The sequence below is a fragment of the Acinonyx jubatus genome, chromosome D3, assembly GCF_027475565.1.
Source record: "Acinonyx jubatus isolate Ajub_Pintada_27869175 chromosome D3, VMU_Ajub_asm_v1.0, whole genome shotgun sequence".
Classification (NCBI taxonomy): Eukaryota; Metazoa; Chordata; class Mammalia; order Carnivora; family Felidae; genus Acinonyx; species Acinonyx jubatus.
This window is the reverse complement of record NC_069392.1, coordinates 33,452,310-33,728,124: the sequence shown is the minus strand read 5'-3', so window position 1 is coordinate 33,728,124 and position 275,815 is coordinate 33,452,310. Positions and strand designations below refer to the sequence as shown.

General features: G+C 42.6%; 3 protein-coding genes, 1 long non-coding RNA gene and 1 pseudogene across 9 annotated transcripts; all 5 read left to right on the top strand.

Moving 5' to 3' along the window:
• Positions 1-5,110: 5,110 nt before the first annotated feature.
• Positions 5,111-6,014, top strand: LOC106965554 (ubiquitin-40S ribosomal protein S27a-like; annotated as a pseudogene).
• Positions 6,015-59,505: 53,491 nt separating this feature from the next.
• RAB31 (RAB31, member RAS oncogene family) lies at positions 59,506-188,805 on the top strand. Of its 2 annotated transcripts, XM_027068478.2 has the most exons (8): positions 59,506-59,695; positions 117,599-117,678; positions 126,274-126,355; positions 146,507-146,578; positions 147,629-147,735; positions 174,689-174,798; positions 177,618-177,725; positions 188,444-188,805. In XM_027068478.2, exons 1-7 carry the CDS (start codon positions 59,657-59,659, stop codon positions 177,719-177,721), a joined length of 594 nt encoding a protein of 197 aa, XP_026924279.1. In that variant the 5' UTR covers positions 59,506-59,656; the 3' UTR covers positions 177,722-177,725; positions 188,444-188,805. The 2 variants fall into 2 exon arrangements, with proteins under 2 accessions (XP_026924279.1, XP_026924280.1); XM_027068479.2 differs by lacking the exon at positions 177,618-177,725.
• Positions 188,806-206,485: 17,680 nt separating this feature from the next.
• On the top strand, positions 206,486-211,511 carry TXNDC2 (thioredoxin domain containing 2). 4 transcript variants are annotated; one of them, XM_027068477.2, is made up of 3 exons: positions 206,486-208,415; positions 208,739-210,037; positions 210,080-211,509. In XM_027068477.2, the coding sequence occupies exons 1-3, from the start codon at positions 208,316-208,318 to the stop codon at positions 210,487-210,489; spliced, it is 1,809 nt and encodes a 602-aa protein (XP_026924278.1). In that variant the 5' UTR covers positions 206,486-208,315; the 3' UTR covers positions 210,490-211,509. The 4 variants fall into 4 exon arrangements, with proteins under 4 accessions (XP_026924278.1, XP_053061988.1, XP_053061987.1 ...); XM_053206013.1 differs by having other exon boundaries at positions 206,486-208,403; positions 208,739-211,508; XM_053206012.1 differs by having other exon boundaries at positions 208,739-211,508.
• A 19,042-nt stretch (positions 211,512-230,553) lies between these two features.
• On the top strand, positions 230,554-274,845 carry VAPA (VAMP associated protein A). 2 transcript variants are annotated; one of them, XM_027068471.2, is made up of 7 exons: positions 230,554-230,860; positions 253,340-253,492; positions 256,949-257,052; positions 257,460-257,540; positions 266,079-266,213; positions 270,755-270,928; positions 274,058-274,845. In XM_027068471.2, exons 1-7 carry the CDS (start codon positions 230,782-230,784, stop codon positions 274,214-274,216), a joined length of 885 nt encoding a protein of 294 aa, XP_026924272.1. In that variant the 5' UTR covers positions 230,554-230,781; the 3' UTR covers positions 274,217-274,845. The 2 variants fall into 2 exon arrangements, with proteins under 2 accessions (XP_026924272.1, XP_026924273.1); XM_027068472.2 differs by lacking the exon at positions 266,079-266,213 and having other exon boundaries at positions 230,559-230,860.
• On the top strand, positions 230,867-246,666 carry LOC128312300 (uncharacterized). Its single transcript, XR_008291380.1, has 2 exons — positions 230,867-231,501; positions 233,924-246,666. It is a non-coding gene; the product is annotated as an uncharacterized LOC128312300 (long non-coding RNA).
• Positions 274,846-275,815: the final 970 nt, after the last annotated feature.

The following is a 275,815-nucleotide window of genomic DNA, read 5'->3' as shown; positions in this document are numbered from 1 at the left end:
CATGACCTGAGCCGAAATGAAGAGTCAGATGCTTAATTGACTGAGCCACCTAAGTGCCCCCAGTCTGGAATTTTTAATTGACTATTTCTTTTGCTTTAAGTTGATCGATTTTCAGCTATCTTAATAAAATCATTATAGTAAATTTCTGAATTATTGTAATACATGCCATCTACCAGTTTCCTCTTGTTGCTGGTTCAAATGTCCACATAATTAGTGACTTAAGACAATACTTATTCTCTTAAACTTCTGGAGGTCAGAAGTCTGAAATGGGTCTGAGTTAAAACCAAGGTGTTTGTCCGGAGGCTCTAGGGGAGAACCTGTTTCCTTGCATTTTCTAGCTTCTGGCCGGCTGCCTGCATTTATTGGTTCTCATCTTCCTTCTCCATCTTCGAAGCCAACAGTGTGGCATCCTCAAGTATCCCTCCTTGACTCTGACCCCTCCTGCCTTCCTCTTCTACTTTAAAACACTTGTGATTAGGGGCACCTGGGTGGCTCAGTCAAACATGAGACTCTTTATTTTGACTCAGGTCATGGTCTCACAGTTCGGTTTGTGGGATTGAGACCCACATTGGGCTCAGCACCGACAGCGCGAATCCTACTTGGGATTCTCTCCTCCCTCTCTCTCTGCTCCTCTCTCACTCTCTCTCTATCAAAATAAATAAATAAACTTAAAAAAATTTGTGATTATAGTGGGTCCACCTGGATGATCCAGAAGAGTCTCTTTAAAACCAGCTAACTAGCCATCTTAATTCCATCTGTAATCTTAATTCCCCCTTGCCACGGAACCTAAACACATACAAAGGTTCCAGGCTTTAAAATTTTTTTTTTTAACGTTTATTTATTTTTGAGACAGAGAGAGACAGAGCATGAATGGGGGAGGGGCAGAGAGAGAGAGGGAGACACAGAATCGGAAGCAGGCTCCAGGCTCTGAGCCATCAGCCCAGAGCCCGACGCGGGGCTCGAACTCATGGACCGCGAGATCGTGACCTGAGCTGAAGTCGGAGGCTTAACCGACTGAGCCACCCAGGCGCCCCTAAAAGTTCCAGGCTTTAGAGTGTGGACATCTTGGGGGGGGGGCCATTATTCTGCCTACCCCCATGCCATATTAGAGATTGAATGTCACTTTAAGGAAATCCAGGGCAAAAGTTATCCCAAGAATGAAGTGGTTAGTTTAACAAAAACCACGCAGATGACTAAGATACCGTTAAGTTTATCTAAACAAACTGCTAATTGCTCCCAAACTGCTAACTCATGCTCCCAACACCATTGGTTTCTAATTCAGCTTTCCCATAGGCTCCAGAGTTCCAAAAAGGGCACTTGGTGATTTTGAGTGCATTTCTGATCCTATGATGCTGACTTTAGGATAACAGAATGAATGGCATTCGTGTGTCATTTACTGTTGTTGGCCCGGGACAACCCTGGACTTGTTCTCTGCTCAGCCCCAGGGCGTCAGCCGTGCTGCATGAGATGAGGGTGTGTGTTCCAGGGACATGACCTCAGTGTCCAACATGCCTGGCCCTGTCACAGGTACAGGAGATCCACAGGCAGAGTAGAGAATCCTGACCTAGAAGGGAACCTAGAGATTGTCTGTTTTTTGTTTTTTTGTTTTTTTGGTTTTTTTTTCCCCTCCAGCTTATCTTATGGATGGAGAAAACGAGGCCCCAGGACTCTAAGTGACTTTAAAAAGACATTTGGTAGTGTCAGAGACCAGAGCTGGAAGCAGACCTTTGAGGGGCCAAACAGAACCTCCTATTTTCAGCCTGCAAATCACCACAGGTGACATCTATAATTCTTTTAGGAGAAAACTTGCTTTTGGGGCACCTGGGTGGCTCAGTCGGTTAAGCATCTGACTTCGGGCCAGGTCATGATCTCACGGTTCATGAGTTCAGACCCCATGTCAGGCTCTGTGCTGACAGCTCAGAGCCTGGAGCCTGCTTCGAATTTTGTGTCTCCCTATCTCTGTCTGCTCCTTCCCTGCTTGCATTCTGTCTCTCTCTCTCTCTCTCTCAAAAATAAACATTAAAAAAATTAAAACATGGAAGAAAGCTTGCTTTTAACAAGAAGCTCGATGTCACGTAATGTTCCAAGACTAGAGTCTCATGATAACAGAACGAAACGCCTTTGTTCCAAAAGTATAAAGGACATAAGACGCGGTGAAATGAAGTGAAGGAAAAGTAACACAGTGAAGATAACGGTGAAGCCTGTATTCAGAAGAAGCTGCGAAGTGGGGCCAGAGAGGGACACGTGTCACTGCCCCGATCCCACCGCGAGGCGGGGGATTCATGAGGCCAGCTGCACCCCCGCACCGAGTGAGCTCAGCCTGCTGGCCCAAGGCAAGAGTGCCACCCAGACTACGGACTTCTCCCCAGGCCTTGCTCAGGCCTTCTGTAGTCAATCATGCATCCACCCATTCATTCATTCTCAGGCCACAAGTCTGTAATAAGCACCGGCGCTGAGTGTCTGAGCAGGGGCGACTGGAGACAATGAGGTCATGAACACGCCTGCGGGCATTGACTTCATGGAGCCTCCTGTCCCGCTGAGTTGTGGCAGTATGAAACTTTCATCCAACTGAGGCGAGCACACTCTGAGAAGTACCGCAGCTAGAAATGTTCGAGTGTGCAGAAGGACCTCCCCAGGGTGAGTCCAGAAAAAAGGCACTCAGGCGGGTGCCCTGAGAGGGGCTGCATCATATAGAGCAGCTCAGAGGCGGCTCTCTTTTCTGAAGAGTAAAGTCTGTGTGTCTGCTGCTTAGCACTCTTTCCCCCTCCCCCGGAAAGCATTGTCATAACTCAATGGATGTCTCGTAATCTGTCCATTTCAGCCCTTCCAGTGAGTAGATTCTATCCTCAGGCCAGCAATCAGTAAATATATGTTAATTGCTCACTGGGGCCCTGAGGTCAGGAGGTGCAGAGTGCTTCCTTATTTGACACTTCCATTAAAAAAAAATTTTCTTTTAACGTTTATTTATTTTTGAGACAGAGAGAGACAGAGCATGAATGGGGGAGGGGCAGAGAGAGAGGGAGACACAGAATCTGAAGCAGGCTCCAGGCTCTGAGCTGTCAGCCCAGAGCCCGACGCGGGGCTCGAACTCACAGACCGCGAGATCATGACCTGAGCTGAAGTCGGACGCTTAACCGACTGAGCCACCCAGGGACCCTGACACTTCCACTTTTTAAATGAACCCAGACCTGAACAAAGACGGAAAACATGGTACTCTCGGTGACAGTTTTGAAGGGACAACTTGTGTTACATGGTAGATTTAATTGTGGGGTGTTCTCCCTATCAGGGACTGGCAGTTTGATTCAAGAGTAGTTTGTCAGGGGGCTCTCCCATGATCAGACATCTGTGTAAGCTGTGTTTTAGAAAGAGAAATATATTTCCTGCATGAAGGCTATTGAGATGATTTATATGTTTTTAATGCAGAAAAATGACATCTAGTTGAACAATGAATCCTTTTAGGTATTAAATAATACAAAACGATTTCTGACAGGCGTCAGATTAAAAAAAATACGTGGGCTACTTAATTCAGTTTCACATCATTTGACCTTGATATTCTGATTCATTGTCACATGAAATGAGCTTTCATGAGAGAGACCAATTTATTGCTATTACTTTTCTTTCTATTTCCTTCTTTATAGTACTCCTGAAATAGGGCTAGAGTTATTTTTAAAAGCACAGCTCTTTATGTGCATCTGATCAACAGCAAATAAATCTAGAATTTTAAATAAAGTAAATTGGAGGATCCTTATAAGCCTCACCATGGAGACCAGAGCACGAACTGTTACCATGGAAACAGTTTTAAGTCCACTCTGCCTGGAGTTATGAATACCACACATTCAGGTATTCGTGTGGATCGGATATGATGCGAAAGCATTTTAAGTTTCTCACCGGAAGCATGACCTTCGTATCAAATGAACTTCAATGCCCTAGAAGTGCCCTCATCTCTGGCACAGGAAGGGAAAACCCATGGCTCCTGGACTCCCCCCCCACCCCCCCTTCCTGATTGAGTTTGGAGTAGAGGCTAAGCAATTCATGTTTTACACAAGCTTCTCAGGCGCTGCTAAGAGCGAGGCCAATGTGAGAATCTCGCAAACAAGGGTCTGGGTAGGTAGTCATCAGAAATGGTGTCTCAGTTTGTTTTTGGTTCAATAAGAGTTTTTCCTGCTCTTTTATTTTTATTATTTTATTAATTTTTATTAATTTTCTATTTGAGAGAGAGAATTTCTAATTCTCTATGTGAGCCAGGGAGAGGGGCACAGAGAGAGAGAGAGAGAGAGAGAGAATCTCAAGCAGGCTTCATATAGCACGGAGTCCAACACGGGGCTCTACCCTACAACCTTGGAATCATGACCTGGGCTGAAATCGAGAATCTGATGCTCAACCGACTGAGCCACCCAGGCGACCTTAGAGATGTATCTTCATGTTGAAAATGAATCACAATAGATTACAATTTGTAAAAAGGTAGTTCTTTCCTAAGTGTTTATACTCAAGTCACTTATCTTACTCTATTTAGTAATTGGACACATTTTAGCCATCGCTTTAAAAAGAAATGTTCATTATTTATTTATTTTGAGAGAGAGAGTGAGTATGGGCAGGGGAGGGGCAGAGAGAGAGAGAGAGAGAGGCAGAGAGAATCCCAAGTAGGCTCTGCACTGTCAGCGCAGAGCCCAATGTCCAGCCTGATCTCCCAAACCGTGAGATCATGAACTGAGCCAAAATCAAGAATCAGATGGATGCTTGACCGACTGAGCCACCCAGGTGCCCCTAGCCATCACTTTCAGAGGGATTTTTACAATTTAAATTCCCTTAGATATTTCCAACTATTTGTTTAATTATAAGCTACTTGATTTTTTTAAGGACCTCAAACTTTCAAACTTTCTCAAATTGTTAAATTTAACTTGAAATTTGAACTTCGATTGTCTTCAGTATTCTAACAGTACAAAAGCACCGTGAGATTTCACCAAAATCGTCACAGATCAAATAGCTACACATTTTAAATTTGAATCACTGTGCTAACTTCTCTGACTCTGACTCTGACAACCCAATCATTAAACACTTGGCAAGTAGACTTCCTTTCTGATCCACTGTCTGCGGTGGATCTGCCACCAAGATGTAGATTTCCGTGGAAACTCTTAGGGTGAAGACCATCACTCTCGAGGTGGAACCCTTGGATACAATAGGAAATGTTAAAGGCCAAGATTCAGGATAAGGAAGAAATTCCTCCTGTTCAGCAGAGACTGATCCTTGCTGGCCGGCAATTGAAGATGGACATCCTTTGACTGACTACAACATTCAAAAGGAGTCCATTCTTCATCTCGTGTTGAGACTTCGTGGTGGTGCTAAGAAAAGGAAGAAGTCTTATGCCACTCCCGAGAAGAATAAGCATGAGAGAAAGAAGGCTAAGCTGGCTGTCCTGAAATACTATAAGGTTGGATAAGTATGGCCAAATTGGTCGTCGTTGTTGGGAGCGCCCTTCAGATGAACGTGGTGCTGGAGTTTTTATGGCTGGCCACTTTGACAGACGTTATTGTGGCAAACGTTGTCTGACCAATGCTTTAACAAACCGGAAGACACGTAATTGTATGTGGGGTAAGGAAAGACATGAACTAAATGCAAATAAACAAAGCAAACAAGAACACTTTGCAGGCATATAAAATTCGAATTCACAAATTCCACAACACAAAAATGCCTCTAATGGACTTGATTTTCTTAAACATTTCTAGACAATTCTAACTCCTCTCGGGGAGAAAATGTCCTCCTTGCTTGTCAGTCCGAGATTGGGGAAGCAACAGCAGCGGATGGGGTCTGCTGAAGATGCATTTTAGTCACTATATATATATTAGGGTTTAGAGTTTTGTTTTTTTTTTCTAGAGATCCTGGGCGACAGCCCTCGTGGGGCCAGTGGTCACCACTGCCACGGTGGTAACATGGAGACTTGGAGCCCATGGCCTGTGTACGCTCTCCACCAATGGGGCTGTGTGTCCCAGCCACCCGATCTAGGCACCACAGGGTAGTGAGTATGTGGGGTTATACTTTTTCAAAATTATATATATATTTATCTTTTCTTTTTTTTTTTTAAATAGTTTAAGACATATGGAAGTGATACTGTCATTTTAAGTCAGAGCTCTTCCATCTGAAGGCCTGGGGATTGAGATGGGAGGAGGGGCCAGATGCTAGGACTCTCACCTAGTAAATGTGCCTTCTAGGAGAGGGTAATCATAACGGATATCCCCTTAAGGACAATAGGCAGCGGATTCCCAAATAACCAGGGTCTGAGAAGTAGTTTTCCATCTGGATTTGGTGAAAGAGGGTCATAAGTTGGTGAATTCAACGAAGAGTGGTCTGTATCAGTGAGGGTAAAGGCTAAGCTGCTATGACAAAGAGCCCCCAGATAGGGTGGCTCATCAAAAATAGGGCTTTATATGACTTTCACTTAAGAGCCCTATGGAAAATGGGCCAGATTGACCCAAGAGCCTCTGTCCCACGTGACCACTGTGTGACCCAGGTACCCAAATGCTGTTGCTCTACCACCCCTCAAGACTACTTACACTGGGGTTCTTGGACCTCCAGAGAGTCCATGGATAGAGTTCAGAAGCTCCGTAAGTTGGAAGAAGAAAAAAATTACATCTCTGCTTTATATGTAGCATTTTCTTCAATTCCAAGTATAGGCAACGAACCATAGTATTATTAGCAGTACTATTCTGCTAATAGTACTATGATTATGAATTTATAATGAATTCATGATTATGAATTTATCACCAATACAAATAGTAGATATTTCATATCAGTTTCAATCATCTTGAAGTATCATTTGTATTCATCATCGTCTTGAAATTATGGTAATTATTAGACCTGTTGCTACTTAGTTGACACGTCACTAAAGAAACGTATGGTATTTAAAAAAATTTTTTTTATTGCGTATTTAATTGTCACAGAGAAAGAGAGACAGAGCACGAGTGCGGGACGGGCAGAGAGAGAGGGAGACACAGAATCCAAAGCAGTCTCCAGGTTCTGAACCATCAGTACAGAGTCTGACGTGGGACTTGAACCCACGAATTGCGAGATCATAACCTGAGCCGAAGTCAGCCACTTAACCAACTGAGCCACCCAGGCGCCCCAAGAAACAGTTTTTTAAAACGTTTATGATATTTTAATAGTGAATTCCAATATAGTTTCTTTATAATTTTCAAGAATTTTGGGGGGGTAAACTCTACCCCCAACATGGGACTTGAACTCACAACCCCAAGATTAACAGTTACATGCTTCACCAACTGAGCCAGCCAGGTGCCCCAAGAATGATATATTCTATTTATTTATTTTATATTCTACCTTTTCACTGCGTTTTATATATATATATATATATATATATATATATATATATATAGTAAGGTGAATAAAATAAACACAGATCTTAAGTGTATAAGTAAGTGAAATTATATGTTTTAATGGTACCAAAATATAGAACTTTTTCATTATTTCAGGTATGTCCTGTGTCCTTTTGTGGTGCCCCTCTTGCAAATTACTCGGACCCCTGTATCATTAGTGTTATCTGTTCTTTACATTCATATAAGTGAAACCATGCAGCATGTATACTTTTTTTAAAAGACTTAATCTTTATTTTTTTGGAACAGTTTTAGGTTTACGACAAAATTAAGACGGAGGTACAGAGATTTCCCATAGCTACCCTGTTCCCACACATGCACGGTCTCCCCCATTAACGCCTCTCCAGAATGGTACATTTTTTGTCAAGAAGGAACCTATGTTGACACATCACAATCACTCAAAGTCCGTAGTTTACTTCAGAGTTCACTTTTGGTGTTGTGCAGTCTATAGATTTGGACAAATGTTTAATGATGTAGATCTATCATTATAATATCATGCAAAATATTTTCACTGCTCTCAAAATCTATGCTATGCCTCTTCGTCTTCCCCTGTGACCCCAGAGCCCTTTCGTATCGTGATATAATTGGCATATAACATTACATTAATTTCAGGGTATACAACATCATGATTTCATACTTGTATATATTGCAAAATGATTACCACAAAGTCTAGCAAATGTATGTACACTTTTGTGTTGGCTTCTTTCATTCAAACTAATGTTTTCAGATTCATCCCAGTTTTTGTGCATATTGTTAATCCATTCTCTTTATTTTGTGTGGTATTTCATTTTATGAATAGAAACGATCGATTTACATATTCTTCTGTTGATGGACATGAGTCACTTTCTGTTTTTGACATAAATAAGGCCACCATGAACATCTATGTCTTTAGTATATATGTGTGCTCATTTCTCTTGGATATACATGTACGGGTGGGGTTGCTGGGTCATGGATAAACCTATGTTTAGCTTTAGTGGATACTGCCAAACTATTTTTCAAAGTGGTTGGATGAAATTATACTCCTCCTAGCAAGCAACGTATAAAAGTTCCAGTTGCCCCACATTCTCACAGATATAAGGGGTTTTCTGTCTCTTAAACTTCAGCCACTCCGGTGGGTGTTTTGTGGTGTATTTTATTTTATGCACTTAATCTTCTGAGGAGGCATCCCTAGGTGTCACCAGACTCTAAGGTGTGCATTTCACAAAAGGTCCTAATTAGGTCACAGTCATGGTCCAACTATGACCTGGTCAAATGCCTGGTCAAAACTGGGCACTTTGGTTTTCCAACTCTAGGGAAGGACAGAAAGCAGAAGTTCAGGATGAGCAATTTCCTTTCAAGCAACGAGGAAGTTGCTCGTTGCTTAGTCACTTACTAACTTAGTCACTTGGCCACACCTAGCCTCCCGGCGCATCTGGGAAATGTAGTCTCTAGCCGGGCAGCCCTGTGCTCAGGCTATACTCTATTAATACAGAGGACAGGGTGATGGATTACTAGCAGTCTCCACCGCAAGATGCTCTTGACTATCCCGGTGATTTTTTTGGTGGGGCAGATTTTCACAGTGGCATAAATGAACCTCCACCTAGGGCGAGGAACTGTTGAATCACCCACTTACCCTATCCTGACTTTCGGCAACGCATTCCCAGGGCCTGGGGCAGTGTCTCCCAGGGAAGTCGGGCACCGGTTTCAGGCTCTCATGCTGAATTTGCCCCTCAGGCAAATGTGTAGATTGACTAAGTCTACGGGGTTCTCTCTACATAAGACATGACATTTGAGATGTGTCAGTAAGTACCTGCATGACCCAAGGGTGAGTAGGACAGTTTTATTCAGGTCTTGAGGAAGAATTGCTGACAGGGTTGGTACACGATGGCCTAAGTCATGCCTTTGTGAAATACCGTGCGTGACCCTTCACTCTTCAACAGCATTTCAAAAATGTGTTGAAACCTTTCCAGGAAGTTGTCACAGTGTCCTGACCAAACCCTCTTGGGTCATCCATGAATGTGGTTACCTACTTCTCAGATTGGGTACAGTGGCTACCCAAAGACATCTGTGGGCCTCAGAGTCAGCTGTCCCGATTCCCTGTGCCATGCACTTAAATGGCAGTTACGGAGGAGGGCAAATGGTGAGGTGGGAAGAAGTAAGAACACGTCTGTGAGTGGAAATGCACAGATGGCAGCAAAACTACACGGTTGCCTTGCTCAGGACTTCGGGAAGTGTACGTTGGCCTGGATTCTACCAATGCCAAGTTGATGGAAGAGGCTTTGCCATGTAACTGAAGGCCAGCATTGAACCCAATACTCTTTTTTCATAGTAACCTCACACACGCCAGCAGGGGTTGGGATGGAGCTTTGAGTCCACCAGAAAACCCAAAGAGGGCAATGATAAAGAGATTAAATCTTGCAGTGTGAACCATATGTGATTTAAAACATATCTACTTGGAAACAACCAAAGAAAAGCAAAAAGCCAAACTACATCTGGAAAGTGGAGACTCACCCCAAGCCCCCTTCTCCCCACTGGGTGCAGTCTTGGGCTCCTGTGTTTGTACCTCCCCTCTATTTAGCAGACATAAGCAGAGATGAGACTAGTTTTGATTTACAACTCAAGGAAGGGGCTGGGAAAATCTCTACAATGCTACAGAAGGTTTGGGATCTACTGACATCTGGGGGCAAAGGAGGAGGAATATGGTGCCACCAAGAAGGGGGGGGGTAGAGATTTGGGGGGAAGAAAAGAAACTAAAAAGGCAAACAGCATTGGGAAGAAAGTGTGTTTACCCAAAGAATTTCTTCTATGAAGGGAAGTTTGGGCAGTGAGTCAGGGCTCTCTAGTATGACACAAAGGGATGTGTTAGTAAGAATAGAAAGTCTGAACTGCTGTCTTTATCATCCTCTCCCTAAAGCCCCCAAACTCTGTACCATGTAGGTATTAATGCTGGAGACCCTGAGTTTGCTTGAGTCCTGTGTGATGTATACGAATGCCCCGGACATCTACCTTCCTCCCCATCCCCCCCCCCCCCCACTCCCCACAGCCCAGGAGCACTCAGGACACGTCTGTGGGTTGCACAGGTGTGCACAGTTCATCAAGGGGGCTTTGTGGAAAATCCAGCTCTCCGAACATCATTTGGTTACAGGGGTTGTTTAGACTGTACCTAAGTTTTGAACGTGTGAATTCCATTCAGGTTTGTTCCAAAGTTCTAGTTTGGGAAATGTTATAAGTAGGTTTCTCATGAACACTTATGAGGAAAAAAACACACAAGTGAAAACACCCCATTGGCTGGGGCTCTGCCGACAGATCTGAATAAAAACTTCTTGGTTGGCACAAGAGACACTGGGATCTTTTGAAAGAAGCCTCATGCCTGCTTGGCAAAACGTGAATGTGCTGACTGCATGAAAAGAGCATATTATCCTCACTTGGCAATACACACAAAAAGTGTGTTTACGGGACAATAAAATTCTGACCGTAACTTTGTACTCTTTTTTCCCCTCATTTGCAGTATTTGGTTTAATTAAGAAGCGAAACTGTGAATGTTTTCGTGGCAATTTGGCAATAAACATTTGTATCGAACGTAAAATTCCATTTGGTGTTTGGGGGCAAAGTTACCAGTTCCCTCATGTATGGGTAAATTTCTTGGAAAGTAAAAGAGGGTCAGTGTTGGAATCCAACCTTTTACTTGTTTTGTTGTTGTTGTTGCTTTTCTCCTTTAAAAAAATTTTTTTAGAGAGAGCGCAGGGGCCGGAGAGGGGCAGAGAGAGAGAGAAAGAGAGAATCCAAGCATGCTCTACACTCAGCGTGGAGCCCAACTTGGGGCTCGACATGGGGCTCTACCCTATGACCCCTATGACCCTGGGATTATGATCTGAGGTGAAATCAAGAGTCAGATGCTCAGTTGAGGCACCCAGGTGCCCCGGGATCCAACCTACTGGATGTTTATTAAACATGGTAACGTGTGCTTGGCCGTGCTGAAGCGAGGCAGAGAGGGGGAATTGGCCAGGACGTTTCATCAACAGGACAAGAACCCTTGAAAAATCCATGTACAGGGAGGAAATTGTTGATAGCATCGCCAATCATTTCCAAACAGCATTTTATTAGCATTATTCTCACAGCCGAAAAATATGGCAAGAACACAGCCTCCATCTAAGATGTAACAGGGGCATCACAAATGAAGGGAGAGAGGCAATGGCATTCATTTGTTTGCTTCAAATCCTTTACTAACATTAATTTCATTAGAAGAAGCAGCTAATAATAAAATGGCAACCATAGGAAAACTGGAAGAAAATATAACTGAATACTAATCAAATCTCAGGTGTGTGGATATGAGGAAGTCCTTTAAGTTTAGAAGAAATCACACAGCAAAAAAGATAGATATGCGTGCATATTTTGAAATTCAATATCTGCAAATAATAGAAAAGGTGAAAAAAGAAAAGATTGGAAAATATCACAGGTCAATGAGAAACAAGTGATTAATTGTTGCCTTAGATCAGGTTTCCTGGCAACTGGCTCAGATAAAGCTTTGGTCTACAAGTATTCTCGGCTCTACATGTCTGTCAATGGATGAACAGATCAAGAAAATGTGATAGATTTATACAGCAGAATGTTTATTACTCAGCCTTAAAAATGAAGAAAGTCCTGTCATTTGTGACAACGTGGATGAACCCAGAGGGCATTATGCAAAGTAAAATAAACCAGACAGAGAAACACAGGTATTGCATTGTATCACTTACATGTGAATCTTTAAAAAATGTCAAACTCATAGAAACAGACAGCAGAATGGTGACTGCCAGGGGCTGGGGGTGGGAGAAATAGGGAGAGGCTGGTAAAAGGTTACAAACTTTCAGATATAAGCAGACTGAGATCTGAAAATCTACTATATGACTTGGTGACTATAGCTGATAACACTGTACCATATGATTGAAATTTGCTGACAGAATAGAACTTAAATGTTCTTACCAAAAAAAAAAAAGGGAGAATCTTTTCACAACGTATACATATATCAGATCATCACATTCATACTTTAAATATCTTACAATTTTATTTGTCAATTATACTTCAGTAAAGCTGAAAGAACAAAAGGTTTATTGGAGAAGGTTCCAGAAAGAATGCCCTCGAGGGAGGGAGGGCAGCAGGGCTGGGCGGAGGGAGGGAGAAGCTGAGCAGTGATGTAGCAGCAGCTAAGGCTTCAGATGACCCCGCAGAATTGTCTCAGATTGAGTCAAGGGGGCTGGTCTCCCCTGGGCTCCTCTATGAGTGCCCCCAGAGAAGGGGGCTTAACCTTCAGCAAAGGCGTTCCCTTCCCCGAAGACAATTACCAGGGAGGGAAGCAGTTTTGAAATGTCCACAGCTAGACTGCCTGGCAATGGGGCAATGGGAGCCCCCACCTTCTAAGGGTTTCTAAGCGGCAACTGTGAAAGTTAAATAAAAGGAAATCTCATTTTAAATGGAATCTGGAGGCCAGAAGGGGGAGCTCTCATGCCCTACCACTCCTTGTCAATTGCAGACCCAAACCGGAAGTGATGTACCTGGCAGGTCAATACTGCTTTACTACCCCAGCTGCCGGGAGAAGGGTTTTCCCCTCCTCCTCACAACAGCCCAGCCAATGAGAGACGATCACAGCTCAGCCTTGGAAAATCTACTACACTTTGAATTCCTAGTTTAGTCCAATGGACTTCTGCTTCTAACAACCGCTCCCATTGCCTCTCTTTCCTCTATAAAAGAGCGTTCCTTTCCTTTGTTCTCTGGACTTCGCCTGTGGTCTCACTGTGCCTTACGAGTTCTGAGCTGCAGTTCTCTGCTATTCTTGCATAAACCCATTTTTGGCTGCAAAATGACTGGCAGTTTTATTTTAAGGTTAACACACCCATCACATTCACTATAAAGAGCCAAACACTGTAAAAACTCACAGAGATAATAGGAGAAACAATGATTCCAATACATCAATTAACAAAGGACATGACTAGACAATCCCCAATTCATGAATGGGAAACTGTCCAACATCACTAGTAATCAAAGAAACACAAGTCAAAAATAATAAAGCGTAATTTTTGCCAATTAAAATATACAAAATACAATAGCCAGTTCCAGAGGAACTGCAGTGTTATCCGCGTACATTACTGACGTGGAGGATAAATTGTTACACCCCTTTTGGAAAGCAGTTTGACATTCTATACCAATCCCTAAAAATGCCCCTACTTCTTTGACCCAACAACGTCCACCTCAAAAAAAAATTACCCTAGAGAGAAAAGTTTTTTCATTATTTGAAAAGACTATACGCATGAAGATATTTGTTACAGCATTACCTATAAATGTGGAGAAAATTATATAACTTAAACGTTCAATGACAGAGAAAAAATTTTAAGTAAATATAATTATGAAGCTATGTAGCTATAGAGAAAAGGCTTTAAACACGTTATTTTAACAGATAGTGGAATTCTATATAGACATGGTTACAACTATAACGGACTTTTTTTTTTTTTTCCGAGAGATAGAAAGTGCGTGCGTGTGTGCATGAGCAGGGGAGGGGTAGAGGGAGAGGGAGAGAGAGAAACTTAGGCAGGCTTTTCAGGATTGTGAGATCATGACCTGATTCGAAATCAAGAGTCAGATGCTTAATCAACTGAGCCACCCAGGCGCCCCGCAACTATAACAGATTCTAAAAAAACAAACTAGGAGGAAGTAGGAGAGTAACCAAAGAATGTTAAAATTCAAGGGAAGAATAAATAGATGTAAATAGCAATGGCAATTTTGAAAAGTCGGCGGCACTACTCTAAAACATTTGTGAAGTGTTCTAGTGGTTTATTGCTATATAATAAACCACCCCAGACTCAGTAGCTTGAAGAACAATAATCATTTTATTAGTATCTCTCATGAATCTGGGCCTTGACCAGGCTCAGCTAGGTGGTTCTTACTTGGGAATCCACATGGCGTTATAGTCAGATGGTGGCGGGGGATGCAATGTCTAAAGAATTGCTCACAGCCAGACCTGGTAGGTACTTGGGCTGGGAAAACTCAAACTGCCGAGGCTGGAACGATGGGGCTCCTGGTCATCTCTCTCTTCCACGTGCCCTTTTCTACATGGTGGGTTTGCAGTGGCAACACTTCTTGGATATGGCTAAGGACTCCCAAAGCCCGTGTCACCCAGGGCCATTTTAATTGCATAATATTCCTTGAGGCAGTTACAAGGGTCCACCCAGTTTCAAGAAGAGGTCACAGAGCTTACACCTCCCAATGGAGGAACGCTAAGGTGCTAGAAGACCATGTGAGATGGGAAGTATTATTTCAGCCATTTTTTTGCAAAATGCAATCTGCCACACAAAACTGCAATAGTTCAGTAGGTTTATAGCAATGTAAAATAAAACATTCTCATCAATGGCACAAAACAGAAAGTCAAACAACCGGATTTGTTCTATCTAAATTTTAATATATGATTAAATAATCATCTAAACTCAGTGGGAATGAAAAATTATTCAATTACTTATGCTGCAATAATCGATGACTTTTTTTTTTAATGTTTATTTTTGAGAGAGAGAGAGTGCGAGCAGGGGAGGGGCAGAGACAGAGGGAGACAGAGAATCTGAAGCAGGCTTCAGCCTTTGAGCTGTCAGCACAGAGCCCATCGCGGGGCTCGAACCCAGGAACCATGAGATCATGACATGAGCCAAAGTCGGATGCTCAACCAACTGAGCCACCCAGGCGTCCCACAATAACTAATGAATTAAAGAATTAAATGTAAAAAAAGAAAAAGCTGAAAAAATATCAAAGCACTGAGAGGGGTGGGGCACTACAGAAGCTTAAAGTTGTAAGAGAAATCCCAAAGGAAGAGATTTTTAAATGACTAAATAGTTACAATAGACTTCTAAGTTAAGAAAAAATCCCATTTTGGGGTGCCTGGGTGGTTCAGTCGGTTAAGCGTCCAACTTCGTCTCAGATCCTGATCTCATGGCTTGAGGGTTCGAGCCTTGCGTTGGGCTCTGTGCTGACAGCTCAGAGCCTGGAGACAGCTTCAGATTCTGTCTCAGCTTCTCTGCCCCTCCCCTGCTCATGCTCTCTCTCTCCCTCTCTCTCTCTTTCTCTCAAATATAAAATAAAACATAAAAAATTTTTTAAATCCCATTTTCCAAATAGAAAAAGAAATAAATGACAAATTTTGAGATATACTTTAAGTAAATACAAAAGAAACAAGGTTAATATCTTCTAATGTATAAAGAGTTCATGCAAATAAATGAACTAATGGTAAAAGACAAGAGACAATTCATAATAGAACACAAGAAGAAACTAATTTTGTAAATTGTCATAGAACGTATAATACATAAGCTATATAATATAAAGTTTACCATTTTAACCATTTCTTTTTTTATGTTTAAACATTTTTAAACATTTATTCATTTTTGAGAGACAGAGTGTGAGTGAGGGAGGGGCAGAGAGAGAGGGAGACCCAGAATCTGAAACAGGCTCCAGGCTCCGAGCTGTCAGCCCCGAGCCTTATGCAGGGCTCAAATTCACAAACTGCAAGATCATGACCTGAGCTGAAGTCGGACACTTAACCGACTGAGCTACCCAGGTGCCCCCATTTTTTAAAAAATGTTTATTTATTTATTTTAAGAGAGAGAGAGAGAGAGAGAGAGAGAGAGAGAGAGAGAGAGAGAGAGACTGCAAGCAGGAAAGGGGCAGAGACAGAGGGAGACAGAGAATCCCAAGCAGGCTCCACCGGTTAGCACAAAGCCTGACATAGGGCTTGATCCCACGAATCTTGAGCTCATGACCTGAACCAAAATCCAGAGTTAGATGCTTAACCAACTGAGCCACCGACATGCCCCCATTTCAACCATATCTAAGTATACGGTTCAATGGCATCAAGTACATCCACATTGCTGTGCAACCATGACCACCGTCCATCTCCAGAACCCTTTTCATCTTGTAAAACTGAAACTCTGCGTCTATTAAGCGATAACTGACTCCCTCCAGCCCCTGGAAGCCACGATTCTCCTTTCTGTCTCTATGAATTTGACTGCTCTTGCTCCCTCATGTAAGTGGAGTCATATGATATTTCTTTCAACTGGCTTATTTCGCTCATCCTCAAGGTTCATCCATGTTGTGGCATGTGTCAGAATATCCCTTCTTTTTAAAGCTGAAAAATATTCCACTGTATGTGTAGACCACATCTGGTTCATCCATCCATCCATTCATTCATTCATTCATTCATCCACCAATGGAGAAACCATTTTGTAATATTGTAAAACTAATACATGTTTACATTTAGAAATGCAAACAGTTGAGAAAAGCATAAAATAAAAAAGCCAAAGTCTTCTGCTCCTCTTTATTGTTGGCATTCATCACAGTACCTCCTGTTTAGCACTCAATCATGCATCTCTCCAGAAAGTTTGTGTGTTTGTAGAAGCCTGCTCAGATGCTCACCTCATCTTTCTTTCTTTGGTCCCTAGACTGTTCTCTGAAGACAAGACTCCTGAAGGTGTTAGATGTAAAACTGGCTGGCATAGCCTAATTGTAGTATAATATTAGGCTTTGACCCTATGTTTAAAATATATTTAAAACAAATGTATGTGAGATTTTTGTCCTGATCAATCCAGGCTTCTGAACTCTTGCCCTCTCCTGAGAAGAGTCATAGCTAGACTCAACCAATCTGTAAAGAGGAGGCCCCCACAATGGCCCTCTCTTTAGGAAAGCCTGAGGTGACAGCAAATGACTCACCTGGGGCTGCTTTTATTACACCTGCTCCAAGCCAGTCACGGACATATGGCACGGACTTGGGGACCTTCAGCTATTGGAATGAACCTGCCTAAAGGGAGAGATACTGTGACTCTAAACTCTGCTCATGGGCTTTCTTTCCCTTTTTTCCCCCTCTGGGTCTCAAGAGACCAGGAACATCAAAGACAGGTTATTCTGAACATATGCTCTGAAATCTGAAGTCCAGGCTGTGAGGGAGGTTCCAACTTTCAAAGAAGACTGCTCTGGAATTCGGTTAGTTCTGAAGTTAGGCAGTAAGTCCTTAATTGTAATGCATCCAAAGAGTCAAAGTGGAATTTGCAGCAAGGCACGATGCTGGGTCCTTTGAATTAGAAGATGAAATGGCCACAGGGCTTTTTTAGGCTCTTTGTGCCCAAGGTTATCATGGTTTGGACTGAAGAGCTAGATCCTAAGTAAGATTTGGGCCTTCTCGCCCAGAAAGCAACCTAGTCGGGAAGGGTGGGTCACAACTGTGGGATAGACAGATAGTCAATCTACATGGGATAGACAGAGGGAAGTCATAAATACCAACTGGGTTAGTTCACTAGGGTTACTATAACTGGATGGCTTAGAACAGCAGAAATTTATTGTCTTGCAGTTCTGGAGGCCAGAGTCTGAAATCAAGATGTCCCCCAAGTCATGCTTTCTCTGTGGGTGCTGGGGAAGGATCTATCCCAGGTCTATTTCCTTGGCTTGTAAGATGACTGTCTTTTTTCTGTGTCCCTTCACATCATCTTCCCTCTGTAAGGGGCTATCTCTGTGCCCAAATTTCCCATTTTTAGTAGGACACCAGCCCTATTTGATTAGAGCCCACCCTAACGACCCCATTTTAACTTGATTACCTTTATAAAGACCCTATTTCCAAATCCAGTCACATTTTGAGGTACCAGGGCCTAGGACTTCAATATATCTTTTTGAGGGGACACAATTCAACTCATGATACCAGCCCAATCTCATAACCAGCTTCGGAAAAATAAATAAAGTGCTTTCATCTGTATTTTATTGCTTATTGCCAGTGAACTAATTACTACCCTTTTCCCTTTTTAAAAGAAGTTATTATAACTTGTTTTTTTCCCCTCTGTCTTCTACGTCATGGTGAATGTGATATTGTTGCTTGAACGAGCCAATGACTTTAAGGAACAGAACACTGAAACAGAATCTCAGCAGAACTAGAGAAGCATGGGCCTGGCCTGCGATCCTGGCCTTGGGGAATGCGGCTCCATGAAATGACTTTTGTAGGCAGCTGCTGAATTTAACTTGGGTTATGTCCTCTTGGGGAGAGAGGGGTGCATAGGAGATTAGCTCAGTTGTATTAGACAGGGCCATCTCTAACCGGACAAAGGAAGCAGTGTATACAGAAAATAGAGAAGGCTGCCTCTCAAGGTCTTTTTCCAGTGGCCATGTCTGAACTAGGTGATTTTGCATAAACTAGACTAATAGGTTTCTGTTTCTTGTGTAATTTTAAATTTGCAATGGAGAGACCCAATGTGCGGTGAAGAATTAACCTAACCCCAAAGGAAGTCTGGCCTTTGCCCTCAGCTACTGGGAGGTGATCTCCTGGCCCTGGAATGTTCTGCCTGATGGGAGTGTCTTTGTTTGCCTAAGAGATTGGGCCACTGTACAGTCTTACAATGTGATTTATGATGGGGACTTTGGGCTACGTGGTATCAGCCCTGCCTCTGGAAGGAACTGGCAATGAAGGGTATCAAACAGACCTGTAGGGGCTGGAGACTAGAGGCCAGGCATGTAGGCAGTGGGTGATGGAGCGCCAATAAAAACCTTGGACACCAAAGTCTCTGGTCAGTTTTCCTGGTTGGCAGTAGTCCAGGCATATTGTCATATCGTGGCTGGGAGGAGTTAACACGATCTGTAGCAAATCTGGAGAAGATGTCCATACAGAAACTCTGTGTCTGGACCCTCCTGGACTCTGCCCCATGTGTCCCGGCCCCTGGCTGATTTTAATGTTTTTCTTTTTCTTTTTAAATTTTTAAAAAATGTTTATTTATTTTTGAGAGAGAGAGAAAGAGAGAGAGAAAGAGAGACAGAGACAGAGACAGAGACAGCATGAATGGGGGAGGGGCAGAGAGAGAGAGAGAGAGAGAGGGAGACACAGAATCTGAAGCAGACTCCAGGCTCTAAGCTGTCAGCACAGAGCATGACACAGGTCTCGAACGCACAAACCGCGAGATCATGATCTGAGCCATCTGAGCTGAAGTCGGGCACTTAAGTGACTGAGCCACCCGGCACCCCAATCTGGTTTTTTTCCCTGTAATTTACTAGGACTATCAGTATTATAAAAACTGAAGATGGTTTTGGGAATGTCTCCAGCTTATAAATGATGTCAGAAGGAAAGACATTCTCTTGTGAGAACTGTTCTCTCTAACTGGGTTGTGGAGTAAATTCCTGCCCACAGGTTCTGGGAGTCCATGTTGCTGAATCACGTAAGTGGTGACTCTCTGAGGACAAGGTCCACAAATGCCTGCTGCTGAGATGCTCAGAGATGACTCTTTTTCCTTCTGGGCTCGTTCTTTCTATGGTTCTGCAATAGCTAGTATCTTTCCAATAAATTACATGTTTTTTCTTAAGCTTTTCCAAACTGGGCTCTGTTATTTGTAACCAAAAGAATTCTTAACGGCTCTAGAAGAGGTAGGGAGTGTTACAAAAGCATATGGTGGGGGATTTGACCACAGACGTCCCCAAGGAATGCCTCTAGATAAAAGCTGACTTAGGTGAAGACAGGACAGACAGAAGAACAAAAAGTGAGACAGACCTAAGTTTGATATGACACTGATCTGCTATTTCAAAAATTTGGGATATTGAGGGAAAAGGTCAAGCATTTATCCTGCCTCCCTGATGGGTTGTTTCACAGTAGACAATAGATGATGGGACAAGTTCTTCTTTGTAGAAGGATCAACATTAATGATTGCAAGGAGAGAGAGTGGGAAAATCACTGCATGTCTCCTCTAATGAAATATAGATGTAGGCACTGAAGAATGGTCTCTAAAGCCAGTTGGTGAACAGTTGATGGGGAATGTTCTACTGGATGGTCAGGCTGAGCACACCTGAATCACTGACCAGTCTTGGTGTGACTAACAGTCAGATAACCAGAACTGAGGGCGCTTCCTCATGAGATGTGGTAGGAAACATACAGCCCCACCTTTGACGTATTTTTGCCTTGACCAAATTGAATCTGATTGTCAACAAATTTTTGGATCTAACCATCAGCTTACAGGCAATGTGGGGCACATTAAATGTTAAATGGCCAACAAGGATTCGATCAACCAAAATCAGATTGTGAGAAATTCTACGGGAAAAGTGTCCCAACGTCTTTAACAAATACGTGGTAGGAATAAAATGGGGAGGAGAGGTTAAATTATTAAAGTCTCAAGGAGCTTTGAGACCTATCAAATGCATTGTCTGGACCTAGTTTGAACCCTGTTTTGAACACCCTGACTGTGGAAAGACATTTGTAAGACAGTTGGGAAACTTTTAACATGGACTCTGTGTTTGATGATATTAAAGCAATTTTTCGAGAAGATAATGTTGTGGTTATGTTGGAAAAAAAAAAGAATGTTCATCTCTTAGAGTACATCCCAAAGTATTTCAGAGGGACTGTTGTGGTTTTTACACAGCATTAAAATGTACTGAAAAGCGACAGTGGTGAAAATTACGTGATACTGGCACCCGAATAGAGAGATCAGTGGACTGAAATATCACAAAGTCCAGACTTCGTGGCTATAAAATAGCTGAGTCAGAGGAGATAGGTGAGAGGGGTGTAGCTAAAACAGAAATCGTGGAATAGTTATGATCGTTAAAGCTGGATGACAGGAAGTCGTTCTGTTCTGCACGTGGAGACAGCTTTTGCATGTTTTGTATTTTGACATTAAAAATTATTTTGGGGAAACTGGGTAACATACCTCACATCCTACCTGGGAATAAATAAATCTTAACTGTAAGAACTGAAACCGAAAAGCGCTGGAAGAAACCATGGGAGGATTCTTTTGTAACATCAAAAACGTGGCAGGATTTTCTAAGAATGATAGGTTTCTACTAGCCTTTTGATGTGACTGCATTGCATTTGTTAATGTTTTATTAATGCTTTGCTTCTATCATAAAGGATGTTTGATGATAGTTGACAGAAAAGTCAGGTTTTCATATTAGGTTTAGGATACGTTAAAATGAACTGTGACGTTTCCCCTCTTTTCCGACTTGGGATGAAAGTACCTATTTTGGAGATAGTTCTCCAGAAACTCGTTTATTTTTTCCCAGGGGTATCCAACGAGTTGTTGAGTGTGTGCGTGTGTGTTTTTCTTTTTTCTGTCAGGATCGTGATGAGCTAATGAATTTGTATGTGTCCAATGTGTTTCGATCTTCCCTTCAAGTTGAGGGAAGTCTTTGTGACTGTGTCTTTGACATTAACCTCGCAGTCTCTCGCAGTTTCCTTGTTTTCTGATATAAGACGTTTGAGGCTCATCTCATACTTCTCCTGCCCCGGGCCTGTTAACAGCTGTTTCTTCAAGAAACCCTGGTTCCTTTCAGTGAGAAATGGTCTTTGGAGACCAGAGAACGGATGCCGGGTAACTCATTGCTACTGTTGTCATTGCTTCAAGGCCTTTTCACTTTAGAGCTAGGAAATGCATATTAATTGTTTTCAAAAAGAGAAATGTGTCATGAGCTCATACTTATCTTTCAACTCAAATTAAATACCTCATGGGCTTCACTTCTTGATTTTTATGTTTGTATCCTTATATTAAATAGCTTGGTTCTGAACTAATATAATTACTTTATATATACTTAGGTATATATATAAATACATACTATGCAGGCATACATATGTGTGTGTGTGTGTGTGTGTGTGTGTGTGTGGTACGTGTGTATGTGTGTGTGTGTGTGTGTGTGCGTGTGTGTGTAGTGTTGGCTTAATAATATGCCAACTTGGCTAAACAGAACTTCATTTTCCAGAATTCCCTTTCCAGTAGATCTCTGCTCAGAGTTGGACACAGGAGAAATTTGCAAGACATTTTGAAGTTGCCATGCTTAGTCTCAGACAGTGTAGACTAGGCCCTGTTGGAGCTCAAGCACATTTATGTGAATCTGCCAGCTCACCTGTCATGGGCAGGGTCCTCCAGCACCTAGGGGATCCGTCTGGGTGCCAGGTGTGAGGGGAAGAGGGTTGGAGGTAAGTCCTTGTTCTCCCCCCATTTCGCGTGCGTCCTTCTTACCTGACCACAGCCCCATGACGTCAGGCTTAACACGAGGTTCAGAATAAAAAGCTGAATTGAGATTGGTTAACCAGATCCCACACTTGTGTAAGGCCCAATTCTTATACATGAATTCTTTATGCTACATCATTTCTAGTGGTTCTGCTTTTGTGATTGATTCCTGATGGTGCATACATACACACATCGTACATATATAGCTATACATATATGTATATGTACATGCATATGTGTATATACACGTATAAACATGCATGTGTGTATATCCTACTATGTGTGTGAAATAATTTAAAAACAATGCTAACATTATTGCTATTGATACCCATTTTAAGGTTTCTTTATGATTCTTTTTGTCTCCAACATTATGTATTCAATAAAACATCTTTCCTCCATGATTTAAAGTGCTACTAGTTTCCTATACAAAAGTTTCATATTTATTTGAGTCTAGTCTGGACCTCATGATGCTCCAGTCCGTTGATCTCTCTATTCAAGTGTCAGTATCACACAATTTTGATCACTGTAGCTTTTTAATATATTGTAATATCTAATAGGAACACCCTCCTCTCAATATTTTTTTTTAATTTTTCAGATTTTCCCGGGCATTATCATTTGTTTGCCTTTCCTGTGAAATTTAGAAAACAATAGTTTACTTTTAAGTAATCCTATTACTATTTTTATTGCTTATATAGATTTTGATGATTTATATATTTTTAGAAAATTATTCCATACACATAATTTCTTTTCACAGAAGTCTCACATATTGGGGCCTCTAGGTAGCTCAGTCAGTTAAGTGTCTGACTGTTGATTTTTGGCTCAGGTCACGATCTCATGGTTCATGGGATCGAGTCCCGTGTCTGTGCAAATAGTGTGGAGACTGCTTGGGATTCTCTGTCTTCTCTCTCTGCCTTTCCTCCTCATGAGTGCTGTCCCTCAGATAAATAAATAAACTTAAAAAAAAATAAATCTCACATATTAACTCTGGTTATATTCCCTTACTCTGTCTTGAAATGGTGTCACTTGTTTTCTTGTTTACATCTGTCCACAAATTGTTTTTCTCAGAGTTCTTATATTTGTCTATCAAATGTATAGCTTTAAGTTTTCCAATTTATTCATCTTTGCTTTTGACTGCATAATTCCCTTCCTTTGTTCTCCTTAGAGACAAAGGAATTAGAAGAAAAAGTGCTTGTGTATGAGGAATATATGTTTGCAATTTAAAAAAGTGTTTTTTTTCACTCATTCACTGAATCATATTTAACGTCTTGAATTAGATGCTAGACAAGAGGGAAATTAAAATATCCTTTTTTAATAATGAAATAGAAATAGTCCAGCATAGAAATACTATCAGATTCACAAGAATGCTTTTCTGGAAATTCTAAACCTGAATTGGCAGGCCCTGCCTTCTCTCTGGCTCTGTTCATAATCACCTGGATGGCTTCCTTAGTTATGACCTCCCTGTCTTTAATGGAATAACAGAGTTCTTAGAGCTGGAGTTAATAATTCACAGGGATTGTTCTGAGATGCCTTAGTCATGGCTCTCTCACACTGGTGTCTCCAGACTTGCATCACCTCTGAACCATACCCTTGTGAGGAGAGAGGGTAACCATAAGTCATATGGTTCTCTGGCTACCAATGAAAGGTAGTTAGATACCAACAAATACAAACATCTCATCCAAAAGGTACTCACTTGCCTCTGTGTAAGTGCCATGCTGTCTTCGTACATATTTCCTCAAGCAATTTAATAATTTCTCGTATGTGTAGTAAATGGATGTCAACCAGAAATAAACTTGCCTACTGGAGCCGTTCATAAGGCAGTAAAAGATACTCCTTTCATCTCGGAGTTTCTGTGACGCAGATGTTTCCTTCTTATTGCTTAATAGGAGAATAGTGAACCTGCATGGGTCCGTTAGCTTAGAGTCACTGCCATCTAATGTTAGAGGTTAGAAACCACACAGAGGTGGGTCTAACCCCTCTGAACTGCCCAGGGACTTGGGGAGTTTGAGGAAGAGGGTGGTTCCAGTTCTGAATCTCCCAGGCTCTGCTCTTCTAAGAGCCTCCTCAGAAGGTGTCATATCCTCCTCTGTAAAAGCAGGGCAATCATAGCATTGGGTGATGCTATTATTATAATAAACAGGATGACACATATAAAGTACTGAGTGCAGTGACAGGGGTATCACATTCAATAAGTGCAGGCTTAAATTTTTACAACTTTCGCAGACACCTGAATACCTGGGATCTGCGATGCTTCAATGGTCATGGTGTCCCCGGGTTCCTAGAATTAGATGGTAAAGAAAATAGAACAGTCTTGGATTGCAGAACTTTAGGTACTTTTTTTTTTAAATTTTTTTTTTAACATTTATTTATTTTTGAGACAGAGAGAGACAGAGCATGAGCAGGGGAGGGTCAGAGAGAGAGGGAGACACAGAATCGGAAACGGGCTCCAGGTTCTGAGCTGTCAGCACAGAGCCCGATGCGGGGCTCGAACTCACGCACCGTGAGATCATGACCTGAGCCGAAGTTGGCCGCTTAACCGACTGAGCCACCCAGGCGCCCCAGAACTTTAGGTACTTTTAACTTATCTCATGACACTAATGGGCTGGCATTGCCACCGGAGAAATGTTTAGCAGTTAGCAATCCGGGTGAAATTAGGGCAGTATTTCATAGTAAACCCCCACTTTTTACTTACATATCATATCTACTTGCACATCATTCACGATGGCAAAGATTTTACTCCCTTCAAATAACATGGAAACAAAGGTCAATTTTCCATACAAGAAATATCATTTTGTGGGTTGTCTGCAGGGAGATGCTAGGAAGATTCTAGGGGACTTAATGCCCTCCCTGTGCAACTGTTTGCTTCCACCACTGAACATCATCTTCGTGATTTCTCTGGAAACAGTTCAAAGCAGCAAACTTATTTTTAACCGAAGTCCTGGTCCATTATTTTTATTTCCTATGTTCCTCCGCATGCTCCAGCATTAGGTCACCAAGAGAATTTCAATACCTAGGTGACAGGGTTTTTACCTTGGGGCATCTACTGCTGACCGCTTGGTATTCACTGGACAGACAGCATTTGAAAGCCCTGACTGGATCAAGGGTCAGTGGAATTTTCTGGCCCCCAGGAGTACTCCTCTTCAAAAATAATAGATAAGGCCAAGGTCTATTGAAAATATGTGGGGACAAATAAATTCCAGCTGAAAAAGGGAATTTTAGATACCAGAAAGGGATACAAGTCCTATTGGGAAATGATAAGAAGTGGGAGACTGGCCCAGGGGGACTTGAAATTGCCTTCAACTACCCACTTCTCCTCAAAACTTGTTACCCAGCGAGCTTACCCGATACCGTTTGAGTATCTTCTTCCACAGGGATGAAACTCCAAAAGAGTCTGCAACTCATTTATGGCCCAACTGGACACTTGCCTGTGCCTCCTGTTTACATCGGATGGGGAATCCATCTTGACTGCTTGTATCCTTGGCAGGAGGAAGGGGCAGTGGCAGTGGATTTGGCTACTGTACCACCGACTGGGAAGAGCTCTACTGTGTCTCCTTGACATTCTCGTCTCAGAATGCTTCTTCATTTTGGACACTTCCGGTCATGAAATGTGCGGGGGGGGGGGGGGCAGTTCTCACACCAGGGAATTCTCTAACACCACCTGGGTGTCCTACAATTTAACTCAATCCTGATACCATCTTCCTGGAGGTAATATCAGATCCCACAGAGGAAGGGCTCAGTCCTACAAGACTTCAGATGCCACTTCAGATGCCAATTCTAAGTCTAGGCTGTTACCTGTGTTTCTGGCCTGCAGCTGTACGTCAGAGGTTCCTATGACCACCTCCTTGGGTTCGATCATGTGCTAGAAAGGCTCACAAAACTCCCGGAGAAACATTTTACTATCGCCGATTTATTACGAAGAATAACTCAAAGGATACACATGAACATCGAGATGGAAGAAATGTGGAGGGCACTGTATGGGGGAAGAGGCCCAGAGCTTTCATGCCCTTTTCAGGCACACGACCTCAGCCCAGAAACTCTGAGGAACCCTGGCCTTTGGGGGTTTTATGGAGGTTTCATTACATAGACAAGCTTGATTAAATCATTGACCGTTAGTGAGTAAGAAAACCTCTAGCTCCTGAAAGTTCCACCCTCACTAATCCCATGGTTGGTTACCTTGACAACTAGCCCCATCCTGTGGTTGGTGATCTAAGGGCTTTCCAAAATTTGCCTCACTAATGTAAGCCCAAATGTGGTTGAAAGGGTCAACCGGAAAGGTCCAACAGAAGACTTAACCTTCACAGCTTTTTTTTTTTTTAAGTTTAGTTATTTATTTTGAGAGAAACAGAGAGAGTGAGAGTCAGGGGAGAGGCAGAGAGAGAGGGGGAGAGAGAATCCCAAGAAGGCTCTTCATGGTCAGCGCAGAGCCTGATGCAGGGTTTGAACTCATGAAAGAAACTGTGAGGTCAGGACCTGAGCCAAAATCAAGAGTTGGAGGCTTAACTGACTGAGCCACCCAGTTGCCCCTATAGCTCTTATTATTTAGGAAATTTGAAAAGTTTTAAAAGCTCTGTGCCAGGAATGGGGACAAAGATCAAATATATATTTCTTGTTATATATCACACATCACAACAAAACTTTTGTTTATCCATTCACCTGTTGATGGACTTTGGGCTATTTCCAGTTTGGGGCAATTATAAATAAAGTGCTATAAACATATGTTTTCATTCCTTTTGGTGTTTAAGAGTAAAATTTCTGTTTCACATGATAAATATTTAAGTTTTTAAGAAATGGCAAAACTGTTTTCCAAAAGAGCTGTAACATTTTGCATTCTCACCAGTAGCGTATGAGGGTTCCAATTATTCCACCTCTACACCACCCCTTGAAATAATCTCTTTTTAATTTTGGTCATTTTAATAGGTGAGTTTTAATTTGTGTTTCCCTGACGCGTAATGATGTCGAATATCTTTTAACGTGCTCTTTAAATTTGCTGTTCAAATCTTCGGTGAATGTTTATTCAGATCGTTTGCCCATTCTAAAATTGTTTTTGGTTTCTTCTCTTTTTGTTGTTGTTAAAGCTTATTTATTTATTTTGAGAGAGAGAGAGAGAGAGGGAGAAGAGAGCACAAGCAAGGAAGGGACAAAGGAAAAGTGAAGGAGAGACTGAGCCGCAAGCAGGCTCCACAATCAGCACAGAGCCCCACGTGGGCTCGATCCCACAAACCGTGAGATCATGGCCTGAGCCGAAATCCAGAGTTGGACACTTAACCAACTGAGCCACCCAGGTGTCCCTAAAATTGTTTGCTTTCTTATTATTGGGTTTTCAGAGTTCTTTAGGTATGCTACATACAAGTTGTTTATCAGATACACAATTTGCATATTTTCTCCTATGCTGTAGCTTGTCTTTATTGATTAGCTTAATAGTGTCTTTTGAAGAGCAGAAGCTTTTAATTTTGAAAAAAATGTAATTTATCAGTTTTTCTTTAGTAGGTGATGCTTCTGGTGTGGGATCAAAAAACCTTTAAATAACCCAAAGTCACAAAAGTTTTCTTCTGTTTGTTCCTAGATGTTCAATGATTTTAGCTTTTACACTTAGGTCTATGACCTATTTTGGGTAAAGTTTTATATGTAGTGTGAAGTATGAAACAAAGTTCTTTCTTTTCTACACATGAATATCCAACTGTTTCAATACCATTTGTTGAAAAGATTTTTTTCTTCTATGAATTGCCCTGGTATCTTTGTCAAAAACTATGTGTTCATATATGTGTGGGTCTTTCCGGACTTTCTATTTTGTTCTACTGAGCTATTTGTCTATGTGCCAATACTATGCTGTTTTGATTGATGTAGTTATAAAAGAAGTCTTCAAGTCAAGTAGTATCAGGCATCCACCTTTCTTTTTCTTTTTCAAAGTTGTTTTGTCTATATGGGTTCTCTGTATTTCCATATGAATTTTAGAATCCTTTCCTCAATTTCTACCAAAAGGTCTACTGAGATTTTGATTGGGATTATGTTAAATCTATAAAGCAATTTGCGGAGGATTGACATCTTGACAATATCAAGCCTTTAAGTTAATGAACAAAGTATACCTCTCCATTTATTTAGGTCTTATTTAATTTCCCTCAGCAATGTTTTATGGTTTTGTGTATAGGTCTTGCACATTTTTTGGTCAGATTTATCCCTTTTTTAAATGTGTATTTATTTTGAGAGAGAGGGGGGGGGTGAGAAAAGAGAGGGAGAGAGAATCCCAAGCAGGCTCCACGCTGTCAGCACATAGCCCAACATGGGACTCAAACTCACAAAACGTGAGATCATGACTTGAGCCAAAATTATGGGTTGGACACTCAACCTACTGAGCCACCCAGGCACCCCCTTGTTAGACTTATCCTTAAGAATTTCATAATTTTTTATCTTATTGTAAATGGCATTTACAAATTTCACTTTCTTATTGTTGTTATTACAGAGAAATGCAATTGATTTCCTAATATTGATCTTGTATCTTGCAACCTGCTAAACTTATTTATTAGTTCTAGCAGGTTTCTTTTAATTTCTACACAGATGATCAATAAAGAAAGGGTTGTACTTGTTCCTTTCCAATCTGACTATTTTATTTATTTATTTATTTATTAGATTTTTTAAAAAGTTTATTTATTTTGAGAGAGAGCGTACAAGCAGGGGAGGGACAGAGAGAGAGGGAGAAAGAGAATCTCAAGCAGTCTCTGCATTAACACTGCAGAGCCCGATGTGGGGCTCAAACTCATGAACCATGAGATCATGTCCTGAGCCAAAAAACAAGATTCAGACACTTAACTGAGTCACCCAGGCACCGCTGCTTATTTTTATTTTATATTTTGCTTTTATCACATTGTCTTGAAGCTCAATACACTTGTTGAATAAAAGTTGTAAAAGCATAAATCCTTGTTTTGTCCCTAATCTTAGGGAAGAAAAACTTCAGTCTTCCACCATCAAGTATGATGTTAGCTGTAGGTTTTTGTAGCTGTAGATGTTTTGTAGGTTGAAAACATTTCCTTCTATTAGTAGTTAACCAATAATTTTTATTAGGAAGAAATATGATATATTATTACTTGAATGTGAACTGTGATGAGATAAATATGTCAAGTTAGTAGACTGTGTTTTTCAGGTTTTCCGTATCCTTACTGATTTTCTGTTTACTTGTTCTACCAATTATTGAAGGTTGTTGGAATCTCTGACCATAATTGTAGATTTGTCTATTTCTCCTTGCAATTCTTTCAGTTTTTATTTCATGTATCTTTCAGCTCAGTTGTTATGAGCCTAAACATTTATGATTATTCTGTCTTTTTTATGAATTGGTCCTTTATCATGAAATGACCTTCTTTATCCCCAGTAATACTCATTGCTCTAAAATCTACTTTGATATTGATACAGCCACTCCATTTTTCCTTTGACTAGCATGGCATATCTTTTTCCATTATTTTACTTTTAACCCCTTGTTTTTATATTTAAAGTGTATTTGTTATAGTCATGATACAGTTGAATCTTGTTTTTTTTTTTTTAAATCAAGCCTGAAAATCTCTGCCTTTGAATTAGAGTGTTTAAACCATTCACATTTAATGTGATTCTTGAAATGATTTGGCTAGATAGGTTGTCTTGCTATTTGTTTTCTATTTGACTCATTTTTCTTTGTTGCTTTTCCACTTTCTCTTCTGTTTTCTTTTGGATTAACTGAGTATATTTTATGATTCCATTTTATACCCTTGTTGACTTATTACCTATAACTCTTGTATTATTAAGGTAATTGTCTTAGGGTTTATAGGATACATCTTTACCTTACCACAATCTACCTTCAAGTGATATTATATCACCGCATGTATAGTATTACAGTCATGTACTTCTATTTCTCCCCTCTCAACCTTTTTGCTATTGTCATACATTTTGCTTTTATATATGTTATATTCTCTGTACTACATTGGTCTCATTTTTGTGTAGCCAATTATCTTTAAAATATATTTAAATAGTAAGAATATGCTACATATTTACTCATATAAGAAACCATACCTGGTGTTCTTCATTCCCTTGTGTAGATCCAAATTTCTAGCTGGCATCAGTTTTTTTTTTACCTTAAAATTTTTTATTATGGGGGCACCTGGGTGGCTCAGTCAATTGAGTGTCCAACTCTTGGTTTTGCCAGCTCTTGATTTTGGCTCAGGTCATGATCCCAGGGCCGTGGGGTCAAGCCCTGCATCAGGGCTTGAGAATCTCTCTCTTTCTCTCTCTCTCTCTCCCTCTGCTCCTCTCCCTCACTCATGCTTTCTTTCTCTAAAATTAAAAAAAATTGTTATGAAAAATTCGAGAGTATACAAAAATAGAGAGAACAGTATAGTGAACCTCCATGTATCTACTGCCCAGTTTCAATGACTACTAACATTTTGCTACCATTTATGTTTTCTAGCATGTGTATGTTATACATTAAAACAAGTAAACAAAATTATGAAAATAAAACACACATGTTCAAGTTACACTACGGAACTATAGAGACAAAATCTTTGGATTGGAGCCCAGGAAACTGCATTTTAGAAACTTCTTGCCTAGCTGGTATCATTTGTTGCCTAAATCCAGGGTCTTGAAACTTTTTTTGATCTAGTTTTTTTGAGGGGGTGGGGATGGGGAAGAGGTTATTACGGGCAGGAACATAAATCAGGTTCCTGTCACTCCATTTTGGCAAGAAACAGAGGTCTAGAACCCCTTTTAAAATTTCTATATTTCTTTCTGGATATAGTAAATGAAGCAATATTAGATCTACATTCCGATAAGAAAATAAGAAAGCATACACAGTGAGGTTCCTTTATGTATAAGTGGGAAAAGCATGTGCTCACACATGTTATTTAAAGACATTAAAAATCAAGTGCAAATAGCTGCTCCAGGTAAATTCTAACCTCTCCTAGTAGGTTGCACTCCATGGAAAGACCTGCACAGCCAAAGGAAGAAAGGGATACGGTGATCAGTTAGAACATTCAGGAAGAACTCACATAACTCACAAATTATCTTTTCACTTGTGTTCTCTGTCTGTCTCTCTCCTCCTCTCTATCCTTTCATCCCCCTTTCCCTCCCACCAAAATTGTAATATCTGGAACTGGCTTTAGAGCAAAAAGGGGAACTAGTTAAAGTGTTTATGTTACTAGCTGAAAGTCTGGCTTTACATAACGAGTACTTCTTTAAGTAAAACAATAATATGAAAGAATAACATATTCAGTATTTCAAAATGTTCCTGTTTCAAAACCCAAACAAAAGTCTCTGAACATTCAACTTTCATAGTTCTGTTTTCACCAGACACTGGAAAACATTGAAACCACACCAATCCCTCAGAAATGTGTTCCTAACCACAACTCCATGTAGGCAGACAAACAGAATTTAGGTCAGTTCCTGGAAAAGAAGGGCTTAGGAGTCACATTTAACTACTTCATGTCTTTGTTCATTTGTTCTCAGTCTGTTTCTCTTCTTCTTCAGAGGTCACGAAGGTCGCGATGTCAGTTCTCTTCCCACCTCTGCTCTGATTGTACGTCTAGGTTCTCGTTGGTCTGCCTGATTTTCTGGAGGCCTTCCTCTGGCTCCTAATCCCTTCCCAACTATGTCCGGAAAAAAATTGGGTCTCCTAGGTTCTTTCCATGATGACCCAGTTCAAGCTGAGACAGAGGCTATGATGTGGACAAACTGTTCCCTCTGTGTTGTATTTTGGGACTCTTCTCCCATTGTTCCCAGTTCTGGGTGCTCTCTGCTGTAAGTGCCCCATTCTAGAGGCTGATGCCTTGTTCCAGCACAGCCAGCCTGCGGTGCAAGGGAGGTTGAGGTCCAGCCTCTTGGTTTGTGTGTGGCTGTCACTTTAGTGGGTGGAGCTCAGGTCAAGACCTGCCACGTGGATGGGACAGGCAGAGACGCCCAGCAGGCTGTAGACTGAAAGAAGAAATCAGAATGCTGACAGAAGCAAAAAGGAAGGTCCAGATGACTTCGTTCTTCCAAGCTCAGTACCTTACTGCATCTTACGTGTGTTTTCCATGAGCTATCCTTGAAGCTGTTCAATCAGTATCTCCCTCTAATTACTAGACTTTTCAAGCCTAAGTGAGCTCCCAAACTGGTTCCTATTACATGACACAAAATTGCTCCCAGAAATGTTTCACTTCAATGGATTATTAAAAAATAAATTATGTTAATTCCTGGGGGGCTGTGAATGATGTAGTAATTTTTATTTTTAAATTTTTGTTTATTCTTGTTTTTTTATGTATTAATTTTTATATTTTGAAAGTTATATGCTAGAGAAGTGTTGTCCAATAGCTATATAATGTGAACCGTATATGTAATTTTAAGTTATCTAGTAGCTAAATTTCAAAAAGTAAAAAGAAACAGGGTTAAATTAATAGTATAATATATTTTATTTAACCCACGATATCCAAGATATTATCATTTCAATACGCAATCAATAAAAAAAGTTAATGAGATATTTCGAATTCCTTTTTTCATACAAATTCTTCAAAATTCTGGGTGTTTCTACTTGGCAATGAGAAAGAATGAAATACGGCCTTTTGTAGCAACGTGGATGGAACTGGAGAGTGTTATGCTAAGCGAAATAAATCATACAGAAAGACAGATACCATATGTTTTCACTCTTATGTGGATCCTGAGAAACTTAACAGAAGACCATGGGGGAGGGGAAGGAAAAAAAAGTTAGAGAGGGAGGGAGGCAAACCATAAGAGACTGTTAAAAACTGAGAACAAACTGAGGGCTGATGGGGGGGTGGGAGGGAGGGGAGGGTGGGTGATGGGCATTGAGGAGGACACCTGTTGGGATGAGCACTGGGTGTTGTATGGTAACCAATTTGATGATAAATTTGATATTTAAAAAGTTTTTTTTTTTTGGATATTTCACTCATACAGCAAATCTCAGTTTGGACCAGCTGTATTTCACATGCACAACAGCCACATGTCGTTAGTGGCGATTGGATGGTTCTGGTGGCTTTCCCTAACAGGAATGACTTTAACAATGAGAATCTAAAATGCCATAGTGAACTGATAAACACTGTTTCAAGGGAAGTGGGGCCCAAGGGTAATCTTCTTATGATACCATAGTGCAAAGGAAGACACCTCTACTCCTTCATAAGGTGGGCTCTCTAATGAGAGGAGCCTTCCAAAACTTCTGGATACACAGAAGAGTACTCATTATTGGCTGGAAAATTATCAATTGCATTTCTATTATCTACGACTATGCTAAGACCTGAAGTTATAAAACCGGCAACATTTTCCAGGTTGATGGACATTACTGTCTCTTGAGGGAGAGAAGCACTTGTCAGAATCATGCAGACATAAATGTTATGGAGGAAAGGAAGTCAGAGTGATGACAGCAGATCCTTTGACTTGATCTAGGCTGGAGTTGGGGAAACCTTCCTTGGGGCAAGGACGTTTGGGCTGAGATCTGAAAGGCGTATAGGTGCTTACAGACCACAAGGAGAGGGAACCATCCCAGGAGAAGAGAGTACAGGTGCAAAGGCTGCAGGAGCCTGGCACACTCTGGGGACTGAGAGAACACCTCCAGGCCTGAAGTGTGGGGTGGTGAGGGTGGTGCAGTGTGAGGCAGAGAGGTGGGCAAGGGCCAGATCATACATGTTGTGTTAGACCAGGTTACATTTTTTTGCCTTTATCCTAAGAGCAATGGGCAATCTTTGCTGGATTTTAAGCAAGGGACATGATGTAATCAGATTCCGGTTTTGAGAAAAGCCATTCCTATTACAGTGTGGAAAGTGCCCTGAGGATGGCAAAAAGGTGCCTTTGGGGAGACCACACAGGATGCTAGTGCAGGAATCCCAACAGGAGACCACGGGGTCACACATCCCAGGAGTGGCAATCGAAATGCAGAGATATGTCAGGTAGGTAAGAGACAGATCTTTGTAGAGGGGATTAGGGGAAGCTTCCAAACGTTGCACCAAGATGAGCATAAAGGAGACCAGCCTCTGAGAGAAGATCATGTAGAGTTTAGGGGTCCAAGAGACAGGCAAGGTGAAAATGTCAGGTAGCTGGTTAGATATAAGAGTCTAGAGCTCAGAAGAAAGGTTAACACTGAAGATGATTTTGAAATCATCTGTGCATACTCCATTCTTTGGTCTACATGGTTTCTGTCATTAGAATGTAAAAACAGGACTGAGTCTTTTCTTTCTTTCTTTTTTATTAGACATTATTTGTTACTTAGAGCAGCTTTAGGTTCATGAAAAAAATTGAACAGAAAGGACAGAGACTTCCTGTACATACCCTACCCCCTCAACACACACAGCCTTCCCACTATCAACTTCCTGAATTTGAGTGGTACCTTTGTTATAACCACTGAATCAACAGATATATCATTATCACCCAAGTATATACTTTGTATTAGGATTCACCCTTGGCATTGTATATTTTGGGGGCTTTGACAAATGTATAATGACATGTATCCACCATCACAGTATCACACAGAGTAGTTTCACTGCCCTAAAAACCCTGTGTGCTCTACCTGACCTATTCATCCTTCCCTCTACCCAACTCCTGGCAACCACTGGTATTTTTTCTGTCTTCATAGTTTTAGCGTTAGCAGAATGTCATATAGTTGGAAGCATATAGTGTGTGAGGCTCTTCAGATTGGCTTCTTTCACTTTTAGCAACATGCATTTAAGATTCCTCCATGTCTCTTTATGGCTTGAGAGATCATTTCTTTTTAGTGCTGAATAATATTCCATCGTCTGGATGTACCAAAGTTCATTTACCTATTCACCTACTGGAGGACATCTTGGTTGCTTCCAAATTTTGGCAATTATGAATAAGGCTGCTATAATACCCATGTGCAGATTTTTGTGTGGGCGTGTTTTCAACTCCTTTGGGCAAATGCTAAGGAGCACAATTGTTGGATCATATGGTAAGAGTATGCTTCGTTTTATAAGAAACCACCGACTGTCTTCCAAAGTGGCTGTACCATTTTGAATTTTCACCAGCAATGAATGAGAGTTCCTCTTGCTCCACATGATTGCCCACATTTGGTGTTGACAGTATTTCAAATTTTAGCTGGTATTTTTAGTGGTATCTAATTGTTGATTTAATTTGCAATTCCTGATAATGTACGATGTTGAGAATCCTTTCATATGCCTCTTTGCCCTCTGTATATCTTCTTTGGTAAGGATTCTGTTCAGGTCTTTTACCCATTTATAAATTAGGTTGTTCATTTTCTGTTGAGTGTTATGGGTTCTTTTTTGTTCTATTTTGCTCACCATTGTATACCCAGTGCCTAGGATTATACTTAGTAAGAGTTGAGTAACCGTACATTAACTGAATGAAGAAGTAGAAGCCAAATGGCAGGTAATTCAAGTTGTGAATAGAGATTAGTTATTGAAATAGACAGTATAAGAATGAAATGAGAAGAGACTATCTAGGACCAAGATTTTGAGGATTTCACTAATTTAATGTCTGGATAGAAGAGACTAATCAAATGACCATAGATCATAAGGAAAGGGGCTCAACATCATTAGTTATTGGAGAAATGCAGATTAAAACCACCATGAAATACTACCACATATTCATCATCATGGTTAAAAATCTTGAAAGGGCTAGAAATATCAAGTATTGGTAGGGACGTAGAGCAACCGGAATGCTTCTAGGGCAACTGTAAATTCAAACAACCGACTTGGACAACAAGAATGCTCTTACTCCACTTGGGGGAATGTGAATTCATGCCATCAACTTGGGAAACTGGTGACACCAACCAAAGTTGAATGTATTCATATTTTATGACCTAGCATTTCGAAACATTGTTTGGTGTGTATCCAACAGGCTGATACGTTGGACTTTATGATTCTATTTATATAAAATTCAAAAACAGGCAAAACAAACCTATTGCATTAAAAGCCAGTAGGTCATTACCTTTGGAGAGAGGTAGTTATTTGGAGGGGGATCAAAGTGGAGATGATTCTAAGGTTCTGGTATTTCCTGAACAGGGTGTTGGTTACATGAATGTGCTCAACGTGTGGTGATTCATAAAAGTGTTCACTTCATAGATTGTGAGCTTTTTCTGTATGCATGTTTTTGCCCTAATAAATTAAAAAATGTATTTAGAAAGAAAAAGATAAATCTGTTTGGAGTCTTCCAAAAGGAAGTAGTAAAGCTCTTTTTCCATCTCTTCAGTGCCCCAAAGAGTGTGAGTCTCTGAGGCATTATGAGAGCAAAGGAAACTACTAATAAAAAACTTGTCAGACATTTAAAATGTTGATGTTTCAACTTGGAACATAATACTGTTGTGAGGAGAAAACTTAATTGATGGTCATGGAACGATAAAAATATTTCAGAAATGGTCTAGGATATTTATCGGGTCATGAGTGAAAACACTTGGGCCTCCAAACTGTGTTCTACTGTTGGTTCTCATCAACGTAAATTTTGTCAGCCAGGACAGTAACGCATAAATGAAATAATTTATTTTCCTGGACACTTAACTCTGGTTTTTATAAATTTCTTGTTGTTGATGCATATTGAAGTCATGAGTTGCTCTCAGCTGAGCTTGTGGTAATTGCTCAGAAATGCTGTGATGGCTTCTACCACTGAAACAGAGTTGAGCATGGAAAGTTGTCCATAGAGTTTGTTGGTTTCTCATAAGCCCTCACTTACACCCTGGATAGAGGTCACTCAGTGATTGGCAGCACCTGGAATTGTGGAATTGGGGTAAAACAATCAAACCCTACACCAGGAAGAAGGAATTTGGTAGCGTTAAGACAACACCAGAATGCTGTTCAGAAGACATTGTACCTTAGTCTTGCTACTTACTGAGTGACTATGGATAATTACTAATTATACTTTCTACAGCTCAGTGTTCTCAACTATCCACGGGGACGATTCATTGGCTTGCTAGGAGGGATAATGACCTCATATTCGAAAGCATTTAGCATGTGATGGGTGCTCAACTCAATGGCACCCTCGTTTCTTTCATGATAACTGAGAAGTGAGGAAAAAATACATGTTATAGTCGTATTTTTTTCAGAAAACAAACTTTGTGTTAACAGAGCTGTTGAATATATAATGTATTCCATTATGTAATCTGATGAAAAGTGCTTCAGCCTCACAGGATCTTGGTTCAAATCTTGCCTGCCATTTGCTAAATATCACCTTAAATATCACCTTAAGTAAGTTACTTACAGTATCTGAAATTTATTTTTCTCATCACAAAACGGCAAATTGTTACTAGTTTTCTCACCAGCTACTGTGAGGGTTAATGTTGATGTATGTACTAATCAGGGGTCTTTGTTTGCAAGTGAAACTCAACCACACCTCACCCAAACCAGAGAGGATTTATTGGCTCTTGTTGCCGAGGTCCGTCAAAGCAGAGGTGATCTGGTCTTGGGGATGACTGCAACCTTGGACTTAGACACTTTAAGTCCCTCTGTCTCTTGGATCAATATTGGCACTTCTAATACTTCTAAAACAGATACCAAGAAAGGGACCCAATCCTGGCTTAAAATCTTAATTATAAATGCTGTCTCCTTTGAGAATTTTCGTGGCCCCCTGACCATGCTTTGCAAAAGTAAAATTTGTGACCTTGTGCCACCTCTCTTTTCTTCCACTGCAGGTGTTGGCATGGCCATCACAGCTCTTTCCCAGCTCTCTGAAATGAGAGAAAGTGAAACAACCTTGAACTTTCTTGGACTGACCTGGATTTAGCAATTCTTTGTCACCTAACAGTGAGTTCTTTTTCAAAAGATGCATTGCTGAGAGACTAAGATAAGGGGTACACTTGGTATTGGAGATTGGCCATCAATCCCAAGGCTTTTAGTCATGTTCTCACCCTTCTGCAGATAAATACAAGTCAACCTGTTCATTTTTCTTTATGCATATGGGAAAAAATATATATACATGTGTATATATTTACCTATTATTTATAAACGCATATTGAATACTTTTTCCATGGGCTCATCAAAATCCCTGAAACTCTTGTGTATCTTTATTAACCCCTATTTTTCCTTGTAGTATATCATGATATTCAAAAGCAAGCTTTTTTTTTAAATTTTTTTTCAATGTTTTATTTATTTTTGAGACAGAGACAGACAGAGCATGAACAGGGGAGGGTCAGAGAGAGAAGGAGGCACAGAATCTGAAACAGGCTCCAGGCTCTGAGCTGTCAGCACAGAGCCCGACGTGGGGTTCGAAGCCACGGAGTGTGAGATCATGACCTGAGCCAAAGTCGGCCGCTTAACCGACTGAGCCACCCAGGCGCCCCTAAAAGCAAGCTTTGAGTCTAGGGAAAATGTGACTTCAGTCCTGGTTTCATCACTGACCAGCTGATATTTCAGGTTAACCTCTCATTTAGGTTTGGTTTCCCTAAAGAATTATCTCATATACCGTCTGATTCGCTCCAACAGTGCTATGGGGTATTATTACACACAATTTACATACAGACATCTGATGAGTATATGCTTGCTAATTATTTTTGTTTTTTATTTATATGTTCATTCTGGCCACAACCTTACTCTTCCAAAGAAGCAGATGTCCCAAACTCCCATAAGAAACCAACAATATGTAAAAGAACAAAGCACAGGCTGCCACCACAAAATATCACAGAGTAGGTCCTGGTTCAAACAACAGAAATTTATTTTTTTCACAGTTCTGGAGGCTGGAAATGATACCAGCGTTTGGCCAATTCAATTTCTGGTGAGGGCTCTCATCCTGGCTTGCAGACAACCCCCTGCCTGCTGCATCCTCCCATATCCTTCCTTCAGAGCATTCTGGCAGAGAGATAGAGAGAGACAGACAGAGAGAGAGAGCGTGAACATGCTCTCTGATGTCTCTTCTTGGAAAGACAATCATCCTATCAGATTAGGGCCCTACCTTTATGACTTTATTTAACCATCATTATCCTTTCTACCAGCCCTATCTCTGAATACAGTCTCACTGGGGGTAGGGCTTCAACACACAAATTTGGAGGGGGCGGGGTTGGACAAAATTCAGTCCATAGCACAAAACAAAATTAACCCCAAACTGAATATAAACAGAAACAACCAAACCTAACTGTACATCAAATTACACAACCACACAGAGAAAGCAATGGATGCCATTAACTTCAACTATGTGCGCTGTGTAATCTTAGTGGATTTGAGGACAAAAAGATCTGCAGAGAAAACATGAATAGGCTTCGTAGGTCTGTTGTAGGAAGTGGTATTGGTTTAGCGATGCTGGAACTATTTTCTCTACATTGTAGGATAGACATGTTTTGTATTATTGGGAACCAGGGTTCTCACTGAAGGGAAGAGGAAACACTAAGTCATGGGGGAGGGGTGAGAAAGAAGGGCTGTAGTTGTATTAGTATGAACTCAGGTTTGTTTGTTCGTTTAACCTAATTCATTGAAAGGGCCTATATGCTCTTTTCAATATCACTTAAACATTTAGCACTAAAATCTTGGTGTTTAAAAGATCGGGGATCATTAAAAGATCGGGGATCATTAGAGAAATAGCCGACTGCAGGGCTGGGGCAGGAAAAGCGAAAGGTGAATCTGAAACCCTCACGGTGTCAGATTACTTATTAAATACAGAGGGAAAAGCTACATTTACAATGGAGAAAGCGGTGGATACCATCTTAACTGAATTAAGATCCTTAGTAATGGGACACATTTACTGCCTGCTCTGAGGCAATGGGAAGAATGCAGCACCTTCTGTGTAGTATTCTCGCCAAAATGTTTAACCCGCATCTAATTAAGGGAAAACAATCAGATTAAGTCCACAAAGTAGAAGACATTTTACAAGACAACTCGCTTTTCAAAAATGTCAAAAATCTCGAAAGGTAGAATAAGGCATGAAACTGTGGTTTGTATATTCTATATTAGTTAATTACAGTGACAAATTATTATAACAATTTATTAGTGTAACAGTATTATTTTCATTAAATTTTTTTATGTTTACTTATATTTGAGAGAGAGAGTGTGAGTGGGAGAGGGGCAGAGAGAGAGAGGAGACAGAATCTGAAGCAGGCTCCGCACTGTCAGCACAGAGCCCAATGCGGGGCTTGAACTCACCAACTGTGAGATCATGACCTGAGCTGAAGTCAGATGCTTAATCGACTGAGCGACCCAGGCGCCCAACAATATATTAATAAATCGCTTATCGAAGTTAAATATCTTGAGAGTGATAAAGTTATTGTAGTTTTATATGAGAATGTTTTTGTTCTTGGGAGATACCTACGAAAGTGCTTAGAGGTGAAATGTCATGATTACCCTAATTTACTTACGAATAGTCAGCCAGAAAAAAAAAAGTTTTTTTATATAATACAGTAAAAGAGAGAGAGAGAGAGAGCAAGTAAATGTGGTAAATGTTATCAGTTTGTGAAACTAAGTGAAGGGTATCTGAATAATTTGTTCAACTCTTTTAACGTTTTGATAGGTCTGAAAATTTTCAAAATGGAAAGTTTGAGGCAAAGCTCCAATGCCTCTTCCAGTGTAACACTATAAATTTCTCCATTTGGCAGCAGCTGCTTGGCTAGAACATTCAGGCAAGGCAAGAGAGGTTCTAGAGGGAGACCCTGATGCTATCCTCTGCTTGCCTACATTAGGTGTTAAGACAGATTACAAGGTTAATTGGAAAGTGTAACCCTAGAGTCTAGAATCTGTGGTTGGAAGGGGGCTTAAGGTCATACAGTTCATAGATGAATAAGTCATGGCGGAGGTGAGAAAGAAGACAGAGTAGTTCCAGGCTCTTGGATTCCATGAAGAAATATAAACAAATACACACACACACACACACACACACAGAAGAACAAAACAAAAAAATGGGGGAACTGATGTAATGTCGCTAGCTCCGTATTTTGTCTATGAAGAGTGACATAAAAAATTAAAAACTCATCCATTATTCCATCTGTTATCATACTTGTGTCATTACACATGCCATTTAAGTGAAATAATGACCTCAAGGAAAAAGGCGGTCTATTAGTTCAGGGTGAAAAATTTTTTAAAAACCGGCTGCGTTCGGCCGTGTGAACGCACACAGTGTTCTTGTTCACAGTGGACAAGCAAAGATGCTTGTTGTAAGTTGCTAGGTAGTCACTGGGGACCATTATGGAGTCCCACCACCCTCCCAGGAGGGAGTCGCACCTGCCAGCTGGCTTTGCTTGGAGCCTCTGAGAGAGACGAGAAGACTGTCAAATCCTTGCTCAGAACATACTCAGACACCTCTCTGAGAGTTGTCTCTCCTATGGACCAACTGAAATGGGTCACTCTGTGGTTTCTACTCTTTGATTGCTACTTTGCCATCTGGAGGATGTCAGGATTTAGCCAGCTCAGTTTTTGCCCTCAAATGAGGTAAGGTATAAATCCCCAAAGAAATAAACTGGGCACCCATCTGTCCCCCTCTTTTTGTTTTTTTTTTTTAATTTTTTTTTAATGTTTATTTATTTTTTGAGACAGAGCATGAACGGGGGAGGGGCAGAGAGAGAGGGAGACACCGAATCGGAAGCAGGCTCCAGGCTCTGAGCCATCAGCCCAGAGCCCGACGCGGGGCTCGAACTCACGCACCGTGAGATCGTGACCTGAGCTGAAGTCGGTCGCTCAACCGACTGAGCCACCCAGGCGCCCCTGTCCCCCTCTTTTTGAATACGCTTGTGATATTTGGAGGTGGCTGTCTTGTCTTAATTCATCTCTAGTTGTAACGCACCAGTCTTTCAGATATCCTTCTTAAGCAATAGGTTGGTTACTTGATATTTCACTATTTCTTGAGCTTCCACTGGTTGGTAGGACTGGTGTTGTGCCTGAGTGTCTGGGGTCCTGCGAGTTTCCTTCCTAGACTAGTAATGGGCGCCTGGGTTGCCCTCCTGGGACACCAGAGTCTTGACTGGGATTGTCATTCAGGGTTGGGTTTGCCTGGAAGGATCTGTCTTAACTGAATTTCTTTGGGGTATGAGAAATGGAACCTCATTTCCCACTCACTTGAGTGAGGAAGGGGAATATGTTAGGTTTCATGGGTATTTCAGAAATCCAAGGCAGTGAATGTGGATAACCTCATTCAAGCCCAACCTGGAGGGCTGAGTGGAACAGCTTTTTCGTAGACTCTCTCTCCCCCTTTGAAACATGGTCAAAGCCCATTTGTCTCTCTACAAATTGGCCTCACGCCCTCTTCAACTTCATGCATGTGGCTCGTGTTATCGCACCTGGGTTTATATCACCTTTATTCCAGCTGCACGCAGACACTGAATAGAACCTCAGAGCATCAGTTCCAAATTTCGGTGAGAAGAATTTCATTGGCCTGTTTTCAATCAGATATCCACCCGTGCCCACCTGGGGTCAGATCAGTGGCCAGAAGTTAGGTGGGTAGTAAAACCATAGCTGTCTGGCCCTCCCATCCTCCCAATTCCCCACTGATTTCTGGTGGAAGGAACATTCCTCAGAGGAAAGTGTCTTTCTAAACTGGGTGGAATTTCTAAAAAAGCATCTGCTGTGGGCTCCTTTAATTTAGTTAAGATTTTTTGTAAACATAGCAGTAGGAATGAGCGAGGAAAACTAAACTCCTTTCTGAACGAGCTGTGTTGAGTTTGCCATCAGTTAACTCAAACATGAATAGTGTAAATAATCTATTATTCTCTTGCCGGTCATGGTTGGGAGAATGAGATCTGTCCCGTCTCGTCCTGTTTATCTTGAACTTTTCTCCTGCTTGCCTAATGTCTGCTGTGGTATAATGTGCCAGTCTCTGCTGATATGGGCCATGGAGTAGGATTTTTTTAAAGACAAATCTTAGGGCTTTCATTCTTCTGCAGATTGGTGGAAGTCTGTCATATATAACTTGGGACCCACCCTTCCAGCTACAATGTACAATGGAAAGTATAGGAAATTGCCAGGCCTGTCCTTGGGAGCTCATGCCTGGAAACTCAGCCAGAGACAACCTTCAAAATCATCTTCTCCAACCTCCTTCTCAGTGTTTCCATAAAATAAATGGCACAGCCAGGTCTGGTAATGGAGGGATGACTACAGCATAGTATAAAAAGTGAGAAGTCCTCTCAAGGAGGTATGATAAGGTCCAATGGGAAGTAAGAGAGGAAAGAAAGCTAAAATTTCAAGGCCACAGCATATGAACTAGACTTGAGGACTGGTGTGATGTAGACCAATGGTTCTTAAATTTTAGGTGCATCTGAATCACCTGGAGGGCTTGTTGAAACACAGAATTGGGGCTCTGAGTTAGTATGAAAATTTCCCGGGTAATGCCCTGCTTCAGGGCAGGGCAGGGCTCCATGCTTTGAGAACTGTGGACTCAGAGATACAGAGACTGGGGCTTAGGCAGAGGCACAGAGGCCAATAAGTGGTGTGGGCTGGTACAGGTAAGAGGGGCAGACAGGATTTTGTAGAAAAGTGAATGCCATGTGAGGAAGCTCAGATTTTATTTGGTTAGGCAATGGGGAGCCATACCAGAATTTTGAGCCAAAGAGTCTTATTTATTTATTTATTTATTTATTTATAAAAATAAAGTGTATTTATTTACTTTGAGAGAGAGGCAGAGAGAGAGAGAGAGAGAGAGAGAGGGAGAGAGAGAGAGAATCCCAAGCAGGCTCTGCACTGCCAGTGTGGGGCCTGATACGAGGCTTGAATCATGATCCACGAGATCATGACCTGAGCTGAAACCAAGAGTTGGATGCTCAAGCGACTGAGCCACCCAGGCGCCCCCAAAGTGTCAAATTTAAAACAGTATCACATAAACAGGAATGAAGTGCTGACACACGGTCCAACACGGATGGACCTTGAAGACTTTATGCTAAGGGAAGGAAGCTGGTCACAAAGGACCATGTATTGTATGATACCATTTATGTGAAATATCCAGAGTCGGCACATCCATAGAGACAGAAAATAGATCAGTGAGTGCCAGGGGCTGTGGAGAGGGGGCTGTGGACCATGGCTGCTTGATGGGTATAAGGTTTCTTTCTGAGGTGATGAAAATGTTCTGGAACTGGATAGTGGTGATAGTTGCACAACATTGTGAAGGCACTAAATGTCACTGATGGTAAATTTTATGTTCTGTGTATTTCACTTTATAATAAAAAAAAAACCCAGCATCATATTTCTTACAAAACTATCACAGATGTAATGCTAATAGGTAGAACAGCACAAAACTGTGTATGTAGAATGGTTGCAACCATTTCAAGATGCAACATTACCTATAGAAAAAAGATCAGAAATAACTCACCATTAACTGGGTGTATGTGTGTGTGTGTTGGATGGTGAAAATAATGTGTGATTTCTCCCTTGCCAGAGCATTTCTTAATTTTCAATAAATAACCAGATATTAATTATCTAATTAGAAAAATGTTTTAGAAGGGGAGGAAAAGGAAGGTACCAGCTCTAGGATAACTTCGCTAAGAGTATCTGAGCGTTATCGGCAAAGGCACGATTGAGCGTGAGCTTTGGGACAGATGTGTGTCCCAGACGCTGGGAGGGCACCAGAATGAAGAAATAAGCCGTCCCAGGCAGAAGTGGTAACTGTCCACCACGCACCAGAGAGCATTGAGGTTTCTGTAGAGGCCTCCTCCTTGGCATTCAGTCTTTTCCCCTACTTCTCTTTGGTTTTCTTCCTTCGTTCAGCTGTCATCATGTCTCATCCATTCCTGTTCATTCATTCATTTTTCTCAACAAATGTTTGTTAAGCATCTACTGTGTGCCTCTAATACATTATCCAAGTAGTTAAGTTGTGAGCACTCAGTCCTTTTTTTTTGCAAGCACTGTCTTGTTATACTGGCCAGGGGGGTCTTCTTTAACACTGCAGAGTTTTATATTGCTTTTCTCTTTCATTTTCTAAACCAAACTGTTTTCTATTCCTGGTCCTGGGTGCAACCCTCTCTCTCAATTCCCCTGGATAGTGAGGAAGTAATGCCTTTTCTGTTCCACTTCTCAGATCGTGCCCTTGACTCAGGCTGGCTATTGCAATCCAGACGAGGTTCTGGACATCCTGATGGCATGGTCAGTAAAATCTTCCCCAAGTGGTGCCTTCTCCTCTTTGAGTCCAACACTCCCATGGAAGAGCCCTGCTACTTTATTCTGAGCTGGCATATTTAGCTCTGACTCATCTCTGCTTCTCCACAAGCTTCTCTCTACTTTTGCCACTTCTTGGTCACTAGTTTAAACCTTATAGCCTTAAAGGCCATACCTTTTCTGTGTTAGACCTGGATCTATTATCTCCACTTTTAATTTTAATTTATTTTTATTTTTTTTATTTTTTTATTTTTTTTAATTTGTTTTTTCAACGTTTATTTATTTTTGGGACAGAGAGAGACAGAGCATGAACGGGGGAGGGGCAGAGAGAGAGGGAGACACAGAATCGGAAACAGGCTCCAGGCTCTGAGCCATCAGCCCAGAGCCTGACGCAGGGCTCGAACTCACGGACTGCGAGATCGTGACCTGGCTGAAGTCGGATGCTTAACCGACTGCGCCACCCAGGCGCCCCAATTTTTTAAATGTTTATTTTATTTATTCTTGAGAGAGAGAGAGAGAGGGAGAGAGAGGAAAGGAGGGGCAGAGAGAGAGGGAGACAGAATCCCAAGCACCAACAGTGCAGAGCCTGACACGGGGCTTGAACTCACAAACTGTGAGATCATGACCTGAGCTGAAACCAACAGTCGGATGCTTAACTGACTGAGCCACCCATGCGTCCCTTTTATTTTTAGTTTTAAATTATCATGGCCCTCTCCTCACAGCATTGGTGTGGGCCAAACCTACATTTATGTTCACAAATTCCCACGCTGTGGCCACAGCCATACAGGTTTGAGAAGTAGTCTATTTCTTCAAAGGGTCATGGTCAGAGGCAAGTTCAGACTGTGGGGTTCTTGATGTCTCCTCATTGACCTTTTGCAACTCTAGCTCCTGGCCACACAGTGGGTGCTAGTTAATATTTGGGGGAACATAATCAGGACCAGTATGTAGAAAAAATCAGTTAAGTATAGTGTTAGGGTATTAGGGTTCACTAGAGAAACAAAACCAAACTGATAGGATGTGTATTATACACACACACACACACACACACACACACACACACACACACATATATGAAGAGATGTATTTTAAGGAATTGACTCATGTGATTCCGGGGGCTGGTGAGTCCAAAATCTGTAGGGTAGGCCAGCTGGCTGAAGACTCGGGGAACAGCCAAAACAGTTCAAGTCTGAAGGCTATCTGTTAGCAGAATTCCCTTGTCCTCTGGGGAGGTCGGTCTTTTTCTGTAACGGCCTTCAACTGATTGGATGAGTCCTACCCACATTATGGAGGGTAATCTGCCTTACTCAAAGTCCACTCATTTAAATGTTAATCTCATCTAAAAATACTTCCACAGAAACATCTAGAATAATGTATGACCAAATATCTGGGTAGTACGAGCTAGCCAAGTTAACACGTGAAGTTCACCATTATAAATATTGTTGGGTTTATTGTTTGCTCTTTAGGTAAGAACTCTAGGGCGTCAAGAATAATACTGTGAGTGGAAAATGCTGTGTTTTGTAGATAGGATCTCATGTGTTCAACAAATATTTATTATTTTTACTCACTGGGAGAGACTCCTTAGCCCTGAAGAGATTACCAAAATGTTCAGAATACTATCCTGGACCTCTAGGAGCTTCCAGACAACAGGGAGGAATGGGATCTGTTCAGACAGCAGTGTGTGTGCTTGTGTGTGTGTGTGTGTGTGTGTGTGAAAATGCCAGCCAGCACTGACTCTCTCATCTTTGCAACAAACTCTGGATTCTCTGTATCTAGCTTGGATATTTTGCTTTCTATTCCGCTCATCATTTTTACCTGCATATCTCTGTCAATGCCTCAAACTAGAAACCAAGTAAAGGGCTCCCTAAATAGTAATGATGTCTAGGCTTGAATCCTGGATGTGGCCATAAAGGCAGACCTTTACAGAGACCTCTTTGCCTCAGTTTCCAGAACAACTGCACCTTCCTCTAGGTAAGGGCACAGTGACATAATTGATAAAAGATACTTGGCAGGGTGGTACCTGGCACCTAGCTAGCAATGAACACTCGATTAGTGTTCGCTCTTGTTGTTAAGAGTCATCTTCCCTTCGAGGTTGTCATATTCAAAAGAGGAGAGAATTCCCAGTTATTCTGACCTAAACCTCCTAGGTCCTTTCCACCACTCCTTATCTTCTATCTGCCAGTGTCGTATATTTGGCAAAGAGCAGAGAACGTTCAGATTCTGGATCCCCCTTCTCACCAGAACCTAAAAGTAAGCTTCATACAAGTATAAATCTGCTCATGGAGAGTAGAGGAGAAAATACACAGATATTGCACCAGAGAAAAGATGTGCGAAGGCACCCACATGACAGAATGGCCGGGAGGATATAAATGTCGAATCACTACATTGCACACCTGAAACTAATGTAATATTGTTTATCAACTATACCTCAATTAAAAATAAAAAAGGAAGAAAAAATGCATGATTCCAAAAAGGTCAAGCCAGCTTACAGTCCGAAATGACCATTTGGCTTTCTACCCCACTCACAGCAGCATGGAGTTTTAGGTTTTATGACTATGCTAATTCGATAAGTAGAAAATAGTTTCTCAATGGTTAATCTTTACTTGTGAAATTGAACATTTGGTTTGTCTATTTGCTTCCTACTTGTGTCTGCTCATTTTTTTTTTAAGAAGAGTTTTCTAGACCAGTTTTAGGTTCACAGCCAAGTTGTGCGAAAGGTACAGTAGCATCTCCTTACCCATGGGGGATACATTCCAAGACCCCCAGTGGATGCCTGAAACCACAGATAGAACTGAATCCTGTCTTTATTATGTTTTCTCCTACATATACATACCTATTGTAGAGTTTGATTTATAAATTAGGCAGAATAAGAGATTAACAACAATGACTAATAATGAAATAGAACAATTATGTTAATATACTGTAATAAAAGTGTGAATATGGTCTGCCTCTCTCTCAACGTCTTATTGCACTGTACTCCCCCTTCATGATGTGAGATGATAAAATGCCTATGTGATGAGATGAAGTGAGGTGAATGACTTAGTCATTGTCACATAGCTTTAGGCCACTACTGATCTTTGGATGATACATCAGAAGGAGGATCATCTGCTTCTGGACCACAGTTGATCATAGGTAACTGGAACCTCAGAGAACAAAACCATGAGTAAGGGTGGGGGGGACTGCTGTTCAGAGATTTCCCATATACCTACACAGGCATAGCTTCTCTTATTATAAAAATCTCTCACCAGAGAGTACGATTGTTAAGATTAATAACCTAGATAACCATCATAATCACCCAGAGACCATAGTTTACACTAGGGTTCACTCTTACTGTTGTATATTCTATGGGTTTGGACAAATGTATAATGACACGTATCCCTCATTACATTATCATACAAAGTATTTTCACTCTTAAAAATCCCTGCACTCCATTCAGTCATCTCTTCTCCCAACCCCTAACCCTTAGGAACCACTGATCTTTTTATACCCTCCATAGTTTTGCATTTCCAGGATGTCATATAGTTGGAATCATGCAGTGTGTAGCCTTTTCAGACTGACTTCTTTCACCTAGTAATATGCATTTAATGTTCCACCGTGTCTTTTATGCCTTGATAGTCCATTTCTGTTTAGCAGTGAATATCATCCCGTTGTCTGGATGTACCGCAGTTTATCCACTCACCTACTGAAGGACATCTTGATTGCTTCCACCTTTTGGCAATTATGAATAAATCTGCATGATTTTGGGTTGTATGGTGAGAATATGTTTAGTTTTATAAGAAACTACCAAACTGTCTTCCAAAGTGGTTGTACCATTTTGAATTCCCACCAGCAATGACTGAGAGTTCCTGTCGCTCCACATCTTCAAGAGCTTTTGGTGTTGTCAGTGTTCTGGATTTTTGTAATTCTCATAGGTAGAGTAGTAGTACCATACAATCCATTAATTTGTTGTTCTAGCACCATCTATTGAAAAGACTATCTTCGCTTCATTTTATTACCTGTGCTCCTTTGTCAAACAAAGATCAGTTGACTATATTTATGGAGGTTTATTTCTGGGTTCTTTATTCTGTTCCATTGATCTATTTGTCTACTGTTTCATCAATACCATACTGTTTTGATTACTATAGCTTTACAGTAAGCCTTAAAGTTGAGTAGTGTCAGTCCTCCAAATTAATTCTTCTCCTTTATTTATTTATTTAAAAAAATTTTTTTTAGTATTTATTTATTTTTGAGAGAGACAGAGACAGAATGCGAGTGGGTTAGTGTCAGAGAGAGGGAGACACAGAATCCAAAGCAGGCTCCAGGCTCTGAGCTGTCAGCATAGAGCCTGACGCGGGGCTCAAACTCACGGGCTGTGAGATCACAACCTGAGCCGAAGTCAGACACTCAACCAACTGAGCCATCCAGGTGCCCCTTATTTATTTATTTATTTATTTATTAAAAAAAAAATTTTTTTTAAATTCTTTTCCTTTAATATCATGTTGGCTATTCTGGGTCTTTTCCCTCTCCATATAAACTTTAGAATGTTTGTCACATCCATTGTGTTGAATCTATAGATCAATTTGGGAAGAACTGACATCTTGACAAGATTGAGTGTTCCTATCCATGAACATGGAATATCTCTCCATTTATTTAATTTTTCTTTGATTTCATTCAACAGAGCTTTATAGTTTCATATAGATCTTATGCCTATTTTGCTAGGTTTATATCTAAGTATTTCATCTTTTGAGGTAATAATATAAATGGCATTGTGTTTGTTTGTTTGTTATGTTTGTTTGTTTGTTTGTTTGCTTGTTTTTTAGCAAGCTCCATGCCTGGAGTGGAGCCCAATGCAGGGCTCTAACTCACAATCTTGAAATCAAGACCTGAGCTGAGATCAAGAGTCAGATGCTTAACCAGCTGAGCCACCCAGGTGCCCCAATGATATTGTGTTATTAATTTCAAATTCCACTTGTTCACTGCTAGCATAAAAGAATGTGACTGACTTTTGTATATCAGCCTTGTATCCTGCAACCTTGGTATAATTGCTTATTAGTTTCAGGTTTGATTTTCTTTCTTTCTTTCTTTCTTTCTTTCTTTCTTTCTTTCTTTATTGGGTCAGTTCTTCCAGATTTTCTCCATAAACAATAATGTCATCTGACAGGAAAAATTGTTTTATGTCTTTGTTTCCAATCTGTATATTTTAATTTCCTTTTCTTCTTTTATTGCGTTAGCAAGACCTTCCAGTTTGGTATTGAAAAGGAGTGGTGAGAGGGAGTATCTTTGCTTCATACCTAATCTTTGTGTCTGTTCATTTTTTCTAATGGGGTCTTAGTTTCTTTCTTTCTTTTTAATATACTAATTCTTTTCATATTAAGATCATTAACTGAATCATATATGTGCCAAATATTCTTTTAAATTGCAGTTTAAAAAAATTTTTTTAATGTTTATTTTTGAGACAGAGACAGAGAGACAAAGCCTGTGGGGGGGAAGGACAGAGAGAGAGGAAGACATAGAATCCGAAGCAGGCTCCAGGCTCTGAGCTGTCAGCACCAAGCCCGATGCAGGGCTTGAACCTGCGCACCGTGAGATCATGACCTGAGCTGCAGTTGGACGCTTAACCAACTGAGCCACCCTGGTGCCCCTGAAGTTTATTTTTTAATTTCTTTTTTAAATGTTTATTTATTTTCAAGAGAGAGAGAGAGGCAAGCAGGGGGAGGGGATGAGAGAGAGGGAGACAGAGGGTCTAAAGCAGGCTCTGCACTGACAGCAGAGAGCGTGATGTGGGGCCTGAACCTACAAACTGTGGGATCATGATCTGAGCCAAGTCGGATGCTTAAGCCCCTGAGCCACCCAGACACCCTTTCAACTGCAGTTACAAATTATATTTACAATATTTCCTGCATAAAGAAGGCGTTAACCTTTTAACAAACATCAACGATTTTTATTTTGAGAGAGAGAAAGAGAGTGAGTGAGCGAAAGTAAGGGAGAAGTGAGAAGGGAGAGAGAGAGAGTGAGAGAGAATCCTAAGCAGGTTCCACACTGAGCGTGGAGCCTGACATGGGGATTGATCCCATGACCTGAGCCGAAATTAAGAGTCAGATGCTAAACCGACTGAGGGACCCAGGTGCCCCAGAAGGAGCTCACTTTTACGTGTTCAAATCTATCAGCTTTTCTTCTTGTGACTTCTGAAAGTAAATCTGCATTTTCCTCTCTCCATTTAGGAGAAATAGAGCCAGAGCCCTCCCACCTCAGCCTCTCCACAGCATGCCATCAGATAATTTTGACACACTGTTTTTGAACAACTGCTGACGGCAGAACCAAGAGAGGTGCCATAGCCTGAAATTCAGGTGGCCACATGTGGGCAAAGGGAATAATTGTTTGGTCCACTTCCCAGAACGTTTACCTGAGAAAGGCCTTTTTGGCCTCAAAAATCCCTTCCAGCAGAGCTACGATGGGTTGGTTCTGAAGGGAAGTTTTAGTTCAGTAGAAGAAAACAACATTTGAGACGTGTGTGCGGGAAGGTATGGAGTGGGCATCAGAAATGAGAGACAAGAGTAAATTATAAACCACCAAAAGGGGGAAAGGGGCCTTACTAGGGGGCTGGAAACAAAGCAGTCTTTTCCCATTTCCTGTTTTTAAAAACCTAGTATGTCGTTCATTTTGCTGTTATTTAGCTGAAGTTATAATTTGCATATTTAAGTCTTCCATGTAAACAGAGTGCAAATTGGTGAGAGCTTATAGGTAATTTAGATGTTTATGGCTCTGTGTAAAGTGTTGGTGCTGCTTTTTAACCTAGGGTCCTTTCTGTAGTCAGAGCTGAAAAACGGAGGAAGGAAGTGAGGCTGGTTGGAAGTTAACACTTCCTTTTTAAGGATAACAGCAACCCAGAAACAGTTTCACAGGTTTGGGGAAGGGACTAGGGTGGCCAACCTGCACATTTTACCTGGGACTGAGGGTTTCCCAGGATGCGAAACTTTCAGGATTAAAACTTGGACGCTCCCACGCAAGCTGGGACGGTTAGTTGCCCAGATCTGCTAAGAACCCCCCTCCCCTCCCACATCTAATGTAACCTTCCCCCCCAAATATGCAACAGCCTTTTTTACAACCACCTTTGACAGAGTATGAAACTGCAGGTCTAAGAGATTCAGGAACTTCCTTAAATTCACACAAGCAGGGGATGAGGAACCTCCATTTAAACCTTGTTCTGTCTGCTCCAGTGCCCTTCCTACCTTACCACTCACTCTCTCATCCACTCATTTAAACATCTTCAGATGTTGGTTTATGACGGGTTCTGTCACATGGGCAAATCAAGGAAATCAGTGAATAACAATGAGTTCAACAACAATAACCACAATAATAGAAACACAATTTGCAAGAGTTCCAATGTAATTGGACCCTTAAGGCAGCTCGGTTAACCGTTAGACCAGGTACTCAGATCTTCTGAGAGGCACTTGGAGTTAGGGGATTGTTGGCATTAGGCTCTTCCTAGTCCAAGGCAGCGTTGGGAATTCAGATAGAACAAAGATCTCTGTGTCTGTCTGTCGGTCTGTCTCTCTCTCACACACACCCCCCTCCTGGTTGACTAGGTTCAAACTCTAGCCATCTTGATCACCTCCCCCCTTACTTGGGGACTAGGTTTCATTGTGTTCCAGGTTTGCCGACTCTGGAAATTACACTCATTTTCTTAATCAGAAGAGCAAGAAAAATAAAACAGCTGTACTAAACTTCAGGCATTTAACAGCATACTATAAACAGCCTGCTTATTTGTTTGCCCATTTCCATGGTGGGCTCTATGCCCGTGGACGTTCTCTACCTTACTTGGTTCCACGCCCAATGTCTAGCACATAATCAGCATCTACCATTTGCTGAATGGGTATGTAAGCAATTAAAGATAGAAATTCCTGAAGATACAAGAGTTGTTTTCAACATCTAAAATCAGTTTTCTAGTTTGATAACAAATAATGTTAAAGACTCCCCCCACCCCCGCAAAAAAAAGGTCGAACACAGTCTCTTTTAAGAAAAAGTATATCCTAAACTGTACGGTATTACTCTCAGCAATGGCAGCAAAACTTACGTGAATGATGGGAAAAAACGATCCACTGATGGCCTAAGAAATGAAACTGGGTTGGGTGCCTGGGTGGCTCAGTCGGTTGAGTGTTCAGCTCGGGTCAGGAGCTCACAGGTTCGTGAGTTTGAGCCCCGCATCAGGCTCTCTCTGTGCTGACAGCTCAGAGCCTGGAGCTTGTTTCGGATTCTGTGTCTCCTTCTCTCTCTTCCTCTCCCTCACTCACGCCGTCTCTGTGTCTCTCAAAATAAAGAAATAAACTTAAAAAAAAGAAATGAAACTGGGTTGGGTTGACTGTGGTCTGCATCACTGTAATTATTTCCCAGTTTTACAAGTAAGCAATGAGAGTGAACAGGACTGATTGGGTTATATACTATTTATGGCTTTTGGGACGTGGTCTCCCCATCGAATCCACTCATTTATTTTTGTTGACGGCGTTAATATATATCTTGTATCTTCTTTTAACCCAACCCTTTCAGCTCATTCAGGGATTGGAAAGACTTTAGAGGCCAATAGGCAGGAGTGTCTGTGAAGTGGCTGGTTAGGGGAGGAGGTGCTCAGTGCTGATATAACCAGGAAGGTGTATCTGGAAAATCTAAAAACTACCACTCAACACCAATCCTTTGGGAGAGCCCAACAGAGGCCTCCCTTGTTTTAAGTTAGGGGGATCTGCTTGTTCTTGAGCACTCTGGAGTACTCCCATTCTGTTGGTAAAGGAGAAAACGTAGAAAGCGGGTCTTGACCCTCCTTCATCCATTTGTCTGAAGAGCTGACAACTCACTGACTTCTCCAGCTGCTGCTTCTGAACTTCTAAGAGATGCTGCCATCTTTCCCCACCAAGATGAAGACAACAAGAGTTGCGAAGAGAGAACAGTCACTCAGAGAGGAAGTGTATCCTCTTACCTACCAAGCTGGCCCATTCCCGGTGCCTGGGGACTGACCATTCTCCTCCTTACACATGGAGGCTCCTTCTGTTTTCAGGCATTCCCTGAAACTCAGAATCGCTTTTAGGCTGCTTTCTCCTTCTCCAAGTCTGTGGGTGAACGGTGAGCCCCTTTCACTTCTGCTTTCCTAAAATCCCTGACATCCATGGCTTAGCTGGAGGTTAGCTCCTCAAAATGTCTTTAAGGGGTCTGAATTACAAATAAGAGAGAGGAGCATGTGCTACTTGAAAATATCTAAAACTTACAGAAGAGAAGAAGGAAGGAAGGAAGGGTTAAGAAAATGAGATCTACTTAATGGACACTGCAGACACTAAAGTTCCGTTAAAAGAAAGATGCAGTTATTAAAAACAAGGTTCATAAACACTTAAATTTTTCCTTAATTGGCCCCTGAGCAGGCCAGATGACTCACCACTGGCCTTGTGAGATCAGCTTGTGGTCTGATGAGCTGCAACACATTTGAATGGCTTATCCTTTTTCACATGCAGCCCCAATTTTGTGTCATGTTATTCCCACAGAAACTTATTTGCTACAAACTTCCCTAGAAGTCTACACAGCATATGATGTAGAGAATATTAGGGCTCAGAGCCCACGGCCAAGAAAGAATTCTTGAGGCATCTTTGATGCAAAAGGGTGGTTTTATTAAAGCATGGGGACACCACCCGTGGGTAGAAAGAGCTGCACTGGGCTTGTGATGGGTGACTGATTACACACTTTCAAGTTGGGAAGGGGTTGGGGATAGTGTAAGTCTCCAAAAAATTTTGGAAGCAATGTTTCTAGGATCCTGAGGGGGCTAGCTATTGTTAGGAAAAGGTCATTTACTACTGTCTAGTACAACCTCAGGCTTGAGACCCTTCACATATGTTATCAGTGGGCCATATGCTTGGAGGATGATTGCTAACATATATTTGGGGGGGGACGGGGAGAGGTAAAGGAAGTTTCCGAAGGAATTTTTGTATGTTAAAGTAGATTTACAGGATTCTGGAGGGTGGGGAGGTGGTTGGGCTAAGATTGCCTTTTGTCCTTAGGCAGCTGAGCTCCTAGAGGAATGTCACTTTGCCTGTCTTGAGGGCTTGTCAATGGGCTGTAAGTTGTAAGGAAATTTAATTTTTTCTTTTGCCTTTGTTTCCCCGCATCGGTATACACATTTTATCTACTACCTAAGCGAGATGTGCACCATTAAACATACCCTAGTGAAGCGCCGTAATTTTCAATGCCGTGATCATTCCCCAAATGTGAAGGGATTTCAGTTGTTTCATCCATTCAATGCTGCAGTGAGTACAGCTGTCCTCCCTTTATCTCAGCCGAGATGATTTTTTGTTCCTTTCGCGTATGTCTTTGTTTCTTTGTGTGCCTGTTTGGGTACAAACAGGCAGGCTTTGTGTTGGTTCCCTTTTTGTACTTATTTCTATGTTATGGTCCAAAAAGGGATTTGTTAGTTCAAAAAACAACCAAGCTTCTGGCCCTTACTGGCTTTTGCTAATCTTTAAGGAAAGGATGCGGTGGTTTCCCCAGGCATTTTCTACTCATCTGGTAGACTTTTGCAAAATACTCGTTGGTGAATTACTCCTTTTTTTTTTTAAGTTTACTTATTTCCGGGGTGGGGGGAGGGGCAGAGATTGGGTGGGGGGAGAGAGAGAGGGGGAGAGAGAGAGAGAGAGGGAGAGAGAATCCCAAGCAGGTTCTGCACTGTCAGTACAGAGCCAGACGTGGGGCTCGAACTCACAAATCACGACCTGAGCTGAAATTAAGAGTTGGACGCTTAACCGACTGAGCCACCCAGGCGTCTCTGTGAATTACTCTTAAAAAAAAAAAATCCCCATGCAGAACCATCTGAGATGAAGTCTAAGGATGAGCATTTCAGGCTCAACCATCCATTATGCAAAGCCCCTGGGTCCTAGGGCCATATTGTGCATGACCCAGACATCCACAAAACAGTATTCAAAACAGTTTGCATAGTGTAAGAGGTCAAAGATCCTGCTGGAGAAAAGTCCTAGGTAGATGGACATTAAAAAAAAAAAAATCATTGCTAGTCACTTTTCTTTTTAGAGCATTACTAGTTATTTTTTTAACCCTGGTAAAACAGAGAGGATCCTTGGCATAATATAGGGGTACCTTTCATATAGATGGGTAATTCCACCTGTGTATCCGTTTAGATCCTGACTTCTTATAAAAGGGATTTAGCTGTTAATTCCTTTATTTATGTTGAGTAAACACTACGAGACGCGTGAACAAGTGTGTACAAGCTCAGGGCAGACTTTACTGAGGAGGTGAAATTTGAGCAGCTCTCTGAAGGATGACAGGGTTTCACCAGGTGGGCAGAGGAGAGAGGCTGGTTTGGGCAAGATGTTCTGAAAAGCTTGGATTTCATCTTGTTTGGTGCCATTGAAGACTTTAATGCAGCAGAAGGGCGGAACTCTGAATTAGTCCAATGACCTTTTATTTTACAAAGGTCTCAAGAAAACCTTCACGTCCTATTTTATTTTATTTAATAAATTCTCAGTTATGTATCACTGAATTTTTACCCCTGCTTAGGTTATATCAGAACCACTTCATATGCAGAAAATACCAGAGGAGTTAGGACAGGCCCTTAGCACAGTAATCAAAGAGTATAATAATAGCATTCATAGAGAACATTATATCTTTAAAAAGTTGAGAGCTATCCAGGACCTTGTCACTCCCAAAATATGCGTTGTAGTGGCCATCGTCCTCCCTTCTGGGTGAGAGCCTTATGCATCACCTTGGGGTGATTGTGGGGAGCAGGTTTTTCATGAGGCCAATTTTTAAAAAATATATTTATTTATTTTTGAGAGACAGAGAGAGACAGAGTGTGAGCTGGGGAAGGGCAGAGAGACAAGGAAACACAGAATCTGAAGCAGGCTCCAGGCTCTGAGCTGTCAGCACAGGGCCCGATGCAGGGCTCCAACTCATGAGCTGTGAGATCATGACCTTAGCTGAAGTCGGCCACCAACCGACTGAGCCACCCAGGTGTCCCATGAGGCCAATTTTAAGCTCCTCGGGGTGACCTGGCTGAGAAGGGGAATATACCCATGAAGGCAGTCCGGTTGACAGACGAGGACTGCCACTTTGTAAGGCAGAGCACAGAACGTGACACACACAAGGTGATTTTTAATGGAGCTGGGAGTGGGGAGAAAGATAAACAGACGGGAGTAATTCTGGGGGTGCAGGAGAGGAGGCCTGGATAAGGGATTGTTTTGGGAGAGCCTAGACACCACACGGGCATCCCAGATGCCTAGGCTAGTGGAGAGTGGCATAGAAGGAGAGGGATCATGAAAGAAGGTAAGGGAATCGAAGAGAAATGTTGTCAGCTCATTTTTGTCTGGGAATGGTCCTGCCCTCTGTGACCTATTGAAGTGTATGAATTCCCACTTATGGAAAGGCTTGCATTCTGGTCCAGTCGGCTTTCGGGAAGCGAGAAGAAAGGCCAAAGGCAAGTGACTGTAAGTAACATGGAGACTCAAGCCATACTGTCAGAGACAGCGCCGGCGTTAGGGAAGGGCTGCTGTGGACCTTGGCCATGGAACTGCTTTACCAGGACGTTTCTCTGCAACTGTGTTGCCTTTGTCTCTGCTCAGCAAATCTGAAGACAGTGAGGTATTATGACCAGGGCTGGGTAATACTGGGTGGACCTCTTTTCCTGCTGCCCACATGAAAGACTACCCTTACTTTGGATACTAAACCAAGGACAGAGGCTGATACAACAATCTTCATGTTAAATAAGACGCGTATCTTGTCCACGGCTACTTTTTGAACCACGTAGTCCAGATTTGTGTGAATAACCCCCCACAGCCTGCACTTGGCCAGGAAAGACCCTGCTGTGCTGGGGAATTTAATTGCCAGTTGTCAGCTTGGGGGCCTGTTTTGACTCTAGAGATGTAGGATTTTTTTTTCTCTGGAGGTATCCATTCAGAAGCCCCCACTGTAGGGGGCCATGTGGGTTCTAGGTCGCTTCAACATGGCTGCAGGAGGAACAAAACCAGATAATGAAAGTGGGTGGTCTGCTGGGGGAATGAAAGGGTCACTGATCAAAATTAGCAAGTCAGGGGTGCCTGGGTGGCTCAGTCAGTTGACTGCCCGACTTCGGCTTAGGTCATGATTTCATGATTCATGAGCTTGAGTTCCACATGGGCTCACTGCTGTCAGCACGGAGCCTGCTTCAGATCCTCTGTTCTCCTCTCTCTCTCTGCCCCTCCCTTGCTTGTGCTCTCTCTCTCTCTCTCAAAAAAAAAAAAAAAAAAAAAATTAGCAAGTCAGGAGAGAGGCTTGAGAGTTTGGGACAGGGGATGAAGTGTAAGAAATGTTATTTCCAATCTGAAATACCAATGGATTATTCAGATGGATATGTCCAAAAAGCTGACATGTATATAGTAGCAACAAGTGAAGCTGTCTGAGTGGATGTGGTTCTCTGGGTTATGGATGGAGAAAAGAGGACAGTTTCCACAAGATTTCCTTGACTGTCTCAAGCCAGAGCCTCTTTTTATTTGCTGGTTAAGGAAAGTTGCAGAAGATCGGCCAGGAGCTACATCTTTCTAGCTATACTTCTGAGGCTTGGGTGTCTGCCCAGGCATTTTCTATACTGAGCAAGGCAGCTTCCTCTCTGCAATGCATGTTTCCTTTTTCAGACAGGGACACATCTGTTTTGGAGGGAGGAAGAGATCATTGCTTCGGGAACCATTTTCAACTACATATAGAAAAATGAACTCAGGGCTGACAGTTAAGAAGTGCATGGGAGTACGTTGAAGCCCCGGCATGAAGAACTGCAGGAGCAGGTGGGTTGCAAAGTTAACTGTTCTGGGGCTTCATTTCTGCTGGAATCCTAGAGTGTCCGTTAACGACGGGACTGCAGGCCGATCTCGAAGTGTTCCCATACAGAGGACGTCGGCTGGCAGCATCCCCTTCGAGATGAGGAATGAAATCCTCAGGGACGCAGCCAGCCGTGGGGTCTCCCCACGGCGGACCCTGTCCTCCTTCCATCCCACGGGGCACTGCAGCCGGGCGAGGCTGGAGGGGCAGACGGCGGAGGGGCTGTGCAGAGCGGGGGTCCGGCTGCTGAGCAGGTCTGACCGGGGAGGCCCTCCGCCAAGGACTCCGCAGGTCCCGGGGGCGGCCCCCTGGTGGCTGACGCCGTCTGGGGGCGTTCCTGGGAGCTGGGGGCCGCCGAGGTTAGACCCGAAGTCCCGGGAGGAGCCGGCCGGCGGCCACGTGACCGACCGCGGCGGGGCCGGCGGCCCAGAAATAGCAGCGGCGGCGGTCCCGCCCGCGGGCTGCCGCGAGCGAAAGGCGGAGACTGGAGGACGCAGGCTGGGCGCGGGCGCGGCGCGGCCCCGGCCCCGGAGGATGCTGAGCCCCTGCCCGGTCCGGCCCCGAGCACATGATGGCGATACGGGAGCTCAAAGTGTGTCTTCTCGGGGTGAGTCCTGCGCCGCCCTCCGCCGGGGACACCCACGTCCGTGCGCCCCCCCCTCCCCCTGCGCCCCCAGTCCACTGCGCCCTCTTTTCCCAGACCGGCGGGGGTCGGGTCCGAGCCTGCCCCGGAGCTTCGCGCTCGTTCACCGCGGCCGGCCCGTCGCCCGGGAGCCGCTGGGGCCCCGCCGCGCTCGGGCCGGGCTGGGCCGCGCCGCGGGACCCTCCGCTGGGACACGCAGAGCGGCCGCCGCTCCTCGCCGCCGCCGCGGTCCCTCCGGCCTCCGAGGGCTTTCTCCTTCGCCTTTGATAATTTCCTTCCGGCGGAAACTTTAAGTTACTCAGCCAAGGCTCCAGATCCTTTTTGCGTCTCGGGGGCAATTGGTTTATTCACTTTTTGGGGGGAGCGGGAGGGGGAGGGGGAGGAGGAGGGCGGCGGGGGGGGGGGGGGGGGAGGTGGGAGAGAAAGCCCAGCCAGACGCGAGAAAATGCGAGGGGATGCCCCGGCTGGAAGGTGAAGAGAAAAGTGCTGGAGAGCACTGCGCCCGAAAACTTCTGTGCAGGATGAGAAAGTTCTCCCCTCTCACCGCTTCCCCTCCCCGAGTGGGTCTTTCTGAGGAGTCTGAGGAAATGTGGAAGAAGCCAGAAACAAAGACAGAAATACCCAAGCCCTTTGCTCTGGGCAGACCTGCCGGGTGACACAGGGCAGGCCCTGGAAGACCCGCGGCAGAGAGCTCAGATAATAGTCAGGGTCATTTCCTTTCGGGTGCCCACACCAAATTCCAGAATTTCTTCTTTTGAAAGAGATGGTTTTAAGCCGTGTTTTCAGCAGCCTTCGGCATCGATGCCTGGGGTACTGCCCCTGGCAGGTCTGGTCTCCCAAGAAAACCATTTCCTACAAAAAGAACAGCAGAGGGGTAGACCCGTCGTTATTTAGAAGAAAGGCTCACTGGTCTGTCGAGATGGGAGACGGGTGTCCTGGATGTACGGGAAGCCTATACTGAGGAAATGGTCCCAGGTTAGGACTGAATTGTACCAGACCAGCCAGGTGTCTAGGCTCCATCTAGGCTCCTTTGGCACTTCTGGCTGGACAGTGTTCTCGACTGTCTTCCATCACTGTCATTCACACCAGATTGTCCGGTTCGCCTAGAATTCCAGGGGACCTGGCAAAGGCCCTCCCTTCTCTGTCACCCTGGGCACAAACTACCCAGTGTTCCTGCCCTCCTGCCTTGCTCAGCCCCCGCTGGGATCTGGAAAAGGATCCTGCCCCGGTCTTCCTCCTCTGACCTTTATTTGTGTTGCAGTGTGGGTTTTACCCTCTGCGGGGCTCTCCAACATGGTTTCGACATAAATTCCGGGAATCTCGTGTTTTCCTTGCGAGGGGTCATTCCAGCCTCATGTGTCCCAAGGAATCAAGAGCAACTTTGATGTGTGTTGTGTGTGCCAGGATGGGCCTCGGGAGTAAATGAAGTAGGAGATGTTTTGGCTCCCCCCAAGTCCCCCCGCCCCACGCTTTCTCCTTTGTCATCTACTTAGGAGGCACAAGTGCTACTCATCACAGGAATTATTTTCACTGTTCAGGGATGAGTCTCCGTATCCTTCTACAAGGAAATGGATCACTGGCCGTGCAATTCTGGGCAAGTACTTCAGTTGCCTCATCTATAAAATGGATGTCATAACATCTTCCCTTTTAAAGCAGAGGACTATACCAGATGATCTGCTAAGATACAGGGTACCATGTCCTGCTAACCTGTGATTCCAGGGTGACAATTAGTAAGCCTGAGAGAGCTGGAGGAAGTCCCTTTACTTCTTTTCTTTTATCTCTGCGAATGAAACATATCCTTTTAGCTGGCTTCCTGGAGACCGTGCCTCACCCTGGTTCTTTGCAGTGGCTCTGTTGGTAGGAGTTTGGCTTGGGAGGACGCAGCCCTGCCAGAGCAGAGCAAGAAGGTTTTTCTGGGCGGATGGAAGCTTTGAAGCCTCATTCCCGTAACACCATGTCAGCGGCCTTCTTTTATTTATTTATTTATTTATTTATTTATTTATTTATTTATATTTTTACATTTATTTGTTTTTGAGAGAGAGACAGAGCACAAGTGGGGGAGGGGCAGAGAGAGAGGGAGACCAGAATCGTAAGCAGCCTCCAGGCTGTCAGCACAGAGCCCGATGCGGGGCTCGAACCCACGAGAACTGTGAGATCATGACCTGAGGCCAAGTCGGACGCTTAACCAACTAAGCCACCCAGGCACCCCAGCGGCCTTCTCTTTTGTGAGAGTGGCTCTAGGTTTTAGTCTTGTTTAGGTCAGAGGGCCAGTGACCTTATCCCCCACACTGAGTGAAATTTGTTAGGTCCTGTGGTTTGCCTGGGCCTGTCCTGGGTAAGATGTGTGTGATAGGCTGTATTCTTAGCTGCTCATTCCTATAGGGGGGTTCTCTGGGTGAGATAGCATTTGGGTGAGTTCAAAGCCATTTTAACCACCTTGGGTTCACTCTCTTAATTTGAGAGAGAACCTTGCAGGTCGGTGACTAAAAGAAGGAATCAAGAACAAGGCCAAAAGTCCTCAAAATTTTAGCAGGAGCCTTGGGCTCTTTTGGGTTCTCTTTGTCGGGAGGTCTCTTTTCTAGAGGCAGTCTTACACATGGCTAGCACTCAGCTTCCTGTTTTTCAGCCACGACATCTTCCTGAAGTCTCAGTCGGACTGAGACCTTAGAAGCCATGCTCTCTGTCATGTCACTTTCTTTTGTGCCCCCTTGAGAAGGTGATGGAGAATGCAGAGCTCCTAACTGAAGTCTGGCTGTCTCACTGGGGAGGCTGAGGGGCTAGTCTTTTTGTGCCTGGCCATTGGCCTTGAGTGTTCCGTGGCTATTCGAGGATGCACTTCCCATTTAAGGCACAAAGTGTGGGCAGTGCAGACTTTTATCCCTCTTAGCTGTGGTCTGCAGCCTCTGCGGGGTCGGAGGTTCCCAGCGGGAGGGTCATTCGCGACAGGTGGAATAAGCCAGATGACAGGTCTTCTCCGCCTGTACCTGTGCCTTTCACGACCATGAAGTTCAGCATGTCTGTCTTGCTTCTTTTGGTCAGTGCTCCCAGATGGAGTCAACAGCAGTCTGGGGAGCATTCCCTGAATGCTTTGTGCATTCAAACCAAGGACTCAAGAGCATTGGGTTTATTTAGGCTACCTGTTATAAATTCTTGGCTCTCGCTGCTGTCATGGGTGGCTTTTCTCGTGTTTATCCTAAGCCTTTGTGAATGCCCTTTCCTGGGATAAACCAGCTAGCCACGCAGGACGGTGTGCTTGCCAGGGGCACACGGTGAAAAGGGGTCCTTATTAGACACCCAGGACCCGTGGGTCCCGTTCTTGTCAATAAAGTGCCAATCATCCCACTTTGTAATCTGAATTAGTATTATGAAACATGTAGCTTGAAAACAATGCCCTTAAAAAGAGCGAAGTATGTTAAAAAAAAAAAAAAAACTAACAAAAACAATATCGAGGCAGCAGCTGTTCCAACCCCAAAGGTGGAAAGCTTCCCAGTGTGCATTTTTAACACACATCACCACGTGGCAGAAAGCAAGGGGAGGGGGAGAGAGAGGGAGAGAGGGAGAGAAGGGAGAAGAGGAGGAGGAGGAGGGGGCGGAGAGGATCTTCCCTTTTCTTCTATTATTTCCTCTGGGTGTGTATGCTTAAAAACTGCTTCCGGATGGAATCCCAAAGAGATTTATATTTGGGCTTTGGTTGTCTTGACGACAGTTTAGAGATTTCTGCCACTTCCTCAACAGCTTGAGTGGCATGGTTAAAACACAGCTGAGGGTGTCCCTGCTTCTGGTAAGGAGCTTGGTGCTCATCTTTCTGCTAGGATCCGGGTGATGGTTCATCACAGAGCAAACACCTGGGATTGGTGTGGCATCTGGGCAGCAGAGACCTCAGCTGTGTGCAGGGCCTTCCTGTGAGGGGACTGTGTGATCCCCAGAGGCTCTAGGACCCAAGGGTGGGACAGATAAGCAGATCAGTCAGAGCTATGGACCCTCAAATGGACTACTTTGAGTGATAGTGAGCACTCCGTCACCGAAAGCATTCATAAGACTAGGTGCATCTGGTTGGGTCATCGTGGAAGGATGGAATGCGTAGGATGGGGAGGATTGGGCCAGGCACTCATCCGAATTGCTTTCCAAGAGATTCTAACATAACTCGTTTTCATTTTTTCCCAGAAACCCCATTTCTTGGGGTGTGGGGGGTTGGTGGGGGAGGGTGTAGAGAGAGGCTAGAAATCTAATCTGTTTCTTACCAAACCTGATTCCTGTATTAAATTGAACCCTTTGTGGAAAGCGTGGTACTGGGTTGAAAATAAATATGAATGACATAGTGGGATGTATTCTGGGAGCGCCCAACGTATGATAACACCGAGCACCCGCCAGGGTCGATGGACTCCGCCAGGGTCTGATGGACTCCGCCAGGGTCTCTTTGTTCCTTTTTTCTTCAGGGTCAACAATGGCTACATCTCTCTCTCAGCCTTCTGAGCTCAGTGCTCCCTGGGATATGGGTCAGAGTCACTTGCAGGCACTTTCAAACTTCTTGTGGTCCCTCCCCATCCCTTGTGAGGCATGTGGCCCCCACCCTTTCCCCTGGCCCGGTGTCACTGTTCTCATGAATTTGTCTCGGGACTGCTCCAAGGCCATTGCCATTGGAAAATATAAAACTTTACTTTCTAAGATGCTAGGGCACAAAAAGATTTTGAGCTCGTGAGTTACAAAAGGTCTTCACATTTAATTGTGTCCAACAAGTTAGATTACTTTTAGGGCTTGCCTGTCTCTGCAGATACTACACTTTGATTTATCTTTATTTTTACAATTTCCAATACGTGCTTGAAAATGGAATAGGCATTCATCCATTCAACCGCTCACCATCTATCTAGTGATTCTTTCATGCCAGGAGCTGCTGTGGGGGGCTGCAGGTAGGTAGGACAGCCATGAGCCTTGTCTTTGAAGCCCTCTACCTTTCCTGGGATGTGGACACAAAAGCAGTGACCTAAATGACATCACTTGTATTCCTGTGACGGCACTTACCACAGAGCCAAGCACAGCAGAAGGAATAGAGTAAGATTATGATACATACTGACTGCCATCCGTCTTATTAGATGTGAGGACAGGTGAGGGGTAGAAAGCTTTTGCACCACGTCTGTTTTGACTGCCTGCTGGGCTAACTCTGCTGGAGACAGAAGACAGGGAAGACGGGGTTCTGGTCCCTGCTGGTGATGGAGAGGTTCCTGGTCGGGCAGGGAAGACAGGCACGTGCACAGGAACTAACATTCGTGGCCATGGCGATGAGTGGGATCCTGTCACATGGTACAGCGGGAGACAAGGAAGTTAAATTGAATACAGGGGGCTGGGAAAGGAGGAATCTGGGAAGGTATCTCCAAGAAGGAAGGATTTGAAGAGTGCCTCAAAGAACACACAGGGCTTCGACAAGAATGGAAACTGGGTGTGGACTTCAGGCCTTGGGGAGAGCAGGTGGGACTCTGGTTCTCATGGTATTTTCTGGAGGGCTGAGGTGACTGGAAAGTGAGGGAGGCAGGGAGCACAGCCCTTCCACTCCTGGGCTGACCACCGTCCTGTTGACCCCACTACCTCCCTAGAATGGGGTCTTTTATTTTTAACTCCCTCTTTCCCTTCTTTTATTTTGAAACGTCTCAAACTCACAAAACATTTGAAAGAGCAGAGCAACGAATGCCTGTAAGTCTCTCCCCTAGATTCAGTGGGAATAACATCTTGCCAATCTCTTGCTTTTTATCTCTTTCTCTCTCTAATGTATTTTTTCCCTGAACCCTCTGAAAGTAAATTGCAGACATTATGACACTTGACTCCTATATAATAATGTATCTTTTAGAAGAAAGGACGTTCTCCTTCACAACTGTAATGCCCAGAACTGAACACAGATATAATGGTATCGTGTATGTAGTTCATACTCAGAGTTTCCAGTTGTCCCCAGATGACCTTGATAGCTGTTTAAGAAATCCACAGAGACCATGTACTACATTTGCTTGTCATGTCCCTCATCTAAAACAGTTCCCCTCCTTTTTTCTGCCACGAATCCAGGCCACTTACCTTGTAGAAAGTCCCAAGGTCTCAATTTTTCTAGTTGCCACCTCGTTGCTTCTTCTGGGTTATGCATGTTGGTGAGCAGACAACATACTTGATGTTGAATGGTCTTATTTTTTATGTGCCCGTGTATATTACAGTTTTCTTTCCCACTTACCTTTATGGCACTCATTCAACAAATTATCTCTTAGCTTCTACAAGTGTCAGGCAGTGGTATGTCTGAGCAAAACAAAGGGCTTTGCCCTTATGGAGCTTACGTTTTAGCAGAAAGGTGGGAAAACAGATTCTCTGGCTGGTTAGAAGGCAGTAAGTGTTATATGGAAAAGCAGATATGGCCCGGAGTTGGGGGAGGGGCACAGGAGCTCCAGGAGGGGAGGAGCAGGTCGGTAGGGTGGTGGTGAGGACGCTCTGTCTCTGTCAGAGACCAGATGGGGCTCCTGCTTTACCTGGGGTTTGACTTCGGTTTTGTGATTTGAGTCGCATGGTGTGACCACTGAGCTGCTGAGAGTTGAGTAGGTCCTGAGGAACCAGAGTTGTCTCTCTTGATGTCTAACTCTTTGTCAGCTGAAATAAGGAAAAGAAAAGAGGGACTGAACATCGGGGTCACTGAATGGGTTTCTCACTGTGGAATCTTCTGTTTCGACGAATCTTTTTCTGATCTATTTCCTTGCTTCGAATACCTCAGACCTGCTCTGACTTCTCTGGAGGTCATGAACCTTCTGCTCGCTCAGGATTTAACCCAGAAGGTAGCCTAGGCTGCTTTCAGTTCCCTGGGAGGCTCCTGGAAGATCTGGATTACCAGAATTTGAATGAGCCCTGTTGGAGAGCCAACAGAATATAGGGGAAATCGGTTCCCTCCTATTTTCTCTGCTTTGAACAGGGTAGCAGAGAACTGGATCCCTTTTTATCAACAGTATTTGCTTTTCTTGAAGAAAAAGATACCTGCATTATCCAGTATCATTTCCTTTCTTCTCTCATGGAGTCAGTATTCTAACTGGGATCTGCAGATAGAATGCCTAGTCCTAAAAGGTGCCTCTATCAAAGATTTCCCTGAAACGAAGGGAGAGAGAGGGAGAGCTGGTTCAGGGACAGAGAAAGAAAGACAAGAGTAGGGAAGGTGGGGGGAGATGGGTGGGGGAGAGAGACACCCACGCACACACCTGTGCATGAAGAGTATCACTTAGAACTTGCCCACTTGCCCTCTGATGGCAAAGGGCAAGTTTTGTTTTTTGTTTTTTTCTGGTCAGACTATTAGCCAGGGTATTTAGATTTATGGCAAGCTTAATTAAGAAAGTCTTTTTGGGGGGTGCCTGGATACCTCAGTCCGTTGAGCATCTGGTTCTTGATTTCAGCTCAGGTCATGATCCCAGGGTCCTGGGATCAAGCCCTGCATTGGGCTCCATGCTGAGCATGGAGGCTGCCTGAGATTCTTTCCTCCTTTTCCCCCCTCTCTCTCCTGCTCGTGCTCTCTCTGTCTCTAATAATGATTTTTAAAAAGTCTTTTTTAAGAAAAAAAAAAGCATAGCATCAATCCTACATATTTCATGGCCTTACCTCTCATTTCAGAAGCGAAAAATTTTCTAACCTTTTCCATAATAATCTTCTGAAGAGCTGTTTTCTTCATTATAAAGTAACACATGCTCATCTTTTTTTTTTTAATTTTTTTTTAACGTTTATTTATTTTTGAGACAGAGACAGAGCGCGAACGGGGGAGGGGCAGAGAGAGAGGGAGACACAGAATCCGAAGCAGGCTCCAGGCTCTGAGCTGTCAGCACAGAGCCCGACGCGGGGCTTGAACTCACGGACCGCGAGATCATGACCTGAGCCGAAGTCGGACGCTTAACCGACTGAGCCACCCAGGCGCCCCAACACATGCTCATCTTAATTAAATTTCGAATCTAATTATGAGGTGGGACAATGATTGATTAGTGAAGTGATAAATTTTCATTTGTGATCACAAAGATGAGGGATCCAGGAGGACGCCTTGAGCCTCATTTCTTTATAATGACATATAATTGTACAAACTTGCCATAGTCTTGTTTCCTGTCGTTAGCTGGAAATCCTGTGGGTATGAGGAAATCGTCCTACCTGCCCTCCTTCACCTCCTGTTCCCCATCTTGCAACTCCTGTTCTTTCCTTGTCTCTGGTGTTATGTTCAGATGACCACTTGTAATTTTATGGTCGACATCAAGTTCACTGTCCTGCTCTGTGTTTTTTCCGTTGTCTCTGTTCTTTCCTGCCCTGCAGGATCATTTTCTCCCATCGTCTTAATTTGTTTTCTTATTCTCCCCACTTCTCATCGATGAATCATCAGACTGTCCTTCTTGAAAGAGGCATCTAGGGCTTAGCTCACAGAGGGAGCTCTTCACTTGCTCCCCCACTGCTGAGTGGGGAGTGTGTGCTGAGCCGATCCCGGTGACCTTCCCTTCTGCTGCCAGGATAGACCAGAAAACCCGGCCAGCTTTACCCTTTGGAGAGTAATGCTGGCAAACAGGGATCTGTATAAAGTAAATGCGAGAAGTGAGATGATTCATTTTCAGAAATACCAAATAAAAGCTGTGGTGTCTAGTTAACAGTAGGTTTAAAACCTATTGGAAATAGGTACGACTCCCCCCACCTCTGCCCAGTGGAGTCCCAAACCCTTAGAATCTTCACTTCCTGGTTCTTCTTCCCTTCTCCATTCCGTGGGCTTGTTTTTCATGTGCTCCGCATTGAGCATGCCCCAAAGAACTGAAGTCTGTGGCACCTCAAGGAATGTACAGTTGTTCCCATCAGACTACTTTTTGCCTTACATGGGCATAGGCGACTTCCGGGTAAGGCTGTAATGTCTGTAGTACTCAGCCAATGAGGAATCAGGGGAGGGACTTGCACACTAGGAGGTAAATTGCCTGCTGTAACTGCCCCGAGTGTGCCTGTCCATCAGACATCTGCTCTTTCAAGAATGTTGATTAAAGCCTCCCTTCACTGTGCTCTGAGTCTCCACGACCCTCCTTTGTTTGGGGCAGTGGGCTTATTTTTCATAGTAAATCAGGGTTTAACTGAGAGCCGTGTGCCTTGAGAGATGAATGGAGCTTGCTGCATGGCTGGGAGGCTGTAGGCGCATAGAACAGTTTCCCAGAGAGGAAGGGACGATGTCCTTGAGGTTTACGCTCCAGCAATGTACTTGGTGTGATAGGGCGCACATGGGAAACAACCCCAGGCGACCCTGCGGGATGTCACATGATGCTTCGTTGCCTGATGTTTCCAAGGAAGGGCCAAGGAGTTTGGGAGAGGCCAGGGAGGGCATGTGGGTGCCCGCTGCTGAGCCACGTTGGCCCAGCGCAGAGGAGGGAAGTGTTGGGGAGTGAGTGGGAGAGGCGATGCTTACCATACACATCCACTGACAGGAAAAGGTTCTAAAGAGACTCATTTGTCAAGTGGTTATCCCCGTGGGGCAGGGACTAATTTGCACTTATAAATCACTTCTTTCTCTTCATTGGTTTATTTAATGAGCACGCATTGCTTGTGTAATTAATTTAAAACCTATAAAAACTTCTTGCAGGGCCAAGGAGATGTTTGACGGGTAGAGATCCGTTTGGTTGTTACTGGAAATAACTGACAAATTGATAATAAAACCGGAAAGTAATGTGGGTCAGACTGTGAGAGGTCCTTGAAACGTGAAGGTTGTGCCTGTAAGCTGTGGCATGCCAGCTCTGTCATCAACAGGACAGACACTCGAGTGGCTTCTCAGGTCACACTGTGCTCTTATCTGTGCGCGTCATTATTTGGCCTCATGGTGACCACTTGAGTCACAACAACTCTGCCTTCCCCACCGTTCCCGAATCTAGGGTTTCTCAAGATGGGGTTTCGGAAAGTAGCGGGTCTGTCATTCTGTCCCGTGGAGTCTGTAGTTTTCTGTGCCCGTTCATTTCAATGCTGTTCTTTAAAAAAATAGATAAAAGTACATCGTGGATCTTCAGGGTGATTACCGTGTGGCAAAACTGTGTCACAGCTTCGGTGCCCGTAAAAGCTGGCTAATGAGATAAGAACAGAGGCAGAGTACAGAGATAATGCGTGAGGCCATGTGAAGACCAAGTGACCCTGCAGCACAGGTGACAGATATTTTCCAGGCACTGTTCAAGGGCTTGGGCATACAGCAGGTAACAAATCAGACCCACGGTCCTGACCTTGTGGAACGGACATCCAGCAGGAGTGGCTACTGCTTGTAAATACCTAGTATGGCAGATGGTGATAGGTGCTATGGAGAGAAGGCAGGTGGGCGCACTGGGAGGGCTGGTTAGGGGGTGGTTAAGTAGGGGCTTGAGGAAGGCCCTTGAGTAAAGACACAGAGGCAGCATTCCTGAGCTGGCAGAGGAGACCCCAGGGCTGGGGTGGGAGGGGCACGCCTGGTGAGTTTGTGTGCCGGCGGGTGGCCCAGTGGGGCCGGAGCACAGTGATCACTGGGAAGGAAGCAGGAGGCGGTTTGGGGCCTGAGCCCATGGCGTCTGGTGGGCAGGTTGGGAACTGTGGCATTTCCTGGGCCTCTGGTGGGCAGGGGGTGCTGTTGAAGGTCTTGGGCAGAGCAGTAGCCAAGGTCTGACCTCCCTTTTATGTGGATGGTCGCAGCTGCTGCGTGGAGGGTGGTCCGCAGGCAGGGAACTGGCAGAAGACCAGGTCGTGGTGATTTCTACCAGGGCGCGGCAGCCTCAGCGGTGCACGGGGTCCTGCGTGGGTTGTTTGAAGGTAGAAGCGAACCCTTTGCTGACAGATTATGTGTGGAGTAGGAGAGAATTACACCATCACATGGTGACAGCACGCTGACCTCAGGGTGCTCCCCAGCCCTGAGCTGTTTCAGTTCAACAGAGCAGCATTATCCATCACAGGAGATGGATACTCATCTGAATGTTGTTGGCTTTGGAGTTTAATTTGTATTTAATTAATATGTTTACCTTTATTTTGTGGTTTCAGAATAGCATAAGCAGTTTGTGTGTACGTTTATTATTTGTATGTATTTACTCCGTCGTTAATGTTTACCTTAGGATCCATGGGATTGCTTTTCCCCTTAAAAAAGCCTATGGAGTCTTCAAAGGGCCTGAGAAAAACTACTCTGACCGCTGAGGTTGGCTGTGGGCTAATGGAAGCTGTTGTCCTTCATGAAGTATGTTGCAGGACTGTGGAAAAGGAGGCTGTATTTCCAGGAATCAGGGTCCCTGGGCATGCCTGTTGCGACGTGGAGGTGTGTGTGTTGAGCTGTGCCCAGTGCTGGCCTAGGGTGCTATTCCTAGGGGAGTAAGGCCTCAACTGTCTTGCTCCTTTTTTTGATGTGACGCAGGCCACGGACAGCCTTGATAATCCTAGACCTTCCCAGGGATACCTGGATTCTGTTGAAGCCTCAGAGGGTATGTGGCTAAATAAAGCAAAGAATGCATTAGGCTTTTTAAAGAACGTTCTTCTCATAAAAGCATTATTTATATAGACATGGGAGTCATGAACTCAGTCATTTAAAGATTTTCCAAAAAAAAAAAAAAATAGGGGTGCCTGGGTGGCTCAGTCGGTTAAGCGACCGGCCTCAGTTCGGGTCATGATCTCACGGTTCATGGGTTCGAGTCCCGCATCGGGCTCTGTGCTGACAGCTCAGAGCCTGGAGCCTGCTTCCAATTCTGTGTCTCCCTCTCTCTGCACCTCCCCTGCCTGTGCTCTGTCTCTCTCCAACTCTCAAAAACTAAATGAATGTTAATAAAAAAATTCAAAATAAGATAAAATAAAATAAAGACCTTCCAGAATAATTCGGTTTAAAAGGAACTAGTGATAAATACAGTCTATACGTTTTCAGAAGAAAGATACTTATTTAAAAAGATGAATTGTATTATTTGTAGATTGCCACCTCATGAGTTAATCTTAGTAATGTAACCTGATGTACAATAAAAATAGACATATTTTTAAAATATGGTTGCTAACCTTTTGATTGTATGATTTACTGATTTGAGTATGTTGCTGCTGTTAATGTGAATTGCGTTACTGGACATTTCACTTCCGTCAGCCCTGCACTTGTGGCTTGTGAATCACCACTGTTGTGTCACAGCTAACCACATGTGCACATCCTCGTCCTTGCTTTTGAGCAGGATAGCTACACTCTGCCTGCGTCTTCGTACGTGCTTGGCTTCCTCCTTACAGGCACTAAAAGAATTTATAATTGCTCCTGCTCCAACCCCTGCAGGGTCAGTAATAGTTGAGCAAGATTGGTACACAGTCCTGGAGCTGAAACCAAAACACAGTCCATTCGTCCCCAATCAAGAAAGTACTTCAGAATGCCTTCGATTAAGAAGGATGTTGCTATACGGTTGAGCCTGAGTCTGGTGTGTGAGTATCTCCGTAATCCCAACAGCTGCCACGTACTGAGTGTAACTCATGTGTCACACACCATCTGAGTGTGTCAGTTATCCGTTCCCGTATAACAAACTACCCCACACTTTGTAGCTTAAAAGAACAGTGCGTTATTTTTTCACAGTTCTGTGGTTTGACTGGGCTCAGAGGGCAGCCCTTGCCTGGGGTTTCCTTGCTGTTTCAGTCGGATGCTGGCCGGGGCTGGAGCCATCTGCAGGCTGGGTCAGTCATGTGTCTGGTGCCTGGGCTGGGATGGCTGGACTAGCTGGGGCTACCCAAGTGTCTCCTTCCATGTGGCCTCTCCATGCAGTTACCTTGGGCTTCTTCATAACCTAGAGTCTCAGGGTAGGCAGCCGTGTCACATGAGGGCTGGCTGTCTCCAGAGGGAGTGTTCCATGAGCTTTGGGCAGAAGCTTCTTGTGACCTAGCCTCACCGATCCCAGAATGTCATTTCTGCCATATGCAATTGATGGAGCAAGTCACTAAGGCCCGCCTAGAAGCAAAGGGAGGAGATTTGCACTCTACCTCTTAATGGGAGTAATGGCAAGAATCTGTGGCCATCTTTAGTCTCCCCCACTGAGTAAGTGCTCTGTATACATTATGGTACTTTGGGAGTTGTAAGGGTGAGTTGTATTATTATCCCCACCTTGCTGATGAGGAGACGAAAGCTCGGGGGTTAGTAACATGAACAAACACTCTCTGCTAATAAGTGAGGCTCCATGGATTAGAACTAGCTTTGTGTAACCCCAGAACTCGGTGCGCTTAACTACTTTGCTGTGCCACAAACCTTAGTTGTTATTAGTCACAAATTACTTCTTTACAGCAGAGCACCACTGGTTCGATAGAATGGAATTATTAGAAAATACAAGGTGTTTTGGGGGCGCCTGGGTGGCCCAGTCTGTTAAGCAACCAACTCTTGATCTCAGCTCAGGTCATGATCTCATGATTTGTAGGACTGAGCCCTGTGTCCAGTTCTGTCCTGACAGTGTGGAGCCTGCTTGGATTCTCTCTTTCTCCCTCTCTCTCTCTCTGCCCCTTCTCCACTTGTGCATGCTCTCTCTCTTCTCTCTCAAAATAAATAAACTTCAGAAAATATTTTTTAAAAGTATTGTGTTTAAACACTAATAATAATTGAACCAGGTTTGAAGTACTTCCGTGGAAGAAAAGGAGGCAGACCGCCATGTCAAGGTCCTGGCCAGGTGTTTTGGGAGGACTGATTCTCACTTCCGGGAATGTATTAACACGAAAAGGCGAAGTGCAGTGTCAGGATCTTGATGACGGCAGGGAGGTCCTAATGCGTCCCCAGCAGCTCTAACGCACAGCGACATCGACAGCACAGCAACAGCACCTGGTGTGGTTGTAGTGTGCGGTCTGCGAATGCAGTATGCCTCCTGTCCCTGATTTGCAGGTGTGAGAGACTGAGGCGTAGGGTGTTGAATGCTTTGCTCAGGGTCCAGAGGCTGGCTGTGTATGGGGAGCGGCCCTGAGCCCAGGCTTTCTGACCTTTTCTGCGTTTCCCAGCTCACCTGTCCAGGAAGCAGCGTTTTACTTTGCTCCTTTCATTCCTTTAACTCTCCCTTTGGATGCATAGTAAGCGCTCTGTCAGGAATGTCAGTTTGCAGAGATCAGTCGATCAGGAAGGCCAACCTGCTAGATTGGTGGGGCCTGTTAGATGTTAGAAGTTTCTAGGTCTGCCAGTACAACTGTCATCACAGCTGTGCCGGCCTCCTGCCAGGCGGCACTGCTGAGCGTGCATAAGCCTCTGGGTAGGCAGACGGGAGTACCTTTCCTGGCTTTGCCACTTAACTAACTCGATGATGGTAGCAAATCACGTAACTTCCGGGGCTCAGTTTCCTCCGTTGGAAAGTGCTGACGCCTTGCATACGTAACCCTTCTGACAGGGAATCAATCCCGCCTGGCATATCAGATTCAGAAAATTCTTTTACCTCTTCCACAGTGAACCATTTGACATCGTGATAACCTCAAGGCTTAGGGGAGTTTAAATTGTTTCCGTGAGAGGATTCCAATTTGGAAGTTTTCTTTAATCTTCTCTGTTATGCGATCTGCAAGGCATAAGTGCTAAGTAATAGCTTTTGACTTAGTATATGATATTGTAGAAACATATTGCATTATTTTTACTAACTTGACCAAGTTTATAATATACTCTTTAAGTTTTTATATCGAAGTATAATATTCATACAAAAAAGGTGCACAGATCTTCCATGTGGTGAACGAATGGATTCTCACAAATTGAATAGATCCATACAGACACGCAGATCCAGAAACAGAGTGTGGGCCAGTCCTCCAGAAGCCCACCCTGTTCCTCCTTCCTGGCATTAGCTGTCAAAGAGACAAGAAAGGAGAAAAGAAAAAAGAAAAGCAAAACAGAAAGAAAGAAAACTAACCTGTTCGCCTGACTTCTAACACCATGATGTTACAGTTGACTCGAGAACGATGTGGAGGTTAGGGGTGCCGACCCCCTGCAGTCAAAAATTTGTGCATAATTTTTGACTCCCTCGAAACTGAATTACTAATAGCCCACTGTTGACCAAAAGCCTTACCAAGAACATAGTCGATGAACACGTTCTGTGTGTATTATATACTGAATTGTTACAATAATAGTATTAAAGTTTCTCTAGCTTTAGACAAAAGAAAATGTTATTAAGAAAATTATAAAGAAGAGAAAATGCATTTGCAGTACTGTAGTGTATTTACTGAAGAGAATCTGTGTGTGAATGGACCTGCACAGTTCAAACCTGTGTTGATCAAAGGTCAACTGTATTTTTGCTTGTTTTTATCATAACATACTAACCGAAGGATCTGCATTATTTTAAAGTAATTATCTTAAAGTGGTATTTAATAAAACTTCCTATGCTCCTAGGACAGGGGTCTCACAGTTGGTGGGCAGGGGCTGCCGTCGGGTCACAGGGGTGCAGGGACTCGGAGGCTGGCCTGGGCAGGTGGGGCTGGGCAGGCTGCAGCCACCTGTGCCCATTTGTCCAATGCTAGACAACTAATATCATCTTCTGTGTTTGTTGGGATATGAAAGAGGTTGGAAGCCTATTTAAAAAAAATTTTAATGTTTATTCATTTTTGAGGGAGAGAGTGAGCAGGATGAGGCAGAGAGGGAGACACAGAATCCGAAGCAGGCTCCAGACTCTGAGCTGTCAGCACAGAGCCCGACTCGAGGCTCGAACTCACGAACTGCGAGATGATGACCTGGGCCGAAGTCAGACGCCTAACAGATTGAGCCACCCAGGCGCCCCCACGGAGGCCCATTTTAATCAATTAATTAAATAGGAAGCATTGTTAGTTGTAGATAAATAAGGTGCTCAAGGGTGTTTGAAAGCAGTTCTGGCAAATTTTCAAAATATTGTTCCTGTTTTTAATGAAGAAAATCTTCCTATGAAGAAAACTTTTTTAAGACCCTTCTTCGTTAAAGTTCTTTTTAATGACTAACCTTAATACATACTTGTAAAGAATAAAAATGGTACAGAAAGATACAAAAGGAAAAGTGAAAAGACTACATTTCTCCTGAAATGCCTTATGTTTCTTATGTAGTTTTCTAGATATGGTCTATGCATATGCAAATGTTATTTTCCTGCTTTTTCACCTAGAGATAAACGTTGACCATCTTTTCTGTCGGTATGTATTGATCTACCTCATTTATTTTAAGAGTTACATAGAATTCTCTCACAACAGTATATCATGATTTACTTAATTCATGCCCTAATGACAGATGTTTGGATAGTTTCATTTTACTTTTTACAAATATTTTGCAGTAAAGTCTTTGTATCGAAATTTTAATATACATGTGTGAAATGTATTTGTAGGATAATTACCTGAAATGGAATGTTGAGTCAGAAATATATGAAGTTTATATCTTTAAAAAGATACTGTAAAAGTAACCTCCAAAATATTGTACCAATTTACATTCCCTTTAGTGTTTAGAATATGACTTTTCACACCTTTTTAACACTGAATATCATCAGGGTTTTTTTTATCTTTGCTAATATTATGAGTTAAAAATCATAACCTGTTCTGATTTCTACTTAGTAATGTATATCTTTTCATAAGTTTATTGACTGGTTTTTTTCCTATTCACATCATTTACCCATTTTTATTTGGATTGTTTTTCTTATTGATTTGTGATAACTCTTTGGAAATTAAGAAACCAAACCTGGGGCTCCTGGGTGGCTCAATCGGTTGGGCTTTTACTCAGTCACGATCTCAAGGCTTGTGAGTTCGGGGCTGTGTGCTGACAGCTCAGAGCCTGGAGCCTGCTTCAGATTCTGTTTCCCCTCTCTCTCTGCCCCTCCCCCACTCATGCGCACGCTTTCTCTCCCTCTCTCTCTAGAATAAATAAGCATTAAAAAATTTTTTTTAATTAAAAAACAAAGAAACCAAACCCTTTGACATTTATATTACACTTATTTTCCTCAGTTCGTTGGTTTATATTTTACTTTGTTTACTGTATTTTATTTTATTTTTAATTTTTTAAATGTTTATTTATTTTTGCAAGACAGAGAGAGACAGAGCATGAGTTGGGGGGGTGGGAAGAGAGAGAGGGAGACACAGGATCCAAAGCAGGCCCCAGGCTCGGAGCCTGATAAGGGGCTTGAACTCATGAACTGTGAGACCATGACCTGAGCTGAAGTCGGACTCTTAACCGACTGAGCCACCCAGGCGCCCCTGTTTACTGTATTTTAAAAACCATACCAGATATTTAAAAATATTTAGTCAAATATGTCAGGCTTTTCCTTTGTGGTTTTGGTATTTTATGTCTTGCTTAGAAAGTCCTTCCACACTCTCATATTATAAAATTCGTTACCTATATTTTTATTTTGCTCTGCTTCTTTAATAGTGCGTTTTTGCTTTAATTAAAAATTTTTTGATCAAATGGAATTTATTTTGGTACAAAGAGACAGGTTGGGATTTAAGTTTTTTTTTTTTTTTTAATTTCAAGTGTCTGAGTTTATTGAGTAATTCATCTTTATTTACTGATCTAATATGCTGTTTGTGTCGTAAATGAAACCGCCATGTGTAAAGGCGTCTATTTCTGCATTCTATATTGTTCTATTAAAAAATCCATTGATTTTTTTTTTTAACGTTTATTTATTTTTGAGACAGAGAGAGACAGAGCATGAACAGGGGAGGAGCAGAGAGAGAGGGAGGCACAGAATCCGAAAGAGGCTCCAGGCTCTGAGCTGTCAGCACAGAGCCCGACGCGGGGCTCGAACTCACAGACCGCGAGATCGTGACCTGAGCCGAAGTCGGCCGCTTAACCGACTGAGCCACCCAGGCGCCCCTCCATTGATTTTTGAATCAATCATATTCAGGCAAACTTACAAATTGTGTAAAGGAATCAGTTCGTGGTGCTGAACAGCATAGGGTGCCTTAAACACCCAGGGCTGCAAACGGGAACTCGTTAATTGATTTGCTCATTCAACAAATATTTATGGAGCCACTATTAACACTATTAGCTACTATTAACATGCAAGAATTTTGCTAGGTGCTGAGTGGATGGTGAGTTTTGATTATCTATGACAATGCTCATCTCATTGAGAATAATAACCTGGAACACTGCATATATTGAATTAATTTGGTGGTTACTGGAAGACACTTCAATGAGTGAAAATTTTAGGGTCGCTAAATGGAAAGAGTGGTGTTGGGAGCGGAGTCTTAGCTGGGGTGGGACCTGGCTCTGAAGTGTGGTGGCTCGAGTGTTTGGATCGGTGGTAGAAAAATAGGCCAGTGGAGTGATGATGTGCACTTTCCACCATCTACAGCACTTGGGTATTTTCCATGCTGTAAATCTTTATTTTTTTCCACTTCAGTGTGAGCAGGATCGCTTCCACTGGAGCTAGTCCAGAAATTGCTGTGTCAGTGGGAATTGTGAGTCTAAGAGTTAGGGATAAATTGAGCTTCACGTGTAACACGGTCCATTTAAGATGGTACAAGATCCTAGCTTCTTTATGTCCCCCAGATAGTGAGCAGTGCTGCGGTCATCTTGGCACCAGGTTTCCGAGGCTTGTCGTGTACGGACTGTAGGGCGCGTGCTCTGGTGAATCAAACGATGGCCCCACCCTCCAACCGGTCCCACGCTGCTGGTTGCCAGTCACACCAGGGATAGGCTGCTTGCTTCCAGGAAGATGGCACTTTCTGTGCCCGGAGCTGCCCCACTCTTCAGTATCAATAGCCATTCTAGAGGCACCCCTTTATTCTGATTACTTCGTTAGCCTAGAATTCTGACTCCCACTCTCTGCCTGGAGTTCCAACTGAACCCCAAGTCCCATCCCATCTTCCTGGGCTGTCATTACCTCCAGGAGTCAGCCCAAAGTGGGTGCGGCCAGAACTCCTGGGACCGTGCACCCTGATGGGCCTCCCAACTCCCTGCCTCTGTTTGCTGCTCGATTGGTCAGATCCATGTGCCTCTGGCACCTTCCACAGCTGGCCTCTCCAGTAGTCTTTAGACTCTGGCCCACCCTCCCTCCTAGACTGAGAGAGCCTCAGAACACAGTCTCCTGGTGTTCCGCTAGGTAACTAGGCCTCTGAGGTTGGAGGTGGTAGCAATCAGAAAGAAGCAACTAGAGAAGCATTTTTTTTTTTTTAGGAGTGGGGGTGGGGAAGAGTGGCTGGTAAAGTGAAGGTATTATTTTTAAAAATATATAAATTACTGGGGCACCCGGGTGGCTCAGTCAGTTGGGCATCTGACAGCTCAGAGCCTGGAGCCTGCTTCAGATTCTGTGTCTCCCTCGCTCTCTGCCCCTCCCCCACTCATGCTCTGTCTCTCTCTCTCTCTCTCTCTCTCAAAAATAAACGTTAAAAAAATTTTAAAAATATATAAATTACTTAAAAACAAATTTCTGTTTCTTATACGTATGCACACACAAAAAATAGGTGGATGTTGCTGATATGTGTCTAATTCTCCCTAACTGAGAAGAGAGGAGTATATAAAAATGAAGAAGGGAAGGAATGTGTTCTGTTTTATAGGAGAGGATTGCTATGTAGCAGGGTACCTGCACCTCTTAATGGGACTGAAGGAGGGGAGGAAGAGGGGAGAGATAAGACAAGGTGAAGACCTCGGGCCTCTCACACCCATTGTAGAAAGTAAATACAGTTGACCCTTGAACAACATGGGTTTAGACTGCACGCATTCACTTATGTGTGGATTTTTTTTTCTGTAAATACAGTACGGTACTGTAGCTGTATTTTCCATATGTTTTCTTAACATTTTCCTTTCTCTTTTACTGTATTGTAAAAATATAGCGTGTCATACACAGAACATACAAAATGTGGGTTAATCCATGGTGTATGTTATCAGTAAGGCTTCCAGTCAATAGCAAGCTATTAGTTAAGATTTGGGGGGAGTCAAAAGTTGTGTGCAGGGGCTTGGCATTGTTCAAGGGTCAGCTGTAAACGTATCTATCAAACTGCCCATGCTGGGCACGGGGCATACTCTGCCTGTTCATCTTACCCCAAACCAGTAAGGTGCAACTCTTATCATCGTGGTCGTGCAGTTGAAATGGAAGCCCGTAGACGTTAAAAACTTGCTTAGGGCCCTGTGGTCAGTTAACGGCAGGACTGATGTTTACCTCCAGGCCCGGGGACTCCAATGACTGCTGTTAAGCCACCATGCCGACCGCCTCCTGTAAAGGGGCAGGATGAGGTGACCCATCTCGCCAGGGAGTGTGGTCAGGGTTTTGTACGTAAGTTGTGTGTAAGCTCAGGAGAAGCCTCAAAAATGGTAGCGGCCAGGGTTGATTCCCTGCCAGGTTTGGTTATTGGCGTGCCCGTCCTCAGTGAGGGAGGGGGAAGCCCGTATGCCTGTCGTGTCTGCTCCCAAGGCTAACGTGCCATGCAGGATGGAGACTATCTGGATGAAGGTGACTTCAGTGGTGACATTTGAAGAATGGCTGAAGGGATTTTGAAGGTGACCTTGGAATTCTTTGTTGCGGGAGATGTTGAAACAGAGCTGGGTGACCACACTGGGGGAGCGTGGGCATGCTCACCAGCTATTTTCTTAAGCTCAGGGTAGCATTTTGCACAGGCAGATTTCTGGTCACTGGCGGAAGGAGAAGGAAGACCATGGTTCTGGGCTGGGAGATGTCTGCCGGGAACCTTCTAGTAGCGGCCCTGGCCCTCATGCAGCCTTTGGGTATTAACAGGAAGTCGTTGCTCTGCCTTTCCCATGCTGACCTCCTAGAGGGGTTAAGACGCTGGGTTTTGAAACGAGACGTTGAGGGTCTTTTGCAACATTCTTTTTAAAACTTGTTCACGTTTGTTGAGAAGAATAGTCCAAAATAGCCGGATCTTTTATGAGAGCCAATTTCAGTGTAAGTGTGCGAGAGTGGAAAGACTTATCAGTAAGGGTCTGACCTAAACACTCTTTTACGGCGATTCCTCAGGCTCGCGCCTGCTGCAGCTACGGATTGGCGTCGGGGTCTCTTCTCTCGGCTCTGGCTACTCAAGAGTTACCGAGTTAGTACCGTTATTTTTTTGCCGTGGAACTCTCTTCTGTGAAATGGTGGGGAAATGGAGTCACTGTGAGCTCGGACGTGTATTACTTCTCTCTAAGGTGGAACCCAACACTTTCCCATTCAATTTTCCATTCACACATGAAATTCCTGCACGTGAATGGTGACATCTCACACATAGGACACGTGCTCACTGCTGTCTGCACTGAGAGGCCTTATCTTAGCTGCAACGTTCATGCTTTGGTCGCCTGTAATCCTCAAATAGCATGGGATGGGAGACTTGGTTGGATCAGTTTCCAGATCACACGTAGAGAATGCTTCTCAGCCTGAAAGGTGTCCAAGCAAAGAGCTGCTTCTCCCCCAACCCCCAGTGGTTTTTTTTTGTTGTTGTTTTTTGGGTTTTTTTGTTTGTTTGTTTTTCGTTTTGAGAGACAGAGGGTGCAAGTACGCAAGGGGCAGAGAGAGAGAGAGAAAGAGAAGCAGGGCTCATGCTCACCCCATTCACCCCATATGTGACTGGAACTCACAAGCTGTGTGTGAGATCATGACCAGAGCTGAAGTCGGATGCTCAACCCACTGAGCCACCCAGGTGTCCTGCTGCTTGTCCCTTTGAACTAAACTGAGTGTTTTCTGGAGGTGAGTGCCGGACCAGGTCTGAGTTTTACAAACCACAAAATTAGACGAAAGGAATGTGCTAGACGTTGGCCTTTTACTTTAGGAAATTCCTTTTAGTGTTGAGGGAAGCAGATCCTGCCTTCTGAATAGAGGCTAGGGAGGCCAGGTACCTCTTCGGCAGCTCAGTTATGGGCACGACCAGTTGGAGGCACGCGTCCTGGAATCTGCCCGGGAACCAGGCGCAGAGGAGCTGGGATGGGGGAGGATGCATTGTCTGGGAACGGCAGTGACCCTTGCGGGCAGGCCTTGGGGAACTGTGTCTGGCAGACTTAACCTTGCCGGGCTGACATCGTGGTGTGGTTTTGGCTGGCACCAAAAGCAGTTTCTCCAGCTGCGCTCTCCACTTTCCTGAAAACCCCGTGAGTTAACCCGAGTTATAGCCCTAACCCCACCCCATGTTCGTGTCCTTCACATGTGGAGGGTTCAATGAACCATACTCCGCCGTTCATGCTGTAGTTATTAGCCTAGGTCCCCATACAGCCTTTATTATTATTTTTTTTAGCTCTAATTAATTTGTTATTTCTTCAATCCAGTCCCTCTACCCGGCTCTGACCAGTCCAGTGTGTTCATTGTGTCTTTTTGTTTCTGTGCCAGTATTTTTGGGGTAAATTTCTTCCCTGCTTAAAGATACCATTTTAGCCTCTAACCCTAACTTCGGAGGGTGGTGAGGTTGTGGGGCCTGGTGGGAAGTGTGAGCACGGGCTTAAAGTTAAGTGTAACCAGCAACCCAGTTCGGCAGTTGTGCGAGTGTGGAGGAATAAGTCAAATTCAGCGACTGTCCTGAGCGGGGCTAGGAAAGGAGAGGTGGGGCGGGGATGGAAAGAGGATAAGAGTTACCCAGGAGGTCCAGAGAATCATCCCCATGGAAGAAGCATTTGTGCATGTCCTGACCACATGGCCCCTCAACCTGCTCTTGGCCTCTAGTCAGCCCCCAGTGTCCCGACCAGCCCACGTAGGGATAAGGGCCTGGCAAGGTAAGACGTACACGGCGCAGGGCCTAGAGGCTGCACGGCCTCTGAAGAGCTTGTTTCAGTGACTGATGCAGAAGAAACAGTGAACACAGCCAGGGGATGACAGAGTCTTAAGTCAGAAGGGGCGCTGGGAGGCAGTCCTTGGCTTTGGCCATGAAAGCTTCCAGGGGTGACCACCATTTGCTCTAAGACCAAACCACCATGACCATGGGCCTCATTGCAGGGAAGGACTCACCAAGTGATCACAAGCCCGTCTCTTTTGCCTCAGCATCGTGTGCCAGATGTGTTGTGTGTGATTTTATTCTCTCAAAATTGATGTCTTCTTTTAAAAAAGAGTGTTTTTTTGTCTCATTCTTTTTTTTAATTAAAAAAATTTTTTTTTAATGTTTATTATTTTTGAGAGAGAGAGAGACAGAGAGCAAGCAGGGAAGGGGCAGAGAGAGAGGGAGGTACAGAATCCGAAGCAGGCTCCAGGCTCTGAGCTGTCAGCACACAGCTCCGCACTCGAACCCACGAACTGCGAGATCAGTGAGTGGGGGAGGAGCAGAGAGAGAGGGAGACACAGAATTGGAAGCAGGCTCCAGGCTCTGAGCCATCAGCCCAGAGCCTGATGCGGGGCTGGAACTCACGGACCACGAGATCATGACCTGAGCTGTAGTCGGCCGCCCAACCGACTGAGCCACCCAGGCATCCCTTTTTGTCTCATTCTTGACCCTCTTGATGTAGAAAGTAATGTCTTCATTGTCATTATTGAAACATTTAATTTTCATTCTAGTATCTAGATGGTCAACCTAGAACTTATGCTCTAGAAGCATGCCATCCACTGCTGTTACTGATCGTTTAACACGGGTCCTTTCTCCCGGGGGGATGGTACAGGACCAGAGCTGGCCCAGGACGTCCTTGTAGGTGGCCCTCAGTGACACTGGAGGCTGTGTGGAGGGGCCTTCTTGGGCATCCTACTCTTCTGCTTTCCTCCTGTTCATCTGCTGGCCAGTAGAGCTGACATTTCCCCCTGTTCGTGAGCTCGTACTTGTTTATTTATAAATTCCTTGATGGCTCAAAACGTCAGAAGAGTGGCATTCGTCCTGGGAATTTTTTTTGTAAATATTTGTAGTTTGTGTTAAAATGATAGCACGTATCCAAAGCCAATTCGGTAGATGTTTGTTAATAATCAGATTTGCCAAAGGCAAGGGGAGTCCCAAGTGGGTTACGCTTTCAGTTTCTAAAAAGCCTTCAGACCATGGTGATAATTAATTTGCTTTCAAACTGTGTATAATCTGTGTTAGAACACAATAATTTATTTTGAAAGCACAGCACTCTTTTTGTGTGTGTGAATTTCCAAGTTTTAGCCTTGTGCTAGGAGAGCTTTGGTGGCAGTGTTTTGAATTATTGTTGGATGAGATGGGGCAAGGGCTCATTATTTTTGTTTTTAAATCTGTGCTATCTCTGGCTTGCTCTTTCAAATATCTGTCGAAATTTACTACCTTATTTGCCTTTTAAGTGTTTTCTGTGCCAGTTGTAAGGATGGATCAATGGATTTATGTGTCTAACAGAGGTTCTGTTAATTGGTTTTGAATGGTGTGCCAAGGTGACACCCTCGGTTTTATGAGTTTCCGTAGATGATGGATTCTGCTACTGTGACAAGGTCAAGCACGTAAAAATCCCAATCAAATGCCATAGAAAGCACAGTTCCGTATGTCAGCTCAATTCCGTAGTAGTTTTTATGGCAGCATAGCTGGTGAGTCCTGTTTCAGTTGGAGACTGGCCTCGGTCATGCTTCTGCAGCAGGTGATAACACCTAATGCAACAGAATTCCTTATATAATAATATACTACGAATGCACAGCACATATAATGTAAGTAGGTTTTGTATGCAATATAGATATAAAAGTATATTTTTTTAGGTTGTAGGAAAGGCTGAGTGGCTGGTAGAGCAGAGTGTCTGTAACCCCATATATGGAGGACGCTCTGCTTTCCTTCTGTGAAACAACTTGTTTTCTGTATACTGCTTGGTGTTGGGTGGATAAATAATGCTGTTAATTACGTGTTCCTTCCAATGAGCAGACATATGTCATTCTCTACTGTAGCTCTTCACCAAAAATGTAATGGCCAACGTGCATTGCTTGTGTTTATTATTCCAGTCATGGGATAGTAGCAGGTGTCACAGCAAATCAATCTTGGATTGGTAATAGGTGATCAGGAAGGCAGAAAATGGCAGGCTAGAACAAATGGACCCATACCTATTATATAATCTCAAGTCATGACAGTCGGTTCTGCTCGGAGGGCTGAAATACCACATTGCACAAGGCATCCAGGCCGGGGTCTCTAAATAGGTCAGAGGGTTCCAACAGCTACCCCACCCCCTTCTGCTTCCTTTAAAAGCTCTTATTACTGAATGGTCATAAAAAGAGTTTTGTCTGTCCGAATGCTTAACCAACAAGACAGGATTACCAACAACTTGGTCTTGGCAGGCAGCCAGTTTGCCAGCATTTCAATGATGCTTGCTGCCATGGCAACCTCGCTGGGCCTTCCGCGTGTGCAATAGATGCGGCTGCTGAAGAAGAAGTGTGGCCCGGCAGGGCAGTGAGCAAGGCCCCGGTTCGAACGATGTCATGCCTGCCTGGGGAAACCGTGGTGGCCACCTGCCCGGTAGCTAACTATGGGTGGGTGGCATTTTCCAAATAAGGACATTGGGAAGAATATGGGTTTCAAGAATTGGATTGTGATACTGGTATAGTGTCATAGTATACAGTGCAACCTCATAAATTCGGATTTGGAATTTGTGAGAATTCAGACACAGGGCACAGGATGCATTTACCTTGCACCCCTTCGGAAGAAGTGGGGCGCTAGGCAAGCGAGTAGGTTCAACAAGCTGTGAGGATAATTCTTCGCCTATTTAAAGGAATATACAGGTTTTTAAGTTTCTTGGATGAGCAGCAGTGATTAGGATCTGGGCATGTTGCTGAAGCAAGAGACTCCAAAGTGTAGTGACTTAAGCAGGATGGCAATCATTTCTTTCTTCTCTGTTAGTCCTGGTAGCTGGTTCAGAGTGGGTTTGGTGGCTTATAGGGTCAACGCATCGTCTCTGCTTCTGTCCTGTTTGCCGGAGCTTAGTCCCGTGGTCGCCTGTACCAGCAAGAGTGACTGAGTGCCCAGCTAAACCTCAGGGTTCTGTTTCTAACAGATGAGAGAGTGGGTATCACGGACCCCCGACAGTTTCCTCCCTCAGCACCTTTTATGTTCCCACCAGGTCACTGCCAGGATATGAGTTCAAAGAATATGAGTTTATGCCTTGTCTGGAACTTTGACTTGGTTCTTCTCTCAGATTCAGGACTCGAAGGGGAGAGAAGCAAGATGGGCCCGTGGAAGAGCAGATGACTCTAGTGAGACCCACCTGATCGAGTCCTGACTGTGTCACTTGCTATTTGTGTGGCCTTCGGTTGTGCTGTGGAGCCTCTCTGAGACTCAGATCCGTCACTTGTAAAATTTTGCCGACAATGTCTACCTCACAAGTTGATTTGCGCACAAACTTGACTTAATTTGCATTAGTGCGCAAGGATTGCATAACTTTACAGTAAAGATATTTTTGCTTTTCCAAATGCAAATTTCAAAATTCTGTTGATGGGCTAGTAATGCTCACCCAGAGGCAACTCATAGTGTCGTGATACATCTTTAGGCTCTGTCATACCGATGCTGTACGTGGATAAATATATTGCCTGAGAGAGGGAAATAGAAAAGCAGGTTTCTCTGGGAAATGATGTGTGACCCTGCCTCACAGGGATCCGAGGGGCGGCACGTGGAAGCTTCCAAGCCATCATGAGGTGCAGCCCACACCAAAGGGCACATGTGCTCTTTGCGGCCTGCAGCCTGTGGTCTCAGGTGGGCCCCTGGCAGGTGCTGTTTTGAGGAGGTGACACTCTGCTGGAGCGCTGTGTGCTGTGACGCGTGAGAGGTGGTTAATGGCACCCATGGGATGTGGCAAACGAGGTCCCTAGGGAGGTGGCTCCAGAATCAGGTGCCCAGTGCTAAGGGACAAAGACCGTCATGAGAGCTGAAGCTGTGGAACTTATGAGGCTTTCCTCGGGTTAGGAAAGAGACAACAGGCCCACAATGGAGTCACCTGTGTTAGGCCTAGGTCAGCCAACTAAGACCTCATAGCTTCCCTAATTACAGTTTCAGTCTCTGCCAGGACTGTATGTAACCTTCACCCGGACAATCTGGAGTTACCCGCCAGCACTGGTGAGGTAGTCCACCCGATAGATCCCTTTCGTCCCGAATACGTAGGTGACCTTGTCTGAAACAACCCACTGTATGCTAGAAACTTCCTTTTCCTGCCCTCTTCTGCCCATAAAATCCTCATATTTTGTACGGCTCTTTGGAACTCCTTTCTATCTGCTCGATGGGACGCTGTCCCGTTCACGAGTGGTTGAATAAAGCCAGGAAGATCTTTAAAATGTATTAAAATGTACTCAGTTGGGTTGTTTGTTTTTAGCGACGAGAATGGCCTGCCATTTTGTCCAGAGGGTCTTCCTTTCCATGCCCCGTGGCCCCGCAGGGATTCATGCCCCCTTGGGCAGGCCACAGGGAAGCCACAGTCTTCCTCTTCACTGCTGTCCTGTGTGCGTGCCCTCCCCCCTCCCCCCTCCCCAAGCAGGGGGCACGCCTGTGCACACAGCCAGTTCTCCAGTGGGCTTTGCTGGCTTCCAGCTGGCTGTGAGGGGCAGTGGGCGTCATGGTGCCCTGACCAGAGTGCCCTGCACCTGCCGCGCGTAGCTTCCCCGTCTGCCTTATGGCCCATTGGCAGCCCCTGCTGCTGCTCCAGCCTTGGGAAGTGGCAGGAGCCTGGTAGCTCCCTCAGGTGTGGTGACTTTTCATATGAACCCTGAGATTGCCATTTTTCGGGGGGGATTTCATTTGGAAACTCTCACCTGGTTTTTCCACATGGCTCCTTCGTCTCTTACGAACTGAGCCTATCCCTCACTCAGGGCACACAGGCCTCCTGATGCTACAGGGGTCCCTGGGGCAGGCAGGGAAAGTGAGTCAGCAGCCTCTCAAGGCGGCTTCCGGGCCTGTGGTGTCATGGGGGGCTCCGGGTCACTGCCCTCTCTCCTGTCCAGAGCTGACCTTGGATCTCACCGACAGCCTGTTGGTCACATAGAGTTGACCTCATCACTGCTGAGCAGCCAGCGAAACCCAAGCCTTGACAGCTTTTCCCTGCCGGGAGGCCCGGGCTGACGGTTGGGAATGACAAGTGCGATTTAAGGCGGTCTTTCCGAAAGAGGACACGGCAAGATGAAGTTTTTGAGGGGTTCAAAGAATCCTAGGGTGCGAACTGTCTGTTGATGCGTCCCATTGAAGAGTCCCTGGGCCTTCTGGGAAGTTCCTGTCGGAACAATCATCCCATTCGTCCAGGCAGGAAGGGTAAAGAAATGCTAATGTGACAGAGCAACAGCCAAGTCCTGTTGAAGTAGCCCGGAGGGGGGCAAGGGTACGTGGTGAGGACATTCACTCAGTGTTTTTTCTTCATGGCTTTTGTCTTCTAATAAAAGATATGTTTTTATTCATAAATGTAGATGGGGCACATGACCATTTATAAAGAGCTGCAAACAGGCCCTGACATGCTTACCAGTGCAATGAGGACCTGTGACGGTAGCCCCTAGACCTACTTTTGATACAGTTTTGTCTGAAATCATTTGTTTTCCTTGAATTTCGTGATTTTTTTTTTTTCCAGTTCTGTGTGGTAACTTTCCCTATACAGGCATTACTGGCATATGACAGATGTACAGATGTACAGATGTACTGGCATATGACAGATGTACAGATAGCCTATATGTTTGAAAATGTGCTTGAAAGTTATAAACCGGTGTTCATTCATGAAAATAAGCAGGATATACGTAATATCTGAAGTATATATCACAATGACTTGAAAATGAACTGTGTCGCCTTCAGTCACATAATAAAACCTGAATGTTTATACCTTGCCCGTCTGAAAAGTGTTTGAAAGTTAATTATTATTTTCTTGATTTCTAGCAGGGCTGGTTCACGCCGGGTCTGATTGGTTTGAAGACTGAAGCCCATCTGATCTTTATCCCAACTCCCAGATGGATGTCGAGTTGGGCTCCGGGTGGGAAACTGCCAGGGACTTCACTGCCCACGTGTGCGTGTGCGTCCTGCCTCTGGGCTCCAGGGAACCTCCCTTCCCAGCCCACGTGCAAAACCAGTTCTGTTAGTCATCCCTGACACACTCTGAGTCCCCACAACCCCTCCCCGGCCCCCCCCCCACCCCCGGAAGCAGTGATGAGACTTTAGTGGCAGCCACTGTGTAATCAGAGTGCGAGCCAGAAACTGTACCAGGTTGAGCTGTCGCACAAAGAAAACTTATTTGCAGCAAATAAGGAGATCACGGGGAATGGGGAGATGGGTGTCTTTTATTTAGGGTCAGGATGAATGTTTAGATAGGGAAACGTTGTTGTTGTATGTAGAGGCAGGCATAAGGCCACGCATGCGCCCTAAGGAAACATGCCCACACACCCGTGGTAGGTTATGTAAATGAGGCTGGCGAGCCTCCCTGGGCCGAGATTTTAGTAGTATAACGAGGTAAAAGCAGTTGCCGGTTGTCCCAGGGGTCACTCCATGGTCCATCTGCCCAGGCGCGAATCTGGGGTTTAGCCCAAGCAGTCTGGATGGTCTGGGCCTGCTGGAGTTCTCTTCACGGCGGTCACTATCACTTGAGGGGTGGTTTTGGTTTCCATTTGCTGAGCTAAGAGGTAAGCCGGAAAGAGGAGCTTAAGGCAAAGCTGTGAGACAAAAGTTAGCGAGTACAAGCAGGCGGGCAGTAAAGGGCAAGTCTTGGGGTCTCGCTGGCGACAACCAGCATCACGTTTTGCCATGTTGCAGTACAAATTGTGTTTTGTGTCCTGTGCCCAGTGCCTTGGGGGCCCCTGCCTCTGAGGCCTGGGTCTTAGGGTGCAGAGAGATCTGGATGTTGGCCCACAGATTCCTCCACCTAGGACTCGTGTGGCCTGGGGTGATCGGTGCCTTCGGGGCGGCAGACTCACTTCCCTTTCAGCGCCCAGGGCTCCCCCCCACAACCCCCAGCGCCCAGCTACACCGCGGGTGTGGGGCGTCATGGTGCACCTGGGCCTGCTAATCTTTTTCATTTCAGTTCTCATTTTTGTTTCATGGCAGAGTTGCCTCTGCTTGTTCTTTTCCTCATCCACACCTTTCATTTTTCTTTTTCTTTTCCATGTCATATTGTGAAGAGATTTGGAATAAGCAGGAGACTCCTGGGTGTTTCCTCCAGTGGAAAACTGTCCTTTGTGTAGAGAGAGCGCACCCTTCAAGAGTATCCGACTCTAGCCTTTTTCTTGCCTTTGGTATGTTTTACAGCTCTTTAAGTCGTAGGTAACTGGTAGCAAGGCAAAACAGTTACTGTCCATAGACATGGAGAAAAGCTCTTTGTGTGATTAAAATGATTATCCCCCCCCCCCCCCGTTATGAAAAAATATCCAGTTTCTTGTCTGTCTGTAAATGTGTTTCAACCTTTAATTTGATCATTCCTTTAATCCTCGGAAATTCGTGCTTCTCTAACTTCTCTTTTGAACTGTTGTAACATCTGACTAACACCCTCATTAATAATGAGGTCAATAAAGTCTTTAATATGTGTATTTTATATCTTAGGAGGGTCATGGTTCTACCTTCGGTAATTATTCTTTAACATAACGTTTTATGGTCCCGATTAAAAATAACAAAGGTGCTGTGCTTCTTTTAACCAGTGACAGGAATGGACCCTCGTAAGAGGAACTTGGATCCAAAAAGCAGAAGAACTAACTAATCCTAAGGGGTTCAGGACATTGGCAGGTTTTCTCTTAATAATTGTAAAAGTCAGTATAGACTCAAAAACAACCAATATCGTTACAGACGAAATTACAGCGGAATTTAGGAAATAATTTGAGATGAATTCAAATGAAAACACAGCAGGGGTGGTGCCTGGGCGGTTAGTTGGTTGAGCTTCTGACTTGATTTCAGCTCAGGTCATGATGTCACAGTTCGTGGGTTTGAGCCCCAGGTTGGGCTCTGCCCTGAAAATGCAGAGGCTGCTTGGGGTTCTCTCTCTCTGCCTCTCCCCCTCAAAAATAAATAAATAAACTAGAAAAAAAGTACTTAAAAAAAATGAAACACAACATCCTTAAACTTAGGGGATGTTATAAAAGCAGTGCTCAGTGGGAAATTTATAGCTGTAGGTGCCTATGAAAGAGATAGTTTTAAAGAGTTTATTTATGTATTTTGAGAGAGACAGAGACAGCACGGGTAGGGGATGGACAGCTCCACACTGCCAGCACAGAGCCCGATGTGGGGCTCAAACCCACAAAACTGTGAGATCATGACCTGAGTTGAAACCAAGAGTCGGAAACTTAACTGAGCCACCCAGCCCCCCTTTAAAAAGGTTTTAAATCAATAACCTAACTTTAATGAAACAGGAAATAGAAAAACCATAGGGAGAATTACTGAAGCCAAAATTTGGTTCTTTGAAGATCAACAAAATCGATGAACTTTTAGCTAGATTGCTAAGAAAAAAGAAGCAAATAACTAAATTAAAAAAAAAATGACAGTGAGGATATCACTGCTGACTTTGCAGAAATGAAAAGAATTATGGGAGAATGCCATGAACGGTTGTATGCCAAGAAATTAGATAATCTAGATTAAATGGATAGACTCCTGGAAACAACCCACTGCCAAAACTGTCCCAAAAAGAAATAGGAAATCTGAACGGGCCTATAACAAGAGATTGAATCAGTTATTAAAAACCTCCCAACAACGAATGGTTTAGGACCATATGTTGGTGAATTCTACCAAACATTCAAAGAATAACATCAATCTCTCTCAAAGTCTTCCAGAAAATAGAAGAGAAGGGAACACTTCCTATCTTATTTTATGAGGCTAGCATTGCCTGGATACCAAGGTCAAGATATGAAAACTACAGACCAAGATTCCTTACGATATTGATGCAAAAATACTCAGCAAAGTATTAGCAAATGGAATTCCACAGCATATTAAAAGGATTGTATACCAAGACCAAGAGGGATTTATCCCAGGAGTGCAAGAGTGGTTCAACATGAGTTCAATCAATGTAATACACCATGTTCATGGAATGAAGGAGTAAAACCCACATAATCATCTCAATCAGAAAAAGCATTTGACAAATTCCAACACCTTTTCATAATAAGACATGAAAAAAGCAAGAAACAGAAGGGAACTACCTCCACATGATAAAAGGTATTTATGAAAAACCCACCATTGTCAGTGGGGAAAGACTGAAAGCTTTCCTTCTAGGACAAGGAATAAGGTGAAGAAGCACTTTTGCTCCTGTGCTGGAAGTTCTAGTCAGAGCAATTAGGCAAGAAAAAGGCATCCAAATTGGAAAGGAAGAAGTAAAACTATCTCTTTTTGCAGACGACATGATCACAGATATAAAAAATGTGGAAGAATGCATACACATGCACACATAAACAATGACTACTAACGCTAAAAAAATGAATTCAGGAAAGTTCAATTCACAGGAATTCACAGGGTTCAAAATAAACACAAAAATCAGTAGTGTTTCTGTATACCAGCAATGAACAATCTGAAAAGGAAACTAACAAAATGCTTTCATTTATAGTAGGATCCAAAAGAATGAAATCCATAGAAATAAATTGAAACAAAGAGGTGAAAGACTTGTACACTGAGAACTAAAAACATTGCTGAAAGAAATCAAAGACCTAAGTAAATGGAAATATATATCATGTTTATCGACTGGAAGAACTTACTATTATTATCATTTTTAAATGTTTACTTATTTTTGAGAGAGAGAGAGAGAGAGAGTGCGAGCAGAGGAGGGACAAAGAGAGAAACACAGAATCCGAAGCGGGCTCCAAACTCTGAGCTGTCAGCACAGAACTGGACACGGGGCTCAAACTCACAAACCATGAGATCGTGACCTGAGCTGAAGTCGGACACTTAACTGACTGAGCCACCAGGTGTCTTGAGACTTATTATTTTTTAAGGTATATGTGTTTTAATTTTTATTTATTTATTTCATAAAGAGAAAAGTTTAATAAAGTAAATGCTTTTTTTTTTTTTTTTTGAGAAGGGGGGTGGGGCACAGGGAGAAGGAGAAAGAGAATCTCAAGCAGGCTCCGTGCCTGGCGTGGAGCCCAGTGTGGGGCTTGATCCCACAACCCTGAGATCATGACCTAAGCTGAAATCAAGAGTGGGACCCTCAACCAACTGAGCCATCCAGGTGTCCCAAGTCAGCAGCACTTTTAACTAAATCTCTAAAAATCCATCTAATAAGGTATAAAATTTTAAAATCAAATTTTCAGAATTTTGACCTTTACTCAGAATTTTGTATTTTTTCTTTGAAGTTAAAAAAAATTGCATTAGTCAACACACAGTGTTATATTACTTTCAGGTGTATAGTACAGTATAGTAATTCAACATTTCCATACAACACCCTACACTCATCACAACAAATGTACTCCTTCATCTCCATCCCCCATCCCCCCACACCCTCCTCTTTGGTGATCATCAGTTTGTTCTCTATAGTTAAGAGTCTTTTTCTTAGTTCCTCTCCCTCTCTATTTTTTTTTCCTTTTGTTTGTTTTCTTTCTTAAATTCCACATATGAGTGAAATCATATGGTATTTGTCTTTCTCTGACTTATTTCACTTAACATAATACTCTCTATCGCCATCCACGTCATTGCCTATGGCAAGATTTCATTTTTTATGGTTGAATAGTATTCCGTTGTCCATATATACCACATCTTCTTAATATATTCATCAATTGATGGACACTTGGGCTGCTTCTATATTTTGGCTATTGTAAATAATCCTGCTATAAACACAGGGGTGCATATATTCCTTCTAATTAGTGTTTTTGTATTCTTTGGCTAAATACCCAGTAGTGTGATTACTGGATTGTAGGGTAGTTCTACTTACGACTTTTTGGGGGAACTTCCATACTGCTTTCCACAGTGGCTGCACCAGTTTGCATTCCCACCAACAGTGTGTGACTACACTCACACATCCTTGCCAACACGTTGTTGTGTCTTGCGTTGTTGATTTTCGCCATTCTGACAGGTATGAGATGGTATCTCATTGTAGTGTTGAGTTGCATTTTCCTGATGATGAGTGATCTTGAACATCTGTCGGCCATTTTTATGTCTTTTTTGGAGAAATGTCTGGGATTTTTAAATGGGATTTTTAAAATACCATTTAAATGGGATTATTTGGATTTTTTGGGGGGTTGAGTTGTATAAGTTCTTTATATATTTTGGATACTTTAGTGGATATGTCATTTGCAGATATCTTCTCCCATTCTGTAGGTTGCCTTTCAGTTTTGTTGATTGTTTCCTTCACTGTGCAGAAGCTTTTTATTTTGATGTAGCCCCAATAGTTTATTTTCGCTTTTGTTTCCCTTTCCTCAGGAGGCGTATCTAGAAAGAAATTGCTGTGGCTGATGTCAAAGAAGTTATTGCCTATGTTCTCTTCTAGGATTTTTATAGTTTTATGTCTCACATTTAGGTCTTTAATCCATTTTGAATTTATTTTTCTGCGTGGTATAAGAAAGTAGTCCAGTTTCATTCTTTTGTATGTTGCTGAGCAGTTTTCCCAACACCATTTGTTGAAGAGGCTGGGGGAGACCTTTTATTGTTGAGATGCCAATAATTCCCAAAGTGATCCACAGATTCAGGGCAATTCCTATCAAAATTCCAAAGGCTTTTTTCTGCAGAAATGGAAAAGCCAATCTTCAGGTTCATATAGAATTCAAGAGCCTCCAAGTAGCCAAAATCATCTTGAAAAAGAAGAACAAAGTTGGAGGGCTCACACTTTCTGATTTCAAAACCCACTACAAATCTGCAGTAAATCTAAACAGTGTGGTACTGGCATAAGAAGACACATGTAGACCAAGGAATAGAATTGAGGTTCCGAAAATAAACCTATACATCCAGGGGCAGTTGATTTTTGACAAGAGTCCTGAGATCATTTAATGAGAGAGCAGTAGTCTCTTCAACACATGTGCTGGGACAACTGGATAGCCACATGCTTTGATGGAAACCTTACTTCATACCCTATATAAGAATTAACTCAAAATGGATCCATGACCTAAATATAGGACCTGAATCTATTAAATTCGTAATGGAAAACAGGGTTAAATCTTCATGACCTTGGATTTGCCAATAGATTCTTAGATATGACAACGAAAGCATGAGCAACAACAAAAAAAATGCAGAAGTTGGACTTCATTTAAATTGAAAAAATTATGCTCATCCAAGGACAATATTAAGAAAGTAGAAAGACAACTTACAGAATGAGAGGAACTATTTGCAAATCAAATGTCTGGTGGGGATCTAGCATCCGGATATGTGAAACAGACTTACAGCTCAACAACAACAAAAACGAATTTAAAAATACACAAAGGATCTGAATACACGTTTCTCCAAAGAAGATATATAAATGGCCAAGAGTACATGAAAAGATGCTTGACGTCACCAGTTTAGAGAAATGCAAATTAAGACCACAGTGAAATAGCCACTTTACACCCACTAGGATGACTGTAATTTTTTTTTAAAAAAGGAAAATAGGGGTGCCTGGGTGGCTCAGTCGGTTAAGCGTCTAACTTCAGCTCAGGTCACGATCTCACGGTCCGTGGGTTCGAGCCCCGCATCAGGCTCTGGGCTGATGGCTCAGAGCCTGGAGCCTGCTTCCAATTCTGTGTCTCCCTCTCTCTCTGCCCCTCCCCCGTTCATGCTGTGTCTCTCTCTGTCTCAAAAATAAATGAAGGTTAAAAAAAAATTTTTTTTAAATAAAAAAAATAAAAAAGGAAAATAATAAGTGTTGTTAGAATTTTCATAGGTAGCTGGTGGAAATGTAAATAAGATGGTGTAGCTACTGTGGAAAACAGAAGTTTGGCCGCTCCTCAAAAAGTTAAACATAGAATTACCATATGACCCAGCACGTTCACCCTGAGGTATCTATCTACACAAACAGTTGAAAAACAGGTACTCAAACAAATGCTTGTACACGAATGTTCCTAGCAACACTATTCATAGTAGCCAAAAGGTGGAAACGACCCAGGTTGTCTGGATAGATGAATGGATAAACACACCGTGTTATATGCAATATATATATATATACACAAGGGTGAAATACTAGCCTTGAAAAGGAATCACGTACTGATACCATGTAGATGAACCTTGAAAACACTATGCTAATTGGAAGAAGCCAGTCACAAAAGATCACATATTGTATGATTGCATTTAGCTGTGTATGAAATATCCAGAAGAGATAAACCCGGAGACAGTGTAGATTTGTGATTGCCAGGAGCTGTGGGGGAGGGGAGAATGGAGAGTAAATTGCTTAATGAGCATGGAGTTATTTGGGGATGAAGAAAATGTTTTGGAACTGGATAGAGGTGATTGCACAACGTTAAGAATGTCCTAAGCGCCTCTGAGTTGTTGACTTTATTTTATTTTATTTTTTTATGTTTATTTATTTTTGAGAGAGAGAGAGACAGAGTGGGAGAGGGGGAGGGGCAGAGAGAGAGAGGGAGACACAGAATCCGAAGCAAGCTCCAGGCTCTGAGCTGTCAGCACACAGCTCCGCACTCGAACCCACGAACTGCGAGATCATGACCTGAGTCGAAGTCAGATGCTCAACCAGCTGAGCCACCCAGGCGCCCCTGAGTTGTTGACTTTAAAATAGCTAATTATGTGTTATGCAGATTGCACCTCAACAACAACAACTACCACAAAAAAACCCCAAGTTTAGATGATTTACACATTTGATATCATTTAAATGCGAGGCATTAGTTCCTAGGAGGAAGAGGGTTTAAGTTTAGATCAGCAATATTAGTGTTTTCCCACCAAAACCACATAGAACACCTATGGCCAATGGCATTGATACAGGAAGCACACTCCCAGGGGTTCCCAGGGTTTTGTGCAATTTGCAGTGAGTTTCCTATAATTCCACCTCCCAGCTTTGTTAACACATTACTCATGACATATCTCACAGAGTTAAGGATCTGTGATTTAGGTGATGATTCATTTAGACTTTTGATCATGTGAAGGTGGCGGGAAGGGAACCACAAGTGTCGGGAGAAATGTTAGTGTAAAATGTTATATTTGTTTAGAGAGATTTAAGGAAGAATACAAACTATATACCCTAATCCCTCCACCCAGGTCACATCTCTTCCTGTGCGAAAGAAATACAAGGAATACTTTCTGTAGGATTACAAAATTCAAGTGATACAGGAAGTTACAGAATGAAAAGGGAAGGCTTCTCTACCTTGGACAATCACTGTTAATATGTTCTTGTGATTTTTTTTTTTTAAAGCAATGTTTCATGCTTGTGTGTTTGTGCTTACACACATAGATTTAAATAGAAATAAAGAAAAGGGTGCCTGGGTGGCTCTGTCAGTTGAGTGACCCAACTCTTGATTTCGGCTCAGGTCATGATACCAGGGTCTTGGGATCGAGCCCCGCATTGGGCTCCAGGCTGAGTGTGACGCCTGCTTGAGATTCTCTCTCTCTCTCTCTCTCTCTCTCTCTCTCTCTCTCTCTCTCTCTCTCTCCCCTCCCTGTGCCCCTACCCTGCTCATGCTCTCTCTCTCTCTCAAGAAGGAAAGAAAGAAAGAAGTCATTACAGACTCACATATAACTTTTTTTCTATTTTTCTGAGATATAATTCATATCTAACAATGTATTAATTTTAGGAGTATAACATAATGATTCGATATATGTATATATTGCAAAATGACCACCACAGTAAGGGTAGTTAACATCCATCGTCGTATATAGTTACAATTTTTTTTCTTGTGGTTTGAACTTCTAAGATCCACTCTATTCACAATTTACAAATATACAGTAAAGTATTGGTAACTTTAGTCACCATGCTGTGCATTACATCTCCAGGATTTATTTATTTTATAACAGGAATTTTCTACCTTTTGACCACCTTCCCTTACTTTCCCCACCTTCGATCCAGCCAACAATCTGTTCTGGCTTTTTTTTTTTTTCCAAACAGCGTATCTTGGAGCTCTTTTCATACATACAAGCACTACTGATATACGTCATTCTTCTAAATGGCTGCCTAATCATCATGATAATGATTAGCATTTATTGAACATTTGCAATGTGCCAGCGCTGTTCTAAGTGCTGTAGCTATATTACCTCATTTAATCTTCACAAAAATCCTCTGAGAGAGAGGCCTTACTACTGATTTTACAGACGGGGGAGCTGAAGCCTGGAGAGACTCAGCAAGAGATTTAAATTCCTCATGTCTGATCCCAAACCCCTGCTCTGATCATGACAACAGTCGGCTTCCCTTCACAGCGCATGGGAGAGCTGGGGTTTACCATTATGTACAGCATCCATACATTCTTCTCCTTGATTGTTGTTTTCTGTTTTCATTTTGCCAAAGTGTTTGTTCCCTAAAACGTGTGCAGTGCATCTCATGCTCCAGCCCGTGACCTCTTGGGGTCTGTGTTTTATTGTTGTTTTTCTCCTCTTAAGAGATCTAGCGAATAACCAAGAAGAGTAAAACAATTATCATTAAGATTTGCAGACTTTTTCCCCAGAATGGCTACCAGCCCTTGATTTCTTGGCCCAGAAAAGAGAGTGTCTCCAATTTTTATAGCTTGGTGTGCATACAAAAAGAAATCTTTGAAATTTTTTTTAATGTTTATTTATTTTTGAGAGAGAGAGAGAGAGAGAGAGAGCAGGGGAGGGGCAGAGAGAGAGGGAGACACAGACTCCAAAGCAGCTTCCAGGCTCTGAGCTGTCAGCGCAGAGCCCGATGCGGGGCTCGAACCTATGAACCATGAGATCATGACCTGAGCCGAGGTCGGATGCTCAACTGACTGAGCCGCTCAGGTGCCCCCGAAAAGAAATCTTTGGCAACCATTATTCTCACCTGTAGGGGCCTAGTTGTTCTTGTGGGATGCCGTATGGAAACACACTGTATTTGGTCTCTGCCTCACCTGCAGCACCTTGACTGGGTCCTTTGACCCTTGGGCTAGTGGGCTGTTGGCCGCTTCTTTCTTCTTTTTCCTTTATATGAGGTCATTGTGTCTCCCCAAACCGAGCTCCGGCTCAGCTAACAAACAGGTGTGACTAGGAACAGGTCAGAGGGTGGGGGTTGGGATGCTTTGTGAATTTGAGGCATATTAACAGATGAGGGCTATTTCGGAGATACGCGTCGGCAAGAGCAATTGTGTACTGGGGATTTAGGTTTTGGCTTTCGTGGAGAAAGAATAAAACAGATAGCGTGGTGATGTCCGCCAGCCTGTTGGTACAGTGTTGCAGGAGCCCAAGCAGCCAGCCAGTGCGTGTCAAGAATCAAGAAAGAAGGTAATAGAAAACTCAAGGCTCCTAAACGTTTTTCCTTCGGTCAGCAAAATGGCAGGATGCTCCTGCCGTCCGTGTGTCCCGGCTGACCCTGTGTTCCTGGCCGCTGCAGATACAGTTTGCCGTTTCGATCCATTTAACAGGAAGGGATCCTGTCGTGTGGTGAAAATGCAGGCTTGGCATACGCCAGGGCTCTGGGGACTCGTTCTGCAATGTACAGGTCTTTTCTCGGAGAGGGCAGGCACACGAAATAGGGACTCTAAGCAGATTTGCCCGCATGTTTTCATATGCATCAGACACTTGGGAGGGTCTGTTTTGTGCCACTGTGGGCAAGGCACCAGATTTATGGGTAGGAAGCCAGAGTTTGAAATTAGCTGCTGTGATCGTATGGTTAAGTCGTGGAGGAGCAGAAGTTTGTGCTCAGAGTTCAGAGAAGGTCTGTAATATCTTTCTCGATCTCCAAAGTGGTCCAAACCACTAAGTGCAGAAACATACTTCCTTTGGCTCATCTGACCAAATTACTATCTGTAAACTTTTGGTCTGGTTGCCTCAGTCGAGCTGTAATCTTCCTGCCTGGTTGAGATAGAATCTGGTGCGGGAAGTGGGGACAGAGTATCGTTGGTCCCCAGACTCAAAACATGAACAGACAAAGGGTCCAAGTTGACACCAGAATAATGATTTTACTCCTGTCTTTCTTACCTCATTGTCTTTCCTTGCACATTTACTTTTCTTTCAAGTTTCTTTTCTCTTTTTTAATTATTTATTTAAGTAATCTCTGCACCCATTGTGGGGCTTAAAGTCACGACCCTGAAATCAAGAGTCACACAGTCTTCCAACTGAGCCAGCTAGGCATCCTTCTTTCCTTTCCTTTCCTTTCCTTTCCTTTCCTTTCCTTTCCTTTCCTTTCCTTTCCTTTCCTTTCCTTCCCTTCCCTTCCCTTCCCTTTCCTTCCCTTCCCTTCCCTCCCCTTCCCTTCCCTCCCCTCCCCTCCCCTCCCCTCCCCTCCCCTCCCCTCCCCTCCCCTCCCCTCCCCTCCCCTCCCCTCCCCTCCCTTCCCTTTCCTTTCCTTGTCAAAATAAAGTCAATCAGTTGTATTGTTGTAAAGCTAGAATACAGAAGCAAACATTCGCTGGCAAATTAGAGGATGCACATAGCTTTCTGTAACTTAGATTCTTCGTGCATGCGTAGCAGTCATGCCTGTGGCCCGCAGCGTGGATGAAATATGCTCGAGTGTAACATGTGGCCAAGTGAGGGTTCCTGATGCTTTGGCCAGAGGCAGACGGACTTTGCTGTTGGCAAGGCCTGGACATCAGGCTGTGGAGATCTTTTCCAGGCGCTGCACGTCGACTTTTTCTAGGTGGGAGAACTCGTTATTCTGATGTATTGTTCTCCAACCACAGTGGTAGAGCAGCACATTATTAAGCTATGGTTTGGACGTGATGAAATAATACTTATGTCAGAAACTGACTTCAGCTAATGCGTATAAAAAAGCAATTGTGTGATGCTGTGACAGGGCAGTGAAGGGGTCGAATGGAGAGGAGAGTGGTGATGGTGTAATGTGACCAGGGCTTATCTAGAAAGTCCTTAGAGATGTTTCCTTTGGGGGGGGGGGCATGTCAAGCTTCACATGGGACAGTTTATACGAAGGTCCAACTTAAAAAAGATACAGGGTGTCTCATGGAACCTAAAGGCAGGAATGCAGCGGGGCCTCAAGATGATAGGGAACGTCCTGGGGTCACTAGCAGCCCTGGGGCTTGTGTCTTTGGGCTGCTTCCTTCCTTCTTCCGTCAGAGGGAATGTAAAGATGGCTGCCCTCAGCTTCCAGCTCACGTGACACAGGTCTAGCTCCTGGGAGCTTCGTCTCTGTGTGGAAGGACACACCGAGGGTCCCTTCCCAAGTGCTTGCTTGTAGTAGAAGTCTCTTTGCAGCACCAGTGAGCCTTTTTTGATGAACAGAAATGTGGAATCTGGTGATGTGGAGGGGGCAGCTCACCAGCTTGAGCATCCAGTAGATGTCTGGGTTTTGAGAACTGACTGACACGCCGTTCTTTTAAAACTGCAGTTTCTGCATATGTTTTATATGTTGTATACTATCTCAGTACAATAGCACATGTATACAGGTTGTAAGTAAATATACACAGAGGATGTACGCAGTCGTCTTTTGTGGCTAGGGATGTGCAATCAGAGCAGTTTGGAGACTCTTACTTTATGGAATGGTGATACTACATATTGGGTTTTCTCCCCCACAATATCTCTGGGAATATTCAGTGATTCTTACAAGGGACCGTTTCTATCTTGAGAAGTATAAACTACACATTTTCTTTCCTCTCAGAAACGGACTTCTTAAAGAGATCTGTCTCCACAGATCTCGAGGTACCCACAAGTGGAATTTCAGTGTCGGTACATGAAGTTCAAATGTGCACTGATACCTGTACATCTTCGTTGAGTGGAAAGTTGGCCAGCGTGTGGGATTACCAAGTTGTCTGTTCTTATTTGCATTCAATTATTTTTTTAATACCAAAGGTAACCAAAGGTGTTCATTTACAAGTTACAAACTGCCTGTTACTTCACTTTGAGATTTCGTAGCTCTGGACATTTTCCTCCCCAGTGTTTGAAGGGGAGGAATCCCCCCTTCAGTGTACTGAGATTCTGTAAGGTCTTAGGACTCAGATGTGGCCTGAAGATGGTTTAGTGATGGGGAAAGAAAGAACTAGGAGATGGAGGCCTGGGATTGGCCTTACCCCATTCCCGTGTGACTGTGAATTGCACTGGGCCTCAAGTTCTCCATCCATAAAATGGGAATAATGATACCTCAGAGTCACTATGAAGGTCAGACACAATAATGTGAGTCTGCTCTATAAGCCACAGAGCTTTTAGAACATAGGTTAAGGTAAAGATGGGCCATTGTGTTAGTTTCCCATGGACTTTTCAGGAAGGACATATTCTCACACAACATGCTTGAGGGGACTTGTGGGGTGTCAAGGAACTCACCACTGGATCTGAGCAGTCACACCCCAGGGTGGGCGAGAGATTGTTCGCGAGTATGGTGCGTGGCTACTTGCCTCTCTGTGTCATGAGGGTGAATTCAAGACAAAAGTCCACCTCTCTGGGCCGTTAAGACCTTGAAGTCTGGATCCGTTCCTTGTTCCCAGGTTTGTAACCCGCGTACTTCTGGGACAAGAGGTATTCTATTGAATCTCCAGTGCCTAACACAGTGGCACTTATGGCTTAGACACGCAGGGTGTGCTTAGCAGGTGGGAGAGAAGTGCATCATCAAACTTGTTTGCATCTCCAGGACTTGTCACAGAATTGGGAGCCCAGACGGTGTTCGTCACCGGGTAGTAGGGTATGGGATGGAGATCAAGAGCTCGGGCCTCTGAGCACAGACCCATTCAATTGCTGAACCTCCCTAAGTCTGTTTTCCCAACTGTGAAGCATGATAATAGTCTCTCATAGATCTGGGTTGAAGATTAAATGAGGTGATGCAAGGTAACAACACAGAGTCTAGCTTAACAAAATGTCAACTGTCATCACCGTCGTGATGAATAACATGATTAGTATGATTAAGAGCTCATCGGTGTTGTGATTTGGAACTTGGACGCTCAGAAGCTCCGTTTTCGCCTTGATGTCTTTAACTGTCTTCCATTCAGTTTTCCCTTGGTCATCCTTTGTGTTGCAGTTTCAACTTACCTGGACACGTGCAGTTGCTTTTTAGGGCAGGTTCAGTGCAGTGCCCTTGATCTTGACCTCTGTCTGTGGGAAGTTATTCTCTGGCAAGGTTTTAGGTTACTTTTCCATGCTGGAGGGGTCGCAGGTGTTTGCTCAGACGAGGGTTGCACCAGAGCATTGAGGGCGTGAGGTTGACTCCACAAGTTCATACCCAGCGCGGCAGTGAAGAGCAGACCTGCAGTCACTTGCTTTCTTCTTGACCTTCAGCTGGTCTTTGAGTGAGTAGCAGTTGAGGATGCTGTATAGGAGAGCATGTTTCATTCAGAGAGTATATTTCCATGGCTTTTACTGTTTACTGTCAACACAACACCTGTTCACGTTGTTCCTGGGAAATTTGTCCACATCTGAGTCTGTTTTTATCTGCAGACACACTTGTTTTCTCTCCTTTGGAGGATAAAAGAGCAAAAGTGTCTCATCTTTGATCTTGGAACTTTCGGCAGCGGTGGCGGGGTGGGGGTTTCTGCTGACCTCTGCCTGGAGGCTGCAGTGTGGACAGGATTCTTCAGGGAGCTGTGATGTAGGCAATTTTGTGTTTCCTGGTCACATTTTTTAAAAATGTTTGTTTGTTTGTTTATTTATTTATTTATTTATTTATTTAGAGAGACAGCGTGTGAGCAGGGGAGGGGCCGAGAGAGAGGAGAGAGGGAATCCCAACCAGGCTTCGTGCTATCAGTGCAGAGCCTGACACGGGGCTCGATCTCACGAACCCTGAAATCATGACCTCGGCCGAAATCAAGAACCGGATGTTTAACCGACCGAGCCACCCCAGCGCCCCTCCTGGACACATTGTTAAGCTAATAAGTATAATATCTTAGCATTTATTTCCAAGGTGCATAGATTGAAAGTGAGGGTGGTAGTAATTCATTGCTTTTATTTGTATTTTGTAGTCTTTTAATCACTTGTGGAAGCACTGGTGGACATTAAGCCGGAATTCTAAACCATGAGGAAGTCAGGCTAGCATGATGGTGACGGGGGGATGTTTCTGTTCACATTCTGGAGGCCAACTCCCCTTCCTCGGACACATTCCCTTCCTTTCTTGCAAATGCCTTTCCTGATGCTCTTGTGATCATGAGTCTAGCCCTTGATCTAGCTGGCCTTCCTAAGTGTGGGAAGATTCCTAATACATCATAGGTCAACACCGTTATTTATTTATTTATTTATTTTAATTTTTTTTCAACGTTTTTTATTTATTTTTGGGACAGAGAGAGACAGAGCATGAACGGGGGAGGGGCAGAGAGAGAGGGAGACACAGAATCGGAAACAGGCTCCAGGCTCTGAGCCATCAGCCCAGAGCCCGACGCGGGGCTCGAACCCACGGACCACGAGATCGTGACCTAGCTGAAGTCGGACGCTTAACCGACTGCACCACCCAGGCGCCCCAACACCGTTATTTAATTGGAACCGCACTAGGGTGAGGAGGATGGGGAAGTTGTGAGCAGACTGTCGCGTCCCGGCTTGCTCTTTCTGCAGCCTGCAAGTGTGCGTGTGCCCTGTTTGACGAAATCGCAGTCGCTGTCAGCGAGTATCTTGATTAAGGGCTCGCTACGGGTAGTTATATTGCCCCGGGTTTCGGCTTGGTGACCTGCGAGGCCTTGAGTGCTCGTTCACGTGAGTGGGTTGTCTGAGGATGCTAACTTTTCACATTTATTACAGTCGGGATACAGTAGGAACTGTTCCTTTTGTCTGCCCTGCAGAATCGAGCAGAGAGTACAGGCTGAGCTCCTGGAGAGTCTTAGCACTGACATGATCGACTTTGGCCACCGTCACTTGTGGATTATACTGGCACACGGTAGGTGCTCAATAAAAATGCAGCCAGTGAAAGAGCAGCCTCCTAAATGGCCTTTCTTCCTTTGGTTTCCTTCTGATCCTCTTAAAGTGCCACAACAGGGTGGATTTCATTGGTTCCCACTTTCCTCGGCCAACTTCCAGACTCCTTAACAGGGTTAAGACCGCGCCCTTGGCCTGTGGATGTTCTGGGCTCTGTCTAGAGTGAATGATGCTCCGGTTGTTAAATCATCCTGACCTGACTCCTGCCGGGCTTCCCTCTCTCTCTAGCCTGCAGAACATTCCTTTGCATTCTCCTGCTCCTTTGTTTGCAGGTGCTTCTTCCTGGTGAGTGTATCAGCATTCCTTCAGGAAAGGGGAGCTACTATGGGACAGGATTTATTGCACTTTGTTGCCCTTGATATGAATGTGGGCAGTGCGGTGAGGGGAGGTCTGGAAGAAGGAGCTTGAAAATCAGACGAAACCCCTCGAGCCAGAGAATCGCCAGCGTGGTGGTTGCATGGGGGCTCTCGCGGAAGCTCTGAGAAGCCGACATAGCCAACAGCAAGTGGCCCGCAGCGGGGTGGGGTGGCAGCTGTCTGTGGACAGCTGCTGAGGCTGTGGTTGGGAGAAAAGGCGGGTACAGAAGGGGGCTCTGCCGGGAACCTCTTTCTACCTGTGTGCTGAAACCTTCGGGAGTGTATAACGGCAATCTTGACTTCCTGCAAATTCCCTTTTTGGTCATTTCTAACCCAGAACCTTAGGGAGAAAGGGATCCTGGGAGATGTCGTCCCTGCTTTAAGCCAGGTTGACATTAGGGTAATCCAGGATGGTGCACAATAAGCCAGGGTCGCCGAGCCTGTGGGGGTGTGTACACACGCGTGCATGGGTGTGCATGTAGGCAGCTGTGCGTGTGTGTCATGCATCTGTATGCATGCACACCTGCAGGTGTATGGTGCGTGTGTTACACGCACACATGTGCTTCGCATCCGCTACAGGGAAATGTGTGAGAATAGCAGAAATAGGGAGATAGAGTCCCTGGATTTGAGAGCTTCTTTAAGCCAGTGGATCAACAGGAGAGGCCAGAGGAGGGGCAGAAAGGGCATCTGCCAGTCCCCAGGCCCTCCATCCGTATATTCTTGGGGGGCTGTTGGATCTTTGCCTCCCGGAAGAAAAAAACCTCAAACGTCCACTAAATTGAATTCTTGGACAGACTGTTTTCTCCCCATGCTCCGTTCCTGTTGCTAGAATCCAGCTCCCCCATCTCCCTTCCTCTGTTTTCTGGTCCTATTCCCTACCTTGCCTGGCTAATGCCTCCTTTTGGTTTCAGATGTAATGTTCCTGCCTCCACAGAGCCTTCCCTGATCTCTCAAATGTGGGTTCGATGTCCTTTTGTTTCCCCGTCATGGCACTTATCACGGTATATGACACTGTCCAGTTTATTTGTCTGTTCTTCACTGTACAGGAGTTCCGTGGGGGTTGGGACATATAACCTTGCTGGGACTGATCAGCAGTCACCATTTCTTCCCTTCCCAGTGTCATATGGGGATAAGTGGCTGGCCTTCCCGATTCCAAGTTCTGAGCTGTGTGTGCAAGCATTATGCATGCGAGCATGTGGGGGTATTGATGATTCACCCGTCCCCCTGTGGGTGTGGCCAGATGACCCCCTGCTACTAGGCCCTCACTCTGAAAGTGCAGTACAGGGGGCAGGACCTCAGGTCGTGTAACTTCTAACATCTTCAGAGTTTGCCAGATAGCCTTGGTAGATGGGGACAGGAAGTGGGGCAGGAGAAGATTAAGCAGAACTCATAATCTTTGAGGTCAAGCAGTGTGCGGATTAGAGATAAACAGGCAGTGGTAACTTTGTCCTTTCTAGGGGTTGGCCTCAGTGTTGCCTTAAACACAGACGTTCAGAGATTGGCGGGCTGGGGGGGGGGGGGGTTGGTGGCTAGCTTGTTGCTCAGTATTCAGAAGGGAAGGGAGTCAGAGGGCGTATGGATTCAGCAGATCTTACAAGTATTTAGGTCATAAGTGACAGTGAGAATCTAATGAGGGACCTTCTCACCAGAGAACCTTACCTACCCACAAAGGTAACGTGTGATTTTGAGGATGCCAGGTGGCTGACACCCATGAATCATCCTATAGAAGGGTGACAGGAGTGGAGATGATGGTCTTTGTGTGTTGTGGCTTTGATGTGTTGACGTGTCTGTTATTAGGATTGTGTCTGTGTCTGAGGCCCCCTGGCTAGAGGGGGGAGGCGGTGGTTAGAAAGGGGAAGCATCAACCTAAGGTGCGGATTATCTAAAGCACAGAGGTGAGGAAATGAGCTCCCGGATGTGTCCTTCCTCCCTCGGGCTTCCCACAGAGCATGAACCATCCAGGCCATGGTCCATCTGCTGGGTGGGAGAACATTCCTATGCTTCCCCCGCAATGCCTCGTCATGGCTCCTAAGGACCAAGTAAGGGTGTGTGGATGGAGGAGGAGGAGGAGGAGAGGAACTGAAACAGTCTCTGCCTCCTCCCACTGGTGTTGGATTCCCTGTTGACTCACTAGGTGGAAGTGATACCAAATGAAGGAGAAGGTTTCTAATGAGATGAAAAGATGCTTAATAAAACGAAGCAACCCTTCACAGGGAGCTGTGTGAGTGGTTACTCCAAACAACTGTGAAATGTCTCTAATGAGATCTTAAAAGCAAATTATGAAGTCCCCAGTTCTCTGCTCTCTGATCTTGCATGCTGTCATCTTTCCCCCAGAGGTTTACCCTTGAGATTGAATTATGGCTTTACATTGTAGCCCTGTGTCCACCATAACTTCATTGGCTGACTTTGGGGTTATCCTCAGTGCTTAAATCACTCTAAAACAGGTTTTGTCAGTTTAAGCAATGTAATATTTTTCCTTTCTCGTGACCCTGAGAGCAGGTTCCTGGAGGAGTACTCAGAATCACTGCTCTTGGGGCAGAGCCTCGTGAGTCCCACACAGCTCTGCCATCATCATCCCTTGGGGGCCAACTTCTCATACTCCTCATCTGCCCTTAACTTTCATTTCCTGCTCTGCAAAGTAGGCGTAACTCTACTTCATTAGGGTTGCTGCATGGGTTAAATAGAATTTGTTCAGAGTCAGTGCTTAATACACATTGTCTGCTACATCTCTATTAGTTACCCATTGCTGTGTAACAAGTTGCATCAGAATCTGACAGCTTAAGACAACATGCACTTAATTGTCTCACGGTTTTGTGGGTCAGGGATCTGGGCACAGTTCTACGGGTCCTCCCGGCTCCCATGCTGGTTTCTGGCGGGATGCAAGGCTAGATATTTTATGAAATGAGTGGATTTTCTCCCTGGGAGGAGGGAAGCCTATGTCTCTGTCATTTGTTGAGTGACCCATCTTGCCCAACTGAGAGCCCACACATATGTTGCTTGTGAGGAAGGAAAGGTGGCCAGAGGACAGTTAGTTCCTTTGGCAGGAAGTATGATATAAGTAAAAAAAAAAAAGTGTTAATTTTTTTTTTTAAACAGTTAGGATCACACCTTCTAAGACTCATTAGATACACTGAAATTTCTGCTTAGCTGCACAGAGTTTGTACATTGGGACAAACTGCTCTCTCAAAAATGCCAAGAAGCAGCGGGGGCTGTTGTAAGAATAACGGAAGTGAAGGAGCTATGGAACTTGCCCTTCCCCTTTTAAAAATTGTCTTCCTTCTTCTTTTCGCTCATTCACTTATCTGTAAAGTAAGGCGAGAGGAGAGGTGGTGATCTGAGAGGATTTCTTTTTTTTAATTTTTTTTATTTAAAAAAAAATTTTTTTTAACGTTTATTTATTTTGGGGACAGAGAGAGACAGAGCATGAACGAGGGAGGGGCAGAGAGAGAGGGAGACACAGAATCGGAAGCAGGCTCCAGGCTCTGAGCCATCAGCCCAGAGCCCGACGCGGGGCTTGAACTCACAGACCTCGAGATCGTGACCTGAGCTGAAGTCGGATGCTCAACCGACTGAGCCACGCAGGCGCCCCTGAGAGGATTTCTTTAAGAGCCAGGGGAGGAGAGGGATGGAGCCTCTGGTGCTCATCTTTCCTCACTCCCAGTGTGTCACTGACTCTGTCTTCCCTGGAACTTCTAGAACATTCCTCTGCCACCAGCAGGGCCGAGAAGGTACTCTACTGTGGGGGCCAGAGCACCCATGCCTGACCGATTTCTAAACTTCAGAGCCCACCGGATCTGCCACCTCTCGAATCATTTGGTTGGCTCAGCCGGTTAAGTGTCTGACGCTTGATTTTTGGCTTGGGTCATGATCTCACAGTAGTGAGACTGAGCCCAGAGTTGGGTTCTGTGCTGATAGCATGGAGCCTGCTTGGGATTCTCTCTCTCTCTCTCTCTCTCTCTCTCTCTCTCTCTGCCCCTCCCCCATTCTCTCTCTCTCTTTCTCTCTAAGTAAATAAATAAACTTTAAAAAAAAGTGGAAAGAGGACAATATTTTTAAATATTATAAATAGTTTCACACTAGCATTAGTTTCTTTGGAGTGTATCATGTCCCAGAAACATGGCCATCTCTTCTATTTAGACAGTTATCTAAGAGTCACAGAAGATCTGGGATGGAGTCTTAGCCTCGACACCCATGTCCTTGGACAAATTGCTGTGATTTCCTCCTCTGAAATGAGGATGCTAAGACTTAATCAAACGTGACCAGAGATATGAAGGGACAAGGCAGTTTAACCTTTCCACAGACAGTAGAAACCGACCCACAGAGGATGTAGATTATAGAATTGTCAGACATGGACTTTAAAATATGTAAAATATAAATATGTTTCATATGTTCAAGGAAATAAAAGTCATGATTTCGAGCAAGGAATTGAAAACTTTATAAAACGGAAAATTTTACGAAAGAAAAAAATATAATAAATTGGGGCTCCTTGGTGGCTCAGTCAGTTAAGTGTCTGACTCTTGACCTCAGCTCGGGTCTTGAGCTCAGGGTCGTGAGTTCAAGCCTCATGCTGGGCTCCAGGGTGTGAAGACTACTTAAAAAAAAATACAGTAATCGATATTGGGAAAGCGATTAATGGGATCACCACCATGTTAGCTGCATCTGTAGAAAGAACTAGAAATTAGATCAGAAGATCTCCAAACTGAAACTCTGACAAAAAGATGGGAAGGAAAAGAAAAGAATGTAAGAGATATGTATGATAAGGTGAAAAAGTTTAGTATAGGCACAACTGGAATCCCAGAAGGATAGCAGAGATATAGTAGAGTGGAAGCAATACTTGATACCTTCCATATGAAATGCCTAGCTTGGTGCCTGGAACTCTCTATGTGCTCAGTAAATGTCAGCTTTTCTTATTGCCCATATTACTATTTTGCTCACTCCTGCTCCCATGAAAGATTTGTGTTCTAGGGAGTATTGCTGGCGTCCAAATCCACTAGACCATTTGTTCAACAAGATCTCCTTAGTCTCCCAGGGCGTTCTGCTTGCACTGAAAGCCTGGGTGTCTACTTGCCACTGTCTGAAATCCCCAGTTTGAAATTAGAGTAAGTTTTCCTGTGGAAACAATAGGTTATCCTGTAGATATAAACAGACAGCGGTTTCTTCCGCCGTGTAGAGTTCAGCGGCGAGTTTGGGAAGTAATCTTTATTTATTTACAGCATTACTTCCGCGGAAGAATGCTGTCTGACTTCCAAATGATTAGCCAGCAAATACAGTCTTGGAACGTAGCCATCAGTCATCAGTCATGTATTGGGGGTGGCCTGGACAATGACCTTGGTCTGGTCACTCTAACCTCCTGTCTTTGATTCCGTTGTAAAGTTTAAGCCTGAATGTGAGTGTCCTGGCTGTAGGAGTTGGGCTTGATCTTTCCATCTCCCATCCTGGCATATTGCTGACCACACAGGCAGTGAATAGACTGATGGATGCACGGCTTCTGGAGAGATATGGTTTGGTCAGCGAATACAGCCCTGGAAGTGGGGAAGGGGTGTCTGAACCCTGATGATGCTTTTACTAGTCGTAGGACCGCAGGCAATTCCCCTAACCTTTTAGTATTCTATTTTTTAAAAATTTATTTATTTATTTTGAGAGATAAGAGAGCACGAGCAGGGGAGGGGGAGAGACAGAGGGAGAGAGAGAGAATCCCAAGCAGACTCCACACTGTCGGCGCAGAGCCCGACTTGGGGCTGGAGCTCACAAACTGTGAGATCATGACCTGAACCAAAACCAAGAGTCGGACACTTAACACCCAGGTGCCCCACCCCTAACCTTTTAGACCATGGTTTCCTTACATGAGAAGTGTGGACAATGCCATCTGTCCTCTGCTTTACAAAGGGCTGTTGTGAGGACCCGGGGAGATAGAGTAAGTGAATATGCGTGTCTGTTCCCTATTGAACCATCTCATTATCTCCTTGTGGGTTTCATGCTCCTCATTCCTGCTTATTTCTTTCTGTTATCTAAGAGGATATTTTTAACATCTCTTCTGGTCACTTTTTGTATCCCAAGCAATGACATCTTATTCTCTGTATGTATACTTTCCATTATTCTCGTATACATCTAGAAAACTGTGGACATTTCCAAGGTAGGTTCATTAGTGCCCACGGGGCATTGATCTAAATGCATAAATTCACTTAGCGCTATTTACATGCTTAACATTATGTCCATAAGCATTTTTGTCCCCATGAGGTAGGTAGAGAAGATAGTTTAGTGACTCTCAGACTCAGGACAGAACTGACCTCTTTCAATATGAAAGATTTCCTTTTGTCATACATGTAATTAGGTTCTCTTTGTAAATGGATTTCGAGATGTTTGTTGTAACACAAATCACTGACATGTTTCAAAATAACTGTGGCCGAAGGTATGGCAAAGTTATTTGTGGGAATGCTTAGGGGCTTTTAATTTGTATTGTATTTTCATCAAATAATTGTATGGTATTCTTTCCTAAATACGGTGGAATGCCTGTAGTTGAATTTTCTTGCATTGCTAATTCACTTGTTTCCTAGAACGTAGCGTAAAGGCTGAGATTTACTCTGCTTGGACAGAGGTCTCACACCACCAAAGGACATCTTGTAGAATGTGTGGTAATAAAACAAGCATATTATAGACTTGAGTCTAATGATTTTTATTTTATTTCTTTGTTTGTTTTTGCTTTTATGGCACTTTTTTTTTTTTTTTTTTGGTAGTGATTACTGTGATTTACAAATATTGAACCCTTTTCTTTTCGGTGCCAAAGAGATTTAGGGCTCCGGGGCAAACAGGCCCATTAAATCTGTAATCCCAATAAAGCTTTAAATGTCATCCAGGAACAAAGTACTTCAGTTCTCCCACGGAAAGAGTGTTGTAGGGACAGAACTGGCGTCGTGGAAAGAGTATTGTAGGGACAGAATTGGCGTCGTAGGGACAGAACTGAAGGGATGCATGGGAGATCTCCAGGGAGCTTACAGGATGCTCCAGGGGTGATGTGCAGTGTTTTGGGCTTGAGTCCTGAGGCTGGCCAATTCAGGTTTCACAGAAGCAGTGACCTCTGTTGTAAGGAGTGTGTGGGATTGGGGTCTTCTGCAGGTTGCTCTGACATAAACCTCTGACACACAGAGGAGTGGATTGGGGGTGTGTATCCTTTCTGCCTTAGCCAAACCTTTAAAAAAAAACAAACTTGGTGCGTTCGTATGGAATTTGTACGGCCTTTCTGTGGGGTTTCTTTGGAATTAGGTGCAGACTGTGGAGTTGCGCGGGTTGGGATATGCTTGACAGGGGTGTATTCCTTTGTGTCAGCTCCTATTCTCTGTTCTGGGTGGATCTGGCATTTTGGGCCATGGGAAGGACAGGTGGTGCCATCGGGGAGCCCTGGCCGGGATAGTGGGGACCTGACCGGCTGACACAGGGCGTGCTGGTGAGGCCGTGGGCCGGGCGCCCTATAGTCGCAGGAAATGGACGTTCTCTCCTCCATGACCTCCTCTCTTCAGTGTCGGCAACACACACTTCCTCCCCCATCTGCCCCAAAGTGGAAGTAATAAGCACGGAACACTACCCCAAATCACTAGTGGCTACTCTCTGCATCTTCCTGTGGTTTGTCTCCACGGGGCCATCTCAGGCGCTCAGGGTGGTGTGTCCAGTGTCCCTGAAGAGACCTTTGCTCCCCTGGGTCGGTCTCTACGATGCTTTTGACTTCGCTTACCTTTGGGGTCAAAAGGTCAAGCCATTTACCATCCCACGGTTCTCCCTGTGCCTCTCTCTTTATTTTGTTTCTCTCCATGCATCAAATCTGGCTGGCCTCCACGGTCCTCCTAAAATCCTAATTTAGCTCCCTATCAACGTGTAAGACACTCAGGATTTTTTAGAAGTGTGCAAGGCTCAAAGGCCGAACACTTAAATAAACGGATGACTGAATAAAACAAATAAATAAATGCAAAAAGCCCTTGCCATGTGGGTTCTCTCTAAACCCTAGAGACAGGTGCTGAAAGGATCATTTCTAGAGTTCACATTATGGACAAATCGTATTCTGCCCCTTTGACATTTTGGTAGGTATGAAATTAAAGCTTAAGAGATTACTGTCTATACCACAAGTTATTTAACTTACAGTGTGTTTTTTGGGCCATTTCTGATTTTTATAAATAATACTTCAGTGAAATTTTTGGGTTTATTTATTTTTTTCTTCTTTTAACTATCTTCTTAGGAATGGAATTCCTGGGTCTGTGATTCTTGGTATTGTCTCTCATTTCCTTTCCATAGAAGGCATGTTGGCTTATAATGCTGTCACCAATGTGCGTTCCTTCTTAATTTCAAAAAAAAAAAAAAAACCTTCCAACTCGTAAAGACATCTAAAACACCCACAGGACAGTGCTTAGTGAGTTTGGAGAGGAGGAGAACGTAGGGGCATGTTGACTGTTGGGAAGAGAAGGGCAACGGTAGGGGATGGCCATTTGTTCTGGAAACACACCTTGTTTGAGTCCTACGGACTGCCTGCAGAGCTGGGCTGAAGAGATTTGGAGGCCTTTTTCAGGTTCAATAAAATAACATGTCCTCAACTGATTAGTGATGTCTTCCATTAGAGCAGGATTAGCAGTGGTGCTAACATTGCCTCGGACCTTCCCTTCTTTTTCTGGAGACGTAGGAATGCTTCCTTGAAGCCTGTTGCAATAGTCCGGGAGTGAAGCAAATGGATGCCTCGTGTTTTACGTGATAGCAGCTGCAAGTTTGTGGTTGGTGATTTCATAACTACAGATTTACGTGTGATTAATAAATGTGACAGTTCGAACAGCAGAGACTGTCATGTTAGAGTAAGTGGTGGTTCTCAGGGGATTGCATTATTAGCCCCAGAAAATATCTTTTAAGGGATGCATTTCCCTTTTAAGAAGATGGAACCCATCGCTAGGCCTCAGCCTGTGTCTGATATCAACCACACAAACGAGAGTACAACAAAACACTGATTACCCCCAAGGGAGGATTCTACTAAACCTTATTCCTGGTTTGTGGAATCAGGACTGGTTTTATTCTAGTGCTTCTTCAGTAGCTGGTGGTATGTCCACCTTTTATTACAGGTAAAAACCCCAGCAGGTTTATTTGGAGGACACACATTGCTACAGTGAAAGGCAGTAATACAAGTCCTCCTTGCGAGTTCTAGAAAATGGACTTTGTGGGCAAGAAACTTACATTTGCCAGGGAGGTTGATTTGAACCTGGTAAGAGCCTCAGGGGGATTTCACTGGAGCTCAGAAAATTAGGTTCTGACTCGCCCAGCCAGCTGTGTGACTCTGAGGAAGTCACACAGCTTCCTCTTTTGCAAACCTAAGAGACTGGACAAGATGGACTATGCTAGTCTCATAGTCTTACGAAATGGAAAAATATCGGCAGAGATGAGTTTCCTTCCGTCCGTGTAAGTCCACTAAAAATAAAGTAGCCTTTGGAGAATGGTGGGCAGCTGTGGTCCCCCTCTCTCATCCTCTCTCTCTTCAGATGCCCTTCTTCCCCTGGTATGCTTTCCGCTTTTCCTGCTTTAAACCTTTATGTTATCCCATGCGACAGTCATGACTCACTGGCGTTTTCCTCTTGCGGTTGTGTGTCACCGTGCCAGCGAGGTTCCTGCAGGAAAAGGAACTCCCAAAGCCCAGTGATTCATGACACGGCCCTGTCTCCCGGCGGCAGGCTCCCTCAGCAAACCTGGAGCAGGGCCTTCCCCTGGTGGCCAGCTGGGGAACAGCTGGCCACTTCTGGAGCGTCACAAAGCCACTGGCCACAGAAGATTACTTGAAGTAGTTCTTTGTAAGAACACCGCCTTTTCTGAGACCGACTAAAACCTTGCCTATCCTTTTGTCCTTTTATTTCTTTTCCTGTCGAGGGAAATTTTGAGAGTGAGTTTGTAAAAAGAAAAGAAACACTGAGTGTGTTTGGCTAGAAAATGAACTATTCAATCTGAATTTGAGCAGGCTTGCTGCTTTAACTCTTCAGAAAAGCTGGTATTTTAAGCCCGAGTTATCAGTAGAAGAGGATGAGTTGAAAGGAATCATTTCCAGATGGCTTTTGAGTTTTTTCATCCTCAAGGGCATTTTGAGGGTTCGCCTTGCAGGATCATGGGGGCTGTTGGGGATCTGGAGCTGGTTGTTTTGAGCAGGGCCCTTGGGTAAAGTGAAAGGGTCGACACCCAAAACGGGCTTTCTAGAGCAGAGTCCTCACTGTGACATGCACAGTCTCGCCAAAGCCCTCCAGGCCGAGGGCCAGTCACAGAGAGTAAGTGCCACGGTGGTTACAGGGGGTAGGGCCTCTGGGGGCTGGTGAAAACTGGAGGTATTCCAGAGGGGTGGTTTTTCTCAGCTTGGAAGCAGGGTGAGCTTGGGGGTAAGCCAAAAGGACACCAAAGAAGGCCTGATCGGGGCAAAACTCGGGAGGGGCGGATTTGTCACCTGAGCCTGGGGCAGAGCAGTCCTGCGCACCTGGATGTGCGGGTACCCCCTCCACCAGGCACCTCTCCCGGCTGTGGGAGGACCAGCAAAGAGCCGGAGAAAGAGGATTCCTACGCTGTGGTCGAGAGATGCTAGAGAGGGAGGGGACAGGCGCTCGCATCAATCTGCCTCCCCACCATGGGTGGGGTGCACAGACGGCAGAGATGAATCCTTTGGCATTCCTTGTGAGATAATAAACCTGAGACCTGTCTCTGCGGGGTGGAGGAGTTCCGACTGTGAGCTTGGGGACATAAAATATGTAAAAATACAGATCAGCGTGGTCAGCGGTAGCCATCTACCCGGGTGTTTGCAGAGAGCAGTTCGCCTCGTGAGACTTCAGGTTCGCCTCGTGAGAGCATGAGAGCGCGTTTTCCTTCTCTTCAAGGGCAGGGCAGCACCACCCCTGGCTTTTCAGTTTCTCTGGGGTTGCATGGGCCGAAGGGACTGCAAGATCCCCTCCTCCACGGGGCAGGGGGGTGGGGCAGAGGGTGGTTAAAAGCAACGGAGATGAAAACAACTGAGTGGAGTTGTGGGTTTTGGGGAACTGTGAGGCATGTTAGCCGGAATCCATGCGGAAGGCTCAGCTCAGAAATAGCAGCGGCCTATTGATCTGGAATCCGAGGAGCTGATGTTTTAATTCTGTCGCCACCTCTCTGAACTCTGCGCATCGCTGTGCATGCTGCCGATAAGCGGCTTTGGGGCTTTTTTTCAGTATGGCTCATAACCAGTGAAGGCCACTCTCACTGGAATAGGACACCTTTGGGACAGTGATCTTCTGATGAGTGTCACAAGCTGGGGCCCCTCTTGCTCTATGTTGGCTGGAATTGTCCCCTAAGCACGGGGGGTGAGGAATAAAAATAACTCAGCTTTCCAGCTGGTATTTCAGATCTCACTTCACATCACAGTGTAAGGAAAAGCACGTTTTCTCAAGTTTCAGCATTTCCTCCGGGATCTTTAGGCTTTCAAATCTACACCTTTAATAGAGGAGAACCATACCGCTATTTGTTCTTCTTGGGCTATGTCTTGTTGCCCGTTCACTTATAGACCTCAAAATGTTCCCATGATCTTTCAGATAAGCAACGTGTTGAGGAAGCCTTCTCTGTGTCAGTAGTCTGTGAATCTGGCGTCTTTGTGCCTTGCCACCCCTCTCAGAAGAGCAGTGACCTGCAGCTGAGGCCAGTTGCTTTGTTCTAGTATGTTCTACTTTCTGGGCAATCTCGGATTTTACCTTCTACCTCTTCCTTTGAAATTTCCACTTCTACCATTGTATTGTTAATCTCTAAGGTCAGTCTTACTCTATGAATAATCTTCTGAAATAGTATCCTACTCTTTTTTTGTGTGGGTATAAACATCTGGTCTTTCTTAGCTGAGCGTTTATTTTTAAAAGATTAAAATGTGTGCTGAAAGGTCTGTTTGCACTGGGGTTTGTAGTCTGGTGCAACATGGCTTTTAGTTGGGTGGCTCCAAGTATCAGGATCTGTAGGATTTTCCTCTTACCCGGAGGGGACTCCTCACCTCTTCTGTCTGGGCTCACAAAGGGCAACGGGGGTCGCAAGCTCCCAAGCCCAGCCCTGTCTGATACAGATTTCCTGGAGACCCAGCTCCCACCTCCTCCTGGGGTTCAGGAGGGTCTGGCCTCTGTTTTTGTGGCCAGGGGCACCAAGGGTATGTTTTTGTGCAGCCTTTCAGCTGATGCTGTTTTCAGCCTTGTCCTCCAGTTCCTGATTCCTTCAGGGATTCTGTGGCATGAATTGTCTTGCTTCTCAGTGGCTCTCCTCCCTGGCGGCCCTGAGGGCTCCAGCTGCTTCTTTCGCAGTGACCACTTGGCCATGTGCTTTTGGTTGACGTCACTTGTCTGGTGTTGTCTCGTCTCCAGATTTGTTTGACCTTGTGAATTTGTACCTTTTATTCCTTAAACCATTTGACAAGGGTTTTGGAGGGAGTGGATATAAATGCATGTGTTCCACTTCCAGTATATAATAGACCTCTATCCTAATCAGCTTTAAAGAATTATTTAACAGGGAAAGCACTGAGATGAGACCTTTATATAATTAAGCAAAATTGGAGGTTACTATGCAGCCATCAGATTCTGAAGAAAAAGTGCTAGAAATGCAGAAATTAGCATTCATAGGTCTTACAGGGTGATAGCCAGAAAAATAGATTACATAGTTTTCGAGTGTTAAGGTTTCGAACAAAATCAGTTCTATCTCTACCAAAACAATGTGTTGTGTTTACCATACTTCTCCAGGCCCTTTCAAACATGTTCAAATTTCTGGAAATACATATATTGTAACCATGCCAATTCTAGGTTAATTATTAACCTAGGGGACGTGTTTCTAAAGCTTATTTTTACCATACTTCTTTTCTTTCTATGAAAGCAATACCGTTTCATTATGGAAAATACTGGTAAGAAACAGAGGAGAGTATCCTCCCCTACTCCCACCAACCAGAAATAGCCTTTCCTGCTCTCTGGTTCTAGGTGTATTATACTAGGTTAGAACTGATACCCTTGGTCTTCATGGCTCTGTCCTCATTCTTTTCCAGGACACCGGGGTTGGGAAATCAAGCATTGTGTGTCGATTTGTACAGGATCACTTTGACCACAACATCAGCCCGACCATTGGGTAAGTTCCCGTATGTTCTCCTCTTTCACATTTCTTCCCTTCAAAAGCACTTGGAGAGGTCACTTTGTGCCTGAGCCTGCAAGCTGGTGCAACATGGCTTTTAGCCGGGGCAGGGAGTTTCCAAGTATCCAGATCTGCAGAATCTGAAAGCAGTTTGCATGCCAGCCAGTGAGAATCAATCCCAACTGTAAAGACTTTGAAGGAAATGCAGGGACTTTTAGGCAATGTGTCCTGCCTCGCTGTCCCTGTCAGTAATTCTTTTTTCTTAGCCAACCGTCCTCTTAGGCTGCAGCCTAAAACCATCAACTTCATCTCCAAGAGCATTACTCTGCAAATCATGCCAGCTTTATTTTGAGATGGACAAATCCCCAGAGGTCCTGCTCTAGGTACCCTGCCAATAAACCTGGAAACACTGTCTGCTCACACAGCACAGCTGTCCATGCAGTCCGTGGGGCAGATTGATTTTCTTTTCTGGATTAATCAAATGTCATTCTGATGCTTGGGGAGAGGAGGTGGATTATTCACTTCTGAGACCCCAACCTTGGACTATGGGAGCATTTTCCTATTCCATTTTCCCCTTCCCTACAGACGCTTTTGCCAGATGTGCTTGGCTGGGCCGTTTTGCAGGTGCTTGGTTTTTCATTCTCTTAGAACTTGGCCTCGCTGATTTTTCTCCCTGAACGTATCATGCTCTTTGCGGAGAGCAAAGGTTTTATTTTGTCTTCAAGGGAAATGTGTGTTTCTATATTTTAGCAAGGATTGACGAGGACAGGAGCGATTGTCTCTATCGCTTGTAAGTGGAGAAGCTCCAGCGGTTGGTTGATAGGTCAGTGGTTGGAGTGGGGTAGGTGAGAAAATCCACTGCCTTTTGCAACTTAAAAATGGCTTAGAGAAACACGTTCACAAATATATGCGTCAAGACCTGTGACGGCAAGCTAAGAAGTTAGCTGTGCCTGGTTTATGGATGCTGGTAGAGGACACACGACTCCCACATCAGACACGGGGAAAGTAGCAGTTGTTGGAATATCATCAATTTGTTGGTTCTCTGAGCACTAGTCCTGTAGTGTAACGCGAAGAGGGTCAGATGACGCCCTACATGCAGTAGGTTGAGTCACAAGAGAGGACCCCCAAGTGTACAGATCCATAATAGGATCTTTCATAATAGGCGGTAAACATGTCTGTGCTTCGCTCCAGAGGGAGACCTTATTTCTCCCCTCCAAGGCTATTTGCTATACAAACATCCTTGGAAACACAGTCTGGAAAAAAGACTGTGCCTCTGCTTGCACAATGTGGACAACGGTAGAGATCCGTGGGAGTTGTCTCCCGACATAGGCACTTACATAGATCGGGGACAGTTTTATAGAGGAAATTCTTTTTATTCTTCTCTGTGATGTACTTTAAAAAAAATTTTTTTTTAATGTTTATTTATTTTTGAGAGAGCAGGGGAGGGGCAGAGAGACAGGGAGACACAGAGTCTGAAGCAGGCTCCAGGCTCTGAGCTGTGAGCATAGAACCTGATGTGGGGCTCCGAACTCACGAACCACAAGATCATGACCTGAGCTGAAGTCGGACAGTTAACCGACTGAGCCACCCAGGTGCCCTGTGATATACTTTTATTCTTCTTAATTTTCCACTTTTGTGTGTTTAATAAAAGCCAAACCCCTGAGAGTGATTGACTCTGAGTGTGGTTTTGGAAGATGGAGGAGACTCTCACCTTTTACTTTTTAAACTTAAAAAAAGTCATTTTTAATAACCAATCTGTATTCCTTTTGTAATGATTTTTCTAAATAAAAAGGCAATGCATGTTCTTACCATAAATTATGGTAAATACATAAGTGTTCAGCATGACTTTTACACATAGGTGTAAGCATCCTTGTGCCTCTAGTAGGCATATCATTTTGGTCATAGCATCATGGTCAAAGCAAGTCATAACGCCAGCCCAGATTCAAGGAACAGGAAATAAATTCCACCGCCTGGTGGGAGGGGCGGCATTCAGAGAGAGAGCGGTATGGATCATTGGTAGCCGTTGTGGAGATAACCAGTCAAACCCTGTTAACTCTGCTTTGTCTAATAAATATATTGTGGTGGTTTGGGGTTTTTAAAAAAGTATGTATTGTGTGGAAATTCTGTACTTAATAGTCATTTTTTTTCTGTAAACCTAATACTTCTCTAAAAAAATAGTCCATTAACTAAAAAAATCATGCCTTCATTCCTCAAATTATAATGCTCATTATGAAAAATTCAGACCAGCCATAAATATGGAAAACAGAAAGTGAAACTAGAGGATTTTACTAGCTCTCTGATCCCATTTTCTTCATTAACATTATCATTAGAGTCCAAAGTGCATGTTAAACATACTTCCTGTATTTTCTGTGTATATGCAGGTATACAAATACATAATTTCTAAAACCAAAAATGCCAACGCATTCTACCTGACACACCACAGCATACATTTTTTTATCCTCTAAGTCTGCCTTATTTTTCTTTCATGAACACAGATTTCTTGAAAGACCATAAATGGAACACTTTGCATACTGTCTGTGCATTTCCTTGACAAAGTCAAGATTGAAGCCTAATTTTTCAATTTATAAAAGTTTATGTTCATTCTAAGAAAACCCCCAGAATTTATAAAAATTGGAATCATAGTATATATATGGTTTTAATCCAGTTTTCTACTTAATATATTTTGAACATTTTCTTATAATACCAAATAATCTTCAGAAATACGATGTAAATACTATTTCCTCTGATTATAAAAGTATCATATACTCATCCTAAAAAACAGAAAATGAAGAAAACTGTGAAGAAAATATAAAAACCACCCAGAGGGACACCTGGGTGGCTCAGTCGATTAAGTGTCCAACTTCGGCCCAGATCATGATCTCACGGTTCGTGGGTTCAAGCCCCTCTGTCAGCACAGAGCCTGGAGGCTGTTTCGGATTCTGTGTCTCCCTCTCTCTCTGCTCGCACTCTGTCTCTCTCTGTCTCTCTCAAAAATAAATAAACATTAAAAAAATTTAAAAACCACCCATAATCAGCTGGTGTATTTTCTTCCAGTCTTTTTGCTATGTGTATATAAAATCTTTTTTTTAAATTCAACATTATATTGTGAATTCCATGTTATTAAATGGTCTTTAAAAACAAGGATTTCCCCCGCCTCGGTGTTAGGAATATAGAATTGACATACATCATTGTATAACAAAGCAAGGACTTATAATGGCTGTATTTTCCATTAAAGCCATTTAGGTTATTTATAATTTTGTTTTACCTTTTAGATAATGTATGATGTACGTCCTGGGGCATAAATACTTGCATGCACCTCTGATTATTTCATTAGGTTACATTCATAGCAGTGGAATAATTTAGTCAAAGAATAAGAACATATTGAAGGCTCCTGATGGATATTGCCAAATTGTTTTTCAGAAAGGTTGTCCTTATTTTTCTGTATACTTACCAGCTTTAGGTCTTACCTAAAAGATAGCTATCTCTATCTCTATCTCTAGAGATATCTATCTCTATCTAGAGATAGAGATAGAGATAGAGATAGAGATAGAGATAGAGATAGAGATAGATATCATCCTGAATTCCATTATTTTCCTCTAAACTTAAAGCTTACGCATTTTCTCATACCTTAAAATTTCTCCATAAATGTAGTGGTAAGTGCTTGTAGCATTCAGTTATGTGCCGATCTGCTTTCTTTCTACTTCATCCTTCACTTTTCCTCTGGAGTCAAGATTGAGATGGGCTCTTCCAGTATTAATCTGTTGTCCTTACCTGATGCTGTTCAATTCCCCAGTTTAAAAACCCACTCAAAATGTATCCTCTCCTCTGGGATTTTGAGAAAATGTTCTCAAACTCCAGCTTCAGACAAATAAAGTTAGCAAAGAACATACACATTTCTTGGAAGATGTTCTATATAGGTCGCGGTGCTTAGCCTGCAGCTGGTGGGTTTGGTGTGCTGAGAACCTGGCTTTTAGATGCGTTTTGTTTAGCTGCACAGTGCTTTAAAATTTTTAAGCCAATAGCGAAGAATTGGGAGATTTTTACATAATAAACTTGCATTTCTGGCTTCTCTTAAAAAAATCTGTAGACTTGGCGTAGACATGCTCACGTGGCAGGAGCCAGCTGGACCCGAGCCGCAGGCGCTCCATGTGAGTGGGCGGGCTCTCTCCTTTCCGTGTCGCTGCCGCTGTTTATCGTCACTATTATTTTTATCATTATTACGTTTACATCTAGCCCGCGTGGCTCATTTATATGGTTGCTCCCTGGTCCCGTAGATGCTTGAGTTCATGCCAGGCCCAGGGCCTGATTTTTCACAGTAATGTCGCTGGCCCTAAGAATCAGAGCAACGCAGTGACTTGTTTGGGCACATACAGCCAGCGAATAGCGGACATAGGACTCAGACCCAATGAGTCCACTTTCAAAGTCCACCCTTGTTCTTCCCGCTGTGGTCAAACTACCACTGGGGAAAGGCTACAAAATGCCATTGTGTCAGCAATGGAAAGCACTCATTCTTATGGTCTCTTGTGACTCACAATGAAAAATCTTGGCTTTGCTATTCAAGCAGATTGTGTTGACATCTTGAACATATATGTGTGTGTGTGTGTGTGTGTGTGTGTGTGTGTATCTCCCTTTCTGTTTCGACTTTTACAAGGTAATTGTGTGAATTCTCTGCCAGATTTTGGTTCCCACAGATAACGAAGTCAGTTCAGCATTGCCAACGCTCCCCCCTCGACCACTCTGAAAGATAATCTGTAGAGACGAAAAGATGCTTGGGGTTCGTAAGATTGAATGCTAGCAAAGAAGCTGTTAAGAAAAACCCTGAATAACCCAAGGAGCAAGGATTGTGAGCTGTAATTTCAAATATTGGAAGACTGTTCTCGTGGCAGGAAATGAGGAGCAGAGAGGGGTGTATACCTGTGCATTTGTGTGTATGTGTGTGTGTTAATGTACGTATATATGTGGTAGGCATTACGACTCTACTAAAGCTGTTCTGCACAGACTTACTGAACATCAAGGGGGAATTTCACAGATGTCATTCCCACATTTGATCCTACAACAGCCTTCTAGATCATGCAAAGTAGATATTGGTTCTGTTTCTCAGATGAGGAAACTGAGGGGCTTTCTAAGTGCTCATTCCACCTCGCTGGCAGTGAGGACAGTCCTCTGCATTCTGTTCCTGACTGTGCTGATAGACTCTTGACCATGGACAAGGCAGTCTTTTGGGGCTCAGATTCCACCCCCCCTCTTATCTGTAGAATGAAAGGGTCAGCCTGGATATTTCATGTTTTTTCCATTTCTAAAAGTCTCTGATTCTAAGATTTTATTAAAAAAATTTTTTTTTAGTAACATTTATCCATTTTACAGAGAGCTTGAACAGGAGGGCAGAGAGAAAGGGAGGCACAGAATCCAAAGCAGGCTCCAGGCTCTGAGCTATCAGCACAGAGCCCAACACAGGGCCCAAACCCACAAGCGCAAGATTGTGACCTGAGCCGAAGTTGGACACTCAACAGACTGAGCCCCCTGGGTGCTCCTCTGTTTCTAAGATTTTATTTATTAAAAAATTTTTTTTTAATATTTATTTTTGAGAGAGACAGAGTGTGAGCGGGGAAGGGGCAGAGAGAAAGGGAGACAGAATCCAGGCTCCAGGCTCTGAGCTGTCAGCACAGAGCCCGACACGGGGCTTGAACCCACAAACGGTGAGATCATGACCTGAGCCCAAGTCAGACGCTTAACCGACTGAGCCACCCAGGCACCCCTGTTTCTAAGATTTTAAAGGCATGAACTTAGTTTTCTAAGCCTGAAAACTTTTTACGGGCAGGGTTGATGTATTATTTATCCTAGTGCCTAGAATATATTGAGGAATGAATGAAAATCTGGCTTACATCAGAGCTAAAACAAAACCAAGGGTGTTTATGGAAAGAATTTCTAAACAAAGTTAAAGGGTGAAGGTTAAGCCAGAAAAAAATATTATTTAAAATATACTATTAGAAGAGGTAAGCATAAAGTACTCAAAAAGTGAATAAGAAAAGGGTGAACATCCCAACTGAGAAGTGGGGAAAGGTCATGAACTAAATATTTACAAAAGAAAAATACAAATGAGCAATAAACACTAAAATGACGTTCAAACTTATAATAAGCATAATAAAAATGGGAATGATGTATCATTTTCTCCCAATCATGCTGGGAAAGACTTGAAAGATGAGGATTGGCTGGGGAGAAGGTCATCTTCTACGTGGTCATGGGTGTGTAGGCTGGTCTCACCCACAGGGTGTCATGTCTGTTTCTGAGATTAAATCTAAGGAAAGAGTTGTATAAGGACACAAAGATGTAAGTAAAGGTATTTATTTAATCATTGTCATATCGTGGAAAATAGGTGACGAAAATTATCTTCAGTGGGGGTAGTGGATAAAGCCATAACATGGTGTAAAATATTTAGTCATTTTAGGGGTGCCTGGGTGGCTAAATTTGGTTGAGCCTTTGACTTGAACTCAGGTCATGATCTCACAGTTTGTGAGGTTGAGCCCCACAACCGGGCTCTCCGCTGTCATCTCAGAGCCTGCTTTGGATCCTCGGTCCCCTCCGTCTCTGCACCTCTCCTGTTCGCTGTCTCAAAAATAAATATTAAAAAAAAAAAAAAAGAATATTTTGTCATTTTAGATAATGATGTTGATCCATATTCACAGAAATGGAAAGGGGTCCATGATACATAGAGTGGAGGGGAAATAAAATGTATACAGAGTATGATCAATTATGGAGTAAACATTGTATAAAAATAATTTGGATGTGTACCAACTTACTAGCTGATTGTGGCTAGGTGCTGACATGGCAGTTGATTTCTGTTTCCTCCTTTGCTTTCATTTTTTGAGTTTCATTTTTGTGATGTACATATACTGCTTTTATAATAGGAAAAGTAACAAAGGTATTTCCATTTTTTAAATATGTTTACTCCTATCAGTAGTCCTTGCATATTTTAAGCACTTTATAAGAGAAGACCTCATGGGACAGTTGTGGTTTTGGTTAAGATTGGGTCACATCACTTAGAAAAATACTTAGAATTTCCATTTAGTGCGATCGTAGGTTGATAAATAGAACTGTTACCTTCTGGTGTGTGTGTGTGTGTGTGTGTGTGTGTGTGTGTGTGTATTGTGGGGGTTGTGTGGGAATTGCAGGGACATATGCTTTTCTGCCTGGGACACGTGTAGTTTGCCTCGTAGTCCTGGGGAAAAGTAGGAGAAGTTGAGGAAACCTTACAGGCAGGGGGGCTGAGTGGTGCAGGAATGAACTGCGTACTGGATACGGTGGTCGGCTGGGCCATGGGACGCAAGAGAAGACAGCCTAACACCTTAACCCTAAAAACTCTACTGTGCCTCTCCTGGGAATAAGAACATAATGAGGACACCGGTATCACGCCTGGTGTGATAAATCAATTAATTTTGATTTAATGATAACATATGACAGATAGTCTAAGTATAAATGTTTCCAATTGTCCTAAAAATGTCTTTCAAAGCTATTTCCCTCCTAAGTCCAGATCCAGCCAAGAGGCATTTGGTTGTTTTATCTCTTTGTGTTCTCTGAATCTAGATGGTAGAACAATCTCCCTGCCTTTTGTTCTGTTTGCTTCTTCATGACTTATTGAAGCATTCAGGCCGGTTGTAGAATGCTTGTAGAATTCTTGTACAGTGCTCCACATTCTGGATTTGCCTGATTTGTTTCTTCCTGATTAAATTCGGGTTAAAGGGTTTTGGCCAGAATGCTGCACAGGTGATGTGTTCATCACGTCAGGAGGTTATCACGTCTGGTTGCCCCACTGTTGGGGATACTCGTTAGTTTTTGATGAAGGGGGAACTTTATCTCACAGAAAAAAAGTCAAGGGCGTAAACTTTCCACGTATTGTATCTTTACATCTTTCATGAACATGAAGGAAAAGTTTATTAACAAGAAGTACACAAAAGAAAGTATCAAGTGTTTCATTATCTACTGAGAGTTTCAAATCCTTCCTTTTTCTTTCTTTTAATGGAGAAAACATATATATTTGGTAAGCCACCAGCCTTTATCCCTGCGTGTATAGAAGCAGGGTGGGAATGAGATATCGTATTTTATTAGTTGTAGCTAGTGTTGGATGCATTGCATAGGTGAATATATAAGGCAATTTTCTGTTTGCGCCATTGCAAGGCCCAAAGTGTGACTTGCCCAGATATTAGCTGCCCTTGTCACTCTTCATTGTTGTGATAATAAGTTTTTAAAATCCGAGGTTTTATTTTTTTTCCTGAGATTTGGGGCATATTATCTTAGAACAATTGGACATATTATCTTAGGACAATGTTTTTGGGAACACAGTGATTTGAATGCATTCTTTGCTTTTTTAAAGAAGTTTTCCTTCCCTAACCTAAACCTTCAGCTGACTAACAGAAAATGTAGAATTTGGGGCCGGGGGTGGGTGATAAGACTCTAACAGCCCTTCTTTCCTCTTGGTGGACCCAGGAGGGAGCTTATGAGGTCTTGCTGAGGCAAGATTAACTTGTCTGAACCAGGAGCCTCTGTGCAGATTGTAAGGGCACCTGGTAACGTGGAGATGTTGATTCTCTTTTTCAGGGCATCTTTTATGACCAAAACTGTGCCTTGTGGAAATGAGCTTCATAAGTTCCTCATCTGGGACACTGCTGGGCAGGAACGGGTAAGTGTACGTGGTTGTTGGCTTTCTAGGGAAAATACTGAGCCTGGTTCCTGAAGGTTTATTTGTATTTGGCAAGATTCTTGGTTGCAAGCGACCAGGAACCCAGCTTCTGTGATTTAATCAAAAAAGGAAATGTGCTTTTCCACTGTGAAAAAGATGTATGGGGGTGGCTCTCTTGAGGTAGGGCTGAGTTCAAGTCCTCCAAATGTATTGTCGGAGGCACCCAACTCCATTCATATTTCTTTGCTTGCTTACCTCTAGACTGGCTTCATTTTGAGGCAGACTCGCCTCCTTCCCTTCCCCAAGGGTGGCCAGGATGGCTCCGTCGGTGACTCCACGCCTGTATTCTGCCACCTGAGCAGTCCCACAAAGGACAGTACCTCTTTTCCGCGAGTTGCGCCCCATGTTTCAGTGCCTGTGGGTTCTCACGGGCCGGGTTTGGGTCACGTGTTCCACTCTTGAACTTGACGCTGTGTAGCAGCATTTAAGGGATATTTGGCGCTCCTATTTGTAGAGCCAGGTAATACACTTACCCCTAGAGGTAGGGCTGCCATCAGCCGCACCTGAGCCACACTGGTTGGAAGTCTAGTAGGCTTAGTTACCCAAGGAAAATCTGGGTTCCTTTACTGCACAACGGGCCAATGGACATCGGTTTACTAGAAACAGCCAATGACTTGTTTCTTATTCTTTTTTTTTAATATGAAATTTATTGTCAAATTGGTTTCCATACAACACCCAGTGCTCATCCCAACAGGTGCCCTCCTCAATGCCCATCACCCCCTTTCCCCTCCCCCCTACCCCCCATCAACCCTCAGTTTATTCTCAGTTTTTAGGAGTCTCTTATGGTTTGCCTCCTTCCCTCTCTGTAACTTTTTTCCCCCCTTCCCCTCCCCCATGATCTTCTGTTAAGTTTCTCAGGATCCACATAAGAGTGAAAACATATGGTATCTGTCTTTCTCTGCCTGACTTATTTCACTTAGCATCACACTCTCCAGTTTCATCCACGTTGCTGCAAATGGCCAGATTTCTTTTCTTTCTCATTGCCAAGTAGTATTCCATTGTATATATAAAGCACAGTTTCTTTATCCATTTGTCAGTTGATGGACATTTAGGCTCTTTCCATAATTTGGCGATTGTTGAAACTGCTGCTATAAACATTGGGGTACAAGTGCCCCTATACACCAGCACTCCTGTATGTCTTGGGTAAATTCCTAGCAGTGCTATTGCTCTCTTATTCTTAATTCCTTTTATGTGCTGAACATATTTATGGGGAAGATTGTTTAAAAAGCTTATGTTTTTAGATTTTAATGTTTATTTTTGAGAGAGAGAGAGAATGAGAATGAGTAGGGTCGGGGGCGGGGGGGGCAGAGAGAGAGAGAGACACACACACACAGAATCTGAAGCAGGCTCCAGGCTCTGAGCTGTTCACACAGAGCCCGATTTGGGCTCATGAACCTCGAGATCAAGACCTGAGCCCAAGTCGGACACTTAACCTGCTGAGCCACCTAGGTGCCCCTTGTGTTTTTAGATTTTAAAAAGTGAGGTAATACCAGCACAGACTGTCTATAATAGGATATTCATATAATAACTAGGGTGTATATTATCAAAGTTGAAAAGGGTGGTCAGGGTAAGTGACACACAGGGATTACCAATAGCCTGCCTTCACTGGGAGCTTTCAGGCTGCTCAAAACTTTCATCGGAGCTAATGATCACGGAGTAAAATAGTAAAATGGTCCAAGCTCATGTGTCACCTTCTCTACCTACCCTGTTTAAATAATATCACTTCCCCCTTTTCCCTCCCTGCTCCACTCCATTTTTCTCCGCAGCCCTTACCACCTGCTAATATGCTATTTAATTCACTTACTGATTCTGTTGATTGTCTCTCTCTCAAAGGAAGAGAATCCGGGGTTCGGGATAATGCAGCATTTTCATTATCTGCTCCTAACAAATCAAGTGTGCGTTTCTATAATTTTCACTTCCTATAAATCCCCGTCCCAGCATTTGTCGATTAAGGCTACTCCGGTGTTCAAGATTTCTTTCTTCTTAATTAGGACGAATCTTGTGGCCTACAAATGCTAACCTCATTAGAACATCTTCTATTTTGCTGCTAAATTGAGAGCACCAACTTGCACACACGAAGCTGCTGCCACGAGCACCTCTTTAACTCTGTGGGTCAGCTGTGCATGCTGACTCCCGAAATGAGGTGACTAATCCGAGGAAGAAATGTCTGCTCAGGGATCTCTTCTTTACGTAGCTTCCTCTTTACATACTATGTATGCATACGTGTAGTACGTAGATCTGCTAGGTTTTTGGTTGGGGGAGGGGAGGGGTTTGGTTTTTGGTTGTTATTTAAACTGAAGCAGAGGCTTTCTTGCTCCCATTTGTACTTTTGGCCATGAAATAGTTGCTTTTAATGTGCATAATAACTCAGTTTTACAAATAGCTGGCTTCGTATTAGAAGTATTACTGTTTCTACAATTGGTGGGTCATTCCTAAGGGCTTGCTATGTTTCATGCCCTGTTCCGAATGTTTTCCGTGTACTAATAACGCACTTAGCCCTCTCACGGCACTCTGACGTGGGGACTACTTTCATCCCTATTTATAGGTGAAGTCACTGAGGGGCGGAGAAGTTAAGTAACTCGTTCAAGATCACACAGCCAATTAGGCGTAAAGCCGAAATAGGCATCCGGCAGTCTGGGTCCCGAGCTTTGTAGTTCTGTTCCGCTAGAAAAATCACCCAAAAGCCATGCGGCTAAAAGTGAAGTTGGCCAGAATCCCACCACCCAGATATTTGCACCGTTTTTTTAATTTATTTTTTTAGTTGAGGTATACTTGACGTACAATATTCTGTTCATTTCAGGTGTACATCGTAGCGATTTGATATTTGTATACATTATGAAATGATCCCTACAAGAAGTCTAATTTCCACTATTGACATTAGATGATCATTCTTCAGATATCTCACTATATGTGTTGATAACTTCATATTAAAGGGGTCATGGTTCTTTATAACCTGCTGTTTTCACTTGATAACAACGGTATTCCTGAAGAGAGATTTCTGTATGATCTAAACAGAGTATTTGACATTTCTTTACCTATTCTTTTTTTTTTAATTTTGTAATGTTTATTTACTTTTTGAGACACACACACACACACACACACACACAGAGTGTGAGTGGAGGAGGGGCAGAGAGAGAGAGGGAGACACAGAATCCAAAGCAGGCTGCAGGCTCTGAGCTGTCAGCACAGAGCCTGACGTGGGGCTCGAACCCACAAGCTGTGAGATCATGACCTGAACCAAAGTCAGATGCGTAACTGACTGAGCCACCCAGGCGCCCCTCCTTACCTATTCTAATATAATATTCAAGTGTTTGACTGCTTTTGATGAAATCTGATACTCGAAAGTGATGACTGTAGTTTGTAGCTTGACTCACTGACCATCTCAAAGCAAAATAGCAATAGAAAATTTTTCGTATGACCATATTTCTAATTATTCTAATTGCTTTTCCTAAAATTTGTTAGAGGTTATAGGCATCTGTGACTATATTGCTATGTCTGTAATTTTAAAAGCATAATATTGTATAGATTATTATATTATACATGTTACATATTATATGTAGTATTGTGTTAGTGCTATATGTATTCGGAGTATTATCTATTATTATAACGGTTAGTATTATAGGTGCAAGGTTTGATTCCATAGTAGTGCTTCAGGGAAGAGGGACTGAGTTTTGGATGATAACTTCAGGTGGATGCTTTTTAGAATCTAGATTTGTGGAGAGAGGGTGAAAAATGTCTGTTCAGCCTTTGTGGTTATCGATCCCTCTAACCCTCAAAGGCCTGATTTAGTTATCCTCAGACTGTCCTTGTCTGGTGTCCCTCTGTGCAGTCTCGCATCTCTCCAGTGATGGCAATTTTTCAATCATTTTGGCAGCTTGTTGCTGGATTTAATCGTGCTTGTAATGACGTTACCTAATGTTGGAGCTAAAAATACATTCCCTGCTGCTGCTTGTGCCTCATGCTATTTGTTCTGTCTCATTAATTGTTGGAGTCCAGTGCACTTCATTATCCCTCCTTATCTGTGTAGAAATCTGCTGCTGTTCTACTAAGTCTGTGTAATTTTAAACAAACAAAATCTCTTTGGATTTATGGTTTCGTAATATAAAGACATAGACTTCTGTGTCCTCAAAGGGGGATAATGCTCAGGGCAGTGCTTTGCATCAGTATTTGTTTACTTGTGGGACGATTCAACCAAGTTCTGCCTAGCATACACAGTATTAACTCTGGACTATATTTTGGCACAAATTCATACTCTTGAAAAATTACTTTTCCGTCAGAGCACTGGAAATGTAAAAGGATCACTTTCCTCCTCCCTCTCTTCGTAGAAGGGAGTGTTCATTCCTGGTAATGCTTTTCATTCAACCATATATGACGGCCATCTTAGGATTCTTTCAATGGCAAATGCTAATCCATAGACTGCCTCTGTAAGAAAGTGTTTGAAAATTTAATCATTTTCAATTAACCGGATGATTGCTGAGTCCAATTTGTTAGAAACGTAACGTTTGGAAGATTTGTGCTTCCAGTTTGTTGCAACCAAGAGGGGTGTCCAGGGGGCAAGAGTGCCACTGCCGTGCCCGTGTTGTAGTATCAGTGCGGGCTTTTGGGGGTTTTCATCCTTTCTTCCTGGAATGAGTGGTTCTGGCTTCTGCTTTGTGCCAAGCTGTGACAAGGACTCAACAGTAGGTTAGCAGATGCCTCTGGAAGGATGTACACAGGAGCGGAAGTGGTCCCAGGGGGGAGAAAGGAATTTATCTGCCCAGCTTCGTCCTCCTATCTCCCACTAGTCTGGGTTTGGGATTCTGTCCCAAAGTGGCAGCACATCCATCTTTCCCGTTGGGTTTCCTTTTGACTCCCTTCTTTGTTTTTCCACATAAACTAGAATATCCTCATTGTTAATAAAAATGCCTCATCAGTAGGAAATGCAACCTTCATGTTCTAGTTGTCTGCTTCCAAGTCATTCTGTTTTTGCTTTAAAACACTATCACAATCCATAGGATAACTCCCTTAAAATGTTGGTGTCTTGGAATAATTTCAGGCTTCATTTTCTTGATCTGATCCATCAGAGCAATATTACTCTAAGAACCTAACATGAACAGATATTAACATCATCTTATTCTCTTGTTTCGCTTGGGTTGGCTGTCTGTCCACCCTAGTGCCTCAGTCGTAATGGTTGCATTTATAAAATTTGGGTTTCAAATGCACCACGGTCAAATTCCACAAAGGTGAATTGGTAGTTCTTTTGTGAGAATGAAAACTCTCCCCTTACTCTACTTAACACATCTTAAATACATTGACTTCTGAAATCAAGCTCATCGTTATATATTTTTTAAGATGAAATTGGAGAACACACATACAGACTAAAAAATAGCCCCCCCCCCCCCATATTTACCAGGCATTATGGAGCTTTGAACTTAACAGTAAAAATGACATGATGCAAAGATTTGTGTAGGAAATTACATAACTTATTACTACTGTCTTTTTTGGGTTATTTATTTATTTTAGGGAGACAGCGAACAGGGGAGAGGGGCAGAGTGAGAGCGGGAGAGAGAGAGAGAGAGAGAGAGAGAGAGAGAGAGAGAGAGAGAGAGAAACCTCCAGCAGGCTCCACGATCAGCATAGAGCCTGACGAGGGGCTCAATCCCACGATCCCTGGTATCATGACCTGAGTCAAAATCAAGAGTCAGACACTCAACTGATGGAGCCACCCAGGTGCCCCTTTTTTGGGTATTTAAGAAAATAGACAAAACATTGGAAATGAAAGAAATGCCAAGTAAGAACAAATTGAACACTATACGGGACTGAGTAAGAGAGTATCATCTAATAAAAGATTGAGCTATTGTAGAATTCTAAATATGATCTTAAATAAACACAACTTTATGTAGACTTTAGAATACCACTATTAACTGAAAATGACACGTTTGTTGCGTGTGAATTCTTTTTTATCTCCGTATTTAAAAATATTCTTGTACTTGCAGAAAAGTTACAAAAATATTACAAGAGCTCTCTTGCTGAGGTGGCTCTGTTTCAAGCTGTGGGTCTGTGCGCTGGCAGGGGGGACTTTGCTTGCTTGTTCATTCTGGGGTTAGAGAGACAACAGCTCTCCGAGGAAGCTCTTCTCAGCAGGCAATACAGAAGCATGAGGGACAAAGGGCAGACGTGAGGCCTCTTCATGCTAGGGTTAGAATGGGCACATGTCACATGGCCTACATCCCATTGACCAAGGCAAGTCACATGGCAGAGCCCAAAGTCAAAAGATAGAAACATGGCCTTTAGGGGAAGTGCCAATACTACATTGGCATAAACAGGGCATGAATTCATGGAGAAGTGAAGAACTGGTGGTCGTAATTTTGTCTTCCGTAGGCATCTGGTTCTCTTGCTCTGTGTACCTTGGAGGCTCAACTTCTCCCAGCCTGGAACTTCTTTTCAGACATCTACCTCCATCTTTTCCCACTGAACTTTACTTTTACACACTCTATGGTATTTTACCCAACATGAATTTCCTGTTAAGAAATCTGAAATTATAGAAATGTTTGCCCCCCTGTGGCTTTTAAAATACAGTTGATCCTTGAACAATGTGGGGGTTAGGGGGGTTGACCCCTCGCAGTTGAAAATCTATGTATAGCTTTGGACTCCCCTAAAACTTAACTACTAATAGCCTACTACTGTTGACTGGAAGCCTTACTGATAAACAGTCAATGAACACGTATTTTGTATGTTACATGTAATATACTGTATTCTTACAATAAAGTAAGCTAGAGAAAAGAAAATGTATTAGAAAATCATAGGAGAAGGGGCGCCTGGGTGGCCCAGTCGGTTAAGCGTCTGACTTTAGCTCAGATCATGATCTCATACTCCGTGAGTTCGAGCCCCGCGTCCGGCTCTGTGCTGATAGCTCAGAGCCTGGAGCCTGCTTTGGATTCTGTGTCTCCCTCTCTGTCTGCCCCTCCCCTGCTCATGCTGTCTCTCTCTGTCTCAAAAATAAATAAAAACATTAAAAAAATTAAAAAAAAGAAAATCGTAGGAGAAAATGCGTGCATAGTTCTGTACTGCAAAAACATCTGCATTTAAGCGGACTTGTATAGTTCAGACCTGTGTTGTTCAGGGGTGAGCTGTATATTCATTACTTCCTGGTGCCTGAGATGGTCCCTCTCTGTGTTTCTGAAGACAGCCCAATGAAGATAGCTGTGGTGTGAAATTCTCTGTTTACCTGTTCCTCTGGAACTCTTTTCCTGTTCACTCTCTCGCCTGTTCTAGACTCGCTCAGTGCTTCAGTCTCATAAGCTTCTTGTTTTCATTGCCCAGTTCACCTCGGAAGCCGTTGAGCCATGCTTTCATCTTTTTTTGGATAATCCATCCAAGAGTTCTAGTGGTTAGAAATAAAATAAGCTGATAAACGCTTTTGTCTATATTTGTTTCTGTGTGGATTATCAGCATATAGAGTACTACCTCTAGCGTTTTTTTTTTTTTTTTGAGAAAAAATTTTTAGTTTATTTTGTTGATTTTGAGAGAGCAAGAGTGTGAGTTGGGGAGGGGCAGAGAGAGAGAGGGAGAGAAAGAATCTCAAGCAGGCTCTGTGCTGTTAGTGCAGAGCCTGACGAGAGGCTAGATCCCGTGTAAGATCAGGACCTGAGCCGAAATCAAGAGTTGGACACTTAACCGACTGAACCACCCAGGTTGCCCCTTACCTCTCTTTTTTAAATACAGTTTTATTGAGATGTAATCCACAGACCATAAATACACCCATTTAAAATGTACAGTTCAGTGGGCTCTAGTATGTTGATTGTGCAAGCGTTGCCGCAGTTAATTTTACAACATTTTCATCATCCGCAAAAGAAACCCTGAACCTATTACCAGTCATTTCCCACTTCTTCCTGAGTCCCCCAGCCCTTGGCTGCTTTTTGCCTGTAGATTTGCCTACTCTGGACATTTCATATAAATGGAATCATACAGCCTGTTTTGTTTCGTTTTGTTTTGTTTTGTTTTTTTGTGACTGGCTTCTTTCACTTAGGACAATGTTATCGATGTCCATCGACATTGTAACTTGAATCAGTGCTTTTTTCTTTTTCATGGCTGATTAATACTCCATTGTATGGATGCACTACATTTTGTATATCCCTCCATCAAGTGATGGACATTTAGGTTATTTTCACTTTTTGGCTATTATGAATAAGCCTGCTACAAGCATTCATGAGTAAATAAGTTTTTGTGTAGATAGTTGTGTTTAGGAATCGAAACAAAATCTCTCAGGAACATATCTAGGAGTGAAATTGATGGGTCATGTGGTAACCCTATATTTAGCATTTTGAGGGCCTACCAAACGATTCTCCAAAGTGGCTGCACCATTTTCTGTTCCTACCAGCAATGTATGAGGTTCTAGTTTCTCCACATTCCCACCACTTGTCTTTGCCGAACTCAAGGTTACAAGGATTTACTCCCGTATGTTCTTCTAAGAGTTCTATAGTTTTAGCTCTTACCTTTAGCTCTATGATCCGTCTGTTGTTACTTTTTGCATATCTTACAAGGAAGCGTTTTCCACCTCACTCTGTATGTTGATATCATACAAAATCAGCTGTCCCAACACGATTTGTTGAAAAGACCATTCTTGGCCCAGTTGGTTTTCTCAGCACCTTTGTTGACAATCAGTTGACCACAAATGTGAGGGTTTAATTCCGGATGCAATTCTATTTCTTTGATCTAATTTTTACCCTTCTGCCAGTACCACATTTCCCTGATTGCTGTAGCTTTTTGGCAAGTTTTGAAATTAGGAAGTATGAGTCCTTCAACTTAGTCCTTCTTTTTCAAGATTATTTTGTCTATTCCACATCCCTTGCATTTCCATAGGAATTTTAGGACCGGCTTGTACATTTTTGCAAAACCCCCAGCTGTATTTTGATAGGGATCGTGTTGAATCTGTAGATGAATTTGGGGGTTACCTACTCCTTAAACCTTTAAGTCCTAAGCGATAAGCAAGTTACAAGCTGTTTTTCATTTCTAATTGTGGACTGGAAAGGCAGCCTTGACCTCTGAATTGTACCTAAAGAAAAAATTCTGAATAAAATGTTAAATCTTTGAAATGTTAAAATGCATAACAAGTTCACATGTACATAAGGTTATATTTGTGAAGTTATCACTTGCAACTTACCAAACTTATCATTATATTCGAAATGTATTTTACTTGACTAAATTATTTTTTTAAAAGAAGGAATCTGTCTTCAAAATATTATTATTTGCAGCTGGTTTAGCTTTTATCAGCGCTATTATCTAACTCAGGACCAGACATTATTACTTAATACATACTGACTCAAGATAAAGTGATATGCTGACACCAATTGATTCAAAGGCTTACAGTGACTCTCCTAGTGAGTGTACAAACATGTTTTTCCCTCCAATTTTGAGATAGTTCAAGCACTCCGGGAAATAATATAATAAATATATTTACACCACCCCAATTTGTTTAATCTTCCCTTGTTCCTTCTGTCCGAAGTTTTCCCGGAAGCTTGGGTACCTGAAGAAGGCAAAGTGACGCCGATGCCCTCTAGGAGCTGACGGTTTAGCTGCTCTGTTGAGACGTTATGCTTATTCACCTCCTTTGGCTTGACCTTTGCGGCGCCTACCAAATTGGAAAGGTTAGGTGATTGGACGACGTGAGCAGAGACAGCTGAGACACAGCCAGGCAGGGCCGTGGCCGAAATGCTGGGTCTCAGTGGGTCCCTGAGACAGAAAAAGAGAATGAAGGCGGCAGATAGAGGAGGTCGGGTTCAGCCTTGACAAACACCCAAAGACGCTTTTTGCCATCTTTCATTCTTTCCTTGGTCCCGGCCTCTGTGGTTAAGGAAATGGTTCACTTTTCACAGACTGTAGCTAAAGTCAGAGGAAATTTTGACCTTTGGAAGTCCTTGAAGAATGGGGCCTCTCAGAAGCTCAGAATGTGCTGCTCTTTGTTTCTCCTCTGCTTGCCCTGCAGCCACTGGAAATACAGGCCCAGCTCCAAGTGGCGCCGGCTAGGAGCCGACAGAACACAGAATCTGATTCGACAACACACAGAATCTGCTCCTCACCCACTGCCGGAGGGAAACTGTTTCACTCTATTGCACCTTTTCCTGCACCCACTCACTAGAGAACGATTTTTGTAGGAATTCACCTGCAGTGGAAGGAGGGTCAGTGCCTGGTTTTGCTTTCCTCTCCCCATCACAAGAGAACAGTGTTTTAATTAGTGCAAATTGAGATCCTGAGAAGGGAAATATTCCTTCTCTCCACCCTTTGCTCCCGTAACGCTCCCCGGAAGGGAAAACCAGATGAAGATTATGCAGCAAGGAGAAACATCAGAAGCTTGCAAATCTGGCATATGCTGTTAAAAATGAAGTCAACAGCTCCTGATAGGGCGGTGCCACCACATCTGCTTTGAGAAGAAGCCTCAGGAATCACCGTATTTAAAAGTGGTATGGCTGAAGAGGTCCAGCGGTATTTAAAAATTGGTGACAGAGGGGCGCCTGGGTGGCCCAGTCAGCTGAGCATCCCTCTCTTGGTTTCTGCTCAGGTCATGATCTCACGGTTTGTGGGTTCAAGCCCCACGGGGCGGGGGCTCTTCACTGTCAGTGTGGATCCTGCTTGGGATTCTCTCTCTCCTTCTCTCTGCCCCTCCCCCACTCGCTCTCTTGGTCTTTCCCAAAATAAATAAACTTTAGAAAATAAATAAAAGTTGGTGACAGCAGCTGCCCAAGGAAGTGTGCCTGTGGCATTCGAAGAGGGGCATCGGACGGCAGAGGTGTGGGCACCCAGAGAGCCGCCTTTAAGGGCATATCTGGTTCCCATTTGGGGGTGTTGGTGTCATTTAGGAAATTAGGAGTTTCGGTGCAGAGTGCCACTGGCAGGAGGGAAAGAGGAAGGACATGTCCATATATTAAAATAAATGTAGTAAGCCCTGAGGGAAACTCTCCAAGCACTCTGCCCTCAGCCAGTGCGCTGGGAAAGCCGGAAGTGAGGGACCGGAAGCGGGAAGTGAACAGACAGGAAGCGTGGAGAGTAGAGGCTCAAGCCTACGTTGGTCTTAAAAAGCAAGGCTGGGCCGCCCCTGCCTGCAAGTAGCCCCTGCCCCTTGCCCCTTCTACACCCTCTCTGTCACAAGAGACCCCACTGTTGTTCTTTGTCCCGCGGTGGGTGTCTCCCCCTCCTCTCTGGGCGTCCAGGGCCGCCTGCCCTGCCCCCTCCGTGGGGACAGGGTCTGGGAGGGACCGTGACGCCGCTAAATGAAGATGCTTCACAAATCGGGCAACGACATTTTACTGGAGTGTGTTTTAGTCTGGGACGCCCTGGTAGCTTCTAATTATGAAGCATTGCCTCTGCCTCCTGGGTTGAGGCCAGTTTCCGTTCTCCGACGCTCCGAGGGCCAGGACTGCAGGCAGCGCGCCGGAGACAGGCGTCCCGGGGCTGGGGTTGTGCTTGTTAAGAATCTAAGAAGCACTGTATCTGGTTGTGTTTTTCTCCTCTTTCCTCCCCCCCCACTCCCCCATTCCCTCCTCACCCTCGCCTTCCCACCCCTCCCCGTCCCCATTCACTTCTTTGCGCACCTAATTTCCCAAGTCTGGTCAAGATACAAACCAAAGGGTGTGTGAAGCCAGCGAATGCCATTCTTGACAAGGAAATGAGGCACACGGACTTCATTTAATAACAAAAGAGGGTGCTCCTGAAGGCCAGAAGGACGTGTCTAAGCAGGAATAGCTGGAGTGTGCTTAGAACACAGAGCTCCCTGTTTGGAGACATTGAAATCCAGAGCAGCCCCTTTGAAGGCGGGCCTGACTCCACCCTGTCCTTCCCCTTCTCTGTTTGTTTCCTATGGCTGCTGTAACAGATAACCACGCATTTGGTAGCTTGAAACAGCACAAGTTTACTTGCTCACAGTTCAGAAAGTCACAAGTCTGAGAAGGGTGTCACCGGGCTCATAACCAAGGCATAGGCAGGGCCGTGTTCCTTTCTGGAGGCTTTGGGGGAAGAATCCGTTCCTGGCCTTTTTCAGAGGCTGCCTGCATTCCTTGGTTTGTGGCCCCTCCCTCCATCTTCAAGGCCGGCAGCAGAAGCTCTTCCATGCTCTGACTCTCTTGCCTCCCTCTGCCAATTGTAAGGACGCTTAGGATGACACTGGACACCGTATAATGGAGGATAATCTTTCCATCTCAAGGTCAGCTGGTCAGCAACCTTAATTCCGTTAGCAGTCTTAACCCCCCCTTGCCATGTACCATAACATATTTCCTGGTCCCAGGGATTAGGATGTGGACATCTTTGGGGGCTGTAATTCCACCTGCCAACTCCTGTTTCCCCATCGCTTAGTACCTGTCGTGTACCACGTGTTCAGTAGATACTTGTTGAATGAGTGAATACGTGTGTAAGCCCGTGTCTGCATTACGTCAACTTAAGCAACATTTCATTGCAGAGAAGCAACTGAGAAATGGAAAGACGCATGGAATTTGGAGTCAGAAGACTGTGTTCAAGGTCTAGTCACACCATTGAAGAGCTGTGTGTCCGTGGGCAGTTGATGTAACCATTCTGAGCCTATTGTCTCATCTGTAAAATGGGAATAGTCTTACCCAGTGAACTTGCCTTCACAGGGTTAGGGACTCATCACAGGTGTTCCATCGTTACATATTTGTTGAGTCCCTGCTATGGCCCAGATAGGGGGTCGGGGAAGGGTCGCACAGGAGGTGACCCTTAAAAAAGGTGTGAATGAAGTGAGGGAGTGAGGATATCTAGTGGAGGGTGGTCCAGGCTGGGGAAGGCATGTGAGATAAGCTTGAGGGCTCCACGTGGCTGCATGTTGAGGGAGCAGGGAGGAGGCCAGGGGCTGGAGAGAGAGGGCGGGGGAGACGAGCCTAGTGCCCTAGTGACACCATAGGACACAGTTTGGATTTTATGCTTAGTACTTTGGAAGGGTTTTGAAAAGTGACACAGCTGGAAGAAAAACGTCAGTTGCTTTACAGTTAAAATAATATGATGTCAGGTATTTGCTTCAGAAGGTTTTAGCAGCGGGGTGGGAAGGGAGGTGGAAACATGCCCGCGGCCATGTTTTCGGGGTGATCTTGAGGCTAGGGGATGAGAATCTGGAAGCGCATTGTACCATGCTCTCTTCTGGTGCGTATGTTTGAAAATTTCCACAATTAAAAAGTTAAAAATAGATTCGATGGTATGTGTAAATAACACAACTCAGAAGTTAAAAAAAGGATCCCTCTGGGTGCTGTGTGGCCAGGCCACTGCAGTATTTAAATGCCGTAATGGAAACTTCCAGATAGTCCAGGAACGATGCACTCAGGCTGCACTCAGTGAACACAGCACACAGTCCTGGGTGCCCGGTGCTTTGGGGATGAATGAAACCACACGCCTGCAAGTGTGTGATTCCAATCCCTGTCTAGCAAGGTGCTGTCATAGACTCGGGAAGCTCCTCAAGGGTGCCCAGCAAGGCAGGCTTTCCTGCGGGCACCGTGGTGGCAGGGCTTCGGGACGGGTGCCGCTGCCGGGGGGCACTGGGTTAGGCCCCGCTGTGGGGCCCACAGACCAAAGTGTCTTCTGCTCTGGGCGTAATCCCAGGTGATGTTGGCTTGCTGCCCCATTCTGCAGGGAGGCCTCTCGAAGATGGGATGTTTTCTGTGAACAGGAGGCTGCACACAGGTGGGAGAGACCAAAGCAACCTGAGCAGAGTAGAGAGAGGGAGAGCCATGACCAACCTTTGTGGCATTTCCTTCAAATGAATGGTGACTGTGTGTGAGGAGAAACACAGATAACTTAGGGACAGGGTGGGGCAGAGTTCTGGACTTTGAGGAAATTCCATTGGCTTGCTAACAGACAGGAATTAGAGCTGAGGTTCTCTGCAGTTGGGTATTACATGGGTGGGGAAAAATGTATTTCTGCATCATTTCAAGACCTTGACTTCTGTCTCCTACATTATTCTGAGGATCAAAATAGCCTAGTTCATTGCCTTGTCTTTTACAAAACACGAATCCATGCCCTCCCCACCAACACCGTTTTTTTTTGTGGAAAGAGGTTTGGATTTGGGTTGTTTCATTTTCTACTAGAGAAGGTTTGCACTGTACCTTGTCAAAAAGGAGCCACATGGAGGTCAGGTTACCTCTAAAATCCAGCTTCCTTCTGATACTTTGGCTTCAATACTTTGATCCCCTAATGCTGAGGACGCTGTTTGACTTTAATTGGCAAAATGAAAGAAAGAAGAAGGAAGGGGAGGGAAAAAAAAAATCCCTTCTCATTGTAAAAGTAATGTAACCTATTAAAATTAAAAAAAAATCTGGACGCATCAAAACAAGTGACGGGCTGCCTATAATGGCAGTTTTCAGAAATCATATCGTTAATAGTCTGCTGTATAATTTCCCAGCCCTTTTTCTTTTCAACTTTACCTGCTAATGGGTTTTAGGACATCTGAGTGGGCATATTAAATAGGCCTCTGCTTTTCTGTGGAGAGAGAGGGTCTGTGTAAAAATCAGAAACATTCTTCTGAATGGCACATAAAGAACATTCAGCGATGGTTTTTCCATTCAGCTTTTGCCAGCTGGGAATGTTGGGAATGTCAAGAATTTTCCTCTACCACTTCCCTCTTTGTTTGAATCCTAATGAACCACGGGATATGTTTTGGCTTCTGCCCTCGACTGTCCCTGGCCTCAGGGTTCTGTGGGATGGTGAGAATTTCTGATCCTGTGCTGGCACCAGAGGCAGAACAGCATTGACTCCCGGGCTGCATTGAAGCGACTCACCAAGGACACCGTTCTCTGAACATCGTAACACATAACCAATCCCTACAAGTTCCTGGACCTGATGCCAGAGCGTTCTGGCTTGGATAATTCTCATCTGGGGAGGCAGAGCCCAGCTGGAACTTGTCCTTGTTTGGAAACTTGATGTATTTTCCACTACTGCTCATTCTTGACATGCACGATTTTTTGCTGCTGTGGAATTTATGATGCCACAAACCTGCATTTAAGGAATTTTGCCTGAAGCAGACTGGGTGGTCTGGAGGATTTGGATATTTCCTGGAATAATAATTTCCACTGTGTGCTGAGTAGTGTGTGAATGTACACACGTACAGGGTGGTGTGGGATGGGAAGAAAGGACATTTGTGTTATAGGTAAAACACTCGGAAGAATCAAGAGCAGGGCAAAGGGAAGAGGTTTCATCCAGACTCTGTCCTGCCTTGGCCGTGAGTGTCATCACAGAGCTGGAAAAACCTTAGTTATCACCACCACCACCCCAACCCCCACGGCTACCCACAGTTTACAGAATAAAGAAACCAGAACAGAGTCAGGCAGCCAGGCATGGATGTCTCGACTCCCTTTGAGTCTAGATCTTTTCGTACTTTGCCTTAAGGTGGGTTCTGAGCATACCTGGTCTCGAGATGTTAAAAAATGCTACTTGGAAAAAGGTAAAGAACATTGAGAATTCTGAGTTAAAACCATAACAAATAGGTTTCTTGACTATACTAATTTTCAGAGCTTCTCACGCACTAATAATACTTTGTAAATCTCCGAGGAAGCGTTATCACGTACAACGTTGGTCAAACTTACTTGGCCAAGAAACCTTTTTTCCAAAAAGCACCTCATGGGCCCAGGGTTCTGCAGAAGACCCTAGGGAAGTACCAGCCTGCTCTATCTTGCCTCTTGTGTCATCTTCTGTTTTTTCAGAAATGTAAATTTCACTGCTGCCTGGAAGTCCATTGTATGGCTAAGCCAAATTTACGTTTCTGGTCCCTGATCGTTAGTCGTTGACATCGGTTCCGATTTGTCAGCATTACTGATGATTCTGGAGTGAATTTTGGTTACTCTGTGCCCATCTCTGATCATTCCCTTCAGAAGTGCCATTGTTGACTCAGTATATGAACATTTTCAAGACTCTTGATATTCCTTATCTGGTTGTTTTATAGAAAGAGTATGCCCACTTTATCCTTCTCCCAGTTGCTGGAAGTGGGGGCAAGGTTAGCATACATCTGTAAAAGCTAAGTCTGAGCAGCTTGAAGAAGACCATTCCCCTCCCTCTTATTCTGTGGACATACAACAGTTGAAAAACACACAGTCACACACACGAAGGACATACACAGCCATTTCTTTTGAGAGTCAGATTGGCTTTTCATAATTCCCCGTGCTGCTTCTAAATAATTAAAAAGTTATCTGAGCACTTTATTTTGGCATTCTAGATATTTTGTTGGATAGTTAGGAAAGAAGGGATTTTGAATTGGCTTCTGTCATGCTCATTTTCAAAGAACCTCTCAAGGTGAGATTTAAAAATTATATCAACCTCATGTGATCGGGAAACTGTTTCTGGAAGAACCTTTTTATGTAAGTGTTTATGTAAGTTTTTATGTATGTTTTTATCAGTCTTAATTCAGACTCTACAGAAATTGAGTTATGTCATGTCGAGTATTGAAGCTAATTGTGGTGCTTTTGTTTTCATATTTGTATGGGAAAGAGTATACACATTGTAGGCTAGAAGTGATTTATTGTTTTGTCCTCCACAAATATTATCCGTTGGTCAATGCATTATTGGGTTTTAGAACTGAGACTTGAACTTTTAACTCATTAAAACTCCCAAGCCCCCGGCCATAAAGTCATTTAAGTGGCTTCACCAACAGATTTATTTCAAAATGATTCCATTTGGGGGAAGGAAAGAACAAGTAATGCATTATATACAAAGTTCTATTCAATAATTCATGAGACCTGCACACCAGTGACCATTTTAGATTCAGTTCATAGTATTGTAGCTGAAAATGAATTCTGTCTTAAGAAGATATCCACGATTTGCTCCTCTTTGTGCTTGAGTCCACAAGTATCTTGATTTTTGAGATACAGATTTTGTTCCTACGTGGTGTGTTTATGTGGACCTTTCTTATTATGGAGGCTATATTGAAAAAAAAATGGGCGTTTTATATAATTGGGCTAAAAGGACACTTTATATGCATTCTTAACCCTTAGCAAAGCAGGAGTGTTTCAGAAATATGTTCCTTTTATCCTCCCTTTGGGCAGGAATTCTGACTTTATTCTCTACATGTGGATTGGACTGCTAAAGGACAGATTAAAAATAGATTTAGTGATGTCTAACAATTACAACAGACACCCAGTGTTGGGCACTGAATATGAAAGGCACACATGGTAAATGGTCTGCTGTCCTCCAGGGGGTCCTGGCAAGTGGCCAGGGCCCATCAGCTGGGAACTCCTGGGTTCATCCTGAGCTCCATTCAACCCGTTCCCTTTTCTGAAAAACCACAGAGGCCCCATGGCTATTTCTGTTCAAGGTGGAGGCTTGCACCAGGGCGGGAGAGTTGAGAAAGAGCCTGTTTCCTTCCACACTCTGGAGAGTGCTGCCCTAGCCCTCTACAGCGCATTACGAGGGATGCCTTGGGAACTAACGTACTTCAAATCTCCAAGTAGGATCATTTCAATTTGGCAAGGCTTTATTCAGTGATAAGTATTATGTGGGAAATCAACACGAATGAGTGAGATGGTTTTGTTGGAAAAGCTTCAGGATCTATCCTTCCTTCCCTCCCTGCTCCTTATCCTACTCTCTAATAAAAATGGTTGCTTTTTCTTTTCAACTTAAAAACCCATGTAAAAAAATCATTGTAAACATTTATGCTCTACAGGCTCTCATGAGAAGAATGTACAAGTCACTAGAAATCCCACTGTTAACATTTTGAGAAACATTGTTGTAGCCGTAGACATAGACAGACCACCTCACATTCTATTCTAAATTATAGTATGCTTCATAAGCAGCTTTGAGACTGTTTCTTTCCCCCTTTAACTGTATGTAATCGTTTCCTAAAAATAAAAGCCCTCACCATCATTTTAATTGTTGCAGAATATTCTGTTATATACAGACACCATTAATGCATTCTCTATGATGAACCGTTAGGTCGTTTTCAAATATTTGCTCCCATGTGTAACATAGGGATGAGGGCCATTGTGTGTGTGATGAGCTCCTTTAAGTGGCGTTGGTAAGTCGAACAATAGGCACATTTCAACTTTTGGCATATATTACCAACAGCGGCTTTTAAAGAGAGTATCTCTGTTTTTTAAATAAAAATTATATATTTAAGGTGTACAACATGATTTGATGTACATACACATAGTGAAATTGTTACGACAGTCAAAGTAATTAACATATCTTCTCACGTAGTTACCTTTTCCCTTTGTTAAACGATGATAACACCTGAAATTTTCTCTCTTGGCAAATTTCCAGATTCAATACACTATAATTTACCATAGGCATCAGGCTGTGCCTTCTATCTCTGCAACTTATTCCTCCCATGTAACTGCAACTTTGTAATCTTTCACCAACATCTCCCCAACCCCTCCCCTCCCTGTTCCTGGTAACCACCCTTCTACTCTCTGCTTCTATGTATTTGACTTTTTTAGATCCCATGTATAAGTGAGATCATGCAGGTTGTTTTGTTTCTGCATCTGGCTTATTTCATTTGGCATAGTATCTTTTAGATTCATCCATGTTGTTGCAAATGGCAGGATTTCCTTTTTTAAGGCTGGGTAATATTCCAGTGTGTGTGTGTGTGTGTGTGTGTGTGTGTGTGTGTGTGTGGTGTGTGTGTGTATACACATCACCTTTTCTTCCTTTCTTCATTCCTCGATAGACACTTAGGTTGTTTCCATGTCTTGTCCATTGCAAATAATACTGCCGTGAACATGGAAGTGCAGATATCTCTTCGAGGTATTGAAGAGATTTCCTTTAGGCATATAACCAAAAGGGGGATTGCTGGATCATATAGTTCTGTGTTTTTTGTGTTGCCTGCATACTGTTTTCAATAGTGGCTGCACCAGTTTACATTCCCAACAGTGCATCAGGGTTCCCTTTTCCCTTTTCTCCACATCCTCACCAACGCTTGTTATCTTTTTTTTTTTTTTTTAAAGAGAGAGAGCATGCACACATGAGTCGGGAGGGACAGAGGGAAAGAGAGAGAGAATCCTAAGCAAGCTCTGCACTCAGCACGGAGCCTGACACAGGGCTCAATCCCACGACCCTGGGATCATGACTTGAGCCTAAACCAGGAGCTGGACGCTCAACTGATTGAGCCACCCAGCACCCCCCCTCCCCCTTTCTTTTTGATAACAGCCATCGTAACAGGTGTGATAACTCATTGTGATTTTGATTTGCATTTCCCTGAGGATTAGTGATATTGAATGTCTTTTTATAAGAAGGTCTTCAAATACATTCCCAGGTAACATATGAAAGTGCTCCCCTGCCCGAATCCATACCAACTGTGGATATAGTAAATCTTTTTAATATTTAATAAGTTACTACATGCCTCTTCATTGCTTTTATTTTCATTTCTTTTACTGTAATTGAATGTTTCAAAATATTTACTGGCAATTTATATCTCTTCCTTGGAGATTTAGCTACGTGTATCCTTTGACCATTTTTCGCCTGAGCTATCTTTTTCTTACTGGCTTTTAAAACCTTCCCACGATGTATCCAGATGTATCCAAAGATCTATCCTTCAAAATATTCGTAGACTCTGTATGTATCCTCAGCATAATTATCTATCATGTTTAGAGATAAAGGGTTCTAGTGACCAATGGGACTTGATGTGCTCACATGTTGGAATGGAGCTCGTCTGTGTCACTGTGTGCATTTGAGGGATGGTAGCCGTGTAGGCTGAGGGTGGCTTGGGGAGGTGTCCTGGCTCAATGTTCCTCATTAAAGGCTCAGTGAGGGTCTCGTGATCTGTGCCAGTCTCTTCTTGTCCTCCCCTTGGCAAGCATCTTTTTCTTACCACTCTGTCATTCTAATGAGATGTCCGTGGATCCGTCGTATCAGATAAGTGATGAGCAGTGGAGAAAAGAAAATTCATAGAAGAGTAACATTTAAAGTAAAACGTATTTTTGGCCTTTTCCCGAAAGTGAATTTCATGGTCTATAAGCCACAAGCACATGTGGAGTCAAGGAGGAGAATTTATTGACTAATACGAACCCTGGGAAAATTCTAAGGGGAGTTCAGGGATCTTATAGGGATAATGTAGGATGAAACTTTTATATTTTAATTTGAAGTTGCATGAAATGTGTTGACGTTGGCCTAAAACTATTCATTGTTCTTAAACAGTTTCATTCACTGGCTCCCATGTACTATCGTGGATCCGCTGCAGCTGTCATAGTATATGATATTACCAAACAGGTAAGAATGTCCCCTTCAAAACGGCCCCATTTGTGTTGATTCTCTGTCTTCAAAAGACCAAAACAGAGACTTGACTGCTTGTCATGCCAGGAGCCTGGAATGAGATTTCATAGCATGGTGGCCAGGGATAATCAACACCATCTATTGAGTTTATTCACCTGTATATAGTGAAGCATTTCAAATTTTTCTACCAAATTAAGTAAACAACAATGATCATTCATTTTTCAAATTGACCGTCTGCTCGTAGAGGCAAGGTCATGTCTGCCAAGTACCCCTCTCCAGAATGTCAGCCTTTTAAGTGGAGGAAAATGATTTGGTTAAGTTCTGCATGTTTTGTGATTATGGAATGCTTATTTTCTATTAGTGTTTTCATCACACTACTTAAAATGTCAAGGATAATGTTTATGTATGTATTGTATATATATAGTATATCACATTTTTAGTTATCACGTTGGGGATCTAGGCTATCCATCAAGTAACTGCAGTGGTTTGCTGACTTTCTTTTTCCACTCCTGGAGTGCTGACTCAGCTCACAGGACTGCTGGTTTAATGATCCATCACTGTTACTGTCCAGGAGTTCCTGACCACTTCTACCTAGATGTGCTGTCTACCTTGGCTGGTTTGCTGGAGGATGGTTGGGAGTAAGGGCAGAAAGGAAATCAGGATTTCTCTGTCTCTCTGTCTCTCTCTCGTGTGTGTGTATTCTTTTTCTTTCCTGAAATAAGCACGAACATGTCTAGTCCTATGACTGAGTCTTTTTCATGCTGAGTCAAGGCTGTAATTTTCAATTGATGTTATTTATAGAAGACAATTACTAACATGACTTTCTTCAGTTCATCAAGTTTCAATTTTAGAAAAGGAAAGTTCTACAGGTTATTTAAGTGTAACTTAGCTAATAAGTTTTGTGCCAGGACAGGGGTGGGATGTTAATGTACATGAGTTTCCTGAAAATATTTTCGTCTATTAAATTGGGTTGGGTTTACATTTCTACGTGGTTGAAATACTGTGTTGGTGGGTCTTTCCAATGATTGATTTACACTTTGGGTTTAGGATTCATTTCATACCCTGAAGAAATGGGTGAAAGAGCTGAAGGAGCATGGTCCAGAAAACATTGTAATGGCTATTGCTGGAAACAAGTGTGATCTCTCAGACATTAGGTAAGACACATTAAAAACTGTTCTTGGATAGTTAACATCCTCCGTCTCTGAATGTCCGCATGTAAAAAGCTGTCATACCTGTGTTGTTAAGGCTGTTCTCCGTATAATCTTAAGGTGATGTATCAAACCAAACACTTTGGTTTCCCTCAGAGATACTCAATTGTTGACCTTTTTTTTTTTCTTTTTTAACCTGAAACGAGATTTGCAGGGACCCAGTCTGTAGGGACTAGAGATTTGATGATAGCTCTATGGAGCCTGATAAGCTAGCTATTTTTACTAAATAAAAATGCTATAAAAAGGAATAGTGAGTGGCACCTGGGTGGCTCAGTCAATTAAGCATCCTACTCTTAATCCCAGTTTAAGTCTTCATCTCATGGTCGTGAGTTCCAGCTCCACATTGGGCTCCAAGCTGGGCGTGAAGCCTACTAAAAACAAACAAACAAAAAAAGGAATAGCCATTTTGTATCATCTATCTGTATTCCCCTGGTTAATTCAACTCTCAGCAGTTCAGTCGGTGATCTTCATGAAGACAAAGACATCATGCCTCAGGTTTTGCTAATCCAAGTGTGATTCAGCCAACATTTGATAAACAATGGAAATAGATCTTGTAAAAGCTCTTAACATGGCCTTTGACAAATCCCTCTGTTTCTTTGGGATTTCAGACACTTTGTATCACATTGCATCAGGTTGGTTTACAATAACAGCCATAAACACCACTTAATCATTTGTTTTTCTGGGGACTGGACAAATGTGTAAACTCCCTAGACTTGGGTCAGATCTCTCCATTCTTTACTGTGACCCTAAAACAGCTTGCTTGTCTAGAATTGCAACAGAATCACTAACTTTTGTCATGGGGTTGGGGGAGGGCGGGTGGCTAGAGACCGTGTTTTGCTAGGGAAGGTTCTATCATCTGACACCATTGAGTTATAGCAAAAGCATGGCTGTAATGGTACCCAGCTTTGTGTATTGTGGCAGAACTTATAGAGTGGAAGGTAAGCAGACAGTTATTTAAAGTTGACTGGGATTATTTAGGATTCTTGGTGACATGAAACAGAGTCCCACTTGAAATTATTTTCAGGAAAAAGGGAACTTATTGGAAGGTGCTGGTATCCCCACGGTAAAAAAAGCAAGGCTGCCTTTAGCTTTGGCATTTGATATGCTCCATATTTAGTCTCTGGCACTCTCTCTCTGTTTCTAGTTTAAATTGCCAATGGAAGGATCTCCCCATATCATGACAAGGCATTTGTGGCCAAGAGAGGGGATTTGGGAGGTACAAGATGATTTTTCCCCCGTAACCATGAGAATAGGGAGGTAGGTGGTCTTGAAGAGGGGCAGCTCCTAGAAAAGTACAGCCTGGTCAGACAAAACGTGTCTGTGACATGTTGGCTTGGCTACTCATACCTGGAGACGTACCGTACGTTCCTTTTAAAAGGAATTCACTTTTAGGGGCGCCTGGGTGGCTCCGTCGGTTGGGCGTCCGACTTCGGCTCAGGTCATGATCTCGCGGCTTGTGGGTTCGAGCCCCGTGTCGGGCTCTGTGCTAACTGCTCAGAGCCTGGAGCCTGTTTCAGATTCTGTGTCTCCCTCTCTCTCTGACCCTCCCCCGTTCATGCTCTGTCTCTCTCTGTCTCAAAAATAAATAAACGTTAAAAAAAAAAATGTTTAAAGGAATTCACTTTTAAAAATGCACTGGTATAGTATTCTCCTTAGAAGGCATTCTGCTTTGTGGCCAGCCTATATAAGCCTATACACACACACACACACACACACACACACACACACACACATATATGTATATATACATATATATAATTTTCAAAATGTCCCACCTAACAGAATCCATCCATCTCACTTTGAACTGTAAATTCACTCACAGCCCCTCCATCCCCAGTGGGAGACTGTCCAGGTACTACATCCAGTGGTGACATCATGGGCCTGCTGTCCCACTAGTTCCGGTTTGTGGATAAGTACCCTTTCGCCTCTAGTTTGGCCTCAGTGAGGTTGGAATGTGACTTCTCTTGCAGTTGTGGTTTAAAGTATGGAGTATATTGTATCCTTTGTTACACGCAAAGTTATGTTAGATGCTACTTGTCACTGGAATCATGCAGCAAGGAAATGACTCCCTTTGCAATTCTCTTTCAAACCCTCAATGAGAAAGACTCGTTGGATTAAGTCACAGAGGAAGACTAGATGGATCTAATAAATTTTTGATTTTTAAATGTTTATTAATACGTAATTTAAAATTTTAATTTCTTTATAAATATATTTCATTGAACTAATTTAGACACCATAAAATCCACCTGTCTCTTCGTGTACAGGTCAATAAATTTTTGTATAATTATAGGGTTGTACAGTCATCATCGCATCTAATTTTAGAACATCTCCATCACCCTGCAAAGAACATGCCAATTTACAGTCTCTCCCAACATCCAGCTCCTTCCAGCCCTGGCAACCACTAATGTACTCTCTTGTCTTTATAAATTTGCTTTTTCTGGACATTTTGTATTATAAATCGAGTCATGCACTTATGTGGTCTTTTGTGACTGGCTTCTTTCACTTGCCACATGGTTTTGAAATTCATCTGTGTTGTCGCACGCGTTAGCACTTCATTCATTTTTATGGCTGAATAATATTTCATTGTGTGGGTGTACCATATTTTACTTTTTCATTCACTGGTTGAATGAAACTTGAAATTTGAGTTGTTTCCACTTTTTGGCTACTTTATTTATTTACTTTATTTTTAGAGAGAGAGTGAGACAGCAAGCATAAGCAGGGGAGGGGCAGAGAGACCGGGAGAATCCCAAGCAGGCCCGGACCAGCACAGAACCGGACACAGGGGGTTCGGTCCCACGAACTGTGAGATCATGACCCGAGAGGAAATCAAGAATCAGTCACTAAGTGACTAAGCCACCCAGGTGCCTCACTGGCTACTTTAAAAAGTGCTGCTGTAAACGATCATGGACAAATTTTGTGTGGACATATGTTTTCATTTCTCTTGGGTATACTCCGAGGAGTATAATTTCTGTGTCACGGAAACTTTGTATTTAACAATTTGAAGAACTGCCAAACTGTTTTCCACGATGGCTGCACCATTTTATATGCCTACTGGCAATGTATGAGGTTCCGATTTCTCCACGTTCTCAGCCAGCACTGTTTTTAACCTGTCTTTTGCATTATTGCCATCCTAATGGGTGTGAAGTTGTGTCAATGTGGCTTGGGTTTGTATTTTTCTAATGACTAATGATGTTAAACATCTTCCCATCTGCTTATTGCCCATTTGTATATCTTCTTTGGAGACATGTCTCTTCAAATCCTCTGCCCAATTTTTAATTGAGTTATTTGTCTTTTTACTATTGAGTTGTAGTTCTTTATGTATTGTGAATACAAGTCCCTTATCAGATATAGGATTTGCAAATATTTTCTTTTCCTTTTTGTGAGTTATCTTCGCAATCTTTATTGTGTCTCTTGAAGTACAAAACTTTAACAACCAATTTGTGATTTTTTTTCCCTTTTATCTCTTATGCTCAAGTGATTGACTAATTAAGATCGCAAAGATTTACTCTTCCGCTTTCTTCTTTTTTTTCTTATGCTTTCTCTTAAGAATTTTGTAATTTTAGAGCTTACATTTATATCAGTCATCTATTTGGAGTTGATTATTGTGTGTGTTATGAGGTGGAGGTCCAAATTAATCGTTTGTGTGAATATCTAATTCCCAGCACTATTTGTTAAAAAGACAACTTTTTTTCCCAGTGAATTTTTTTTGGCACTTTTGTCAAAGATTAGTTGATGATAAATGTAAAATCTTATTTTGGGCCCTTGATTCTATTCAGTTGATCTATACTTCCTTATGCTTATGCCGCATGATTTTGATTGCTAAGTTCGAAATATTTATAAGTCCTCCAATTTAGTTTTTCTTTTTCAAGATTGTTTGACTGTTTTGACTATTCTGGGTCTTTTCCATTTCCATGTGAAAAGGATTCTCTTCTCAATTTCTGTGAAAAAGCAAATGAGATTTTAATAGAGAATGTGTTGAATCTTTAGAACAGTGTGGGGATTATTGGCATCTCAATAATATTAAGTTTTCTGATCCGTGAATATAAGATGCCTTTCTATTTTATTTAAAGTCTTCTTTAATCTCCTTTACCCATATCTCATAGTTGCCAGTGTACAAGTTTTGCATTTCCTTGTTAGCCTTGTCCCTAAGTGTTTCATTGTTCTTGATGTTACTGTGAATGGGACTGTTTTGTTAATTTTGTTTATGGTATGTTCATTGTTAGTGTGTACAAGATTATGTTGTCTGTGAATACAGACAGTCTTACTTCTTTCTTTCCAATAAAAGAAATCTTTTATTTCTTTTCCTTGTCTAATTACCCTTTCTAGACCCTCAATACAATTTGAATAGAGACGGTGAGAGTGGACATCATTGTCTTCTTCCTGGTTGTAGGGGCAAAGCATTTAGTTGTTCTTAGTAAGTAGGATATTGGTGGTATGGGTTATGTAGGTCCTCTTTATCGATGTGGGGGAAGTTCCCTTTTATTCCTAGTTTGTTGAGTTTTTTTTTCTTATGAATGAATGTTGAATTTTTGTGACATGCTCTTTCTGAATCTTCTGAGGTGATCATGTGGTTTTTGTCCTTTATTCTGTTAATATAATGTATTACATTAATTGATTTTCGAATGTTAAACCCCCTGCATTCCTGGGACAGATTCCACTTAGCCCTGACACGTAATCCTTTTTATACGCTGCTGGGTTCAGCTTGCTCATATTTGGTTGAGGATTTTTATGTCTGTATTCATGAGAATATTGGTCTGTAGTTTTTGTGTTTTTTGTGAAGTCTTTGTTTGATGTTGATATATCAAAGCAGTAGATTTTGTAGAATGAGTGGAAAAGTGTTCTTTTCTGTTTTCTAGAAGAGTTTGTGAAAGATTGATGTTAATTCTTAATTCTTAAGTGTTTGATAAAATCACCAGTGAAGCCAACTGGACCCAGGCTTTTCTTTGTGGAAAGATTTTAATTACCAGTCCAACTTCTTTATTTGCTGTAGATATACTCAGGTTTTCTATTATGTCTTGGGTTAGAGTAGTTTGTATGTTTTTAGGAATTTATCCACTTTATCTACGTTATCTCATTTGTTTGTGTAGTGCAGTATTCTCTTATAATCCTTTTCATTTCTGTAAGGTCAGTAGTAATGTCTATGCCTCTGTTCCTGATTTTAGAAATTTTAGCCTTTTATTTCCTGCTCAGTTAGCTAAAAGTTTGTCAGTTTTGTTGATCTTTTCAAAGAACAACATTTAGTTTCACTGATTTCTTTCCATTGTTCTTCTGTGTCATTTATTTTCCCTCTGTTCATTATTCCCTTCCTTCTGTTTGCTTTGGGTTTACTTTGCTCCCTTTTTTTCTAGTTTTTCAAAGTAGAAGTTAGCATATTTATTTGAGATCTTCCTTTCTAATTTTGACATTTACAGCCATAAATTGCCCTCTAAGCACTGCCATAGCTGCATCCCATAAGTTTTGGTATGTTGTATTTTTGTTTTTATACAATTCAAAGTATTTTCTAATGTATTTTCAGACCCATTTTTTTTATTTGGTAGTGTAGTGTTTAATTTCCATGTATTTGTGAATTTCCCAAATTTCTTTTTTAAAGTTTATTTATTTATTTTGAGTGAGAGAGTGTGTGTACGTGAGCTGGGGAGGTACAGAGATTGAGAGAGAGAGAGAGAGAGAGAGAGAGAGAGAGAGAGTTCCAAGCAGGCTCTGTGCTAACAGCACAGATGCGGAACTCAAACTCACCAGCCGTGAGATCATGACCTGAGCCAAAATCAAGAGTGAGACGCTTAACTGACTGAGTCACCCAGGCGCCCCAGTTTCCCAAATTTCTGTTGATGGTTTCTAATTTAATTCCATTGTAATTTGAAAACATACTTTGTATGATTTTAATTATTTTAAATGTATTGAGGATTATTGTATGGCCTGGTGTATGGTTGATCCTGGAGAATATTCCATATGAGTTTGAGGCTAATAAATTTTCAACACCTATTTTTATATTTGCTATTCTTCCTTTGAGAGAGAGAGAGAGAAAGAGAAAGAGCAAGCTTTCAGGCTTAACACTGAGGGCCTCCGCAGGCAACTGTATTTAACTGGAATTTAATTATATTTTGTCTTTATTGTACTTATTTTTTAGAATTACATTTTTATGACAGTGATGCTAGTGTTCCATTTGTGATAATGATATAAATTTTTTTGCAAAATGTTTAAAAAGTTGATGTATGTACATGACATGATTGTCTACGTGGAGACTCCAAAGGGATAGTCCAAAAAATTCCAAAGCTAATAACTGGGTTCAACAAAGTTTCAGGATATACAATATACACAGAAAAATCAATTATATTTCTGTATCTAAAAATGAATATGCAGAAACCGAAGTTAAAAACACAAACTCTTGACAGTTGGCTACAAAGAAAATGAAATACTTAGATATCTACTTAATAAAACACATATGGGATCTGTATGCTGAAAATTATAAAATTCTTACGGAAGAAACCAAACAAGACTTGAATAAATGGAGAGACATACCATGTTCATGAGTTGGAAGTCTCAATATAGTACAGATGTCAGTTCTCCGTAAATTGATCTACCTATAGGTTCAGTGTAGTCCCTATGAAGATTTTAACAAGGGTCGGTTTTTTGTTTTGTTTTGTTTTGTAAACAGAAACAAGTTTGTCCTAAAATTTATATGGAAAGGCACAGGTACTAGAAAAGCTAAAATGACATTGACAAAGAAGAATATAGTGGAAGAAATCACTGTCTTCTCTATTAAGGCTTACTGTATAGCTACAGTAATCAAGACAGTGTGGTGTTGGCAGAAGGATGTACAAGCAGATCAATGAAACAGAATAGAGAGCCCAGCAAATAAATATGCTCAACTGATTGTTGACAAAGATGCGAAAGTAATTCAATGGAGGAAGGATAGCTTTTTCAATAAACAGTGCTGGAGTAATTGGATAGCCATAGTGGAGGGGAACCTGCAAGCCAACCTCACACCATATGTAACAATTACTCTGAAATGAATCCTAGAGTTTCATGTAGAAAGTAAAACTAGAAAACTTTTAGAAAAGTTCCCAAGAGAACATCTTGAGGATCTGGAACTCGGTAAAAAGTTGTGAGACTTGACAGCAAAAGTACCCTCCATGTAAGGAAAAGTTGGTAGACGGGATCTCATCAAAATAAAAACATTTGTTCCGTAGGGGCGCCTGAGTGGCTCAGTCGGTTGAGCGTCCGACTTCAGCTCAGGTCATGATCTCGCGGTCTGTGAGTTCGAGCCCCGCGTCGGGCTCTGTGCTGACAGCTCAGAGCCTGGAGTCTGCTTTGGATTCTGTGTCTCCCTGTCTCTGCTCGTGCTCTGTCTCTCTCTCTGTCTCAAAAATAAATAAACATTAAAAAAACAAAACAAAACAAAAACACTTGTTCCGCGAAAGCTCCCGTGAAAAGGATGAAAAGCAAGCTGCAGACTGGGAAAAATTATCTGCAAACTGTATCTGACAAAGGATTAGCACTGAAACTTAACAGTTAAAAACCCTAATTTGAAAATGGGGAGAGTCCGTCTCACCCGAGAGAATATCAAGGTGGTCAGCACGGGCCTGAAAAGGTGCTCGGCATCATCGGCAGACCTGTCGGAATTGGCAGAATAAAAGTGATAAGACCCAATGCTGGCGAGGACACGGAAACACTGGAGCACTCCTGTGCTGCTGGGGTGCCCATAAAATGGTACAGTCGTTCTGGAAAAACAGTTTGGCAGTTTCCTTTAAGACTAAATATGCAATTACATATGCCCAGCAATCATACTTTGGGCACTTATTCCAGACAAATGAAAATTTACATTCACACAAAACCCACACGTGAGGATTCATTGAAGCCTTTTTTTTTTTTTTTTTTATGATGGCCCGACACTGGAATCAGCCCAGATATTCTTTGAAAGGTGAATGACTCAGCACAATGTGGTACTTCCGTGCCATGGGATCGTATGCGGCAGTGAAAAGGAACAAAGTACAGGCAACTTGGATGAACCTCCAGAGAAATGATGCTGAGTGAATAAAGCTGATCTCAGAGGTTTTATAGTGTATTACTTCATTTATATGAGATTTTGAGATGAGAACATTTTTGAAATAGAGGACATATTAGCAGGGGCGCCTGGGTGGCTCGGTCGGTTCAACGTCTTGTCTCTTGGTTTCAGCTCAGGTCGTGGTCTTGCAGTTAGTTTTGTGAGTTTGAGCTGCGCCTGGAGCTCTGCACTGACAGTGGGGCACCTGCTGGGATTCTCTCTCTTCCTTTCTCTCTGCCTCTCCCCCACTTGCACTGTCTCTGTCTTTCTCAAAATGAATAAATACAGTTAAAAAAAAAAAAAGAAGACATATTAGTGGTTGTCAGGGACTTTGGTGGGCAGGGGATGGGGAGGAAAGTGGGCGTGGCTATAAAAGGACAACACGGGAGATCCTTGTGATGTTGGAACCATTTGGTGTTCTTCTCTGCAGTGGTGGACACGTGAACCTACACAGGGGTTAAAATTGTGTAGAGCTTATGGGGCTCCTGGGTGGCTCAGTCGGTTAAGCATCCAACTTCGGCTCAGGTCATGATCTCACGATTCGTAGGTTCGAGCCCTGCATCGGGTTCTGTGCTGACAGCATCGGAGCCTGGAGCCTGCTTTGGATTCTGTGTCTCCCTCTCTCTCTGCCCTTCCCTCACTAATGCTCCCTCTCTCTCTCTCTCTCTGTCTCTCAGAAATAAACATAAAAAGTTAAAAAAAATTGTATAGAACTTAACGCACACAAATGAGTACCAATAAAACTGGGAAAATCTGAATAAGAGTGTATTAATATCAGTATCCTATTTGTGATATTATACTATAGTTTTGCAAAATGTTACAATTTGAACCTGGACAAAGTGTACAAGGAATCTGTTTCTTATAACTGCAGGGTGGATCTATAATTATCTCAAAAAAATTAATGAACAAAAGGTTGATTTAGTTAGAAATAATAAGCAAATATTGGAGCAGTGGTATATACGTAGATTTGTGTACGTATATACACACACACCACATATATGCATATCGTATATATTATATACGGTGGACTGAAGTTTCATACGCACATTGGGTTAAATGAATTCAACCATCCCCAACACACATAGGGTGCAAAAGAAAAACAGATTAACTGTATTAAAACTCCCATTTAGGAAAGCAGGGAGTCCTTGCTCAGAATATAAACTGCCTCCCACTGGACAGGAATAGTCTGGTAAACGATAGGGCCTAATGGGCATCTGCTGTTGACACTTTCCATGGCAGTGGAATCAGGTTCTTGGTCAGCCCGTCTGGCTGCTCCAGATTGTGCCTGCTGGTAGGATTTTTCTGGGGAGTTAGCCAATTCTCTATACTCCAGACCTTATTTAGAGCTTGACCTTCTTTTATGCTAATCCTAAAACACTTTGCCTTTCTGTAATTGCCAGAAGGCTCTATTTTATTTTTCACTGGGGGGTTGGAGAGGGACCGTGCGTAGATTTGACATGCGTGTATGAGCGTGTATATAGGTGGAGCCGGGGTCCTCTAACAGACTTTGGTTGTGTAAGTTTGTGAGTCCAGAAGAAGAGGTAACACTGGCGTGTTTTGAGAGCGTAGTGGAATTTAAAAGGAATTAACGCTGTGAATTTGACTTAGCCCACTTGAGACGTTTGTGAACAGAAGTGCTTCACGGAGGAGGTACCCGACCATCCAGTCACTGTGTTTTGAATTCTTGTGTGTTCCAGAAGACGATATAAAGGTCTGACCACACTACCCAGAGTGAAAGGCATTCAGAAGCATCTGGTCAAGTGAATTCAGGCCTTCTAGCTTGTTTTATTAGGCTCCTGATCTTTGTGAGATTTTCCTGAATATCTTGATGAATTCTAGACAAAATGTCCTTGTGCTCAGGTTGCTGTGAAATTGGAGTCATATGCATCCTCTTTGAGGCAAGGAGGCAAACTGGAATTGGCCATGCTGTATGTATGACCGTCCATGCAGTGAGTGCTGGTTGTCACTTTTCTTTCCTGCAGTGAACATGTGCCTTGGAGAAAAGCTCTCATCACAGCTCTGATCACAGGAGAGTATACGGTTCCTGATGGGGCCCAAGAAACAAGGCCCCATCTCCTTACCCCCTGGGCCCTACCATCTGGTCGTGCTGAGGTAGGGATTGCAAAGTTGGGGACACTCTAGGGAAATACAGAATTGCAAGAAAATAAGAGAACCTCGGCTGAATTGATTATGCAGGACCTGAGAGGCCCACGAACTAGAAGGACAGGGGCAGCTCAGAGCAGAGAGTGAGCTGTGCAATTTGCCTCACATGGGTGGCAGGAAACGCTGACATGAGTGCCACGTCGTGGTGGGTCACTGGGTTTTTGAACAAGTGATGCATGGGGCTAATTCCAGGTGGCTCGAAGGAGGGCAGATTTGGCCTGGGGCCTAGCTAGAAAAGAAACCTTCTCAGGAAGTCTGGGGAGCCCACAAGAGACTGCATGGCCCTGTCCTGGGTCTGGCAGAGAATTGGAGCAGACGAGTCTTGAAAGGAAAAAGAGAAAGAGGTCACCTTGCTTCAGTAGTTTTAAAAGTTCCACAAACATAAGAATCATGCAGGGCACCTGTTAAAAATTCAGATTCCAGAATCCAGCTCCTGAGATTCTGATCCAATAATCAGAAGGCTGGAGATATATGCATTTTGTAAAGTGGTTCTTTTACAAGTGGTCCAAGTACCATCTTTGGAAAAGCATTGCCTTAGGTGATACGGTTGATGACAGGGGGGAATGAGGAAGTCCTAGAACTAGCTGGGCACATGTCCAGCCTGTACAGGCCACACCTGCCTCCCTCCCACTCTCCAGACCTCAGGGAGAATGGAAACAGTGGTTCTTCACCTTTCAGGATCCAGCACCCCTGACCCATCATCCTGTCATCCCTTTAGAAGCATGGCCAGTTCTCTGGCCCCTTCTCTTTGGCATCTCACACTGAGAGTCACCAGAAGAAGAGAGATGATTGGGTTTGTCTCCATCTAATTAACATCAGGCTCCTGCTTAGGTCAGCACCTTGTACCCAGCCGCCTCCTGGATGGTGGGTGGGTCTTCTTCATATCCAGCCTATAGTTGGTTGACTTCAGCTTGGGCAAATGATTAGGGTCACCTGGCTATGGCACTTTCACAAGAGGGGCTTCAGGTATCTCAGGAACCATCTTCCTAGTTGGCAATGGGGGCGAGATCCTCCAGGTCTTCAGAGGAAGAAGAGGTTATCTTATTCTACCCCTGACCCCTAAGCCAGAATTACCCCCTTCACGCTTCCCTGTCAGCTTTATAACCAAGCCTTGACCTGTAGCCATGAAAATAAGTACTTTCCTGTGAGAAATTACTTCCACCCTACCCCTACCTTGTAGTAGATCCCAGGCCTGTTTCTTTTGCTCGGTCTTCTTGCCCTGATTTTGAACTCATGACCTTGTATGTGAACCCCCTTGGACTGCCACATAATTGGAACTCTCCTTTCCTTTCTTGATCATTTAGACATTTGGTTTCTTTTAATGGATTCTAATTTGACCAATCCTTCAAGCTCAGGGGTCTCCCACTGGCTTTACCTTGGAATCCCACACCTCACCAGTACGTTGAGGCCATGAACAAATAGAAAGGGTGAAGGAGGGATCATGGAGGAGACGTGTTGACAGGAGAAGGCCCCTCAGGCTTAATATATTTTATCTTGCAAATGGTAGCAGTAGGAAGTTACCCAACCAAAGTGATGATAGAAACAAGGGGTTGGAGATCGGGAGAGACCTTCTACTCAGGGGTGGTGGCTCTGAAAGACCTGGGAATGGCTCTTCTACCCAAGGTTCCTCCCAGGAGATAATCAGGGACTGAGTGTCCTCTTGCCCTTCTTGGAACCATAGTCTCTGAGCTCTGGTATCTGTAAGAGCAACACCGAGAGAGATTGGTGGAGACACTCCCAGTGAGTCAAGAGTCTTCCTGAAGTGAAGAGGTTGTGCTCCAAGAAAAGAACATCTGAAGTAGAAGTGAAACTAGGGGGTGTTAGGAGGAAGGAAATTTGTCCTATCAGTTTTTAATCATTTGATTAACGAATAATTTTTGGTAGCTTTTTGTGTGCAGCAAAGTTCTATGGGAAGTACAAAAAAGGAGAAGAAAGTATTTTCCTTATTAACTTCTCTTTGGAAAGCCAAGAGTAGTACACAATGGAGGAAAATATGTAACAAGCAATACAAGACTACGTTTATTTTTTTTTAATTTTTTTAATGTTTATTTTTGAGAGAGACAGAGACAGAATACGAGTGGGTTGGGGCAGAGAGAGAGGCAGACACAGAATCCGAAGCAGGCTCCAGGCTCCGAGCTGTCAGCACAGAGCCCGACGCGGGGCTCGAACTCACGAGCTGTGAGATCATGACCTGAGCCGAAGTCAGATGCTCAACCGACTGAGCCACCTAGGCACCCAAGACTGCATTCAATAAAGCTCCAAATGTTATGGTGCAGAACAGACAAAAGAATTCAGGAAAAGGAGAGTCTGTGGTCATCTGGAGTGATTTGGAAAGGCTTACCGACGAAGTATGCCACTGCACTGTTAAGGATCAGTCAAGGAGGAGGAAATTCCAGGAAGGGAAGACAATGGCCAGAGGCGTGGAGGTGGGAGGGAGTTTGGCACGTGTTATGGGGGAGAGATCATGAAGAATACCTACCTGATCGTTAGCCTGGGGAATGGTGGAAGGCAGGTGGAGACTGAGGGGACAGTTTATGCACAGTGTAAACGTATGCAGAGTGAGTGGTTTGAGCTTGACGTGCTGGTGCTTCTGCCTCCTCCTTGCCCATCTCTCGTACCCATGGCACCGTTGCCCGTCGGTCATGGCACTGTCTTCTCCTGATCCTGTTGCGGCCCCGGGCTCCTTAACACAATGCTTCCTGTGGTTGCCACCAGTTAAAGAGATGAAACCTGTTTGCCAGCCTCATACCCCTTTAGACTTTCCCACGAGTACATCAACCATTTCCGGAATTGCCAGGCATTGGTTGTTTCAAATTTTTGGATAAACTTGAGCTCTTTAGCAGATAAAAATAGATTTGGAAATAAATATGTTTTGCTAAGAATATATACATTGCTTTTAATTCTTATATGTGACTCCAAAACTCGTTCCAGTCTTGATAGTGGGTCAACAGTGAGCATAGGAGTTTGTTTAAAATTATATTAACCAAGAAACACAATTTGAGATGCTGGATAATAAAAATCCAACTTATTCAAATCCTAAAAGCACAAAAGCCAGTGAACATCAAAAGCGACCAAAAGGTCTGGAAACATCATGACCAGCATTAAAATGCACACAGTGTTTTCTTTACATGAGATGAGCAGAATCTGTGCTGTTAAATGTGTGTTTTGTGCTCCGAGATGAGCCTTTCCTTGTTTGTACCTTTTTCCGATGCTGTGCAGGTGGCTGGGCCTGTATTTGATGCTGGTCTGGAAGCAGGAGGGAAGGAACTGAAGGCTGAGCTCCCCAGAGAGCTGAGTGAGAACATCTGGGATTTTTCTCTTTTTCAGTAATATTCTTAATGAAGAATATGTAAAACATTGATGTATATTTAAAGAAAATGGGAATTTTAAAGAATAAAATGAACAGCCATGTAACTATGAGTAAGCTTTCCTCCCCAACCATATATCCTTCTCTCCCTTTAGAAGTAACCCTGACTTTTGGGATAATCATTTCTTTGTTTTCCCTATGCTTTACCACTCATGTAGTAACAGATATGGGTTTTCTGGTTTTTGAACTGGAATCTCACCGTATGTATTGTGTGACGACTTGCATCTTGCTCTGAATGTGCCCGGGAGATTCATCCCAAAGAATGTTAGCTGGATTTGGTACATTTTCATCACTGTATGCTATTCTAGTTTATGGGTATGACACCATTTATCCATCCTACGGTTGAGGGATATTTGAGTTATTTCTGTGGTGGTGTTACTGTGAATATGACTTCTTGGATATTCTTTGTTTTTTTTTTTTTAATGCTTATTCATTTTTGAGAGAGAGAGAGAGAAAGACAGAGCATGAGCCGGGTAGGGGCAGAGAGAGAGGGAGACACGGAATCCAAAGCAGGCTCCAGACTCTGAGCAAGCTGTCAGCACAGAGCCCGATGTGGGGCTCAAACTTATTCGTGAACCACGAGATCATGACCTGAGCCAAAGTCAGACACTTAACCAACTGAGCCACCCAGGAACCCCTGGATAGTCGTCTACATCTCATAGTGCCATGTTTAAGCACTTCTCTAGATTCTGCTGTGTAAGAGTGTGCCTGGTCGCAGGGTGTGCACATGCTCAGTTTTCCTGGGTAATGCCAGTGTCTTCCAAAGTGGAGACTAGTGGTGCATGAGCCCTCCTGTTGCTCTGTGTCCTTGCCAGGTCTTGGTGCCATAAGATGTTGAGGCGTGGAGTGACATCTGAGAGTAATTTCAGTTTGCATTTCCCCAGTTACCAATAAAGAAGTTGGCGTCTTTTTACATGTTTAGTGGCCATTCAAGTTTCTTCTTACGTGAAGAGCCTATTCAAGGCTTTGCCACTTTTCTGTTTTCCGTTCTTTATCCTAATCTTGTTTATTCAAGGGATTTAATATATATATATGTATATACATATACAATATGTATATATATGTATATACGTATGTGTATATATTATATATAGGATGCTATTCCCTTCACATAGGTATGTGTTGAAATAGCTTCTTCAAATTTATGTTTTAGCTTTCCGCTCTTTATTTTGGCTTTGCATTATCAGAGGGCTTCAATTCCTGTGTAATAGAAATTATCGATGTTTTTCCTTTGTTATTGTTTTGTTTTTGTGTTTTGCCTGAGGAAAGAGTCTTATTTAAGAGATCTTTCCCCACCCCTGAGATCGTGAAGACATTCCTGTATTGATGATCTTTAAAAACAAAAAACAAAAACAGAAACCTTAGTTTTATGTCCCTACCTGTCTTTAAATCACTTGGAATTGATCTTTGTGTATGCTGCCGGGGTTTTCCTAGTTGTAAGCTGTATTCGTTGGTTAGCTGTACTCGTTGTAAGTAAAGTACCTGCTTTTTCCCACTGATGTGCATGCCATATCACTCATAGGTCATGTGTCATGCCTGAATGGGGCTGTTTCTGGGGCTCTTTATTCTGTTCCGTTGGCCTATTTATCCATCTGTATGCCAATACTGTGCTGACTGAATTCTTACAGCTTTATTATAAGCCTTGATAAATGGTCTATAATCACTCAATAGTCATAGTTGGCCCCGGAGAGGATCTCATGAGGTTGGTTTGGAAGGAGATATGTGGCAGTCTGGTGGCAGTTAGGGTAGCGGCAGGACCTAAATCTCCATGTGTTGGGTGTGTGTGTTTGTTTTTATGGCTAATTACAAACAATTTTTAATTTGGGGATAGTTTTGTATTTATAGAAAAGTTAAAAAGATAGTACAGAGAGTTCCCATACGCCCCACATCCCTGCTGCCCCTATTACTTTACTACAGTGCACTTGTCACAACTAAGCAACTGTGATTGATACTTCATTATTAATTAAAGTTCATGCTTTACTCAGATTTCATTAGCTTTTCCCTAATATCCTTTTTTTTTTTCCTCTTTTTTCTGGTTCTGGGATTCCATCCAGACTATCCTAATACATTCAATTGTCATGTGTCTTTGGGCTCCTCTTGGCTGTGATGGGTTTTCAGACTTCCTTTGTTTTTGATGACCTTGGTAGTTTTGAATAGTCCTGGTCAGGTATTTTAGAGACTGTCTCTCCATTGGGGTTTGTCTGATGCTGTTCTCATGATTAGACTGGGGTTAGGGGCTTGGGGGAGAAAGACCACAGTGGTAAAGTGCTATTTTCATTACTTACCACTTACCACTTACTAGTGGTGTTGTTGACCTTGGTCACCCAAGCTGAGGTGTTGGTTGTCAGGTTTCTGCACTGTAAAGTTACCCATCCACTTGCCTTACTATACTCTTTGGAAGAAAGTCTAAGCTCACACGCAAGGGGTAGGGATTACGCCCCACTCCTTGGGAAAGGAATATCCACGTACATCGCTTGGAATTCTTCTGCAGGTGAAACTTGTCACCTCTACCCACTTAACTGATTTATTCAATCATTTATTTATATCAGCACAGACTCATAGGTATTTATTTGATGCTTTAGGTTACAATGCAGTGCTGTGTTATTTAATCTGTGGCTCAAATTCTTCCAGCTTTGGCCGCTGGGAGCTCTTCCTGTTGGCTCCTGTGTCCCTTTAACATATGCTTATCCTTTTGGTTTTTGAGCACTTCTTTACTTTCTGACACAACAAGATATTATCGGTGCATCTTGCATATTTTAGGCTTCAGCCCTAGAATTAGCCATTTCTCCAAGGAGCTTTGGTTCCTTTTATTGAAGAATGGTATTTGCAAACCAAGATCTGGGCTGCCTTGGCTTGTTGCCACTGGGGTGTCACTGGTTCTAGGACCTTTCAGTGAGCAGAGCTAGGTTGCATGCATGCAGACTAACTTGAGTGCACACACATATCTGATCCTTGAACAATGTGTGGGTCAGGGGCGCCAGCCCCCCATTCACCTGAAAACCTGCGTATAACTGACTTTCCAAAGATTCAACTCCTAATAGCCTGATGTTAACCGTAAGCCTTAACAACCAAATAAAGAGGTGATTGACACATATTTTATTTAGGTATTATATACTGTATTCTTACAATAAAGCAAGCTAGAGAAGAGAAAATGTTATTAAGAAAATCATAAGAGAAGATACATTCATAAGTACTATACCGTATTTATCCAAAAATCCACATATAAGTGGACCCATGTACTTCCAATCATGTTGTATAAAAGTCAACTCTAATTATTTCTGTATCTGTCCATCTGCATCTATAGTAAGATAAACATAAGTTCTTATTGATGCTTCTCAACCTTAATTCAGGACCACATGGCTGATTCTAACCTTCTTTAGCGAGCAGGGGAAGGATGTTTTCTAAAGTTATTAACAGATATATTATTAAACAGAGAGGTAAGCTTTTTGTTCCTGAATGTTTTCTTAGAAGATACAATAATCTGGGGCGCCTGGGTGTCTCAGTTGGTTAAGCGCCGACTTCAGCTCAGGTCGTGATCTCATGGTTCGTGTGTTCGAGCCCCTCATCTGGCTGTATGCTGACAGCTCAGAGCCTGGAGCCTGCTTGGATCCTGTGTCTCCCTCTCTCTCTGCCCCTCCCCCACTCACCCTCTGTGTCTCTCTCTCTCTCCCTCTCAAAAATAAAATAAACTTTTAAAAAATTAAAAAAAAAAGAAGATACAATAATCTTGTTTTTTCTTTTTCCTTTACATGCTGCACAAAGTTTCAGAGTTTCAAAATGTCACTTCCATTAAGAATTATAGCATCTCAATGACTTCTTTCAAATGGCACAATATTTACTTCTGTTTATGTACTGTTTACTTAGGCAGTGGACTGAAAACAGGGTCATTATCGCCATCATCATTGTTAGCAGGAATTGAATTCTTTTTTTTTTTTTTAATTTTTTTTAACGTTTATTTATTTTTGAGACAGAGAGAGACAGAGCATGAACGGGGGAGGGGCAGAGAGAGAGAGAGGGAGGCACAGAATCGGAAGCAGGCTCCAGGCTCTGAGCCATCAGCCCAGAGCCCGACGCGGGGCTCGAACTCGCGGACCGCGAGATCGTGACCTGAGCTGAAGTCGGACGCTTAACCGACTGAGCCACCCAGGCGCCCCAGCAGGAATTGAATTCTTACTGTGTGCCACACACACTATTATAAGTAATTCATGTTAATCTTCATAATCCAGTGAAAGAGTCACTCTCCTTCTCCCTCCTTGTCAATAAGGAAACTGAGGCACAAAGGTTAAGGTGCTTGTCTCGGGTCCTGCACCTAAGATGGTGTAGAGCCCCGCTTTAAACCTGATAGTCCTCTCCAGAACGAGTGTTCTTGAAAAAAGTTCAAGTAGAAATCCGTGAGGGAGAATAATTTGCAAACTACCAAGGGAAAATGACAGCTGATCATATTCTGCTCAGAGGGTTTGGAGCTAGAGACTCTTTCCTGTGGTTCTCTTTGGCTTCCCAGGACTCGCCTAAATTTCTGTCTGGAGAAAGGGATGTTAAGAAGCAAAGGAATGGCCGGATCTCCCTAGAGAAACCCATGTTCTCTGCTCAGCTCTCATTCAGTTCTCACTCTGACATTTTCCATGAGAAACAATCCATTTAAGTCTGTGACGAGAACCTGACACTGCTTGTTTGAACTTGACACCAGGAATTTGGCCCCAGGTGAATAGCAGTTATGGATACACATTAATAAGGAAGCAAGGCCCCATGGGAACAGAAATTCTTTCCAGGGTACACATGTCAAGTGCTTAACTGTAAGCACTTAGGTCGCTATGAAGTGTTACTGTCCAGTCAGGTATTTACTGTGAAGGTGGCAATTATTCTTCGTTTTTTAAAAGCAAGTTCATTTTGGTTTCAGCTGCACTTCACAGGGGAACCAATCTGGTTGTCTAGAAGAACTGGCGTTTTAAACTGCTTTAATTATTGCCGCGTTGATTATTGCTAAAATGGTTGCCTCGTCTACGTGTGACACAGATATCTTGCATATTTAGAGAAAATATGTGCTAATGTGACCTAACATGCCCTGTTTATTCATTTCAGTGGCTGCTTGAGGGCATGGGGAGGGCTGAGACCATCTCGTGGCACACAGCAGCCTTCTCAGACAGCAGCCCTTCTCTGCTGGATTCTGATGGAATGTTGTGAATGATTCCCGCTGCTTTTGGCGAGGATACCTAAAACACGTGGGATGGCTTTGACAAAAACGAATTCCACCAGACATTGAACAACTGTGTCCTGCTTACTGCTGCCCCACTGCTTACTCATGGGTCTCTTAAGCTTGACCTTGGAAGGGGGCTGGGGCGGGGGGAGAGAGGAACAATACAGGGCAGACCTTTTTTTTTTTTTTTTTTTTTTTAAATTTAATTTTGAGAGACAGAGTGAGACAAAGAGTGGGGGAGGGGCAGAGCGAGAGGGAGACACAGAATCCGAAATGGGCTCCAGGCTCTGAGCTGTCAGCACAGAGCCCGACGTGGGGCTCGAACCCACGGACTGTGAGATCACGACCTGAGCCGAAGTCAGATGCTCAACTGACTGAGCCACCCAGGCGCCCCAGGGCAAACCTTTTTAAGTGAAATGTTCATGGCTTTATTCCGGGAATTCGGCAGAATATGAAACGCTTGGTTATTGCTGTTAGGGTAGTTTAGAAATGGAACATAGACTCTAGAACCCACCTGAACCACCAGAAAGTTTCTTTGGGCAAGAGCTCACGAGGCCACTATTCTTTTATTGTATCACCTGTAAAATAGTGTCTGAACATTTTTATTTGATTATGTCCTGGTATAGTCATCTTAGTACAGATTTCCAAACTTGTAACTTAAGAGTGTCAGGTTATGAATTGGATAGACAGCAGAAATACCAAACTCAGTATTTTATAGTCCACCCCCTAAAAGAGTTGTTCTCAAGCTATAGAATGCATAAGAAGCTGTTGGAAAGTTGCTCGAATGCTTATTTCTGGGACTTGCCTAATAGACCTTCTGGTTCAGTAGGTCTGAGGCATGGAGGTGTTCATTTCTAATGATCCCGAAATAATCACCGAGATGGGCGGTCTGTAAAACACACCTGAGAAACAAGGCCCTGAAAGATTCACAGATGTCCTCTGGGGAGATCTAGAGAAGGCCGAATTGCACGTGACAGACTATAGGAATCTTGGGTGTTTATCCTCATTTTGTCTCTTTGCTTGTAGCATCAAGGTGATGTTATTGTTGTTGTTGTTTTAATGTGTTTAATTTTCCAAGAAAATGAGGACTTTTCTGCACCTGCTCTAAGCTACCTGGAAACTTCTTAGAGGATACGGTTTTTCTGCATTTAACCTTCCATGAGCTCTTTGAGATCACATGGCCAGCCTGCCAACAGTGCATGAGCATCACATTCTCTCTCTCTGTCTCTCTGTCTCTCTCTGCTCTAACACTGCAGATATTAAACTGTTACAGCTTGGCCAATCTGATATATGAATCATGTGATCCTCGTTTTCATAGGAAGTTTCTGAATTGCTAGCAGGATTAGGAAAACCATGATTGTCTACCTCGTAATTATTCTTCACCTATGTACAAATAATAACCAATTAGAAAATCAATTTGACATTAAAACTCTCTTTATACTAGCAATACAAATGTCAAATAGCTAGAAATAAACTTTTCTGGTGTGTGTGTGGTTTTTAAAATTTGGAAGTATTTTAAATCCTAGGAATGAATTTAGCAAAAAATTGAGCAAGAACTATATAGATAAAACTTACCAATCTATGTTGGACATAAAACATTTAAATAAATGACAATGTGTACTTTTTCCTCGGATAGGAAAACTCATACTGTAAAAATGTCAGTTTGCTCTAAATTAAACCATGAATTTACTGAGATTCCACTCAAATTACCAAAACAACATTCAAGAAGAAGTTTTACAAAATGATCCTAAAATTCATCTAGAAAAAATAAACAGATAAAAATAGTATTGGAGGGACTAATCCCAGCAGATTTGTTATCTATTTTAATGATTCGGTAATAAAACAATATAACATTGTCACAGAATTGGACAGAAAATCAATGCAGAGTAGAGAATCAAGAAACAGGGTGAAATACATAGATTTAGTATGTGACAAAGATGATATTTAAGTAAATATAAAAAGAGATAAATCACTTAATGGTTTTGGAATAATTAGCTAGTCATCAGGGGAAGTGAGAAAAAATAAATTCAAAATGGAGCAGGGGTTTTTTAAAAAATAATTATTTACTTTTGAGAGAGAGAGAGAGAGCACAAGCAGGGGAGGGGCAGAGAGAGAGGGATACACAGAATCCGAAGCAGGCTCTAGGCTCTGAGCTGTCAGCACAGAGCCCGACGCGGGGCTTGAACTCACAAAACTGTGAGATCATGACCTGGGCCAAAGTCAGACGCTTAACTGACTGAGCCACCCAGGCACCCCCGGAACAAGGATTTAAGTATAAAATAACAAAACCATAAAAGTTAGAGAAAGCAGATGACTGTTAAAAATAATCTCGAAATTGTAATGAACTGTTTAATCATGATACAAAACTCAGAAACCATAGAGGAAAATGATCAATAAATCTGACTATATAAAAACTGTGTGGCAGAGATCTAAACACAAGTGATAAGCTGAAGAAATGTGGAAAATATATTACAAAGGGCTAGGTTTCTTCATATGCAAAGAGCACTTATGAATAAATAAATAAATAAATCCAAACTATCCAAACCAAAGTGGTTAGAAAACATGTACAAGAACGTCACAGAACAAGAAACATTCATGGCTTACGAAAAGTTGCTCGCTGTCTTTGAATACAGGTTCCTTAGAATTAATGTCAGATTTTTTTCATGCAGAAAGGGCTTCCAGTGTGTTGGATTTATGCTTACAAAATATGTTTACAACTTAATCTTGGGGTAATTTATCAAACCTAATGTATCTTATGAGTTGGCTGATCTAGCCTGTATTCACCCATTCTTCTGTGGAACAGTGATGACTGGCCTGGAGGCCTTCCTGTGTCGTAAAATACAGGGGTTGACTCAAATAAACCCATGAAGGACCTTCAAGCTCTGAAGTAGTTAGAGCCTTGTGTTTACTTGTTTCCTCCACTTGCATCATTTCCTCCATCCTTTTGGTGGCATTCTCTAAGAAACTGGTGCCGTGTCACCACCCTTGCTGATGGAGCTTTGTCACGATTTGTTAATGAAATGTTGATACAGTGCTTACTATGTGCCAGGTATTGTTTTGAGCACTTTATAAGATCAAATTTCTTTTTTTTTTAAATTTTTTTCAACGTTTATTTATTTTTGAGACAGAGAGAGACAGAGCATGAACAGGGGAGGGGCAGAGAGAGAGGGAGACACAGAATTGGAAACAGGCCGCAGGCTCTGAGCAGTCAGCACAGAGCCCGATGCGGGGCTCGAACTCACGGGCCGTGAGATCATGACCTGAGCCGAAGTCGGACGCTTAACCGACCGAGCCACCCAGGCGCCCCAAGATCAAATTTCTTAACATGTAGAATGGTTATAGAGCATTCGCCCCATCTGGTAAAATGAGGGGCATAAGACCTGGGGCAGGGGAGGCACAGGTGTGTGGTGTGGGGGAGATACAGGCGTGGAGGCTCAGTGGAAGTCGCCTGGATCCATTGACTTTCGGGGGAACCCATGGAACTGAACCTTCCCAATGAACCCCTAGTGGGGATACAGCATTATTCTGCCTTTAGCCTGCTGGTTTGATCCCCCTCCCTCTCCGGTTAGGGCTGCAGGAACTCCTGGGGGTACGTGCCTTCCTCTCTCTGTGCCATCAAAGGAGGAGGACCATGGAGAATTAAATACCTCTGAAATGAAAATGAGTCAGCTGCCATGTTGCCAGGTTACATCATGAACAACAAAACAAGGACCCTGGTGGGGCAGCACAGCCCGTTGAAACTCTGGAGCCCACAAGAATGCTGTTTCCTGACACCCCCCCCCCCCCCCCCCCGCCACGGAGAGCCTCTGAGTGCTGTGGCCCGAGACACGTGACAGGTTGCTGGTGTGGACGGCGTTCAAATACAAAATGGGTTAGAGAAAGACTCCCCTTTTGTGTGTTTGTTTCTACCCCTAAGCCTGGCCAGTATTGCTGTCTCTCCCCATCACTCAGTTCTTGGTTCTGACCCTGACTCTCGTGTCTTCTGACAGTGCCTTGAATTTAGTGTTTTCCTGGTAACTGGACAGTAGCCTCCCCCATGGTCGCCAGCTTTCCCACTTTCTCTGCCCTGCATGTCTCCCATGGGCTCCAGAGGGAACCAGGCCTGGTTTTGCATCCTAACCTCTATCCTGACTACTTGGCCTGCCTGTGGCTGCTCTCCAGTGGGGGTCAGACCACAGATGGTCAAGAAAGAAGCCCTGGGTGATGTGATGCTGACACATAAGGTAGGCAGAAAACCATCAGCTCTTAAAAGAGGGCGAAGGAGCAGCGGTGGGAGGGGCACCCAGGGAGGACTCCCAGTCTACACTTCCTGGCTGCTGTGCAATAACTCTCGTGGGTGGTTTCTAGGAGTCCGCAATTCTGTACACGGGTTGGTCTAGAAAGTCGAAAAAACAGTCTTTTCCATCAAAATTGACTAGCTCTGTTGAAACCTTGGGTTGGGCAGATTAATTAGTCTCCGTTCACCTGTTCCAATGCCTAGCACGATGCCCAGCATATGGCAGACCCTTGATAAGTATTTGCCGCAAAAAAACGAACAAAAGCAACTAGATGCCACAGTCTCCTGTAATCGTTATCGCGGGCCAGTGATGGCAGCCTTCCAGCCTTGAGGGTCGTGCAATGGGCCTCTGCTGAACTGCAGCTGGAGGCGTTCCCAGTTGGTTGCTCTTTTAAGAACCTGCAAGAGTCTCTGAGGAAGGAAATCCTCAGAGGATCCTGTAAGGTTCTTCTTCAGACCGTAGCTATCCCTGTTTTTTTCCAACCACCATTTGCCGACACCAGCTGGGTGTCCTGCCATTCAGTTCACTTCTGACGGTAACCCCCTGGAGTTAGCACAGATCCCGCAAACGAAGGACTCAGTCCCACAGGACTGCCCCCACCCGTCCATTTCCCATACGAGATGCAAGCCTTGGTTAAGAAGTTAACCCCACTTCTGCCCAGCAGACTACCAATTTGAAGGTTCCCATGTCCCCTCCACCTCGGTTTTGATAACTCACTAGAACAGAGTTCTCAGTCTGGAGCATGAGACTTAGGATTACAATGTTCCTATAAAGGATACAACTCAGGACCAGGCAAATGGAAGGGAAGAATAGAGCAGGGTATGGGTTGTCACCATCCCAGCACCTCAACGTGTTCACCAACCAACTCAAACCTCTCCGAGCCTGTGTTCGCGAGTTTCCCCTGAGGTTTTATTATTTAGTCAGGATTGAATCCTTCTCCAGTTCTCCCCTCCCCAGGGTTGGAGAGCAGGGCTGAGAGTTTCAACCCTCTAATCGTGGGGTTGGATCGTTTGGCAGCCAGCCCCCATCTGAAGCTCCCTAGGGGCCCCTTCCTATAAGAAACTCAGGTGTGGCGTAAGGGGGGGGGCCTTTGTGAACAACAGAAGACACGCCTGCCACATAGGAAACTTCCTGGTTTCGGGAACTCTGTGCCGAGAAGCAAGAAGGAGCACATATGTATTTCTTTTTATATCACTGTAGAAGAAATATATTTTGACAGACCCAAGAGTGGTTGGTCCTTCTGGTCTCGGTTCATTGTTAGAAGGACTTTCACTGGCCCTCCAGCCTCAGAGTAAGAGCCTCTTCTTTAGGATGGGCTATGCCCTTCCCTTGCTTCCACCCTTGACTCCAGTGTATTACAGCGTGAGGATCTTTTGAACCTCACATATTCTTTGTCTATAATGATCGAAAGAATGGCCTCAGGAACATGGGTGCCCATTGGGTGGTTACGTTGCTCAAGGCCTGATGGGAGCAAAGTGGGCAGAGCCAGAGGGTCTTCGATTAGACCCTGCCTCCACCCCTGGTTCACTGATTCCCTTTGGAAGAATCATTTATTTCATGAGACCATTTCTAAACATGGAAGAATGTGAGGACACACTTTTCTTATCTCTCCATTTCAAGGTCCGGTGTTGTAGACTGTGAGATAATCAGCCCATGTGGGCTTTTACTCTTATGCTCAGGACGGATATTTTGGTTTGTGTGTTAAAGCCATTTGCCTGAATCCTGGCAAAAACTATGCTATTCCTCTTTCCCTCACAAAGGGACTCAGGAAAGGGGGGCTAAGGAAACATTTAACTGTATTTGTAACCTGCTCTCACTTAAGGGGTCTCCAAAGCTTCCTTGCTGGCCAGAATCACCCGTACCCCAGGTAGACATTAGCAGGACATGGCTTGTCTTACCTGAAACCACATTTGGGCAGAGATGAGCCCCACCCTTCTATTTGTGGTTTGATAAAGACTGCCAGAAAGAAATGAAAACTAGGGTAACGTGCCAACCTGAAGGCAGAAGAGCCCTTTTCTGGAATGTTTTAAATGTCAAATTCATTGCCATCAAAGAACTCAAGTTTCTTTTCGTTTCCCCCTTCAATCTTAGTGAGCAGCCTGGGGCTTGTATGTTGAAAACAATAGAGAGTATGGATTCAGGAGCATGGTTTTTCCCAGTGGGTCTTTGGTAAGAAAGATTGTGGAAGAACAGATTCCAAAGGACATGACTCAGGAGGCTTTTCTTCTCTGGTTTGGAGTCCAAGGGCAGCTGCCTTTACCACGGCTGCCTCCTTGGGCCCTTTTTCAGCTGGCACCCGAAAAGCCCTCGTCTCATATGATTCGGGGTCTGCAAAGAATTTAAATGCCAAGGACGATTTCCCCAGTAACTTCATAAGCCAGTTAAAACCATTGAGGAGGCATTTGGAGGGGTGAAGCAACGGGAAGGAGGTGGGAGAGGGATACAGTCTCGTCACCCTGCTCCCAGTTTTGGTTTTCTGTCCACGTTTCTTCTTTCCTGTAGCCATCCATCTAGTCCAGCATTGTATTTTCTCTCGGCCACAGCATGAGAGGGGCTTCCAAATTCTTCTCCTCACTCCCCACTGTAGCCTATTTTGTGTACCGTTTTCCCCTAGAATGTGGTGCTGACCCTGTTGGCCTCCTGTCCTTCAGTGGCAGCTGGGCATGAGACAGGTGTGGGGTGTCTTCTAGCCCATCTGCTGTGGTTCCTCCTGGCCACCCCCTTCCATCTCAGGGCCTCCTCTCCATTGAGACCATTCACTTGCAAATCCACCCTTTCCATCGAAGGCAGAGCTGGGTGCAGAATTGATTTTTAACCCGTATCGGGGGATGAGGTACTCCCCTGCCTTGGGGCCTTTTTCAGGTGGTGGCATCACAAATTCTTATTCATGTTCTATGCCCTTCTTGGCCGCACTCCACTCATCTTCCCAGATTCCATCGATCGAAATGCATCACTTCCTGTACTCCTGTACTTCCTGTATTTCTGTACACTTCCGATGATGCTGAAGTGCTTTATTGCATCTTTATTATCCCCATATTGCAGATGTTACCGTGTTGTGGGTTAGAGTAACTCTGGATGTTTGTCTTTGCTCTCAGGTAGGTTCCGGAAGATGGGGATTACTGTTTTCTCTAGCACCTACCAGAGAGACTGGTATATAATAGCCGCGCAATAAATACCTGTTGAATAAATGACTAAACTTCTAGAGAATAGGACCGGTGTCTTGTTAACCTTCAGATCCGCCACGGCATCTGCACGTTAAAAATAGATCAATAAATGTCTTTCTGGATTATTCATTTAAATGTAGAGTTCACGTCCTTTGCAGGAACAGCCTCTTAAAGGTGAAAGTCCGGTTATGTCATATTGCATTGTAGCTATGACCACATCAATTACCAGACCTTCAAATCATGTCACATACTCTCTCTGATTTGTGAAAGACAACATGCAAAAATTCTACAAAAGCATGTGTGTGTGCAGGACCATGCACACGCATGCACAAAATTTTGAAAATATATAATGAGTCATTTTTATGGGAAAAGAATTTCAGTCAGCCCTAACTCTGAAAGCTGGAATATATGCTGCCATCTTCATAACGAGTTTTTCTAATGATCTAGAATTCTTCCCCTCTGTGACCAGGGACAGCATTTTATACATGCACATCTTAACCTCCAGGGATGCCAGAGACCAGATTTTAAAGTGTTCTCCCCATGCTAGGTTTTCGATACTTGCTGAGCAATCGAGTCATCCTTCAGGACAGTAAAGGAGCTGCTTCCACGTGAGCTTTTTGTTGGTCTGTTGGGTTATTTATATTTTACAAATGAGCATTCATTTCTGTCCGGGTGTGACCTCTTTTCTAGGGAAGTTCCCTTGAAGGACGCTAAGGAATATGCTGAATCCATAGGTGCCGTCGTGGTTGAAACAAGTGCAAAAAATGCTATTAATATCGAAGAGCTCTTTCAAGGAATCAGTAAGTACCTGAATTGCATTTTCAGCTTTGCCTGCATTTGTATGCTTCTGGGAGTCAAAGCATAAAATCACAGAGGGCTGCACTCAAGCTTTCCCTCGGTGTGAATTTGTCCTGATGCCGTGGACATAAAGGTCTCAGTCTGTACTCGTGAGTCTGGACTTATATGTGCCTCCCGATTCTGAATCTCTATAGCTCTGTGCTTTAACCTGTTGATTCTGTGTTTTGTGAATCAAAACGAAGTACCTCTGTTGCAAAATAAGTCATTTTAACTAAACGGTTGAGTATGGGGCACCTGGGTGGCTCCGTCAGTTGCCGTCCAACTTAGGCTCAGGTCGTGATCTCGCGGTTCGTGGGTTCGAGCCCCACATCAGGCTCTCTTCTGTCAGTGCAGAGCCCCCTTCAGGTCTTCTGTCTCCCCGTTTCTCTGCCCCTCCCCTGCTGGTTCTCTCTTCTCTCTCTCTCTCTGTCTTAAAATAAATAAACTTAAAAAAGGTTGTGTATGTGATAGCATTTTATGTTCGTATGTTGAGGGGAAGAGAAATAAAATAAGTAGCGATAAGGTATAGAAAACTAACGTCGTGCATTAAACGGAAGGACTCTAGCAAACAAAATAAACAAAACAAAAAACCCAAAATAAGTTAGTGATTTCTTTTGCCGGGGGGTCATCAACAAAAACTGAGTCTCCATCCCTCAAAACCAGAAATTGGGGACTGGGCAGACAGTCGATTTTGTAAAGGTTTCTCTCATTTCTGATCAGTTAGTGGAAGGTCCGCTCTCTTCTTTGTCTCCTGTTCAGGGTCACATTATAATTCTCTTCCTTTATGCTGGTTCCCCATATGTAAGCTTTATTTCAGAGCTGTTTCCCAGCTGATGGCCAGATTTCCCCTTCACAGCATCTTTGGTAAAGATGTCTGCGCTGGGTCCCCTCAGAGAGCTACCTGCTGACAGCTGTCTTGAGAAACTGTCCTGAGATGCCTCCAGAGCAGAATCGGGGACTTTGCAGAAGCGTCCATGTTTACTGAGGTGCAGAGGCCCAGGGTCCCCGCCTCATGAAAAGTTGAACCCCTGAACAGTTGGCAGTTGTTCCCAAAGATCTTATCTGGCCCCAGACAATTCCAGAAGGGAATTCCAGAGGGGAAACTGACGGTTTGATCTCTCTTCTGCCTGAGGTCATAGTTGGCGGTGCTCTCAACATCCGAGGGGGTTTCATTTCCCAGAACAGATTTGATTTCCTTTTAACTGGTTTTGGTTCCTTACTTTAGGCTCTGAGAACCCACAGCAGGGATTATTGTGTTTGTTTCTCTTGGCTTGATGGGGAATTCACTGGAGATGGAGGACTCTGACCGGGGTTACTTACATGATACGGAAATGCGCAAGAACGCACAGCTAAGGCCTGCACGGCCCAGCCTCATGTGTTCATGGGGGTCCACGTCACCTTCCCTCCCGTCCTCCTTCAGAAGGATTCGTTCGCCCGCTGTTATTTCACCCTCTCAACAAAATAGCATCAATCCAAGTGCATTGACCTTAGTGGTTGAACTTGAGGGTGGTAGGCTGTAATTTTATGTTGGAAACCCTGGATCCCCAGACTCCTGCTCCGTCCTGAAAATGGGCCATAGATGGAATGCTCAGCTGTCCTCTGTAGCTGTGGAATGCTGGGCGGCCTCTTAAAAGAGTTTGGCTTGAACTCATTCCATTAACCTCATTTTCCCTCGGATCAAACTCATTCTTTTCTGGCAGCATCTGGCTTTTCTGGTGTGTTAGGCAAGTGGTGTGACCATTCAGCACTTTGTTTGGGTTAAAGGTTTTGCTTAGTGATGCTAGAGAGCTCCTGATGACATTGACCCCTTCCCTTTGTGCAGCTCCTTATATGTTCTAGAGCCCTTCCCCCAGCTTTAGCCCTGAAGGCAGATGGTGCGGCCAGCAGTGCCCAGTGAAGGAAACACAGCGCTCTGCATACCTGAGAGTCAGCTTAAGGATTCTACATGAGCTGGGAGACTTCCTGAGGCTTACACAGATCATTATGAAAACGAAGAGTGAAATAACCGCAAGGAAGAAAATAAGCCTAAGCCGCAAGTGTTAACATCTCCACTTGAAAGATATTTTTTTGGGCGGTCCAGCCAGTATATACCTGTTCACCCCTAGGAGGACTTTATGGCTCAAGGTGATGGGGACTTTGAGTAAGGAATTCCCAAGATCTTGGTGGTCCGCCTCATTTAAGAAAATGCAAGTGTTTTGCTTAAAGCAGTGGGTAATGATGGTTTCAAATAATTAATTCCTGTATAAGCCGTAGAACAGCTGTATCACTTCGTCTTCCAGGTCAAAGAAACAAGTTCTTGCTTCTGTTTCGTTATACTTTGGTTAACAATGCCTTACAGAGCACCTGGGTTCCTCAGTTAAGCCTTTGACTCTTGATTGGGTTGTGATCCCAGGGTCGTGAGATCAAGCCCTGCGTTGGGCTCTACGAGGGCTGCAGAACCTGTTTGAGATTCTTTCTCTCTCTCTCTTACTCTCTCTCTCCCTCCCCCCTTTGCCTCTCCCCTGCTCACCCGCTCTCTCAAAAAAGAAAAAAAAAATTGCCTTAGCAAAGAAGCTTCTAGATACTCGGCCCACAGCAAGACCTTGTAGGTAGGTGCTGTAAGCGCTGGGGCATCTTCACTCCTTCAGGTGAATTTCTTCACAACAGGGTGTTGTAGCCTAATTACAGGTTGACTTGAAATGCAGTACCAAGTACAACTAAATACACTGCGGCCGACTTTGCATTTATGTTTTCTCTCCTGCTCCTACTTGTGTTACATGTGATCCTCCTGTGCTCAAAATAGAATGGGGTATTGCTGACTTGTATGCTCCTCAAAGCAGTGTTCCAGAGACAAACGTGCCTGGGAGAAAGGATACAGTAAAAGTGGTGAGAGTAAAAGCCCTTTAAGAAGGTGTGTTTAAGCAAAATTAATTCATATCGACTTGGGCGAAGAGACCAACATTCCTCTTCTGTGTTCCCAGAGCAGGAGTTAATGTATTTATTAACAGGAAATTGTTTCACGAAATATTATCTGTTTTCAAAGGCTAAAGCTACCCTATAAAGGACCCTGTAAAGGTGCTGTCCTGTTTTATTTGGGGGGGGGCGGGATTGGCACACGGTCTGTCCCCACACTGTGCTCTGACTGGCATTCCTCCAGGGACCCTCTCCTCGATGACATTTTTGGATCTCCTTTGCCCCACTGCATATGGCTCATTCCCTTCCATGCATTTCTCCCCAGAGCTGTTTCTGTTGCTTTCTTGAGGTCTCATGCCTTTAATTTGAACATCAGTTTTCCTCTTTGAGTTAAGACCTAATTCTTCTTGGCCGAGAAAATTGTGGCACCTTTGAGTGTTCCGGTTGGTGTGTGAAAGCACAAAGAATATTCTTGTTGCCGTTTACTCATTACAGTGTTACAAATGAAAACCCAACTCTTCTGGCCAACTACTCTCTGCCTGACTCTGTAATCCTGAAAGGCAGAGTCCGGAGCTCCGGGCCTTGCCTTGATCCCCTCTTCCATCCACTAGCTGTCTCCTGCCATCAATGTGATGCTTCTCTTCTCCTTCCTGCAAACCTTAATTCCTCGAAGGTCCAGTTCATGTCTTTTTCCTTCACAAAGTCTTCACCTGCCCCAACTCTCGTGGGTGGCTCCCGAGGTTACCTCCGGTTTCCCCCGTCGTTCTGACACTTGAACACATTTTAAGTGGTTAAATTCAGTGAGCGCATTAAAAGAACATGGTGTGCACCTCGTGCAAGTTCTCCGCGAGCAGGTCTTGCTCTGTTGTGTTCCCCGTGAAGCTAAGACGCGTAGACAGGAGAGTGCCAAATTCGGTTTTTTGAACTTGGATCTTCCTCCCCGTCTCATGATGTTCCCGGAGGTAGTAATTCAGCATGGTCACCAGATCAAGTGAAACACAGTCAGTCTTCTACGGGGACTTAAGGTTGGATGACACCGGCTGGTTGGAGAGGCCGAGCTATGTCTTCATTCACTTATTCGACAAATAGATCTTGGGTTCTTCTGTGGGTCAGGTGCCTTGCCAGATACCAGGGACACCACAGTCAACAAAACAAACTGTCCGTCAAGTAGGGAGACAGCCTGTCGGCAGAGAGCCAAATGGGTATATGACGACACGTTGTAATAAATGCTTTGAAGCAAAAGAACAAGGATTGCAGGAATAGTGGCAGGTGGGGACTTGAGTTCGGTGGGGGAGATCTTCCCAGGGAAATGATTTGAAGCTGGACCTGGAAAATGGGGAGAGTCCACTTGGGCAAAGAGCTCAGGAGGAGCCTCAAGTCGAGTGAGCACCGTGAGCTGAGTTCCTGAGGCCGGAAGCGGTGTGCTGCATTTAGCAGAAAGGAGGTCACAGGACGGCAGGTGGCGAGCTCCGGCACCCCCGGGTGGGGAGCGTGGAGACGGAGCCAGGTCCTTGCTCGGGTGTTGCATTGGGAAGAAGGAGGTGATATTCTGGAAGGCTCGCGAGGATTTTAAGGGGGGTGTGGCATACCCAGTACACGCTGGACGATCACCCTTGGGGAGTGGACAGGGGGAGGAAGGTTGGAAATGGCTCCCCGATTAGGGTGCTCCTGCGGTCACGCCGGAGAGAGGAGGCTGGAACCCGGAGGGGTGTGGACGTGAATTTCAAAAAATCTTTCAGAAGTGGAGCCAGTAACACGGGGAACAGGCCAGGCTGGGGGGCCGAGGGAGAGAGCCGTGTGCTCCGTGCTCCCTGGGTCCCCGATCCTGGAATGAGGATGGCCAGCCAATGAGCAGGTTCTCTTGGGGCTGCATCTGTTGCGAGCTTGGCCGACTGGATTCTGGAGTGTGAGAAACACAAGTTTTGGTTTGTGGATTTTAATCACTTCAACTCCAATACCATTTTGTTGTTGGTGGTGTTGTTTTTAACTCTCCCTGAGGGCAAAAAGAGGTGGGGCTGCAGGCTCACCAGAAAAAGGTCTGTTTGGGGGTGGGACCTCGGCCAGACAGCTGTGCTTTTGTTCTGGTTAATTTGAATGGACAAGAGAACACAAGGCTTTCTTCTGAAAATCACATCTGGAGACATTGTGGACATCAAACTAGGTTTTTTGTTGGTTAGCAGATTGAGAACGAGGTGAGAAATATTTTTACAAGTGAATATAATTAGAGGTACGAGCATATTGGTTTGGAGAAATCAGAATAGAGTGTTCATTCGACAGGCAGGAAGTGAAGACTTGTGGGCAGTGATCAGGTTTTGTTCTGTGATCATTCTTTGCACAGAGTGTTAGCTATTTTAAGTGCTCTGGATTTTTGAAATTCTCCAGTAGTTACTTTTTGTTTGGAGCAGGAGAAAGAAATTTAAAAACAAAACAAAGCATTTGCAAATTTCATAGTAGTGTAGCAAGCTGTCCAATGAAGGTAAATTTAGCCATTAAGTCGCAGGAAAGGACAAAGACCTACATCTCCTGTCTACTTTCTTACATCCAAAAAGTTAATTTAGGGACTGCAATAATAGGGGATGTCTGTGAAATAATGTAGTTTTCAGAATATGGACACATGGGGGTATCAAAAGCCCTGAACATGCGTTATCTTTTATCCTGATGATTCTGAAGCAGACACTGATCAGGGGTGCAAAATGTAGCAGTAATGTCTAACACCTAGCAAGTTTGCATTCTGTCCCATTGTTGAAATTGCTTACATGTATATTAACTCATCAGTACACCATTTGTCCTGTGGAATAGGCCGCTGTTGCCATCCCTGTTTTACACACGCCAACCTTAAGGCTTGGAGAGGTCTGTAACCTGCTCTAGGTCACAGAGCTACTAAGCAAGCAGCCAGTGTTAGAAGGCTGACAGGGCCTCTGGAACCATGCCTGCAACTTCTAGTCCGCCTCACTGCTCATTGCCTATGGCAGTTTAGGATAACATTATTCATAATGGTGAAAAACAAGAAATGACTTAACCGTCCCAAAGGTGGGAAATCGTTTAAAAAAAAACAACAAACCAACCACGATACACCAGTATAAACTAGTGATTTAAGATGATGATGTATATCTGTATTCCTGACATGAAAAGATAAATTGCTGAATGTGAAACAGAAGTTACAGGCTGGTTCGTATAATATCTTGATTTTATAAAGTCTGAACCATGTAGTGTATATAGTAAGTAAACAATGTATTCTGGGCAACAGATGGAGGGATACAACGTAGGCTTAAAATGTGAATAGTGGTTGTTTCATGGTCGTGAGATTCCAGGGAACAGGAACAAAACCAAAAATAAAATCAGACTTGGGGCGCCTGGGTGGCTCAGTTGGTTAAGCGGCTGGCTCTTGGTTTCCACTTAGGTCATGATCTCCCAGTTTGTGGGTTCCAGCTCTGTGCTGACAGCGTGGAGCCTGCTTTGCGTTCTCTCTCTCTCTCTCTCTCTCTCTCTCTCTCTCTCTCTCTCTCTCTCCCCTCCCCCCCTTCCTGCCCCTCCCCTGCTCATGTGCTCTTTCTCTCTTCCTCTCTCTCTCTCTCTCTCTCTCTCTTTCGCTTTTGGGGCACCTGGGTGGCTCAGTTGGTTAAGTGTCTGACTTCGGCTCAGGTCGTGATCTCATGATCTCATGGTTGGTGGATTCAAGCCCTGAGGTTGGGCTCTGTGCTGACAGCTCAGAGCCTGGAGCCTGCATCGGATTCTGTGTCTCCCTCTCTCTCTGCCCCTCCCCTACTTGTGCTCTGCCTCTCTCTCAAAAATAAATAAAAATGTTTAAAAAAAATTGTTTTTAAATCAGGCTTTATTTTGGAAAATTTGTTGAATATACACCAGTAAACCAAATACCATAGTGAACCAGCATGCACTCATAAGCAAGCTGATTTCATCTCTACCCCCACATTCCCCCTCACTCTCCTCCACCTGAATTATTTTGAAGGAAATTCCAGATTTCACCTGTAAATATTTTCAGAATGTAACTTTTTTTACATAACAATTTCATTATTACATTAGTAATCACAATACCGTTATCATATTAATATCGCCAAATATGGCTCATGTTTGCCCTAAATGGTTTCTTTGTTTGCATTTTACAGTTTGTCTGGATCAGGATGCAAATAAATTTCACACAGAGTGATCGGTTGCTATGTATTTTAAGCCTCTTGCACAAGAGATTGCCTCTCCATGAGGGAATCATGCAATTTCTTTTTGTCGTTGTTTGTTTGTTTTAAGTTTATTTATTTATTTTTGAGAGCGAGAGCATGCATGCATGCGCACGGGGAGGGGCAGAGAGAAAGAGGGAGACGTGGAATCTGAAGCCGGCTCCAGGCCCTGAGCTGTCAGCACAGAGCCCGATGTGGGGCTTGAACTCACAAACTGCGAGATCATGACCTGAGCCTAAGTCAGACGCTCAACCAACTGAGCCACCCAGGTGCCCCTCTCCTTGTGTTTTCAATGTCCATCTTCTTAATGACTAACAACGTTGAGTGCTTTCTTATGTGCTTATTTGCAATCCTTGTGTCTTCTTTGGAGAAGTGTTGGTTTAAATTTTGCCTGTTTTGTATTGAGTTGTTTGCTTTCTTATTGTTGAGGGTTGTTTTTAATTTTTTTTAGATTTTTTTTTTACATTTACTTATTTTTGAGAGACAGAGAGAGACAGAGCACAAGTGGGGGAGGGGCAGAGAGAGAATGAGACACAGAATCCCAAGCAGGCTGCAGGCTCCGAGCTGTCAGCACAGAGCCCGACGCAGGGCTCGAACTCACAAGCCGTAAGATCATGACCTGAGCTGAAGTCGGACACTCAACCGACTGAGCCACCCAGGCACCCCTCTTATTGTTGAGTTTTAAAGATTATTTGTATATTTTGGATACGTGTTATCAGATATTTGTTTTTTCAAATATCGTCTCTCAGATTGTGGCTTACCTTTTCATTTTCTTGACAATGTCTTTGGAAGAGCAGAAGTTTTTAATTTTGATGAAGTCTGATTTGTTAGATTTTTCCCTTGTGGCTTGTGGTGTGTTTTTTTTTTTAAGTTTGTTTATTTACTTATTTATTTTGAGATTGAGAGAGCGTGCACACAGGGGAAGGGTAGAGAGAGAGAGAAAAAGAGAAAGAGAGAGAGAGAGAATCCCAAGCACACTCTGCCCCGTCAGCACAGAACCTGATGTGGGGCTCAAACTCACAAACTGTGAGATCACAACCTGAGCCAAAGTCAAGAGTTGGATGTTTAACTGACTGGGCCACCCAGGCACCCCTTGTGGCTTGTGTTTTTGTGTCATGTTTTAAGTGTTAAAATAAAAAATTGAGGGGACATATCCTATTCAATGGAATAATCCTTCAGTAATAAGAAATGAGCTATCAGGCCATAGAAAATGTGCATGAATAAATGTGTCTTACTAAGTGATAAGAAGCCAATCAGAAAAGGCTACATACTATAGGATTCCAACTACGTGACATTCTGGAAAAGGCAAACCTATAGGGACAGTAGAAAGATCAGTGGTCACCACAGGCTCACGGAGGGAAGGCGGGAGGGATGCATAGTGGAGCACAGAGGATTTTTAGGGCAGTGAAACTATTCTATGTGTCACGGCGAATGCCTACCATTATGCATTTATCAAAACCCAGAGGATGTTGATAAAATGAGCCCCAAATGAGCCCTAATGTAACCTGTGGACTTTCGTTCGTAATAATCGATGGTGGTTCGTCACTCGTAATAAATGTTCCCCAGTTGTGCAAGTCGTTAAAAGGGGGAAAGTTGGGAATGAGGGGGAGGAGTCTTAGGAGCTTTCTGTACGATATGCTCAACTTTTTCTGTAAACCTAAAACTATTCAATCAATGGAGTCTATTAATTTCAAAATAAAAATAAAAGGAAAAGATGCCCTTGAATGGTAAGGAAGTCTAATGATTTTCGAGTAACTTAGGCCTCCCCATTTTGAAGCTATCTGGCATCTTGGTCTAACAGCCAGTGGTGACCTCCCCCTCTTCCCTCTCTGTGAATGTCACCATTCCTTCAGCAACCTAGACATTTATCTTTGCTTTTCTCTCTTTTTTTAAAATGTTTATTTATTTTTTGAGAGAGAGAGACAGAGCGGAGGAGGGGCAGAGGGAGAAAGACAGAGGGAGAGAGACACAGAATCCAAAGCAGACTCCAGGCTCTGAGCTGTCAGCACAGCTTAACCTACTGAACCACCCAGGGGCCCCTATCTTTGCTTTTCTCTATCCCTCTCGTCACCCTACTTCCAGTCAATTGTCACATCCTCCCAGTATCTTCCTGCAGTCCCGTCCATCCTTGTTTCCTACTTCTCTTTCTAATATTTATTTATTTATCAATCTTTAATCTCTACCCGCAATGTAGGGCTTGAACTCACAACCCTGGGATCGAGAGTCCCACACGCCTCCAACTAAGCCAGCCAGGTGCTCCTCTACTTCTCTTAATGTCACCAAGGTAAAGGCTGTCCTTATCTTTGACCTGGACTTCCTGCAAGCCTCCTGGCGAAACTCACTCTGTGCCTCCTAAGTCATTCTGATCCTATATAGAATGTTAGCTCATTTCTTGGGTCTAGACTCTAACATTCAAGGTCATCTAGTAATTCCAAGATTATCTTTTTTACAGCAGTTAAAGGGCAGTTTTGAACGACTCAAGTGGCATGAGTGTCCCCCCCCCCCCCCCCGTCCCCATTGTAAGGGCAGTGTTCCATAGAGACGCCCCTCTCTAAATGGAGAGGCTTGAAGGCCATTATCAAGGCTAACTACTTTCAAGTCCTATTGGTCAGTTTACTAATCAGGGTGATTCCGAAAATCAGGATCAGGAAATGGAAGTTAGAGAGCAATTATGGCAGCACCTCTAACACTCAACAGAAAATGGCCGAGCCAAGTAAATCCTGAACTGCGATGAAAGGGGAGAAGAATGTGAACAGCAGAATTAACCAGGGAGGCCTCCAGGCTCGCGCAGGGAATGGCCCGTCCTGCACCCAAGGAGGAAGGACAGCTGTAGCCAAGCACGCTGTTTTATTTTTGTTGTGTGTGAAAGCGTTTACGGTCCCCAGTCCAGAGCCATGATCACATTTATAGGCTTGCAATTTGTGTTTTCACGTATCGCATTCCTGAGGAACCGTTTATAAAACCTGTTTTTCCTCTGGGCTGTCAACTTTTGGGAAAACTGAATTTCAAAAAAAACAAAAAAAAAAACAAAAAACAAAACAAAACAAAAAAACGGCCCTTGAACTTTTCCCAAGCAGAATCTTACACAATCTGAACCTTGTTAAAATAAACACCCTGGCCTGGGATTTCTGCTCAAGGATGACCCATTACGGAGATCGTGTACTCAAAGTACATTTTGTAAGAGTGGAAACCCACAGAGGATGATGCTCAGAGCCTTTTCAGCTGTTTGTGTCTCTAATATATTTGTCCTAATTCTATGCCCATGTAATTAATACCGATTCAGTTGTGTGATCACCTTGGTACAAAATGCCTTGGCCGTTTTCTAGAGCCATTCCTTTGTCTAAGTGCATTTCACCTTTCAGTAAGTTCCAAAGAACTCAGATCACAAGATCGGAGCTCTTGTGTTTTCACAGGACTGTTGGCTTCCTTCTCTTTTTAAGGTGCTTGCCTCGTCGTTATGACTCAGCTTTCCTCAACCTCTGCCCTAAAATGGAAGCATTTCCTTTCTTCTCACTGTTTGAAGCGGGGATGGGTGGCCCCGTCCCAGGTTGTGTTTTGTAGGAGAGCAGGACGGGTCCTGCTCCTAGTACCTGAGCCCTGCTCCCCATGCAGACTCCACCCGAGGGGCACCCAGGCCCCGTTTATTGCCGTTAGTTCCTCCCACATTGGTAGTGGCCATGGAGGGATATGGACAGCAGCTGTCAAGTTACTGTCTCACATTCTTTTTATAGGCGAGGAAAGGAAGTCTTGAAAACACTAACTAGCTTGTCCAAGTTCACGTAACCGCGACACCACCTCTCAGATCTCAGCACTCTTTTTATCAGAGGAGAAAAACGAAGTCTAACTCTGTCTTTGAGAAATACTTTGTTCCAATCAGTGAGATTTTGCATATTCTGAAGATACATGGGACCCGGTGCCTCTACGAAGCCAGGCTGAACAACTGATTCGAAAACACTGCTAACAGTTTAAAACAAAGGAGTCTGCTTGAGGCATGATGTGGGTCTCCTGAACCTTGTGTTCTAAACGTTGTCGTGGTTACTGCCCGTGGAGGAGAGAAGTGGGAGGCAGGAAAGAGGGAGGAGGAAGGACAGAGCAAGGCAGATGGGGATGGGTTGCCCGGACATTCATTCCCATTGTGCCTTCCATATGCCCTTTGTCTCTAGATTTTCACTCTACCTTTGTGACTTTAATGTGTATTGTATGCATAAGGTTCTTTTGTATTTGGGGTGCATTTCATAGGAAAAACCTTACGAAAACTTACAGCATGAGGAATGTGGAAAAAGTCAAAGATGAGAGGGCTAATAGCGTAATTCTACTTTGCTGACTTTAGAGTTAACAACCGAAGAATAACTTGAAGTTGATGTTGGCATAGGATGTTGATTCTGATATTGTCAAAAATAGTAATCAGTGAACGGTACTTGTTTTAGTTAACTAGGGCAACAGCTTCCACCAGTCAGAGTTATAATCTTGGCCCCAAGTGTTCCAGATGCAAAAGCAAAAGCCCCTGTTGCAGCACCGAACACATCCAGGAGGCACCTGAAATCTTACACATTTAAATAATGATGTAACTGGGCACCATCATTCCTCCCAAACATAGCGCTTCCTCTTGGGGAGGAAGTAACGCTTGATTGGCAAGATCTGACCTAAACAAATCAGGCTATGGGTAGTCGTTGGGAACTTTCCCCTCTATCGCTTAAGATTGACAAACTAGAAGGAGCATTTTGTTTACTTCCTTTTAATTATGACTAATTAAAAAAACAAAAAAACAAAAAAAACACCACATCGTGTCCAAAGGAGAAGAGGACGTACTGACATTCTCAGTTGCTTCTGGATCAGGACTGAGCTGTTTGGAGACCGGTGTGCAATAGGTCTGCATAATTTGGTCGGCTGTCCGGGAACTGACTGGAGTAGTAGCTTCAGAAGTTATTGGAATCTTCTCATCCGCTTCATAGTGAGATGAAGAGTTCTACCATTGATTTCGGACTTGGGCCAGCTGCCAATGACCTTAACCTCTCTGCTTGGGCTTTGATGAGTGGCCATATCACCCGATCTGTGCAATACATCAATATCTTTGTCATCGACTCTTTCTGCCTCTTCCAGGCAATTTGACTCTTTATAGTCCGCAGGTAACATCCACTGGCGCTGAAGGACTTTGTCTTTGGAACTGATTTCCCTTCCATTTCTAATCCCTGATTATTTAGTGAACTGATATGCTGATGAGCTCATCTGAACAACCTTTACTTTTTATGGGGCATAGGAATGTAGCACAGAGGGCTAACGCGGGGCAGTTAGAAGGACACAGGCTTCGGGACCCATCAGAAAATCAAGATGTAGGTTATAATTAAAGAGCCACACGCGCCACTTGCTGTGGATGTGCCTTTCAGCATGTAACCTGAGATGTCTGAGGCTTGGTAAAACAATGAGACTAACAGCCATCACGCCGACCTCCCAGGATTAAGTGAAGACAGTGTCTGTGAACATCTTTGCAAACTGCGAGGTTCTAAACAAATATTATTTCCAGATCCCGTCGCCTTTTGTAAAGGCCGCTTTATTGACCTAAAACTCACATACTATACATTTCATCAGTTCGAAGTGTACAATTCAGTAGCTTTTAGCATATTCACGGAGATGTTCATCTAAGAGCACAGTCAGTTTTGGCACATCTTTATCATCTCGGGGGGCCTGAGTGGCTCAGTCGGTTAAGCGGCTGACTTCTGCTCAGGTCAGGATCTCGCGGTTTGGTTCTTGATTTCGAGCCCTGCGTTGGGCTGTCCATTGTCAGGGTGGAGCCCTACTTCAGATCCTCTGTCCCCGCCTCCCCCGTCCCTCCCCCACTCACGCGTGAGCGTGCACACTCTCTCTCTCAAAAATAATTAAACATTAAAAAAAGAGACTATCTTTATCATCCCCAAAAGAAACCACATACCCTTTCGCTACCACCTCCCCATCCTCCACGATCGCCTTTTTAATCTTTACATTGTGTTTCTTTGCAGAGACTCTAGGACACTTCTTAAAATTACATTAAGTAAGAATAAGATTATTTGCACACGGCAGGATGCAGGATGGGGAGCTAGGTGTTAACAGATGATATTCTTAGGAAGATTACAATTCCCAGTCGGGTTCTACTTGAAGAAGCAGAAAAGATGAGCCCTCACAGTTACTATGGAAGCCTTGCTGCCATGCAGGAGCTCATTCCGGTAGGACAGACCCGTGGGAGGGCTGAAGAGGAAGCAGTGGGCCCTTGCTGGTGTGGAGAAGGTGGTTGGGTGAGCACGGGGTTCCAGATCCAGGGAAATCCACATTCTCAGGAGGCTGCTTTTACTTTTCCTCAACTTCCTAAACAGGAGTCCAACTTCATGCAGCAGAACAAGGAGGCAAGGAGGGAGGGAGGGAGGGAAAAGAGCCTGGACCCCTCTACTCCCTGTACAACCCAAACATTAAGGGGAGGTGTTGAAGCAGGGTCACAATGCGTATGTGGTACCGACTAGAGTGAAGAAACTCAACCCTGGCCTCCTCTTTGTTCCAGGTCGCCAGATCCCACCCTTGGACCCCCATGAAAATGGAAACAATGGAGCCATCAAACTTGGGAAGCCAGCCACGCAAGCCAGCCGGCGGTGCTGCTGACCCGTGGGCCACGGTCCACAGTACTTGAAGAAGCCAGAGCCGACCTCCCATTCTCGGCAGCCTGGCACCCCACATAGGGAGAAGTGGGATGCTGGCTTGGCATCCTAGAAGACCTGCAGTGGTGGGGCAGGAACTGCCCCTGGGAAAGGCTTCTAGAAAAATCCGCCACACTGCCACAAAATGGCCTTTGGTGCATGAAATGCAAACGGGAGGGAACAGGTGTTAGGTCACGAGTACAACTGATTTGTTATTGTTGTTGTTGTTGTTGTTGTTAAAAACCTTAAAATATTCTTAAATTTGTACAGCAGCCACATCGGCTTAATATGTGTGAGAGTCCAAAGTGGTGATACATTCTGATTTCCTGTGCTCCCCAGCCCCATTTCATTAAGTTCTTCAGTGCCATTGCCTCTGTTTCCTGACCAGCCTTCACTGAAAGGTTCATTTAATTTAATTTAATTTAATTTAATTTACCTTTCAATGGAGTGTAATTGGCCCATCACTCAAGCTACAGACTTGAGCCATGATGAAGGTGGAGAAAGATGTATTAGAAACTGTTGTCTACATCTCTTTTACTTGGTGCCCGTTTTCCTTCAGTCATATATAAACACACCAAATCTGACTAAGATATCGCATGCAATTTTGGGAGTGGGAGGCCTAGTTTGAAAGAATCATTTAAGTGTTACCGTGTAAGCGGTGACAGATGTAGGATATAAATATTTTTCCAGAGACTGTCTGGTATGATCGTCTCCACAGTAATAAACGCCTACCCTCTTAGGGAAGGTTAATGCACAGACTATGATTTTACTAAGACAGTATGTCATGGCATCATATCTAGGGGGCAAATTAACCAGGGGATGTTCCAGTCTGGATCTTAGGGCACACCCCTAATAATATCAATTAATAGGTTACAGGAAAGCCAGCCAGAGGGAGCACCAGCACCTTAAGATTCTAGACCCCCGGCATTACAGAATTGGAGAAAGCGTTCTAGAAGATGCCAGGCTTGGGCAGGTGGGCGCTAGGGCTACCTGGAGGTCCCACCCTGGAATGCTAATTAGCTGACAGTAGGCTTTCATAAAACCTTCCCTTCTAGATGCCCTGTCTGCTCAATTAATTAAAGATGCCTGAATCCGATGGAAGGAAAGGGAGAGAAGGCATGGAAAGGAAGAAAAGCTATTTCCATTGGAAATCCAAATCTTATTACCATTCGGACGTCCATCAATATCTGGGATCAAGAAGCCCTTAGCTTCCTATTAGGGCTTATATTGGAAGGAAATTCTTAAAGGATGTTTGGATCCATGCCTTGCGTGGGGGTAATCAGGCAGCCTGGTAACAGGGCTGGCTGGTTCCCTTTTTTGGTAGGAACATTCAAGACCCAGCAAACTTTAGTAGAAAACCTATAATGTAAAAGCCAGGAGAGAGATTGTGAGCTGACAGAAGACCTCAAACTCCCAGTAACCCAGTGCGAGCTGCTGCTTCCGAGTCCTGTCATGGCTGTGCCCACCCTGCTCTAGACAGGCTAGAGGTGCTGAGATCACCGCCAACAAAAAGCGAGAGTCGCTGAGAGACCGCGGCCAAGCTGACACTAATTTATGAGGACTGCAATCAAGAAAACAGGCGGAAATAGCAGATTGAGGCGTTCTCTTTTGTTTTTAACTCAAGAATATGCTGTCAGTCAGATAGCGTCAACTGTCGCACCCCGATGGCAAAGAGTAGCGTGACCATCTTAGGATGTGCAGGCTGGAGAAACTTACTTTTGGTTCAAGAGGGCCTCTTAGCTCTCCCAGACAGGCACCTCAAAAACTGCTAGCAAGTGGCACTGGGATGCCTCAGCAGGGCCCCTGCTGGGCTTTTTAGAGTTTTCTCCACATTGTCAACTCCGAGTGACTGTCGCGCCCCTTTTGAAAGTTAAACAACTGGGGCTGCAGATGGAACGACCCCTTTCCAAGTGGCACGCGGGCTTGTCGTGGAGCCTTTCCTCATCCAGCGGTCCCTGAGAACCTGGGTCTGTCTCTAGACAGCTGTTCTGGTGGCCCAGCTAAGGTGCTAACACCTCTCAGTGGGGTTCACAGCCTTGGTCTGGGCCTTCGGAGGTTGCAGCTTGCATGAAAATAGCTGATGTTAATCACATGCAGCGAGCGAGCAACCCACGTATGAGCCCAGGGTTTTCTTCCAGAAGCACATCGAGGGTGTGAACCACTCCTTTACCTTTCTGTACCGCCTTAACTATTCAGGCCAGTCAGATGGCAATAGGTACATAATCAGTACTCCGAGCGGTTGGTGAAGAGAGTACACGGCACTTGGGCACAAGCATTCACGCAAACACAGTCTTCTCTGAAGACAGACGCTCGCGCTTTGTCCACAACGAAGCTTTCCGACTTTCTTTCTTTGGCCTCGCGATCACGTTCTGGCTGTTCTGATAGTTGAATTATAACCACGTGATATTACGTAAAGGCCCAAAACGTCAAGAAGTTTCACGTGATGGAAACCCTTCACATAATTTTCCAAACTTTGCTTTTCTCTTTCTGTTTTCTTTCCTTTCACGGGCGTGTATATGTGTAAATATGATTTTGTATTTGTTACCACCGACACGTAATCCATTTCACCGGCTGGGCCTGGCTCGTGCCTATGTGTTGTACCGTGTAGGCACGGGTTCTCACGGGGGTTATTTCCCCGTGGGATCCCCCACGATGGCGCTGGAGTCATGCAAACATTTTATGTAGGTACATAATTGACTTGCCATTTTACGGTTGAAATGGTACATCAGGGTGCCGAATGGGACGTTACCTTGCAGACGAGAGAGGGTTGAAGGCCTAAAACTAACTTCTAGCCAACGAAAGGGCTGTGCCCCCAATGAGCCCTGAATTCATTTTCTGAGGGAGGTTTGGATGACAGAAATCTTTCCTTTCAGATCAAGGAGTGTAGCATATGGTGGCTGAAGCTGAGCCCCTCTGGCGGGACGCCACCTTGCTCTGCAGTGCGCACAGCGGGCTGAATTACAAGCCAGCTTGTAAACGAAAGGGCTCGGAGCTGTATTCAGACCCATTTGGTGTCTAGGGCACTCTTTCAACCGCCATCGTTGAAAGCAGACCCAGTGATCCAGTGTCAGTGCTCTGCCGTGTAAACCGTTCCTTTTTCTCGTGTTTTTATAAAGGGCTTCTGTCTGGGCTGGACCCAGTTCTCACATATAGAAGACACTGCGGCAGACGATTAGGGTCTCTCCACCTTGTATTCTATAGTAAGCCATTGCCCTCAACATCGCCCAACTGTATCTGTTATTTTGAGTTTAACAAACACTGATTCATACTAATAAATATTGTAAGTTTTACCTGCTCTGTCTTTGTCTTCTAATGCCCAGCAGGGTAGTTTTCTTTAAACCACAGTCACCTCGGAATAGAGAAAGGTGATTCCCCAGAGACATTTGCGTACCTGTGCACACGAGGACGTGTAGAAGGATGTTGGCTGGCGCTGTTTGCAACAGCAAAGTGTCTTCCCCTAAGGAAATCAGTAATAAAATGTGGCACGGTCACACGATGAAAACTACAGGGTAATGAAAATGAATGCAAGATCTCTCACACATCAATATGTATCTCAAAACAGGATTGTGGAGGGGCACCTGGGTGGCTCAGTCGGTTAAGCATCTGACTTCGGCTCAGGTCGTGATCTCACAGGTCGTGAGTCCGAGCCCCGCGTCAGGCGTGTGCCGACAGCTCAGAGCCTGGAGCCTGGTTCGGATTCTGTGTCTCCCTCTCTCTCTGCCCCTCCCCCACTCACAAACATGTCTGTCTCTCAAAAATAAAATAGAAACATTAAAAAAAATTAAAAAAAAAAAAACAGGATGTGGAGTGTGGGGCTACGTACTGCACACTCCCAAGGGAAACACTCTCACCGTGGCCTGTGTGAAAGACCTTCAGGAGCTATGCAATGCACAGCCTGAGCAACAGAGCTGTGGCCTGAATGAGTCAATAAAGCAAGCTGAAGAAGTACAAAAGCATCTAAATTGACACAAAAACAATAATGTATGTTGTTTGTGAATGTGTGTGTGTGTGTGTAAAGGAGGCATTAGAAGGAAAAACACCAATTTCTCTATCATGCTTAGCTCTGGGGAGGCAGGCAAGCAAACAGCATCAGGGAAGGGAAGGAAGGGCAATAAACGAGCAGTAATTTTTATCTGTTTCATGATAGAAAACTCTGAAGCCAATATGACAAAATGATAGCGTCTGGTAATTTCAAGGTATGTGCTTTATTAGTGCATTTTGCCGTGTTAATTTTTTTCAAAGGGAAAGGCTATGGAGCCAAGAAGCAAAGAAGGATTAGGTTGACTTTGTAAACAGGCTGGAAAGAATTCCTAAGTGTCATTGCCAACTTAATGTTCTCAGGACGTTTTCTAAGGCTTACGTATGCCCCCCCTTCCACTGTCTCAGCTACCCCTGCCTGCCCGCCAGACACACGGACTTTTTTTTTTGCACACCTGTACGTCCGGTGCCTTCCAGGCAAAGCTTTGTTCGATTCATGGATGGACCTGGAACAGAGTGTGAAGAGGGAGGAAAGTGGTGCCCCACTTTCTCAGCATTCAAGTTTCCCCAAGGCGCGTGCTTGGAAAGCTGCCTTCAAAATATCATCAAACAAGAAACAAAACAAAAACCGCCATCACCAAGAGACCTGGTGTTCCAATTTTGTCAGGAAGAAGAGTCTTTCTTTTGCATTGACTAGGAAGTCGTTGCCTATTCATGGCAATTTGGGGAAACGTTTCAGAACAATCCGATGGATTGCTGGATTTAGCCGCCAAATTTTGGCCTTCTGTGTCGGTAACATTCTACACGGAGATTCCCTTCTCTCCTTGCTTCCTCACTTTTGCTGTGTCCCACCTTGGGGGTTTACTTAATAGAGCGCACGGTCTGAGGAGTTGTGCACTGAGGCACCTTTTACGTTTCTACAGAACAACTCTGGTTATTTATGGGTTCTGGAGAACGAGGGCAAAAAGTCTAGAGCTATCCTTAGCCGAGTACGGCCTGGGGCTACTGTAAGTAGTCTTTAAACATTTCCTGCTCAGACAAGCATCATCCCAAGAGCAAGGCTTGCTGGTTAGAAGAGGAGGGAGTCATCCTAACTTAATGAGCATCTGTCTCCAGGAGCGTCTCCCCTGAAGTTTTAAGACAGTGCAGCAACATGACGTTCCACTGGCTTCTTGCACGTATGTGAAGCTACCTTCTCTCCTCTATTCCAGTGTTTATTGAGACACCACTAGACAGATAATACCAAGCATGGGCAGGTGTACTGGAGACGGGCACTCTCATGCTGGTCAGAGCATAAATCTATAAGTCTTCTACAAAGTGGTTTGACAATGTGTATCTGAGACATTTGAAAAGGCTACATCCTATGACCCACTAATCCTGTTCTTCTATTTGTAGGAATTAATTTCAGTATAGGTACTTGTGTTTGTGTGTATATATATATATATGCATATATATATGTATATGTATGTATTATGTATATAACACACACATACGTTACCTATTAATGCATAACATATTCATCCAAAACTTAGCGTCTTAAAACAATAAACACCTATTTTTTTAAGTTCATTTATTTTGAGAGAGAGTGCAAACTGGGGAGAGGCAGAGAGAGAGAGAGAGCGAGAGAGAGAGAATCCCAAGCAGGCTCCACGCTGTCAGCGGGCAGCCCAACGTGGGGCTCGACCTCACGAACTGTGAGATGGTGACCTGAGCCAAAATCAAGAGTCGGACACTTAACCAACTGAGCCGCCCAGGTGCCCCAACTATAAACACTTGTTATCTTACAGTTTCCGTGGGCAGGATTTGGGAACGGCTTAGCTGGGTGGTTCTAGGTGCAGGGTCTTTAACAGGTGAATTTGAGATGTTGGCTGGGGCTGCAGCATCTGAAGCCCTCGCTGATTCCCTAATAGGAGGGAGGCAGGAGGCCCCATTTCCTCACCGGGTGGACCTCTCCATCCACTGCTCAAGGGACCTCACGATGTACTAGCTGGTTAGTGCAGATTTATTCACTAGTGTTTGTCCCAGTATCGTTTATTAATAATGAAAACTTGGAATGATGCAAATGTCCTATGATAGGAAACCGAATAAATCATAACCACAAAATAGAATACCGTAACTCTTAAAAATTACAGTGTTAAAAATCAGCGTTACCGGCTACAAGAGTCAGAGGCATGAAAATGTACTCTTGCTTTTTCTGTAATAACTTCATTTCTACCTTGAGCCCCTGTTCTGTCTAATGTGGAAAGCTGGATATGATCATCCAGCTAGTTTTACCCCGTAAACTCTGGCTTCCGTCACTGTGGGCTTAAGCGCACTGTCACGATTTAACCCTCACGTGCTCCCAAGGGTGGGTGACGTGTTAAGGATGCATCTAAGCTCCCGGAGGGCTGCTGTAGTGTTTCTGGGTCTCACTGTCTGGCCAACACAGAGGTCTTTCTCTGTCCCCCTTGTCTTGTGCACCTGGCCCCCTCCAGTCTGCTTCTGCACCCTGCTTAAAGGTCCTGGGAAGATTTTGGATGAGAGCATGAGCTCCCCTGGGGTCCTCAGAGATTGGTAGGGCAGCAGCCTGGACTGTGTCGGGTGGGCTTTGACAGCATTCCTCCTCTATTGCTGGGGACCCTGATGACTGCCTGGGTGGGGGGCACAGTTCTCAGTCCTCTTTCTGGGAGGCCAGTAGGAAGCTGGTGCTGGGCCCACCTCACCCAGATTGTGTCTGCATGTAAGCTATCTCAGCTTCTCCGCTGCTCCCTTCCCATAGCCCAGGGGGTGTAGGCGTGGGGGGAGGCAAGCCATAACTTTACACTAGTTTTGTCAAGCCTTTCCCTTTTGAGTTCCAAAATCCTCTGTTTTATTGCAGACTTTATTGAGAGTGAAGGGGATGCTGTTAATATCAAGCTGGTACAACAGGATTAAGTTGGATAGTCTCAGGCACATTGGGACACATGGTCATTCTGGTCCAGCCTCTAGCAAGATGGAAGGTGGGTGTTGGGGAGGTGGGACAGAAAATTCAGGAGTTCCTGGCTAAGTACCTCATCACAGCTGTCTTGGTAAAGTCATCCATCCATCCATCCATCCATCCATCCATTTATCCAACAAGTATTTGTTGAGGGCTACTATGAGCCGGTGCTGAATGAGCCCATTCAGATGTATACAATTTCCAAGCTTATGAAGGAAGAAACCAACATAAGGGAAAGGGCGAGAAAACCAAGAATGGCAGGAATGAGAAGAAGACATTCTGTTGAAGGCAGACAGGGAGGCTTGACTGGGGAAAGCATGGTGACCACAGGGGTAGAAACCGGGGCTTGGAATCAGCCCACCCCTTACTCATCATAAGATCCTGAACAAGTTACTTGGTTTCTCTGAGCCTCAGTTTTCACCTGAAAAACGGGGATAGTGCCCACATCACGGATTCGGTGTCAACACTAAGTGAAATTGTTGTGTAAGGCACTTAGCCCAGACGCCTGGTAGCCATGATTATTGCCATTGGCTTCTACCTCTGCCCTGGATTTGTGAAGTTGTCATTTTCTTATGTTTGTTCCTTTCCCTGGAGCCATGTGGCGTGGAGATTAAGATCAAGAGGTCTAGTCCCCCGAGTCCGACCCCCAGCTCTGTGTGCTGGCAGTGGGATGTTTAGCAGATTAATGTCGCTGAGCCCGGCTTCCTCGTACGCAAGATGCAGAAAATAATTCCTATGCACACTTGTCCACAATTCTGGAGTCCAAAGAGCTTCACGAGCGGAGAGGTTTTTTTCTAAGTTTGGTACGGACTCATCTGGAGTAGAACTAGATCCGAACTGATGAGATGCCATTTGTCGTTGAGTATTTATCCAACCAGGGGTGCATATCTACACCTTTAGTTGCAGAAATACTACTGGTTGCTTATAGGATCCCATCCCTGACTCCGTTGGATTTTTAAATTTTTTTAAACGTTTATTCATTTTTTTTGAGACAGAGAGAGACAGAGCATGAATGGGGGAAGGTCAGAGAGAGAGGGAGACACAGAATCTGAAACAGGCTCCAGGCTCTGAGCTGTCAGCACAGAGCCCGACGCAGGGCTCGAACTCACGGACCGCGAGATCATGACCTGAACTGGAGTCGGATGCCCAACCGACAGAGCCACCCAGGCGCCCCAGGATTTTTATAAAAAATCCAAACAAAATTCGGAATCCGGCCAACACCTGGGCACAGGTGTCACGTAAGGTACGGAGAGCCCTTCGTACCTGCCTCTTGGGTGCGTCACGAGGATTCGGTGAGAGCGCGTGTGAGAGGCCTTCCTATCTGGCAGCTCCAGGCAGCTGCTGTCTCCACTCGCAGCGGCTCCTGAGTGGGGCTGCAGGGGTTTCATTGTACAGAAAGTACTTCTTACCATCCCAGCACCAAATGCTCAAAACCAGTAACAGCTAACATGGATATAGCGACTTGCTATGTGCCAGATATGGTCCTCGGTGTTTTACATCCCATTGCCTCTTTTTATTTTTACAACCCTCTTTATCATTCTTCCATTTCTGTTATCACCTCCATTCTACACATGAGGAAACTGAGGCACAGGAGGGTAACTAAATTGCCCAAGACCATAGACCAGTAAGAGAGACAGAAGTCAAACGTTAGCTACGGTTCGTCTTTTCTCGTGTTTTAATTTTAAAAAACGAGGGGCGCCTGGGTGGCTCAGTCGGTTAAGCATCCGACTTCAGCTCAGGTCATGATCTTGCAGTCCGTGAGTTCGAGCCCCGCGTTAGGCTCTGTGCTGACAGCTCAGAGCCTGGAGCCCGTTTCAGATTCTGTGTCTCCCTCTCTCTCTGCCCCTTCCCTGTTCATACTCTGTCTCTCTCTGTCTCAAAAATAAATAAACGTTAAAAAATTTTAATAAAAAATGAAAAAGAATACTTTTTGAGGTAAAATTGACATGTGACATTAGTTCCTGGGATAGGACGTAATGATTCAATGTTTGTATACATTGTGAAATGACCGCCATAATAACTGTACTTAACATCCATCACCACACGTGGTACAAATTGTTTTTCACAAGAAAAAATGAGAGCTTTGAAGATCTATTCGCTTAGCAACTTTCGAATATATGATACAGTATTATAAACGATGGTTACCATGTCATATGCCCAGGACGTAATTCTTTATAACTGGAGCTTTTGACCACCTTCTATTTTCTCCTTTCTTTGCTGTCATTATAAGTACCATAAATACAAAAGATTGAAAGAAGGGGTGCCTGGGTGGCTCAGTCAGTTAAGTATCAGGTCATGATGACCTTTGGCTCAGGTCACGATCTCACGGTTTGTGGGTTCGAGCCCTGTGTCAGGCTCAGTGCTGACAGCTCAGAGCCAGGTGCCTGCTTCAGATTCCGTGTCTCCGTCTCTCTCTGTGCCTCCCCTGTTTGCAATCTCTCTCTCTCTCTCAAAAATAAAAATAAAACATTAAAAAATTAAAACACAAAAACAAAAAGGATTGAAGGAAAGGAAATCTACACTCATTGAATCCTTCTCCTAAACGAAATACTTTCAAATTGTATCTCCTTTCAGCCTTAAAACCAATCTGAGGGGCGCCTGGGTGGCTCAGCGCGTTGAGTGTCTGACTCTGGGTTTCTGCTCAGGTCATGATCTCACAGTTCATGTGATCGAGCCCTGCGTCGGGCTCTGTGCTGACAGTGTGGAGCCTGCTTAGGATTCTCCCCCCACCCCGCCCCTCTCTCTCTCTGCCCCTCCCCTGCTGGTGCATGCTCTTCCTCTCTCCCTCCCTGACCCCCCCTTCTCAAAAATAAATAAATAAACTTACAAATCTGAGAAGCATGCACAGTTATTCTCATCTGTATGGAAGGAGCATGGAGCCCTTCCTGGCTCTCAGTTTTCTAGTCAGTAGGCTGGGTGACATCCATCCCTGCGGAGGCCCACACTCTCATCCTTGCTCCTCGGGAGGGAGTGTAGGCTGGGGAGCTCAGGGTTAACCAGCTCAGGCCACCAGAGCTGAAACACTCCATTAGTGAGATTTGCTGGTTTCAGGGAACTATTATCTGATCCCGAACTGCAGGTGTGGCTCTCCTTGACCCCCACCTCTCAGGCAGCTCGATTTATCTTTTCTGTATCCCTGCCCTCGATATTGACACCATTTGCTCAGCCCTGACTGAAGTTCTTAACTGGCCTTTTGAAATGACTTTTGCATCAAGGCCCCGCGACGCTGATGTTGCCCTGAATATGCGCCTGAGAAGCTGGCATAAAATGGTGTCTCCAAGGGGGCCTGGACGACCTGAGAGTGGCCAGGCTTCCTCTGCTCTCCTTCACCTCACATTTTCTCTCCATTTGTACCTATTCTCTCTCTTTTCCTCATCCCTTGGAAAAAGATCCCAACTCACTTCTAAAGCATGTCCCATGCTTTTTTTTTTTTTTTTTTTTCTTTTCTTTTCTTCTTCTGTCTTAAAGCCCGCCTGCACGATTTCCCACCTCTGGTCAACTTACATCTACCCGTAAACCTTCTCTAGGGTTGATCAGCTGTCATCCATTTTCCCTGCCCGCCCCCCCCCAAGCTACTCTTGCCTTGCATTAATGAAATCCTTAAAAAGAGAATCTCGATCTTCTATTATTCACTCCTCACCCGAATTTGGAATTTGGGATTCGGAATTCTGCCCTTTCAAAGGTTATGGAGGGACGACCTACCTCCTGGCCCCACTGCTGACCTCTGTCTCCTCACTCTCCCTGCATCCCTGTAGGAACTCGAGGCTGTTGACCTCCCCTCCGGCGGTTCACCCCTTCTTTGGCCAAGATTCCCTTGCAGGTCCCTTCTGCGAACTCGTCCTCCTGATTCCACCCCATGTGTCCCCCTTTTTTATGATTTCATCCAATTTTAGGATTTCAACTACTGCGTCCAGGTGTTTGGCTTCTGAATCGTAGTCTGGTCTGGCTTCTTTCCGGAGATCAAGCAGAATTCGATTCCCAGCTGCCCGATGGGCGCCCGCGTGGTGGCCTGATGCCCCGTCGGGCATGCACAGCCTCCTCCACCTGGTCCCCTGTCCGCTTCCTGCGCCACAGTCTCTCGGTGGCTCAGGCCTCAAATGTGAGAGTCCGTGTCAGCTTCTCCTAGGCATGTGTCAAACCATCGAAATTCTATTTCTGGAATTTCTTGAACCTTTTAGCTCTCTTTCCCCTCTCCGAGTGTCGGCTTTTGATATATTCTCTCTCAGCTCTTGCGATGGCTTCTTAACAGATCTCTGAATTCTGTCCTTGGCCCTCAAGTCTGCAGCATATGCTGCCCATGAAACTGCTAAAGTACAGATCAGATCGTGCCATTTCCTCACACCTTTGTGCGACGCCCTAGTGCAGATCCAGTAACATTCCAACTCTGTGACACGTGCTGAAATACCCCCTCTCATCTGGGCCCAGCCCCTGTCTCTGCCCAGCATGGGCCGGGGCCCTCTCCTGCCCACCTTCACCGCATGGTGGCACGGCCCCTCTTTCCCTGCCAAAAAGGCCATCTCTGTTTGCTCCTCTCTCCTGGAAGTGCACCACTTGGTTTCAGGGAGCTTTCTCACCTCTTCCCCCGGGGGAGTAATAGCCCAGATCATGACCTGAGCCGAAGTCGGACGCTCAACCGGCTGAGCCACCCAGGCGCCCCTGGGGTAGTACGCTTTTTGCGCTAAACATGGAGTCCGGTATTAACTTATTTTAATTCTCCACACTCAGTGCTGTAGCAGAGGGTCAGGAAGTTAATCAGGTATTACCTCAGAGGGTTGGGAAGGAAGGCAAACTCACAGGCAAGTTTTTCTTGAGTGCCTGGTGCATTGCAAACCAGGCCACCAACTGAAGATGCCAAGGCAATCTCTCTTATCTTTATGAAGCTTACACTTGGATTAGGCGGGATCTATGGATTTCTGCCATGTGACATCACTTCACTAAATGTGTGGTGCTGACAGGAAGGGATGGGTGGCCAGGACGATGTGTCGGGGGGTGACATTTCAGTTTTTCATTTCACTTACTTGCAGTGTTCTGATTTTGTTCCTGGTATGGATGGGTTGGAAAAGTCTTACGGGGATAATTTCCTTGGCCACTTTGCTGTTACTCTCTTCAGAAGCCAAGCTAGAGATGGTGGTCTGCCAGATGCTAATAAAGATAATTTGAGCAAAAGTGTATTTTAAGTTAACGGTTTTAATGTAAACCTTTGATCGTTTCTTATTATCCATCTTGTAACCCATTCATGTCTTTCTCCACCCATTCAGTAAGAGCCCACGGAATACCACACTCACTTATGGTGAGAGTGAGCTTGGGCCCTTCCCGGGGCCATGAGCGCCAAAACCACAATTAATGTGCTGAGACATGTTCAATGGGAGCCATTGTTTTGCTCTGCTCTGCTAAGGGTGCCATTCCACTGGCTTGTTTGTCTGGCCTCCTTTAGAAGGTGGGTATTGTGAGATCCAAGGAACCATGTATAAGAGAGCAAAGCCCCTGCCCTAGGAGTGATGAGCTGGGGTCATGTGCATGTTTAAAGTCTCTGAGAAGCCTATGGGTATTAAAACACCATCAAACTGACAACTAACCTGAATCTTACCAAAGCATCTCCAGAGTTTTTTAGTAAATACTCACACAGGAGAGCTTTCAACGTTATGCAAAAAGTCTCTCCAACCATAAAAGTGTTGAGCGTTAAATACCAGAACAAAGGGGCTGAGTAAAGTCAATAATCCACTCTTCCTTGAACGAAACATAGATAGCATTGTGTCTAGAACTGATGAGGAATGAATGGGGTACTGAACTCAGAGAGCCAGGTACAAAGGCATAAGATCCACACCTTAGGTAAAATACTGATGGTTCATGACAAATCCTCTGTATGCCCAGTCATTTGGAGGTAGAAAAGAAGAGCATTTGCTTGGTCTTTAAGAAATTAAGTTCTTTCCCATTAAAAAATGTCCATTCTTGACATTTTGGATACTCTAGAAAAATAGAAGGAATAGTAAGCAATTTACCAATCCACACAAACACTTAGAATGTCTTAGGAGCTTTTCCAATGTTTGCTATTATGACACTGAGAAACCAGGTAAAAAACAATTTTCTAATAGGTGTTTAAATGGATTTATGGCTTCATTTATTTTACATGAGCCCACAACAACTTCTTTCAGATTTGGGGGATGTTCTAAAGGTAATAGGATATCGTGGGTGAGCCTGGTAAAATTCAAGAGACACCGAATCCAGCTCTGTGTAATGACTTGTCCAACTGATTGCTTTCTGATCTCTTTAGGGAAAAATACTTAAAGAGCAGTCACATCAACGACAAAAAATAGGATGGAAATGTAAGACGTAGATCCCTTTTTGCTTAGAGCAACCAGTACTGAAATGAAGGCTTTTATGATGATAAGCATTCTTGTTTATATATATACATATTTTTTCTTTAATGTTTATTTATTTTTAAGAGAGAGAGCATGAGTGGGGGAGGAGCAGAAAGAGAGGAAGACAGAGGATCCAAAGCGGGCTCACTAATGGCAGTGAGCTGGATGCGGGGCTTGAACCCATGAACTGCGAGACCATGATCTGAGCCGAAGTCACATGCTCAACCTACTGAGCCACCCAGGTTCCCCAAGCATTCTTCTATTTTAGCACCAGGCATACAATAAACATGCTCTTTTGATCTGATTACAAAATAATTCTTAATATAGAGTGACTCTCTGTGAATGAACACGCCTCTATTGAAGTAATAGTCTCTATCAGTTAACAACTATATGATTAGAACCACATAAATCCCTAGTTAAATCCCTTCTAGTTAAATCCCTTCAGAGGTGCCTGTTCTTAAGGAGCTGACATGTCGCTGCAGCATGAGCCACCTGCATGAAAGATGTCATCCTCACTGCCCATGGTGGCCCTTACTGCCCCGCATCAGGACATGCAATAACTCCCAGCTGGGTCCCGCCTCTTTTACGTGAAGTCTTACAGAACATCTCAAAGATTAATGCAACAAACCCACGTATGAGTGCCCACCATATAGAATGAACAAATATTAACATTTGATTTCGAAGCATTTGTGATATATAGGCACACACATATTTAATTAAGCAAAATGAAATTGAATATAATAGACAAAGCTGAAGTCCGTTTTGATCTTTTTCTCAAACCCATTTCTCCTCTCCCTTTACCTGCTCAAAGCAATTAGTATAGTGGGTGTCAGGCAGGGCCTTCAAAGCCAAGTTTTCTCTTTATTTTATATATTTACATATATTAATACATACAGATGCATATACATGTATATCTGAATAAACGGTCTTGCTTACGTTTTGGAATAGAAACCCCATTTTGTGGTGTCTGCTTTCCTCATTACAACAAATGCCCTAAGGAGGTAGCCCCCGGGGTCTGCTCGTTTCTTTATCCCTGGTGGATAGCCTCATTTGCGTCCTACGTAAATACTCAACAAATGTGGAACTGAATAATATCTGCCAGTGTATTATAAAATATTATGAAGTTGTATTAATTGGTGTTTTCACTATGGTGGGTACACACACACACACACACACACCTGTGCATGCACTTGGATCCCCAGAATAGTCCCAATAGCATTTCTCTGGCCATGGAGCTCTTTCTTCTGTGGGGGGCTTCTGGGTCTCTTCACTGTGCTCCCCGTTTCACATGCTTATTCATCCTTTCCCTCCCCCATCCTGCTCTAGCCCCCTCTGGCCATCTGAACCCAGGCCCCTGAGACCCTTGGGGCTCTGCCAAGGTGGCAGTGGCTCCAGGAAGCGATTGCAAGACTGCCTCGTATCACGGTTGCCGCCAAAGGCACGTGGCAATGACATCCAGCTGATTCTTTCTGAGTGCCAGCCCTTGACCCTATTTTGGGCTCATTTTCTGGAGCTCTAGATGCTCAGAGAAGACAGTGTGCACCCCACCGAAGATGGAAACCTTCTCTCCCTACTCCTTTCTGTCTACTCCTCAGTTACAGCTGCTTTGTGCAGCGTCGCCTTCCAGCTGAACAGGATGCCCTGCTCCATGCACAGCCTGTTAGCTCTCATCCCTATTCTCAAATGACTACTTACTGCAAACACCTGCATCTCTCTCAGGTGGCTCAGGTGCCCCTGCAGGGGACAGGTAGAGCATGTGCACGGACAAGCACAAATGCCAGACTTGATGCCCCCGGAAAGAGCACTCAAAAGGAAGGAAGGAAGGATCGCTTGAGGTATGCTTTGTACTCTCCCCCAGTCCCCAGTGGGAGTGACCCCTAGTGCGCACAGTGACAGCTGGCTTGATTCCCTCCCCACTGCCCTACCAATGTCTCCTGGGATCATGTCCCAAATAAATACCTGCACTCAAATTCTTGTCTTAGATCTACCTCCTATAGTTTAGTTAAAATGCTTTATTATCTATTCAGTGGTCAAAAGAAACAAACCATTGACACAAAAATCAGCATGGGGGGTTTTAAATACATATTGCTAAGCGAAAGAAGTCAATCTGAGAAGGCTACAAATTATATGATCCCATTTATGTGACATCCTAGAAAAAGCAAGGCTACAGAGACAAATCAGTGGCTGCCATGAATTTGCAAGAGGGTGAGGGTTGACAAGTGAAGCATAGGAGATTTTTTTTTAGGGCAGTGAAACTATTTTGTATGGTCCTGTAGTGATGAATAATAATAACACTCATTTGTCAAACATAGAGGACTCCACAGCACAGAGTGAACCTTAATGTATGCAAATTTGGAAAAAAATTCAGTCCAGAGGGTAGGGGATCCCAGAATGAAATGCAGAATGTGACAAAAGAAAATACCTACTACAAATGTATGGCATAATTTCATTGAAGGGGTGGGGGTGGGGGGGGAAGAGGCCGACCTAAGTAACTTTGGAAATGACTAGAAACGATAAGCCTATAAAGACAAAAAGAACCGTACAAAAGCGCTGTGTTCTAGGTGATGAAGCTGTTTACCATGGAGGGACAGGTTAACCATTCTGAAACCATTATATGTGTCTACTGGAATTTGACAAATAAATAAATGAGTGGCAGACAGTGGGGACCAAATCACTTTTGGAATAGAAGTTTACAGACAAGCTTGGGGGAAAGGCTACAATGAACCATGTGGTACTGAATTAAAGTCAAGGACATCAATATGAACTCATAGTTCGCTTAATACAGATACTGATATAGAAATAGCAATAAATGTGTGTGTGTGTGCACAGGTTAGTTACATCTATATCCAGTTCCTAGTTATGCTCACTGAGTCTAAAGGCAATGACACCCAGTATCAACAAGCACACCCAGCTCAGATTTTGTTTTCTAAATACCATTCTCCAGTAAAAGGAAGCAGGGCTCATTAAAGAAATGGACGATTCTAGGGATATGGCAGTGAATCTATAGAATGAGCCTGGAGCATCTTGTAGTGCCAGAAGGCAAGGACATGCTCAACAAACAAAACTACAGGTGTGTGTAAATCAAAAGGACACGGGAGCCAACTGAAAGTTCTCAGTGGTCAAGGCTGGGAGGATGTGAGCAACAAATAAAGTTCACAGTACTGGATTATAACCCAAGGTATAAAACAAATGTCCATGAGTCGACACTAACGTAAATAAATGAATGGAATAAATAAATGGAGGATGGGAGAGACAAACCTCCCAAACAGAAAAATTCCAAATAAAATTATGTAGATACCCCTCCCTCAAGGAGATGGAGCATAATCCCCACCCCAAGTATGGGACTTGAACCCATGAACGATGAGATCATGACCTGAGCTGAAGTCAGACGTTTAACTGACTGAGCCACCCAGGTGCCCCTCTAGAATTGTATTCTAAGAAAATAATTAAGAATATGTGAACATATTTATCTATAAATCCTTATTGTTATATTGCTTACACCGGCAAATAATAAAAACAACCTTTATATCCATCAATATGAAATGATTTAAGTAAATTGTAGTTCATCCTTTAAAAAGAACATTAGTCAATCATTAAAAATGATTATATAGGGCGGGGATTGGACAACTATGTCCTTTGGCCACCTGCCTGTTTTTGTAAATAAAGTTTTATTATGACACAGCCATGCCCATGTCTATGGCTGCCATATTAGTTTGCTAGGGCTGTTATACCACTGACTGGGTGGCTTAAACAACAGAAATGTATGCCTCACTGTTCTGGAGGTTCAAAATCCAAAAGAGAGGATTCAAAATATATTCTTCCATGAAAAGGATTACGGTAGTATAAATCCAAGAAAGACAAGAATATACATCACAGTATTGATAACGGTGATCCTTGAAGATTGGCACTTTGAGTGCCAATCTTATTCTTATTTTTTTATGCGTGTGTTTCCTCACGTTTGTATCACGAATATGTATTATTTTTGTAATTGTAAAACCAAAAAGTTGTACCAGCCTAGTGTGTAAAAACTAGACTGTCGTGTCGTCATTGCGAGCGTGGGGTAGAAATGAATTTCCATGCAGTGTTTATTCCAACTTCTAGTGTGGCTCCCTGAACTACAGAGGCTGGAAATCTGAAGACCACATTTTTTGGCCTCCCCTAGGGTTCTGGATACAAAACCGATTCCACCAGTAGATGGACCCGCATGTGAAGGAAGCCATCATCTTGCAACTTTGTCCTCTCTCTGCCCTAGCTTTCTAGTTCAGCCCTAGTTTTGAGCTGAGAGGGAGTTGGAGCGGTGGCTCTCTCACCCTTGGTTGGCAGCTGGAACAGAAAGTTCTTGAAGTCAACCATTTTAGCGGCAACTTTCCGATTCCTGCCTTCCTGATATCATGAAGGTCGCACCCCCTGGCAGGCCAGGTCTGCAGCCCTGCTCATTTTTCTAGGAATTATTCCAGGATATCTAGCCCAAAGGCAGCCTTTCCAGCTATGTTATAATTATATAAATCTTTCTATGTCTAGAATAGCTAATTTATTGTTTCCCTCACAGAACCACAACTGACATAAGGGTTCAGGAGCAATTTGGGGGCCAGCTTGTGCTAAAGGAGAAAATACATTTTATTTTATTTTTTTTAATTTTATTATTATTTTTTTTTAATTTATTTTTGGGACAGAGAGAGACAGAGCATGAACGGGGGAGGGGCAGAGAGAGAGGGAGACACAGAATCGGAAACAGGCTCCAGGCTCCGAGCCATCAGCCCAGAGCCTGACGCGGGGCTCGAACTCACGGACCGTGAGATCGTGACCTGGCTGAAGTTGGACGCTTAACCGACTGCGCCACCCAGGCGCCCCAGGAGAAAATACATTTTAAGGGAAAAAGATACATTTTATGACAAGTTGAATGAAAATGATTCAGAGGCGTTGATATTTCCGGTTGCTTGGAATCCATCTGAATTTCAGACTGAAGAGGAGAAATAATTCGAACAACTCTGCCAAACCTAAAACACAGCTCAGGTCCTCAGGTCCCCAAGTATGAATGTACCATGGTCACAGATCTCCTCACTTCCATGAAGATGTGCAAATATACTATGGCTTTAAAATTGTCCTACAGTGGATCTCCTTCCTCCACGAGCCTTGTCTCGATGGGGATTCGAGGAGTGAGGAGCAGGAATTCAATCTGCCTGCTTGTGGACTTTCAGCCTGATGCACACTTTCTCATTCTGGTAGCAGCTCAGTCTTTCCAATTCCTCCCCTTTCTCCACAATATCTGGGTGCACAGGGCCATGCAGCCCAGTTGTGGCCCGGCCCTCTGGCTCCGATTCTGCATGTAAAGTGGCTACTCTGGCCTGCTGCCTTGACTAAGGACTGCTGAGGACCACCGGGCCCATCTAGGGGTTGGGGCACCGTGCTCTCACCCACTGGTTGAACCTGTCACTCTAGTCGTTGCCCTCTCATCACAAATCCCCCTTCATAGTGGCTTCTCGCTTCTTCCTCGAGGCCCCTATAGGTCTGCCGGTCTTCACGGGACGCTCGCATCCCCAGCACTGGCTGTGCAGAATTTCCAGATCCCTTGCATGGGTACAGCAGGCTGTGGGGCCAGGAGCCTGCGCCAGGCCCAAGAATCCAGTCACACCCTCTGCCAGTGACCCACGCTGCCATGTTGATGAGGAGTCCATGTGAATGTGGGTGTTTCCTGGCCTCCCCAATGGAGGCCAGGCAAATACTCCTCTGCTGTCAGCTTTCCTCTGAACACATCTATGTACCTGTTCTCTTGGCTCCCCATCTATTGGGATGGAAGGTGTGACGTTTTCACTTCTCAGGAAATTTCTCTGCGTCATAATCTACTCCCTTCCAAATAGTCAAATCGAACACCTGACGGTCAGGCAGGACTTTGCAGAGGAGGGTAACGTGATTAGGAGGAAACACTTAGATGGTTAGAGCGGGTGAGTCAGAAAGGGACAGCTGGAGCCGGAGAGTCCTAGAGGAAGGTTGTAGGAAAGGTGGTTTCGAGTTACCATGCTGGGCAGGGATTTGGCAAACGGCACAGTTCAGCGTAGCGTTCAGGGAGCAGGCTTGGAACCCGCCCATCTCCTGGCTTTGTGACCTTGAGCAAGTTACATAACTTCTCCAGGGCTCAATATTCTTGTTTGCAAGGCGGGGATCATAATGGTACTTACCTCAGTGGTTTGTTGTGTTATAGGAAATAATGCCTATGAATGCACATCAGGCACCCGGCACAGCCTAACACACGGCACGGCCACCATAACCAAGGCTGTCACGAGACTCTCGAATACTACTGCTCTGAGTACAAAGAGGGAAAGCCAGCCGTGAGTACCACCCGAATGCAAGTCGTTACTCATATTATGATGTCAGGCAGGAGAGGCTGGAGAAAGTTGGAGGGTACAGCCTCGTCTCCACTCTGAGGCACGTGTGAAGTCTGAGTGGATATGGACAAGGAACAGGAAGTGGAAAGTGATAGAGCTGGAACCCCGGAAGTTCCGAACATGAGTCCAGAGAAACAAGAAGCAGATCAAGGTGATGCTAATGGTAAGGCGGGGGGGGGGGGGGGGGGTTAGGGGTGCGGGGGCGGGGGGGGGAGGTCACCTTAGGGACCTATGTGCTCAAGGAGCAGACAGCAGTATTGAAGCAGAGAAAAGTTGTAGTTAAAAAAAAAACAACTCTACCAAAAGATACGCATAATCACATGCCGCTTGGCCTTCTGTTGAATGTGATTTTTCACAGTGATGCGTCATTCACAAAACTACATTTGTGGGCTCTAACCATGGCATTGGTCTTCCCTGGAGTACGTGATAAGAATTTTTGTTGTTGTTTCTTCTTTTGCATTTTTACTTATTTACTTTTTTGTTCAGAAAGTCCATTATTACAGGGCCTGTCCAACCACGTGACTCCCCTGGTCCCAGAATTCTTGGACACAGCACACATCCAGGAGAAGGCCTCGGCTTCGGAGGCCGACAACATACAACACATGCCTGCAAAGCAATCCAAAGGTCCACAGCTCAAGGTCATATTCCCACCGGCACAGGGCGGTAACATCTTCAATTTCTCAGCAATGACCATGCAACCCAAGCAGGCTGGCACCCCCAGTTTTTCAGCAAAAATCATCCCTCGAGAGCAGGGCAGTATCCCCAATTCTTTAGCAAAAATGATCCTGCCCAGGCAGGCTGATACCCCCAATTCTCCAGAAAAAATGATCCCGCTCAAGCAAGCTGGCATCTCCAATCCCTTAGCAAAACCCATTCCACCCAAACAGGCTAACATCCCAAGTTTCTCAGCAAAATCCATCTCACCCAAGCAGGTTGACACCCCCAGGTTTTCAGCAAAAATAATCCAACCCAAGCATGGCAGTATCCCCAGTTCTTCAGCAAAAATGATCCTGCCCCAGCATGGCAATGCCCTCAATTTCCCAACCAAAATCACCCCACCCAAACAGGCTGATATCCCCAATTCCCCAGCAAAAAGCATCCCACCCAAACAGGCTGGTACCCCCAATTCCCCAGCAAAAACCATCCCACCCAAGCAGACTGACACCCCAAATTTTTCAGGAAAAATCATTCTACCCAAGGACAGTGATACCCCCAATCCCTCAGAAGAAAGGATCCCACCCAAGCAGGCTGATACCCCCAATTCCCCAGCAAAAACCATCCCACCCAAGCAGACTGACACCCCAAATTTTTCAGGAAAAGTCATTCTACCCAAGGAGAGTGATACCCCCAATCCCTCAGAAGAAAGGATCCCACCCAAGCAGGCTGATAGCTCCAATTCTTCAGGAAAAATTATTGCACCCAAGCACGGTGACACCCCCAGTTCCTCAGAAAAAACCACCCTGCTGCAGGAGGATGGAATGTCTACTTCCTTAGAAAAAAACATCCCACCCAAGCAGGATAACATCCCCATGTCCCCCGCCAAAACCATCCTGCCTAAGAAGGGCAAGAGTCCCAAGTTCTTAGCAAAATCCATTCTGCCCAAAGAGGCCAACACCCCTAAGTTCTCAGCAAAACCTTTCCTGTCTAAACAGATCAACAGCCCCAAGCTATTAGTGAAATCTACCCTGTCCAAACACATCCCCATCCCCAAGTCCTCAGAAGAAAACATCCTGCCCAGAGAGGGTGACACCAAGTGCTCAGAAGACAGCATCCAGCCCAGAGAGGGTGACACCAATTGCTCAGAAGACAGCATCCAGCCTAAGGAAGGTGATATCCCCAAGTCCTCAAAAGAAGCCATCCCGCCCATAGAAGGAGACGTCCTGAAGGCATCAGGGTCAATGGAGCTTCTGGAAGTGGACTTGGTGAAGATGATCCTAAGCAAGGAGGACTTCGAGTTGGCGCTCAAGGAGGCTGGGGAGAGGCTGGTGGCCGTGGACTTCTCAGCCACGTGGTGTGGGCCCTGCAGGACCATCAAGCCCCTTTTCCATTCCTTGTCTGTCAAGTACGAGGACGTGGTGTTCCTGGAAGTGGATGCTGATGAGTGTGATGAGCTGGTGAAGGACCTTGAGATCATGTGCATCCCAACCTTTCAGTTTTATAAGAAAGAAGAAAAGGTGGGCGAATTTTGCGGCGCCGTAACAGAAAAACTCGAAGCGATCATTGCAGAGTTAAAGTAATTGTGGATTCTGAAAGCATTGTAGACAGTCGGCTCGTGATAATCTGTGATTGCTTTTTTATTTACCAAAAAAGGTGAGGCGTAACAAAAGTGTATGTCTGAATGGCCCCCTGCTCATAAATTATTAAGTATTAACTCCACCTTTTCGAAAAGTGGTAAAGCACTGAAGCCTACTGTGACCATGTTTTCATTGGTAGGAAAGGGTGATAGTAAAGTTTCCTTTGGTGGAGATTGGGAGTCCACCTGTCTCGTATTTTTGTACTGTGATTTGTTTGGGAACTCACCCTTGGAAATCCAGCTCATTTGGTGTTTGTGGCAACAGTGGAAATTTAGACAGTTCTTCGGTACAAGTACATGATTGAAAGATGAGTGGAGACTTGTTTTCTCATGCTCACATATCTTTTGGGGTTTCTGATAGGATACTTTGGGAAATACAGAATTTGAAAGATCCACAGATCATACCTAACCTCCTCTGGGTGCAGGGAGTGCTCTAGAGGACTCTGGAAATCCCATGGCTTCACCCACCCCGCGTGGGATTCGTGGCTGGCACAGCCAAGCTCAAAGCTAGCTTCCCAGATCTCAAGTGCAGGCCTTTTTCTACTAATCACGCCCACAAAAACCTCGACAGAGCCCAAAGCTTCTGGTTTCTCAGACCGAGCACTTTATTACTCAGGTCAAAGTCAGGGTGATCCTCAGTGCCATTATGACATCAGCTCCCCGGTGGCAGATTTCTTACTTTGTCTCCTGGTAACTGGGTTTCTAAAACCTGCTCCCAGATGTCTCAGAGCCCAAAGGCCCAGGTCTGGGTCACAGATGGTGGCTTGGTCCAGAGTTTTGTGTTTACAAAAGAAAAATGTGTATGGGATCCGTACACCTATACTAGCAAATATTTAATGTATACGATTTGATGAGTTTGGACATATGCATGGACTTATGATATTACCACAATCAAGATAATAAACATACCCATCGCTTCCAGAGGTTTCCTTGTATGTCGTATTTTTTGTTGTGGTGGTGGTGGTGATGGTAAGAGCACATAATATGAGGTCTAACCTCTTAGCAAATTAAAAAAAAATTTTTTTTTAACGTTTATTTATTTTTGAGACAGAGAGAGACAGAGCATGAACGGGGGAGGGTCAGAGAGAGAGGGAGACACAGAATCCGAAGCAGGCTCCAGGCTCTGAGCTGTCAGCACAGAGCCAGATGCGGGGCTCGAACTCGCGAACCGTGAGATCATGACCTGAGCTGAAGTCTGACGCTTAACCGACTGAGCCACCAAGGCGCCCCAGTAGCCTCTTAACAGATTTTTAAATGCACGATACTGTGTTGTTAACTGTAGGCACGATGTACAGAAAATCTCTAGAACTTATCCATCCTGTATAACCAAAACTTCTACCCACCAAGGAACAACTCCTCTTTTTTCCCCTTATTCCTCATCGGCCACCATCCTATCCTGTCTTCCGCGGGTCCAAAGTGTTTTAAAGAATTTGAACTAGTTGTTAACATTTCAAAAACCAGAATTCCCTTTAAAATCTTGAATTCTAGCTTTTCCTGAAAAATTGTAAAACCTGGCAATCTGGGTTTGCATTACCTCAAGAAACCAACCTCCTCTTAGAGGCTGAGTGGCATTGCCTCCCCTAGGTGGGGCATGCATTCTCCGGTCCTCTGGCAAGGAACCTGGGTGGCTTCCTTTACGAAGTTGTGGTGGCAATCCCTATCTTAAGTTGACAGTAGGAGGGGGCTGCCCCAGTCACTCCCCCTTAGTATCTCAACCTAGTAGACTCCTCTGAGCCCTGAAAAACAAACCCCTAACAATAGAAACAAAATGCCATGCATACCTGGCCTTTTTTCCAAAAACATTTGGGATGACCTACAAAAAGCTTTAATGATAAAGCAAACAAATTAGTAAGGAAATTAAAACCAGGAAGATGGGTAAGATGTCATCTGAAGGCTCGTTCTGCTTGAGTGGGAAATTTTGTCCTGAGCTTCTTAGCCGCGTGGAGGGGTGAGGAAAGGGAAACTCAGGGATACCCAGATGTCAGCGCCCCGAAGGAGAAAACATTGGAACTTGAAAAAGGAGTCAAAGATTTCCCATAATGAAATTCTTGCATGAACACTTTCATCTGGGAACCTCCGGATGAGGTTCTCGACAACATTTTGTATCATAAATTCGGAAACAATTCTCATATAGTTATTTCTGGTACTAATCTCTCCTAAAAGCCAAAGCTATGATCATAAACCACTTTCCAATGAGAGGATTTGGGATTCAGGGTGTAGAAGTATGCAGCTTTTGATTTTCATATAAATGGACTTTTGCTAATGATCCATGTATCTGTTCTTTTCCTCTGGTAGAGAGACCTTCCTCTGACTTATTTCTCTCAGATGTGTTCCTGTTTTCCATATATAACTTTATCTGCTAAGACATTTGTGAATTAATCCAATCCCTCTGCTACCAGAGCCCCATTTGTACAACTTAGCCCCACAGCACTTTAGACCATGTAGTTTGGAGGACCAAGGACTCCCAAATCTAACATTAGTAAGTTACGCCAACAGCCATTTCTGGGACTGTAGTATTGAATTTTTTTTTTTTTAATCATAGGTCTCTCTTTAAAAAAAAATCTTTTTTTAAAGTTTTCTTTATTTAAGTAGTCTGTACACCCAACATGGGGCTCAAGGTCACGACCCCAAGGTCAAGAGTCGCATACTCTACCGACTGAGCCAGCCAGGCGCCACTATCTTGTGTCTTTCTATATATTTAGGTTACTACGTGATGGCATGGACAATGACCTAAAGAAAACCCTTGAAAATAATCGTGGTAGATTTTTCAGGTGGTTTTATACTATTCCTGATATAAATCAAGGGAGGAAGACAAAGCACAACTCTGAGGGGCCAACACAATGTGGAGCAAATGTGAGGCTCTCGGACAATCTAATTTGATTCAGGAACAAAATCTAAACTACCAGAGAATCGATTCACATCCTTCAAACTACCCACCCTAAGCACCATTTCTCTGGATTGTTTGGATAAGAGTTAAACAGTAACCAGGTCAAAGTCATGTTCTCTGGCACAAAGCTTGAGTATGGACATTCTGTTTTGCTAATTAAGAGTCATGCGCTTTAAAAAAAATGAGCCAAGCAATTGTTATAACCTCTAATACTGAGCATGCAGGAGAAATAAGAAGCATTACTAATGAGAAAGAAGATTCTAGATAATCGTATTGGCTGCGAATGATGATAATCGAACTAGAGCCCTAACAAGATTCAGTGGAAAACCTGTTTGGTTTGGTAAGAAAATTCAACAAAGTGGCAGTATTCAGGGTAATCTTCAAAAAAAAAAAGCTTCCTTTTGATTCAATGATAAGCGATTGGGTATCATTATGGAAAAAGGTCTCCTTTACAACAGTGACAGGAAATAAAGTATCTGGCAATAGTCCTAACAAGAACAGTAAAGATTATTAAGACTAACTCTAGGGGTGCCTGGGTGGCTCAGTCTATTAAGCGCTTGACTTCAGCTCAGGTCATGATCTCCCAGTTCGTGGGTTCCAACCCTGCATGGGGCTCTGTGCTGATAGCTCAGAAGCCTGGAGTCTGCTTCGGATTCTGTGTCTCCCTCTCTCTCTGCCCCTCCCCTGCTCACGCTCTGTCTCTCTGTCTCTCTCTCTCTCTCAAAAATAAATAAACATTGAAACATTTTTTAAACAAAATCTGGGAGAACTGAAATAAGAGGGAGTAAGCATGCGGCTCAAGGACAAGGATACTCAGGCAGCATCTTCAAATGCAGAACTTAACCTGAGGCTTCGTGTTCTAGTTGAGCATCCTGGGCCTTCCCAGCTTTATGTTACAGTCTTAGAGACTAAATCTTGAGCAGTTCTTCTGTTTGGAGATCAAGTGCCTAAGTGGTTGAGGAGGTCGTGGGGGATATTTTCATTTTATGCTGGCGAGTGACAGAGACCCAACTGAAACCTGCTCCAGCAAAAATGGAGAGTGTATTGGATTTTGAAACTGGAAATTCTAAGGGGGGGGGGGCAAACTACTTCCGGGGTATGTGGAGGTTCAAACAACATCATCAGGACACTGGTGTTTTCCACCTCTCAATTCTGCTGCTCATTTGGGTTTTATCATTGATTGCTTCCATGGCTCATAATCACAGATGAACAGTGAGTCTGTTTCCTCATGACTCCAAATAAATGTCCCTGGAAAGACTCTCTCTGATCGGCTGGGTCATGTGAGAATCCCTGAACCATTCTGTGTATTTGGCGGGGATGGGGTACTCTGACTGATCAGGCCTGGGTCGTTCTGTACCCCTGGAACAGGGACAGTGCCATGAAACCACAAGAGCTAAGCTGGTTACATGGCAAGTGGGAGGAAGGAAGATTTGCTGTCCAGACAAGCATATCCACATCATGGGGTCACATTTGGTGCCACTGCAACTAGACCGGAAGCTACCCTAAAAACGCAGTTAGAATCACCCTTATCCCAACTTATGAATTCCTATGAAAAACTCAACTCAATGAGAAAAGGCGTATCAAATGCACATATCAAATTCCTTTTAAACATGCCTTCTCACTTCATTTTAATCCAGTCTGATTTCCTTAAGAACTAAAGACCACTCTGTGAACTAAGTAATAACTTGGAGGCTTGCTCAAATGACAAACGATGACCTGTGAGTTTCGCCCAAGATGTCATATGGAATATGAATCAAAAGAGAATACAAAACACTAACGAAGCAGATGCTCGGAAAGATGCAAAGAAGACAGTGTTGGGGTCCGTTTTTCTGAGTGAAGCTTTTGGACTTTCTTTTTCTCTAAGTGTGAGCAATTCGATTTAACGGTGGAGGGTCTACATAAAATACTCCTTGGGTGCTCAACACTTGGGTACCTTTTTGAGGCAGAAATGTTTATTTCAAATAAATCACATTCAATAAATATTTACGACTTTTTCCATACTGTTGCCTAGAGAATTCTCTTGTGATTTTTGGCAGATTTTGAAGTTTCCCAGCTCGTATAAGAGAACCGCGGAATGGCACAGTCAATGGAGGTAAAAGTTAACTGAAAAAAATAAGCCAAAAGGTACAGGAGGAATCTTCAGATTTTCGAAGAATAGTGGCACTTTAGCCAGGAGATCCTTTAACACCCACGGTAAAAATAGTTGCCCGGAGCCAACAATGACCATTGTTGGGATCAAGATAGCAGGGAGCGAGAGAAAGCCCAACGCTATAGCTTCAAGGTTTGGGAAAGTAAGGATTTGCAAATTCCAGGATGGAAAAAAGATGACTTACTTGAAAACGAAAAGGCTGATATTTGACAATGATAAACAAAAGGACGTTAAGGTTGGTAAAGACAGGCAGTGACTGAAATGAACAAACGTGAATTGCGAGCACTGGAAGAAAACGGGATTGTTCTACCACACATCGGTTAGAAGTGTCTTACTTTTACACATGCAAGTTGAGAGCCATCTTCTCTTAGGCTGAGATGGTGATTTCAAGGGAGAGGGAGATCTGGCTTGGGGAAGAAGGGAGAAGGGCACAGAGCGGTTCTGCAGGTCTTTGTTGCTGTTTTCCCTAAATGCCCCGATGGGTCGCTGGCCTCTGGAGAGCCACTGCACTAGTGGGGCTTGAGGAAGATGGAAAGAAGGACTGCTTCTCTCTCCTGTGCCCCAGGAAGGCCGCAATGCCTTGGTGTTTGAAAGGCAAAGCTAAATGCAAGCATAATGACTCAGAGATCAATATCTTTCACCGACTTTAGGAAGATACAGAAGGAAGTCACCAGTTAGCTAATGATTCTTAGTTTAGAAATGGCAGATGAGGTTAGCTGCCTCCCTGGGAAGGCTTTAAAGAAGATTTCCCTTAAATCAGATTTCTTAATCTCCCTATGTTCATTTCCCTAATAAATGTGATCTCTTTCTGTGAGCCCCAAAGTACTCCTACGATAAAGATGCTTACTTTCAACTCATCTCTGTTTTGGCATCTGAGGTTTTTAAAAAAGTATTTATAAATCCAAATTATAATTCTACTCCATTCGGGATCGCAAGTTTCAGATGTATACATATCCATAGAAAAATGCTAAAATAAAGTTGGTAGTTGTATAGGTTGGGTACCAGTTGCCATCATTCATACTCCACAGGCCCCATCTGTGTACTGATTTTTTTTCATATGTTCTTAAAACACACACACACACACACACACACACACACCACACACACACCCGAGATTTATCATGTGAGGTTCAGATACTATGCATGTTTACCACTGGTGTTCATGTTGAAGGCAGAAAGATAGGTATACATGTCAGTAATGAGCTCTACTCATAGCCAATGGGTAAACTGTTCTGAATGCAGGGAATATTCAGAGCCCATAGGCTGTCCTCTGGGAAGCCTACTTAGAGGTGTTCATGAAATGGAAAACTCCTGTGTTTGTAATTAAAATCAATAAATTGATTTTTAATTCTTAGGATTCTTCTATTCTTTATTGACTTGCTTAAATACACACTCTTGATATCTCTAGTTTATCCCCTGGGATGGAGATTCAATGCCTTTTCAATAATTCAAGTGAAACATGTCCAAATGTCTCCTCTCCAGGAGGCATAGGGCTTGAGCTGACCAGCAAGCGAATAGGGAGTTCCTGAAGGTCAAGGGCTGAGAGTAGAGGTCTCTCTCGTCTCAGGCAGCAGAGATGCCTATACAGCTGAAAATGAAGCACTAACAATGAGACCCAAGAAACCAGGAGGGGACTATAGAAGTTGCCCAAACCATAGGGGTGATCAGTGGGTATAAAAGTCAAAATGTGGTTACTGGGCATCGAGACAAGATTGGCTCGGGTGAGATGACATGTGGAGGGTGTGTGGAGTGGAGGAGGCCATCCATCACCTGGGACGACCACTGGTGAATGGAGCAGACATGCAGAGTTGGGTCACCTCGACTTCAAGAGACATGGTCAGAATGTACAGGATCTTAGCATTTGAGTGCCACCCTAGCAATACACTTACTATGTCTTTTCTAAGTAGATCATTGGGCTGCACCAGAAATTTAAAATCATATTGTTTAAGAAATTTTTAGAAACTGTAACCAGATTATGTTTACCAATCTCACTGTAAATTAGGTAAAAGAATGCATGTGCCAAAAGGTCTATTTGAAATACAAGATATTTAATCCCATAATGGAGTTCGTTATCCCTTGATAAAAGACAGAACAAGTTTACTAATGTATGGGGGGAAAATTGGCAATTTTGGGTCCTTGACCAGTGGGGTAAGAATCATTGCACTGGGTAAGACTAGGAATGAACCTATTAAACTGCCCCCATTCCCCAGGTCGTAACGGTAAATCAGGGCAATATTGCATCACAGAGATTCATGCCCGTGTTAAAGCCTGAAAGGATACAGGGTAGTGGTCTCTCCTGTCACATCTTCATTTAAAGAGCCAGTCTGGCACCTGCAGAAAACGGATGGTAGAACACCACAAGCCAAACCAAGCTGTAGTTCCATTGAGGCTGCCGGACAGAAGCAGTATTGATGCTAAAGCAGATTAATAAGGCTTCGGGTACATATTATATGGCCAGTGATTTGGCAAACATGTTCTTTTCCATTCTGGGGGGGGGGAAAAGAACAACAACAACCCAACAGTAACCTGTATTCAGGTGGAATAGGCAGCAACATTCACTGACTGTTCTGTTCCAGGGTGTTTTGAAGTTTTCCATCCTCCGTTATAACACCATATGAAGAAATAGGAAGTGCCTGGACATCCTGTATGACAGTGATTCATGACATTGATGACGTGTGATGGAGCAGGACAGCAGGAAAAGCTAGTGTCCTGAAGGCCTTGACAGGATGCTGGAAATTCAGGGACCTGTCATTCAGGAAAGTTCTCAGGGGTCCAGTGATCAGATGGGCGCTGAGATACGTTCTCCGGATTAGAAGATAAATTCTTGTTTTTGCATCCCCTACCACGAGGCAGAAGCACAGTGCCTGGTATGTCTGTCTGGCTTCTGGATGCAACGCACTCCACATCGAGAACACTGCTCTGGCTCAGATGACACAGGAGAAAGGCCTCCAGCTCTGAGTGGGGCCCCAAGCCTTGCCACATGGCCCACAGGATCCAGCAGAGTCTACGGTGTTGGAGGTGTCAGTGGTGGGAGAAGAGGCAGTCACACAGCTGATGGCAAGCCCTGGTGTTCTGGGGCGTGATCCTATCACTTGCGGCAGATATTCCAACACTTTTTGAAAAACAGATCCCAGTGTGTCACTGGGACACCCGGTGACTATACACCTGGGACTGCCCCTTAGGAGCTGTCATAAAGATTTCTGTCAGATCCACCACGTCGTAAAGCTGGACGGGCCCTGCAGCAGTTCATTACGAGAGATGGACGTGATACGCTGGGACTGAGCCCAAGCAGGAAGAAGAGTACCATTAGATTGTCTGAACAGGGAGCCCAAACTCCACGCCACTCGTGGTAGATGCCCCAGCGCCCCACCACCAGCTCACATCCGTGGCCATGCGGAGGTTCTGTACAACCAGCTCAAGAAGAGGAAAGAGCTCAAACTTGGTTTACACATCATTGGTTAGCTCAGTATATGGGTGCAAGGTGAAAATAGACAGGTGGTCGTATTACAGCCACACTTCAGAGAAGATAATTTAAAAAAAAAAAACACGGTGGAGATGAGAATCCCAGGGTGTACTTCTCTTGCTTTTGTCCTGTAGTCTCCCCTCTGCAAGGCTTTGGGGTCAGCAAGGACAGATTAGAAAAACTGCGGGGAAAGGAGATGAAGGGATCTAGCAGTGGGGTCCAAGGTTGGTCTAAAACCGTTGCCAAGAAGTCCAGGTTCATCTACCCATCCCAAGTCTTAACTTGATTTGAAAAGGTTTGGGAGCAGGGGCTATCAATCAGAGAATTAAAAATATGCTTGTTTTGAAGTAATCTTTGAAACACATAGCTTTGGAGGGGGGGAAACAAAGCAAAAGGGAAGGGAATTTGTCAACATCTAAAACTATACATAGAATTACCTTTGATCTAAAAATTTCATTTGAGTTTTTAGGTCAAATTCCAGACCTCCAACAATATGAAAAGACATATATATATGAGGTTGTTCACTGAAGCCTTGGTTGCTTATCACAAAATATCAGAAACAGCCTAACTACTCATACAAAGGAGAGCAGTTGATAGTATCTGTCCTGTGGAGTACTATGCAGCCATAAAAAAGAGTAAGGAAGCTCTCTATGAACTGATATGGAGTGATTTCCAGGATATACTACGTGAAAAAAGCGAAGTATGAAAAAGAATATAATATTTAGCCCTTCAAGTAAAAGTGAGGGTTATATTAGAAAATACACATGTATTTGCTCCTTATGCCAAAGGACGAAAAAAAGAATATTTTTTGACTCTAAGAAGCATATCTGTGCTTCACATACCCCAAAATTAGTAATTGAAGTGAAGAGGAGAGGCAAAATGGAATACAAACATAAAAATGAATTTAAGTGTATTATAAGTGAATAATACAATCATAGTGAATAATAGAACCATAGTGAAGGAAGTGAGAAAGAAAAACACGTAAGTAACCTTGGAAAACAGTATGCTGACTGTATACTATAAAGTATACTTTTACTGTAAAGTAAAAGACAATATGAACTGTACAGAAATATCCTGCCCTAGTCAGTAAATCTGTTTTTCACAGAGGTATGGGTTAGCGATTCTGAGATTCCTCTACGTGCATTCGAGGATTGAGCAAGTAAGTACATTTATTGTGGGTAATGAGAGTTAGGTCTCCTACTATCTTACATGAAAGAAGTTGCAAATAAGGAGGAAGAAGTCTAGAACGAACTCTGGGATGTTAGATTGGGATGGAAGGCATTGGTATGATCATCATTTTTGATGTAGATAGATAGATAGATGATAGATAGATAGATAGATAGATAGATAGATAGATAGAAACTATATGGATTTCCTAGCTTTGTCCATGAAAGGACCTGAAGGCAATGACATTCCAGTAGCATGAGCACATCTAGGGGCCAATCTTGGTTTCTAACCAAGGTCCTGAGATCAGGACCTTCAGGGATTTAGCAGGGAAAATATATGATGATCCTGAAGGAGCCCCCACTGGCCAAATGTGGGACAAGGTGATCAACAATATAAATGATGATAATAGTGGGTTATAATAAAATAAATTTCCATGGGTCCATACTTAGATAAATAAGTGGATGAATAAGTAAAGAAACGACAGGAAAGGGACAGTTGTTCCTTCCAGTAGATTCCAGTGAGCAAATGTGGAAGGAATGATGGAAACAGATAGTCGCTGGTTCCAGGCAAGACTCATATGGATGCTAAAATATGCGAGTGAAAGTTTGATTAGAAACTGCGTCTGCAGTGTCTCAAAGTGTCTTGTTACAAGATACTTATCACAAAGGGAAAAATAGCAACTTTCCAGTGAGGAACCTGGGAGACACCACCTTAACCACATGAACAAAGTTGTGAAAACCAGGAATAAACTGGCATTATGGACATCTGACTGAATGCACTGAGAAGGGCTGGCTATCACTACTGCAGTATCCTTGCTAAAAATGCAGAACCTCATCCCAATCAGGAAAAAAAATCAGACAAACCCCAAATGTGGGGCATTGGAAAATAATTGGCCAATACCCTTCAAAAATATCAAGGTTATGAAAGTCAAAAAAGACTGAGGAATTGTCCCAGTTTGGAGGAGATGAGGGAGAGATCATAGCTAAACGCAAGATGGGGACCTGAATTGTACCCTGGACAAGTCAGAAGACATTAATGGGAAAACTGGAGAAATTCCAAGAAGGTCTATGGGCTAGTCAACAATATCAAAGCAATATTGTTTTCCTGTTTTTGGTAATTGTTCTAGGGTTATGTAAGATATTAATGTTAGGGGGAGCTGAGGGAGGGCAAGGTGTAAGTTGAACTTGATGAACTCTTTTTGCAGCTTTTCTGTAAGCCTAAAATTATTTCCAAGGAAAAATTAGAAAACAATAAATGTATATTGAGTGCCTTCTGTATCCCAGGCCCTGTTCCAGATGATGGAGATACAGCAGTGAACAAACTGAGGTCTCTGCTCACAGAGGCTACGTTAAATTCTAGACCTCATGTTAATCACTGACCATTTGTAATAGAGACAACAAGAATACAATCTTTACAGACAGAATTATTCTGACTCAAGGTTTACATAATTTATGGTGACACGCCGCTTCCATCTCAATGGTTTCATAAAAGCCAACATACAATCAAGGACCGAGCATTGTTTACCACAATGCCAAACAATTTTGGAATTTATATGCCCTTTCTAAAATTGCATGGGGACTAAGTCTTCTTGGTGAGCATAGTCTAATTTCAGCGTAATGTATTTCTTCTGAAACTGAACCATGATGGTAAGATTGATGTGTGATAAACCACACATTATCTGGATTGCACTTTAGGTGTAACTATAGAAATGTAAAGAACAATTCATACACATTAAATCAATGGCTCGCAACTGAATTTCGATTTCATTTCCATCCTTCAGCTTTATAATTCTTCCAAATCTGTGATTCTATTGATTTTTCAACCAGATTAAAATAGGAGGAATCATATATCCCAGGTGCTTTGTGCTTGGATTTATTTGTTTGAGTTGTGTCCAATCACCCTCTGTGGGTGAGGAAACTGGGCCAGAGGCAGTCTGGTGGGTCGGTTGTGATGCTGACTCTTGTCCCTGACCACAGAGTGCAATTGCAGGGGTATTGAAGAAACCCTGTAAGGTGAAACTGGCCAGAAATGAGGATGGGTGCTGTAAGTCTGGAGTCAGAGCTCTGATGTTTAGGTGACTTATTCTTTGCCCGCGTGTGCCAGCACTGGTGGATCAGTCATATAAAGGGAGCAGAGAGGAGATAAACAGAATGTGAAAAAAAAAAAAAAAAAAAAAAAAAGGCAACGTCTGTGTTTTTCCAAGGGTCCGAGCATTTTTATCACATCTGTAAGGAAGTAAAATCTTGTGAACCACTGAGGCTATGGTAAATTTCTCAGAGCCTTTTAATTCTAACCAGAATGTCCAATGGGAGGAAGCAGCTCAATGAATGTCTTCCACAAGTTTCCATGGCCATGCAATTGTATCTAAATAAAATCAAATGTACATGCTTGGCTTCAACTTCTTTCAAACATGCTACAAATTGGCCATGGCTACTAAGTAAAGTACAAGGAACATTGCGCTAAGGGCAGTACCTAGAATGCCTACAGTGTAGAACACTTCCCCTATTACATCGCGCTGTCTACTTGACTTACACATTTCATGGCACAAACTGTCCAAATGAATGAATCAGTGGAGTCCAGGCACACCTCTGGACTGACCTGTTTAGTCCATGCCTGCCAGCCTTTCTCCACCTCACGGGAGCAATGGTTGCGGAGAGTGAATTTATACTGAACTTTTCAGTTTCCTGACTGGCAGCTGGTTAGGTCTCAGGTTGGGTATCTATTTCATCACTGGGTCCCCATCCTCCATTGGGCCCATTGGCTTAAACCACTGATTTTACTAAATCTCTGCAATAAAAATAAGTGATCCCCAAATAGACTAATATTTCTATTTTTAATGTAACGAATAAGAGCTTCCTTACTATGCCGATAGCATATAATCCAGACTGATGTGACAGCACCAGCATCAAAGCTCAATGAGAAAAGCCTAAGGGGAATTTTTCTGAAAGTGAGTATTTGTCAAAGTTTGCCACTGAGTTTCCAGTGGAACAATTCAGTGTCTTGATTTTTATCTTCTTCATATGAATGTATGGTCTGAGGTATCCCAAGCTATATAATTTCTTAAAAAGGAGTCAAAAATGGACATTCATGCCTACCTATGAATGAGCAATTATGAAGTAAATAACAATAATGGTAACATTTATTGAGCCCTTACACGTGCCAGGTATTGTGTACAGGTATATACAAGTATTGTCTCATTTAATTTTCACAACAATCTTGTGAGGTAAATGGTTTTATTATCCCCATATAAATGACAGTCAGAAATTGAATCCAGCTTTGAGTAAGCCTGAGTTCTCATCCCCAAGCTTTTGTTTAAAATGGCCAGGATAGGGTCTCCTGTTTGGCTCAGTTGGTTAAGAGTCAGACTCTTTAATTTTTTTTAATGTTTACTTTATTTTTGAGAGAGAGAGAGAGAGAGAGAGAGAGAGAACGAGCGGGGAGAGAGAGGGAGACACAGAATCTGAAACAGGCTCCAGGTTCTGAGCTTTCAGCACAGAGCCCAACGCGGGGCTCGAACCCACGGACTGTGAGATCATGACCTGAGCCGAAGTCAGACGCTTAACTGACTGAGCCAGTCAGGCGCCCCTATACGTCAGACTCTTGATTTCAGTTCAGGTCATGATCTTGTGGTTGGTGAGTTCCAGCCCATGTCTGGCTCCACACTGACAGTGCAGAGCCTGCTTGGGATTCTCTCTCTCTCTTCCCCTCTCCGTCTGTCCCTCCCTCCCATCTCAAAAACCAAAGCAAAACCCAACCCTACAAATTAAAACAAAACCAAACAAAACACAAACAGCCTGAGAGAAGCTACTGAAATGCAAGGAGATAGTAATAATACTGTTACAGAGTGAAATGAACAACCTATTTGTGCTAAACAAAACAAATGTTTTTAGCCTTTCATTTTGTTGTGGTAAAAGTTATCTGACATAGAATTTACCAGGTTAACCATTTTTAAGTTTACAGTTCAGCAGCATTAAGCGCATTCACACTATCTTGCTGCCATTACCACCATCCATCCACAACTGAACAGAAACTCTGTAACCATGAAAATCTAACTCCTCATTCCCATTCCCCGCCCCCCTGCTCCCCAGAAACCACCATTCTACTTCCTGTCTTATTTCACTTAGCTTAATTAATTCACTTCCTGGCTTATTTCACTTAGCATAATGTCTTTCAAGTTTCATTCCTATAGGAGCATGTGTCAGAATTTCCTTTTTAAGGCTGAATAATATGGTCTTGTATGTATCTAGCATGTTTTGCTTAACCACGCATCCGTTGGACGTCATGGCTGCTTTCAGCTTTTGGCTATGGTGAATAATGCTGTCAGGAACATCAAATTTTTTTGTTCTTGGAGGTAAACAACAACAACAAAACACCACCACTGCCACCCACACAACAACAAACTGCAAAACACCCTCCAGAGAAAATAAAGTGCTCTAGTAGAAAATCTCAGAAAGGTGAGTGAGTAAGTGTGAGTGTGTGTGTATGAGTGCGGGCCTGTGTGTTTATATGTACCTGGGTATAAAAAATGGCACGATCTTGAAATGGCCAGATATCTGCAACGCATTTCCCGACTCTCAAGGATTGAATGACTTCCGACAATTCTTCCATAATCCCTTTCAATTCCTTCTCTTAAAGCCCATCACGCATTGGATTATGCTTAAGTCCATTTAGACCATCAACTTTTTCAGGACTGAAAGTAAGTATTAGTCTTCTTTGTGTCTGCCCTCCCCTATACCACAGGACTTGGCCCAAAACAAGTCGTCAACCAGCAACGGGAATAAAGGAAAACAAAAAAAGAATCCTCATTATTTTCAGAATACCCTAGGAAATTATTTCTGGTTTATAAAGTTTCTCATTAAGAAGATAACATTTGGTTGTGGGTTTAAATGTCCAATAATGTACATATATATGGCTTATATTTCAAAGGAGATATCAAATTTTGTGAACAATCATGTCACAATCGTTAAATGCCAAGCACTATGCTAAGCACTTTATACACGTTATACCTTCTAGTATGTACAGCCAATATAGAATATGGGATGTATTGTTGCCATGTGATAGATAAGGCCATAGTATTTAATCGTATGACAGGGATGGAGTCTGAATTCCAGTCTGTCTGATGTCCAAATCTATGTTTTTCACCCCACATCTACTCTAGGTTTTGTTAAGGCTATACAAAGAAGCCTGTGTGTTCAGAGACTATGAGAAGTCAGGCAAGGTGTCAGATGTGGATTTTATGTTCATAGGCATCTTTTAATTTCTTCTTGCTGGGTTGCCTTCCAGAATAACTGTATTCATGGGAGAAAACACATTAAAAGCCACACTAGGGCCTGGTGACAATGGGGGACACAGACATCCTCACTCTGTTCCTGATGGAGGTGTGAGTTGTTGCAGCCTTTTGGATAAAAGTATGCAATATATATTGAAATAGACAATATCTTTGATCCAGTGATCCCAGAACTGGAAATCTCCCTGTGGAAATAAAAGCATTCTATGATAAAGATACACAAACAAGGATGCTTATTGCAGTGCTGTTGGTTGTGATAAAAGCCTAGATCAATTTACATATTTACCAATAAGGGAGCAAAGAGTTCTATAGTAGGGTAATCTATTCTATGGATTTAGCTGTTAAGAGACTGAGTTAGAGGGGCGCCTGGGTGGCTCAGTCAGTTAAGCGTCCGACTTCAGCTCAGGTCAGGATCTTGCGGTCCGTGAGTTCGAGCCCCGCGTCGGGCTCTGGGCTGATGGCTCAGAGCCTGGAGCCTGCTTCTGATTCTGTGTCTCCCTCTCTCTCTGCCCCTCCCCCGTTCATGCTCTGTCTCTCTCTGTCTCAAAAATAAATAAACGTTAAAAAATTAAAAAAAAAAAAAAAGACTGAGCTAGATCTATGCCAAGACCTGGCCAGATATCAACAATATACTGCAAAGTGAATAAAGCAATGGTATGGTAATATGTTAGAATTCGTGTTAAAAAAAAAAAAGAAAAGAAAAACCACACACACACCAAAAAGCAAACTGGCTATGTTTGTATAAGTATGGATAAAGTTAGAGAGTGATAACACAACTCAGGCAGTTAAACGGGTTACTCTAAGTGGAATAGAAATTGGGAGGTGTAGGAAGAAACTTTTTGTCCATATGCTTGTGGATTATGTCATTTGTTACAATGACACATGTTGCTTTTACAGTAGAAAAGATTAACTGAGAAAACGCGTAGTCTTCAAACGATTTTTCATAAACAAAGATGATTAATCTCACACTCTTAACTGTTTTAAATGGTTATAAAAAGAAAAACCCCCAAGATAAGTCCTTTTTCTAACTCTTCTTCCAGCCTCGATTTTGTCTGGGGAGACTCCCATCTGCCTTCTTTGAGGATCTATATTTCTCACGGATGTCTGACAAATATGCCACAATAAGCACCACCAATTAATCCACATTTACATGACATTGCATCCCAGTGATACTTCCGGGCCTCGTACCTGTTTTGGTCAGTGGTCGGTCTCTATGATGTCTCTCTGTTTTAGACCCATGTTTTTGTGTGCACTGACTCAGCCTCATTCCTGTTTTACCTGCAGCATCCTTGTTACTCAGTCAGGAGTCACTTGCTACTCAGCAGATTTCCATCCTGTTGACCTCCTTCTTGATCCACTCTTGGCTTCCCCGCTGCCTCCCTCACTGCAATACTCTAACATCCTAAGCTGAAAGAACACATCGAAGGGAAGCAGGTGCTTATAAAATTTGGGGGAGGGGTGGAGAAGCAGGCTCTGGATGAGGCTCTCCAGGAGTGACTCCAGGGCAAGACTGACCTGCCCCACCTGGGCAGCTGCCGTCTCTGAGGCTGCACCTCTTGCCTCTGACCCAGGGATCAGGAAGCTGGAGCCAAGAAAGGGCCGCTGCTCCTGCTGACCTGTAACAACGGTCTCTTGACATCCAGGAAGCAAGCTAGTAAATGGCTGCTGGAGTGTTGGTGCAGAAAACTGCAAGTGTCTGGGGGTCCTCGCCTTGCCTCAGCAGAAAACAGCCAGAAGGGACAGAAAGCTGGCCTTTACTCTCACGTCTAACTTTCAAATCTCGTTGGAGTGTATTTTACTACTCAAACTTACTTCAAGAACAGAATCCTAGCCACAAGAGAGCTACTTCATGTTTGTCTCTCCTGCTTGGATGTAGCCCTACAGGGGCAGAGACCATGTCTACTGGCTCACCATTATGCCACCAGCACCTACCACGGTCCCGGGCACACAGCAACAATTCCACATATAGCATGTATAAGGCAACAATGCTGGATCCGGGCACCACCCTAAGCTCTCCGTGTGTGTTAACTCATTTCATTCTCACAACAAGCCTCAGATGTAGGTATTTTTAGCCTCCCCAGTTTACACATGTGGAACAGGCACAGGGAGGTGATGTAAGCTGCTAAGATCATATGGTGGTAAACAGGACTTGAACCAAGCAGTTCAGACCCAAGGTCTGTACTCTTACTCAACACGCTTTACTGCCTCAATGTTTATTGCAGGTATGAGCGTTTCAGTGTTTACTGAGTTGTATTCCACTGAGAATAACTGATCATATACAAATTCAAAATCACAGAGCACCTTTATAAAGTTTAACGTGTTTAACTATGGAGAAGATGGTTATACTTTGTTACCATAGGTACTGGTAACTTTTATTTTTATCCTTGCCAATCCTATGAGATAATCTGTCCAAAGGTGAATATTATTAGTGATTCAAGTGCGTTGAAGTAATATTCAAGGACTTCATACTTCTGAGACTCATAAAAACTTCTTAGTAGCTAGAGAAATATACTTGAGTATACATATACTCAACATATATGTATATATACTTTCTCTCTTTGCTAATACCTTAAGAGAACTTTATATAAAGTTCTCTTTATATATATACATATATATGTGTATATATATATATGTGTGTGTGTGTGTGTATATATATATATATATATATATATATATATATATAAAACCTTAGAGAGAGAGGGATTGCACACGAGTGAGAGAGCAAGCGCAAACAATGAACATTGTTCTCTTAATCATTTTCAGTTTTCATTTCGTTGCGGCTTTGGGAAAGGCAAAAATGCACAGGATGGAGAATTGGGCAACTTCTCCCCCATAGTTTAGCTCTATTACTGCCATGAGATGTTCTCACCTGCGTTTTCATTTCTCTATTTAACAAAAGTAAAACTTGCTGATATTCAGTTGTTCTGAGAAGAGTGTGATGATGTTTGTAAGGATCTTTGAACTGCTGGAAGAAACGTATTCATAAATACCAAAGCAGAAGCCACTTAAATAGTGCACTATTTAATGAGGAATAGACGATTCAGGAGGACTCTGAGTCATTATGAATTTAATGCTCTAAAATAGTAATAGGGGAATTATTCCAAAGATGTTTCATGTATTCTTAGACTACCAGATAAATTCTTATAGAGTTTAAGACCTATATCTATATGATATTTGAAGCCATACTGAGAAGACAAAAACGGTTGATCCCAAAGGTGATGACTTAAATGGACTGGAAAACTGGAATACATCCAATTCAGGCTTCCCATTGAATTCATGGTAAAGGGGCAACCGTTGTCCCATATGGAAGTGACTGAGAACTTCCTCAGCATGTTATACTTGCTAATTGGTGTTTGTACACTGGGATTCCCAAATAGTTTCCGGTAAGAGAAATGTCTGTCTAGCCGTGGAGAAGCCAGTTCAGCCAAGGCTAATTTGCCCATGGATAACAGTTCCGAGGCAAGCAAAGATACTGGAAGTTGTGACAGCTTCGGGTTGTCGGTTCACAACTAAACATGTGTGAGACACCATCCTATGGAGTAATTGTTAACCTTACCTTTTTTTTTTTTTTAACCTTAAGCCCTCTTTTGATAAACATACAATCGTTGTATTTTCCTTTAATGATGATTGAAATTTCAAAATAAATTTTGTGAATAAAAAGAAATCAAAGGAAAGGTAAATTTAGAACATACTTTTCAAACTATTTAAGCACTCCCATCCCATCCTCCGAGGTTTTTCACGGCTTAAGATACATTCTTCTTGTGTAGTGCAATCTTCTGCGGATGCTAGGTTAGCTATTCTGGAGAGCTATTCCCAGATGGGCTTTGATACATTTTTTGCACTTGAAAACTTTGGACTTTGTGCCTAAGCTTAGATTACTGTTCATTTGCTCATTTATTTTCAAGACAAACTGGGCTCCTCCTTCGTGGTGGCAGCATCAATATGTCCTTTCTTTTGTGGTGCTTCAAGTAGCACTGGACAGATTTATTTACGGCACGTTCATTTGTTTCATTTGATGTTCCTGTCCCTGATTACCCTGGCAATCGGGGAAAGATTTGTCACCACCTTTGCTCACGAGATTTTCCTCATTTGGTTCAGTTTACTACACGCTATCATAACGATGCAGATGGAATTCATTTCCAATACGGGAACGTGAACAACTGTTTCGGTTTTGGTCTATCATTAATAAAACCCAAGAACAGACGCCAGCAACTGAACGCTGTAGATTTTGACTTCTATTTCTAGCTTGGTAAATGTGCCTTGTCAGATTTCTCCAACGCCGCGTTTGCTTCCTAAACGTGGTGTGTTTCCTCATTTGCTTTCCATCACTGGATTGAATTCAGGAAGCAGTAGACGTTGGCTTGGAATACGACAGAGAATGTAGCCCTACCAACAGAGGGATGGGTCGATTTAGAGAACAGATTGACAAATCCTGGCCTGTTTTCCACAGGGCATATTTTATATTTCTAAGCGGGAGATCTCGGGTCAGTTTTCAAAAAAAAAATTTTTTTTTCTCCTTAGCACAGACGAGACGATATCTGAGAGCCAAAAATGAGCGTCAGCGAGCCCCACCCCATTCGCCGCCAACGGACCTCAGTCTCCTTCCCGCCCACAAACAGCCACTACTACAATTCCCAGCAAGCATCGCGCAGTGCCGCACAAGGGCCAGGCCCCACTGGTATGCTGGGAGTTGTAGTGAATGAACCTGACCACTCTTTCCTTCCACTAGGCATTCTCACTTGGAAGATGGTGATGTGCTGCTATAGCAGTTACTCCACTTTCGTAATCGGAGCTAAACGTGACCAAAGATTGCGCCCTTCTGCCCTGCGTTGCGCATCGCGTCGGTGCCACGGGGCTTAGCTCCGCCCCCAGCCCACACCCGTTCCCCTGACAGCTCGAGCTCCCGGCGGCCGAGAGGCCCAGATTGCGCAGGCGCACCAGCCGGCGCCGCGCTGGGCAGGACTTGAGGGCGGGACGAGAGCTAGAGGCTCCCGGCCACCGGGGCGCGCACGTAGGCACGCAGGGGCCGTCACGTGGGGCGCCGAGGATCGCAGTGCGCGTGGCCGCGGCGGCTGGTGTGGGGTTGAGTCAGTTGTGAGACCCGGAGCTGCTGACCCAGCGGGCGGCCCAGTGGCCCGGCCACAGAGCGGCAGGCGTCGGGGGTTCGGGAGCGGTGAGCTGGCCGCATCATAGAGTTCGGCCGAGCCGGCGCCGCCGTCGTCCCCCGCCCCCAGCTAGCAAACCGCCGCCGCGGGCGCGCCCCCGCTCTGCGCTGTCTCTCCGATGGCGTCCGCCTCCGGGGCCATGGCGAAGCACGAGCAGATCCTGGTCCTCGACCCGCCCACAGACCTCAAATTCAAAGGTAGGCAGGGAGAGGGCAGCTGACCGGGGTGGGGCGGGCGGACGGCGAGATTTAGGGTGGGTGGGGGGGGGTTGAGGGAAGGTCGGCGGCTGGCCGCGAGTGAGCGTCCCCTCCCCCACGGCCCGGCACTTTTCCATTCTCCGGCTGCGCCCCGCTTCTGCCCTCGGCCCGCCTGCTCCGCGCCCGGCCCGCTCCCTCCCTCGCCCGCTCGCGCCTCGGTGCGCGCGCCGGCCGGGGCGAGGCGGAGGGGCCCGGCCCAGGCGCCGCCGCCGCCGCCATCTTGCGGTCCCGCGGGGGCGCCTCCCGGGTGCTGTCCGCGCCGCTGCCCGCGCCTGGCACTTGTCCTTGGCCCCCGAGGGCCGTCGGGCGTTGTCTGGGAGGGTGTGGGTGGGCGGTGACCTTAGAGCGTGCGCTCCAGTCTGCGGCGGGAAGGGGGGCTCTGGGGGTGGCGCAAGTGCGTCGGTCGCCGGCGCCGGCTGTCAGCGGCGGTGGGAGGCGAGAGGCGAGGCAGCGGTGCGGCGGCCCTGGACTCGGTTCCGAGAGAGAACCACCCTTCGGCCTCGAGCAGGGCCTGGGTGGAGCCGGCCCTCGCAGAGGGAGTTGCTGCCTCCCTTTTTACCTTGTTTAGAACTCGCTGTCGGGTACCTGGAGCGCTAGGGAGGCGGAGAAGCCCGTGAAGTTCTCTGGTTATGACTTACCCGGTTGTGTTGGCAGAGACCCAAGCGCGTGCGGGCAGGAAGGCTATGCGTCAGCCCGGGAATTGATAGTAGTAGGTTAATAGTAGACGTCTTCCTGGTCCTCCCGTGTGACATTTCAGCTCACCTTCTGTGCAGGGCGGACCTGGTGTTTGTCTGCTCTTGTTTAGCCCCTTAACTTAGCTTATTTGCTGCGGAATCTTCCGTATTGGTGACTTTTGCCTTTGCGTTGCGGTTTATGTGGGGGCCGATGAGGTGTTACTCAGCTCTGGAGCGTCCTTGTATATTTTGTAGCAACGCCTGTGATGAATTGTTAGTCCGATTTTGGTGATTCCTGAGGAACAATCTAAGGGGCCCCTTGGCCCATTTGGGTACTTTAGGGAAGAGAGTTAAACTAGTTTCTTTTTAGGAATACTGAAAGTGTGTGGAGATCCAAAAGCAGATTCCTTGCTGTCTTCATTTAAGTGTATTGCGAATCGCCTTTTGGATGATTCCTTATCTTGTATTTCAATTTCAGCAGCTCCCATGAGAAAATTTTTGTGAAATGTGTAGCTATTCCAGTGCTTAAAACAAATGAAATCCTTCGCTGTTGTACAAGATTGAGTCCAAAGGAAAAACAATTGTTTTCCATAGGAAACGTTTTGAATAGTTTCAGGGATTTTAAAATACTGTCTTCTGGTATTATGAGAGTAATATTGTGTAACTTCTTTATTTTGTAAGCTTTGTAGTACATTTCCAAATATCTTTGAGTGGAAATGTAAGTGAGCTCCTTTTCTAGTAAGGGTTTCAAGACCACTCTTAAATATTTTGAGGGGCACTAAGTGCGTCTTATTGTAACAAGTTCATGTGTGTGGCATGCTGTCACATAGCTTTAGCTGAAAGAAAAAAAAACACCTTTGGGGAATCATGAAATTAACTTATTTTAGGTAGACATTATCTTTGGTTGGAGGAATTTAATGTAAATCTCTATAATCGTATATAACATATATTTTTGAGAAGTTACAAGAATTTTTGCTTTTACTTTTTGACAGGCTGAGTTTACAAAGTAAATTTCTTTTACTAGATGAGCATGTGTGTATTACCATTAGGGACTTAGAATCATTAAAAAGCCAGTTTTAGGCCAGGAAATGTCTACAGTGTTTGAAGCTTTCTCCCTAGAGAAGTTGTAATGTTGCCATAGTAAGAGACTAATAATAGTGGAGAACAAGCTAAAAACAAAAAAACCACCTAAAACCCTACACAGTAATATTCATATAGTTCACTTACTTCAGGTATTGAAGAGTTATCACTTATGATTATAGAACAGGTTCTTCTTGTGTTAGGATGAAAGTAATTCACGAGGACCATTTTTAAAAGTTTGGACATCTATAACCACTTTTTAAAATTGACTTTAAAAAAAGTGTTTCATTGAAATGTTTATAGAAACACATTCAGCTGGGCCACTTAGCGAACACTTACTGAAAGCTTTGTGCCATCCCTAGATTTGATTAAGACTAATTCAAGTTACTAGTTTCTGTTTAGGCCTTGAGTGCTAAACAAGGTGGGGAAAGGATTTACAGATTGTAGTTTAGTGGGAAAAGTATACGGTTAAACAGTAAACTGTTAGGTTTTATCTTTGCCCTTGAAGAACTCTGAGACTAGTGAGGGAGACGTAAAAGGCAGATAGGTGCTGTAACAAGAGGCAACACTTGAATGAAGAAGGAAGCCCGCCCGTTAGGAAGCTTTCTTAGAAGAGGCTTATTTTCATTTTGGGGGGAAGGATTGGGCTAGGGAGTGGTTGTTTACTCAACCCCTGATGGGAGAGAACATGTGGCTTATACTTAAGTACCCTGTCAGTTTGCTGTGTGCTTCTGTTCTAGGGTGGGATAAAGGAGAGGATTGGGAAGGAGGAGGGATAGGATGAATTGGGAGGTGACCTTTGGTGTCATTTGATTCTTTCTTAATCTTATTCTTCTAGTCAGAGGTAAATCATTTGCTTTGATGTATTCAGTTGCACATTTCAACACTAGGAGACTCATTTAGAATCAACAATGTATGCTTAGTTTGATAAGGCTATAAAGTCATTTCATTCTGACTTGCCCTAAATCACCTGTAAATTTTAGTTTAAGTCTATTAAAAGATAGTTTGCAAAATTCTTTATCATTCAGTAGGTTTATTCGAATTAGTTTGAACTCTACGTTTGACTAGGATGGATTCTCTTAAGTGACTCATTTAATCATTCTGAGAATAGGTGGTGAATTTTTCTGTCACATGCCTAACAATCATCTTGGTACAAATTATCAGCATTTTGCACAATTATGGAGAATCAGATACCAGTTTAATGCATTTTTTAAATACCTTTGTATCTTACTTAAAAATTTTGTTTTAGGGGCACCTGGGTGGTTCAGTCGGTTGAGCGTCCAGCCTTCGGCTCAGGTCATGATCTCGAGGTTCGTGAGTTCAAGCCCCACATCCAGACTTGATTGCTGTTAGCCTGTCAGCGCGAGCCCGCTTCCGATCCTGTGTCCCCCTCTCTCTGCCCCTCCTCTGCTTGCATTCTCCCAAAAATAAGTCAATATTAAAAAATTTTTTTGTTTGATATGATTGTCAATATACGAAAGTGCTTTTATAATGGTGTAACGAATTCTACAGTAGCTCTTCTGTTGCATTGGTTTAATGAAAAAGAGGTAGGTATTTTCAAATTATGTCGAAACCCTGGCAGTAATTTGACACAGAATTCAGGTTTGAAATTTGAGGTTAACATATGAGAGGCTATTTTTTTTGTCCTTAAATTTTTTACTATTATGAAATTTCTTCCTTTGTAGTATACATTTTGTTTTTCCTACTTACTAGTAGTTTTGGAGAAAAGTTGGAAGAAGGAAATTTAGAAAATGCTAAAATAAATTGTGAACATATTCTTCCTACTAATAATCCGAGAAAGGAAAATAGAGCAAAACCGTTGTGTTGAAGGTGGCCCGTCACAATATCATGCCAATAAAGAAAATTAAGCTTTCTGAGGACCCCAGGAACCTGTGGTGTGTCAGCCAGAGCATCTTTGAGTAGCACGTTACTAAGAAGTACAAATGAGGATAGAGAGTACTTTTGCTCTTGGCAGATACTTGGCACATTTTTAGGTGTTTCGCATCAGCTCCTATTTCACAGTGGCTGCATCAGATCCCTGAGGTGATTTCCCCCCTTTCCTGGGCCACGGATGACGTCTTACTACTCCATTCCTTAAAAGCTTTCAAGTAGCTCTTGATTGCCCACTGGATAAAAGTCTGATTTTTTTTTTTTTTTTTAGTGTGGCATTTAAGCCCTTCCATTTTGTGCTGTCTTCTCTTGTAACACCTGCTCATCTGCACACATCCATACTTTCTTGCCTGAGAAAGAAAAACCCTCCTCATATCCAAGCTTGTTTGTTCTGCTGTTTTTGTTAAGGTAAAATCCCTCATGACTCAACGCTTAGACCATGTTCCCTCAGATATTTTCCCTCTCATGTTTTCAACCACTGGGTTCTTCTTTTAAACATATAAATACACTTAATTTTTTCATTTTAAAAAGAAGCAAACAAAATATTTCTTTGACTCCCAAGTCCTTCTGGTACATGTCCCTCCCTGTCCCTCATTTCCTTTGCAGTCAAACTTCTTGGAAAAATAGTCCATGTTCATTCACTATCTGTCCTGTATCTCACCTCCTGTTCACTGTAGTACTACTCTCTCCTCACTGCTTATTGATTGCCGACCACATTGATCATTTCCAATTTTTATCTCTCTTTGGCACTTGACATTGTCGGCATTTCCACTTTTTAAACAATTGTTTTCACTTCCATATACTTCTAATTTTCTAATTTGCTCCCTTTATTGTCTCATTTGTGGGCTTTTTAAATGCTAATGTTTCTGAGGTTCTGATTTGTTTGTTTTATCTCTAAACTTTCCTTGTTCAGTCTCATTGTTTTGATGGCTTCTCTTTCTTTTCCTTGCTCTCTTTGCACATGTTGGTACACACTCAAATTTGTATTTTTTTTTTAATGTTTATTTGTTTAATTTTGAGAGAGAGAGCGCACAAGCCAGGAAAATGGCAGAGAGAGAGAAGGAGGCAGAGAATCCAAAGCAGGCTCTAGGCCTGAGCTGTCAGCACAGAAGCCAGACAGGGGGCTCGAACTCATGAACCCTGAGATCATGACCTGAGCTGAAGTTGGGTGCTTAACCGACTGAGCCACCCAGGTGTCCCTCAAATTTGTATTTTAATTGGGACATTGTTGTCAGTTTTAGAATTACTTAGTGACTATCTGGATTTGAGTTGTAACTCAGACACTTCAAACTCAGCATATCCCAAACAGGTGTTTTTTTTTTTTGTTTGTTTTTTACAACCCAAGCCCGTGCGTCTTCCCATCTTTTTAATATTTTGGTGGCATCGTGATTACTCATACAGAAATACTCTGTATGTCTACTAATTAAAATCTGTATTTCTGCATCCCAGGGATAATTCTTGAATCTGTACCCTTTAATGAAGCTTTATTTTTAAATTTACTTATTTTAATTTGTTTATACAATAAAGATTTGACTTTCTGCTCTATGTAGTAAGTGTTGAATAAGTGTTAGAATTACAGTTTGAGTAAAATACAATCTTTGTTTTCATGAGGCAGTTGTAATGGGAGAGATAGACACTAACTGCCTAATTAGAAGAAGGAAATGTAACTATGAAGAGGAGTGTAGTGCTATCAAAATGTAAAAAATGGGGGCGCGTGGGTGGCTCAGCCAGTTAAGCGTCTGCCTTCGGCTCAGGTCATGATCTCACAATTCATGGGTTCGAGCCCTGCACTGGGCTCTATGCTGACAGCTCAGAGCTTGGAGCCTGCTTTGGATTCTGTGTCTCCATCTCTCTCTGCCCCTCCCCTGCTTGCGCGCTGTCTCTCTCTCTCAAAAGTGAATAAACATTAAAAAAAAAAAAATTAAAAAAAAGAAATATCTTCCTGGTCAGGGAAGACACAATTGGATTAAGATTTTCTAATATGAGTAGAAGCTATTAACCTAGGTGAAAAAGAAAGAAAAATACAGTGGAAGCAACATGTGTTTACAAAGATCCTGTGGCAGGAGGGAACATGAAGCGTTTACTGTTACTTAACCTGTTAAAGTAATATCTCATGTTATTTACAAGCCTGAGTCAGTGTAACAGTAGTGGAGACAGCCAAGGTGAGTGTGGTGCTGGTTTGTAGGTTGACTAAAGAGTTTTGTTTTTATCCTAGCCCACTGAGAGATTTAAGTGGGTGGAATGGTAGAAATAGAGGGAATGGAGTGATAATCACATTTGTATTTAAAAAAAGCCATAATTCTGGGGGCGCCTGGGTGGGTCAGTTGGTTAAATGTCCATGGTTTAGGCTCAGGTCATGATCTCACAGTTTCATGGGTTCCATGCTGACAGTGCTGAGCCTGCTGGGGATTCTCTGTCTTCTCTCTCTGTTCCTCCCCCATTCACACGGTCTCTGCTTCTCTCTAAATAAATAAATACATACATACATACATACATACATACTTGTGGTAACGTAAAGTAGTATTAGAAGGGAGATAGAGATGAATTAGTTTCCTCAGTCCAGGCAAGAGGTGACTACTTGATTTGAGGGACTGGTATTAGAGATGGTGAAAAGTTCAGGAGGATCAAGCCAGTGAAACTTGGTCTATTAGATATGCTCACAGAGAGTACAGGTATCTTGGCCGTCTCTGAGATTCCTCGCTTATGTAACTGGAGGAATGGTGGTGCTGTGTGCTGAGCTAAAAAAGGAAACACTGGAGGGGCGCCTGGGTGGCTCAGTCGGTTAAGGGTCTGACTTTGGCCCAGGTCATGATCTCACAGTCCATGAGTTCGAACCCCACGTTGGGCTCTGTGCCAACAGGTCAGAGCCTGGAGCCTGCTTCAGATTCTGTGTCTCCCCTCTCTCTCCCTCTGCCCCTTCCCTGCTCACGATCTGTCTCTCTCAAAAATATTTTAAAAAAATTAAAAAAAAAGAAACCGTGGATATTTGAATGAGGACCATGTGCATTTTACTTGGGGTTGTGGGAGAGTGGTAGGATGAGGATCCTCATCTCATTAGGTATGTTAGATGTGTTTAGGACCCTCCAAGATATTAATGAAAAGGTAACTGGTAGGTTTTGGTTATATGGATGTGTTTTTCAGGGAGAAGTCTGGGCTTTGGGGAATTATTTATTTCAGGTGATTATCTCTTGTCTTTTCTCTACTAGTCTGTAAACAGACCTGCTTTTCTCTAGTGTCTCTCTCTTTAGCCACACTGCTGCTAGAACTACCCTTTGCAAAATGCAAACCTCATATTCTTGCTCCCTTGGTTAATAAAGAACCTGGCATATTTTCCCATTATGTAGATGAAAAAGTCCAGAATCCACTGCCTGCCACCCCATTTCTCTTCTACACATAGCTTTAGGTTATATGAAACCATTTTCCCAAACACTTTAAGCTGTTGCAAGACTTTGCACATGCTCTGTCCGGAATATTATTCTCCCTCATATCTGACAAGGAGTCTCCAAGAATCTCTTCCTTTTGTGAAGTCTTGGATTCTTGCAGTCCAAGTTGGTCACTGCTTTCTTCAGGCCACTATTGAAGCCTGTGCTTATCTGTGATAATCAGCACTTACATACCACATAACACAGTATTTATATTTACGTATTTTTTCTCTCCCAAACTTTAGGTTAACTACTTGAGGATATATTTATTTCTTTTATTTTTACATCCATGGTAACAGGATCTGGCATGGGTGATTGCCCAATAAAGTTGATGTATGGATAGGACTCCAGTGGTTTCTCCTATAATTCCCATGTTTTTCGTCTTGGATCTTTTTTCTGTAGGGTTTTTCATCTGCCTTTGCAGGTAGTTGTGGTTTTAAAATTTTTTAGTTTCGGGAAAGGGATAATAGGGTATTTTGTTAAAAGCTGACTAACCATAGATTTTTTTTTCTTTTTTGTGCTTCACCTTTTTCATTTGTGGAGTGACAGGCAGGATTAGGTGATTTCCTGGGTGTTCTGGCCCTAAGGATTTTGAATATGTGTGACATCTGAGAACAAAAAGAAAACACGATTTTTCAGTAAAGTAGACAAATAATATACAGTAAAACATTGGTTTGTGAGCATAATTTGTTCCGGAAACCTGCTGTAATTCAAAGCTCTCGTATATCAAAGCAAATTTAACCATTGGCTCAGTTGTGATCATGTGATGTTCGGCATCATGTACTACTCGTATCGCAATATATCACTCATTTATCAAGTTGAAATTTATTGAAAATGTTTGCTTGTCTTGCGGAACACTTGCAGACCAAGTTACCCACAATCCAGGGTTTTATAGTGTAAGGAATTGGGAAAACTTGAGTTATACTTCAGAGTTTAATATTTTCTGATTGTCAGTATTGGTAATTTTCTTATTGGTTTACTGCATTAGTTACCTTTTATTAATTTTATATTTTAGACTGAAAGCGAGCAGGGGAGGGGTAAAGGGAGAGAGAGAGAGAGAATCTTCAAGCAGGCTCCACATCCAGTACAGAGGCCCAGTGTGGAACCTGTGGGGCTTGATCTCACTACATTCAGATCATGACCTGAGCTGAAATCTAGTCAGATGCATAATGGACTGAGCCACCCAGGTGCCCCTGTATTAGTTACCTTTTAATTTCCTTTAAGTAAGTCCATCCTTTACCATGCAGAGATGTTCTGTGAAGAGAGTTTAGTAAGCACCCTTTTATTTTTTTAGACGCACTTCCTGATCTTTTTCTTGTGCTTTTGTATCTTAACCTGGATAGATTCATTGAAGTCTTATCTGCCTTTCAGAGGAGAAAGTGGTTAATACAGGATGGATCCTCAACCTTAAAAAGTTGTTTTAGAAGAAAATTAAATGTAAGAAGGGAGCTATTGTATGCAAATCCTTGTTTATTATAACTGAAATGGGACACAGATTACTAGATAAAAAGTTTAAAACTTCTTATGAAAGCTTTCAAACATTCGTAAAAGCATAATGAACTTTTATATACTTAAATTTCATATACTTAAGTTTAATGATTATTAGCATTTTATATTTGTTTAGTTTTTGTTTGCTGTGTATTTTTTTTTTTTAATGTTTATTTTCGAGAGAGAGGGAGAGAGAGACAAATCGTGAGTGGCAGAGGGACAGAGAGAGGGAGACATAGGATCCAAAGCAGGCTCCAGGCTCTGAGGTGTCAGCACAGAGCCCTAGGTGGGGCTCGAACTCACGAACTGTGAGATCATTACCTGAGCCGAAGTTGGACGCTTAACCTACTGAGCCATCCAGGCGCCCCAGCTGCTGTATAGATTCTGGATAACGACATTTCAAACCGAAATACTTGAGTTTGCTTTTCTAATAAACAGACATTTTCTTTACATAGTTGTGATGTCATTATCTTAAAACCAAAAATAATTATTTAACATCATCTAATATTTAACCTGTTGAAGATTTCCCCAATTGTATGTACTTCTGTTTTTTATTTTTTAAAGTTTATTTATTTTGAGAGAGAGAAAGCGAGCAGGGTACGGACAGAAAGAGGGAGAGAAAGAGAATCCTAAGCAGGCTCTGCACTGTCAATGTATAGTCTGAAGTAGGCTCAAACTCAGGAATGGTGAGATCATGACCTCAGCTGATGCTTAAGTGTCTGAGCCACCCGGTCTCCCTTGTATGTCTGTTTTTTAGCTGGTTTGTTCAGCTTACGCATTGCATTTGTTTGTCGTGTATCCGAGTCTTAATTTTAAACACTGCTTCCCCCACTTTTTTTTTTTTTTTTAATCATACTCTTGTTGAGAAGATCAGGTGGTTGAATTGTCAAATAGTCTAGGTATGTGTGGGATGTCTTTCCTGTAAATTTGGATTTAGATTTGAGGGCTTGATTAGATTTAGGTCAGTATTTGGTGGTAAAAATAATTCATGGATGGAATTGTGTCACATCAGGGATAGACAGTGTCTGGTTTTCCCAGTTTTAGTGATGTTGATTGGTGGTAACAGCCTTACTTCCACATTAAAAAGTTGCATAAATATGAGCCTGTTTATGGTAATATGTGCAAGAAAAAAGATTGGAAAGAAAATATTAACAAGTCATTGGCTCTACTTTAGGATGTGAGTGTCTTTTGTATTTTTACTTTTCTGTTTTCCAGGACTTCTACAGTGAACTCTTTTTTTATACAGTGAACTCTTTTTTTTATAAGAGAGAAAAACTTAAAATTGTTTTGTTACTAGATAGCTTCGGAAGATGAGATCAGAAGGTTTTCATTTGTCCCTCCTGTATTGTTTTGTTTAATTTTTAATTAATATTTTAAGTGTTAACAGTCTGAGGTCTTAATTTTTTTTAATAATAGGGCAAGTTATAGAAAGATAAATAGAAAACAAGTCCAATGTTTGCAACCTTCCAGTAACAGATCACAAATCAAGGTATATAAAGACAAATAGAAAACCATGATTATCTCAAAGTAGATCTTATTTATATATCTAAATCTAATTTGTAAATCATAACTATATAAATGTGTCGTTTCTTTGAGCTCTTGCTATTGGCATCAATTGATGGTCTCTTGTAAGAAGTATGACAAGTTTGTTTGGGGGTGTTTACTTCTCTGAGAATGGCTTCTGTTTATAGATTCTGTTAAAGAGCCAGGTGGCTCTAAGCAGCAGATAGATTTTTAGGATCCCTCTTCCCCCAGTGTTGATTGTTTCATGGTGAGCACCTAACCCAGGGCCAGCCAATACATATGCTGATGACTGATTAGTCAAAATTTTGATGCCGCCCCTTTAAACACACTTAGTTTAGATGCTAGGCTTTAGGTCTTTAAAGCAGGCTGATTTGTGCCACGTTTAAGCAGAAGCAACTCCGTTGAGAGAGAAGAGGGAGAGAAAAGCAGGCCAGAGATCTTGAAGTCCCAGGAACCAGTTTCTCTTGAATGCAGCCTCTTCTTTTGAGGCCAGCTATACTTCATTTCCTGTGTCCTAGAGACTCTTTGTATCTTTACAATAAACTCTTAAGTGTGATTTTTGTTCTTCATAATAAATTCATTGATTAAACAAGATTGGACTTCATAATTTGTGAAAATATGTTCAACTTAATGATTGTCCACATACTTCACTTTGTGAAAATAATCTAAAACCAGTGTCTTAAATTTTTATGGGAAAAAGATTCACATAGATGTTTTTGAAGACTTGTCATTGATATGACATAGTTTGCCTGGTTGCTTTTCACTGGCATTTGGAATGTTCTTATAACTAGAGTAATCGTGAACATTTTGTACTGTTTTCAAAATTCAGGTTTAAATGAATTAGTGTAGTTAATGTGTATTTTAGCTTTTTAAGGGTGTGATTAAATTCAGTTACCATTTTTACAAATAGATATTAACTAAAAAAGAATTAACATGAGAGTACTTTAAAATACTTAGCTTGCAATACAATTTGTTAGGTTTCTTATGGGCCTGCATTTTTACAGCTTTTATTTTGTAGCTCTGTGCTTCCATACATATCCGTGTACATACATATATCCATTTATATATATATTTACTTTAGTACTTGGAGAATCTGACATGAATTGGAGTGACTACCATACTTTTAAAGGTATAGGGTATCTTTGTTTCCTGTTTAGTTTTCTCTATTAAAAAAATTACCTTTATAACTTACCAGGGAAGATGAATCACTTGGTCTTGTTTGCTGAGTACTTTTCCCACTGCCAAAAACTTCAATAACAGTGAAATCCTCAGATGTGTTTTTCTGAATCTTTTCAGTTTTCCTCCAGCACGTTACAAATAAAAGATTTCATGAACAAATGAAACTAATATGTGTACATGTTTAAAAGTCCCATCTGATTATAAAATAAGTGCTTAATGTAGAGAATTGAAAAAGGATGGAAAAGTGTAAAGCAAATAAAAATTACTCAATCTTACCACCTAGAAATAATCTCTGTTAACATTTGATATATTTCTTTTTATATATTTTGTGTGTATAATTCTGCATACTTATATTCTGTATTTTTGTTAATACTACCATTTCTCATAGTACAGATATTTTCAAGAATTTTAGATCTGTAAATGGTGCTAAAAACATTTATTTTAATTTCTCTCCAAATATGCATTTTCCTTTTATTTCCTACCATCTTACTTATCTAGACTTTAAAAACTTTTCTAAACTCTTCAGATAGGGAGCACTTCTATTTTAATAAAGATGTTAAATTAAGTAGCGTGCATCCTTTATGTTTGGCTGTGAATAGAAATGTTCTCTTTCAAATAATTTTTTAGGTGTGTGTGCATCTTTTCTTTAGTAGATGGTTACACAGTGGAAGGACATAATTTGTATAAAGTTACAAATCAGAAGGATACTTCATTTCTGTGAAAAGATAATTTATTGTTTATGCTCTCTTTCCTGTTTTCAAGACACTGGGATTGTTAAAGTCAGAGTGAACAGCCTATGCATCAAAAGGTCTGAAAAAACACTTCTAAAATGTTTACAATAACTTTATGCAAAATGTTAATAAGGCTGTGAGAATTTAGGATTGAATTATCTGCCATTTTACCATGGAGTAGAAGATAGGCAGTAGGTGAAGTTGATCATAATGTCACTTTATTTTTTTTTTAGTTTTTAATTTTGAGAGAGAGAGAGTGCATGAGCAGGGGAGGGGCAGAGAGAGTGGGAGACACAGAACCCGAAGCGGGCTCCAGGCTCTGAGCTGTCAGAGCCTGATGCAGGGCTTGAACTCATGAACCGTGAGATCATGATCTGAGCCGAAGTCGGATGCTAACCAACTGAGCCACCCTGGCGCCCCCGTAATGTTACATAATTTTAAAGCCCAGAGGAGCCTTGGAAGGTCATTCTGTCTACTAATGACCCCTGTCTACTGCAGGGGTTAGACTGTCCTGGAGAAGTCAAGTGATTTGGTCGGGGTCAATCACCTGGTTAATAGTTTTAGCTCTAAAGCCTCAAAACCAGTGTACTGTGTTACAGTTTTTATGAAAGTCATAGTACACCATTGATGACAGGAGCTAGCCCCTCCCTCTCCAAAAGGCTTCCAAAGGAACAAAGAAAATAGATGTTTTGACTTTTTACTTAGGTGCTTTTCCATGTGAAGGTAATGAGTGAGTATTTAACTGTGTGATCAGAACACTACTACATTATTTGAAAGTGGTAGAGGAGAAATAAGACATGGTTCCTGCTTATTGATGAATTCTTTTAACTATGATTTTAAGACCCTAGAATGGGAAAATTGATTTTTTCTTTTTGAATGGCTACACACTTCTGTACTCAGTGTATTTTGGAGATTTTTTTGTGATGCACTCTCATCATGTATTCATGATACATTATTAATGTCAGGATCCATATTTTTATAATTAATGTTAGTGAAACTTTATAACAAAATATGTTTAGTGTTTTTAAAACCTTCTTGAATAGCATTGACTCATTTTGTTTTCCAGAAAGTAGTACTCTGTTTATTTGGACAAAAATATTTGTACAATATAGTATTTATTCACTACCCTCTATGCCAGGGATTTTTACAGCTGCTGGGAATATGGTAGAGAACAGAACAAAGACCCAGTCTTTGTGGACCCCACATTCAAGTCTGAGATTTCAATGTGTTTGAAAAAAAATATAGAAAATGAAATAAATTAAGGTGACTTCATTTTTAAAAATTCTAAAGAAAATGTTATAGGGCTTTCTTGGATGTAAAACACAGGATATTTTCTCAGTGTTTATGATACTTCAGGAAATACTCAGTTGTTGACCTGTATATGGGACCAAGGGAAATATATCCATTTAAAAATCATTATCATATATTAATGATTTGACTGCAGTTTCATGCTTTATTGCTGCAGAAATCTGCCTGGAATGCTTATTATGAATTAGGAAGCGATTGTAGCTAGGTAGTTTGCATAAAATACATATAGAATTTATGAGAGTTCAGGCTCTGGAGTCAGACCAGGTTTGACGATCAACTTCCACTGCTTTGTAGTTTATGACAGGTGTTTTAACTTGTTGCAGGCAAGTTATCTGTAAAATGGGGATAATAAAGTGTCTTGTTAAAGCCTATGAGGGACATAATTCATGCAAAGTTCTTGATACAGGGTGAAGGCTCAATAAAGGCTAGCTGTTATAAAAATTTTTTTGTTGTTAACACTATTTTTACTGTTACTACTGCCATGCTACTATTACTGTGCGAATTCTTAATTGATATTCTGTATACTATACTGTATCTACTTCACATACATAATTTAGTATGACAGGTATTCAGTGTCATCTTCATGTAACTGGAAAACTGTTTAATCAGTGATATAGCTATTAATTTGCTAAAACCTGTGGAAACATTGAATAAAGTGTAGTCATCACCTGCTTTGCTGCAGCAGAATTATTTATGTGTTTGAGCTGAGCATCCAGCTTTCCTTATTAGAATTTTTACCGATTCTGTTTCAATAAAGGAAGGATGAAGGAGTAAAAATGTAATGGTCAACATAAATGACTTATGAAGACCTAGAGTCATAGCATTTGAAACAGAACATACATATTTCTGACATTTTTGTCATTGTTGTATGTTGATGAAAAAGAATTCATGTGACTGTCCCAACGATACTTCCAGTGTGTATTTACTTAACAAATAATATTGAACAGCTACTATGACTTAAGGTCTGTGTTAATTACTTCAGTTCATTCAAGGAGGAAGTGAATGTTTCTTTTTAGGGGAGCTTGTAGTTTTGTTGGATAAGACATATATAAAAAAGTAAGTGAGAAGTGCCATTGAGAGGTATAGACTATGTATTGTGTGAATTGTATGGTCAGTCATATTTCTCCTCCAAGATTCATGCTTTGGTTCATTGCACTGTCTGTTTTTAATCATACAGAGGCTGCTAACTGAGTCTGTTCCTTATAGCCAAGAACTCAGAAAGATCTTGTCAAGAACTAAAGGGTCTAAAAATTGAGTGTACTACAATTTTATGAATATTGGTAGAAAAGATATATGTGATCCCCGGGTTTAGAGACAAAGGACTTTATTCTTCATGACACTACATACAGCACGAGCTTTATATTTGTGTTAATTTCCTTTGCCTCCTCAAAGGGCAACACACAGGGGTTCAGTTTAGGCAGATGCTGTTCCCATAGTGGTTCTGTGTCATAGCTGAGACTGTCCCTTGAGCGCAGGGAGCCTGAATCTTTCCTGATGGGCTACATGGAAACTTACCTGACCTTTTTTCTTAGAGGAAGACCTATTTTACTAGCCAGTAAGCAAACCTGTTCTCTCCTTAGGAAGGAGACATTGTTTTCCAAGACTGTTCACTATTTAAAGACATCCTTGAGAAGATAGTCTGGATGAAAGCCCCAGGGCCTCCTATTGGCAAAACATGTAGAAATGCTAGAGGCCAGTAGAGACTTCTCTCCTAATAGGCCTCTGAGTAGGTCATCTAAGTGGAAGTCACACAATAAATTTCATATATTGGGAAAAAAAAATAAATGGAAGTCACAGAGTTCATGAATTAATGTTCATGTATGTTGCCTGCTTATTTTAAGCTTCATCTCAGAGGCATTTCTTTCCTTTTTCTTCTCTCTCTCTTTTTTAATGCTTTTATTTATTTTTGAGAGAGGCTGGGAGGGAGGGAGGGAGGGAGAGGGCATGAGCAGGGGAGGGGCAGAGAGAAGGAGACAACAGAATCTGAAGCAGGCTTCAGGCTCTGAGCTGTCAGCACAGAGCCTGATGCGGGGCTTGAACTCGTGAACTGCAAGATCATGGCCTGAGCTGAGTTGGATGCTTAACCAACTGAGCCACCCAGGTGCCCCTCAGAGGCCTTTTCTGTTTCTAAAATGCTCTATGCTCTGTACTACTGCTTATCATGAATTAAAATTTGATTCTTTTCAGAGTAAGCAAATAGTGAACTCAAATTGATACGCATATTGAGGTGTTTAGTAGAAGTGAGTGTACTGATGTCTTCAGCTTATTTTGAAATGCATTAAAAATAAGATGGATGGGCAGAGAGATGAAATAGATAAGTCTTAAAGTAAATACAGCAAAATGTTAATTGTAGAATCTAGGCAATGGATATATGATTGTTTACAATGATTTCAATTTCTTTGTATGAAAATTTTCAATACAATGTTGGGGAAAAAGCCAACTGTTCTCTTCCACAACTCAGTTTTCTTTGCACCTAAACTCATCTTGACATTTCAAGAAAACTTCAATGGCAGTTCGTATCAAAATGTGGATGGGTGACAACATTTTAAAAAATTGTTTAGTCAGAGTGGTTGTACTTTTTTAAGCTTATTGGGGTTCCTTTTAAGATTGTCGGTTTGGAGAATAAGGGTCCCACTATTTAGAAGGAAATCATTGCTCTGAATGCTAGCATTTTAGGTATACTGAGTATAAAGGGTATTTCATGCTGGAAAAATATTTTTAGGTAAAGGAGGCAGGCCATTCCCACTTGGGACCTCCTTCTGGATGAGGTGACTTCAACTTGTGCTACATTTTTGAGATTTTAGCTTCCAGGTTTTTACAAATTTATGTTCAGAGTTTTTTTTTACATAGAGACAATATTTGTGTGTGTTACATTTCTGATTTTTAGAATTTGTTTCTGGGTATAGGATTTTGGCTATAACAAAATAACAGTTGTAGTTGGAATAACAATTGTAAGTAATAACAATTGTAGTTGGAATTAGAAAGTGACAGAAAATGTGGTGGCTGCTTAAAAGTGAGACTAAAGGAGGAGACAACCCATGTAATTGTAAAAGGTAAGGTTATTTTGACTGTAGCTTTTTTTTTTTTTCCAGTTGATGAGTACACATAAATGTAAACTATTTTGTGTAATTTTCTTGTTTTATATGGAATATAAATAGTGAAATTTACATATAAGCTAAAATTTCATCTCTAACATAGGATGTATGTATGGTAGCTGTGATTGGTGACTGGTATACTATGAGGTCATCTTAAAATGGACGCTTTCATCAATATCACTCATCATCAGGGAAATAAAAATCAAAACCACAATGAGATACCACCTTACACCTGTCAGAATGGCTAATATTAACAACTCAGGCAACAACAGATGTTGGTGAGGATGCGGAGAAAGGATCTCTTTTGCATTGTTGGTGGCAGTGGAAGCTGGTGCAGCCACTCTGGAAAACAGTATGGAGGTTCCTCAAAAAACTGAAAATAGAACTACCCTACGACCCAGCAATTGCACTACTAGGCATTTATCCACGGGATACAGGTGTGCTGTTTCAAAGGGACACATGCACTGCCATGTTTATAGCAGCACTATCAACAATAGCCAAAGTATGGAAAGAGCCCAAATGTCCATCGATGGATGAATGGATAAAGAAAATGTGGTATATATACAATGGAGTATTACTCAGCAATCAAAAAGAATGAAATATAACTGGAGGGTATTATGCTAAGTGAAATTAGAGAAAGACAAAAATCATATGACTTCACTCATATGAGGACTTTAAGAGACAAAACAGATGAACATAAGGGAAGGGACACAAAAATAATATAAAAATGAGGGGGACAAAACAGAAGAGACTCATAAATATGGAGGGTTGCTGGAGGGGTTGTGGAAGGGGGGATGGGCTAAATGGGTAAGGGGCATTAAGGAATCTACTGAAATCACTGTTGCACCATATGCTAACTAATTTGGATGTAAATTTTAAAAAATAAAAAAAATGGACGCTTTTAGTAATTGTTTGTAAATGTTAAACTAAGCAGTTACGTTAGACACCTAACAGGATTTTCCTCAATACAGGGATTTTTAGTAGTCCTCAAAACATGAATATTGGTTTTTACATAAATTGCTTCAGATGTTCACTTTCTCATCCAAACTGCTTTTCACTGTTGTTTTCAGGTTTTTTTTTATAGGTTACATCAAGGATCAGCTTTTCTAAAAAAAATTGTTTTGCATAAATGAAAAATATGTATGGTTTGTAGAATTGTCAGAAAGCGAATACCCATGTAATCACTGCCTAAGACAAGAACTAGAACTTGGCTATTATTCTAAAAACCTTCCTTGTACCCAATCCCAGTTACTATCTCTTTCTCTGCAAAGTTGATCCCTATCCTGACTTTAAGGTAATTCCTTTTCTTTCTCTTTCTTTCTTTCTTTCTTTCTTTCTTTCTTTCTTTCTTTCTTTCTTTCTTTCTTTCTTTCTTTCAGCACACAAACTGTGCATGCAAGCGGGGGAGGTGCAGGGGGAAGGGGAGGTGGGAGAGAGAGAGAGGGAGAGAAAGAATCTTAAGCAGGCTCCACGCCTAGCTTGGAGCCCGGAGGTAGGGCTCCATCTCACCACTGTGAGATCATGACCTGAGCCGAATCAAGAGTTGGACACTTAACTGACTGAGCCACCCAGGTGCTTCTACTTGTTTTTCTTTTCTTTCCTTTTTCTTTCTCTTTTCTTTTGATGTTTTATCTATTTTTGAGAGTGAGAACACAGGGGGGGGAGGGACAGAGGGGTGGGGAACAGAATATCTGAAGCGGGTTCTGCACTGACAGCAGCAAGCCTGGAAGTGGGGCTTGAACTCACAAACTGAGATCATGATCTGAACTGATGTCCGACGCTCAACCACCTGAGCCACCTAGGTGCCCCTACTTATTTTTCTTACTGGTTTAACCACTTAAGCATTGCAGAGGATAAGTTTTCAGTCAGTCAAGCAGATTACTGAGGTGATGCAGTGGTTTTTAACCCTGTTGGACATAGTACCCCATTTGTATATTTTATATTCTTTAATACTTGCTTTACTATCTCAAAATGAAATTCATATATAAAATTACCTACCAGCATAAAAATTAAAGTTTTAAAGTTTTTTTTTTTAAATGTTTATTTTTTTGAGAGAGTGTGAGCGGGAGAGGGATAGAGACAGGTGGGGACAGAGGATCTGAAGCAGGCTCCATGCTGACAGCAGCAAGCTTGAGGCGGGCTGGAACCTGTAAGCGGTGAGGTCATGACCCGACCTTAAGTCGGATGCTTAGCCATCTGAGCCATTCAGGTGCCCCCAAATTAAAATTTTAATATAATACCCTAACTATACCCTAAAAGAGAATTAAAAAAATAAATTTATAATGAAATATGCCTTTTAGTGTAAATGTTTGGGCATGACTATAACAAAAGACGTAGTGAACTAGCCAGGTACTTGTAACCTTCCTAATAACAAGTAAGTTTGGATTTAAGAGAATTCAACAGTTACCTGAATTGGACTGACTGGTTTTCTTTAACATTTTGAAATAAGGGCAAAATAAGAAAATTTGTGGATAAGGATAGAATCGGGTATGTCACCTACAAATGTCTCCTGACTGATAACAAGTGTGTTGTGGTGATTCAAGTATCATGAGTGGCATTACTGTTGGTAGAATAATTTTCTGTGATGGTAAATGTAACCTTTTCAAGAGGAAGGAGAACAAATTTTTCCTTTTTTACACAATAGATCTATTTCTGGAAAAGAGATTTTTTTCCAATATGAATTTGAAGGCGTATTTGATAATTTGAAGGAATATATGATAATTTGGTCGGATGAGGGCATGATATACATCATTGTATGGGACTGCCCAGGCATTGCAGAATGTCTAAGATCTTCATTCCTCTTCTCCCCCCACCAGTAGCACCACCCACCCAGTCCTGATGTTAGACAAAAATACCCGTGAGGAGAATCACCCTTGGATTTAGGATTTGGTTGTAGTGCTTACAATAAATTATGTAATTTTCCCTCTATTTTTGAGGGTCTGTAAAGGTGGATTTCATCAGGTCTTTCTAACCTGTAGGCTCAGGGATCTATGATATACCCCAGCACCCCCCACCCACCCTAATCTTCCTGTCTCACCCATATTCCCCCCCAAAAATTCCATGTAAAATTTTTGTGAACATTTCACTCACATGTGTTATTTTCTGGGGTAGTATATAGGTTTCATCACATTCTTAAAGGGTTCTGTGACCCACAAAAGTGGACCTGATGTTTCTTTCCAAGACCTCTTATAACAGTTAAATGTGGTCATTCTTATGCTAACATTCATCAGTAACTGCTGATTTTCCATTTTAACCGGGGAAAATGGGCTCAGACTCTGAACTATCTGCAGGGAGTTATTTCTACTGGGAGAGCACTGTTAAGATGCTTGGTTATAGGGACACAGTAGAGCAGAAAATTTCAAATTCATATGTTAGCTGGGCTTATTTGTTTGTAAGTAGGTAATTTCACATTTTACTCATACGGTTAACATGTCCAGTTAAGAACTTTGTTTTAAGTTGGTGGGCTTTTTTCTTTTTGGTGGGCTGTTATCTTCATCTTTAAATAGTTTGCATATAAATTTTCAGTATTATTTCAGAGTTCATATGTTGATGAAAATTGATATATGGTCATTTTCTAAATCAGTTTTAAAAGTCCATTATTTTGGGCACCTGGGTAGCTCTGTTGGTTAAGCGTCTGACTCTTGATTTTGGCTCAGATCATTATCTCACAGTCCTGGGATTGAGCCCACCTCAGGCTTCTTGCTGAGGTGTGGAGCCTGCTTGGGATTCATAGTCATTCATTCATTCATTCATATTCTTTCTCTCTTTCTGTCTCTCCCCCTCTCTCTCCCTCCCTCTCTCCCTGCCCCCTCGTGCGCACACACACACACTCTCAAAAATTAAAAAAGTTATTTTACCTTATTTTGGAAAATTGTTTTCCTCTAAAATTGGGATCATTTAAAAAATCTTACGTATGTTATAAAAGTATAGGATTGTTCAAAATTAAAGTTTTGTGAAAGGTTTCTTTTGTCATGTTACTAATAAATTGTTTTTTTGGCCATGCTTACTACTAATGTTAAAGTCTACTTGAAATAGTCCTTTAAAAATTTATGTATTCTCAAATATCTGTAGTAACTTCTGAATTTTGAGAATATTAAGAAATGGAATCTATATCTTTAAGACCCCTAGTTTCATCAGTAGTTTAAACTGTGTTGCTAGCCAATGGTATTGTGGGTTCAAGTGCAAAATGGACAGATTGCAATATTCCCCTGTACCTCTCTTTTGCTAGTGTATGGTGGGGTTGTTAAGTAGCTGCTTGTTGAAAAATGCAAGCATTTAGAATTAAAGAATCAAAGGGAGTAAGATAATATACAAATTAAATGATTTATTTGATCATGTAATTAAAGGTAGCCGTTTAAAAGATCATACTTCATATATATATATATTTTAAAAAAAGACCTATGTAACTGTTGGTTTAAATGACTTTTTCTTTAATTTTTTTTTGTAACTGTTTCTCTGTCTTTATGTTTTCTGCTAACCTTTTCTCACTTCTGTCTCTTCCCTCTTTCTGGTTCTAAGTCTTTGTTAGAAAATATTTTATAACTTAAAACTTCAAGCATAGAATAAGATTATTTCACTCCTTAGTACTTGAAATAAGTACCTTTTAATGGCCTGACTTTGAAGTCTGTTTCTTTTCCTCTAGTTGCTCCTGCACTCTTCCTAGTGCCTCTTTTCATTTGACTGTATTTGTTGTTCCCCATCAAACCTTTGTCTTAGATGGTTTTCCAGTATTCAACTAAATGGGAAACTACCTGGTAGAGCTGAAAATTTCTCATTCTGGGCTCCGAATGATAAAGTTTTAAAAGACATGCTTACTCTTGTTTCCTTAAATAAAGATAGCCTTTGTAATAGTAGTCTTTGATTTCAGCCTTTTTGCTTTTCAAAATATATAACTTAATGGGGCACCTGGATGGCTCAGTTGGTTGAGCATCCACTCTTGATTTTGGCTCAGGTCATGGTCTCACAGTTTCGTCAGTTCTGGTCCTGGGTTGGGCTCTGCACTGACAGCTTAGAGCCTGCTTGGGATTCTCTGTCTTCTCTCTCTGCCCCTCCCCTGCTCGGTCTCTGTCTATTTCTCTAAAGTAAGTAAGTAAATAAATAAAAACATTAAAAAATATAACTTAAAACTGATTGCTTTGAAAATGATTTAAAATTGCTTTTGTGTTAGTTATAAGTTATGTGGTTATTGCTTCCTCTTGGGACATATTTTTTAAATTTATCTTCTATGCCCAATGGAAAAAGTATTCATTTTATTGTCTGAATTGATGTACATAATGCCCTACAGTTTTGTTTTTTTTTTGTTTGTTTGTTTTTTTTTGCCAAGGTAAAAAATGGCCACAACCTTTCTTTTACCCCCCCTTTAACAAAATGAGGTTCTAGTAGTTTAGGACTTACTCAGTTTAGGCAGGACTGGATTACCTTTCTGGATTCTTTGTTTTATAATTTCACGTTTGGGTACATCACCAAAACTTAAAACTTTGTATTTAGAGCATTTGACACAGTGCTCATAATAAATACTTAACAAATATGTGAGTGAATGGATGAATGAGTGAATGAATTGAACCTAATTGAGATGTGAAGCAAGAGCACTATTGTCATTGGATGTAGTATCTTCAGATGTACACATTTTTGCAGTTTTCTTGGTAAATGGATTTAAAGACTGGCACTGGTTTGCAGACCACTGGAAAAACCTGATCTTTTTAGTAATGTGGTAAGAGCACACTATGTATAATAAAATTGTGGGCTTCATAAATTACAATGTTTGGAATACTTTTTATTTGATAGAAATAATACATGTTCGTGTAGAAATTTTGTAAAATATAATAAGGGAAGAAGAAGAAAATAAAACTCTTGTAAGTGTAGTACCTGGAAAGAAGTACTGTTAGTGTTTTGATACAGTTAGGCACACAGATTTCATTATATACTTTAAATAAAATTGAGATTGTATACATTGAATTTTGAATTCTGCTTCGTGTAAGTGTGAGTCCAGTTAAATTTTTTTTCTGTTTTTGTTTTTTAAACCTTACAGGCCCCTTCACAGATGTAGTCACTACAAATCTTAAGTTGCGAAATCCATCCGATAGAAAAGTGTGTTTCAAAGTGAAGACTACAGCACCTCGTCGGTACTGTGTGAGGCCCAACAGTGGAATTATTGACCCAGGGTTGACGGTGACTGTTTCAGGTAGCAAATCATGTTCTGATTTAGAACAGTATTAAATTCCGACATTTTTATGGTTATGTTTAATTTGGTCTTAATTAATAGAGTTTCATCTGGAGGGAGAGAAATTGTTTTTAAGTTATTCTGGCTTGCCTTTATATGTTCTTCTGTTACCTTACTATATGCCAGCTGTTTTAACATTTCTCACCCTTACCTTGTGGTTGGGGGTGTCTGTGGTCAATTTATAAGCAATTATTTTCAGTTTAAAATTTTATATCTTTTATTTCTACAGTTTACTACCACATTCTCTGCTCTATTTTATCTTTGAAATAATGTATCATTTTTGTGATTGATCCTTCTCTTCAGATCTCTAGCTATTGTTACATATTGCATGCAGCTGTACAAGTATTATTCAGAATCTTAGAAATGTACAGTGCCTCTTTTTTGCTGGTTGTATCAAATTAGATGAGTGTTTCTGCCTTTTATTGTAAATGCCAAACAGTTTAGTTTCATGACTCCCTTTTGTGTTTACTTGTAATCCAGGGAGTATGCTTGGTTCCTTCTCTGTATGGATTGCTTACTCCTGCTGTGGAGTCTGTGCTGGTGTCATCCTTAATGCCCTCCATAAACTTCCTTTCTTCCATCAGACTTCCCAAGATAGTTGTCCTTAACAGTATTACCTGACATAGCTGAGAAATAGGAAACAAGTATGAGAATGGGGGACCTTAATTATGGGGGACCTTCTTAGGCTTCACATGGAGACCATTTACTCTTCCTTACTAGCAGTAGATTTCGCTTCCCATTATATGTCACGATAACACATGGAACAAGAATACACATGGACCTCCCATCTCTCACCTCAAAATCTCTGGGGGCATGACCCAGCCACGTATATGTTTTTTTTGAAAAAAACAAAAACAAAACATGCTTGTGTGATCCTGGTAAGTATTCCTAAGATAATTGTGTCTCAGTTGCCTGGTTTTTACGTCCACAGCAGATTAAAAACACCAAATTATGCAAAGAGTGAGGGCCTATAGCAAGCACATGGAGAGTGCTTAGAAGTAGAACTTGACTGCAAAGGCAGTGAAGGACACACTGCCGAGTTCTTTGTGACACTGAATCCTGTTTCAGTATGTAGACTCAAAGACTCAGAGCTAGGAGTCCTTCTAGAAAAGATGTTTTTAGTGAATCTTACGATGTGGTAGCCGAGGAGGAATGTGTTGGTGTTTGTCCAAGTTGTCAGCTGATGGGAAAGATAGATGGAAAAGAAGATAAAACAATGACTACACTCATTCTGGAAGTTGCTCTCTAAATCTTTAAGCCTTTTAGCTAAATTGGAAGACAGAATTGTTTCTCTCCATGTAGTTTAAAATAGTTTTTTGGTGCTACCAGTTTTATCCTTAGGAATCCTTAAAACTATTCAGAATGACTTTTTCTTTGAGGGTTCTAGATTGCTAAAGTTCATTGTATTAATGTTTCTAAAGAAAAGTTTGAGTTGCGCAGGCCCAATTACATGTGGGTTTTTCCCTGTAAAGACAGTATAGTACTATAAATACATTTTCTCTTCTTTTTGATTTTCTTGATAATATTTTCTTTTCTCTAGCTTACTTTATTGTAAGAATACAGTACATAATACATACGGCATACAAAATAAACGTTAATCCATGGTTTATGTTCTTGGCAAGGCTTCTGGTCAACAGTAGACTATTAGTAGTTAAGTTTTTGGGGAGCCAAAAGTTGGATGTGGATTTTCAGCCGTATGGGGGGTGGGCATTCTGAGTCCCTGTGTTGTTCAGGGAACAGCCTGTACTTTTCAAAACACTTTCTCTCACGTAGCCCCTTGTGTTGGGCACTTGTTGTATTAAAAACTCTAGACATACTAGTTACTGTTTCCATGGTGTGCCTTTAGATCTTGTCCACCGAGAATTTAGCTCTTCAATTTTTAGTGTATTGCCTTTCCTTAAGGAGTCACTCAAACTGTTCTTCCACTGGCAACTGTTCCTTGATTGACTGTGCTACACACTCATTTCTTTTTTCTCTTTCAGTTGATGTATTCATGTATGTATGTGTGTATATATTTATATTTTTAGGATGATGTAACTCTTACTATATGGTCTGCAGTAACTTGGACTATAACTGTCATTAAGTCACAACCATGTTTTTTCAGTTCCTAGTGATGAGCTTACAGTGATTGCTCAGTGAAGGGTATTGATGGACATTCATTGTGCTTTATCTGGATTCTGAGACATCCTGTGCATTTTTTTTCTGCTATGTATTTGGCCCTTTAAAGATTTTTTTTTTAACCATGATGGGAGTTAATGGACTTCTTAGATACACCTTAGAAATAAGATTTTCTTATATGATTGGTATTTCTCACCATTGTTTAATTGCATTTGGTTTTTTTTTGAAAGTGTTGACACACATATATAGAAGGTATATCTTAGAAGTAATTTACCTGTTAACAGGGGAATACTTTATACAATACCATATACATATTTTGTGTAACTGTAGATCCATTCTTATAGCCATTTATTAAGTTTATATTACATAATTTGGCATCAGTTATAATCATATGGAACCTCTAAAAATCCTTTAAAAGGCTACTGAAAAGCTTAAGTGCTTAGAAATATTTGAATTTATAATTAGGACTTAAGAAAAATTCTTGAAATCATGAGAGTATATACCTTTTCCTCGTATGCCTTGTTTTTTAGAATCACATATAAACAGATTGGTAGACTTCCTGAGTAGGTGTTTATTTAAAATCTATTTTTCAAAAATTAGTTTAAAAATTTTTTTTAATATTTTTATTTATTTTTGAGAGAGAGACTGAGCAGTCGGGGGAGAGTCAGAGAGAGAGGGTGACACAGAATCTGAGAAGCAGGTTCCAGGCTCTGAGCTGTCAGCACAGAGCCTGATGTGGGACTTGAACTCGAACTCGTGAATCATGAGATCATGACCTCAGCTGAAATCAGCCGCTTAACCAACTGAGCCACCCAGGCACCCCTCAAAAATTAGTTTTATGAGAATGCTAACAAATGGTTGGGAGTTTTGAAGTTAGCTTTTAATTTCTCCTTTGCATATCCTAGCTAATTCTAAAAGATACTATCACTAAATACCAAAATGAAGCCTTATGTTTATGCCTAGTTTTAATAAACAATTTACTAGATTTTAATCTGAGTTTACAGGTATTATCATAGTTAATGTTGGCAATATTTAGAAAATTTACCCAAACCTAAATTTAGAGGGGACAATCATAGGTTTATATTTATTTTTTAAATAGCTATTTATTTTGTGGGTTGTTAAAATAGTTGGAGCTATAAAGGTGATTCTGGATCCTTACTGTAAATAATCCAGTATTATGTTTCTTGAACTCTTTCTGGTTTTCTTTAAATTGGCATATTAGTGAATGAGGTAATAGGAGTGATAAGAAGCAAACACATTCAGAATACACAAAGTAATGTGACCTTTCTTCTTATTTAGTAATGCTACAGCCTTTTGACTATGATCCCAATGAGAAGAGTAAACACAAGTTTATGGTACAAACAATTTTTGCTCCACCAAACACTTCAGATATGGAAGCTGTGGTAAGTATAGATGTGAAACTGAATTTATTTTGGGGAATGTTTTTTAAACCATGGATTTGTATAGTTCTCAGTTGAGAAAGCTAATTTTTAAAATAAAAAAAACCTTGTAAATCTGTTTATTACAGATAATTTCAAAAATGAGAGAATTTTGAAATAGTAGAAATACTATTTCTTAGAAACACCTTAGAAATGCTACTACTAAGAATGCTGGCGATAGTAGGTTTCTTTAGGATTTTGTAAACAGTTCTGTGGCGTTGCTTGGTAACAGTGGCAGAGTGATCAATATCAGGGTGCAGCCGTGCCTCCTGACTACCCCTGCTTCAGACAGCTACGGTTGTCCCTGAGGGGAAACTTATTTGTCATGGTCATGCTTTCTCTGTCTCATGTTTGGTTTTGTTTGTTTGTAGTGGAAAGAGGCAAAACCTGATGAATTAATGGATTCTAAATTGAGATGTGTATTTGAAATGCCCAATGAAAATGATAAATTGGTAAGTAGGAAAATGTAAGAAGATTGGAGGCTGTTAAGTTCTCGTTTACTTTGAGATGAATTTTGCTTCTGTTTTTGGCCTTTTTGGGTTGTGTAATGATGCTGTTCTACTTTATAAGATTCAGTGCTTTATTAAGTTTTTAAAAAACTTGAGACGCTTTTTTCATTTTAGACATTTTGTCCATTCAAGAAGAAAAATGCTTTTAGATAACAATCTGCATGATGGAGAAGAATCAGTTAATTCTCCCCAATTTTTGCCACTTTTTAAACCACTTCAAGTTCTTTAGAGTGAGACATATATATGCATAAATATAATTAAATAATAGACATAAACTCCTTTTTGACAACTGTGTACCAGCAATCTGGGGATAAAAGATGTAATTTACATGAACAGGTAGTTTATTCCCAAGTTTGGCTATTGCCAGGTATTTTATTTACTGTTGATTTTGGTCAAAATCCATATGATTTTATTTCTTAGTAAGTAATTTTTGTGTTGCTTTTGGGTTGATGTGAGGCAGATACAGTTTGGAGGACTGAGAGATATATGTGTGTAGTTTGGAAAGTCGTCTGTGATTGTATAGGATGAGTTGTGGTCAGTTTCCCTATTCCCCTTCTTAAATTCAGATTTTAGTCTTTTTCTGTGATTTGTAGGAGGGACTAGACAAAGTTGAGTTGAGTGAGTTTTTTCTTTTGGTGACTTAATATATAAAATAATGTGGGTAAATAGAAATGTTGAGTACAGTTAGGTTACAGTGTGACATGACTGTTGCCTTGATCTGGAAGCGATTTGCCCTATTGAAAAGTAAATTCCCAGATTAGATTTATACATGGGCTCAATTATTGTGTTCCTCTTTTAGGATAAGCTGAAATGAAAGAGTCCCTGAATGGTAACTAGGTGTCAGTCAAATTATTTGTGTTTTTTAATGCCCTTTTAAAGGCATGTTGAGGTATTTGCCAAAAATAAAAAATGTAAATGCATATATTCTTACTGGAAAGTGGGGGTTCAATGGCATGTTTATGCTTCCCATTTGTAGTCTACTCTGTCTTTTGCCAGTGCTGCTAGAAAGCTCATAGCTTGCATAGCTCTTAGTATTGGAACTGAGAAAACGTAAATAGCACATTGTCTGGGTTGACTAATAATATGTTATTTTTTTCCCAGTTTTATTGAGATATAGTTGACATATAGTATTGTACAAGTTCAACGTGTACAACATAATGACTTAACATACATATATTGTGAAATGATTACCATAATAAGTTTAGTTAACATCCATTATGCCATTTAGATACAAAAAAGGAAAAAAAATGTTTTTTTCCTTGTGATGAGATCTCTTAGGATTTACTGTCTTAACTTTCAAATATACCATACACCTGTGTTAGGTATAGTCATCATGTTGTGCATTACATCCCCAGGACTTAATTTGTCTCTTAATTGGAAGTATCATACTTTTTGACCACCTTCAACAAGATCCCCCATCTCCCTACCCCCTGCCTCTGGTAACCACAAATGTGATCTCTTTTTCCATGGGTTTGTTTTGTTTTTGTTTTTTAGATACCACATATAAGTGAGATCAGACAATATTTGTCTTTCTCTGACTTACTTCACTTAGTACAGTGCCCTCAGGGTCCATCCGTACTGTCACAGATGGCAGGATTTCCTTTTTTGTGACTGAATGATATTCCATTTTATTCCTCTCCCTCCCTCTCCCCCCATATATATCACAACTGCTCTATTCACTCATCAGTCAGTAGCCATTTAGGTTGTTTTCATGTTTTGACTGTTGTAAATAATATTGCAGTGAACATGGGGATGCCAATATCTCTTTGATGTAGTGTTTTTGTTTCCTTCGGATCTGTTCCCCAAAGTAAAACTGAATGGAATAAGGATTGACTTACTTGAAAAGCACACTTGGATATTTCCTCACTTGGAGTTGTATGTCAGCTTTTATAATTCCTTAATAAACGTAGTACGAACTGGCTTTTTATCTGGACTTCTGTTATACTCTGTGTAGCAGACAGTTTGAGAGGCTAACTGTGAAAAAGGCTGGAATGCAAGTACTTGATATTGTTGATTAAGAGGAAAAAGCCAGACCAGAAGTTGATGGAAGTGATATGGCTATGATAGTAGTGCCTAGCTGTTCACGTACCCCATAGAGGAGACTAGTAATCCAAGAAAGTGGTTTTGGATCTGCTAAAGGGCTTGAGTAAGTACTGAGTGGAATTTCTGGAGTCCCATACCGTGGAGCATGAACAGAAATAGTTTGGCCCTGGAACCTTTTCAGAGCAGGTATTATTAGTAACCTAAGGTCTGTTCAGTAATTTCAAAGTACTTCCAGACACTATCTGCCTCTGAGCCTAGATGAACTAGCTGCAGAATGTATTTCTGCTAATAGAACTACTTGGGCTTGTGGTGTAGTTATTACCTATTTAAATGGTAAGGAGTAAGTGTTAAAGGTAATGATTTTTTTAAAACCTTTTATTTGGAAAAACTTCAAACAGTTACAAAGGTACAGTGAGCCCGTTAACCCCTGACCAGCTTTAAGTTACCAGTTTATTGTTAACCTTCTTTTATCTAACCCTCACCACTTTTCATTTCACGTATTAAGACAAACCCATACGTAATATAATTTTGTCTGTAACTATTTTGGTATATATCATTCAAAGGTAACTTTAAAAAAAGGAAAAATAATTTAATGACTGTACTATTCATCAAGCCTTTAAAATTAGCTTAAGGTATCATTTAATATTGTCAAACTATTCAGGCAGCATTCAAATTTGTCTCACAGATGCCATTTGTTTTGCAGTTTGTTTCAGTTGAGATTCAAATAAAACCTACATACTGCTATTGGATGATATGGGTCCTGAATCTCTTTAATCTGTAGATTCCCTCTCTGTTTTTCTCTTGCAAATTGTTTGTTGAAGAAGCTGGCTTTGTCTTACAAACTTTTCCCCATAGACTAGATTTTGCTGATTGCATCTTTTTGTGGTGTCGTTTAACTTTTCTTGTTTCGTATATCCTAAAATCAGATCTAGAGGTTTGATCAGATTTTGATTTGTTGTTGCTGGCTGGGGAGAGGCAAGACTGCTTTGTGGGTGTTGATACATTCTCTCAAGGAAGCATATAATGTTGGGTTGTTTTTTGTTAAGTTCACTAACCACTGGTGTGCAGTGTGTGGGTGAGTGGTTCTCAGTCAGGGATAATTGCCCTTGAGGGGACATCTGTCAATCTGGAGACATTTTTGGTTTTCTCAACTAGGCATCTAGTTGGTAGAGGCCAGGGATGCTGCTCAGCTCCTGTGGTGCCTAAGACTGCACTCACAAGGAATTATCTGGCCCCAAACAACAATAAAATCAAAATTGAGAAGCTATAGTTTAGTATATTAATTTATTTAAGATTGCATAATGATATTTTGTCATTCTTCATTTTATTAGTTACATTTGTAGACAGAAATTTGGCTCATCTAATATTTGGTTATTTATTCAGTGGTATAGAGTTTGCAAAGGCAAGGGAAATTTCCTGTCTTTCTCTTGAGTTCTGGGTTTTCAAAAAATGAGTTGGTCACAAGCGTCCCTCTGATGTGACTACAATCAGTCAGCCTACCTTCCTCCTTCTTTCCCTCCCTTTTTCCCTCCCTCTTTCCCACATTATTATAAACTCATGGACTTGAACATGTTTGTGTTTCAACTCCTTGCAGTCACTATCAGTATTAATTTCATATGTAGGAGCCTCCTCTTGTTTGTTCCTGAGTCCTTTTACTATAGTTGTCTTTGGGAATTTTTTTTTCTTTTAATTGGAAGTTTTTATTTAAATTTACTAAGTTAACATATATGGTAAAACTGGTTTTAGGTGTAGAATTTAGTGATTCATTACTTACATATAAGACCCAGTGCTCATCACAAAAGTGCCTCCTTAATACCCATCACCCAGAGAATTTTCTTGATGTCTAGTATGGCAAGATATTTCCAGGCCCAGACCTGGAATCATTCCCTTCTTTCACAAGCTCTGAAACTTTTCAGTGGGAGATGGTATTTGAAGACCACAGTCTGGGCACTGGGGTAAAACAATGATTTTTAGTTTTGTCAGACTTTCTGTAAGACCATTCTTTTGGCCAAGATTAGAATGGGAACCTGATTGTCATTTGAAGACACTTCTTTAGATGGTAAAAGTTTAATGTTAAAATCATGTTAGCAGCACATAGGATGATGTGTCTCCTTTTATTTCTTATGGTAGTGATTGGATCTTATGATTGGGATATGTTTTTGGAGATGTAGGATAACTTAAAATGTGCAAAATCCAACCCTGACCCTGGGTACCCAGCAGGTATCCAGTGAATCATGTAAGTTGCAGTTGTCATGTATGGACTCTGTTGGCTTGCTAGCCTTGCTGTCATGATTCCTTGATGGGTATTTTTTTTAAATTTTTCTTCACATTTATTTACTTTTTTGAGAGAGAGAGAGAGAGAGAGACTGAGCACAAGTAGAGTAGGGACAGAGAGAGAGAGGGAGACACAGAATCTGAAGCAGGCTCCAGGCTCTGAGCTGTCAGTGCAGAGCCTGACACGGAGCTTGAACTCACAGACTGAGATCATGACCTGAGCCAAAGTTGATGCTTAACCGACTGAGCCACCCAGGAGCCCCTGATGGGGATTTTTAAGTGTTCGGAATTCACCTTTCCAGTTTTGCACATAAAATGAGACTTTTAATATTTCAATATATCAGTATTTCAAATTTATACACTTCAAATGTATAAAAAAATTGCATCTGTACTATCTAGAGGTGGCCTTAATTGAGTAATGTGCTTGTTTTAAAAAGATGGACTGAAACACAGTTGTTTTATAAGGCAGTATTTCCCAAAGTGTATTGGGTTGAAAGGGTTATGTGGTCCAGTGAATTTGGAAAAATACTACAAGTACTATGTCTCCCAATAAACACATTGCACATATGCATATTAATGGTCCTGAATAAAGGAAATATGTTAATCCAAAATTTGTTTTTTAATGTAATGTAATTCTCATAAATATCGATGTTCTGCAAAATACGCTTTGGAGAAGCACTGATTATTACTGCTTAAATGCATTCTTGTAGTGCTACTAATCTGCAGATGCTACAAGAAATCTTCATTATTGAGAAGGACAACCTGAGAAGCACACCCCCAAGTTCTTTCAGAGTGGTTAGGTGACTTTCTGTCAACTCACCTGTTTAATACTGCTTCTCATCTTTTGTAGAAAATAAGAAGCCTCAAAGTAACCAAATCTGGTATATAGTTTTTGCTTATTTATTATAACTTTATGTATAAAGTTTTTGTTTATTTATTATAACAACTATAATATGTAATATTTAACAATTGAGAAAATCTTATATATGTAAATATATATTTATAAATATATATAAATAATATATAAATACTTATAAAACACCCTTTTTTTATAGTACTTTATTCATGTTGATAACTGTGTCTTGCCATTTCCAGGTCAGTATTGTCTATAGATAAGTTTATAAACCTGTTTAAATACCTTAGTATGTTTGACATACTAGCTTCTTTCTAGCATTATAGATAAAGTTACAAAATTACTTAACACCCTTTTTCTGTATATTTACCTTCAGTTTAGCGTGAAGCTTGCTGTTAGGAAATTAGGGCATTCTTCTTCTTCTTATTTTAAATGTTTATTTATTTTGAGAGAGAGAGAGAGAGAGAATATGTGCCTGTGCGTGCGAGCAAAGGAGAGGCAGAAAGAGAGGGAAAGAGAGAATGCCAAGCAGTGAGGCTCAGTCCTCCAGACCATGAGATCATGACCTGAGCTAAATCAAGAGTCAGTTGCTTAACTGTCTGAGCCCTGGAAATTAGGGCATTATTCAGTGGTGTTATACTTAGACAAAGTTTGTTAGTTTACTACAAATAAATTGATAAAATGCTATATGAAGCTGAATCCTCACTTTGACAAATTGATTAAAGATGACACTCCCTTATTCAAGGAAAATACATTTAAAAAATGTTATGAGGGGCGTCTGGGTGTCTCAGTCAGTTGAGCGTCTGGTTTCAGCTCATGTCATGATCTCACAGTTCATGTGTTCGAGTCCCACGTCGGGCTCTGTGCTGGCAGCTCGGAGCCTGGAGCCTGCTTCAGATTCTGTGTCTCCCTCTCTCTCTGCCCCTTCCCTGCTTGCACTCTGCTTCTTTGTCTCTCAAAAATAAATAAACATTAAAAGGTAATGTATATTTTTAAAAGTAGAGTACAAATACATTTTTTAGTTTATAGTTAAGATCACTGTAAATTCCTTGATCATTTGGCCCTTTGTTCTTTTTTAATTTATTAATATGTTATAAAAAGTATGTTAATTTAAGCAGAATTTCAGTTTAGTTTTTAACTAAATTAAGTTGTTGGTGACAACTTCAGGTTTAATATACTTTCTTTAAGGGTGACATATGTACTTTGTATTTAGCCTTATTTACTGGTCAGAGCAGTTGAGATGTATATCCACTTAGTGGTCCCTTACACATTTAAAGCGTTGATCATTGGCATTTTTGATCTTTAGTAGTCAACTCAGAAGAATTTGGTTAGTATCCACAAAGCAGATAACACAGTAGCTGTCAGAGTTGCTGATGCTGTCTTCTCCAAGTTGCTATCCTATAGATAGCAGGTTTCAAACTCTGATGTTGAGTCAGTGTATCTTACATTAACCACCCCATCCCACTTTCCCATTGTGCTCCCAGCACCTTACCCATCTTGCTCCCAAAAGGAGTAGATGGGCATTTAATTACATTATATAAGTGAACCTTACCTGTTTGAGGATCTGGATCTTTTAGGTTTGCTGTTAGTTTTAAGGCATTTACATGTTCTAAGAATAGTGGAAAAGGAAGTGTTACTATTTTGTTGATTTCTTTAGGTTTGTAGGACCTTGATACTGAATATATAAAAAAAAAAGACTGAAGTTCTGTGGTAAGAAAGGTACTGGCTTTAGAAGTGTATAGTGCTTGGGTTCTTGTTTTTAAAATTTTTGTAATTTAAAGAAATCATTTCTTGACAAAACAGTTCTAATTTATTTGAGCCATCATTAGAGTGGGCTTCTTTTTGGGACATAGTTCTTTGATCTGCATCATAGATGGAGTGACCTAGGATTTCAGGAACATTTTTGTCGTAAATGAAGGTGCTACTAATAATTATTCCAGGACAGCAAGCATTAACTAATACTGTCCTTAAGTGTGCTAAAATTTGTGGTCATCCTAGTTTTAGGGAATGCACGTCTTTGGATATATTTCAGTAAATTAATGGCAGAAAGTCTTTGAGTTGAGTTGTGTTCAGCACAGGAGCCATTCAGCATGTTCCCTGAGTTGTTGACAGCTGGAGGAGGCAGAGGATACTAAAGTGTTGACTATTTTATATTTTACAAAGTTGGGTTCTTGAATTATTAACTCTTTTTAGTTATTATCAACTGTGTATTATGAAATCTAGTGTTTATTTAGTGGAAGTGTTTTTTTTCATGATTGAATGTGGTTTTAATTAGCTTGTTATTTGTGATGTTTTATCACCTATCTAATTCTTTGTGTTCAGTTAAAAATTTTTTTGGTTTATTTTGAGGCCTCCAGTTATTCTTGATGTTTGCCAGATTTCCTAAATGTATTGCATTTCATTTATGCCCTCCATTTAATATACGTTAATGACATATTTTCTAGGAAAAAATATCAGTTTATCTTAATGAAGACTAATGGATTGTCAAGAACAAGGATTTTCTGTGGTCTTCTGTATAAAGATATTTTATGATTAAATATACATTGTTTTGTATTGAGACAAAGAACAGATTGGGGACTGCATTATTAAGTGAGATGGAGTTCTCATAGTCATATACAGTGATCTCTAGATGTCAATAAGTATTATTTATGAGTGTGTTTCAACTTTTTGGTATCATATTATTTTCATCTATATTAAAGGAATTTGAGAAAATAGGAATAAAACTATGGAGATACTGGTAAACCGGAATGTTAGGTGCATCCTTAAGTTTGTTTATTGGTCCTGGGAAGGGTGTGTGTGTGTGTGTGTGTGTGTGTGTGTGTGGGTGGGTGTTGAGTACAGGACAAGTTTATAAAATAAATTTTTTGAACCTCAAGGGGAAAAATTCATTTAATTTAAAATTGTTCAGGCTGAGTGTCACCAAAGGTAAGAAAATATCAAGTGCTTGTTTTTCAAATATTGACAAGGATTGATTAGCAATGAAAATTAAGAGTGCAAAATTAGAAGGTATTCATTTTAGGACAACATGAGGCGAGCATAAATTGAATAAGGATTATACATTTAATTAGTATAATGCAAATTGATCTTAGGTAATTTTCTTTGGGAAATAATATAAAAAGCTAGTTCAGAAACTTTTGTATTTTTTGCTTTAACATAGTTATTATTAGTGTTCTATCTTAATGCATAATATATTTTTATAGAATAAAATGTGAATGTTTTAGAGCCTAATGATTTCTCTGTTAGTCATTCCCAGTACCATGCAGGAGAAGTCAGTTTGTGAATCTGAGAATATGTTTCCCATGCTACCTCAGGGTATAACTCCACCAGGGACTGCTCCGGCTGTCGCTTCAATGAGCAGCATCAACAACACAGTTCCAACACCTGCCAGTTATAATACGAAGAATGACCCCAGGGGACTCAGTGTGTTCAAACAGGAGAAGCAGAAGGTTTGTTTTAGGGAGCTAACAGCTATAGGAGTCTGCTAGTGTTACTGGTTACGTTAATGTAGTTACCTAGCACGTATATGGTATTGAGTGTATTATGTGAAGCAGATAGAATTGACATTTTAGCCATGTTTAAAAATACAATAGAACCACAAATTGCTTGAAAATCATGCACCGAAACTATTCTCTGTTCTAAAAAAGCAAATTGAATACTTAATAAAATCTCAGTAGTGAGCAGGACAAATGGAAGTTGAACATTATTATGAAGTTGGTATAATTTTTTCTTTCATTGAGATTTGGGGCTCATTCTCTAAAAAAGGAGTTAGGAGTTTATTTGAATAGATGAGCAGTAAAGGTAGGAGCTGGCAAATGTTGCTATCCAGGCAAGTATTTTGTCATACGTATTTTTAGAAAAGATAAATAAAATTACTATTTTATATTTTGTTATCAAACACGAATAGTGGTAACCCCTCTTTAACTGTTATTGTTAGTTATTTACAGTACCCATGGTAGGAGGATTTGTGGTTAAACCCTAAATATCTTAGGTCATAGTTGAACGTGTGTGTTTGTATGTGTGTGTGTGTGCAGTTAACATTCACTCAAGTAAGATGACAGCACATCAATAAGATAAATGGTGACTTTGGGTGGTGTAATGGTTGCTATATGATTCTCTTTACCATTGTTTGCTTGCTAGAAACTTCAGGAACCCCATAGTTTGAACAGGTTGGTTATACTTTGATTTGGCTTTGCAGAGAATATGTATACTAAGGCTTAAAAATTTGATCCTTTATCTAAATGTCTAATACTTTATTGATTTTTGTGATTTTAGTTACTTATTTCTGGGAATCATGATTCTACAGAAATAGTAAATTGGTTTTTTAGAGTGAAAATAAGTCTTCAGTAACCTTGTTACTCAAATACTCTCTCTACCCAGGTTAAGGCCTTAATTATGCCTCTGACAGTTTTATGCCATAGCTGTTAATGTTAGTCTTTTAATTCCCTTTGCGTACATTTATACCCCTTAACTGCTAATACTCACAAGAACGTAACCCTGTAGTTAAATTCTTTAGCTCCTTTGTCCTTCTCAGGGCTTCACTTGCAAACACCTGTTTTGCCTTCTATTTTACTTTTCCCCTTCTGTTTCCAATCCCTTGCTCTCTTTTTCTGATTACCTCTAACAGGAATAATTTAAAATATTAGAATTGCAATTCTGAAGGTTGTTAAAAAGGAATACGGAAGTGAGTTCTATAATACATGGATGGAAAGGGATTAATGCAGACAGGCTCAATAATCTAAAATAGTGGAAAATGTACAAGATATGGCATAGTTTCTTGTCTTACTTGATACCATGGCCTTGACCTTCCCATTTATTCTAGTTTGCAGTGTTAAATATAATGTTCATATACTGTTACTATTCATCAAGTTTCCTAAGAGTCACAGCATGTTGAATCCTTCTAGTGTGCTTGTTTCATGGTTCTCAGAGCAACCAGTCTCCTCTTTCTGGACCAGTTTCTGAAGCAACTCTCAAGGAATGAGCTGTTTTCCTGGAGCCAAACCTCACTAATGGAGCTCCTGAATGGAAGTATATACTTAAAGTCCCAGCAGCCTTAGTGTTCCCATCAGGCTCTTCAGATGGTTGCTACATGAATGACTCAGCCCCCTGCCCAACTCCCTGTCTTTTTTTTTTTTTTTTTTAAACTCCCAATTAAGTTAGGTTATATATGATTATACTTTAAATATACACAAATAAATTAGATTTCATTGCATCTGCTACGTATGTTGACTGGTTTGTAGGGGCCTAAATAATAGTATCTGGTGGAAGTGTACTCCAAGTAACTTGTTTTATGTCTTACTTGACTCACTGTTGAAAATGTGTTTAAGCTTCACTGTATCCTTTGTGTTGTATATGTTTATGCTCCACAAATTGGTCATGACATTTTCCTTTTGTTATAAAAGCAGTATAACATTATGAAAAATTTCAGTGAAAAAGAAAAATCAAATTCTACCAACCATGAGAGATATTTGTTGACATGTTATTTAAAATGCTGGAGAGAGGGAAGCTACCCATCAAATGTGTAACAAGAGTGAGATGTTTATTTATTTATTATTTTTTGAGAGAGTGTGCACACATGTACACACAAGCCGGGGAGGGGCAGAGGGAAAGAGAGAATATCAAGCCGGCCCCACACTGAGCATGGAGCTCCATGGGTTCCATTTCATGACCTTGAGATAGTGACCTGAGCTGAACTCAAGAGTTGGAGGCTTAACTGACTGAACCACCCAGGCATCCTAAGTAATTTTAGTTAGGCACAGAATAGAGTAATTAATTTCACCATGTCATTTAAAATGGTAAAACATATACATATAAATGGATAATGATAAAAATGTTACAGTGCATGCTGGTTTTATAAAATGTGCATATGAGAAAATATTGGAAGATAATATTTGAATTTTTTTTTTTTTAACATTTATTTATTTTTGAGAGACAGAGACAGAGCACGAGCAGGGGAGGGGCAGAGAGAGAGAGAGGGAGACACAGAATCCGAAGCAGGCTGTAGGCTCTGAGCAAGCTGTCAGCACAGAACCTGAGGTGGGGCTCAAACCCATGAACTGTGAGGTCATGACCTGAGCCGAAGTCAGATCCTCAACTGACTGAGCCACCCAGGCGCCCCTGGAAGATACTATTTAAATAATAGTTGGGCTGAGTTGATGAGATTGGTAGTTTCCTCTCCTTCCCTGTCATAATTCTAAATTTTCTGGAATTTAAAGAATTTATTTAAAAATAAAAAAGCCAGTTGTGAAGATTTTGAGGATTCTACATTTTAATTTTTTTCTCTTATTGGCCTCATGTATCTCCTCTTAATTTTTAGTCAACATTCTGGTATGAGTCTATTTTTTTCCAAATTCTTAGAACCTGAGGATTCTTTAGTTGCCGTAGTATTGACTGTTGGTTTCATCTTTATAGAGGAAGGCAGTGAACTGCCCTTATTTTCAGAATTTGGACTTGTTCTAGGTTGGAATTGGAGCATACTTGAAAAGTCATTTTGAAATGAATTCTAATTACTGTTAAGGGAAAGAGTAAGAAGATTGGTGGAGAGAAGATAGATCTGATACAGATTTTTAATAATAGAGAGGGACAAGGGAGGATAAGGTGAAGAACAAGAAAGCTAGCAAGAGAAAAACTCAGAGGAGGAAATTGGAAGTAGGCTTCTTAGAAACCCATCACAGCCTGAGAAGTTTCTGAAGGAAAATATAAAACTCTTGAGTGTTGACAGGTCAGATAATGTGGTGTTGTACATTGGAACCTCATTATAACATTATTAATTTTTAATGGATTTAGGGATAATGATCAAATCACATTCCCTTCATAAGAAATATTAGTTTTACCCCTTGAACAAACAACTATTTACATTTAATATAAATTTGGAACCTGGGATGGTGTGATAGGTGTATAACCTATAATTAAATCTTAGGACTGTGGAATGCCATAAAGTTAAAGTGTTTTTTTAGAGCTTATATCTGAATAAAACAGTTTTTAAAATCTAACATGTTAAATTTCTAGCAAGTAAAATTTTAGTTAAAGAGATGATTCATTGCACCATTAACTGTTAAGATGTGTGTGTGATGGTATACATGACATAAGGGCAAAGGATATTGAGGCACGTTAGACCACAGGCTCAGGAACGCTTACTTAATTAGGCACTGCCCTAGATGTTTACCTGTATTGGGTAAGCTGGTAAGAATGACAATTTTGGGGCTCACAGTTTTAAAGCTGTCTGAGTGCTATGGTGATTCCATATTAAGTTTCATGAGTTAAAGCAAACAGTGTTCAAAATGATTTGAAAGAATCATTTACGTTTAACTCCCCTTCTCTTTTTTTCCCCATGATATGTTTGTGTTCATTATCTCCCCTCTAGTGTTTATATCCTTCAGTTATTTTTCCCATTAATAGAAGTTAGGTTTTCTTTTAAATGTTTTTCTTAGGTAGTCTCCTAATTTTATTGGAATTATTACGATAATGTCCCCCCCCCCCCCCCGAATCTCATTTGAATTGCAGAATCAGAGCACTAAAAATGACCTTCATATTTGGATTTTGGTTGGCGTCAGTCAGCATACTTTCATTGAATAACCACTCTTGGCCAAAGTGCTGGGTTTAGGGGTAAATGCAAAGAGAAATGATTCTTGCTCTCCTAGCCTTTGAAGTGTTGTAGGAAAGAACATCAAAAATACATTATTATAATATATGATAAGTGCTATGGTAGAGGTAAGTGCAGAGAGTTTGGGGACTAGAGGAGGGAGTGGGCTGCTTATTTTGACTTCTCTAACTGCCGACCTTTATTGATTTAGTCCTTCTAAAAATTGTTCACAGATGACTGTAATGTTTGGAATTAAAAAAAAAATTTGTATTAATGGAATCACAACCTCAAAAATTTGCATTTAAATAATTTTTTTGAAAAAGTGTGGAGTTTCAACTTGTATTTATTTGTTTAAAATCTCTAAGGAGATTGGTTAGTTAAAAAAGTCCCACTGTCTTTGTAATACAGAATGATCTGGAACCCAGCAAAACTGTTCCACTGAATGCCTCTAAACAAGATGGACCCATGCCAAAACCGCATAGTGTTTCACTCAATGATACTGAAACAAGGAAACTCATGGAAGAATGTAAAAGACTTCAGGGAGAAATGATGAAACTATCAGAAGAAAATCGACACCTGAGAGTAAGTTGCTTTTTGAAAATAAGTTGGGTTAAATGAAGGCATAGGATATGTGAATATTATTAGGCCATTTTATCTGTCCGTTTTTAAATTTATCCTTGGTCAGTTCTTTTTTTCCAATTTGATTATGTCTTTGCTTCCTACTCTGGCCTCTTTTACAGTTTTACCATGGCTTCTCATTGCCTGCAGGTTCCTTCCCTACTAGATGTCTTAGTTATTTGTGATCTGGCCTGTGGCATTAAGCTTCCTCTCTTGTTAGTAACTTCCTTCACATACGCCCTAGTCATGTGAAGCGCCTGAAATGGTGCTGCCCCACAAAGTAGGGACATAGGAAGCTGTTCAGCACTTGAAATGGGGTTTGAATTGACACACGTTGGGAGTGTAAAATACTCCTTGATTTATTCGACTTAGTACAGAAAAGTAAAATAGATCTTTTTTATATTGTTATTTATTGAAATAGTATTTTGGTTATATGGGATTGAATAAAATGGAGTATATTGGATTGAATTTTGGTTCTGTTGGATTGCATTTTATTATTAAAATTCATTTAACCATTTTCTTTTTACCTTTTCAACGTGTTGTTAGAAAATGTAAAAGTATGTAAGTGGCTCACATTTGAAGCTCAGATTATGTTTGTATTGGACAGCGTTGGACTAGAGTATCCTGAAGAAGCCTCTCTGATTATGATCTCTTTTTTGCTTTCTCAAATTTTTCCTTCTGACTGGAATGCCCTGAAATCCTGTTCTGCCCTGACCGGCATTTTCATACACGTGCTCTTGTCTTTTGGTACTCGGTTCTTGTCATCTTTTCAGTATAACCTTTTCTAGGACTTTCTTCCCCTTAGAAGACAAGAAACACGGTTTTGGAATGCTGTCTCCTTTGTTTCCGTGAAGACTCTGTCAAGTTACTGTTCCTGTTTGTCGGAGGTCTTTCTCCCTCTAGTGGGCGGTAGTGCTTTTGGGGGCAAGGACTGTACTCATTCATCTTTGCATTCATAGAACATGCATACAGTAGTCATTCATATATATGAATAAATGGATGAACTGGTGAATGAGGACTAATTTGAATATGTGTGGAGTGTATTAATAATACGCCTTTGAAAAATAATTACTTATTTCAAGACCTGAATACTTTTAAATTACCTTTTTAGGCTTTGAAGCTTTTTGTATCAAAAGTAGATGATACAAAAATGTATAGAAGTAATAAATAAGCTAAATGAAGGGACTTAATCTACATTTGATTATTCCATCTGTTAGATGTATATAGAACTATATGTACTCTGGATCAGAAGCACTGTATCTTGAATTGATCTGTGCTGAAATAATTGTCTATCTCTTCCTGTTTCACCGTACCCCTCAGGGGCCCCCAGCACCTCTCTGGATAGTGGAAAGATTATCTTCATTTCACACCTAGATCTACACACCATAGATTTTTAAGGATGCTGTTTTCGTTACCTTTATTTTATCTGCCATGACTTCCGTGGCACAGTTCTCTTCTTTGATGAAAGATGTGCTCCTTAGCATACTCAGTACATTTGTTCCTCTCTTTGCGGGAGGGGAGAAGTGGAAATAGTAAGAATAGCATAAGTAGGGCAGGGCTGGAAAATAGGAAGAGTGGACGGGGAGAGAGGTGAGTGAGATTTGGGTGCTGGTCTCTCTTTATAGGCTGATGTTCTGTAGGAGATGTTATTTGAAAAAGCATTCTGCTGTTTAAAAGGTGAAACAAAAGAACTTGAAGACCATTGGCTTATAGAATCAGTTACAGGCCCTTTAACATTTCATACATAAGGCCCATGATAATTTGTTGGCAGATTAACTTTCTTGAACATGTCTGATCACTGTTCCTTTTTATCTCTCTAGGCCTATGGTTCTTAATCCAGGCTGTGCATCTGAATCTCTTAGCGCTTTTTAAAAATACGTATGTCTAGGCCCTCCCCAGACCTAGGAAATCAGAATCACTAGGAGGATTCTCTAAAGTTCATGCCAGGTTTGAGAATCATTGTTCTCTTCACACAGGACTAATGAACATAAGACTAAAAAAAAATCCCACAAACCCTCAGAGAATCTACTAATTGCCCGTAAAACAGTATATGAGCTGAGGTGGACTCTTTTACTTGGTATTAGTAAGCATACTAGAGGAATCAATGTGAGAAAAGAAAAAAATTAGCTTGCATTAAGGAAGTAAAAATCTGCCCTGTCATTCATCTGGCTGGGATGATGGACACAGATAAAGTCAGTTGCCTAGGTAACAGGTATCAGTATTTTTCCCAAGGTCACTCTGTGGCCGGTAAAGGGTCCTCCTAACAACTTCCTACTTTGAGTGACTTCTGCTTTCTTACTGAGAAACCTTGTCCCCTAAAATCATACTGTCAGAAAACATTGCTGTGTGAAATCATACCAGTAAGAACCAAGCGACCCACTCTTGTCTAGAGGATCTGAGTCACTTTGACACAGAGAAGCAGCCTTTCTCTCCAGATCTAGGGGCACGGTGTCAAAAGAGGGGGTGGGTTCTGTGTACAACATTCCGTAGCTGTTGTAGTTTGTTGTTTCGGAGGAAGCAGGATTTGGTGTCTACTTTGTAGTCAAGACCCAGTGCTGACACAGGGGCCTCCTGCTTTGAGTTTATCAAAACACTTGTTACTTAAGTTTTATCCTGAAATTCCCTCTTCCTCCAAATCTCGTAAAATCCTGCCTTTTCTTTTTGGCCAGATAGTCCCTGTGCCTCTGTTGTGTGGATGCCCTGGTTGCAGTGTGTCCATAAACCTGTCACATCACAGCTTTGTTCCTGGTGGTCTTTGGTAACCAGTGTAAAAATACTATGGGCCACCACGGAAATCAGTGCATGCACAGAACTCTTCCTTACTTGTATTAGTACATTTTAGCAGGGTGTTTTCCTTCTGTATAAATATAGCTGTACCTGATTTTTCAGTTTGTTAGGAGTACAGTTTTCAGCTCTAGTTTTTAAAATCACCCTAGAAAGTCTTCTTAATGCTGGTTAGTGTGGTTAATCCCTGTTCCCATCCCAGCCACGTGCACACTGATCTGCTTTCTGCCCATAGATTTTTAGTTCGGCAGTTTTACCGTGTGCATACTTGTTTTTAAAACCTCTTTTTGTGCGTATGTTTTTTTCTAGGATGAAGGCTTAAGGCTCAGAAAGGTAGCACATTCGGATAAACCTGGATCCACCTCAGCTGCATCCTTCAGAGATAATGTCGCCAGTCCTCTTCCTTCCCTTCTTGTCGTAATTGCAGCCATTTTCATCGGGTTCTTTCTAGGGAAGTTCATCTTGTAGAGTGAAGCATGCAGAGTGCTATTTCTTTTTTTTTCTCTTGACCAGAAAAAGATTTGTTTACCTACCATTTCACTGGTAGTATGGCCCACGGTGACCATTTTTTTTTTTTTTTTTTTTTTTTTTTTTTGTGTATACAGCGTCATATAGGCTTTGCCTTTAATGATCTCTTACGGTTAGAAAACACAATAAAACAAACTGTTCGGCTCCTGGACAAATTGTATATTACCAGATCATCACTAGCAGATGTCAGTTGCACATTCAGTCCTTTATGAAATTCATAAATAAAGAATTGTTCTTTCTTTGTGGTTTTAATAAGAGTTCAAGAATTGTTCAGAGTCTTGTAAATGTTATTTTAATAATCCCTTTAAATTTTATCTGTTGCTGTTACCTCTTGAAATATGATTTATTTAGATTGCTAATCCCACTCATTCAGGAAATGCCAAGAGGTATTCTGTGGGGAAATGGTGCCTCTTACAGTGTAAATTTTCTCCTTTACCTTTGCTAATATCATGGCAGAATTTTTCTTATCCCTTGTGAGGCAGTTGTTGACTGAGTTTTTCATCCTTACAATCCTGTCCCATGGTATTTAACATAAAAAAAAATAAAACTGTTAACAGATTCTTGCTCGATAGCTTGTTTGTGTGTCGTGTCATTAGGTGGGGATACCAGGGAGTCCACTGTGTGGTAATTTGAAGTTTATGATGCATAATTTTATCTTGTATTGAAACCCTTTCATATATTACAGTATTTGTAGTTAAAAGTCCTCATTCTGTTAAGGAAAGGAATTGGTAACATTTCAAGCTACTTTCGGTATTTTGGAAGATTACAGTCAGTTTGTCTTCAAGATAATATAAAATAAGGAAACCCATGAGAATAAAAATACTGTAATTTTAGTCAGTTTATATGTATGTGCCTTGTGGCTCTGTTGCATTTGATTTATCCCATTCTTAACAGTTTCTTGTAGTGTCTTCTCAAGGAAGACTAATTCTTCGTGGTTCTCGTCAAGTGCTTTTTAACCAGCCTAATAATTACTTTTATTTTAGGACATTTCATAGTAATAGTTAAAAGTAGCTGTTTTTCCTGTCCAATCTGACATCAAGAGGAAATTTCTGTTATGGAAATTTGGAATTACTAAGCAAGCCTTGGGAATTTTCTTTGTGGAAAATGACTTTATCCTTTGCAAATCTACCTGTCAATGTGAAACACATTTTCAGTATAAATATGCATTTTAAGGTATGATACTTTCATGCACTTAGTCTTACGTATTCATTAATTTCACTTGTGCTAGCATAGAAAACTTTGGAACCAGAGACAGTATATTCGGGTTTTCTACTGAGTGCAGTCTGTCACAAGTGAGTCTTGATTCTTGCAAATATGTGTTAGTTTTGTAAAAGATGCACTTCTTTCTGAAAGGGCAATTGGACTTTGGGACTTGATGTGGTACAGTGAAGTATGTTAGGCCCAGGTCTGTGTCTACATTTTATAAACGAGTGAAATGTTCCCTTGAAGTATTTTGGTTGGCCTTTTCATTTCAAGTATGTTTTGAATTTGTCAGGTCACGTGTATTGTGTCATTGTGCTCTATGGTATCTTTTAGAAA

Excerpts from the sequence above, each read along its gene's own strand:
- RAB31 (XM_027068478.2), top strand. The coding sequence starts at position 59,657 with ATGATGGCGATACGGGAGCTCAAAGTGTGTCTTCTCGGG. Across the intron at positions 126,356-146,506 it reads ACACTGCTGGGCAGGAACGG|TTTCATTCACTGGCTCCCAT; the intron begins GTAAGTGTACGT and ends GTTCTTAAACAG. Across the intron at positions 174,799-177,617 it reads AGAGCTCTTTCAAGGAATCA|AATGGGGTATTGCTGACTTG; the intron begins GTAAGTACCTGA and ends TGCTCAAAATAG.
- TXNDC2 (XM_053206011.1), top strand. The coding sequence starts at position 208,573 with ATGCCGCTTGGCCTTCTGTTGAATGTGATTTTTCACAGTGATGCGTCA. Across the intron at positions 210,038-210,079 it reads CAGCATCCAGCCCAGAGAGG|GTGATATCCCCAAGTCCTCA; the intron begins GTGACACCAATT and ends AGCCTAAGGAAG.
- VAPA (XM_027068471.2), top strand. The coding sequence starts at position 230,782 with ATGGCGTCCGCCTCCGGGGCCATGGCGAAGCACGAGCAGATCCTGGTC. Across the intron at positions 266,214-270,754 it reads TCAAACAGGAGAAGCAGAAG|AATGATCTGGAACCCAGCAA; the intron begins GTTTGTTTTAGG and ends TTTGTAATACAG. Across the intron at positions 270,929-274,057 it reads AAGAAAATCGACACCTGAGA|GATGAAGGCTTAAGGCTCAG; the intron begins GTAAGTTGCTTT and ends GTTTTTTTCTAG.